This window comes from Somniosus microcephalus, chromosome 12 (assembly GCF_052327205.1).
Source record: "Somniosus microcephalus isolate GS21.2 chromosome 12, FLI_Smic_1.0, whole genome shotgun sequence".
NCBI classification, from domain to species: domain Eukaryota; kingdom Metazoa; phylum Chordata; class Chondrichthyes; order Squaliformes; family Somniosidae; genus Somniosus; species Somniosus microcephalus.
This window is the reverse complement of record NC_140998.1, coordinates 165,319,842-165,608,199: the sequence shown is the minus strand read 5'-3', so window position 1 is coordinate 165,608,199 and position 288,358 is coordinate 165,319,842. Positions and strand designations below refer to the sequence as shown.

The 288,358-nt window shown below is 49.7% G+C and overlaps 1 protein-coding gene and 1 pseudogene across 2 annotated transcripts; one reads left to right on the top strand and one right to left on the bottom strand.

The window, feature by feature from the left end:
• Positions 1–52,355: 52,355 nt before the first annotated feature.
• On the bottom strand, positions 52,356–169,156 carry psen1 (presenilin 1). Of its 2 annotated transcripts, XM_086003781.1 has the most exons (12): positions 169,053–169,156; positions 165,062–165,204; positions 161,596–161,748; positions 152,375–152,607; positions 126,597–126,738; positions 122,231–122,298; positions 121,414–121,634; positions 64,798–64,896; positions 64,624–64,710; positions 60,629–60,853; positions 56,491–56,609; positions 52,356–53,446 (listed from the first exon to the last, which is right to left on the bottom strand). In XM_086003781.1, exons 2-12 carry the CDS (start codon positions 165,146–165,148, stop codon positions 53,291–53,293), a joined length of 1,590 nt encoding a protein of 529 aa, XP_085859907.1. In that variant the 5' UTR covers positions 165,149–165,204; positions 169,053–169,156; the 3' UTR covers positions 52,356–53,290. The 2 variants fall into 2 exon arrangements, with proteins under 2 accessions (XP_085859907.1, XP_085859908.1); XM_086003782.1 differs by lacking the exon at positions 161,596–161,748.
• Positions 169,157–265,206: 96,050 nt separating this feature from the next.
• Positions 265,207–287,283, top strand: LOC147109684 (EEF1A lysine methyltransferase 3-like; annotated as a pseudogene).
• The last annotated feature ends 1,075 nt before the right edge of the window (positions 287,284–288,358 follow it).

Genomic DNA, 288,358 nt, shown 5'->3' with positions numbered 1-288,358 from the left:
ATCACTCCAGTCTCTCCCCGCACTCCAGTCTCTCCCCGCACTCCTGTCTACTCCCCCTCTCCAGTCTCCCAGCACTCCCGTCTACTCCCCTCACTCCAGTCTACTCCCCGCACTCCGATCTACTCCCCGCACTCTGGTCTACTCCCCGCACTCCGGTCTACACCACGCACTCCGGTCTACTCCCCGCACTCCGGTCTACTCCCAGCACTCCGGTCTTCTCCCCGCACTCCGGTCTACTCCCCGCACTCCGGTCTACTCCCCGCACTCCGGTCTACTCCCCGCACTCCGGTCTACTCCCCGCACTCCGGTCTACACCCCGCACTCCGGTCTATTCCCCGCACTCCGGTCTACTCCCCGCACTCCGGTCAACTCCCCGCACTCCGGTCAACTCCCCGCACTCCGGTCCACACCCCGCACTCCGGTCTACTCCCCGCACTCCAGTCTACTCCCTGCACTCCGGTCTACTCCCCGCACTCCGGTCTACTCCCCGCACTCCGGTCTACTCCCCGCACTCCGGTCGACTCCCCGCACTCCTGCCTCCCCGCATCCAGTCTACTCCCTGCACTACGGTCTACCCCCCGCACTCCAGTCTGCCCACACTCCGGTCTACTCCCCACACTCCGGTCTAGCCCCCGCACTCTGGTTTACTCCCAGCGCTCCGGTGTCCCCACACTCCGGTCCACCCCCCCGCTCTCCGGTCCACTCCCCGCACTCCGGTCCACTCCCCGCACTCCGGTTCTCTCCCCGCACTCTGGTCTACTCCCCGCACTCCGGTCTACTCCCCGCACTCCGGTCTACTCCCCGCACTCCGCTCTGGTCCCCGCACTCCGGTCTACCCCCCACAATCCGGTCTACTCCCCGCACTCCAGTCTCCCCGCACTCCGGTCTACTCCCTGCACTCCGGTCGACCCCCCGCACTCCAGTCTACTCCCCGCACTCCGGTCTACTCCCCGCACTCCGGTCTACTCCCCGCACCCGGTCAACTCCCCGCACTCCGGTCTACTCCCCGCACTCCGGTCAACTCCCCGCACCCGGTCTACTCTCCGCACCCGGTCTACTCCCTGTACTCCGTTCGACTCACCACACTCCGGTCTCCCTGCACTCCCATCTACTCCCCTCACTCCAGTCTACCACTCCAGTCTCTCCCCGCACCCGTTCTGCTCCCCAAACTCCGGTCTGCTCCCCGCACTCGGGTCTACTCCTCGCACTCCGGTCTAATCCACTCACTCCGGTCTACTTCCCTCACTCCAGTCCCCCGCACTCCGCTCTACTCCGCACACTCCGGTCTTCTCACCGCACTCCGGTCTACTCCCCGCACTCCGGGCTACTCCCCGCACTGTGGTCTACTCCCCGCACTCCGGTCCACTCCCCACACTCCGGTCCACTCTCCGCACTCCGGTCCACTCCCCGCACTCCGGTCCACTCCCCGCGCTCCGGTCTACCCCACGCGCTCCGGTCTACACCACGCACTCCGGTCTACTCCCCGCACTCCGGTCTACTCCCCGCACTCCGGTCCACTCCCCGCACGCCGGTCTACACCACGCACTCCGGTCTACTCCCCGCACTCCGGTCTAATCCCCGCACTCCGGTCTACTCCCCGCACTCCGGTCCACTCCCCGCACTCCGGTCCACTCCCCGCACTCCGGTCCACTCCCCGCACTCCGGTCCACTCCCCGCACTCCGGTCTACTCCCCGCACTCCTCTCTACTCCCCGCTCTCCAGTCTCCCCGCACTCCGGTCTACTCCCCGCACTCCGGTCTACTCCCCGCACTCCGGTCCACTCCCCGCACTCCGGTCCACTCCCCGCACTCCGCTCTAGTCCCCGCACTCCGGTCTACCCACCGCAATCCGGTCTACTCCCCGCACTCCAGTCTCCCCACACTCCGGTCTACTCCTCGCACTCCGGTCCACTCCCCGCACTCCAGTCTACTCCCCGCACTCCTCTCTACTCCCCGCTCTCCAGTCTCCCCGCACTCCGGTCTACTCCCCGCACTGCGGTCCACTCCCCGCACTCCGGTCCGTACACCGCACTCCGGTCTCCACGCTCTCCGGTCCACTCCCCGCACTCCAGACGACTCCACGCACTCCGGTCTACTCCACTCACTCCGGTCTACTCCACTCACTCCGGTCGTCTCCCCGCACTCCAGTCTTCTCCCCGCACTCCGGTCTACTCCCAGCACTCCGGTCTACTCCATGCACTCCAGTCAAGTGCACGCACTCCAGTCTAGTCCACGCACTCCGGTCTACTCCACTCACTCCGGTCGTCTCCCCGCACTCCAGTCTTCTCCCCGCACTCCGGTCTACTCCCAGCACTCCGGTCTACTCCATGCACTCCAGTCTAGTGCACGCACTCCAGTCTAGTCCACGCACTCCGGTCTACTCCACTCACTTCGGTCGTCTCCCCGCACTCCAGTCTTCTGCCCGCATTCCGGACTACTCCACGCACTCCGGTCTACTCCACGCACTCCGGTCTACTCCACGCACTCCGGTATACTCCACGCACTCCGGTCTACTCCACGCACTCCGGTCTACCCCACTCACTCCGGTCGTCTGCCCGCACTCCAGTCTACTCCCCGCACCCCAATCCACTCCCTGCACACCGGTCCACTCCCCGCACTCCGGTCTACACGCCGCACTCCGGTCGAACCCCGCGATCCGGCACTCCAGTCTCCCCGCACTCCGGTCTACTCCCCGCACTCCGGTCCACTCCCCGCACTCCGGTCCACTCCCCGCATTCCGGTCCACTCCCCGCACTCCGGTCAATTCCCCGCACTCCTCTCTACTCCCCGCTCTCCAGTCTCCCCGCACTCCGGTCTACTCCCCGCACTCCCGTCTACTCCCTGCACTCCTGTCTACTCCCTCTCTCCAGTCTCCTAGCACTCCCATCACTCCAGTCTCTTCCTGCACTCCCGTTGACTCCCCTCACTCCAGTCTACTCCCCTCACTCCAGTCAACTCTCATCACTCCAGTCTCTCCCCGCACTCCAGTCTCTCCCCGCACTCCTGTCTACTCCCCCTCTCCAGTCTCCCAGCACTCCCGTCTACTCCCCTCACTCCAGTCTACTCCCCGCACTCCGATCTACTCCCCGCACTCCGATCTACTCCCCGCACTCCGATCTACTCCCCGCACTCCAATCTACTCCCCGCACTCCGATCTACTCCCCGCACTCCGGTCTACTCCCCGCACTCCGGTCCACTCCCCGCACTCCGGTCCACTCCCCGCACTCCGGTCCACTCTCCGCACTCCGGTCCACTCCCCGCACTCCGGTCCACACCACACACTCCGGTCCACACCCCGCACTCCGGTCCACTCCCCGCACTCCGGTCCGCTCCCCGCACTCCGGTCCGCTCCCCGCACTCCGGTCTACTCCCCGCACTCCGGTCTACTCCCCGCGCTCCGGTCTACTCCCCGCGCTCCGGTCTACTCCCCGCACTCCGGACTACTCCCCGCACTCCGGTCGACTCCCCGCACTCCGGTCTATTCCCCGCACTCCTGCCTCCCCGCATCCAGTCTACTCCCTGCTCTACGGTCTACCCCCCGCACTCCAGTCTGCCCACACTCCGGTCTACTCCCCACACTCCGGTCTAGCCTCCGCACTCTGGTTTACTCCCAGCACTCCGGTGTCCCCGCACTCCGGTCCACCCCCCCGCACTCCGGTCCACTCCCCGCACTCCGGTTCTCTCCCCGCACTCCGGTCTACTCCCCGCACTCCGCTGTAGTCCCCGCACTCCGGTCTCCCCGCACTTCGGTCTACTCCCCGCACTCAGGTCGACTCCCCGCACTCCGGTCGACCCCCCGCAATCCGGTCTACTCCCCGCACTCCAGTCTCCCCGCACTCCGGTCTACTCCTCGCACTCCGGTCTACTCCCCGCACTCCTCTCTAATCCCCGCTCTCCAGTCTCCCCGCACTCCGGTCTACTCCCCGCACTCCGGTCCACTCCCCGCACTCCGGTCTCCACGCTCTCCGGTCCACTCCCCGCACTCCGGACTACTCTACGCACTCCGGTCTACTCCACGCACTCCGGTCTACTCCACGCACTCCGGTCTACTCCACGCACTCCGGTCAACTGCACTCACTCCGGTCGTCTCCCCGCACTCCAGTCTACTCCCCGCACCCGGTCTACTCCCCGCACTCCAGTCCACTCCCTGCACTCTGGTCCGCTCCCCGCACTCCGGTCGAAACCCGCGATCCGGCACTCCAGTCTCCCCGCACTCCGGTCTACTCCCCGCACTCCGGTCCACTCTCCGGACTCCGGTCCACTCCCCGCATTCCGGTCCACTCCCCGCACTTCGGTCAATTCCCCGCACTCCTCTCTACTACCCGCTCTCCAGTCTCCCCGCACTCCGGTCTACTCCCCGCACTCCCGTCTACTCCCTGCACTCCTCTCTACTCCCTGTCTCCAGTCTCCTAGCACTCCTGTCTACTCCCATCACTCCAGTCTCTCCCTGCACTCCCGTCTACTCCCCTCACTCCAGTCTACTCCCCTCACTCCAGTCTACTCTCATCACTCCAGTCTCTCCCCGCACTCCAGTCTCTCCCCGCACTCCTGTCTACTCCCCCTCTCCAGTCTCCCAGCACTCCCGTCTACTCCCCTCACTCCAGTCTACTCCCCTCACTCCAGTCTACTCCCCTCACTCCAGTCTACTCCCATCACTCCAGTCTCTCCCCGCACTCCGGTCTGCTCCCCGCACTCCGGTCTGCTCCCCGCACTCCGGTCTGCTCCCCGCACTCCGGTCTGCTCCCCGCACTCCGGTCTGCTCCCCGCACTCCGGTCTGCTCCCCGCACTCCGTTCTGCTCCCCGCACTCCGATCTACTCCCCGCACTCCGATCTACTCCCCGCACTCCGGTCTACTCCCTGCACTCCGGTCCACTCCCCGCACTCCGGTCCACTCCCCGCACTCCTGTCCACTCCCCGCACTCCGGTCCACTCCCCGCACTCCGGGCCACTCCCCGCACTCCGGTCCACACCCCGCACTCCGGTCCACACCCCGCACTCCGGTCCACACCCCGCACTCCGGTCCACTCCCCGCACTCCGGTCTACTCCCCGCACTCCGGTCTACTCCCCGCACTCCGGTCTACTCCCCGCACTCCGGTCTACTCCCCGCACTCCGGTCTACTCCCCGCACTCCGGTCTACTCCCCGCACTCCGGTCGACTCCCGGCACTCCGGTCTATTCCCCGCACTCCTGCCTCCCCGCATCCAGTCTACTCCCTGCACTACGGTCTACCCCCCGGACTCCAGTCTGCCCACACTCCGGTCTACTCCCCACACTCCGGTCTAGCCTCCGCACTCTGGTTTACTCCCAGCACTCCGGTGTCCCCGCACTCCGGTCCACTCCCCGCACTCCGGTCCACTCCCCGCACTCCAGTCCACTCCCCGCACTCCGGTTCTCTCCCCGCACTCCGGTCTACTCCCCGCACTCCGCTCTAGTCCCCGCACTCCGGTCTCCCCGCAGTCCGGTCTACTCCCCGCACTCCGGTCTACTCCCTGCACTCCGGTCGACCCCCTGCACTCCGGTCTACTCCCCGCACTCCAGTCTCCCCGCACTCCGGTCTACTCCTCGCACTCCGGTCCACTCCCCGCACTCCGGTCTCCACGCTCTCCTGTCCACTCCCCGCACTCCGGACTACTCTACGCACTCCGGTCTACTCCCCGCACTCCGGTTCTCTCCCCGCACTCCGGTCTAATCCCCGCACTCCGCTCTAGTCCCCGCACTCCGGTCTCCCCGCACTCCGGTCTACTCCCCGCACTCCGGTCTACTCCCCGCACTCCGGTCTACTCCCCGCACTCCGGTCTACTCCCCGCACTCCGGTCGACCCCCCGCACTCCGGTCTACTCCCCGCACTCCAGTCTCCCCGCACTCCGGTCTACTCCTCGCACTCCGGTCTACTCCCCGCACTCCTCTCTAATCCCCACTCTCCAGTCTCCCCGCACTCCGGTCGACCCCCCGCACTCCGGTCGACCCCCCGCACTCCGGTCTACTCCCCGCACTCCAGTCTCCCCGCACTCCGGTCTACTCCTCGCACTCCGGTCTACTCCCCGCACTCCTCTCTAATCCCCACTCTCCAGTCTCCCCGCACTCCGGTCTGCTCCCCGCACTCCGGTCCACTCCCCGCACTCCGGTCTCCACGCTTTCCGGTCCACTCCCCGCACTCCGGACTACTCCACGCACTCTGGTCTACTCCATTCACTCCGGTCTACTCCACTCACTCCGGTCGTCTCCCCGCACTCCAGTCTTCTCCCCGCATTCCGGACTACTCCACGCACTCCGGACTACTCCACGCACTCCGGTCTACTCCACGCACTCCGGTCTACTCCACGCACTCCGGTCTAGCCTCCGCACTCTGGTTTACTCCCAGCACTCCGGTGTCCCCGCACTCCGGTCCACTCCCCGCACTCCGGTCCACTCCCCGCACTCCGGTTCTCTCCCCGCACTCCGGTCTACTCCCCGCACTCCGCTCTAGTCCCCGCACTCCGGTCTCCCCGCAGTCCGGTCTACTCCCCGCACTCCGGTCTACTCCCTGCACTCCGGTCGACCCCCTGCACTCCGGTCTACTCCCCGCACTCCAGTCTCCCCGCACTCCGGTCTACTCCCCGCACTCCGGTCCACTCCCCGCACTCCGGTCCACTCCCCGCACTCCGGTCCACTCTCCGCACTCCGGTCCACTCCCCGCACTCCGGTCCACACCACGCACTCCGGTCCACACCCCGCACTCCGGTCCACTCCCCGCACTCCGGTCCGCTCCCCGCACTCCGGTCTACTCCCCGCACTCCGGTCTACTCCCCGCGCTCCGGTCTACTCCCCGCACTCCGGACTACTCCCCGCACTCCGGTCGACTCCCCGCACTCCGGTCTATTCCCCGCACTCCTGCCTCCCCGCATCCAGTCTACTCCCTGCTCTACGGTCTACCCCCCGCACTCCAGTCTGCCCACACTCCGGTCTACTCCCCACACTCCGGTCTAGCCTCCGCACTCTGGTTTACTCCCAGCACTCCGGTGTCCCCGCACTCCGGTCCACCCCCCCGCACTCCGGTCCACTCCCCGCACTCCGGTTCTCTCCCCGCACTCCGGTCTACTCCCCGCACTCCGCTGTAGTCCCCGCACTCCGGTCTCCCCGCACTTCGGTCTACTCCCCGCACTCAGGTCGACTCCCCGCACTCCGGTCGACCCCCCGCAATCCGGTCTACTCCCCGCACTCCAGTCTCCCCGCACTCCGGTCTACTCCTCGCACTCCGGTCTACTCCCCGCACTCCTCTCTAATCCCCGCTCTCCAGTCTCCCCGCACTCCGGTCTACTCCCCGCACTCCGGTCCACTCCCCGCACTCCGGTCTCCACGCTCTCCGGTCCACTCCCCGCACTCCGGACTACTCTACGCACTCCGGTCTACTCCACGCACTCCGGTCTACTCCACGCACTCCGGTCTACTCCACGCACTCCGGTCAACTGCACTCACTCCGGTCGTCTCCCCGCACTCCAGTCTACTCCCCGCACCCGGTCTACTCCCCGCACTCCAGTCCACTCCCTGCACTCTGGTCCGCTCCCCGCACTCCGGTCGAAACCCGCGATCCGGCACTCCAGTCTCCCCGCACTCCGGTCTACTCCCCGCACTCCGGTCCACTCTCCGGACTCCGGTCCACTCCCCGCATTCCGGTCCACTCCCCGCACTTCGGTCAATTCCCCGCACTCCTCTCTACTACCCGCTCTCCAGTCTCCCCGCACTCCGGTCTACTCCCCGCACTCCCGTCTACTCCCTGCACTCCTCTCTACTCCCTGTCTCCAGTCTCCTAGCACTCCTGTCTACTCCCATCACTCCAGTCTCTCCCTGCACTCCCGTCTACTCCCCTCACTCCAGTCTACTCCCCTCACTCCAGTCTACTCTCATCACTCCAGTCTCTCCCCGCACTCCAGTCTCTCCCCGCACTCCTGTCTACTCCCCCTCTCCAGTCTCCCAGCACTCCCGTCTACTCCCCTCACTCCAGTCTACTCCCCTCACTCCAGTCTACTCCCCTCACTCCAGTCTACTCCCATCACTCCAGTCTCTCCCCGCACTCCGGTCTGCTCCCCGCACTCCGGTCTGCTCCCCGCACTCCGGTCTGCTCCCCGCACTCCGGTCTGCTCCCCGCACTCCGGTCTGCTCCCCGCACTCCGATCTGCTCCCCGCACTCCGATCTACTCCCCGCACTCCGATCTACTCCCCGCACTCCGGTCCACTCCCCGCACTCCGGTCCACTCCCCGCACTCCGGTCCACTCCCCGCACTCCTGTCCACTCCCCGCACTCCGGTCCACTCCCCGCACTCCGGGCCACTCCCCGCACTCCGGGCCACTCCCCGCACTCCGGTCCACACCCCGCACTCCGGTCCACACCCCGCACTCCGGTCCACTCCCCGCACTCCGGTCTACTCCCCGCACTCCGGTCTACTCCCCGCACTCCGGTCTACTCCCCGCACTCCGGTCTACTCCCCGCACTCCGGTCTACTCCCCGCACTCCGGTCTACTCCCCGCACTCCGGTCTACTCCCCGCACTCCGGTCTACTCCCCGCACTCCGGTCTACTCCCCGCACTCCGGTCTACTCCCCGCACTCCGGTCTACTCCCCGCACTCCGGTCTACTCCCCGCACTCCGGTCTACTCCCCGCACTCCGGTCTACTCCCCGCACTCCGGTCTACTCCCCGCACACCGGTCTACTCCCCGCACCCCGGTCTACTCCCCGCACTCCGGTCTACTCCCCGCACTCCGGTCTACTCCCCGCACTCCGGACTACTCCCCGCACTCCGGTCGACTCCCGGCACTCCGGTCTATTCCCCGCACTCCTGCCTCCCCGCATCCAGTCTACTCCCTGCACTACGGTCTACCCCCCGGACTCCAGTCTGCCCACACTCCGGTCTACTCCCCACACTCCGGTCTAGCCTCCGCACTCTGGTTTACTCCCAGCACTCCGGTGTCCCCGCACTCCGGTCCACTCCCCGCACTCCGGTCCACTCCCCGCACTCCAGTCCACTCCCCGCACTCCGGTTCTCTCCCCGCACTCCGGTCTACTCCCCGCACTCCGCTCTAGTCCCCGCACTCCGGTCTCCCCGCAGTCCGGTCTACTCCCCGCACTCCGGTCTACTCCCTGCACTCCGGTCGACCCCCTGCACTCCGGTCTACTCCCCGCACTCCAGTCTCCCCGCACTCCGGTCTACTCCTCGCACTCCGGTCCACTCCCCGCACTCCGGTCTCCACGCTCTCCTGTCCACTCCCCGCACTCCGGACTACTCTACGCACTCCGGTCTACTCCCCGCACTCCGGTTCTCTCCCCGCACTCCGGTCTAATCCCCGCACTCCGCTCTAGTCCCCGCACTCCGGTCTCCCCGCACTCCGGTCTACTCCCCGCACTCCGGTCTACTCCCCGCACTCCGGTCTACTCCCCGCACTCCGGTCTACTCCCCGCACTCCGGTCGACCCCCCGCACTCCGGTCTACTCCCCGCACTCCAGTCTCCCCGCACTCCGGTCTACTCCTCGCACTCCGGTCTACTCCCCGCACTCCTCTCTAATCCCCACTCTCCAGTCTCCCCGCACTCCGGTCGACCCCCCGCACTCCGGTCGACCCCCCGCACTCCGGTCTACTCCCCGCACTCCAGTCTCCCCGCACTCCGGTCTACTCCTCGCACTCCGGTCTACTCCCCGCACTCCTCTCTAATCCCCACTCTCCAGTCTCCCCGCACTCCGGTCTGCTCCCCGCACTCCGGTCCACTCCCCGCACTCCGGTCTCCACGCTTTCCGGTCCACTCCCCGCACTCCGGACTACTCCACGCACTCTGGTCTACTCCATTCACTCCGGTCTACTCCACTCACTCCGGTCGTCTCCCCGCACTCCAGTCTTCTCCCCGCATTCCGGACTACTCCACGCACTCCGGACTACTCCACGCACTCCGGTCTACTCCACGCACTCCGGTCTACTCCACGCACTCCGGTCTAGCCTCCGCACTCTGGTTTACTCCCAGCACTCCGGTGTCCCCGCACTCCGGTCCACTCCCCGCACTCCGGTCCACTCCCCGCACTCCGGTTCTCTCCCCGCACTCCGGTCTACTCCCCGCACTCCGCTCTAGTCCCCGCACTCCGGTCTCCCCGCAGTCCGGTCTACTCCCCGCACTCCGGTCTACTCCCTGCACTCCGGTCGACCCCCTGCACTCCGGTCTACTCCCCGCACTCCAGTCTCCCCGCACTCCGGTCTACTCCTCGCACTCCGGTCCACTCCCCGCACTCCGGTCTCCACGCTCTCCTGTCCACTCCCCGCACTCCGGACTACTCTACGCACTCCGGTCCACTCCCCGCACTCCGGACTACTCCACGCACTCTGGTCTACTCCATTCACTCCGGTCTACTCCACTCACTCCGGTCGTCTCCCCGCACTCCAGTCTTCTCCCCGCATTCCGGACTACTCCACGCACTCCGGTCTACTCCACGCACTCCGGTCTACTCCACGCACTCCGGTCTACTCCACGCACTCCGGTCTACTCCACTCACTCCGGTCGTCTCCCTGCACTCCAGTCTACTCCCCGCACCCGGTCTACTCCCCGCACTCCAGTCCACTCCCTGCACTCCGGTCTGCTCCCCGCACTCCGGTCTACTCCCCGCACTCCGGTCTACACCCCGCACTCTGGTCGAACCCCGCGATCCGGCACTCCAGTCTCCCCGCACTCCTGTCTACTCCCCGCCCTCCGGTCCACTCCCCGCACTCCGGTCCACTCCCCGCATTCCGGTCCACTCCCCGCACTCCGGTCAATTCCCCGCACTCCTCTCTACTCCCCGCTCTCCAGTCTCCCCGCACTCCGGTCTACTCCCCGCACTCCCGTCTACTCCCTGCACTCCTGTCTACTCCCTCTCTCCAGTCTCCTAGCACTCCCGTCTACTCCCATCACTCAAGTCTCTCCCTGCACTCCCGTCTACTCCCCTCACTCCAGTCTACTCCCCTCACTCCAGTCTACTCTCATCACTCCAGTCTCTCCCCGCACTCCAGTCTCTCCCCGCACTCCAGTCTCTCCCCGCACTCCTGTCTACTCCCCCTCTCCAGTCTCCCAGCACTCCCGTCTACTCCCCTCACTCCAGTCTACTCCCCTCACTCCAGTCTACTCCCATCACTCCAGTCTCTCCCCGCACTCCGGTCTGCTCCCCGCACTCCGGTCTGCTCCCCGCACTCCGGGCTGCTCCCCGCACTCCGGTCTGCTCCCCGCACTCCGGTCCGCTCCCCGCACTCCGGTCCACTCCCCGCACTCCGGTCCACTCCCCGCACTCCGGTCCACTCCCCGCACTCCGGTCCACACCACGCACTCCGGTCCACACACCGCACTCCGGTCCACTCCCCGCACTCCGGTCCACTCCCCGCACTCCGGTCCACTCCCCGCACTCCGGTCTACTCCCCGCACTCCGGTCTACTCCCCGCACTCCGGACTACTCCCCGCACTCCGGTCGACTCCCCGCACTCCGGTCTATTCCCCGCACTCCTGCCTCCCCGCATCCAGTCTACTCCCTGCACTACGGTCTACCCCCCGCACTCCAGTCTGCCCACACTCCGGTCTACTCCCCACACTCCGGTCTAGCCTCCGCACTCTGGTTTACTCCCAGCACTCCGGTGTCCCCGCACTCCGGTCCACCCCCCCGCACTCCGGTCCACTCCCCGCACTCCGGTCCACTCCCCGCACTCCGGTTCTCTCCCCGCACTCCGGTCTACTCCCCGCACTCCGCTCTAGTCCCCGCACTCCAGTCTCCCCGCACTCCGGTCTACTCCCCGCACTCCGGTCTACTCCCCGAACTCCGGTCGACCCCCCGCACTCCGGTCTACTCCCCGCACACCAGTCTCCCCGCACTCCGGTCTGCTTCTCGCACTCCGGTCTACTCCCCGCACTCCTCTCTAATCCCCGCTCTCCAGTCTCCCCGCACTCCGGTCTACTCCCCGCACTCCGGTCTCCACGCTCTCCGGTCCACTCCCCGCACTCCGGACTACTCTACGCACTCCGGTCTACTCCACGCTCTCCGGTCTTCTCCCCGCACTCCGGTCTACTGCCCACAATCCGGTCAACTCTCCGCACCCGGTCTACTCCCCGCACTCCAGTCCACTCCCTGCACTCTGGTCCGCTCCCCGCACTCCGGTCTACTCCCCGCACTCCGGTCTACACCCCGCACTCCGGTCGACCCCCCACACTCCGGCACTCTAGTCTCCCTGCACTCCGGTCCACTCCCCGCACTCCGGTCTGCTCCCCGCACTCCGGTCTGCTCCCCGCACTCCGGTCTGCTCCCCGCACTCCGATCTACTCCCCGCACTCCGATCTACTCCCCGCACTCCGGTCCACTCCCCGCACTCCGGTCCACTCCCCGCACTCCGGTCCACTCCCCGCACTCCGGTCCACTCCCCGCACTCCGGTCCACTCCCCGCACTCCGGTCCACACCCCGCACTCCGGTCCACACCCCGCACTCCGGTCCACTCCCCGCACTCCGGTCTACACCCCGCACTCCGGTCTACACCCCGCACTCCGGTCTACTCCCCGCACTCCGGTCTACTCCCCGCACTCCGGTCTACTCCACGCACTCCGGTCTACTCCCCGCACTCCGGACTACTCCCCGCACTCCGGTCGACTCCCCGCACTCCGGTCTATTCCCCGCACTCCTGCCTCCCCGCATCCAGTCTACTCCCTGCCCTACGGTCTACCCCCCGCACTCCAGTCTGCCCACACTCCGGTCTACTCCCCACACTCCGGTCTAGCCTCCGCACTCTGGTTTACTCCCAGCACTCCGGTGTCCCCGCACTCCGGTCCACCCCCCTGCACTCCGGTCCACTCCCCGCTCTCCGGTCCAGTCCCCGCACTCCGGTCTACTCCCCGCACTCCGCTCTAGTCCCCGCACTCCAGTCTCCCCGCACTCCGGTCTACTCCCCGCACTCCGGTCGACCCCCCGCACTCCGGTCTACTCCCCGCACTCCAGTCTCCCCGCACTCCGGTCTACTCCTCGCACTCCGGTCTACTCCCCGCACTCCTCTCTAATCCCCGCTCTCCAGTCTCCCCGCACTCCGGTCTACTCCCCGCACTCCGGTCCACTCCCCGCACTCCGGTCTCCATGCTCTCCGGTCCACTCCCCGCACTCCGGACTACTCTACGCACTCCGGTCTACTCCACGCACTCCGGTCTACTCCACGCACTCCGGTCTACTCCACTCACTCCGGTCGTCTCCCCGCGCTCCAGTCTTCTCCCCGCACTCCGGTCTACTGCCCACAATCCGGTCAACTCTCCGCACCCGGTCTACTCCCCGCACCCGGTCTACTCCCCGCACCCGGTCTACTCCCCGCACTCCAGTCCACTCCCTGCACTCCGGTCCGCTCCCCGCACTCCGGTCTACTCCCCGCACTCCGGTCTACACCCCGCACTCCGGTCGACCCCCCACACTCCGGCACTCTAGTCTCCCTGCACTCCGGTCCACTCCCCGCACTCCGGTGCACTCCCCGCACTCCGGTCAACTCCCTGCACTCCGCTCTACTCCCCGATCTCCAGTCTCCCTGCACTCCGGTCTACTCCCCGCAGTCCGATCCACTCCCCGCACTCCAGTCTACTCCCCGCACTCCGGTCTACTCCCCGCACTCCCACCTGCTCCCTGCACTCCTGTCTACTCCCTCTCTCCAGTCTCCCAGCACTCCTGTCTACTCCCATCACTCCAGTCTCTCCCCGCACTCCCGTCCACTCCCCTCACTCCAGTCTACTCCCCTCACTCCAGTCCACTCCCCTCACTGCAGTCTACTCCCATCACTCCAGTCTCTCCCCACACTCCGGTCTGCTCCCCGCACTCTGGTCTACTTCCCGCACTCCGGTCTACTCCCCGCACTCCGATCTACTCCCCGCACTCCGGTCTACTCCCCGCACTCCGGTCTACTTCCCGCACTCCGGTCTACGTCCCGCACTCCGGTCTACGTCCCGCACTCCGTTCCACTCCCCGCACTCCGGTCCACTCCCCGCACTCTGGTGCACTCACCGCACTCTGGTCCACTCCCCGCAATCCAGTCCACTCCCTGCACTCCGGTCTACTCTCCGCGCTCCAGTCTACGCCCCGCTCTCCGGTCTACTCCCCGTACACCTGTCTCCCCGCACTCCGGTCTACTCCCCGCACTCCGGTCTACTCCCCGCACTCCGGTCTACTCCCCGCACTCCGGTCTACTCCCCGCACCCGGTCTACTCCCCGCACTCCAGTCCACTCCCTGCACTCTGGTCCACTCCCCGCACCCCGGTCTACTCCCCGCACTCCAGTCTTCTCCCCGCACTCCAGTCTTCTCCCCGCACTCCATTCTGCTCCCTGCACTCCAGTCTGCTCCCTGCGCTCCAGTCTGCTCAACCACACTCCGTACTATTCACTAAAACGATTGTTTTGTTCAGGGGATTCAAACGATTGGAGCTGTGGGTAATGCTAATCTCTCTCTGTCACACAATTCCCTTCCATCCAGAAGAGATAGCTGTATGGAAATTTGAAGCAGTATGTATATGAGCGAATAATGTGCTACGGTTCAGGGCCTGGACTTCTGCTGGTTCTAATCGACATTAATGGCCGTGTTATTTAACCTAAATGTAAGCTTATCTAAAGAGTAAAATAATGAGAGCAGCAAAGTTAAGAATTAGGGAAAGATTTACACGATAATTTGTTTGTCATTAGGTGGCTGAATGGCAAATTCGATTCAACAAGCATCAATGTAAACTATGTACACCGTTTGACAGAATGTACACTGGATGTACATGCAATGTATGGAACTGACTGCGTAGGCGTAGAGCTGACAGTGATGATAAGCTTCTCATTTTTGCTCAACATGACAAAGCAATTGAAAAAAGAAAGTAGAATGGTGGGATATATAGCCAGAGCAGTAGAGTGCAAGTCTTTAGTAGGTTTGTTGGGATTCTACCATGAATTGATCTGACCACCATTGGCTTGGGCCACTCTGCGATAAGAAACAGGTACAAGTACTGGGGAGACAAGAGCAGCAAGACTGATCCCAAGTGTAGAGGGGATAAAGTGTGCCAAAAGATGAGAGAAGATTAATCTCTACAGTGCAGAAAGCAAAGGGAAGCAATCATTGAGGTATACCAACCTGTACATGTAGGGTAAACCCAGGAAAACAAGAGCTGGGGGCATGATGTTTAATTAGTGAGAAATACTTTCAAAACTTACATATTAGTAAGAACTTTTTTATTACTCAGTGGCAAATGTTTGGAACAATGTCAGGTAGTGGTAAAATATTAGAAATATTCAAAATAAATGGGATAGTTTTGGTATTAGAGAGATGAGAACCAACAATGGCTCTTCTAACCCTTGACTGTACTTGTGTTCTTAGAATTCAACTGTTTGTAGTTTGGGAGAGGATTAACACAGATTACGGTAATGTGTTTATACAGAACTGAGTAAATATATTTTATATAAAAGTGTGTCCATCAAGTTTCAGATGTCCCACTTTATGACAAATGCAAAATATGTAGAACATTTGCATGCAGTTGGTTCAAATCATAATACAGCAACAAATCACAACTGAACAGGTAAGAAATTGACCAATGGAGCAATGGAAAAAGGTACAGAAGTTACTCATCATGAAGCATTAAGAAGATAGGATAAACATTAATTTAGAGCCAGCAATCAGCTACCCAATAACAGAACTAGCAAGGAGGGGCTGCCATTGAAATCACCCAAAATATTTTTTGAAACTCCTTTTGGCCACCATCTTGTTTTGTCAGAAACCTATTAAAAATAAATGTTATAACTGAGACTCAGATAATATACATAATTCACAGACCATTAAACCTTGTGAAATCCTACCAACAAGAGTTTGTTCTGGAGGTAAGCTCCTCTCTCAGGTGTCTGGGACCTAGGTTCATGGAGTTTCCATGACTGCTACTGCATCAACTCTATGAAGAGGCAGCAAGACAACATCTCCCAGAATGCACTATTGTCGCCACACAACTCCCAGAATGCACTATTGTCACAGCACAACTCCCAGAATGCACTATTGTCACCGCACAACTCCCAGAATGCACTATTGTCACCGCACTTCTACTCCCAGAATGCACTACTGTCACCTCACTACCACTCCCAGAATGCACTATTGTCACCGCACTACTCCCAGAATGCACTATTGTCACCGCACAACTACCAGAATGCACTATTGTCACCGCACTACTACTCCCAGAATGCACTATTGTCACCGCACAACTCCCAGAATGCACTATTGTCACCGCACTTCTACTCCCAGAATGCACTACTGTCACCTCACTACCACTCCCAGAATGCACTATTGTCACCGCACTACTCCCAGAATGCACTATTGTCACCGCACAACTACCAGAATGCACTATTGTCACCGCACTACTACTCCCAGAATGCACTATTGTCACCACACTACTACTCCCAGAATGCACTAGTGCCACTGCACTACTCCCAGAATGCACTATTGTCACCGCACAACTCCCAGAATGCATTAATGTCACTGCACTACTCCCAGAATGCATTGTTGTCACCACACTACTCCCAGAATGCACTATTGTCACTGCACTACTCCCAGAATGCACTATTGTCACCGCACTACTACTCCCAGAATGCACTATTGTCACCACACTACTACTCCCAGAATGCACTAGTGCCACCGCACTACTCCCAGAATGCACTATTGTCACCGCACAACTCCCAGAATGCATTAATGTCACTGCACTACTCCCAGAATGCATTGTTGTCACCACACTACTCCCAGAATGCACTATTGTCACTGCACTACTCCCAGAATGCACTTTCGTCACCACACTACTACTCCCAGAATGCACGATTCTCACCACACTACAACTCCCAGAATGCACTATTGTCACTCCACTACTCCCAGAATGCATTGTTGTCACTGCACTACTCCCAGAATGCACTATTGTCACCGCACAACTCCCAGAATGCACTATTGTCACTGCACAACTCCCACAATGCACTACTGTCACCGCACTACTCCCAGAATGCACTATTGTCACCACACTACTACTCCCAAAATGCACTATTGTCGCTGCACTACGACTCCCACTCTCACCCCCTTCTGAATCTTTACAAATACCATCACATTTTAGGGCAGGGTAGGTACAAGACAAGCCAGTTAAAAGCAAGGCAGGTCATTCATTTAGCATGCCAGGTCTTGAAGTCTATAACCTGCACACACACTTCCTCTTCCTACCTCCCAACCTGGCAATGAAAGAGCACTGTGCACAAACTCGGAAAACATTATTAGGACTGGTGAATATTTAGGTCAGTAAACACCAAGAAATATTTGTAACATAACAAACACATTAAAAATTTACACTATTGAAGGGATTCTCAAAATTTCATATGTTCCCCCCCCGAAGATTAATTGGAGTTATTAAAGAAACCTTGGAGTGACTGTGTTTTAAAAATCCAGGGCCTCTCAAAATGGCTGCGGTCATACATGACCAAAGGGCCTGCGGCATCCATATGGATTTTCTGATAGCTTCACAGACTGCATGTTTAATTTGAACAATGCAGTGAGGCAAGCTCAGTTGTATTCACGCCCTGAGGCAGGTTATCAATTGTTTGCCTACACAATCTAAGTTCGGGCGGAGATAGTCCCAGTTGCTTGAGGAACATTCAGAACAATTGAGGAACATTCAGAACAATTGAGGAACATTCAGAACAATTGAGGAACATTCAGAACAATTAAGGACATTCAGAAAACAATGGAAAGGCAGTTGTGGTACTGATCGGTGCCATCAACGTAAATGGGCCAAAATCAAGGTCCTCTTGTCTTACGTTTTTGAGCCCAAATCGGACAATGGAACGGACTGATGAGGCGCGATAATGACCCATTGCCGAGAGGATATAACTGGGGCGGCCCAGCACCTCTCTCTCCCTCTCTTCGCCTCGGCCCAGTGTCCTGTTTGTCTGCTAGCAACCAAGAAGGAAAACCATCTAGAAAGCATCGCAAGCACATTTCGACGGCAGCAGCGGGGTACAAGGGCCAGGCCTTCTCATCTGTTTCACCGGTGAGCATTATCTTTCTGGCCGTCACAAGACAACCTAGCTAGGTGTAAGGGTGGGAGTTAAAGGGGTATTACAAAATTGTGATTTTAGAATTTTTCCCTCGTTGTGTCCGTTTCTCCTCCCATTAAGTGTAAAACTGTATTGCATCCATAGCGATTTCTTTTATCTTCTGTATAATACTGTTTTTCCTGTAGTGTTAGCTTTTCTAATTAATAAACATTGGTTTTCCTTGCACCAATCCACTGGTCTGTTCGTTTGTCCTTGTTACCACTCGATAAGTCCTGAGCTCAGAATCAGGAAGGGGAAAGCGATTCGCAACCGCACAGCGGGCAGGGCAGCTCAGGAAAACATAACTGGCTGACCTACAATAAGCCCCTGGAACAAAACCCCCTACACTATGGGGGGGGGGGGGGAGGCGCAATATCACTACTTTTACCCATAAAACCGGATATCCAATTATAGAATGCCTACCACAGTTTCTCCTACATAGGCCTAGGGCTTGAGTTGGAAATCCCCCCATGACTTTGGGTAGGGATGATTTCTCGTTTCCTCTGTGTAATTGTATGTATGAGAGAGAGAGAGGGATGCATGTGGAAGCTTTAGTTTTTGCCTTGCTACAATACCCACAGTGCACTGTAACAACTATGGAGAACTAACTGAGGTGTGAAAGGCAGTAAAAACATTAAAATAATTTCATTTTTTCAGTGTTTTACACGGTTTACGCTGTTAAATAAACATTTTCAGTTCATGGTGTAGCTTGGAATAAGTTCTGTTTTTGTGTCATTAAAGGAAATGATGTTTGCACAAAGACTAGAGGAGCTTTGATGATGACTTTGCAGCCAGAAGTCAGTCTGATTTGGACCACCTGTTTACATAGGATTACACAGGATATACGGCACAGAAACAGGCCATTCGGCCCAACCAGCCCATGCCGGCATTTATGCTCCACTCGAGCCTCCTCCCATCTTTCCTCATCTAAATCTATCACCCTCTATTCCCTTCTCCCTCATATGCTTATCGAGCCTCCCCTTAAATGCATCTATACTATTCGCTTCAACCACTCCCTGTGGTAGTGAGTTCCTCATTCTCACCACTCTTTGGGTAAAGAAGTTACTGCTGAATTCCCTTTTTGATTTCTTGGTGGCTATCTTATATTGGTGGCCTCAAGTTATGCTCTTCCCCACAAGTGGAAACATTCTCTCTGTATCTGCTCTATCAAAACATTTTATAATTTTAATGTCCCCTATTAGGTCACCCCTCAGCCTTCTTTTATCAAGAGAAGAGAGACCCAGCCTGTTAATCCTTTCCTGATGTGTGTACCCTCGCATTTCTGGTATCATCTTGTAAATCTTCTCTGCACCCTCTCCAGTGCCTCTATATCCTTTTTATAATACGGTGACCAGAACTGCACGCAGTACTCCTAGTGTGGTCTAACCAAGGTTCGATACAGGTTTAACATAACTTCCCTACTTTTCAATTCTATACTTCTAGAAATAAACCCTAGTGCTTGGTTTGCTTTTTTTATGGCCTTGTTAACCTGTGTCACAACTTTTAGTGATTTGTGTATTTGTACTCCGAGATCCCTTTGTTCCTCTATCCCACCCAGACTCGCACCCTCCAAGTAATAAGTGACCTCCCTATGCTTCCTACCAAAATGTAATACCTCATATTTATCTATGTTGAACTTCATTTGCCAATTATATGCCCATCCTGCAAGTTTATTAATGTCCTCCTGTAATTTGTTGCAGTCCTCCTCAGTATTGACTATCCCCACCCCCTCAATTTGGTGTCATCCGCAAATTTAGAAATTGTGTTTTTGATTCCAAAGTTTAAATCGTTAATATAAATTGTGAACAACAGTGGTCCCAGTACGGATCCTTGTGGAACCCCACTACCCACCTTCTGCCACTGTGAATAGCTACCCTTTACCCCTGCTCTCTGCTTTCTGTCTTGAAGCCAGCCAACAATCCATTCTGCTACTTGTCCTCTGTTCTCTGACCTTATTCATTAGTCTATTAGGCCTTTTGAAAATCTAGATAAATTACATCTGCTACATTTCCCTTGTCTACTCTCCCTGTTACCGCTTCAAAAAATTCAATGACGTTGGTCAAGCAAGACTTTCCTTTTTGAAATCCATGTTGACTATTCATTAGTATAATTTTAGCTTCTAGATGGTCTTCTATTTTTTCCTCTAGTAGGAATTCCATTATCTAGCGTCAGCGGGAATTCAGCGGCAGCAGCGGGGCTATAAAAGTCCCAGAGACCCAGGTAAGGCCTCACAGCGTCGGCGGGAATTCAGCGGCAGCAGCGGGGCTGTAAAAGTCCCAGAGACCCAGGTAAGGCCTCACAGCGTCGGCGGGAATTCAGCGGCAGCAGCGGGGCTGTAAAAGTCCCAGAGACCCAGGTAAGGCCTCACAGCGTCGGCGGGAATTCAGCGGCAGCAGCGGGGCTGTAAAAGTCCCAGAGACCCAGGTAAGGCGTACCAGTCTCGGAACTCGGAGGGAAGGAGAGAGGTAAAAAGTATTCCAAGTGTGACGTCACCAGAAAGCGGGTAAGTGATTGGTTGGTTAGTATTTCTCTCTTTTTTAAGCTTAAACTCTTTGGTTTATAGTTTCTAAGGTGCGATACTCATCATTGTGGTGTATGTGCCTTTAAGAGCCCCTGTGTACTGTAATGCCGGTAGTGGCCACTCGGGCTATATAAGCCTGTATAGTGTCTTGTATCTTTTAGTCCACCTCCAGACTTTGTTCAGTAAACACCTGTTAAACCAACTCCTGCATTCCGTGTCTCCATTAACACACGGATACAACAGTGGCGACGAATTGGAAACGGACTTACCTGCAATTCGGCAGCACCTCAAGGAGATCGATTCCTCAGACGAAGGTCGAAGAAAAAAAAAACTCTCCAGCTAGCCGGGCTGGTGGCAGGTACTGCAATAATCCTTCCTGGGCGGCGGGCTGGGGCTCGATCGGCTGGCTGTGCAGCGGGGCCGAGCAGCGAAGGCGGAGGCAAACAGAGACGAAGGGTGGAGCACTCGGGATACGGCCAGTGCTGCAAAGCAGGTCGGCGCTCGGACCAAGCAGAGGGAGGGAAAAGTCCCAGAGAGTCCGGCCGGAACGAGTCTCCAACTATTAAAAATATCTGTATAAATAAAAACCGCGGAGAACAGCGTTGTCAGCAGCGGCAGCGGCGGGAAAGCGCGGGAGGCGCCATTTTTTCTCGGCAGGGAAGAAAGGAAAGCGCGGGAGGCGCCATTTTTTTTTCAGGATGCCTAAGACTGGCAATATTACTGCTTTCGATAGTGATGTAGAGGATTGGACCACATATGTGGAAAGAGTGGAGGTATATTGCACAGCGAATGAAATAGAGGATGATAAAAAGGCATCGGTACTTCTAAATCTAATGGGCGCAAGGACATACGGGCTGTTACGAAACTTAATCACTCCAGCCAAACCGATATACAAGAATTTTAAAGAGATTTTGGATACCCTACAGGAGCACTTAAACCCAACACCGCTGCTGATAGCGGAACGATTCAAATTCTTCAGGAGGAATCAGCACAAGAATGAAAGTAACGCTGATTACCTCACCGAATTAAGAAAGCTGTCAAAGCACTGCCAATTCGGGGCAGGACTGGCAGATTCTCTTCGAGACAAATTTGTCTGCGGTCTCCTAAGTGAAGGAACACAGAAAAGGCTACTTTCTGAGAAAGATTTAACAGTGGACAAGGCTTTCAGTGTGGCTGTATCATACGAAGCAGCAGCAAGAGGAGCTGCAGAGATACAGCAAAAGCCACAGGACTTCGGCACCCATGAAATGACACAGGGTTTCGAGAGATGTTATCGCTGCGGCAGATCCACCCATGACCAGAGGGACTGCTGGTTCAAGGACAAAGCATGCAGGCAATGCGGAAAGATGGGACACATTGCACGTGTATGCCGATCTGGAAACAAAAAATCCACTGACAGAAAAAAAATCAATAAGGAAAAGTACAGAAAGGTACAAATGATGACGGACAGTAGTTCCGAAGACCAGAAGAGCGATAGCGACTCCGGAAACAAGAGACTAAGCTGTCTCAAATTAAATAATATAATTGCCAAAGAAGATTACCAGACCATTTAGGTTACCCTCACGATAGCAGGGTCCCCAGTTAAAATGGAGCTAGATACAGGATCAGCTCTGACCGTCATAAGTCGACGGGATTACGAGCGGCTATTTCCGCATATACCTTTGAAAGACACATCCATTATCTTGAAAACATATACGGGGCAGAAAGTATACCCCAGAGGGAAAATAAGGGTGCCTGTTGTATACAACGGCAAGGAAATACAGAAGTTGTATTTATACGTTCTGCAAGATGGTGGTCCACCGCTGTTGGGACGTGAATGGATCAGGAAGATACGTTTAGACTGGCACTCCATTCAGGCACTGACGGTGACCAGTAAGAAAAAAAATGATGATGACGTCATACCTGAACGATTAAAAGACATCTTGGCCAACGCCAAAGAAGTGTTTCAACAGGAAATAGGAACCTTGAAAGGTGTCACCGCCTCAATAAAAGTGGAAGATGCGGCAATTCCCAAGTTTTTTAAGGCAAGGCCGGTGCCATACGCAATTCGTCCAGCAGTCGAGGCAGAGCTGGAGAATTTGGAAAAGGCAGGCGTGTTATCCAAGATAGATTGGAGTGAGTGGGCAACACCCATCATCCCGGTCATGAAGAAAACGTTGAATAATGATAAAGCTGAAGAACAGAGAAAAATTCGCATCTGTGGGGACTTCAAGGTGACTGTAAACCCGATCCTTCACACAGTACAGTATCCTCTTCCGAGGATAGAAGATATTTTCACCTCACTATCAGGAGGGAAACGTTTCACCAAAATTGACTTGGCACAGGCATAACTACAGATGGAGGTTGAGGAGGCCTCTAAAAAGTATCTCACGATAAACACACACAAAGGCCTGTACCAGTACAATCGACTGGTTTTCGGAGTAGCATCAGCTCCAGCTATCTGGCAAAGAGCTATGGAGCAAGTCCTGCAAGGGATTCCGAGGACTCAATGCTACCTAGACGACATCCTTGTAACAGGAGAAAATGACAACGAGCACCTTGCCAATTTGGAGCAGGTGCTCATTAGGCTGAGAGAACGGGGCCTACGAGCAAATCGCCCCAAGTGTGAATTTTTCCAGAAACAAATATCATATTGTGGCCACATAATTAACGAAGAAGGGTTGCATAAGTCACCTGAAAAAATTGAAGCAGTCATAAAAGCCCCTGCACCTGAAAATGTCTCACAATTAAGGTCGTTCCTGGGATTGATAAATTACTATCATAAATTTTTACCGAACTTGTCAACTGTTCTGCACCCTCTTAACGAACTGCTACAAACGGGAGTAAATTGGAAATGGAGCGAAGACTGTAAACGTGCCTTCCATAAATGCAAAGGCTTGATCACGTCCAAGGAAGTTTTGGCTCATTACAACCCATCACTGCCAATCAGACTGGCGTGCGATGCATCCCCTTACGGCGTAGGAGCGGTATTATCGCATAGATTCCCTGATGGCTCGGAGTGGCCGATAGCTTTTGCGTCACGCTCATTGAACTCAGCTGAGCATAACTATGCCCAGATCGACAGGGAAGCACTCAGCCTGGTATGGGGAGTGAAGAAATTCAACCATTACCTACACGGACAAAAATATACCTTGTTGACTGACCATCAACCCCTCGTCTCCATATTCAACCCTAAAAAGGGCGTTCCCATTATGACAGCGCAAAGACTACAGAGGTGGTCCCTTTTCCTAGGGGCACACCAATATGACATAGAATACAAAGGATCAAAACAGCATAGAAATGCTGACGGTTTATCGCGTCTACCGTTGCCAATGATAGAAGAGGCACCTACAGTTGACCCAGTGGAGATGTTCCACTCAACCATAGTGGAATGTCTACCAGTAACAAATTCTACCATTGAAAAGGAAACGAGAAATGACCCAACTCTCTCACGAGTCTACGATTTAACGGTGAAGGGATGGCCAGCACATGGCAAACCACTGTTGCCAGCATTCTCGCAAAGAAGAGAACAGCTGTCAGTGTGCCGAGGAACCTTGATGTGTGGATCCAGAGTGGTGATTCCACCCAAACTCCAGGATAAAGTGCTAAAGGAGCTTCACGAGGGGCATCTGGGTGGAGTGAAAATGAAGAACCTAGCCAGAGCATTTGTGTGGTGGCCAGGTATCGATGGAGACATCGAAGAAATGACCAAGGGCTGTCTAGGATGCCAGAAGGTCCAAAATGCCCCACCACAAGCCCCTCTACATCCATGGGAGTGGCCCTCATCTCCATGGCAAAGGGTACACCTCGACTTTGCTGGTCCATTTATGGACTCAATGTTCTTAATCGCGGTTGATGCACACTCCAAGTGGCCGGAGGTAATAAAGATGTCCTCCACCACCACGGAAAAAACCATCACAGTATTAAGGACCATATTTGCCAGGAATGGGCTGCCTGAACAGATCTGTTCTGATAATGGACCGCAATTTGTGTCCGAAAAATTCAGGAAGTTCTTAAAAAACAATGGGGTTAAGCACTACACGTCTGCCCCATACCATCCCGCCACCAATGGATTGGCTGAAAGGTTTGTCCAGACCTTCAAGAAGGCCATAAAGGCCATGGGTAATGAAGACATAAATCTACAGCATAAGGTAGATAACTTCTTGTTTGCATACAGGAATGCAACACATGTGGTTACAAACCAAACTCCCGCCGTGATGTTTTTCAATAGAAGACTAAGATGCCGGCTGGATTTGATCAAGCCAAACATCAGAAGGGACGTAGAGAACCGACAATTTCAAGGCATGAATGAAAGGCCAACTAGAACCTTCCAGATAGGTCAACAAGTTTTGGCCCGGGACTACCGTACCGAGAAATGGCAGCCTGGAACTATTTGCACACGACTAGGACCGCTGATGTATACCGTAGACATTGGAGAAAGCATAATAAGGCGCCATGCTGACCAGATCATAGAGTCATCCGAAAAGGGACAACCTACACCACAACTCTATACGCCTAATGATGAAGCAGAGATACCCATAGTATCTACCTCCGATCCGGTGATACTGGAACCAGATGAACCCGACACTGGCATTCAAGCCGAATCAGCCTTGCCAAAAGAACCTACTACACCACCGAAAACTACTACACCACCGAGGCGTTATCCGGACCGAGTCAGGAAGCCTCCAGAGAGACTAACTTATAATTGATTAACTGCAGCAAATGTGTAGATTATTGTTCTTGTAAACATGTTAATTAATGATTACTTAAAATGTTATGTACTGGTTGTCTAAAAGGGGAGGAATTGTGGTGTATGTGCCTTTAGGAGCCCCTGTGTACTGTAATGCCGGTAGTGGCCACTCGGGCTATATAAGCCTGTATAGTGTCTTGTATCTTTTAGTTCACCTCCAGACTTTGTTCAGTAAACACCTGTTAAACCAACTCCTGCATTCCGTGTCTCCATTAACACACGGATACAACAATCATCTAGAATCGGGGCAGAGGGTATTTAAAAATAATATCAATAAATTTAATTAATTACATAGAATGGGAGATCAGGTGATGTGTTGCTGTTGCAATATGTGGGAGCTGGTGGACACCATTGATGCTCACGGTGATCACATTTGCAGTAAGTGTTGGCTGCTCGAGGAATTCCGGCTCCGTGTTGAAGAGCTGGAGTCCGAGATTCAAACACTGAGACACATCAGGGAGGGGGAGAGTTACGTGGACTCTGTGTATCATGAGGTAGTCACACCAATTAGATTAATTAATTCAGATGTAGTCCGTGGCTAGGGTCAGGATGGTGTGACTAGAAGTGAGGCAGGTACAGGGATCCAGGAGGTAGTGTTGGAGGAGCCGCAGCCCTTGCTCTTGTCCAACAGGTTTGAGGCTCTTACTCCCTGTGAGGATGGGAACAGCGACTGCGGGGAGGATGAGCAACCTAGCCACAGCACCGTGGAGCGGGGGGCCATTCAAGTGGGGGGAGTTAAAAGAAATGTTGTAGTGGTAGGGGATAGTATCGTTAGGGGGATAGATAGAGTTCTTTGCAGCTGAGAGCAAGAGTCCCGAAGGCTGTGTTGCCTGCCCGGTGCCAGGGTTAAGGACATCTCCTCTGGGCTGGAGAGAAACTTGGAGTGGGAGGGGGAGGATCCAGTTGTCATGGTCCATGTTGGTACCAACGACATAGATAGGACAAGGAAGGAGGTTCTGCTGAGGGAGTTTGAGCAGCTAGGGGCCAAATTAAAAAGCAGAACCACAAGGGTAATAATCTCTGGATTACTACCTGAGCCACATGCAAATTTGGCTAGGGTAAATAAAATTAGAGAGTTAAATGCGTGGCTCAAAGACTGGTGTGGGAGAAATGGGTTTTGCTTCCTGGGACACTGGCATCAGTACTGGGACAGGACAGAGCTGTTCCGTTGGGACGGACTTCACTTGGCCAGTGCTGGGACTAGAATCCTGGCGAATCGAATAACTAGAGCTGTAGAGAGGGCTTTAAACTAATTAGTGGGGTGGAGGTTTTAAGAGAGTGAAAAATAAAAATGACAGCGGAGAAGGCAATAGAGCAAGGTAGCAGTGGGGGAATTAAAAACCAGAGCGTGTCAGGAAGGGAAAGAATGTATAATGATAAAGGTAAAGTAGTAAAAGGGGTAAAAGCAGGAATAAATTGTCAGAAAACATATTTGAAAGTTCTTTATCTGAATGCACGCAGCATTTGTAACAAAATTGACGATTTGACAGTGCAAATAACTACAAATGGGTATGATCTGGTGGCCATTACGGAAACATGGCTGCAAGATAATCATGACTGGGAACTAAACATCCAGGGGTATTTGACAATTAGGAAGAACAGACAGGAAGGAAAGGGAGGTGGGGTTGCTATGTTAATCAAGGGTGGAATCACTGCAATAGTCAGAAATGATATTGGGTCAAAGGATCAGGATAGTGAAACAGTTTGGGTGGAGATAAGGAATAATAAGGGGAAAAAGTCACTAGTGGGCGTAGTCTATAGGCCTCCTAACAGTTGCAACTCTGTTGGTCGGAGTATAAATCAGGAAATAGTTGGGGCTTGTAATAAGGGAACAGCTATAATCATGGGGGATTTTAACTTTCATATTGACTGGACTAATCAAATTGGGCATGGCAGCATTGAGGCAGAGTTCATAGAGTGTATTAGGGATGGGTTCCTTGAGCAGTATGTAACTGAACCAACCAGGGGGCAGGCAATCTTAGATCTGGTCCTGTGTAATGAGACAGGATTAATAAAAAATGTCCTAGTAAAGGATCCCCTTGGAATGAGTGACCATAACATGGTTGAATTCCAAATTCAGTTTGAGGGTGAGAGAGTTGGATCTCAAACCAGCGTACTAAGCTTAAATAAAGCAGACTATGAAGGTATGAGTGTAGAATTGACTAAAGTGGACTGGGAAAACAGATTAAAGTGTAAGACGGTACAAGAGCAGTGGTCTACATTCAAGGAGATATTTCACATCTTTCAAGATAAATATATTCCACTGAGGAAAAAGGGGAGTAAAAGAAAAGACAGCCATCCGTGGCTTAGTAAAGTAATAAAGGATAGTATTCGACTGAAAACAAGGGCATATAAATTAGCCAAATCTAGTGGGAGGATAGAAGATTGGGAAGCATTTAAAAGCCAGCAAACAATAACTAAAAGATTAATTAAGAAAGGGAAGATAGATTATGAAAGTAAACTAGCAAAAAATATAAAAACAGATAGCAAGAGTTTCTACAGCTATATAAAAAGAAAAAGGGTGGCTAAAGTGAACGTTGGTCCCTTAGAGGATGGGACTGGGAAACTAGTGGTGGGGAACATGGAGATGGCAAAGACGCTGCACAAATATTTTGTATCAGTCTTTACAGTAGAGGACACTAAAAATATCCCAACACTGGACAAACAGGGGGCAATTGGGGGGGAGGAGCTAAACACGATTAAAATCACTAAAGAGATGGTACTCAGTAAAATAATGGGACTTAAGGCGGATAAATCCCCCGGACCTGATGGCCTACATCCTAGGGTCTTGAGAGAAGTGGCGGTAGGGATTGTGGATGCATTGGTGATCATTTTCCAGAACTCCCTGGACTCAGGAAAGATCCCGGCAGATTGGAAAACTGCTAATGTAACACCCTTATTTAAGAAGGGAAGTAGACAAAAAGCTGGAAACTATAGACCAGTTAGCCTAACATCTGCGGTTGGCAAAATGTTGGAGTCCATTATTAAGGAAACAGTATCAGAGCATTTGGATAAACATAATTTAATAGGACAGAGTCAGCATGGTTTTACGAAGGGGAAGTCATGTTTGACAAGTTTGCTCGAATTCTTTGAGGATGTAACATACAGGGTGGATAAAGGGGAACCAGTGGATGTAGTGTATTTGGACTTCCAAAAGGCATTTGACAAGGTTCCACACAAAAGATTACTGATCAAGATAAAAAATCACGGGATTGGGGGTAATGTACTGGCATGGGTGGAAGATTGGCTATCTAACAGAAAACAAAGAGTTGGGATAAATGGTTCGTTCTCAGGCTGGCAATCAGTAACTAGTGGTGTCCCACAGGGATCAGTGCTGGGACCCCAACTCTTTACAATCTATATTAACGATTTGGAGGAAGGGACCGAGTGCAACATATCCAAGTTTGCCGACGATACAAAGATGGGAGGGAAAGCAGTGAGTGAGGAGGACATAAAAAACCTGCAAAAGGACATAGACAGGCTAAGTGAGTGGGCAGAGATTTGGCAGATGCAATATAATGTTGGAAAGTGTGAGGTTATGCACTTTGGCAGAAAAAATCAAAGAGCAAGTTATTATCTAAATGGAGAGAAACTGCAAAGTGCTACAGTACAAAGGGATCTGGGAGTCCTGGTACATGAAACACAAAAAGTTAGTATGCAGGTGCAGCAGGTGATCAGGAAGGCCAATCAAATCAAATCAAAATCAAATCAAATCAAATCAACTTTTATTGTCATTGTTAGTGCACAAGTGCAGTACAACGAAATGTAGGCTTGCGGCTCCCGAGAGTGTACATTTAGATTAAGACATTTAAACATTCAACATACATTTGGCTTGTAATACATTAACATAAACATAACCATAATAAAGTGCATTGGCAGATGTGCAGGCTTTAGAGTTTATTTGTGGAGTTCAGTAGGATGACAGCCCTGGGAAAGAAGCTGTTCCTAAATCTGGTCGTACGGGTGCAAATGCATCTGTAGCATCTCCCAGATGGCAGGAGGGTGAACAGACTGTGGCTGGGGTGGGTAGGGTCTTTGATGATGGACCATGACCTCTGTAAACAGCGTTTCTGGTATATGTGCTCTATGGTCGGTAACCGGGTGCCGGTAATGCGTTGGGCAGTTTTGACTACCCGCTGCAGGGCCTTACCATACTGTGATACAGTTTGTCAGGATGCTCTCTATTGTGCAGCGGTAAAAGTTAGAGAGGATCAGGGGTGACAGGTTACATCCCTTCAGCCTCCTTAGGAAATATAGGCGCTGCTGGGCCTTCTTCACCAGAGAGGAGGTATTGAGGGACCAGGAGAGGTCTTCCGTGATGGAATCTTGGCTTTTATTGCAAGGGGGATGGAGTATAAAAACAGGGAAGTCTTGCTGCAGTTATACAGGGTATTGGTGAGGTCACACCTGGAATACTGCGTGCAGTTTTGGTTTCCATATTTAAGAAAAGATATACTTGCTCTCGAGGCGGTTCAGAGAAGGTTCACTCGGTTGATTCCAGAGATGAGGGGGTTGATGTATGAGGAAAGGTTGAATAGGTTGGGACTCTACTCATTGGAGTTCAGAAGAATGAGAGGCGATCTTATCAAAACATATAAGACTGTGAGGGGGATTGATCGGGTGGATGCGGTGAGGGTGTTTCCACTGATGGGTGAGACTAGAACTAGGGGGCATAATCTTAGAATAAGGGGCTGCCCTTTCAAAACTGAGATGAGGAGAAACTTCTTTACTCAGAGGGTAGTAAATCTATGGAATTTGCTACCCCAGAGAGCTGTGGAAACTGCAACATTAAATACATTTAAAATGGAGATAGACATTTTCCTAGCAGATAAGGGAATTAGCGGTTACGGGGAGAGGGCAGGGAAGTGGACGTGAGTCTAGATTCAGATTAGCCATGATCCTATTGAATGGTGGAGCAGGCCCGAGGGGCCGTATGGCCTACTCCTGCTCCTATTTCTTATGTTCTTATGTTCTTATTATTTTTCCCACCACCAATATTAAGCTGACTGGCCTATAGTTCCCTGGACATATTCTATCTCCCTTCTTAAATATCGGTATTACGTTAGCTATCCGCCAGTCCTCTGGCACTACACCATTTTTTTAATGAATTATTAAATATGTGTAGTAATGCGTCTGCTATCTCTTCCGAAGATTCTTTTAAAATACACGGATGTAATCCGTCTGGACCAGGGGATTTATCCTATTTGAGTTTGATTAGTTTATTTAATATATCTCCTCTTTTTACTTTAAATGCATTTATTTCATTACTAATCTCATGATCCAATGTCATGTCCACCTGTTCGATCTCCAGTGTTTATCATAGAATCTTACAGCACAGAAGAAGGCCATTCGGCCCATCGCACCTGTGCTGGATGTAGTGTTCTGCCACAATATGAACCAATGTCAGCAAGACTTACAAATCTACCAGGGGGAAGACCAAAATATCTTTTATAATCATGTAACTGACTAAAAGAAGAAAGGTTTTGGCAGGGATGGAGGAGGGAAGAATAAGCAAAGTACGTCCATCTGAAGCAAATACTATATATATCCATAATGAAAACGGGAATAAAAAAATAAATAATAACACCTTGCATTTATATAGCCTTTAATGAAGTAAAACATCCCAAGGCACTTCACAGGAGCGTAATCAACCAAAAATTGACAATAGTGTATAATGTAGATGTTTCAGGGAATGAGAAACAAATGTCATACGCCCCCTTTTTCTGCTTCATCTTACTCTCTATCTCTTTCGTCATTCAGGGAACTCTGATTTTAGTTGCCCTACCTTTCTCCCTAGTGGGAATGTACCCCGACTGTACCCGAACCATCTCCTCTTTAAATTGTTAGATTACAGTTTTGCCTGCCAATCTTTGATTCTAATTTACCCGGACCAGATCCGTTCTCAACCCACTGAAATTGGCCCTCCTCCAACTAAGTAGTTTTACTCTAGATTGCTCCTTGACCTATTCCATAGCTAATCTAAACCTTATGATACTATGATCACTGTCACTAAATGTTCCCTAAATGTTCCCGTACTGACACTTGCTCCACTTGACCCACCTCATTCCCCAGAACCAGATCCAGCAATGCCTCCTTCCTCGTTGGGCCGGAAACGTACTGATCAAGAATGTTCTCCTGAACGCACTTCAGAAACTCTTCCCGCTCTCTGCCCTTTACACTATTACCATCCCAGTCTAGATTAGGATAGTTGAAGTCCCCCATTATCCCTACTAGAAACATAGAACATAGAAAAATAGGAACAGGAGTAGGCCATTCGGCCCTTCAAGCCTGCTCCGCCATTCAATATAATCATGACTGATCCTCTATCTCAATAGTTCTTGCAACTCTCTGTAATTTCCCTGCAAATTTGCTCCTCTATATCCTTCCCACTAGTTGGTGGCCTATAGAATACACCTGGTAGTATAATGGCACCTCTATTATTTCTTAACTCCAACCAAATAGATTTTGTCATTGACGCCTCCATGACATCCTCACTCTCCAGTACTGTAATATTCTCCTTATTCAATACTGCCACCCCACCTCCTTTCTTTCCTTTCCTATCTTTCCTGAACACCTTATATCCAGGAATATTTAGTACCCAATCCTGCCCTTTTCTTAATAAACCACATCTTAAAGAAGTGAAGTAAATATATAACCATAACGGCTGGAATTAAACTCCTCAGCCTCATACCAGAGATCTGTAAAAAGTGGCAAATGAATTTGATGATCTGGAAATCATACTGCCATACATTCCTTTGTCAGATAGATCATCCCCTTTCTAATTTCTGTTCAAAGGTTGCTTAAATATAACATCAGTTGCTAATCTTGTGACTATTTGGTAACAACAAAGAGTTTAGTTATATGCTATTCTCTAATTGCTTTCAACAGAAAAAAATAATTATTTTAAGAGAACATGAATAGGCTTGGATCATTATAATTAATATTTGATGACATATAGATGATGCTTTTTAATAACGTTATTGTGTTACATATTCAGCCTGGAGTGGGGTTTGAACCCTGCACCGTCTGACCCAGAGACGGGACTGTCTGGAGTGGACTTTGAACCCTGCACCGTCTGACCCAGAGACGGGACTGTCTGGAGTGAGGTTTGAATCCTGCACCTTCTGACCCAGAGACGGGACTGTCTGGAGTGAGGTTTGAACCCTGCACCGTCTAGACCCAGAGACGGGACTGTCTGGAGTGAGGTTTGAACCCTGCACCATCTGACCCAGAGACGGGACTGTCTGGAGTGAGGTTTGAATCCTGCACCGTCTAGACCCAGAGACGGGACTGTCTGGAGTGAGGTTCGAACCCTGCACCATCTGACCCAGAGACGGGACTGTCTGGAGTGAGGTTTGAATCCTGCACCGTCTAGACCCAGAGACGGGACTGTCTGGAGTGAGGTTCGAACCCCGCACCATCTGACCCAGAGACAGGAATGTCTGGAGTGAGTTTTGAACCCTGCACCGTCTGACCCAGAGACAGGAATGTCTGGAGTGAGTTTTGAACCCTGCACCGTCTGACCCAGAGACGGGACTGTCTGGAGTGGGGTTTGAACCCTGCACCATCTGACCCAGAGACAGGACTGTCTGGAGTGGGGTTCGAACCCTGCACCATCTGACCCAGAGACGGGACTGTCTGGAGTGGGGTTTGAACCCTGCACCGTCTAGACCCAGAGACGGGACTGTCTGGAGTGGGGTTCGAACCCTGCACCGTCTAGACCCAGAGACGGGACTGTCTGGAGTGAGGTTTGAATCCTGCACCGTCTGACCCAGAGACAGGACTGTCTGGAGTGAGGTTCGAACCCTGCACCTTCTGACCCAGAGACAGGACTGTCTGGAGTGGGGTTTGAACCCTGCACCATCTGACCCAGAGACAGGACTGTCTGGAGTGGGGTTTGAACCCTGCACCATCTGACCCAGAGACAGGACTGTCTGGAGTGGGGTTTGAACCCTGCACCATCTGACCCAGAGACAGGAATGCTACCACTGAACCAAAGGCTTGCTCCGTAATCCAGGTGTTATCAAATTTTAAAACACACTGGCCTAGAAATTCAGTTGCGTGCACCAGCCGTTAGCGCCTTAGGAGGAGTAGATCTCGAGCGCTAGGCACTTAGCGGCCGGGCGCAGCGCGATCTGCGCCTACGCCCAACTTCAGTAGACATTTAGCGCCGGCGCAAAGTGTTTGCGCGCGCTCAGCTGCGCGCGCAGATTATGACGTCATTTCCTCGTGCAACGCCCTTTGTGCGCCCCAATCCGGAACTTCAGTCGCGCCCGCCCAATGTGGGCGTGGCGGTCCTAAGAACTGTGAACTGGAACGCAGCAGAGGCCATGCGGGCCGCGGGGAGCGCAAATTAAAGGGCACTTACCCTGAACTATAAAGGCCAGCCATTTTGCAGCAATCACTCTTGTGCAACGGATTTATGGACAGAGACCAAGGAAGAGAGCTTACTGCTTTGGCCCAACATAGGAGAGGTATTTTTGGCTTCAGGCCAGAGCTTGGCAATTCGCCTTCATTGTGAGGTCATTGTTTGCCAGTATATTATGGGGGCTGCATGGGGTGCCAACCCTCAGTTTCAGCATTATGTGCAAAGGGCTCGCAGACGCTGTGTGAGAGGGGCAGCCCTGGCTAGACGCAGAGGGGGCAACAGGTGTTGGCAACCTAGGCCTTACCCACTCAGGAAATACCGCCAGCAGGTGTCCTATCTCACCATGCCTGCCGCGCAGTGTGTTAGGAGGCTGCGCTTCAGAAGGGAGGTGGTTGCAGAGATCTGCCAGCTGCTTCACAGAGATCTGCGTCCACAGCTGAGGTGCAGGACGTCTCTGTCGGTGGAAGTGAAGGTCACGGTGGCTCTGAACTTCTATGCAAGCGGCTCCTTCCAAGCCGCTGTTGGGGACATTGCTAACATATCCCAGTTCGCCGTGCATTGCTGCATCCGCCAGGTGACCAATGCCCTTTTCAGAAGGAGACACCAATTCATCTCCTTCCCCATGACCCTGGAGAAGCAGCAGCAGCGTGCAGTGGGATTTGCGAGAATAGCGGGCTTCCCCATGGTGCAGGGCGCCATTGACTGCACGCATGTGGCTTTGCGGGCACCTATCGACAATGCCGAGGATTACCGCAACCGGAAGGGCTACCATTCCCTCAATGTACAGCTGGTGTGTGACCACAGGCAGCGCATCCGAGCTGTCAATGCCCGCTTTCCAGGCAGCAGCCACGATGCATTTATCCTGCGAAAGACAACTGTGGCTGACATGTTCCAGGCACAGCCTCCCCCAAGAGGATGGCTTATCGGGGACAAAGGCTATCCTTTGTGTACCTGGCTCATGACCCCGCTCCGCGCGCCCAGGACCCCTGCTGAGGAGGCATACAACGAAAGCCATCAAGCCACTAGGAACATCATAGAACAAATGATTGGCGTCCTCAAGCAACGGTTCCGCTGCCTGGATCGTTCCGGAGGATCTCTGCAGTATTCGCCGGAGAGAGTCTCCCAGGTCGTGGTCGTTTGCTGCATGCTGCACAACCTGGCTATCCGCAGGACTCAGGCACTGCCACCTCACGCTGCAGCACCACCTCAGGAGGAGGAGCAGGAGGAGGAGGAGTACCAGCCCAGGAGGGTTAAGGCAACAACCACTTCAAACATCAAACATGGACAAGCTGAATAAATAAAATGCTTTATTGAACAAACTCAGGGCCCTTCCCACATGAAACCCAAAAACAGACAACACACCCAAAAAACAGTCACACACATGACTCACTCCCACAACCTGGGGAGGAATAACAAAACATTTCCACAAAAATGGCCTTCATCCTCGGCCTTACCAAAACAACCATCCCCATGAACAAAACAACCATCCCCATATAAAAACAACCATCCCCATATAAAAACACATTTGCCCACACCCTCTACTTTGTGGCCCGCGAGGGCGATTCCTTGACCAGCCTTTTGCGGCCCCTGGCCGCCCTGCTGCTCCTCCTCAAAGTGTGCCCAGTGGCTGCTGCAAGGCTGGGGGAAGGCTCCTGAGGGGCACATGGCGTGACGGCAGATGCCCTTGGGGGTCGGCCTAGACGAGCTCTGGCCCTCGAGGGGCCGGCTGGTGACTGCTGCAGCTGTGGCTGGGCAGCAGCAGTCTCTCCAGCAGCTCGTCGCAGCTCCACTGGGGGAGTGGCAGTGGCGGCTGCAGGAATGGGGGCAAGCTGGCTGATGGCAGGCGCTCGCTGCTCGCCTGAGACACTGGCACTCGCCCGGGCCAGCACTGCAGCATGCGCAGCAATCTGCTGAAGGACAGACCGCTGTGCTGCTGCAGCGCGGCGGGTGCCCTGGCGATGCCTGGCTGACACAGCGAGTGTGGCAGCAGTGAGTGCCCGTACTGCCCTGGTCTGTGCCCGCATCAGACCAGCCAGTGACTGCACGGCACCACTGATCACCTGGCAACTCGCGGACTGTTCTGCCCCGAATTCGGCCCGACTCGCGGCCTTTGCTGCCCCGAATTCGGACCGACTCGCGGCGTGTGCTGCTTCGAATTGCTCGAAACTCCTGGCCTGTGAGGCGCCGAAATCGGCCACACTATGAGCCAGGGACTCGATGGCCTCAGGCAACCGTGCCACAACCCCCATGAACTCGGTGTGCCGGCGATCCGAGTCCACGGACATTTGATCGAGGAGGCGCACCTCCTTGGCGAGGACCGTCTCCGGACTGGAGGCCGGACTCTCCCTCTGGGGAGAAGGCTGCCGAGCTGGCCGACCCTTCCCGCGTTGCTGGATGCCACTGGGCCCAGCAACTACACTCCCCTGCGACCCTTCCCCCCTCTGGGAAGAAGGCCGCCGAGCTGCCCGACTCTTCCCGCGTTGCTGCACGCCACTGGGCACAGGAGCTACACTCCCCTGTGACACTTCCCCCTGGCTCTCCTCCAGGGAAGACGTGTCCCCTCCATTGGCATCCCCTGGCGCGGCTGAGGGTTCCCCTGATGGGCCGCCTTCCTCTTCCTCTTCCTCCTCCTCCTCCTCCTCTTCCGAGGGGCTGTCACTGGCAGCTTCAGGGACCTCCTCCTCACCATCTGAAAGCAGGAAGGCACAAGAGTAGCTTTAGAGTGAGGAGAGGGCGTCAGCGAGGGAGGCATGAGTGGTGGCATTCAGCGCATTGGTCGGACAGTGGCAAAGGATGTAGATCTGAAGCGCAAGTGGGATGAGAGAGGTCCAAAAGGTGATGTCCTTACCATTGGTGCCCAGAACAGGGTCGGCATCTCCAGATGCAACGGGGCCAATCACCCGGGCACCCATGAGGCTACCCACGCGCTCTTCAAGGTCACTGAGCTGCTGGATCTGGGGACGGCCTCCCCCGGTCACAGTCCGGCTCTTCTGATTGTGTGCCAGCTTGGCCTGCAAGAGAAAGGACGGCCTCTAAGTACAGTGTGGTGCCCTGATCTTGTGTGCACTGCCTCCCATGGTCGAATAGCTTGGCCAGTGTGGTGCCCAGCTCTTGTGTGCACTGCCTTCCATGGTCGAATAGCTTGGCCAGTGTGTAAAGTGCAGAATGTGCAATTGATGTTCATGCCAGTCCCATAGCTGCTGGATGAGGGCTGGCCATAAGGGCTTTTAGGTCCCTTTGCCCATAATGTGAGGTGCACATGCAAGGATGAGGAGGACACTGGAAAGGGGACTCACCCTGACAATCCTTGTGAGGTCATTGAACTTTTTCCGGCATTGGACAGCGCTCCTGGGGACCTCGCTGTTGGATGTGACCCTGTGGGCGACCTCCCTCCAGGCTTTCCTGTAGACGCTGGTGGCAGGCTTCTTGCCACTGTCCGGGAACAAGAGTTTGCGTCTCCTCTCCAAAGCCCTAACCAGCACCCTCAAATCATGGCCAGTGAAGCGCTGCGCTCGTTCACGGGCCTTCTGCATCTTTCCCGGCGCTATTTCTGTTCAGCAGCAGTGTTTAGGCCTAGCTGGAGGGCTGCAGTGTCCAGGGCGTGGCAGCAGACGAACTCGACCCTTCCCCCTTTAAGAGCTGGCCGGCGCCAGGGTGTCTGCTGTCAATCAAGAAATGACCGCACCTGCGCTGCGCCCGGCCTCGGCGGTTTAGCTCAGCACCGCCGGCTTTGCGCCTAAAGGTAGTTGTGTAACGCCAGTTTTAGCGCTCGAGCAAACTCTTAGGGCGAAGCTACTGAATATCGGTGAAGTGGCCTCGACTTTGCGCCGGGCGCAAACTTTAGCGGCCGCCCGACTTTTCCGCCCCAAACGTGGCTATACTGAATTTCTAGGCCACTGTCCCTGCAGTCTTAAACAACAACTTGTATTTATATAGCGCCTTTAAGATAGTGAAACATCCCAAGGCGCTTCACAGGAGCGTTATCAAACAAAATTTGACACCGAGCCACATAAGGAAACATTAGGACAGATGACCAAAAGCTTGGTCAGAGAGGTAGGTTTTAAGGAGGGTCTTAAAGGAGGAGAGAGGTAGAGAGGCGGAGAGGTTTGGGGTGGAAATCCAGAGCTTAAAGCAAAAATAAATCTTCCCACAACAGTGTGAAATCTCGAATGCTCATTTCAGATTCTTCAATGGCAAAAGATAAATGGCCTTTTGCAAATACTGTTTTATCAAGCCTATATGGTATTTATACAGTGAAATCTGCAGGACAAAGATCATTGGATTCAAGAACTATAACTTGCATTTATATTGCACTTCTTAACTTTGAAAATGTCTCATAAGTGCTTTATGAGGAAGTGGGGGAGGAAACAAGAGGAAAAAGAACTAAATTAGCAATGCCAAGCCATGGTGTGAGAGTTAGATGCAACCTAAAGCTTGATTGATTGGCTGAAAAGAGGAGTCCTGAGAAGATTTTTAAGGGTGCAGAGAGGCAGAGGATGGTTAAGGGAACAAATTCCAAAAAGTAGGGCCACAGTGGCTGAAGGTTATGCGACCAATTGTGGTACAAAGGCAGGAGGTGAACATAAGGCCAGAGTTGGGGGAGTGAAGGGTGTGGGAGGAGACACAAAGTTCGAGAAGGATGCAGAGATAGGATGAGGTGAGGCTGTGGAAGGATCTGAAGAGAAGGATTTTTAATTCAATGCAATGGGGGACTGAGAACCAATGTAGACAGCAAGGGGCAGTAGTGATGGGTGAGTGCGACAGTGCAGGACAGGATTTGGACAGCAGAGTTTTGAACAATTTGTAAAGGCAGAGGTTGGGAAGCCAGCAAGAATGACATTGGCAAGATCAAGTGTAGAGACGTGAAAAGCATGGATTAGGGTTTCAGGAGCAGGGGCCATGGACAGAATGTAGACCTTGAAGTTCAGCTCTGGGTTGAACAGAGCACCAAGGCTTCTCATGATGTGCTTCAGCTGTGGCTCAGTGGGTAGCACTCTCTAGGTGGGAGGGGCTAGGAGTGAGCAGGTGTTGCTGGTTGCCTGATTACAGCAGGGAGTTGGAGTGATTTTGTAAAAAGTTGCTGGTGGGTTTTGGGGTTTTTGTTTTCAGGTTTCAGGGCCTTTTTGGCCCATAAAAAACAGCCAGATGGCTGCTGAGGGGTCCGGAGTGCCGGGCCCCTCAGAGGACAGTGTTCCCAAGATGAATTTAATTAGGGAGGAGGTCCAGCATCTCGTGAAGTGGTGCGCCGATAACAACCTGGCCCTTAACATCAAGAAAACCAAAGAAATCATTGTGGACTTCAGGAAGTCTAAAGGCGGAAGTCACACCCCCATCCACATCAATGGGGCTGTGGTGGAAAGGGTGGACAGCTTTAAGTTCCTCGGAGTCCACATCACGGAAGACCTCTCCTGGTCCCTCAATACCTCCTCTCTGGTGAAGAAGACCCAGCAGCGCCTATATTTCCTAAGGAGGCTGAAGGGATGTAACCTGTCACCCCTGATCCTCTCTAACTTTTACCGCTGCACAATAGAGAGCATCCTGACAAACTGTATCACAGTATGGTATGGCAGCTGTAGCTACTATGACTGGAAAGCCCTGCAGCGAGTAGTCAAAACTGCCCAACGCATTACCGGCACCCGGCTACCGACCATAGAGCACATATACCAGAAACGCTGTCTACGGAGGTCACGGTCCATCATCAAAGACCCTACCCACCCCAGCCACAGTCTGTTCACCCTCCTGCCATCTGGGAGACGCTACAGATGCATTCGCACCCGTACGACCAGATTTAGGAACAGCTTCTTTCCCAGGGCTGTCATCCTACTGAACTCTACAAATAAACTCCAAAGCCTGCACATCTGCCAATGCACTTTATTATGGTTATGTTTATGTTAATGTATTACAAGCCAAATGTATGTTGAATGTTTAAATGTCTTAATCTAAATGTACACTCTCGGGAGCCGCAAGCCTACATTTCGTTGTACTGCACTTGTGCACTAACAATGACAATAACAATAACATTCTCCAAGGTGGCCTTCGAGACACACGACAACGCAAAATCGTCGAGGAGAAACTGATAGCCAAGTTCCGCACCCATGAGGACGGCCTCAACCGAGATCTTGGGTTCATGTCACACTACATGTAACCCCACCTGATGCAGGGTCATCCAGACTCGAGTCGACATTGGCTTGTTCTCTCTACACAGATGCGGCCGGACCTGCTGTGATTTCCAGCCAAAAAAAAAAAATGTTTTTTGTCTTTTTTTGGTTTTCATACAGACCCCAGCATCTGCAATATTTGACCCCTTGTGACCCCACCTCATTGTTCTTTGATGTAATGTTTCCCTGACTGGCCTGTTTGGACACCATTCACACCTTTGATTGCTGTGATTATCTCTCTGCCGAGGTGTGATAAATGGCAGTTGGAAAGGTTACCTGTAAACATCTGACATGATTCTCTGACTATATAAGCTGTGTCTTTATGTATTTCTCCACTTCACCTGAAGAAGGAGCAGCGCTCCGAAAGCTTGTGATTTCAAATAAAGCTGTTGGACTATAACCTGGTGTTGTGTGACTTCTTACAAATGACAATAAAAGTTGATTTGATTTGATTTGATTTGAAACTCTGTTGGAAGGGAAAGAAAAAGGCCCAAAGATTTGGGCCGGGACCCCAGGAGGTTTGGAAAAGAAAACACGGTGGTGGTTCAGTGCGAGGATAAGGAGATACGAGCTTGGGATATTATCCAAGTGGTACATGAGGACTGTGGTGAGGGAAGCTGTTTTGCCTGCCAACCAAAGCCGAATGTTGGGTTCGAGGTGACGGTCAGTGGCCGAGAGGAGGTAGAAAGACTTTTACTCAGTCTGAAAGTTGGCGATAAGTTGTTGGAGGTATCTCTGCTATATTCGGAAGAGGTGGTGGTCTCATTCTTAAACTTGCCAGTTTATATTGAGGACGATTTGCTAATCAAAAAGTTGGGGTCGTGGGACATTAAAATTTGCTCAGCAATAAAGAGGAGGCACTATCCAGGAACATGGGTAGCAGATGGAACCCGTTACATAAAGGTGCGGTTCCCAGAGGGGGTGAGGTCATTACCGTACAGCATGAAATTCGAGACACTGGAAGGAGTGCAGTACTTTTGAATACTGCATGATAACCAAGTGAAGGTTTGTTATTATTGTCTTGGACACGACCATCTTGTAAGAAACTGTCCAGACTTGTACTGTTATAATTGCGGCGAGTCTGGACACATCGCTCGGAGCTGCAAGGCAGAGAGCTGTGGGGTATGTCACAAAGGCCCCACCCACTGTGAGTGTGAGGCAGAAGGAACCTCTATGAGTGATGAGGAGATGGGAGAAGGAGCAGGAGGTGTGAGTGGAATGGCTGGAGGAGCGGAGCAATCGGAGGACACAGCTGGTAAATTGAAGGAGAAAAGAGCACAGGAAGAGGCAGAAAATTGCGGAGCAGAGAACAGAATGGAGATAGTGGAAAACACACCAAGTACAGTGGAAAAGAACAAAGACAGCAGTGGGCAGCAAGGGTCGAGTGCAGACTTGAGCCTTAATATGGTTCAGCTCTCCCTAAAGAATCTGGTGTCCGTGGGGGGAAAGGAGGCGGGGGCGGTGTGCGTGGTAAATGTAAGTACTCCAAAGAAAGACGGGGAATTGGACATCTTGGTGAGCAGGAGGGGGCAAGACAAGGAGAGGGTGCAAGAGGCAGGAGCCTTAAAGGGGCAGCAGGATGGGAACGGTGAGACAAAGACGCCAGAAGGGAGCAATATAGGTGCGCCATTGTCCCAGAGAGAGAAGGATCAGGGAGCAAGGGTCAGAGGTGGAGATTAGGTTGAAGGGAGTGGCACTGTTGGAGAAACGGCGATGGCAGGAAGACTCTCTATGGGAGATGATGTATCTGACGGGGAGCAGGATTATGTATCTGACAGGGAGCAGGCACAGAGGGTTACAGAAGAGCTTGAGAGTGAGGAATTAGAGAGGGACAAAGACATGGAAGTGGGGGGTGGGGTGGCACCATGTGGAAAGGGAAAGGTTAGTGAGGGGCAGAAGGAGGGGGAAAGGGCAGCTCCTTGGCCCAAACATAATGCAAGGAAGAGGCTGAAACAGCAGGGAAGGTTCAAACAGGAGGTGAAAAAGAGTCGGAGGCTGCAGGAAAAAGCAACAGCTGGCCGAAAAGTTGGGAAGGAGCATGAGAGGAGGGAAGGGCCAGAGATTAAATGATGGGGAGATTATCAGGCATACTTCCCTTCTTTGGAGCCATGATTACATTGGTCTCGATTAATGTGAACAGACTGAGAGGTGAGAAGAAATTGCAGCAGTTGTTGCAAGGTTTTAAAGGCACGGACTTGTTGTGTCTGCAAGAAACCTTTTGGGATGAGGATATTCTAGAAAGAGTTCAGAAGGTTTGGAAGGGAGAGGCGTTTGCAAGTTGTGCAAACAATAACCGTAGAGGGGTGGCTGTTTTGGTGAGTCCGTCTATAAAAGAGAACGTTGCCTTGGTGGACAAGGACACTGAGGGGAGATTTTTACGGCTAAGGGTAAAAATGGAGGAATTTAATTGTGATCTCTTTAATATCTATGCAGCGAATGACCATTGAAAGTGTTGCGAGTTTTTTCGGGGATTAGTCACTGAAGTGGCAGAGATGGAAAATCCTTGTATATCACACAGAATCACAGAAACCCCACAGTGCAGATAGAGGCCATTTCGGCCCATCGAGCCTGCACCGACACATATCCCACCCTATCCCCGTAACCCCACGTATTTAATCCCCCTAACACTAAGGGTCAATTTATCATAGCCAATCAACCTAACCTGCACATCTTTGGACTGTGGGAGGAAACCGGAGCACCCAGAGGAAACCCACGCAAACACGGGGAGAATGTGCAAACTCCACACAGACAGTTACCCGAGGCTGGATTCGAACCCGGGTCTCTGGCGCTGTGAGGCAACAGTGCTAACCAATATGCCACCGTGGGGGATTTTAATGTATTTTTATCTCGGATGGACATTTCAGCCCAGATGACCTTTAAGGATGATAACTCCAGAGGGATGATTGTAAAAATGATGGCAAATTTAAATTTGAGAGACTTATGGAGGGACCGGAACCCCATGAAAAGGGAATTCTCCAGATCAGGTTGGGTAGGTGATGTTTTAAAACAGAGCCGAATAGATTTTGTGTTAATGTGCGAAGTTAAGTTCTGAGATGATGGAGATTTATTATAAAAAAGTATTTTTTAATGACCACTCGGCTTTGGTTCTTAGAATTAGGAACAGCAGAGTTAAGATCGGTTCAGGGGTGTGGATTTTAAACAATCAATACCTGAAAGAAATTGCTTATAAAGAAGGGATTTTAAATATAATAAAGAATTAGGAGATTTTTACGGCTAATTTGACAATTAGGAAGGACAGACAGGAAGGAAAGGGAGGTGGGGTGGCTATGTTAATAAAGGATGGAATCACTGCAATAGTGAGAAATGATATTGGGTCAAAGGATCAGGATAGTGAAACAGTTTGGGTGGAGATAAGGAATAATAAGGGGAAAAAGTCACTAGTGGGCGTAGTCTATAGGCCTCCTAACAGTTGCAACTCTGTTGGTCGGAGTATAAATCAGGAAATAGTTGGGGCTTGTAATAAGGGAACAGCTATAATCATGGGGGATTTTAATTTTCATATTGACTGGACAAATCAAATTGGGCAGGGCAGCCTTGAGGAAGAGTTCATAGAGTGCATTAGGGACGGGTTCCTTGAGCAGTATGTAACTGAACCAATCAGGGGGCAGGCAATCTTAGATTTGGTCCTGTGTAATGAGACAGGATTAATAAAAAATGTCCTAGTAAAGGATCCCCTTGGAATGAGTGACCATAACATGGTTGAATTCCAAATTCAGTTGGAGGGTGAGAGAGTTGGATCTCAAACCAGCGTACTAAGCTTAAATAAAGGAGACTATGAAGGTATGAAAGCAGAGTTGACTAAAGTGGACTGGGAAAACAGATTAAAGTGTAAGACGGTACATGAGCAGTGGTGTACATTCAAGGAGATAATTCACAACTTTCAAGAAAAATATATTCCAGTGAGGAAAAAGGGGCGTAAAAGAAAAGACAGCCATCCGTGGCTAAGTAAAGTAATAAAGGATAGTATCCGACTGAAAACAAGGGCATATAAAGTCGCCAAATCTAGTGGGAGGATAGAAGATTGGGAAGCATTTAAAAGCCAGCAAAGAATAACTAAAAGATTAATTAAGAAAGGGAAGATAGATTATGAAAGTAAACTAGCAAAAAATATAAAAACAGATAGCAAGAGTTTCTACAGTTATATAAAAAGAAAAAGGGTGGCTAAAGTGAATGTTGGTCCCTTAGAGGACGAGACCGGGAAATTAGTGATGGGGAACATGGAGATGGCAGAAACGCTGAACAAATATTTTGTATCAGTCTTTACAGTAGAGGACACTAAAAATATCCCCAAACTGGATAAACAGGGGGCTATAGGGGGGGGAGGAGCTAAACATGATTAAAATCACTAAGGAGGTGGTACTCAGTAAGATAATGGGACTAAAGGCGAATAAATCCCCTGGACCTGATGGCTTACATCCTAGGGTCTTGAGAGAAGTAGCGGTAGGGATTGCGGATGCATTGGTGGTAATTTTCCAAAACTCCCTGGATTCAGGAAAGGTCCCAGCAGATTGGAAAACTGCTAATGTAACGCCCTTATTTAAAAAGGGAGGCAGACAAAGGCTGGAAACTATAGACCAGTTAGCCTAACATCTGTGGTTGGTAAAATGTTGGAGTCCATTATTAAGGAAGCAGTAACAGGACATTTGGATAAGCATAATTTAATCGGACAGTCAGCATGATTTTACGAAGGGGAAGCCATGTTTGACAAATTTGCTCAAATTCTTTGAGGACGTAACAAACAGGGTGGATAAAGGGGAACCAGTGGATGTGGTGTATTTGGACTTCCAAAAGGCATTTGACAAGGTGCCACACAAAAGATTACTGCACAAGATAAAAAAAAATCACAGGATTGGGGGCAATATACTGGCATGGGTGGAAGATTGGCTATCTAACAGAAAACAGAGAGTTGGGATAAATGGTTCATTCTCGGGTTGGCAATCAGTAACTAGTGGTGTTCCGCAGGGGTCAGTGCTGGGACCCCAACTTTTTACAATCTATATTAACGATTTGGAGGAAGGGACCGAGTGCAACGTATCCAAGTTTGCCGATGATACAAAGATGGGAGGGAAAGCAGTGAGTGAGGAGGACATAAAAAACCTGCAAAAGGACATAGACAGGCTAAGTGAGTGGGCAAAAATTTGGCAGATGGAATATAATGTTGGAAAGTGTGAGGTTATGCACTTTGGCAGAAAAAATCAAAGAGCAATGTATTATCTAAATGGCGAGAAACTGCAAAGTGTTACAGTGCAAAGGGATCTGGGGGTCCTGGTGCATGAAACACAGAAGGTTAGTATGCAGGTACAGCAGGTGATCAGGAAGGCCAATGGAATCTTGGCTTTTATTGCAAGGGGGATGGAGTATAAAAGCAGGGAAGTCTTGCTTCAGTTATACAGGGTACTGGTGAGGCCACACCTGGAATACTGCGTACAGTTTTGATTTCCATATTTAAGAAAAGATATACTTGCTCTCGAGGCAGTTCAGAGAAGGTTCACTCGGTTGATTCCGGAGATGAGGGGGTTGACTTATGAGGAAAGGTTGAGTAGGTTGGGCCTCTACTCATTGGAATTCAGAAGAATGAGAGGCGATCTTATCGAAACATATAAGATTGTGAGGGGGCTTGATCGGGTGGATGCGGTGAGGATGTTTCCACTGATGGGTGAGACTAGAACTAGGGGGCATAATCTTAGAATAAGGGGCTGCCGTTTCAAAACTGAGATGAGGAGAAGCTTCTTCACTCAGAGGGTAGTAAATCTATGGAATTTGCTACCTCAGAGAGTTGTGGAAGCTGCAACATTAAATAAATTTAAAACGGAGATAGACAGTTTCCTAGCTGATAAGGGAATAAGGGGTTATGGGGAGAGGGCAGGGAAGTGGACGTGAGTCTAAGTTCGGATCAGCCATGATCCTATTGAATGGCGGAGCAGGCCCGAGGTGCCGTATGGCCTACTCCTGTTCCTACTTCTTATGTTCTTATGTAATGCTCGGAAGGAACCTTTGTTCTTGAAAGAAAGAAGAGTTTAGTGGGACAATTTCAAATATGAAGTAAAAGTTTTTTCGGTACGTTATTGGAAAAAGAGAGCGGCAGCTAACTGGCGTTGAGAAGAGAATATAAACAAAAGGTTTACGGATGCCTGTAAAGCAGTTGACGGAGGGGATAAGGGAGCTGATACTAAGTTCTGGGTGCTAAAGGAAGAGTGGGAATTATTGCAAGCTGAAAAATGCAAGGGGGCCATTCTTTGTGCAAAGGCTAGAAATGCATTGGAGGGCGAAAGATGCACTAGATATTTTCTGGAGCAAGAGAAGCTGCGACAGAGATTATCATTAATTGAAGAGTTGAAGGTTGGGGAGAAGATCATTCATGAAAGTGGGGAGATTTTAGAGGCGGTTAGCAGCTTTTATCAAGAGTTATATACAAAAGAAGACATTTCCAATTTGGCGATGGAGAAGGTTAGTGCTTTTATTGAAGAGGGTTTAAAGGAGGATGAGAGAAGCATGTGTGACAAAGAAGTAGGATTAGTGGAAATAAAAGTAGCAATAAGTGGAATGAAGGGGGGAAAAGCCCAGGGTCCGATGGACTAAGTGCAGAATTTTATAAAGAATTTTTTGAGATTTTAAGTCCATTGCTCTTAGAAGTTTTTAAGGAAATTAAAATTGAGGGAAGCTTGGCCCCATCTATGAGGAGAGGAAGCTTAGCTTATAAAAATAAAGGGGATAGATGGGATCTGAAGAATTGGAGGCCCATCACATTATTAAATGTGGATTATAAGATTTTGGCGAAGTTTATGGCAAATCGTTTGAAGGAGGTGTTGCCGCAGATAGTTTTGCCCTCTCAGTCCTATGGAGTCATAGGGCGGGACATCGCAGACTCTGTGGTCTCAATCCGAGATGCAATAGAGCTCATGAGAGAGTGGCTGTAAAGCACTTTGACATGTCCGGTGGTCGTGAAAGGCGCTATATAAATGCAAGTCTTTCTTTTCCATGTGATCTAATGGATTTTTTGGTGGTGGAATGGTAGCTTCAGATTTCCAGCTGTTCATTTGATGGCCATAAGGTTAAAGGAAGTGGTGGAGAGGAGTGGTAGCGCACATATAACTAACTAACTTGTATTTATACAGTGCCTTTCACAACCTCAAGATGTCCCAAAGCTTTTACAGCCAATGAAGTACTTTTGAAGTGTAGTCACTGTTGTTATGTAGGAAATGTGGCAGCCAATTTGCACACAGCAAGATCCCACAAACAGCAATGAGATAACGACCAGATAATGTTTTAGTGAGGGATAAATATTGGTTAGGACACCGGGAGAATTCCCCAGCTCTTCTTCGAAATAGTGCCATGGGATCTTTTACATCCACCTGAGAGGGCAGACGGGGCTTTGGTTTAACGTCTCATCTGAATGATAGCACCTCCAGTGCAGCACTCCCTCAGCACTGCGCTGGAGTGTCAGCCTAGCTTTATGTGCTCAAGTCCCTGGAGTGGGACTTGAACCCACAACCTTCTGACTCAGTGGTGACATCGCTACCCACTGAGCCTAGCCTGATACCTAATATGGAAACTAACCCCATGCCAAGGGGCAGCATGTAGTTGAGGAAGAGGAGGAGGCCAAGGTTAACTACTTGTGGACTCCAGAGGTGAGGTGTGGTGGCAGGAAAAGAAGCCACTGTTGGAGGTAAGCTGGCTACCATTCGACAGGTAGGGGTGAAACCAGGCAAGCGTAATCTCGCAGATGTGGATCAGAGGAGAGGCGATGGAGGAAGTCGGCGCGGTCAACCGTACGGAATGTTGTGGTGGTCAAGGAGGTGCAACGCACAGTGTCCCAGTTAGAAGAGGCTATTTGTGACTTTGGTCAGGGCAATCCCAGTGCAAGTGGGACAGAACCCAATGAAAGGAATTCCCATTGAGAGATGACACATTCCTATCGTATAAAGCATGTCTTTGTAAAAACGTACGGCTCCATTTGCTGGCTGGAGGAGCAGTGTGCGGATACAAGGAAGCAAATAGATTGCAATTATTTTTTTAAGGTTAACCAAAGAAACCCCACTTATTTTTAAATACCATACATAGTAAACTGTGCCACTGTTTGAAAACCAGTAGTATTGGTATACAACTAATTGGCTAGGTTTCTATCTTTTAAATTACTACACGTAAGATTTCATGATGTAGTACAACCATGTCCATATAAAATATCCTCATTTCAAGCGGTGGCTTTTAATATATATTTATTAGGTCTACATACACAGAACATGATCGTTGCATGCTTAACAGTCAGGTCTCCTTGTACAAGTCTAGGCAATTTACACGGTGTTTCCATTGTGCAATGGACAGACTTCAAAGAGCAGAGATGGACACACATTAAGGCTACACACATAAACCTGACTCAATACACGGTGGAAGTGTGAACTGGATGTCAGCAGTTTGAGGCTAAACTTACAGATGAAGCAATGAGAATCATCATTCAGCACCAAACCTGTGTGAGGGCAGAGTTCATAAGAGCACTTGACTCTCAAGGATTCTCTAACTCCCAATGGTTGCCCCATCTTCAGTTCTAAATCAGATATTTTGTTTACAGAGATTGGCGAAACATCTGCTATGCTGAACTGACAGCATTGTATAACAATCACAAAATTCGTGGCGGCCGAAGCTTCCCATCTTCCTTTTTTCTACAATTGCCTGTTGAGTTTCTGAGCCTGCCGTTCCTTAGCTTCGAAAGCGAACTTGGTATCTTGCAGCTGACTTATGACCTCTTTGGCCGTATTTAACTCGAGAGAGAGTCGAACGTATTTTTCAGCTAGGTCTTTGTTCTCTCGTCGCAGCTCCTGAACCACTTGTTGGAGTTCCTGCGTTTGCTTGGTGCAGTGAACTTTCAGCTGTTCCAATTCAGTCAACATAATCTCCATGTTCTTCACCAATATTTCCAATGTCTCCTTGGACATGACGGCAGATTTCCAAACAATTCCAACAACAAAATAAATAAGAGCGTCCCAGGGCGACTGGAAATTAATGGACCTGGTAATACCTCCAACTGACATCGGTCTTTATAAACTAATCAAACAAAATCAATCTTTTTTTAATCAGCTTACGGTACTCAAAGTGGAAGTCTATGCTTGAATAAATTACACATGACACCTGAGCTAAAGTTTGTAGAAAGGACGCTGCACAATCCGTAGAGATACAATCAGTGTACATTTGTAGTACAGCTGCTGATTTGGATTCAAACACAAGATTTCCCTCATCAAATTGCAGTAACTGTATAACAGACCTGGAATTGTCCCAGTGCCTCTCGTACTAAAACTGTGCTTCAGTTTATTTAGTATCAAATTTCAAATGGCGCCCTCTAATTTTAAACAACGGGTTATTTCAATAGCATCCTTCACATCTTATTGCTTCGGTTCCTCTTTTCATGGCCTTTGTTGTGGTGCAGCAGTTTTATTAACTCACTATTACCCTTTCTAAAATTGTGATTGAAAATTTTAACGTGGGTTTCTCCCCTTCAACGTTGTTGACACACGGTTCAGATCAGTGGTGCGTGGGGATAAGGCTTTAATCCTCTTTAAGGAAGATCGCTCATGACCTTGTCTGGTTTTCTGCATGCCAGTTGCAATGAAATGTAAAGGGATAAAGGGTGGATCTGGCTGCCCTGAAAAGCTGAAAGATTCTTGTGGAAAAAGGGGTTGGGGGGACTGATAAAACAGAGCTTTGGAGCCATTCACAGGGGCATCATAGACTCATAGAATGATACAGCACTGAAGGAGGCCATTCGGCCCATCGTGCCTGTGCCTGCTCGCTGAAAGAGCTCTCCAATTAGTCCCACTCGCCTGTCCTTCCCCATAGCTCTGCAAAATTTTCCTCCAAGTATTAATCCAACTCTTTTGCAAAGTTACTATTGCTTCCACCGCACTTTCAGGCCGTGCATTCCAGATCACACCAACTCGCTGCATAAAAATAATTCTCATCACCCTCTGGTACTTTTGTCAATTAACTTAAATCTGTGTCCTCTGGTTACCAACCCTTCTGAAACTGAAAAGTTTCTCTATTTACTGTATCAAAACCTTCATGATTTTGAACACCTCTATTAAATCTTCCCTGAACCGTCTCTGCTCCAAGGAGAGAATCCCAGTTGCTTCAATCTCTCCCTATAACTGAAGTCCCTCATCCCTGGGACCATTTTGGTAAATCGCCAAGTCCTTGATATCCTTCCTAAAGTGTCATGCCCAGAATTGAACACAATACTCCAGCTTGGGCCTAACCAGTGATTTATAAAGGTTTCGCATAACCTCCGTGCTTTTGTACTCTGTTTATAAAGCCAAGGACCCCATATGCTTTTTTAACAGCCTTCTCAACTTGCCCTGCTACCTTCAAAGACTTGTGTACATACACCCCCAGGTCTCGGTCCCTGCACCCACTTTCAAATTGTACCATTTTTAATTTATATTGCCTCTCACTCTTCTTACCAAAATGCATCACTTCACACTTCCGTGTGTTAAATTGTATCTGCCATGTGTCTGCCCATTTCACCAGTCTGTCTTATGTCATCCTGAAGTCTGTTACTAGCCTCCTCAGCGTTTACTACATTTCCAAGCTTTGTCTCACCTGCACACTTTGAAATTATGCCCTGTATACCCAGGTCCAGGTTATTAATATATATCAAAAAGAGCAGTGGTCCTAATACCAAGCCCTGGGGTGGGGTATCACTGTGCAAGCCCCTCCAGTCTGAAAAACAATCACTCACCCCCTACTCTCTGCCTCTTAACAAATTTCATATCCACACTGCCGCTGCCCTTTTAATCCCAAGGGTACTGGAGAGAAATCTCCCATAAGGTCAGTCTGCCCCTCGCTAAAGGAGAATGGAACTAGAAGACAATCGAAAACATTAGATAAAATGAGAGTCATTTTCAATCACTACCAACTTTCTTGCCACCCACAACCAAGTTGGCCTTTGTAAAGCCACAGTATTCTTCACTTGGATGCTGAACCCAATTATCTACACAGATGTTGTCAGAGCCTCCCAGACTGAACTTGTGAAACCCATCCTCTCTGTGACTCCAATATATTTCCTAGTCTGATGTCCTAGTGACATAGCTGATCTATGTACCAATAACTGGCTCTTAACTAAAATATGGGTCTTTATGAACCATAGTTACAAGCAGCTGTAAACTCTTCCAAGTCACAAAGGAAGAGGACAGGGGAAATCTCCTTAGAACAGGCATACTAAGGAATCTGTATAAAGCAGTCTTGCACCTGTACTTTATATATTAAGAACCTAACAATCATGTGCGAATTAGTGCGGTGTGTATTCTTGACAGTGTCTGTCAATAACCCAGTGATGGGTACTTTGTATAGGTGCACAATAACCCATTCAAAAACTGGAATTTAACAATTAGGTTCTAGGCACATTTTAACAGTTCAAGTGCTGTATATTCTCCATACACATTAATTTCTTGCTTTTTTCCCCCCACAGGAACTATTTTTCATGGGTTAAACTGCTTCTCCAAGGACACGTTTACACTACGAACCGCTTTGCACTAACACTACAGTAGATGCACTCTGTAGTAGTTGAAGAATCAGAAAGAATTCAGACCAGCCACAGGTATCACCATGGGGAAAGGTGCAAGAGAGTCTGTTCCGTGGCAAAAACTATTTTTTTTTAAAGCAAATTTAACAGCAGCACAACACAGTTGGATTAAGCACAAATTTTCAGCAAAAGAAGGAATAATGATACCAAGCAAGAACCCAAAATAGTTTGGAATGATCTTAAACATTGCAAGAGGAAGACAATATGAAGCTTGAGCCTGAAACTTAACATCGTTTGATTGGAGCTCCTGCAGGATTCCCCGTGTCAGGGAGTGGTGAGGTTTGTGCATCAAGGCTGCCAGTGTAGCGAGGTCGGCAGGCCCCAAAATAATTGTACAACATTTCACCACCTGCTTTAGGCTTTGCAGTGTGTTATCCTGTGATCAGCTAAACAGATCACACCCACCCTTGGATTGTAAACAGCTCACTCCACCTTGGCAGTCTTAAACACCAGGAACATATGCTTTCATTCGCATGTCCTTTGAATGTACCAGCCATATTTGGGTAGACTGATCATAGGAACATGAGGAGGCTATTCAGCCCCTTAAGCCTGTACAGTCATTCAATGAGATCATGTCTGATCTGTATCTTGACTCCATTTACCCACCTTTGTTCCACGTCTCTATACCTTTACCTAACAAAGATCTATCAATCTCAAGCCTTGAAAGCTTCAACTGACCTCCAGCATCCACAGCCTTTCGAGGGAGTGTTCCAGATTTCCACTACCTCATGTGAAAAAGTGCTATCTAATCCTTTACTCATTTTAAACACCTCGATTAGATTCCATATCTCCCTCGCTTCCCGTGGAAAATGCCAGTCTCAAAGAAGTTCCTGCTGACTCCCAATCCTCCCCATTGGACAATGGGGATTATTAACCTTGATCGATAGAAGGAAGGTGGCAAGAGGCGAAACTCCAGTGTATAACTAACTTTTAATTGCTACTAATTAGGGACCAGAAAGAAGAAAGTCCAATTGGTTCCATCAAGAACCCAACTGCTTTACAAAGAGGTTCGATACATTTGTGTGCATCTTCTCAAAACATCACAAAATCCACAGCGTCTGATCGGTATAAACTTTTTAAAAAAGTACATCGGTACAAAAAGCAAAATATCGCAGTTGCTGGAAATCTGAAACAACAAAGTGCTGGGAAACAGTCAGGAGGCCCAGTCATAGACCTGGAACTTTAACACTGCCTTGCTCTCTGCACAGATACTAACTGACCCGCTGAATGTTTCCAGCATTTCCTGTTTTTATTTCAAAAGTACGTTGTTGTTTAACCACCAATTTGGAAATAAAAAGTTCAGTTCGGGGTGAAGTAAAGTTTATGGTGCGTCTATTCAAGACCTGTGTTTACTTAAAGGGGGCCACCACCAGCATGGAAAACCTTTCTGAAAGTACAAAAATCTTTTACATAGCAATAAATTAGCAAGTGAAGGAACATTTTGGAAAATGAATGGAGACACAGTTTGTTTTCATTGCATTGTAACACTATGTACAGAAACAGTGCATCCTGAAAGAGGCTGTGCTAATCTTTCAGCACCATCCCCCTGCAATTCTCTGCTTTGACCCTGTTACACTTCAGTAGAAGTGCTTTGAGATGTTAAAATGGCAACCAGTCCCGCAGACACACAAAGTTGACTTTCTTCGGAAGTGCGTCACTGGCGTTAACCGGATTAGAAACAGGAGTTGAGCAGGTAATTATAATCCACACAGGTTCCACACCGCTTTATTGTTCTCTACTTCTGATATGGTTACACCGATTATAAGAAGTCCCTTTTCCAGTTCTCAGCGTGACTATATCATTACAGTACATCTGTGAAACACTTTAATACAAAAAAAGGGAGGTTCTATATATAAAACTGATGTAAAGCAAGCTGGTCCATGAACGGACGGACCAGGTTATCTGTCGCAAAGTAGAAAACTAGCCCAAACGTAATTGAGATTGGAAGTGCTGGTAAAGCCTTCTTAAAGATGGCAAGCAGCAGGAGAGTAAGGCACAAACCCTGAAACACAAACAGGAGGCAAATTATCAATCTGGGTTACATCCTCCCAACTCCCCTCCCCAAAAAGAAACACGAAAAGGGAGGACAAGGCAGTTCAATTTACACAGATTAACATCAAGCACTTCTTGGCTTTCTCAGGCGGTGTGCTTGATGTGGGGGCGAGATATTTTCCTTCCCCCAACCAACCACATCCGCACCAAGAAAGGAACTCCCTGAAGAAACATTTATTTTAAGTAGGAACAGTAATTGTACAAAGTGCTGCTGCAGCCACCAGCAGTACAGCAGATAGAATAAGGTGATCACACCCAGCCTGGGTATGTTCCAGTCAGTCAGAGGTCCAGAGCCACGTTGCCTACTCACACATTTGGTCAGAATTTTAAAAAAATGAAGGAAATTAGGGGTACAAGAAAGAAAAAGGTTAGGAACATAGGGAATTATAGGAACAGGAGGAGGCCATTCAGCCCCTCAATTAGATCATGGCTGATCTGCACCTCAACTCTATTTACCTGCCTTTGCTCCATATCCCTTAATACCCTTAACTAATAAAAATCTGTCGATCTCAGTCTTGAGCGCTCCAATTGTCCCAGAATTCACAGCCTTTTGAGGGAGTGTGTTCCAGATTTCCACTACCCTTTAGGGAAAAAGTGCTTCCTGGTTTCACTCCTGAACGGCCTCGCTCATTTTAAGGTTATGCCCCCTTGTTCTGGACTCTCCCACCCCAGGAAACAGTTTCTCTCTAACTACTCGATCGAATCCCAGATCATTTTAAACACCTAGATTAGATCATGCCTCAACCGTCTAAACTCAAGGGAATACAAGCCAGGTTTCTGCAACCTACCTGTATAATTTAACCCTATAAGCCCTGGGATTATTCTAGTGAATCTGTGCTGTACTCTCTACAAGACCAGCAAAAAGTAATTCCAGTTTATTCTGCACGGGTCACTTACAGCACCTTACATAGTCTTACAGCACGGTGACAGGCCATTTGGCCCAACTGGTCCATGCCGGTGTTTATGCTTCACTTCTCCCACTGTTCTCCATCTCACCCCATCAGCATACCCTTCAATTCCTTTCTCCCTCATGTACTTATCTAGCTTCCCCTTAAATGCATCTACGCTATTCGCCTCAACCACTCCCTGTGGTAGTGAGTTCCACATTCTAACCACTCTCTGGGTAAAAAGAGTTTCTCCTGAATCCCCTGTTGGATTTATTAGTGACTATCTTATACTTACGGCCCCTAGTTCTGGTCTCCCCTGCATGTGGAAACATTTGCCCCATATCTACCTTATCAAGCCCTTTCATAACTTTAAAGACCCCTCAGCCTTCTCTTGACACTGCATCGCGTTAGCTGAACATTACATGACATCCTGTTCGCAGGCTGTAGGAGAGCCTAGTAAAAGAAAATGATCTTCATCTAACCTTCCCTGTAAAATCTGCCTCGCCAGGAGGACCATAGATCTCAGACTAACTATTTAGTCAAAGAACATAACCCCCTCACAGCTTAACTATAACAGAATATTCAGTATGTGAGCCATTCGCTGTACCAATCTCACAGATGTTTCACAGGGTCAGCTTCTTAAAGGCAGACTTTTCCAGGCTGTGTAAAGACTCTGCTGGAATGTCACTCAACTCACTGTGACCAGTGAACAAACTGCAGTCACCTCACTAATCTGGCTCACACATTCGCCAAAGTCTGATTCCATTGTGAATAATTAGCGGTTTCAATTTAGTTTATTAACATGGAAGTACAAAGCCCACTGTTATTTCAGCACTGAAGCCCATTTTTTGGCGGGTGGCAGAGCAGAGCGGGGGGGGGGGGGGAAGGAAGGAGGTACAGCAGGATGGGGGGAGGAGGAGGCAGAGCATAAGAACATAAGAATTAGGAGCAGGAGTAGGCCATTTGGCCGTTCGAGCCTGCTCTGCCATTCAATGAGATCATGGCTGATCTTCTGCCTCAACTCCATTCACCGGCCCTATCACCATATCCCTTGATGCCCTTACTAGTCAGAAATCTATCGACTTCTGTTTTGAATATACCCAGTGACTGAGCCTCCACCGCCCTCTGGGGTAGAGAATTCCAAAGATTCACCACCCTCTGTGTGAAGAAATTTCTTCTCATCTCAGTCCTGAATGGCCTACCCTTTACCCTGAGGCTGTGGCCCCTGGTTCTAGACTCCCCAGCCAAGGGAAACATTCTCCCAGCATCCACACTATCAAGCCCTGTAATAATTTTGTATGCTTCAATGAGATCCCCTCTCATTCTTCTGAATTCAAGATAATACAGGCCTAGTTTACTCAATCTCTTCTCATACGACAGTCCCGCCATCCCAGGAATCAATCTCGTGAACCTTCGTTGCACTCCCTCTATGGCAAGTATATTCTTCCTTAGGTAAGGAGACCAAAATTGTACACAGTACTCCAGGTGTGGTCCCACCAAGGCCCTATATAATTGGAGTAAGACTTCTTTACTCCTGTACTCAAATCCTCTTGTAATGAAGGCCAGCATACCATTTGCCTTCCTAATGGCTTGCTGCATCTGCACATTCACTTTCAGTGACTCATGTACAAGGACACCCAGGGGTGGGAGGAGGAGGCAGAGCAGGGGTGGGAGGCAGAGCAGGGGTTGGGGGGGGAGGAGGCAGAGCAGGGGTTGGGGGGAGGAAACAGAGCAGGGGTGGGAGGCAGAGCAGAGGTTCGAAGAAAAGTAGGCGTATATTAGCCAGAATATCCACTTCAGTGACCCTTACTAGAATGCACCTGTCAAGAAAAGGTAGAACCAGATTTAGCCGAGGTGTCTTCAGAGGTCAAATTGCTTACCAACACTGAATAAGATTAACACCAAATAAGATTAACAGGAATAGAGTCTCAGACAAGGTAGCAGAGGGCTGTACCCCAGCAAGAGTCAGTGCCTTTAGTATTCTGCAATGTTTCACAGTTGATGTTTCACAATTTGCTGAGTTTTTTTGGTACTTTTACTTGATTGCAACAGAACCTGTTGTTTATATTTTCTAGGCTGGTCTGGGAAATTCCCGTGATATACTCACAATTAATATTGCTACGAAGCAGGCCAGAGTTGTATTCCAGTCTCCACTTGCTGCTGCCGATGCTTTTCCAACAAGAACACTGTAGAATATGAAGTCGCCTAAACCAAGCTTCACACCCCCTTAAATAAAAGAATAGGATCAGACAGTGATGAATAAAATAGTGACTCCAACTGAAAGGGGTGGTGGGGGAAGAAAGGAGAGGGGAGAGGGAAGAGGGAAGAACAATTGATGAGGGATTTTCCAGTTACATTAAGAGCACAGCAGGCCAGCAATAATTGCAATACATCTTTTTTATTTGTTCCTGGGATGTGGGCGTCGCTGGCAAGGCCAGCATTTATTGCCCATCCCTAATCACCCCATCACAAATGTTTTCTTTTAAAATGTAAAAAAACTTTCAGCTATGTACAGTTTACAAACAGAAGGCCTGATCAGTCTAGCTCACTGTAGTGTTAATGCACACAACCCTGGCACTGAATGTGAATTGCATCGAATGTATAGCACAGAAACTGAGTGGTCTGCACAGAGTGTGTTGAACTTGGAAATTTGGAGAGAGTGGGAAGGAGTTGTTGCTTTTTGCCTCAGGTAAATATTTAATTTCATCTACCTAGAACTTAAACTAGATCTAGTAATTGGTTAAAAACTAAACAGTAAGCTAAGCTAATTAAATACATTAAATAATCAAAACAAGGTTATAAAGGAATGACAGTGCAGGTGGTGTGCCACAACTGCAGCAAGCGGGGGTTTGTGGAGAGCATTGTGATCCCGGACGACCACGTCTGCAGTAAGTGCCTGCAACTCAAGGAACTTCAGCTCAGAGTTGTTGAGCTGGAGACATTGCGGGACATCATGGAGGGGCGGGTGGGGGGAGAAGAGTTACTTGGATACTTTGATCCAGGAGGCTGTCACACCCCTTAGGTTAGGTATTAGTACAGGTCTGGTTAGTGGTCAGGGACAGGAGGGGGTGTGACTGCAACTCAGGCAGGTAAGGGGAGCTCAGGTGCAGCACTGGAGGAACCTCAGCCTTTGCCCTTATCAAACAGGTATGAGGTTCTTACTGCCTGTGTGGATGAGAGCAAAGTCTGCAGGATGGATGAGCTAACTGGCCACGGCACCATGATACAGGAGGCCATTCAAGCGGGGGGGGGGGGGGGGCAGGGAAAAGAGTGAAAAGCAATGTGGTAGTTGTATGGGGTATGGGACAGTATAGTCAGGGGGATAGATACTGTTCTCTGCAGCCGCGACCAGGAGTTCCGAAGGCTCTGTTGGAGGGGGAGGATCCAATTGTCGTGGTCCACGTAGGAACCAACAACATAGGTAAAACTAGGAATGAGGTTCTGCTGAGAGACAGTTTGAGGAGCTAGGGTCTAAATTAAAAAGCAGAACCTCAAAAAGGTAATAATCTCTGGATTGTTACCTGAGCCATGCGCAAATTGGCATAGGGACAAGCAGATCAGAGAGTTAAATACGTGGCTCAGAGTGGTGTGGAAGGAAGGGGTTTCGATTTCTGGGACACTGGCACCGGCACCAGTACTGGGGAGAGAGGGAGCTGTTCCTTTGGGTTGGTCTCCACTTAAACCGGGCTGGGACCAGTGTCCTGGCAAATTGAATAACTAGGGCTGCAGATAGGGCCTTAAACTAAAAAAAGGGGGGGGGGGTGGTGAAGAGTTGTTGGGTGGGGGGGCAATGTTGCAAAGAATAGTAGTAAGCCTGAGGATTGGGACAGCTTTAGAAAATCAGCAAAGGATGACCAAAAATTGATAAAAAGGGAGAAAAATCAAACACGAGAGTAAACTAGCAAGAAATATAAAAATAGATTGTAAGAGCTTCTACAAGTATGTAAAAAAGAGTAGCAAAAGTAAGTGTTGGTCCCTTAGAGGCTGAGACAGAAGAAATTATATTGGGAAACAAGGAAATGGCATAGACTTTAAACAAATATTTTGTATATGTCTTTACAGTAGCTGACACAAAAAGTATACCAAAAATAGTGGGGAACCAAGGGGCTAAATAGAGCAAGGAACTTAAAGTAATTAATATCAATAGCAAAAAATTACTTGAGAAACTAATGGGACTAAAAGCAGACAAATCCCCTGGACCCGATGGCCTATATCCTAGTGTTTGAAAAGAGGCGGCTGCAGGGATAGTGGATGCATTGGTTGTGATCTTCCAAAATTCCCTCGATTCAGGAACGGTCCCAGCGGATTGGAAGGTATTCAAGAAAGGAAGCAGAGAGAAAACAGGGAACTACAGGCCAGTTAGCCTGACATCAGTCGTTGGGAAAATGCTGGAATCCATTATTAAGGAAGTGGCAACAGGGTACTTAGAAAATCATAGTATGATTAGGCAGAGTCAACATGGTTTTATGAAAGGGAAATAAGTGTTTGAAAAATTTATTAGAGTTTTTTGAGGATATAACTAGCATGGTAGATAAAGGGGAACCAGTGGATGTTGGTTTTCCGAAAGGCTTTCGATAAGGTGCCACATAAAAGGTTGTTCAGCAAGATAAGGGCACATGGGGTTGGGGATAATGTATTGGCATGGATAAAGGATTGGTTAACAGACAGGAAACAGAGTAGGGATAAACAGGTCATTTTTAGATTGGCAGGCTGTAACTAGTGGGGTGCCACAAGGATCAGTGCTTGGGCCTCAGCTATTTACAATCTGTATCAATAACTTAGATGAAGGGACTGAGTGCAATGTAACCAAGTTTGCCGACGATATAAAGCTAGGTGGGACAGTAAGCTGTGGGGAGGATGCAAAGAGTCTGCAAAGGGATATGGACAGGTTGTGAGTGGGCAATAAGGTGGGCGATGGAGTATAATGTGGGGAAATGTGAGGTTATTCACTTTGGTAGGAAGAATAAAAAAACAGAATATTTTTTAAATGGTGAGAAACTATTAAATGTGTGTGTTCAGAGAGATTTGGGTGGCCTAGTACAAGAAATACAGAGAGTTAGCCTGCAGGTACAGCAAGCAATTAGGAAGGCAAATGGCATGTTGGCCTTTACTGCTAGAGGGTTGGAGTATAAGAGTAAGGAAGTCTTGCTACAATTGTATAGGGCCTTGGTGAGCCCACACCTGGAGCACTCTGCACAGTTTTGGTCTCCTTACTTAAGGAAGGATATACTTGCCTTAGAGACGGTGCAACGAAGGTTCACTAGATTGATTCCTGGATTGAGGGGGCTGTCCTATGATGAGAGATTGTGTAGAATGGGCCGATACTCTCTGGAGTTTAGAAGAATGAGAGGTGATCTCATTGCAACATACAAGATTCTGAGGGGGATTGACAGGGTAGATGCTGAGAGGTTGTTTCCCCTGGCTGGAGAGTCTAGAGCTAGGGGGCATAGTCTCAGGATAAGGGGTCGGCCATTTAGACTGAGATGAGGAGGGATTTCTTTACTCAGAGGGTTGTGAATCTTTGGAATTCTCTACCCCTAGAGGGCTGTGGATGCTCAGTCGTTGAGCATATTCAAGGTCGATAGATAGATTTTTGGACTCCAGAGGAATCAAGGGATATGGAGATCGGGCAGGAAAGTGGAGTTGAGGTCGAAGATCAGCCATGATCTTATTGAATGGTGGAGCAGGCGCGAGGGGCCGTATGGCCGACTCCTGCTCCAATTTCTTACGTTATATGTTTTTATGTTCTTAAACAGGCCACTTGGCCCAACAGGTCCATGCTCCACACGGACCTCCTCCCACCCCTTTTTATCTAACCCCATCAGCATACGCTTCTATTCCTTTCTTCCTCGTGTAAATCTAGCTTCCCCTTAAATCCACCTATGCTATTTGCCTCAGCTACTCCATGTGGTAGCAAGATGCACATTATAACCACTCTCTGGGTAAAGAAGTTTCTGCTGAATTCCCTATTGTATTTATTGGTGATCGTCTCCCACATAATGTGCAAGAGGCCAGAATTGGAGGAGCACAGAGATCTCGGAGGGTTATAGGGCTGGACGAGGTTACAGAGATAGGGAGGGGAGCGGTGAGACGATGGAGGGATTTGAACATGAGGATGAGAATTAAAAAAATCGAGGAATTGCTGGACCAGGGGTCAATGTAGGCCAGCGAGCACAGGGGTGATGGGTGAACAGGACTTGGTGCGAGTCTAACAATCGGTTCCTTCCAGTGGTGTAGTTACTTACTCTCCTCTGGATCTTCAATTGCCACTGGAGGGCTTGGCAGTGACTGCACAGCCGCCCGACTCTCCTGGGTCGATTCCATAGGGCCCAACCTGGTGTCTCTGTTGTCTGTCCACTCTTGGCTGAATCCTCCATCGTCTGCATGGGTTGCACCGTCGCCAGCATGGGTTGCACCATCGTCAGCATGGGTTGCACCATCGTCAGCACTAGTCTGATTAAGTGCAAGGGCTGCAAAAGTTAATGGGAAAGGAGCCACATTATTACCAGTCAGTTACCATTTCCACTAGGTCAAATTAACACGGTCGCATTGTACTTGAGTACAAACCGCAACAGTCATCAACACAAAGGCCGACATCAGCTCAAGTCTTGGCTCAACAACATACATTGTAAAAGGGGGCGAGCAAAGAGCATCACAGGCCAACTCAATCCAGTCAATGGTGCAACCTAGTGAGAGTTGTTGTGATCTGGAATGCACTGCCTGAAAGGGTGGTGGAAGCGGATTCAATAGTAACTTTCAAAAAGGGAGTTAGATAAATACTTGGAAAAGAAAAATGTGCAGGGTTATGGGGAAAGAGCAGGGGAGTGGGACTAATTGGATCGCTCTTTCAAAGAGCCGGCACAGGCATGATGGGCCGAATGGCCTCCTCCTGTGCTGTACAATTCTATGATTCTGCCTCTTACACTGTTCGCCTAGCATGGAACCACAGAATATCCTGGGAGACAAAAAAATAGTCAGAGCAAAAAGAAAGCTGCAACCAATTCAGGAAAAACTTTGGGAAATTCTTCTCCGGCCCCACCCCCAAGACAAACAAGCGAAGATCCAGGAGACTGTGGCTCCATGCGACTCATCACAATCACAACTATCTAGCAACTACAATCATACCTCTACATTTCTCCATAGAAAATAAAAGTAACTCTTGGAGCCTGAAATAATAACCAAGAGCTCTGCATTTGGTACTATTCAGAGCCTTAATCTTCGTCACCAGGTTCAAGGACAAAAAAACTCCACGAAAACTCATCAGGTATTGTACACCCAATCAGCCTAGTAACACAACCTAAATATATTAGACGAAATTCAATGTACAATTGGGGTGCAGCTTATGTTGACAGTTCACCCATCACCCCTGTGCTCACTGACCTTCATTGGTTCTCGGTCTGGCAACGCCCAATTTAAAATTCTGATCCTTGGGTTCAAATCCCTCCATGGCCTCACCCCTATCTCTAATTTCCTCCAGCCCTACAATCCTTTGGAGATCTCTGTGTTCCTCCAATTCTGGCCTCTTGCACATCCCCAATTTCCTTCACCCCACCACTGGCAGACATTTTTAGTTGCCTAGGCCACAAGCTTTGGAATTCCCTCCCTAAATCTCTTCGCTTCTCGCTCCTACTTTAAGATGCTCCTTAGAACATACCTCTTTGACCAATATCTCATGGGTTGGTACCAAATTTTCTCTGACAACGCTGCTGTGAAGTCTCTTGGGATGTTTTACTACGTTAAAGGCGCTATATAAATGCAAGTTGTTGTTGACAGCACTTCCTTTGCCATGAGCTGTACTACTGAGAAGGACAAGAGGAGCAACATCACCTCCAAGTTCCCTTCCAACCACACACCACCCTGACCTGGGCGTATCTCGCTGTTCCTTCATTGTTGCCAGGTCAACAGCCTGGAATTCCTGACATCATCGTGGGAGCCCCATCACCACACAGACTGCAACAGGTCAAGGTAGTCTATCATAGTCTTCAAGGGAACTAAGACGGGCAATCAAAGCGACCTTGCCACCTTATGAACAAAATATATGTGCCACCAAACATGCTCGTTACTGGTAAAATTCAGCTGGGACACTTGAAAATATTGCTATACAATAACTGGCATTTCTTTTCTAAAAGCTAAATACACAGAGTAGGAAGCATCAATCAGTTGGAGAAACTGGAGTAGGGACAAGCATAGGAATTTCTCTGCTTTTTCTTCCTGTAACTTGCAGCACACTGTAGAGAGCCCTGTGCCCAATTTGGAGGAGTGGACATGCTATTGTAACACAGGACAAGGGTTTTCTTTTTTGCTGTACATCTACTCTTCAACTCTGAGAACACTTGTTTTCAGACATTTGTGGCAGACAAATATCTCTGCTTTTGAACATGCGCACCCAATACCTGCATAATAAATAGAATGCTGAAATACATAGTTAAAACATTTATACAGCGGCCTTGTGGAGCGATGAAAATTGGGCTGAACAAGAGACCAGAATTGGAGGAGCGCAGAAAACAAGTTGGATTGTGTTGTGCTTAAACTGTATTGTGCTCTGGTCAGACTCTATCCAGTTCTGGTCACAGAGGCTCAAGGGAGACATCCAATGTCCTGGAGCTAGTGCAGAAGAAAGTCACGTAAGTCTTCTGATGCTAAAGATTAGTTTCAAGGACAGACTGGAGAAACAAGCTTTCTGTGGCCTTGTAGGAGGTGACTTTTAAAAAAAAAAAAGTACACAAGTCAGGAGTATGGTGGAATACCCTCCACTTGCCTGGATGAGTGCAGCTCCAACAACACAAGCAGCTCGACGCCATCTGGGACAAAGCAGCCTGCTTGATTGGCACCCCATCCACCACCTTAAACATTCACTCCCTCCACCACCGGCGTACCGTGGCTGCAGTGTGTACTATCTACAAGATGCACTGCAGCAACTCGCCAAGGCTTCTTCAACAGCACCCCCGAAACCCACGACCTCTACCGCCTAGAAGGAAAAGGGCAGCAGGTGCATGTGAACACCACCACCACCTCCAAGTTCCCTCCGAGTCGCACACCAGCCTGACTTGTAAGTATATCGTCGATCCTTCATTGTCGTTGGGTCAAAATTGTGGAACTCCTTCCCTAACAGCACTATGGGAGTGCCTTCAGCACATGGACTGCAGCGGTTCAAGGCGGCAGCTCACCACCACCTTCTCGTTGGCAATTAGGGATGGGCAATAAATGCTGGCCTTGCCAGTGACACCCATATCTCAAACGAATAAAAAAAAAATGTACGCCCAACAGTATGTATAGGTGCACGTTTGAGGTGTTTAGGCCACGTTCTAATCTTTTCGGATTCCAATTCTGTCCTACAAGTTTTGTTTATTGTACTGCAACGCATAGGCCAATCTTTACCTTTCACTGTGGTATGTGGTGTCTCAGTAAATAGTTCCTTATCTCGGTATGGGCCATCTCTTGACCTGGGTGTTTATCATTCTCTGTCTATTGAGTTTGTTCATACAGAGACAAGATTCAATTTCCACTTTCCCCCACATTCGCACTCTGGCTAAAATGCTAAAGCAAAGCATGCTGGGATACTTTGACCATTTAAACCACTTTAAAATATTCTAAAACTAACACTATTTCATCTGAAACTACAACAGTAGCACAAGGGGCCACAGGTTCAAACTGGTAGATGGCAAGTTTAAGACAGGAGATTCTTGCTCACAGAAAAAGGGATCAAGGACTTCTCGGTAGAGTAGTGGAAGTGAAACTTGAACTATTTAAGAAACAGTTGGATGATGTGATTGAGAGTGGGGATTGAACGAGTTAAGACAGACTGAATGACCTTCCTTAGCTGGATCTATCTTCTGATCAGAGTACAGGACACCCATGAACCTATAAACATGAAAGGCAATAAAAAGACAAATGGCAAAAGGTTGAAGGTGGGGAAAGCATAAATTATTTATTGTACTTATCCGAAGCATTCCCTTTTAATTATGTTTTCTAAACCTCTGCAACTTTTTCAAAATTTGAGATTTTAGCTTGTTACAAAAGATTTAAGTAAAACCTTCCTCTGCTATTTGGGCTGGTATTTTTGCACATCGTAATTGAAAGTATTATATAAACATTATTCATACATTAAACGCAACACTAACAAGGACAGAATTAGAGAAGTGAAGACAGGTTTACACATGATGAAACAATGAGTCTGATTTATATGGTTTTATTATACAACTTTTCCATAAAGCTTAGCAAAACAAAATGTTGTACTCACTGTGAGGTGCAGAACCAGAATCGTTCGGAGGGCTTGGCCTTGCTTCTGGATCAACATCTGCCATGTTAACCAGCCATACCATCGTCGCTACGCAAGATCAAACACGAGAGTTAAACCAGTGCACTGAGATTTTCAGTTAAAGAGTCGAAAAGAAAAAAAAAAATCTGAACTTACAGGAATAGATCAGAGCTGGAAATATCGGTTCATTTCTCTCTTGGGCAGTCTCGACTAGAATACGCAAGGGGCCCTTGGGGCACAGCACTGCTACTAGATCTGAAAAACACAACACTTGCTCAATACAAACCGTGGGCCATCATTTGATAGAAAAGGTATAAGGAAATGGAAAACTGAATTAAAACAATTCTTACACACTAAACCACAAGTGAAGAGGGAACAAGAGAGAGAAATAAAAACACATTAATACCTCTTTTATATCACATTGATGAAGGGTGTATTCTCAGTCCATTTGTACCCAACAGTGCAACAGGGAGCGACAATGTAACTGCCAAGTTGCAGAAGGCAGAACACCACACAATAACTTGGAGAAGGAGGAACCGTTATAGGAACTACAGAAGGCCATTCAGACCCTTGAGCCTGTTCCACCATTCAATTAGATCATGACATTACCAAGACAAATCTGTTCATCTCATTCTTAAACTCCAATTGTTCCCCAGCATCCACAGCTTTTTTTTGGGGGGGGGGGGGGGGGGGGTGTGCAGGGGAGGGGAGAGAATTCCAGATTTCCACTACCCTTTGTGTGAATTCTGTGATGTCTGATTTCACTCCTGAACAGCCTAACTCTAATTTTAAGGTTCTGCCCCCTTGTTCTGGATTCCCCCACCAGAGGAAATTGTTTCTCTGCATCTATCCTATCGAATCCCTTAATTATTTTAAACACCTCGATTAGATCACCCTTCAACCATCTAAATTGAAGGAATATAAATCAAATTTATGCAAACTGTCCTCATAATTTAACTCTAAACCCTGGTATAATTCTGGTGAATCGGTGCTGTACCCATTCAAAGGCCAATATATCGTCATATAGTGCTTTTAATGTAGATAAACATCCCCAAGTACTTCACAGAAGTATAACCAAAAAATGGACGTGAAGCCATTGGAGGAGATATCAGGAGATGTGACCAAAAGCTTGGTCAGAGGTGGGTTTTAAGGAAGGTCTTACAGGTGAGAGAGGTGGCAGCACAGAATGGTTTAGGGACGGAATTCCAGAGCTTGGAGCCTAGGCGGCTGAAGGCACGTCTGCCAATGGTGGAATGAAGGGGGAAAATGTACAACAGGCCAAAGTTAAACGTACAGAGAGTTTGGGGCAGGGGTTGTAGAAGTTTAGAGGTGGAGAGGGGTGAGGCCAATAGAGGGATTTAAAGACGATAGGATCATACAGCACAGGAGGCCGCCATTCGGCCCATCAGACCTGTGCCGGCTCTTTGAAAGAGCTCTCCAAGTAGTCCCACTCCCTTGATCTTTCCTCACAGCCCTGAAAGTTTTTCCTTTTTTAGCATGCATAACATTCCCTTTTGAAAGCTATTAAATCTGCTTCCACCACCCTATTAGGCATTGCATTATGTAAAAAAAAAAATCATAGAATGATATGGCACAGAAGACCATTCGGCCCATCGTGCCTGTGCTGAATGTCTCATTTCACCTCTGGTTCTTTTGCCACTTACCTGAAATCTGTGTCCTCTGGTTATCAACCCGCCTGCCAGTGAAAACAGTTTCTCTTTATCTACTCTGCCAACACATGATTGAATATATATGAATATATAATTTTAAAAATCGAGGGATTTGGGAGGCAGAAGCCGATACAGGTCAGTGAGCACAGGTGTGATGGATGAGCTGAACTTGGTGCGAGTTAGAACACAGACACGGGGTTTTGGAGGAGCTGGAGTTTACAGAGAATGGGAGGCCGGCCAGGACGGCATTGGTGTTATAAATCTCATCATCAAGAAACTACTCGTGAAATAACGCTGGACGGCCAGCTGGTGGCGCCATCCAAGGAGTATAAATACTCGGGCGTCGGTCCCAGCTTGCCAGGGACATTTTGTAAGACAAGGAACTAGTGAAGTACAACTAGACTTCCATGTTCTGAAACAAGTTGATTAAAGCCTTGCTTTATGCTCAAACCAAGTACGTAGTGAGTTTTATTACGTCAATTGGTATTGTAGAGTCTGCTAGAGGTGGAAGTAGGCAGTCTTTGTGATGGGGAGGATATGGGGCTGCAAGCTCAGCTCGGGGTCTAAAATATCAATACTGGCCCAGCAGGCCTGGTGTGAGACCATCTCCGGGCCAATATTTATCTCTCAATCACTAAAAAAACCCAGATTATCTGGTCATTATCACATTGCTGTTGTGGGAGTTTGCTGTACGTAAATTGGCTGCTTCTTTTGCTACATTACCACACTTCAAAAGTGCTTAATTGGTTGTAAAGTGCTTTGGGACGTCCTGAGGTCGTGAAAGGTGCTATTGAAATGCAAGTCTGTCTGTAGGAGTCTCTGCACTCCTAGCAAAGAATCTATAAACTCACTAGTAGTTAACAAACTGAGTTTAATGTACTAAAACTTTACAAGAAAATGCAGGAGAAGCTCTAAACAGGTCTATTCACTATCACTCCACACGAGGACTAGCTGGAAACGCCCTCTACCTCTGACGTCATCACGTTTCCCGCCGTTGGAACGTCACATGACCCACGTGATGATGTCATCGCATCAGATCACGATTTTGACGATCTAGCTCTGTTTAACCAGAGCCAACATTAAAAAGGTAATAAACATGATTAAAGGCAATTGTACCAGTCACTGAGAGAGTCTCTTAGTGGCTTTGCCACATACGCCCCCCCAGAATTGTCTTTAATGAGAAGAGTCAATCGCTGAGGAGGTTGGACAAGCCTGTTGGACCGACTCCTAAATTCCCGGAGGAGAAAACGCTCAGCAGGTGGCGAGCTGGCAGGTAACACGGCGCTGTCAGGTGTGGCGGCGGCCAGCCGTGGCCGGCTGCGGCGCAGAGGCTGCACCAGCTCGATCGGTCGTTCAGGTCCAGGTGCGCAGGCTTAAGGCGATCGACCGAGATGTGACCAGGCTTGCCCCCGACGTCGATCACGAAACTCTTGTCCCCTGCCTGCAAAACCTGGAAGGGCCCTGCATAAGGAGGTGCGAGCGGGGTACGATGGCCGTCTTGGCGCACAAAAACGAACTTGGCCTTCGACAACTCCCCTGGGACGTTGGACGAAGGCAAACCGTGCTGTGAAGTTGGAACTGGGCGGAAACAGCGGGCTGTCCCGGTGGGTCTCTCTTTGCCTGGCCGCGGGCCATGGCCATGTAGGGGACGGCAGGAATTCACCCGGAACTCGAAGCGGTTGCCCGTAAACCATCTCCGCCACCGCCGACTGGAGATCTTCCTTCGGCGCCGTGCGGAGTCCTAACATCACCCACGGCAGTTTGTCGACCCAGGATGCATCCAGAAGGCTGGCCCTGAGCGATGCCTTCAAGGAACGGTGGAACCGCTCGCACAAGCCGTTCGCTTGCGGGTGATGGGCGTTAAACTCCACCGCACTACGACCGAACATGGAAACCACCTTATTCCACAGTTCGGACGAAAATTGCGGCCCACGATCCGACGAAATATCCGCACGGACACCAAACCGGGCTACCCATGATGAAACGAAAGCTCGAGCAACATCCGCAGAGGTGGTGGACGTCATGGGGACTGCCTCCGGCCACCTCGTGGTGCGATCCACCATTGTCAAAAGGTACGTAAAGCCCCAGGACGGTGGAAGCGGGCCCACTAAGTCAATGTGAATGTGATCGAATCGCCGCTCCGGGACCTCGAAGATGGCGAGCGGGGCCCTGACATGCCGCGGCACCTTGGTCCGTTGGCAAACAACACAAGTGTTTGCCCAGTCTGACGTCTTTGCGTATTCCCCTTCATACAAATTTGGAGACGAGCAGCTTTTGCGACGCCCGCAGCACTCCAGGATGCGATAGCCGTGTATGGCATCGAAAACAGCCCGGCGCCATTTAGACGGGACAATCGGACGGGGTGCACCCAACGAAACATCGCAGAGCAGAGTAGTACCTGCGGAATGGAATGGCACATCCCTCGGCTGGAACCGAACGAAAAACCTGGGTCTCCGGGTCGGCCGCTTGGTCAGCCGCCATCTGCGTGTAGTCAATGCCCAATTGGACGGCGGCACGGGATAGGCAATCGGCGACGACGTTGTCCTTACCGGCCACATGCCGGACGTCGGTGGTAAACTCCGATATGTACGTCAGCTGCCTTTGCTGCCGAGCCGACCATGGTTCCGCAGACTTGGCCATTGCGAACGTCAATGGCTTGTGGTCAACAAACAGTGGCATAGTGGTTAGCACTGTTGCCTCACAGCGCCAGGGACCCGGGTTCGAATCCGGCCTCGGGTGACTGTCTGTGTGGAGTTTGCACATTCTCCCCGTGTTTGCGTGGGTTTTCACCGGGTGCTCCGGTTTCCTCCCACAGTCCAAAGATGTGCGGGTTAGGTTGATTGGCTATGATAAATTGACCCTTAGTGTTAGGGGGATTACATACGTGGGGTTACGGGGATAGGGTGGGATATGTGTCGGTGCAGGCTCGATGGGCCGAAATGGCCTCTATCTGCACTGTGGGGTTTCTGTGATTCTGTGAAACGCGAAGAAGCGGCGCCCTTCGAGGAGGAAGCGAAAATGGCGGATGGCTAAAAACAAAGCCAACAGCTCTCGGTCGAAGGTACTGTACCGGTGCTCATGCCGTTGTAGCTGGCGGCTAAAAAAGGCCAGAAGTTGCCACGCGCCGTCGACCCACTGCTCCTGGACGGCCCCCACCGCATAGTCTGACGCGTCAGTCGTGAGGGCGATGGTGGCTCCCGGCAGGGGGTGTGCCAACACGGTCGCGTTGGCGAGCGCAGTCTTCGTCTCCTCGAAGGCGCGATCCATGTCTTGCGACCATACCACGGGCTCCTTTCCCGTCATGCCTGAGGGCCTCGTAGAGCGGACGCATGAGCTGCGCTGCCCTGGGGATGAAACGATGATAGAAGTTCACCATCCCCAGGAACTCCTGTAAGGCTTTCACGGATTTCGGTTTCGGGAACTTCGCGATCGCCTCCACCTTGACTCGAAGTGGCATTGCCCCAGCGGGGGTTATGCGGTGGCCCAGGAAATCAAGTTGCGCTAGGCCGAAATGGCATTTGTCTGGGTTAACGATGAGGCCGTGCTGCTAAAGCCGTCGAAAAAGGACCCGAAGGTGCTCGAGGTGTTCCTCCTTGGAGGTGTTGACAATCAGAATATCATCCAAATAAACAAATAAAAAATCAAGGTCCTGCAAGACTGAATCCATGAGGCGCTGAAGCGCCTGCGCCGCGTTCATAAGTCCAAAGTGCATTCGTAGGAATTCAAAAAGTCCAAAGGGGGTAATGACCGCCGTCTTTTCGACATCTTGAGGGTGCACTGGCACCTGGTGGTAACCACGGACGAGGTCGACTTTCGAGAAGATGGACGTCCCCGCCAAATGTGCTGAGAAGTCCTATATATGGGGAATGGGGTAGCGGTTGGGCGTCGTTATCTCATTGAGGCGGCGATAATCACCACGGGGCTGCCATCCCCCGCCGGGCTTGGGGACGATGTGGAGCGGGGAGGACCAGGGACTACTGGACCGACGGATGATCCCCATTTTCTCCATCACGGCGAACTCCGCCTTCGCTAGCTTGCTGGCGTAAACGGGAGAGCCAGTAGTCGAAATATGATGCTCCACCCTATGCTTGACGGTCAAAGCCGAAAAAGGTGGGCTTCGTCAGCTCAGGGAACTCGAGGAGACGGGCAAAATCGTCAGGTGGTGGCTGCGCACATGTAATCGTGTGTGACGCAGCCGTGTTGCACGCCCCTGAAATATCGTCGAGCGTGGCAGCGTGAACGAGGAGTCGATTTTTCACGTCCACCAACAGGCCGTTGGCGCCCAAAAAGTCGGCACCCAACAGGGCCTGCGAGATTTGAGCGGTGATGAAATTCCAGGTGAAAAGCTGTCCACCGAAACAGACTTGGACGAGCCGCTTTCCGCAAGTGCGGATCGAACCCCCGTTGGCCGCTTGCAGAGGGGGACCCCGTCTGCCGGACCGAAGGTCGATGACCGAGGCGGGAAGTATGCTGCATTGCGCTCCCGTGTCGCATAGAAAACGACGGCCCGAGATGGAGTCGGTTAAGTAGGTGAGATTCCCGGAAGCGCCGATGGCCATCGTGGCCGCGGGGGAAGTACCGGGACCGGCGTGCTTGACTCGAGGCGGTCTGGTAACGAAACTGCACAGTGGGCGGCAGCAGCGGGCCTTATCGAGCATGTTAGTAACAGTAACCGGTCGTCGGAGGCGCCGTGGTCGGAGCCGGGGCCGGGCTCCTCGTGGCGGGGCGTTGCGCGATGGCGCAGTCCTGTTGCCGGACTGCGTAAATCTTATCCGCCTCTTCGGCGAGCGCGACGCAGTCTGCGGTTTCTGCTCGGGTGAGGGCTGCCTGGACTTGCTTGGGGAGCTGAGTAAGGAATAGTTCACGAAACAGAAAGCACTGGGGCTCAGACCCCAGGAGAGTCAGCATGTGGCTCATAAGCTCCGAGGGTTTGGAGTCACCTAACCCTGGTAGCGTCAGTAAACAGCGAGCGTGCTCCGCTTTGGTAAGACCAAATACCTGCAGCAATCGTGTCTTGATGGCTACATACTTGTCAGCATTCGGGGGACTCTCCAGAAGGCTGATGATTCTTGACGCCGTCGAGCTATCGAGGGCGGAGACCACGTGGAGATATCTGGTCTGGCCCTGTACGACGTTGCAGAGTTCAAATTGCGCCTCGGCTTGCACAAACCAAGAGGCCGCCTGTTGTTCCCAGAATTGGGGGAGCTTCAAGGCCACTGCGTTGGCCTCCATTCCTGGCCCGTGTTCTGCATTCACCGTGAAAAACGATCGTGAGGATTCGGGGTCACCAATGTAGGAGTCTCTGCACTCCTAGCAAAGAATCTATAAACTCACTAGTAGTTAACAAACTGAGTTTAATGTACTAAAACTTTACAAAACAAGAAAATGCAGGAGAAGCTCTAAACAGGTCTATTCACTATCACTCCACACGAGGACTAGCTGGAAAACACCCTCTACCTCTGACGTCATGACTTTTCCCACCGTTGGAACGTCACATGACCCACGTGATGATGTCATCGCGTCAGATCGCGATTTTGACGATCTAGCTCTGTTTAACCAGAGCCAACATTAAAAGGTAATAAACATGATTAAAGGCAATTGTACCAGTCACTGAGAGTCTCTTAGTGGCTTTGCCACATGTCTTTCTTTCTCTCCCGAGTGGTTTCACTAGCCCATTTTATAAAACAATTTTGGTGTTGGTGGCACGATCAATGAGATGTTGGACTTATTCCACAAATCAATATTAAAGCAATTTAGCGAGTGCTGTATAACCAGACAAGTGCAAGTGTTACAGGCTTAAGATGTTACATAGAGATGTGCAAATCCAAGACAGGCCTGAGATGGGACACTGCCAAAGCAAAGTCTAAATCAGAGTATAATTACCTTGTGGCAAAAATTAACACCAATTATCTGTAATTTGGGCTTTTAAGGATACACTCCATGCTGAAGTGTGAAAGCCATTGATCAGTAGGGCTACAATGAGGTGTCAGATATCTTTAGGCATGTATGGGAATAACTGGCTTACACGTTCTCTATCAGGATATAAGGGCACCCTGCCCATTGTGCGCACTGGATAACCGTAGAGGAGCAAAACTGCCAACGTCAATCATATTCACTGGAAACTAAACTCCTTATCCAGCATGGAGTCTTTTCTGATGCCCTTAGTGAGCAAGTGTTTTATAGGCTGTACCTAGATGGCTAAACACACATCCCCTCCTGGTGGATCAAGAACTCGCACGCGACAAGATGCTTCTGATCTACTGTCAAGCAAGGGCAAGACAGACCAAGACTGCACAAATATCTTAATTTTACAAAACGAGACAGACATATATTACATAGAATGTACAGCACAGAGCCTCCTCTTCATTTAACCCCATCAACAGAACCTTCTATTCCTTTCTCCCTCATGAGCTTATCTAGCTTCCCCTTAAATGCATCTATGCCATTCGCCTCAACCACTCCCTGTGGTAGTGAGTTCCACATTGTAATCACTCCCTGGGTAAAGATGTTTCTCCTGAAGTCCGTATTGGATTTATTGGTGACTGTCTTATACTTTTGGACCCTAGTTTTAGACTCCCCCACAAATGGAAACATCTCTACGTCTACCCTACCAAACCTTTTCATAATCTTAAAGACCTCAATCAGGTCACTCCAGAGCCTTCCCTTGTAGAAAAGAGCCCCAGCCCGTTCAATCTTTCTTGATAGATATAAACTCTTAGTTCTGGCATAATCCTTGTAAATCTTTCTTGCACCGTCTCCAGTGCCTCTATATCCATTTTATAATATGGAGACCAGAACTGTGCACAGTATTCCAAGTGTGGTCCAACCAAAGTTTGATACAAGTTTAATATAACTTTATTGCTTTTCAATTTTATCCCTCTAGAAATGAATACAGGTATGCATGCACATATACATAGAGACTGCACAAACATCTTAACTTTACAAAAACTCAGTACAACCAATTTCTGCAGGCAAGAATGTCTTGCAGCTGTCTTATTGAATGATGATCTCAAGAACAAATATTAATTCTTTGAACCCACAGCCAGTATATTAAAATCTTTGGCAGTCATGCAAATCAGTTCCGGCTGTCCCATTTTAGATTTCTTACTCATGGTTAAAGTGTAACCCATAATTATAAACTTGCTTGATTAATGTAAACCAGAACATTAAGTTTATAACAATTTCTGTTTGTTCATTTATTAACTCACTTGCCTTAGATGGATTCATTAACTGATGACACCATGTACAGGATTCTACACATACAGGCAGCCACATACTTGTTAGGAAACAAAACCCCCGATTTCTAGGTCTGTTTTCAAAGTATAAATTTCCTAGACTTCGCCTTTATTAGCCTTCCTACAACAACAATGTCATCACTGGGACAGTAACCCTGTGTTCACGCCCCTTTTAATGTTGTGATTCATAAGTCTGGCACTCTGCAACAGGACAAGATACCACGGATTTGGAAAAAACAGAACTCAAGCATTAGTAAATTGACTGAACAATGGCCCAGAAATTCAAGTTGGGGGCTTCCCACGGGTGCAAGCCCCCGACCTGCACTTGCCTTGCGCACCGGCCGTTGAGCTGTGGGCCCCCGTGGAATTGCGATCCTGGGCCTCCTCCAACTGCCGGCGTGCAGTGCTTGCGTATCCCAGGGGCGCAGTTAGTTCGATGCGTCCCCTGGGATCACGTGGGCCATGGAGAGCCAATGGTAGCAGGGAAATGCTTCATTCATAAGTTTGACAGGAAGACCTATAAATACTACAAGCCCCAAAACATCACTAAATCTTCAAATAAATTTTAAAAAATCAAATTTTTAAAATAAACTATAAATTACATGAATAACTATTTTAAACAATAATTTAAATTTTTGAAAAAAATTACATTTTCTAACAGGGCTAAAAATAAACGTACCTTTCTTTAAAGTATTGCAAAATAATAAACCTGTGGAAAAAATGTTTTAATTTTAATTAATTCACCACTTACCTTGCAAAAAGCAGGCCTTGCGACTGCTTTTTACATGTCTAACTTCTGGAGACATACCTTCCCGGGAAAACCTGCAAAAAAAACGTAAGTTCGATGTGCACGCGCAGCCTCTCCTGCGCACGCATTCGACTTCTGAACTCTTTTCAGGGGAACGGAACTGCCGGTTTCCCACGCATGCGCAGTGCATGCAGGAAACCGGCACTTCCATTGGGCCTACGGGTAAGTACTCACCCGTGGAGACCCGAATTTCTGGGGCATTAAGTTTACTGTGTATTCTGTGTCTCTGAAAATTGGGTCCTTCCTATTTTTGGATATCGTGGTGGAATCCATTTGATGCAAGTTCTTCAATGAAAACCAGTTCATTATTGGGGTTCATTAACAGAAGGAGATCACATACTCTGTGTTCAGGACATCTTTGGGTTACATATCGATGTAACATGTTATTTTAGTATGGGTAAAACTAGTTACCATGACTAAAAGACTAGCCTCTTGCAGAAGCATACATTTGTACACAATACTGGTTACCATGGCCACGAACTACGCCCAAATTCCTTTATATTTGCAGCTTATCTTAGTTACTTATGCGGTTACTTATACTCGCAGCTGGCACAGCCAAGAAACATGGATAAGCACAGATTCCTGTTAAAGGCTTAGAAGAGTAATGTTGAATGGGTGGTTTCCTTGAACCGTGGTAATGTGAATCCCACAAGTTGTAAAATACAACACTCTTCAAATATATTTACAGATAAATGTGATGAATAAAAATTCTGCCAGCACTGAAAGGACAGATTCTTCCTGGTTGAGTTGTTAGCAGCAGGAAGGTACAACCTGGACCCTCTACCAAGTTTACCATCTTGGATGGATTGGTGATAGCACAAGATCAACGAGAATTTTAATCATTTCTATAAATTGCATTTCTAAAGTATTCATCATCTACATCCAAAGACAGGAAAAGAAAGCAAAATGGGCACCAACCAGGTGGGAAAGAAAGAAAAAGAACTTGCATTTGGTACCAATGACACAGATAGGACAAGGAAAGAGGTTCTGCTGAGGGAGTATGAGCAGCTAGGGGCCAAATTAAAAAGCAGAACCACAAGGGTAATAATCTCTGGATTACTACCTGAGCCACGAGCAAATTTGGCTAGGGTAAATAAAATCAGAGAGTTAAATGCGTGGCTCAAAGACTGGTGTGGGAGAAATGGGTTTTGCTTCTTGGGACACTGGCACCAGTACTGGGACAGGAGAGAGCTGTTCCGTTGGGACGGACTTCACTTGGCCAGTGCTGGGACTAGAATCCTGGTGAATCGAATAACTGGGGCTGTAGAAAGGGCTTTAAACTAATTAGTGGGGGGGGGGGGGGGTTTCAAGAGAGCAAAAAATAAAAATGTCAGCGGAGAAGGCAATAGAGCAAGGTAGCAGTGGGGGAATTAAAAACCAGAGCGTGTCAGGAAGGGACAGAATATATAAAGATAAAGGTAAAGTAGTAAAGGGGGTAAAAGCAGGAATAAAGAGTCACAAAACATATTTAAAAGTTCTTTATCTGAATGCACGCAGCATTCGTAACAAAATAGACGAGTTGACGGTACAAATAACTACACATGGGTATGATCTGGTAGCCATTACAGAGACATGGCTGCAGGGTGACCATGACTGGGAACTAAACATCCAGGGGTATTTGACTATTAGGAAGGACAGACAGGAAGGAATGGGAGGTGGGGTGGCTGTGTTAATAAAGGATGGAATCACTGCAATAGTGAGAAATGATATTGGGTCAAAGGATCAGGATAGTGAAATGGTTTGGGTGGAGATAATAAGGAAAAATAAGGGGAAAAAGTCACTAGTGGGCGTAGTCTATAGGCCTCCTAACAGTTGCAACTCTATTGGTCGGAGTATAAATCAGGAAATAGTTGGGGCTTGTAATAAGGGAACAGCTATAATCATGGGAGATTTGAACTTTCATATTGACAGGACAAATCAAATTGGGCAGGGCAGCCTTGAGGAAGAGTTCATAGAGTGCATTAGGGACGGGTTCCTTGAGCAGTATGTTACTGAACCAACCAGGGGGCAGGCAATCTTAGATCTGGTCCTGTGTAATGAAAAAGGATTAATAAAAATGTCCTAGTAAAGGATCCCCTTGGAATGAGTGACCATAACATGGTTGAATTCCAAATTCGGTTGGAGGGTGAGAGAGTTGGATCTCAAACCAGCGTACTAAGCTTAAATAAAGGAGACTATGAAGGTATGAGAGCAGAGTTGACTAAAGTGGACTGGGAAAATAGATTAAGGTATAAGATGGTAAATGAGCAGTGGTGTACATTCAAGGAGATAATTCACAACTTTCAAGAAAAATATATTCCACTGAGGAAAAAGGGGCATAAAAGAAAAGACAGCCATCCGTGGCTAAGTAATAAAGGATAGTATCCGACTGAAAACAAGGGCATATAAAGTAGCCAAATCTAGTGGGAGGATAGAAGATTGGGAAGCATTTAAAAGCCAGCAAAGAATAACTAAAAGATTAATTAAGAAAGGGAAGATAGATTATGAAAGTAAACTAGCAAAAAATATAAAAACAGATAGCAAGAGTTTCTACAGTTATATAAAAAGAAAAAGGGTGGCTAAAGTGAATGTTGGTCCCTTAGAGGACGAGACCGGGAAATTAGTGGTGGGGAACATGGAGATGGCAGAAACGCTGAACAAATATTTTGTATCAGTCTTTACAGTAGAGGACACTAAAAATATCCCAACACTGGACAAACAGGGGGCTATGGGGGGGGGGGGGGGGGGTGGGGTGAGGAGCTAAACACGATTAAAATCACTAAGGAGATGGTACTCGGTAAGATAATGGAACTTAAGGCGGATAAATCCCCTGGACCTGATGGCTTACATCCTAGGGTCTTGAGAGAAGTAGCGGTAGGGATTGCGGATGCGTTGGTGGTAATTTTCCAAAACTCCCTGGATTCAGGAAAGGTCCCAGCAGATTGGAAAACTGCTAATGTAATGCCCTTATTTAAAAAGGGAGGTAGACAAAAGGCTGGAAACTATAGACCAGTTAGCCTAACATCTGTGGTTGGTAAAATGTTGGAGTCCATTATTAAGGAAGCAGTAGCAGGACAGTTGGATAAGCATAATTTAATCGGACAGAGTCAGCATGGTTTTATGAAGGGGAAGTCATGTTTGACAAATTTTCTCGAATTCTTTGAGGATGTAACAGGGTGGATAAAGGGGAACCAGTGGATGTAGTGTATTTGGACTTCCAAAAGGCATTTGACAAGGTGCCACAAAAGAGCTTACTGCACAAGATAAAAAATCACGGGATTGGGGGTAATATACTGGCATGGGTGGAAGATTTTGGCTATCTAACAGAAAACAGAGTTGGGATAAATGGTTCGTTCTCGGGTTGGCAATCAGTAACTAGTGGTGTTCCGCAGGGGTCAGTGCTGGGACACCAACTCTTTACAATCTATATTAACGATTTGGAGGAGGGGACCAAGTGCAACATATCCAAGTTTGCCGACGATACAAAGATGGGAGGGAAAGCAGTGAGTGAGGAGGACATAAAAAACCTGCAAAAGGACATAGACAGGCTAAGTGAGTGGGCAGAAATTTGGCAGATGGAATATAATGTTGGAAAGTATGTGGTTATGCACTTTGGCAGAAAAAAATCAAAGAGCAAGTTATTATCTAAATGGAGAGAAACTGCAAAGTGCTACAGTACAAAGGGATCTGGGGGTCCTGGTGCATGAAACACAGAAGGTTAGTATGCAGGTACAGCAGGTGATCAGGAAGGCCAATGGAATCTTGGCTTTTATTGCAAGGGGGATGGAGTATAAAAGCAGGGAAGTCTTGCTTCAGTTATACAGGGTACTGGTGAGGCCACACCTGGAATTTTGCGTACAGTTTTGGTTTCCATATTTAAGAAAAGATATACTTGCTCTCGAGGCAGTTCAGAGAAGGTTCACTCGGTTGATTCCAGAGATGAGGGGGTTGACGTATGAGGAAAGGTTGAGTAGGTTGGGCCTCTACTCATTGGAATTCAGAGGAATGAGAGGCGATCTTATCGAAACATACAAGATTGTGAGGGGGCTTGATCGGGTGGATGCGGGGAGGATGTTTCCACTGATGGGCGAGACTAGAACTAGGGGGCATAATCTTAGAATAAGGGGCTGCTGTTTCAAAACTGAGATGAGGAGAAACTTCTTCACTCAGAGGGTAGTAAATCTATGGAATTTGCTACCTCAGAGAGCTGTGGAAGCTGCGACATTAAATAAATTTAAAACGGAGATAGTTTCCTAGCTGATAAAGGAATTCGGGGTTACGGGGAGCGGGCAGGGAAGTGGACGCGAGTCTAGGTTCGGATCAGCCATGATCCTATTGAATGGCGGAGCAGGCCCGAGGGGCCGTATGGCCTACTCCTGCTTATGTTCTTATTTAGGCCTTTCAGAACACCAGGACGTCCCAAAGCGCTTTACAGCCAATGAAGTACTTTTGAAGTGCAGTCACTGTTGTAATGTAGGAAATGCGGCAGCCAAATTGTGCACAGCAAGCTCCCACACACAGCAATTAAATAAATGACCAGATCATCTGTTTTAGTGATGTTGGTTGAGGGATAAATATTGGCCAGGACACCCGGGCGATTTCCTCTGCTCTTCTTCGAAATAGTGCCGTGGGATCTTTTACGCCCAACTGAGGGGGTAGATGGGGCCTCAGTTTAACATCTCATCCAAAAGACGGCACGTCCAACAGTGCAGCACTCCCTCAGTACTGCACTGGGGCATTAGCTTCAAAACAACAGGGTCTGTAATAGGAGAGCACTTGTTTGTCAATTTTCAAGTAAGATTACAAGTTGCAACTAAAGTGCTTATACAATTGCTAAATAGTTTGCAGTGTTTGACAGAGCTGTTTAAAATAATTTATATATGAATTACAAATGAAAGGCTCAGTTGTGTAAATAAACACATTCCTTGCCTGGTGGCTTTCTGAAGATTACAGTGAGGAAAATGGTTTTACAAAGTTCAGTAACAAAGGAGGTAAACCTCATGCTAACTGGCCCACATTTAATTTTGTGACGAGGCAGTCCCATTAAGTGTGATAATTACACTGGTCCTGGTTACTGTTACGACAAAACACATCTAAATGGGACATCAGCATGGTATGCACGTGCCTTTAAATTCTTTATTTAAAATCATTTAAAAAAAGGACTCACCGGATGCAAATAACCTTTGTCTGGTATACAGCTTTGTGTGGGGAAAAGTCCCATGCTGAATGCCTTTAAGGGTTGGGCAGGAACTGAACAGACAAAGACTGGCTGTCACAGCATTTTAACAGAGTCAATGAACATGTAGAACCAGTATACACCTTACATTGGGGTTCTTGAATGGAAAGCAGAAGGGAGCGTAGCACACAATAAAAAGGAAAAGATTTGTCTTTATACAGCGCCTTTCACAACTTCAGAATGTCTCAAAGCGCCTTGCAGCCCAAGTACTTTTGAAGTGTAATCTGCTGTAATGTAGGGAAACATAATATGATAGAATTTTATACTGAGTTTAAGAACATAAGAAGTAGGAGCAGGAGTAGGCAATACGGCCCCTCGGGCCTGCTCCGCCATTCAATAGGATCATGGCTGATCCGAATCTAGACTCACGTCCACTTCCCTGCCCTCTCCCCGTAACCCCTAATTCCCTTATCAGTGAGGAAACTGTATCTCCGTTTTAAATTTATTTAATGTTGCAGCTTCCACAGCTCTCTGGGGTAGCAAATTCCATAGATTTACTACCCTCTGAATGAAGAAGTTTCTCCTCATCTCAGTTTTGAAAGGACAGCCCCTTATTCTAAGATTATGCCCCCTAGTTCTAGTCTCGCCCATCAGTGGAAACATCCTCACCGCATCCACCCGATCAAGCCCCCTCACAATCTTATATGTTTCGATAAGATCGCCTCTCATTCTTCTGAACTCCAATGAGTAGAGGCCCAACCTACTCAACCTTTCCTCATACGTCAACCCCCTCATCTCTGGAATCAACTGAGTGAACCTTCTCTGAACCTCCTCGAGAGCAAGTATATCTTTTCTTAAATATGGAACCAAAACTGCATGCAGTATTCCAGGTGTGGCCTCACCAATATCCTGTATAACTGCAGCAAGACTTCCCTGTTTTTATACTCCATCCCCCTTGCAATAAAAGCCAAGATTCCATTGGCCTTCCTGTTCACCTGCTGCACCTGCACACTAACTTTTTGTGTTTCATGCACCAGGACCCCCAGTTCCCTTTGTACTGTAGCACTTTGCAGTTTCTCTCCATTTAGATAATAACTTGCTCTTTGATTTTTTCCTGCCAAAGTGCATAACCTCACACTTTCCAATAATGGGCCAAAAATTCGGGTCGGGGGCAAGCCCCCGATCTGCACTCACCCTGCGCGCTGACATCTGAGGCCCGGGCCTGCTTGCATTTCTTGTGACAGGCCCGGTTCAGATGTCAGCGCGCAGTGCTTACCTGATCCAGCGGCGTAGTTAGTGCGATGTGCCGGCTGGGATCAGGTGAGCACTGTACAACCAATCAGGGGAGGGGAAGGTTCATTCATGAGTTTGAGTGTAAGAACTGTCAAACTCATGAAAGCTACGGGGGCCCAAAACACTATTTAAACTTTAAATAAAAATTTAAAAAACATCCCAATCATTAAATTAATTAAGTATAAATAAGTTAAAAAAAATTTAAACAATAATTTTTTTTTTGGAAACAATAAATTTTTAATAAAAAGGGTCTAAAACTAAACTTACCTTATTGTAGATTCTTTAACATAATAAACCTGTGGAAAAAAAAATTCTAAATTACACTAAAACACCACTTACCTGTAAAAGTAAATACTTGTGCGCTTTTTACAAAACAGAGGAAATCCAAGACGCACACACTGCCCCCTACAGCGCACGCGCTAGCCTCTTCAACTCTTGGGTTAGAGGAGAGGAAATGCCGGTTTTCAGCGCATGCGCTGTGCATGCCGAAAACCGGCATTTCCTCCGGCCAGACGCGTGAGTACCCCTTCCGTACTCACGCGTTTGGGGAGGAATTTCTGCCCCATTATATTCCATCTGCCAAAGCTCTGCCCACTCACTTAGCCTGTCTATGTCCTTTTGCAGGTTTTTTATGTCCTCCTCACTCACTGCTTTCCCTCCCATCTTTGTATCGTCGGCAAACTTGGATATGTTGCACTCGGTCCTTCCTCCAAATCGTTAATATAGATTGTAAAGAGTTGGGGTCCCAGCACTGATCCCTGCGGAACACCACTAGTTACTGATTGCCAGCCCGAGAACGAACCATTTATCCCAACTCTTTGTTTTCTGTTAGATAGCCAATCTTCCACCCATGCCAGTATATTACCCCCAACCCCGTGATTTTTTATCTTGATCGGTAATCTTGTGTGGAACCTTGTCAAATGCCTTTTGGAAGTCCAAATACACTACATCCACTGGTTCCCCTTTATCCACCCTGTATGTTACGTCCTCAAAGAATTCAAGCAAATTTGTCAAACCTGACTTCTCCTTCATAAAACCATGCCGACTCTGTCCTATTAAATTATGCTTATCCAAATGCTCTGTTACTGTTTCCTTAATAATGGACTCCAACATTTTGCCACCCACAGATGTTAGGCTAATTGGTCTGTAGTTTCCAGCTTTTTGTCTACTTCCCTTCTTAAATAAGGGTGTTACATTAGCAGTTTTCCAATCTGCCGGGACCTTTCCTGAGTCCAGGGAGTTTTGGAAAATAATCACCAATGCATCCACAATCCCTACCGCCACTTCTCTCAAGACCCTAGGATGTAGGCCATCAGGTCCGGGGGGTTTATCCGCCTTAAGTCCCATTATTTTACCGAGTATCATCTCCTTAGTGATTTTAATCGTGTTTAGCTCCTCCCCCCCCATTGCCCCCTGTTTGTCCAGTGTTGGGATATTTTTAGCGTCCTCTACTGTAAAGACTGATACAAAATATTTGTTCAGCGTCTTTGCCATCTCCATGTTCCCCACCACTAGTTTCCCGGTCTCATCCTCTAAGGGACCAACGTTCACTTTAGCCACCCTTTTTCTTTTTATATAGCTGTAGAAACTCTTGCTATCTGTTTTTATATTTTTTGCTAGTTTACTTTCATAATCTATCTTCCCTTTCTTAATTAATCTTTTAGTTATTCTTTGCTGGCTTTTAAATGCTTCCCAATCTTCTATCCTTCCACTAGATTTGGCTACTTTATATGCCCTTGTTTTCAGTCGAATACTATCCTTTATTACTTTACTAAGCCACGGATGGCTGTCTTCTTTTACTCCCCTTTTTCCTCAGTGGAATATATTTATCTTGAAAGATGTGAAATATCTCCTTGAATGTAGACCACTGCTCTTGTACCGTCTTACACTTTAATCTGTTTTCCCAGTCCACTTTAGTCAATTCTACTCTCATACCTTCATAGTCTCCTTTATTTAAGCTCAGTACGCTGGTTTGAGATCCAACTCTCTCACCCTCAAACTGAATTTGGAATTCAACCATATTATGGTCACTCATTCCAAGGGGATCCTTTACTAGGACATTTTTTATTAATCCGGTCTCATTACACAGGACCAGATCTAAGATTGCCTGCCCCCTGGTTGGTTCAGTTACATACTGCTCAAGGAACCCGTCCCTAATACACACTATGAACTCTTCCTCAAGGCTGCCATGCCCAATTTGATTAGTCCAGTCAATATCAAAGTTAAAATCCCCCATGATTATAGCTGTTCCCTTATTACAAGCCCCAACTATTTCCTGATTTATACTCCGACCAACAGAGTTGCAACTGTTAGGAGGCCTGTAGATTACGCCCACTCGTAACTTTTTCCCCTTATTCCTTATCTCCACCCAAACTATTTCACTATCCTGATCCTTTGACCCAATATCATTTCTGACTATTGCAGTGATTCCATCCTTGATTAACATAGCAACCCCACCTCCCTTTCCTTCCTGTCTGTCCTTCCTAATTGTCAAATACCCTTGTATGTTTAGTTCCCAGTCATGATCATCTTGCAGCCATGTTTCCGTAATGGCCACCAGATCATACCCATGTGTAGTTATTTGTACCGTCAACTCGTCTATTTTGTTACGAATGCTGCGTGCATTCAGATAAAGAACTTTCAAATAGGTTTTTCTGACATTTATTCCTGCTTTTACCCCTTTTACTACTTTACCTTTATCATTATACATTCTGTCCCTTCCTGACACGCTCTGGTTTTTAATTCCCCCACTGCTACCTTGCTCTATTGCCTTCTCCGCTGTCATTTTTATTTTTCACTCTCTTAAAACCTCCCCCCCACTAATTAGTTTAAAGCCCTCTCTACAGCCCTAGTTATTCGATTCGCCAGGATTCTAGTCCCAGCACTGGCCAAGTGGAGTCCGTCCCAACGGAACAGCTCTCTCCTGTCCCAGTACTGATGCCAGTGTCTCAAGAAGCAAAACCCATTTCTCCCACACCAGTCTTTGAGCCACGCATTTAACTCTCTGATTTTATTTACCCTAGCCAAATTTGCTCGTGGCTCAGGTAGTAATCCAGAGGTTATTACCCTTGTGGTTCTGCTTTTTAATTTGGCCCCTAGCTGCTCAAACTCCCTCAACAGAACCTCTTTCCTTGTCCTATCTATGTCGTTGGTACCAACATGGACCACAACAACTGGATCCTCCCCCTCCCACTCCAAGTTTCTCTCCAGCCCAGAGGAGATGTCCTTAACCCTGGCACCGGGCAGGCAACACAGCCTTCGGGACTCTGGCTCTCGGCTGCAAAGAACCCTATCTATCCCCCTAATGATACTATCCCCTACCACTACAACATTTCTTTTAACTCCCCCCACTTGAATGGCCCCCCGCACCACGGTGCTGTGGCCAGGTTGCTCATCCTCCCCGCAGTCCCCGTTCCCATCCTCACAGGGAGTAAGAGCCTCAAACCTGTTGGACAAGAGCAAGGGCTGCGGCTCCTCCAACTCTACCTCCTGGACCCCCGTACCTGCCTCACTTCTAGTCACACCATCCTGTCCCTGGCCACGGACTACATCTGAATTAATTAATCTAATTGGTGTGGCTACCTCCTGAAACACAGAGTCCAGGTAACTTGCCCCCCTCCCTGATGTGTCTCAGTGTTTGAAGCTCGGACTCCAGCTCTTCAACACGGAGCCGGAATTCCTCGAGCAGCCAGCACTTACTGCAAATGTGATTACCGTGAGCATCAATGGTGTCCACCAGCTCCCACATATTGCAGTAGCAACACATCACCTGCTCTCCCATTCTACGTAATTAATTAAATGTATTAATATTTTTAAATACCCTCTGCCCCGATTCTAGATAATGAATATCACACCTTAGAAACTATAAACCACAGAGTTTAAGTTTAAAAAGAGAGAAATACTCACCAACCAATTACTTACCTGCTTTCTGGTGACGTCACACTTCGATTATTTTTTACCTCTCTCCTTCCCTCTGAATTCCGAGTTCGGAGATTGGTACGCCTTACCTGGTCTCTGGAGCCTTTTATAGCCCCGCTGCCGCTGCTGAATTCCCGCCGACACTCCGAGGCCTTACCTGGTCTCTGGAGCCTTTTATAGCCCCGTTGAAAGTGATTCAGTTAAATCCGAAACTAGGGTCTTAAATCTAAACAAAGCAAACTACGTAGGTATGAGGGGCGAGTTGGCCAAGGTAGATTGGGAAACTACATTAAAAGGTATAACGGTAGACAATCAATGGCTAGCATTTACAGAATAATTCTTCTTCTTAGGCAGTCCCGAGGAACCGAGGATGACTTGCTTCCACATTAAAAATGAGTTCGCAGATGACTGATGAGTCCAATGCGGGACCTACAGTCTCTGTCACAGGTGGGGCAGACGGTGGTTGAAGGGGCGGGGGGGGTGGGGTGCTTGGGTTGACGCGCGCTCCTTGCGCTTCGCTTCCGCTTGCTCCCGGCGAAGAGACTCGAGGTGTTCGGTGCCTTCCCGGATGCTCCTCCTCCGCTTTGTGCGGTCTTGGGCCAGGGATTCCCAGGTGTCGATGGGGATGTTACACTTTTTCAAGGAGGCTTTGAGGGTGTCCTTTAAGCATTTCCTCTGCCCACCTGGGGCTCTCTTGCCGAGCCGGAGCTCCGAGTAGAGCGCTTGTTTTGGGAGTCTCGTATCGGGCATGCGGACAACGTGACCTGTCCATCGGAGCTAATCGAGCGTGGTCAAAGCTTCGATGCTGGGGATGTTGGCCTGAGCAAGAACACAGACGTTGGTGCGCCTATCCTGCCAATGGATTTGCAGGATCTTGCAGAGCACTGGAGAGGTACCACCAACGCTGCCTCCGCAATTTAAAGAATTAATACATGATTTACAACAAATATACATTCCTTTAAGGCAGAAAAACCCCACAGGAAAAGTGGTCCAACCGTGGCTAACGCGAAGTTAAAGATAGTATTAGATCAAAGGAAGAGGCTTATAATGTTGCCAAAAATAGTAAGCCTGAGGATTGGGAGGATTTTAGAATTCAGCAAAGGAGGACCAAGAAATTGAGAAAGAGAGGGAAAATGGAATATGAGTGTAAACTAGCGAGAGGCATAAAAAAAGAGACTGTAAAAGCTTCTAAAGGTATGTAAAAAGGAAAAGATTAGCGAAAGTAAATGTGGGTCCCTTACAGGCGAAGTTATAATGGGGAATAAGGAAATGGCAGAGAAATTAAACAAATACTTTGTGTCTATCTTCACAGAAGACGACGCAAAACACTTCCCAGAGAGAGAGTGGAGACTCAAGGGTCTGGCGAGAATGAGGAACTGAAAGAAATTAGTATTACAGGTAGACTACCCTTTATCCGGACTTCCGAAAACCGAAACCCTCTAAAAACCGAAGGTTTTTTCGTTCAGCGTAAGTCGTGCGCACGACTTACGCTGAACGAAAAAACCTTCGGTTTTTAGAGGGTTCCGGTTTCGGAAGTTCGGATAAAGGGTAAGTCGTGCGCACGACCCCCCGCCGACCCCGACAACCGCCGATCCCCCCCGCCGGCCCCGACAACCGCCGATCCCCCCTGCGGACCCCGCCGGCCCCGACAACCGCCGACCCCGACAACCACCGACCCCCCCGGCCCCGACAACCGCCGATCCCCCCCGCCGACCCCGACCCCCTTACGCTGAGCGTCAGCGTAAGTCGTGCGCATGACCCCCCGCCGACCCCGACAACCGCCGGTCCCGACAACCGCCGATGCCCCCCCCGCCGGCCCCGACAACCGCCGATCCCCCCTGCGGACCCCGCCGGCCCCGACAACCGCCGACCCCGCCGGCCCCGACAACCGCCAGCCCCGCCAACCACCGACCCCGCCGGCCCCGACAACCGCCGACCCCGCCAGCCCCGACAGCCACCAACCCCCCCCGGCCCCGACAACCGCCGATCCCCCCCGCCGACCCCGACCCCCTTACGCTGAGCGTCAGCGTAAGTCGTGCACACGACCCCCCGCCGACCCACCTTCCGAAATCCGAAATTCTCCTTTATCCGAAACTCGGCTGGTCCCGAGGTTTTCGGATAAAGGATAGTCTACCTGTAGTAAAAAAAGTACTGGGGGAATTAATGGGACTGAAAGCTGATAAATCCCCTGGACCTGATGGCCTACATCCTAGGGTTTTGAAAGAGGAGGCTAGAGTTAGTGGATGCATTGGTTGTCATTTTCCAAAACTCCATAGATTCTAGAACGGTTCCCACAGATTAGAAGGTAGCAAATGTAACCCCACTATTTAAGAAAAGGAGGGAAGAGAGAAAACTGGGAACTACAGACCAGTTAGCCTGACATCAGTAGTAGGGAAAATGCTAGAATCTATTATTAAGGATGTGGTAACAGGGCACTTAGAAAATAATAATAGGATTGGGCAGAGTCAACACGGATTTATGAAAGGGAAATCATTGTTTGACGAATCTGTTGGGGTTTTGAGGTTGTAACTAGCAGAATAGATAAGGGGGAACCAGTGGATGTGGTGTATTTGGATTTTCAGAAGGCATTCGATAAAAGGTGCCACACAAGAGGTTATTAAATTAAGGCTCATGGGATTGGGGGCAAGATACTAGCATGGATTGAGGATTGGTTAATGGACAGAAACCAGAGAGTAGGAATAAACGGGTCATTTTCGGGTTGGCAGGCTGTAACTAGTGGGGTGCCGCAAGGATCAGTGCTGGGGCCTCAGCTATTTACAATCTATATTAATGATTTGGATGAGGGGACTGTTATGTCCGTGTATCTTAATGTTGTGTCCTTCAATAATCAGACAACAGACTGCAGGGAACGATTCAACAGGTGTTTACTGAATGAGGGTTACTCTAGAACTAACTGTACAGATCACTACTCAGGGTTTATATACAGGTGTGGTCACTGCCGGTACTACAGTATACAGGAGCTGTAAAAAGTAGTTCTCTCCCTTAAGGTATATATACACATTACATTTCCTCCCCTTTTAGATTAACAGTACCATAATACTCATTTAACAATTAACATTTTTAATATACAATGTTATATGAAAATAGTCCATTCATATATTCAGTCTCTGGGGAGGCTTCCTGATTCTTTCTGGATAACGCCTTTCCCGAGTGTCTCGCTCTTGGCGCGGAGGCGATTCTAGCACCCTGTCGTCAGTTGATTCATCAGCTTCCAATGCTATTGTTTCTGAGGTAGATGCGACCTGTACGTCGGGTTCCTCACCAGGTACGCATGGCCGAGACATGGGGTTGACTCGTTCCTGTGACTCTAGGATCTGGTCAGCATGGCGTCTCACAATGTTCTCCCCAACATCCACCGTGTACATTAGTGGCCCCTGCCGTGTGCATATCGTTCCTGGTTACCATTTCTCTGTTCGGTAGTCGCGGGCCAAGACTGGTTGCCCTACATTGAAGCTCCTTGTCGGCTTCTCATTGATGTGCTGGAATTGCTTGCTCTCAACATCTCTTCGTACATTTGGTCTGAGCAAATCCAGACGAGATCTCAACCTTCGGTTAAAGAACATCATGGCTGGGGCCTGGTTGGTGACTGCATGTGTCGCATTTCTGTAGGCTAATAGGAAATTGTCCACCTTATGCTGCAGTGGAATGTCGTCATCGCACATGGCCTTTACTGCTTTTTTAAAGGTTTGTACGAACCTCTCCGCCAATCCTTTTGTGGCTGGATGATACGGGGCGGATGTGTAATGCCTTACCCCATTCCTTTTCATAAATCTTCGAAACTCTTCGGACACAAACTGTGGTCCGTTATCAGAGCAAATCTGCTCTGGCAAGCCGTTCCTGGCAAAAATGGTCCGTAGGACTGCAATAGTTTTCTCCGTGGTGGTGGAGGACATTTTGATCACCTCAGGCCATTTCGAGTGTGCATCCACGGCTATTAAAAACATTGAGTCCATGAATGGACCAGCAAAATCAATATGCACCCGTTGCCATGGAGATGAGGGCCACTCCCATGGGTGTAGAGGGGCCTGTGGTGGTGCATTTTGGACCTTCTGGCATCTTGAGCAGCTCTTTGTCAGGTCCTCGATTTGCTGATCGATCCCCGGCCACCACACAAGCCCTAGCAAGGCTTTTCATTTTCACCCCTCCCAGATGACCTTCGTGAAGCTCATTGAGCACTCTCTCCCTTAACTTGGGTGGAATTACCACTCGGGATCCACACATCAAGATCCCCTGGCATACTGACAGCTGTTCTCTTCTGGATGAGAATGCTGGCAACAGTGAGTCGCCATGTGCTGGCCATCCCTTCACCGTCAAATCATATACCCGAGTGTGTCGGGTCATTTCGGGTCTCCTTCTCTATACCAGCGTTAGTTACTGGCAAGCATTCAATTATAGTCGAATGAAATATTTCGACAGGCTCCACTGCTGGTGCTTCCTCCGCAGTAGGCAGTGGAAGGCGTGATAGCCCATCAGCGTTTCCATGCTGTTTCGTGCCCTTATACTCGATTTCATATTGGTGCGCTTCTAGAAAAAGGGACCATCTTTGTAGCCGTTGCGCAGTCATCACCGGAACGCCCTTCTTTGGATTAAAGATGGAGACAAGTGGTTGGTGGTCAGTCAGCAAGGTGAACTTCTGCCCGTGCAGATAGTGGTTGAACTTTTTCACTCCCCACACTAGGCTGAGGGCCTCCCTGTCAATCTGGGCGTAGTTACGCTCGGCTGAGGTTAGTGATCGTGACGCAAAGGCTATTGGCCTCTCTGAGCTGTCCGAGAATTTGTGCGACAGCACCGCGCCAATGCCGTAGGGCGACGCATCACATGCCAACCGAATTGGTAATGCCGGGTTGTAATGGGCCAATACCTCTTTCGATGTGATTAGTGTTTTGCTCTTCTGGAAAGCTCGTCTACATTCGTCACTCCAATTCCATGGCACCCCAGTTTGCAGTAGGGTGTTCAGTGGGTGTAGTATTGTAGACAAATTTGGCAAGAACTTATGGTAGTAGTTTACCAGCCCGAGGAACGACCTCAGTTGTGACACATTTTCCGGTGCTGGAGCCTTGACTACTGCCTCAATCTTCTCTGGGGACTTATGTAACCCCTCTTTATCGATAACGTGACCACAATATGAGATCTGTTTTCTAAAAAACTCGCATTTGGGGCGGTTAGCTCGGAGCCCATATTCCTGCAATCTAGTGAGCACCTGCTCCAGATTGGCAAGGTGATCACTGTCATTTTCGCCCGTGACCAGGATGTCATCCAAACAACACTGGGTCCCTGGGATCCCTTGCAGGACTTGTTCCATTGCCCTCTGCCAAATAGCCGGAGCTGATGCTACCCCGAATACCAGCCGGTTGTATTCACAGAATCCCCACAGTGCAGATAGAGGCCATTTCGGCCCATCGAGCCTGCACCGACACATATCCCACCCTATCCCCGTAACCCCACGTATTTAATCCCCTAACACTAAGGGTCAATTTATCATAGCCAAATCAACCTAACCCGCACATCTTTGGACTGGGGGAGGAAACCGGAGCACCCGGAGGAAACCCACGCAGACACGGGGAGAATGTGCAAACTCCACACAGACAGTCGCCCGAGGCCGGATTTGAACCCGGGTCCCTGGCGGTGAGGCAACAGTGCTAACCACTATGCCACCGTGCCTCCCGTATTGGTAGAGACCTTTATGGGTGTTGATTGTGAGGTATTTTTTTGATGCTTCTTCTACCTCCATTTGCAGATACACCTGGGCCAGATCAATCTTAGTGAAGCGTTTCCCTCCAGATAGCGAGGCGAAAATATCTTCAATCCGCGGAAGTGGATATTGTACGGTGTGAAGGATCGGGTTCACTGTTACCTTAAAGTCCCCACAGATGCGAACCTTCCTTGGTTCCCCAGGCGTGCTGCTCAACGACTTTTTCATCACAGGGACGATGGGTGTAGCCCACTCGCTCCAGTCTACCTTGGACAGTACACCTGAACGTTCCAGACTCTCCAGCTCTGCTTCGACGGCTGGGCGGATCGCATAAGGTACCGGTCTAGCCTTAAAAAATTTTGGGCTTGCGTTTTCTTCAATTTTAATCATCGCTGTCATGCCGATTAGTGTTCAGAGTCCTTGCTGGAACACTTCTTTTGCGTCAGTTAGGATCTTTGACAGTCGCCCAGGTGTGACGTCGTCATCCTTTTTGTCAGCCACAGTCAGTGCCTGTATGGAATGCCAATCTAGCTGTATTTTCCGGATCCATTCACATCCTAGTAGTGGTGGTCCTCCATCTGGCAATACATATAGGTCCATTTTTGGTGTTTCCTTGCCGTTATATATAACGTTCACCCTTATTTTTCCTTTGGGGTAGACTTTTTGCCCCGTGTACGTCTTCAAGACAATCTTTGTGTCTCTCAAGGGTATATGTGAGAATAGCCGCTTGTAGACCCTTCGGTTTATGACTGTTAGGGCTGATCCTGTGTCCAATTCCATTTTCACTTGGACTCCTGCTATCTTGAGCGTGACCCAGATAGTTTGGTGATCCTCCGTTTTGATCACATTATGTCGTTTCAGACAACCCAGCTCCTTGCTTCCGGAGTCTGCATCACTCTTCTGTTCGTCTGAACTACTCTCCGTCACTTTATGTACCTTCTTGTACTTCTCCTGTGGAGATTTCTTGCTGCTGGTTTTCTTTCCCGACCTGCAGACTCTTGCTATGTGTCCTACTTTTCCACACTGTCTGCACACTTTGTCCTTGAACCAGCAATCATTATGGTCATGTGTTGTTCTGCCGCAGCGATAGCACTTCACTGTTCCGTATGACATTTCATTTGTGCCATATTCTTGCGGTCTCCGTTGTATCTCTGCAGCGCCCCGTGCTGCTGCTTCGTGTGATGCTGCAATGCTGAAAGCCTTGTCCAGCATAAGATCCTTTTCTGATAGAAGCTGTTTCTGGGTTCCTTCACTTTGAAGCCCACACACAAACTTGTCCCTTAACGTATCTGCTAGTCTCGTTCCAAACTGGCAGTGTTTCGATAGCTTGCGCAGTTCCGTTAATACTCAGCATTACTTTCATCTTTATGCTGGTTCCTTTTGTGAAACTTAAATCTTTGCTATCAGCAGCGGTGTGGGGTTTAAGTGATCCTGTAGGATTGACACTGTTTTCAAAATCCTTTTCTACTGGCTTCTCTGGGGTTACTAGGTTTTGTAGTAAGCCATACGTTTTTGCACCCATTGAATTCAACAATACCAGCGCTTTCTTGTCATCTGGCACTTCATTCGCCTTGCAGTATACTTCTATGCGTTCGACATATGTCGTCCAATCTTCGACTTCATTGTCGAACGCTGTGATACTGCCACTCTTCGGCATTTTTGGGTGTGGTTAGACTGGCTTAAAATGGCGTCTCCCGCGCTTTCCTTTCTTCCCCGCTGCAGCTTTAAATGGCATCTCCCGCGCTGCTGCCAACGCCGCTCTCGGCGGTCCTCGTGGCAAATGGCGACGCCCTGTGGGTTTCGTGCACTGCTCCTGCGCTGCTGCCGCTCTCTGCGGTCCTCGTGGCAATGGCAGCGCCTCACGTTTTCCTGCGTGCCTCTCTCCCCCGTTGACGCCGCTCGGCCCTGAACAACGGCTGCGCCCTGCCCTCTCTCCCCTGTCGACGCTGCTCGGCCTTTTTCTGTGCCGCTCGGTCGGGCTCTAGCCTGCCGCTGTCCAGGAAGGGTCTGCGCAGCCCGTTTCGCTGGACCTCCGTGACTGGAAAGCCAAGCCTGGCTCTCGACAGCCTCCCGTGATGCTCAAATCTCCGCTGGATGACTGGGCGGTTGCCCGTGGTCGACGCCCATGCTTCTGGACGCGACCTTCTTCCACTGTTCTCCAGGAGCGAATCCCTGGGAGGTGATGCAGAGTTGCAGGTAGGTTCGAATCTGCCTCGTCGCCAATGTTATGTCCGTGTATCTTAATGTTGTGTCCTTCAATAATCAGACAACAGACTGCAGGGAACGATTCAACAGGTGTTTACTGAATGAGGGTTACTCTAGAACTAACTATACAGATCACTACTCAGGGTTTATATACAGGTGTGGTCACTGCCGGTACTACAGTGTACAGGAGCTGTAAAAAGTAGTGCTCTCCCTTAAGGTATATATACATTACAGGGACCAAATATAATATATCCAAGTTTGCTGATGAACAAAGCTGGGTGGGAATGTAAGTTGTGAGGAGGATGCAAAAAGGCTTCAAGGGGATATAGATAAGCTAAGTGAGTGGGCAAGAACATGGCAAATGGAATATAATGTGGAGAAATGTGAAGTTATCCACTTTGGTAGGAAAAATAGAAAAGCAGAATTTTTTTAATTTTTTTAAAAATGTTGAGAGACTGGGAAATGTTGGCGTTCAGAGGGACCTGGGTGTCCTTGTACACAAATCACTGAAAGTTAACATGCAGGTACAGCAAGCAATTAGGAAAGCAAATGATATGTTGGCCTTTATTACAAGAGGATTTGAGTATAAGAGTAAAGACATCTTACTGCAATTATATAGGGCCCTGGTTGAGACCACACTGGTTGTGTACAGTTTTGGTCTCCTTACCTAAGGAAGGATATACTTGCCATAGAGGGAGTGCAACAAAGGTTCACCAGACTGATTCCTGGGATGGGGGGATTGTCCTAATAGGAGCGATTGAGTAGACTAGGCCTGTATTCTCCAGAGTTCGACAAATGAGAGGTGATCTCATTGAAACATACAAAATTCTTACAGGGCTTGGCAGGGTAGATGCAGGGAGGATGTTTCCCCTGGCTGGAGAGTCTAGAACCAGGGGTCATAGTCTCAGAATAAGGGGTCGGCCATTTAGGACTGAGATGAGGAGAAATTTCTTCACTCGGAGGCCGGTGAATCTTTGGAATTCTCTACCCCAGAGGGCTTTGGAAGCTCAGTCATTGAGTATATTCAAGGCAGATCAATAGATTTTTGGATATTAAGGGAATCAAGGGATATGGGGATAGTGGAGTTGAGGTAGATCAGCCATGATCTTATTGAATGGCGGAGCAGGCTCGAGGGGCCAAATGGCCTACTTCTGCTCCTATTTCTTATGTAAACGCGGCAACCAATTTGCGCATAGCAAGGTCCCACAAGCAGCAATGAGATAAATGACTAGATAATTGTTTTTAGTGACGTTGGTCGAGGGCTAAATTTTGGCCAGAAAACAGGGGAGAGAATTCACCTGCTCTTCTTCGAATAGTGCCATGGGATCTTTTATGTCCACTCGAGAAAGCAGACGGGGCTTAGTGTCTTGGAGTGATCCGGTGCTGGAATCACTGCACAAGGGGCAGGATATGGGTCGCTGTTCACATCTCTCCATACTGCAAGTGCCTAGCCTCACTAGGGGAAGCAATGCCTACAGCAAGAGTTTTCTGCACGTGCAGAGCAAGAGGCAACTCCTACATCACTAAGAAGAAAGCAACATTGGCAGATACTGGCAGCAAGTGTCCACAAACTGAACACCACGAGAGTACCAACTCTCATGGTCAGGGGGTGGAACAAAGCCGGTTTACTCATTCATTCCTGCTGTTGCCTTTAGCCTCCAACCTCTCCCTCACAATCTTTGCTTATCTCTATTTTGTCAATTCTACTGTGACCACTGAGCTTTTCTATCCAGCTCTTGCGCAGTAAATACACCTCCCACATAGTTACCTTTTGTCTGATTTACACCCGTGAAGCGCTGTGGGATGTCTCACTATGTTAAAGGAGCCATATAAAGACAAGTTGTTGTACTCTTCCTACCTTCCCATTGCACCCTCGCCGATTCCAATTCATTCTCTCCCAGGAACTCAAGTTTAAAACTCAGTATACCCATCAGTATTCCCTTGCTCCCATCTCTAGGCTTTTGAAATCCAACCACTACAGTTTAACATAACCCCTCTCCTACTCATGGAGTTTCCTGCAATATAAGCCGGGGCTCTGCACCTTGGTTTCTCCATCACAAACCAAATTAGCTGTGCACCCTCCAAGTCCTCCATTCCCTGAATCCTTCCCCTGCCGAGTGCCTCCTTTACTGCTGATGGTGGCAGATGGAGTCTTGCAAGCAAGAAAAAAGTCACCACAATAAAAGGACTATTATGTTCAAAGCCAAGATTAGATTTAATCTACTTCACAAGAACATACCAGTATAAATGTACCTGAACATGTAGATGCAATAAACAATTCACTAACCTAGAGAAAAAGCACACCCCAGGGAAGGCTTTATTGTGTCTGCGGCTGTTAATTACTTTAAACAGATGGCTGTGTGCGGTTTTGGTGTTTGCTTTTTGGAAAGAAAGGCTAACCCTTTGGGAACTCTGGAGACATCTTCCACTATTAAATCAACAACAAAAGGCAAATATTGAATATCACCTCACCCAATGAATGGAGGGGTGAGGTGGGGAACTTGCATTCAACTATCAGTAGGGACTAATATTAGCCTGGAGAATGTTCGAGTCATGAGGTGCTGTTCACTTCATTTCAGCTGTTCTCTGGGGATCTCTGCGAAACAATCTAGGCAGTTATAAACGGAAAACACTCAACAGTTCTAATGTGTCACATTACCACAGGAATACTTCAACTCCAGGGCTGAATGGAGTGCTCCAATTGGGTGGGAGGGGGGACGGGAGATGCTGTGTGCAGGTGAAGAGAGAAGGGAGTTCTAGGTGACGTACTTAAGACTACCACCCACCCTGCCGATGTGGAAATCTGGCACGCTCTCGCTGCCCCAAGACTGCGGTCAATTGAAATGTTCAGACGAAGACCGACAGATTTTCATTCAGTAAGGGTATTGAGGGATATGGCACAAATGAGTTCAGGTACAGATCAGGTATGATCCGCTCGATCAAGTTGGCACCACTGAATTTTGTTTCACTTATTTTGTTTAGTTTTGGCACCATTGGGAAACAGCACAAGTGTATTATGTATAGTGTCTAAACACCAACTGCGTACTGTAACCCCTGCCCTTATACCTCCCCCCTTCCCACTGTCCAGGGCCCCAAACACCCCTTCCAGGTGAAACAGCGATTTACTTGTACTTCTTGCAATCTAGTATACTGTATTCGCTGCTCACGATGCGGTCTCCTCTACATTGGGGAGACCAAACGCAGATTGGGTGACCGCTTTGCAGAACACCTCCGTTCAGTCCGTAAGGGTGACCCCGAGCTTCCGGTCGCCTGTCACTTTAATTCACCGCCCCATTCCCAGCCCGGCTTCTCAATTTATTTCATTCCCGGTGCCTCTTTAGTCTTGATAAAGGGTTTTGACCCGAAACGTTGACTCTAATTTCTCTCCACGGATGTTGCCTGGTCTGCTGAGTTTTTCCAGCATTTTCTGTTGTTATTTTGGATTTCCAGCATCTATAGCATTTTGCTATCGTACTTTATTGCCATCTGTGGCCATTTGGGAAACTAACCTGCTCTCAATCAGTTATGTTACCATTATCTGTCATTGATTTGTCCCTAAAGAGCATCAGTAAAAAGAGAGGGCTCGAGTCTACACTGATCAGTCACAAAGCACTGTGCAGAGAGCTCCAGTCTACACTGATCACAAAGCACTGTGTAGAGAGAGCTCCAGTCTACACTGATCACAAAGCACTGTGTAGAGAGAGCTCCAGTCTACACTGGTCACAGAGCAGTGTGTAGAGAGAGCTCCAGTCTACACTGGTCACAGAGCACTGTGTAGAGAGAGCTCCAGTCTACACTGATCACAGAGCAGTGTGTAGAGAGAGCTCCAGTCTACACTGATCACAGAGCAGTGTGTAGAGAGAGCTCCAGTCTACACTGGTCACAGAGCACTGTGTAGAGAGAGCTCCAGTCTACACTGATCACAGAGCAGTGTGTAGAGAGAGCTCCAGTCTACACTGATCACAGAGCAGTGTGTAGAGAGAGCTCCAGTCTACACTGATCACAGAGCAGTGTGTAGAGAGAGCTCCAGTCTACACTGATCACAGAGCAGTGTGTAGTGAGAGCTCCAGTCTACACTGATCACAGAGCAGTGTGTAGAGAGAGCTCCAGTCTACACTGGTCACAGAGCGCTGTGTAGAGAGAGCTCCAGTCTACACTGGTCACAGAGCAGTGTGCAGAGAGAGCTCCAGTCTACACTGATCACAGAGCACTGTGTAGAGAGAGCTCCAGTCGACACTGATCACAGAGCAGTGTGTAGAGAGAGCTCCAGTCTACACTGATCACAGAGCACTGTGTAGAGAGAGCTCCAGTCCACACTGATCACAGAGCACTGTGTCGAGAGAGCTCCAGTCTACACTGATCACAGAGCACTGTGTAGAGAGAGCTCCAGTCTACACTGATCACAGAGCACTGTGTAGAGAGAGCTCCAGTCGACACTGATCACAGAGCAGTGTGTAGAGAGCTCCAGTCTACACTGATCACAGAGCACGGTGCAGAGAGAGCTCCAGTCTACACTGATCACAGAGCACTGTGTAGAGAGGGCTCCAGTCTACACTGATCACAGAGCAGTGTGTAGAGAGAGCTCCAGTCTACACTGATCACAGAGCAGTGTGTAGAGAGAGCTCCAGTCGACACTGATCACAGAGCAGTGTAGAGAGAGCTCCAGTCTACACTGGTCACAGAGCAGTGTGTAGAGAGAGCTCCAGTCTACACTGATCACAGGGCAGTGTGTAGAGAGAGCTCCAGTCTACACTGATCACAGAGCAGTGTGTAGAGAGAGCTCCAGTCTACACTGATCACAGAGCAGTGTGTAGAGAGAGCTCCAGTCTACACTGGTCACAGAGCACTGTGTAGAGAGAGCTCCAGTCTACACTGGTCACAGAGCAGTGTGTAGAGAGGGCTCCAGTCTACACTGGTCACAGAGCAGTGTGTAGAGAGAGCTCCAGTCTACACTGATCACAGAGCACTGTGTAGAGAGAGCTCCAGTCTACACTGATCACAGAGCACGGTGTAGTGAGAGCTCCAGTCTACACTGATCACAGAGCAGTGTGTAGAGAGAGCTCCAGTCTACACTGATCACATAGCAGTGTGTAGAGAGAGCTCCAGTCTACACTGATCACAGAGCACTGTGTAGAGAGAGCTCCAGTCTACACTGATCACAGAGCACTGTGTAGAGAGAGCTCCAGTCTACACTGATCACAGAGCACTGTGTAGAGAGAGCTCCAGTCTACACTGATCACAGAGCAGTGTGTAGAGAGAGCTCCAGTCTACACTGATCACAGAGCACTGTGTAGAGAGAGCTCCAGTCTACACTGGTCACAGAGCACTGTGTAGAGAGAGCTCCAGTCTACACTGATCACAGAGCAGTGTGTAGAGAGAGCTCCAGTCTACACTGATCACAGAGCAGTGTGTAGAGAGAGCTCCAGTCTACACTGATCACAGAGCAGTGTGTAGAGAGAGCTCCAGTCTACACTGGTCACAGAGCACTGTGTAGAGAGAGCTCCAGTCTACACTGATCACAGAGCAGTGTGTAGAGAGAGCTCCAGTCTACACTGATCACAGAGCAGTGTGTAGAGAGAGCTCCAGTCTACACTGATCACAGAGCACTGTGTAGAGAGAGCTCCAGTCTACACTGATCACAGAGCACTGTGTAGAGAGAGCTCCAGTCTACACTGATCACAGAGCACTGTGTAGAGAGAGCTCCAGTCTACACTGATCACAGAGCAGTGTGTAGAGAGAGCTCCAGTCTACACTGATCACAGAGCAGTGTGTCGAGAGAGCTCCAGTCTACACTGATCACAGAGCAGTGTGTAGTGAGAGCTCCAGTCTACACTGATCACAGAGCACTGTGTAGAGAGAGCTCCAGTCTACACTGGTCACAGAGCAGTGTGTAGAGAGAGCTCCAGTCTACACTGATCACAGAGCAGTGTGTAGAGAGAGCTCCAGTCTACACTGATCACAGAGCACTGTGTAGAGAGAGCTCCAGTCTACACTGATCACAGAGCAGTGTGTAGTGAGAGCTCCAGTCTACACTGATCACAGAGCAGTGTGTAGAGAGAGCTCCAGTCTACACTGATCACAGAGCACTGTGTAGAGAGAGCTCCAGTCTACACTGATCACAGAGCACGGTGTAGTGAGAGCTCCAGTCTACACTGATCACAGAGCACTGTGTAGAGAGAGCTCCAGTCTACACTGATCACAGAGCAGTGTGTAGAGAGAGCTCCAGTCTACACTGATCACAGAGCACTGTGTAGAGAGAGCTCCAGTCTACACTGGTCACAGAGCAGTGTGTAGAGAGAGCTCCAGTCTACACTGATCACAGAGCACTGTGTAGAGAGAGCTCCAGTCTACACTGATCACAGAGCAGTGTGTAGAGAGAGCTCCAGTCTACACTGATCACAGAGCAGTGTGTAGTGAGAGCTCCAGTCTACACTGATCACAGAGCAGTGTGTAGAGAGAGCTCCAGTCTACACTGATCACAGAGCACGGTGTAGAGAGAGCTCCAGTCTACACTGGTCACAGAGCACTGTGTAGAGAGAGCTCCAGTCTACACTGATCACAGAGCAGTGTGTAGAGAGAGCTCCAGTCTACACTGATCACAGAGCACTGTGTAGAGAGAGCTCCAGTCTACACTGATCACAAAGCACTGTGTAGTGAGAGCTCCAGTCTACACTGATCACAGAGCACGGTGTAGTGAGAGCTCCAGTCTACACTGATCACAGAGCAGTGTGTAGAGAGAGCTCCAGTCTACACTGATCACAGAGCACTGTGTAGAGAGAGCTCCAGTCTACACTGATCACAGAGCACTGTGTAGAGAGAGCTCCAGTCTACACTGATCACAGAGCACGGTGTAGTGAGAGCTCCAGTCTACACTGATCACAGAGCACTGTGTAGAGAGAGCTCCAGTCTACACTGATCACAGAGCACTGTGTAGAGAGAGCTCCAGTCTACACTGGTCACAGAGCAGTGTGTAGAGAGAGCTCCAGTCTACACTGATCACAGGGCACTGTGTAGAGAGAGCTCCAGTCTACACTGATCACAGAGCACTGTGTAGAGAGAGCTCCAGTCTACACTGATCACAGGGCACTGTGTAGAGAGAGCTCCAGTCTACACTGATCACAGAGCACTGTGTAGAGAGAGCTCCAGTCTACACTGATCACAGAGCACGGTGTAGTGAGAGCTCCAGTCTACACTGATCACAGAGCAGTGTGTAGTGAGAGCTCCAGTCTACACTGATCACAGAGCAGTGTGTAGAGAGAGCTCCAGTCTACACTGATCACAGAGCAGTGTGTAGAGAGAGCTCCAGTCTACACTGATCACAGAGCACTGTGTAGAGAGAGCTCCAGTCTACACTGATCACAGAGCACTGTGTAGAGAGAGCTCCAGTCTACACTGATCACAGAGCAGTGTGTAGAGAGAGCTCCAGTCTACACTGATCACAGAGCAGTGTGTAGAGAGAGCTCCAGTCTACACTGATCACAGAGCACTGTGTAGAGAGAGCTCCAGTCTACACTGATCACAGAGCAGTGTGTAGAGAGAGCTCCAGTCTGCACTGATCACAGAGCAGTGTGCAGAGAGAGCTCCAGTCCGCACTGATCACAGAGCACTGTGTAGAGAGAGCTCCAGTCTACACTGATCACAGAGCACTGTGTAGAGAGAGCTCCAGTCTACACTGATCACAGAGCAGTGTGTAGAGAGAGCTCCAGTCTACACTGGTCACAGAGCAGTGTGTAGAGAGAGCTCCAGTCCACACTGATCACAGAGCAGTGTGTAGTGAGAGCTCCAGTCTACACTGGTCACAGAGTACTGTGTAGAGAGAGCTCCAGTCTACACTGATCACAGAGCAGTGTGTAGAGAGAGCTCCAGTCTACACTGATCACAGAGCACTGTGTAGAGAGAGCTCCAGTCTACACTGATCACAGAGCACTGTGTAGAGAGAGCTCCAGTCTACACTGGTCACAGAGCACTGTGTAGAGAGAGCTCCAGTCTACACTGATCACAGAGCAGTGTGTAGAGAGAGCTCCAGTCTACACTGATCACAGAGCAGTGTGTAGAGAGAGCTCCAGTCTACACTGATCACAGAGCACTGTGTAGAGAGAGCTCCAGTCTACACTGGTCACAGAGCACTGTGTAGAGAGAGCTCCAGTCTACACTGATCACAGAGCACTGTGTAGAGAGAGCTCCAGTCGACACTGATCACAGAGCAGTGTGTAGAGAGAGCTCCAGTCTACACTGATCACAGAGCACTGTGTAGAGAGAGCTCCAGTCCACACTGATCACAGAGCACTGTGTCGAGAGAGCTCCAGTCTACACTGATCAGAGAGCACTGTGTAGAGAGAGCTCCAGTCTACACTGATCACAGAGCAGTGTGTAGAGAGAGCTCCAGTCTACACTGATCACAGAGCAGTGTGTAGAGAGGGCTCCAGTCTACACTGATCACAGAGCAGTGTGTAGAGAGAGCTCCAGTCTACACTGATCACAGAGCAGTGTGTAGAGAGAGCTCCAGTCTACACTGATCACAGAGCACTGTGTAGAGAGGGCTCCAGTCTACACTGATCACAGAGCAGTGTGTAGAGAGAGCTCCAGTCTACACTGATCACAGAGCAGTGTGTAGAGAGAGCTCCAGTCGACACTGATCACAGAGCAGTGTAGAGAGAGCTCCAGTCTACACTGATCACAGAGCAGTGTGTAGAGAGAGCTCCAGTCTACACTGATCACAGAGCAGTGTGTAGAGAGAGCTCCAGTCTACACTGATCACAGAGCACTGTGTAGAGAGGGCTCCAGTCTACACTGATCACAGAGCAGTGTGTAGAGAGAGCTCCAGTCTACACTGATCACAGAGCAGTGTGTAGAGAGAGCTCCAGTCGACACTGATCACAGAGCAGTGTAGAGAGAGCTCCAGTCTACACTGATCACAGAGCAGTGTGTAGAGAGAGCTCCAGTCTACACTGGTCACAGAGCACTGTGTAGAGAGAGCTCCAGTCTACACTGATCACAGAGCACGGTGTAGTGAGAGCTCCAGTCTACACTGATCACAGAGCAGTGTGTAGAGAGAGCTCCAGTCTACACTGATCACAGAGCAGTGTGTAGAGAGAGCTCCAGTCTACACTGATCACAGAGCACTGTGTAGAGAGAGCTCCAGTCTACACTGGTCACAGAGCAGTGTGTAGAGAGAGCTCCAGTCTACACTGATCACAGAGCACTGTGTAGAGAGAGCTCCAGTCTACACTGATCACAGAGCAGTGTGTAGAGAGAGCTCCAGTCTACACTGATCACAGAGCACTGTGTAGAGAGAGCTCCAGTCTACACTGATCACAGAGCAGTGTGTAGAGAGAGCTCCAGTCTACACTGATCACAGAGCAGTGTGTAGAGAGAGCTCCAGTCTACACTGATCACAGAGCAGTGTGTAGAGAGAGCTCCAGTCTACACTGATCACAGAGCAGTGTGTAGAGAGAGCTCCAGTCTACACTGATCACAGAGCAGTGTGTAGAGAGAGCTCCAGTCTACACTGGTCACAGAGCACTGTGTAGAGAGAGCTCCAGTCTACACTGATCACAGAGCAGTGTGTAGAGAGAGCTCCAGTCTACACTGATCACAGAGCAGTGTGTAGAGAGAGCTCCAGTCTACACTGATCACAGAGCACTGTGTAGAGAGAGCTCCAGTCTACACTGATCACAGAGCACTGTGTAGAGAGAGCTCCAGTCTACACTGATCACAGAGCACTGTGTAGAGAGAGCTCCAGTCTACACTGATCACAGAGCAGTGTGTAGAGAGAGCTCCAGTCTACACTGATCACAGAGCAGTGTGTAGAGAGAGCTCCAGTCTACACTGATCACAGAGCAGTGTGTAGAGAGAGCTCCAGTCTACACTGATCACAGAGCACTGTGTAGAGAGAGCTCCAGTCTACACTGATCACAGAGCACTGTGTAGAGAGAGCTCCAGTCTACACTGATCACAGAGCAGTGTGTAGAGAGAGCTCCAGTCTACACTGATCACAGAGCAGTGTGTAGAGAGAGCTCCAGTCTACACTGATCACAGAGCAGTGTGTAGAGAGAGCTCCAGTCTACACTGATCACAGAGCACTGTGTAGAGAGAGCTCCAGTCTACACTGATCACAGAGCACTGTGTAGAGAGAGCTCCAGTCTACACTGATCACAGAGCAGTGTGTAGAGAGAGCTCCAATCTACACTGATCACAGAGCAGTGTGTAGAGAGAGCTCCAGTCTACACTGGTCACAGAGCAGTGTGTAGAGAGAGCTCCAGTCTACACTGATCACAGAGCAGTGTGTAGAGAGAGCTCCAGTCTACACTGATCACAGAGCAGTGTGTAGAGAGAGCTCCAGTCTACACTGATCACAGAGCAGTGTGTAGTGAGAGCTCCAGTCTACACTGATCACAGAGCAGTGTGTAGAGAGAGCTCCAGTCTACACTGATCACAGAGCACTGTGTAGAGAGCTCCAGTCTACACTGATCACAGAGCACTGTGTAGAGAGAGCTCCAGTCTACACTGATCACAGAGCACGGTGTAGTGAGAGCTCCAGTCTACACTGATCACAGAGCACTGTGTAGAGAGAGCTCCAGTCTACACTGATCACAGAGCACTGTGTAGAGAGAGCTCCAGTCTACACTGATCACAGAGCACTGTGTAGAGAGAGCTCCAGTCTACACTGATCACAGAGCACTGTGTAGAGAGAGCTCCAGTCTACACTGATCACAGAGCACTGTGTAGAGAGAGCTCCAGTCTACACTGATCACAGGGCACTGTGTAGAGAGAGCTCCAGTCTACACTGATCACAGAGCAGTGTGTAGAGAGAGCTCCAGTCTACACTGATCACAGAGCAGTGTGTAGAGAGAGCTCCAGTGTACACTGATCACAGAGCAGTGTAGAGAGAGCTCCAGTCTACACTGATCACATAGCACGGTGTAGAGAGAGCTCCAGTCTACACTGATCACAGAGCACTGTGTAGAGAGAGCTCCAGTCTACACTGATCACAGAGCACTGTGTAGAGAGAGCTCCAGTCTACACTGATCACAAAGCACTGTGTAGAGAGAGCTCCAGTCTACACTGGTCACAGAGCAGTGTGTAGAGAGAGCTCCAGTCTACACTGATCACAGAGCAGTGTAGAGAGAGCTCCAGTCTACACTGATCACAGAGCAGTGTGTAGAGAGCTCCAGTCTACACTGGTCACAGAGCACTGTGTAGAGAGAGCTCCAGTCTACACTGATCACAGAGCAGTGTGTAGAGAGCTCCAGTCTACACTGGTCACAGAGCACTGTGTAGAGAGAGCTCCAGTCTACACTGATCACAGAGCAGTGTGTAGAGAGAGCTCCAGTCTACACTGATCACAGAGCAGTGTGTAGAGAGAGCTCCAGTCTACACTGGTCACAGAGCACTGTGTAGAGAGAGCTCCAGTGTACACTGATCACAGAGCAGTGTGTAGAGAGAGCTCCAGTCTACACTGATCACAGAGCAGTGTGCAGAGAGAGCTCCAGTCTACACTGATCACAGAGCAGTGTGTAGAGAGAGCTCCAGTCTACACTGGTCACAGAGCAGTGTGTAGAGAGAGCTCCAGTCTACACTGGTCACAGAGCAGTGTGTAGAGAGAGCTCCAGTCTACACTGATCACAGAGCAGTGTGTAGAGAGAGCTCCAGTCTACACTGATCACAGAGCACTGTGTAGTGAGAGCTCCAGTCTACACTGGTCACAGAGCAGTGTGTAGAGAGAGCTCCAGTCTACACTGGTCACAGAGCAGTGTGTAGAGAGAGCTCCAGTCTACACTGGTCACAGAGCACTGTGTAGAGAGAGCTCCAGTCTACACTGATCACAGAGCAGTGTGTAGAGAGAGCTCCAGTCTACACTGATCACAGAGCACTGTGTAGAGAGAGCTCCAGTCTACACTGATCACAGAGCAGTGTGTAGAGAGAGCTCCAGTCTACACTGATCACAGAGCAGTGTGTAGAGAGAGCTCCAGTCTACACTGATCACAGAGCAGTGTGTAGTGAGAGCTCCAGTCTACACTGATCACAGAGCACTGTGTAGAGAGAGCTCCAGTCTACACTGGTCACAGAGCAGTGTGTAGAGAGAGCTCCAGTCTACACTGATCACAGAGCAGTATGTAGAGAGAGCTCCAGTCTACACTGATCACAGAGCACTGTGTAGAGAGAGCTCCAGTCTACACTGATCACAGAGCACTGTGTAGAGAGAGCTCCAGTCTACACTGATCACAGAGCAGTGTGTAGAGAGAGCTCCAGTCTACACTGATCACAGAGCACTGTGTAGAGAGAGCTCCAGTCTACACTGATCACAGAGCAGTGTGTAGTGAGAGCTCCAGTCTACACTGATCACAGAGCAGTGTGTAGAGAGAGCTCCAGTCTACACTGATCACAGAGCACTGTGTAGAGAGAGCTCCAGTCTACACTGATCACAGAGCACGGTGTAGTGAGAGCTCCAGTCTACACTGATCACAGAGCACTGTGTAGAGAGAGCTCCAGTCTACACTGATCACAAAGCACTGTGTAGTGAGAGCTCCAGTCTACACTGATCACAGAGCACGGTGTAGTGAGAGCTCCAGTCTACACTGATCACAGAGCAGTGTGTAGAGAGAGCTCCAGTCTACACTGATCACAGAGCACTGTGTAGAGAGAGCTCCAGTCTACACTGATCACAGAGCACTGTGTAGAGAGAGCTCCAGTCTACACTGATCACAGAGCACGGTGTAGTGAGAGCTCCAGTCTACACTGATCACAGAGCACTGTGTAGAGAGAGCTCCAGTCTACACTGATCACAGAGCACTGTGTAGAGAGAGCTCCAGTCTACACTGATCACAGAGCACTGTGTAGAGAGAGCTCCAGTCTACACTGATCACAGAGCACTGTGTAGAGAGAGCTCCAGTCTACACTGATCACAGGGCACTGTGTAGAGAGCTCCAGTCTACACTGATCACAGAGCACTGTGTAGAGAGAGCTCCAGTCTACACTGATCACAGAGCACGGTGTAGTGAGAGCTCCAGTCTACACTGATCACAGAGCAGTGTGTAGTGAGAGCTCCAGTCTACACTGATCACAGAGCAGTGTGTAGAGAGAGCTCCAGTCTACACTGATCACAGAGCAGTGTGTAGAGAGAGCTCCAGTCTACACTGATCACAGAGCACTGTGTAGAGAGAGCTCCAGTCTACACTGATCACAGAGCACTGTGTAGAGAGAGCTCCAGTCTACACTGATCACAGAGCAGTGTGTAGAGAGAGCTCCAGTCTACACTGATCACAGAGCAGTGTGTAGAGAGAGCTCCAGTCTACACTGATCACAGAGCACTGTGTAGAGAGAGCTCCAGTCTACACTGATCACAGAGCAGTGTGTAGAGAGAGCTCCAGTCTGCACTGATCACAGAGCAGTGTGCAGAGAGAGCTCCAGTCCACACTGATCACAGAGCACTGTGTAGAGAGAGCTCCAGTCTACACTGATCACAGAGCACTGTGTAGAGAGAGCTCCAGTCTACACTGATCACAGAGCAGTGTGTAGAGAGAGCTCCAGTCTACACTGGTCACAGAGCAGTGTGTAGAGAGAGCTCCAGTCCACACTGATCACAGAGCAGTGTGTAGTGAGAGCTCCAGTCTACACTGGTCACAGAGTACTGTGTAGAGAGAGCTCCAGTCTACACTGATCACAGAGCAGTGTGTAGAGAGAGCTCCAGTCTACACTGATCACAGAGCACTGTGTAGAGAGAGCTCCAGTCTACACTGATCACAGAGCACTGTGTAGAGAGAGCTCCAGTCTACACTGGTCACAGAGCACTGTGTAGAGAGAGCTCCAGTCTACACTGATCACAGAGCACTGTGTAGAGAGAGCTCCAGTCGACACTGATCACAGAGCAGTGTGTAGAGAGAGCTCCAGTCTACACTGATCACAGAGCACTGTGTAGAGAGAGCTCCAGTCCACACTGATCACAGAGCACTGTGTCGAGAGAGCTCCAGTCTACACTGATCAGAGAGCACTGTGTAGAGAGAGCTCCAGTCTACACTGATCACAGAGCAGTGTGTAGAGAGAGCTCCAGTCTACACTGATCACAGAGCACTGTGTAGAGAGGGCTCCAGTCTACACTGATCACAGAGCAGTGTGTAGAGAGAGCTCCAGTCTACACTGATCACAGAGCAGTGTGTAGAGAGAGCTCCAGTCTACACTGATCACAGAGCACTGTGTAGAGAGGGCTCCAGTCTACACTGATCACAGAGCAGTGTGTAGAGAGAGCTCCAGTCTACACTGATCACAGAGCAGTGTGTAGAGAGAGCTCCAGTCGACACTGATCACAGAGCAGTGTAGAGAGAGCTCCAGTCTACACTGATCACAGAGCAGTGTGTAGAGAGAGCTCCAGTCTACACTGGTCACAGAGCACTGTGTAGAGAGAGCTCCAGTCTACACTGATCACAGAGCACGGTGTAGTGAGAGCTCCAGTCTACACTGATCACAGAGCAGTGTGTAGAGAGAGCTCCAGTCTACACTGATCACAGAGCAGTGTGTAGAGAGAGCTCCAGTCTACACTGATCACAGAGCACTGTGTAGAGAGAGCTCCAGTCTACACTGATCACAGAGCACTGTGTAGAGAGAGCTCCAGTCTACACTGATCACAGAGCAGTGTGTAGAGAGAGCTCCAGTCTACACTGATCACAGAGCAGTGTGTAGAGAGAGCTCCAGTCTACACTGATCACAGAGCAGTGTGTAGAGAGAGCTCCAGTCTACACTGATCACAGAGCACTGTGTAGAGAGAGCTCCAGTCTACACTGATCACAGAGCACTGTGTAGAGAGAGCTCCAGTCTACACTGATCACAGAGCAGTGTGTAGAGAGAGCTCCAGTCTACACTGATCACAGAGCAGTGTGTAGAGAGAGCTCCAGTCTACACTGATCACAGAGCAGTGTGTAGAGAGCTCCAGTCTACACTGGTCACAGAGCACTGTGTAGAGAGAGCTCCAGTCTACACTGATCACAGAGCAGTGTGTAGAGAGCTCCAGTCTACACTGGTCACAGAGCACTGTGTAGAGAGAGCTCCAGTCTACACTGATCACAGAGCAGTGTGTAGAGAGAGCTCCAGTCTACACTGATCACAGAGCAGTGTGTAGAGAGAGCTCCAGTCTACACTGGTCACAGAGCACTGTGTAGAGAGAGCTCCAGTGTACACTGATCACAGAGCAGTGTGTAGAGAGAGCTCCAGTCTACACTGATCACAGAGCAGTGTGCAGAGAGAGCTCCAGTCTACACTGATCACAGAGCAGTGTGTAGAGAGAGCTCCAGTCTACACTGGTCACAGAGCAGTGTGTAGAGAGAGCTCCAGTCTACACTGGTCACAGAGCAGTGTGTAGAGAGAGCTCCAGTCTACACTGATCACAGAGCAGTGTGTAGAGAGAGCTCCAGTCTACACTGATCACAGAGCACTGTGTAGTGAGAGCTCCAGTCTACACTGGTCACAGAGCAGTGTGTAGAGAGAGCTCCAGTCTACACTGGTCACAGAGCAGTGTGTAGAGAGAGCTCCAGTCTACACTGGTCACAGAGCACTGTGTAGAGAGAGCTCCAGTCTACACTGATCACAGAGCAGTGTGTAGAGAGAGCTCCAGTCTACACTGATCACAGAGCACTGTGTAGAGAGAGCTCCAGTCTACACTGATCACAGAGCAGTGTGTAGAGAGAGCTCCAGTCTACACTGATCACAGAGCAGTGTGTAGAGAGAGCTCCAGTCTACACTGGTCACAGAGCAGTGTGTAGAGAGAGCTCCAGTCTACACTGATCACAGAGCACTGTGTAGAGAGAGCTCCAGTCTACACTGATCACAGAGCAGTGTGTAGAGAGAGCTCCAGTCTACACTGATCACAGAGCAGTGTGTAGAGAGAGCTCCAGTCTACACTGATCACAGAGCAGTGTGTAGAGAGAGCTCCAGTCTACACTGATCACAGAGCAGTGTGTAGTGAGAGCTCCAGTCTACACTGGTCACAGAGCAGTGTGTAGAGAGAGCTCCAGTCTACACTGATCACAGAGCAGTGTGTAGAGAGAGCTCCAGTCTACACTGGTCACAGAGCACTGTGGAGAGAGAGCTCCAGTCTACACTGGTCACAGAGCAGTGTGCAGAGAGAGCTCCAGTCTACACTGATCACAGAGCACTGTGTAGAGAGAGCTCCAGTCTACACTGGTCACAGAGCACTGTGTAGAGAGAGCTCCAGTCTACACTGATCACAGAGCACTGTGTAGAGAGAGCTCCAGTCTACACTGATCACAGAGCACTGTGTAGAGAGAGCTCCAGTCTACACTGATCACAGAGCACTGTGTAGAGAGAGCTCCAGTCTACACTGATCACAGAGCAGTGTGTAGAGAGAGCTCCAGTCTACACTGATCACAGAGCAGTGTAGAGAGAGCTCCAGTCTACACTGATCACAGAGCAGTGTGTAGAGAGAGCTCCAGTCTACACTGATCACAGAGCAGTGTGTAGAGAGAGCTCCAGTCTACACTGATCACAGAGCAGTGTGTAGAGAGAGCTCCAGTCTACACTGATCACAGAGCAGTGTGTAGAGAGAGCTCCAGTCTACACTGATCACAGAGCAGTGTAGTGAGAGCTCCAGTCTACACTGGTCACAGAGCAGTGTGTAGAGAGAGCTCCAGTCTACACTGATCACAGAGCAGTGTGTAGAGAGAGCTCCAGTCTACACTGATCACAGAGCAGTGTGTAGAGAGAGCTCCAGTCTACACTGATCACAGAGCACTGTGTAGAGAGAGCTCCAGTCTACACTGATCACAGAGCAGTGTGTAGAGAGAGCTCCAGTCTACACTGATCACAGAGCAGTGTGTAGAGAGAGCTCCAGTCTACACTGATCACAGAGCAGTGTAGAGAGAGCTCCAGTCTACACTGATCACAGAGCACTGTGTAGAGAGAGCTCCAGTCTACACTGGTCACAGAGCAGTGTAGAGAGAGCTCCAGTCTACACTGGTCACAGAGCACTGTGTAGAGAGAGCTCCAGTCTACACTGATCACAGAGCAGTGTGTAGTGAGAGCTCCAGTCTACACTGATCACAGAGCAGTGTGTGGAGAGAGCTCCAGTCTACACTGATCACAGAGCACTGTGTAGAGAGAGCTCCAGTCTACACTGATCACAGAGCAGTGTGTAGAGAGAGCTCCAGTCTACACTGATCACAGAGCAGTGTGTAGAGAGAGCTCCAGTCTACACTGGTCACAGAGCAGTGTGTAGTGAGAGCTCCAGTCTACACTGATCACAGAGCAGTGTGTAGAGAGAGCTCCAGTCTACACTGATCACAGAGCAGTGTGTAGAGAGAGCTCCAGTCTACACTGATCACAGAGCAGTGTGTAGAGAGAGCTCCAGTCTACACTGATCACTGAGCAGTGTGTAGAGAGAGCTCCAGTCTACACTGATCACAGAGCAGTGTGTAGAGAGAGCTCCAGTCTACACTGATCACACAAAGATTACCTGTAATCATCTAGCAGTTTTCTCTGACTATATATGCTGTGCCTATCTGCTTCTCTTCACTTCACCGGACGAAGGAACAGCGCTCCGAAAGCTTGTGATTTCAAATAAAGTTGTTGGTCTATAACCTGGTGTTGTGCGACTACCTACATTTGTCCACCCCAGTCCAACGCCGGCATGTCCCCATCATGGCTACTATCGACACCACAAACTGCCAGCTCCAAGTGGAGAGGATCTCCAAGAAGATCGCGCATATAGACACAGACATCAAGTTTCTTCAGAGATGCAAGAAAGCAGACAAGATCCCGAAAGGACTACAGATCACGAACCCACTCAAGTCGACCTACAACACAGACTACACCGAGAGACTCTGCCGTCGTACCTCTCGCACACTCAACCATCTCGTACACCAGCTCTACAGCAGACGCCGCAACCTCGAAACCAAGATAGAGTCCATGTTCTCAGCTTGTGCTCAGGACACAGCAGACCAGCTACGAGACACCGCCAAGCAGACGAGGCAACAGAACTACACTGCCTACATGCACACCAAGAACAGGAAGCTTGAGAAACTCGGCATCACCACCAGCAGCAACCAAGCCTCCCCCGGTACCACGGTTGGAACCACAGGGAAATCCATCGTCAACTTGTCCGACCACACCCTTCAACCAGACGAAATCGAAGTTCTCAGCCAAGGGCTCAATTTCTGCCCCACCACCAAAATGGACCCCATCGGGCTCTCGGCAGACACAGAGGAATTCATCAGGAGAATGAGGCTCCGGGAATTCTTCCACAAATCCCAGGATGTCAGCAGCGAACCCAATGAGACAATCAATGATCCGGAACAGCAGACGGAGGGATCCGCGGTGCAGCAACCGAAGAAGAAAGAGTCAAATTGGACCCCTCCGGAGGGCCGCTGCCCTAAGCTTGACATGTATGCTCAAGCTGTCAGGAGATGCATCAACGCCAGATTCATCAGCCGCACTCACAAGACAGTCCAGAATGTCACCCAAGCACAACGCAACGCCATCCACGCTCTCAAGACCAACCGCAACATCATCATCAAACCAGCAGACAACGGAGGAGCCATCGTCATACAGAACAGAATGGACTATTGCAAAGAAGCATACCGACAACTGGACAACCAGGAACACTAGTTACCCGCAGATCCGACCAAAGAACACACCCGCCAACTCAACAGACTGATCAAGACCTTCAGAGCATCCTACGCACTCTCATCCCACGTACTCCCCGCGTGGGAGACTTCTACTGCCTCCCAAAGATACACAAAGCCAACACACCCAGACGTCCTATCGTATCAGGCAACGGAACCCTGTGAGAGAACCTCTCTGGCTACATCGAGGGCATCCTGAAACCCATCGTACAGGGAACCCCCAGCTTCTGTCGCGACACTACAGACTTCTTACAGAAACTCAGCACCCACGGACCAGTTGAACCAGGAACACTCCTCGCCACGATGGACGTCTTGGCACTCTACACCAGTATCCCCCACGATGACGGCATCGCTGCGACAGCCTCAGTACTCAACACCAACAACAGCCAATCTCCAGACGCCATCCTACAACTCATCCGCTTCATCCTTGACCACAATGTCTTCACCTTCGACAACCAGTTCTTTACCCAAACACACGGAACAGCCATGGGGTCCAAATTCGCACCCCAATACGCCAACATCTTCATGCACAAGTTTGAGCAAGACTTCTTCGCTGCACAGGACCTCCAACCAACGCTATACACCAGATACATCGACGACATTTTCTTCCTATGGGCCCACGGCGAAGAATCACTGAAAAGACTACACGATGACATCAACAAGTTCCATCCCACCATCAAACTCACTATGGACTACTCCTCAGAATCGGTTTCATTCTTGGACACACGAATCTACATCAAAGACGGACACCTCAGCACTTCACTCTACCGCGAGCCCACGGACAACCTCACGATGCTCCACTTCTCCAGCTTCCACCCTAACCACGTTAAAGAAGCCATCCCCTATGGGCAAGCCCTGCAAATACACAGGATCTGCTCAGACGAGGAGGAACGCGATGGACACCTACAGACGCTGAAAGATGCCCTCATAAGAACGGGATATGACGCTCGACTCGTCGATCGATAGTTCCGACGGGCCACAGCGAAAAATCGCATAGACCTCCTCAGAAAACAAACATAGGACACAACCAACAGAGTACCCTTCGTCGTCCAGTACTTCCCCAGAGTGGAGAAACTACACCATGTTCTCTGCAGCCTTCAACATGTCATCGACGACGACGAACACCTCGCTAAGGCCATCCCCACGCCTCCACTACTCGCCTTCAAACAGCCGCCTAACCTCAAACAGGCCATCGTTCGCAGCAAATTACCCAGCTTTCAGGAGAACAGCGACCACGCCACCACACAACCCTGCCACAGCAACCTCTGCAAGACATGCCAGATCATCAACACAGATACCATCATCACACGTGAGGACACCACCCACCAGGTACATGGTACATACTCATGTGGCTCGGCCAACGTTGTCTACCTCATACGTTGCAGGAAAGGATGCCCCGGAGCATGGTACATCGGCGAGACCCTGCAGACACTGCGACAACGGATGAACGGACACCGCACAACAAATCGCCAGGCAGGAGTGTTCCCTCCCAGTCGGGGAACACTTCAGCAGTCAAGGACATTCAGCCTCCAATCTTCGGGTAAGCATTCTCCAAGGCGGCTTTCGAGACACACGACAACGCAAAATCGTCGAGCAGAAACTGATAGCCAAGTTCCGCACTCATGAGGACGGCCTCAACCGGGATCTTGGGTTCATGTCACGCTACATGTAACTCCACCTGACGTAGAGTCATCCAGACTCGAGTCGTCGTTGGCTTGTTCTCTCTGCACAGATGCGACCGGACCTGCTGTGATTTCCAGCAAAGCTTTTTTTTCCTGTTTTTCATACAGACCCCAGCATATCTGCAACATGTGACCCCTTGTGACCCCACCTCATTGTTCTTTGATGTAATGTTTTCCTGACTGGCCTGTTTGGACACCATTCACACCTTTGATTGCTGTGATTATCTCTCTGCCGAGGTGTGATAAAGGGCAGTTAGAAAGATTACCTGTAATCATCTGGCAGTTTTCTCTGACTATATATGCTGTGCCTATATGCTTCTCTTCACTTCACCTGACGAAGGAGCAGCGCTCCAAAAGCTTGTGATTTCAAATAAAGCCGTTGGGCTATAACCTGGTGTTGTGTGACTACCTACATCTGATCACAGAGCAGTGTGCAGTGAGAGCTCCAGTCTACACTGGTCACAGAGCACTGTGTAGAGAGAGCTCCAGTCTACACTGATCACAGAGCACTGTGTAGAGAGGGCTCCAGTCTACACTGGTCACAGAGCACTGTGTAGAGAGAGCTCCAGTCTACACTGATCACAGAGCACTGTGTAGAGAGAGCTCCAGTCTACACTGGTCACAGAGCACTGTGTAGAGAGAGCTCCAGTCTACACTGATCACAGAGCAGTGTGTAGAGAGAGCTCCAGTCTACACTGATCACAGAGCAGTGTGTAGAGAGAGCTCCAGTCGACACTGGTCACAGAGCAGTGTAGAGAGAGCTCCAGTCTACACTGATCACAGAGCAGTGTGTAGAGAGAGCTCCAGTCTACACTGATCACAGAGCAGTGTGTAGAGAGAGCTCCAGTCTACACTGGTCACAGAGCAGTGTGTAGAGAGAGCTCCAATCTACACTGATCACAGAGCAGTGTGTAGAGAGAGCTCCAGTCTACACTGGTCACAGAGCACTGTGTAGAGAGAGCTCCAGTCTACACTGATCACAGAGCAGTGTGTAGAGAGAGCTCCAGTCTACACTGATCACAGAGCAGTGTGTAGAGAGCTCCAGTCTACACTGATCACAGAGCAGTGTGTAGTGAGAGCTCCAGTCTACACTGATCACAAAGCACTGTGTAGAGAGAGCTCCAGTCTACACTGATCACAAAGCACTGTGTAGAGAGAGCTCCAGTCTACACTGGTCACAGAGCAGTGTGTAGAGAGAGCTCCAGTCTACACTGATCACAGAGCAGTGTGTAGAGAGAGCTCCAGTCTACACTGATCACAGAGCACTGTGTGGAGAGAGCTCCAGTCTACACTGATCACAGAGCAGTGTGTAGAGAGAGCTCCAGTCTACACTGATCACAGAGCAGTGTGTAGAGAGAGCTCCAGTCTACACTGATCACAGAGCAGTGTGTAGAGAGAGCTCCAGTCTACACTGATCACAGAGCACTGTGTAGAGAGAGCTCCAGTCTACACTGACCACAGAGCACGGTGTAGTGAGAGCTCCAGTCTACACTGATCACAAAGCAGTGTGTAGAGAGAGCTCCAGTCTACACTGATCACAGAGCACTGTGTAGAGAGAGCTCCAGTCTACACTGATCACAGAGCACTGTGTAGAGAGAGCTCCAGTCTACACTGATCACAGAGCAGTGTGTAGAGAGAGCTCCAGTCTACACTGATCACAGAGCAGTGTGTAGAGAGAGCTCCAGTCTACACTGATCACAGAGCACTGTGTAGTGAGAGCTCCAGTCTACACTGATCACAGAGCACTGTGTAGAGAGAGCTCCAGTCTACACTGATCACAGAGCACTGTGTAGAGAGAGCTCCAGTCTACACTGATCACAGGGCAGTGTGTAGAGAGAGCTCCAGTCTACACTGATCACAGAGCACTGTGTAGAGAGAGCTCCAGTCTACACTGATCACAGAGCAGTGTGTAGAGAGAGCTCCAGTCTACACTGATCACAGAGCACTGTGTAGTGAGAGCTCCAGTCTACACTGATCACAGAGCACGGTGTAGAGAGAGCTCCAGTCTACACTGATCACAGAGCAGTGTGTAGTGAGAGCTCCAGTCTACACTGATCACAGAGCACTGTGTAGAGAGAGCTCCAGTCTACACTGATCACAGAGCACGGTGTAGAGAGAGCTCCAGTCTACACTGATCACAGAGCAGTGTGTAGTGAGAGCTCCAGTCTACACTGATCACAGAGCAGTGTGTAGAGAGAGCTCCAGTCTAGACTGGTCACAGAGCAGTGTGTAGAGAGAGCTCCAGTCTACACTGATCAGAGAGCGCTGTGTAGAGAGAGCTCCAGTCTACACTGATCACAGAGCACTGTGTAGAGAGAGCTCCAGTCTACACTGATCACAGAGCACGGTGTAGAGAGAGCTCCAGTCTACACTGGTCACAGAGCAGTGTGTAGTGAGAGCTCCAGTCTACACTGGTCACAGAGCAGTGTGTAGAGAGAGCTCCAGTCTACACTGATCACAGAGCACTGTGTAGAGAGAGCTCCAGTCTACACTGATCACAGAGCAGTGTGTAGAGAGAGCTCCAGTCTACACTGATCACAGAGCACTGTGTAGAGAGAGCTCCAGTCTACACTGGTCACAGAGCACTGTGTAGAGAGAGCTCCAGTCTACACTGATCACAGAGCACTGTGTAGAGAGAGCTCCAGTCTACACTGATCACAGAGCAGTGTGTAGAGAGAGCTCCAGTCTACACTGATCACAGAGCACTGTGTAGAGAGAGCTCCAGTCTACACTGATCACAGAGCAGTGTGTAGAGAGAGCTCCAGTCTACACTGATCACAGAGCAGTGTGTAGTGAGAGCTCCAGTCTACACTGATCACAGAGCACTGTGTAGAGAGAGCTCCAGTCTACACTGATCACAGAGCACTGTGTAGAGAGAGCTCCAGTCTACACTGATCACAGAGCAGTGTGTAGAGAGAGCTCCAGTCTACACTGATCACAGAGCAGTGTGTAGAGAGAGCTCCAGTCTACACTGATCACAGAGCAGTGTGTAGAGAGAGCTCCAGTCTACACTGATCACAGAGCAGTGTGTAGAGAGAGCTCCAGTCTACACTGGTCACAGAGCACTGTGTAGAGAGAGCTCCAGTCTACACTGGTCACAGAGCAGTGTGTAGAGAGAGCTCCAGTCTACACTGGTCACAGAGCACTGTGTAGAGAGAGCTCCAGTCTACACTGGTCACAGAGCAGTGTGTAGAGAGAGCTCCAGTCTACACTGATCACAGAGCACTGTGTAGAGAGAGCTCCAGTCTACACTGATCACAGAGCAGTGTGTAGAGAGAGCTCCAGTCTACACTGATCACAGAGCAGTGTGTAGAGAGAGCTCCAGTCTACACTGATCACAGAGCAGTGTGTAGAGAGAGCTCCAGTCTACACTGATCACAGAGCAGTGTGTAGAGAGAGCTCCAGTCTACACTGGTCACAGAGCACTGTGTAGAGAGAGCTCCAGTCTACACTGGTCACAGAGCAGTGTGTAGAGAGAGCTCCAGTCTACACTGGTCACAGAGCAGTGTGTAGAGAGAGCTCCAGTCTACACTGATCACAGAGCAGTGTGTAGAGAGAGCTCCAGTCTACACTGGTCACAGAGCAGTGTGTAGAGAGAGCTCCAGTCTACACTGGTCACAGAGCACTGTGTAGAGAGAGCTCCAGTCTACACTGATCACAGAGCAGTGTGTAGAGAGAGCTCCAGTCTACACTGATCACAGAGCACTGTGTAGAGAGAGCTCCAGTCTACACTGATCACAGAGCACTGTGTAGAGAGAGCTCCAGTCTACACTGGTCACAGAGCACTGTGTAGAGAGAGCTCCAGTCTACACTGATCACAGAGCACTGTGTAGAGAGAGCTCCAGTCTACACTGATCACAGAGCAGTGTGTAGAGAGAGCTCCAGTCTACACTGATCACAGAGCAGTGTGTAGAGAGAGCTCCAGTCTACACTGATCACAGAGCACTGTGTAGAGAGAGCTCCAGTGTACACTGGTCACAGAGCACTGTGTAGAGAGAGCTCCAGTCTACACTGGTCACAGAGCAGTGTAGAGAGAGCTCCAGTCTACACTGATCACAGAGCAGTGTGTAGAGAGCTCCAGTCTACACTGATCAGTCACAGAGCACTGTGTAGAGAGAGCTCCAGTCTACACTGATCACAGAGCACTGTGTAGAGAGAGCTCCAGTCTACACTGGTCACAGAGCACTGTGTAGAGAGAGGTTCAGTCTACACTGATCACAGAGCAGTGTGTAGAGAGAGCTCCAGTCTACACTGGTCACAGAGCACTGTGTAGAGAGCTCCAGTCTACACTGATCAGTCAGAGCACTGTGTAGGGAGTTGCTTCTCTGTAAACACATCACACGAAGACCTGGATTACATAGTTGAATTGATTCAGCAGCCAGCCACACCTTGCCTGTCTGAGCACTGTTTTGATGCACAGAATCACTGACCTTGTGAATTAAGAGAGTATTAAAAACAGAATCTCTGGAGCTAAATAATCCAGCAGAGAATATAAAGAATATTTAGGCACTGCATACTATCGAATATTTGCCACAATTCACTGTGAAATGCAGGACTATGTTGATTGCAACAAAGCAAAAGAAGTTTATAAAGAGTTAGGACCTTGTTTTATTCAGTGCAATAACTGCAATGGACAGTGTGTAAAATTTGAACTTTCAGGTTGTGGGCCTAAACCCCACCAGGGCAAGATGTGAAACTGAATTCAGTAAATCTGGCCATTTGCGGGCTGTCACCAAAATGACCACGAAAGCAGCCGATTATCAGAAAAACCCAAAATAACAACAGAAAATGCTGGAAAAACTCAGCAAGTCAGGCAACATCCGTGGAGAGAAATTTGAGTTGACGTTTCGGGTTTGAAGAAGGGTCAAACCCGAAACGTCAACTCAAATTTCTCTCCACGGATGTTGCCTGACTTGCTGAGTTTTTCCAGCATTTTCTGTTGTTATTTCGGATTTCCAACATCTGCAGTATTTTGCTATCAGAAAAACCCAACTAGATCACAAATGTCCATCAAGGAGAGAACCGTCCCCCCACCCAATTTGGTCTACATGCGACCCCAGTCCTACACTATGTGGTTAACTCAATGCCCTCGGGGCATTTAGGGAGGGGCAATAAATACTGCCTCAGTGTTACTCCTATTCCAAGAACAGATAAAAGAGTGATCATGTACACACTCGTCACTCCTTTTTATGATAGCTGTGCTACACCACCTCCCTTCAGCTCACTCGCCATGTCATGAGAGCAAGAGACACCACAGTGAGCTTACCACATACCTGCCCAACCTTGCCATGAACTACCCAAAAGCCAGGCTACAGGTCGGCCACCGGCTCAGAGTGCTAATGGTAAAAAAAAACTCCAGGCACCTTCCATGCCTCCCACATTCCGTGGTTGAATGACCAAATGCAGAGTGCCGGGCAAGAAAAGCCCCAATTTGATCCATGATTAATGCAGAGTTCGCCAGTGTGGATTGCAGGCAACAACAATTGTCCTGAACACGACCATGCTCGTGGAGGGAGGAGGTGGTAAGAATTCCCACCCTCCCTGCTCATGATCACATCTCATACTTCAAGTGTACATGTAGATAAGGGCAGGATCTAGCTCACCTGCAGTGGGCCTCCAGAGTAGAATATGCTCCCTGTCCACAGTCCAAGACTCTGATCAAGAATTCCATCCTTATTATATATCTTTACTTGGCAAAATGTTAATAGCATTGACAATAGCAATGAATCGACCATAGGTGCCAATTAAGGACTACAGCTCCTTGACCACTGGGAAAAAGTTACATGCTCTGATGTACAGAACACTACAGACAATATTTCCTTAAATAGGGAAAAATAAATCAGTGTAATCTGGCAAATACAGTCCCCACACTTGCACCGTCCACGCTCATCACGGGCAGCGGTCTGTATCGGCCAAATGTCGCGCACCATTTGTCATTTCCATTGAATTCAATTACAAAGGCGCCGCTTATAACACATTAAGCACATCAACTTGGCAGTTTAATACGCTTTTCACACCTGGTTAAATCGCGATGAAGTACTTTTAACTATTTACCGGAGGAGCGGAGTGCCTCTGAGCGCTGCCCACCCCTTTTATCTGTTTTTACAGCTGATTGAAGCGGTCCACCCTGACTCCCATAGTTAACAGTTCGAACAGCTGATGGAGACTTTAGGCAGCTTCAGTCAGCTCTTCACTAAATGCAGATCATCTGTTGGTTTCCATTTAAAATAAGTTATTATCCAATTGGATCAATTTAGCATCATGCAATACAGTCCCAACACTTCTTAACTAGATTAGGGATCCTAGATCGTCACCTCTTCAACATCGTAGGCACACCAAGGGGCCGGATGGATTTAGCGGACCATCGAGTATAGCGTGCAAATGGCGGTAGCACGAATACGCCCACTATATGCGGTGGGGACTGTACCAAAGTCCAATAATCAGAGTGAACAGTAGTGAGAAGGCAGCTGTCTGTAGTCCACGTTAGCCAGAGGGGATTTAAATAATAACACTTTTGCTTGCTGTGGCTGTTTGAAATACATTTGGTTACAGAATGATGCAAAGTTCTTCATTCAACCCAGTTCTCTTGAAACAAAAGATCAATAAATTATTTTTGTCACAAGCAGTAAGAAGTGCATTTTCACTAGATAAGAAACCATTTCAGGATAAGAGAGTCATTTACAACAACTTGCATTTATAGTGCGACTAACGTAGGAAAACGTCCCACAATACTTTTATGATTTGTTTTGGCCAATTGGGACAGAAAGTAAATTAAAAAAAGGCAAAAAGTGTTGGTACTTTAAGTAGGCCGTCTTGTAGAGTGGTTAAAAAAGTTATTAGACAAGCCAATTCCCAATAGTTTGGTTTATTCTCCCTACAGCATCGAAGTGTTAAAGGACTGACATTAAAACAGGCTACGTACACTTAAATACACATCCCTAACTCTGGCCCTATTCCTAACACACTAATTGCAGCCGGACCATACACATATTTAATGCAATAAAAATCATTATTTTCTTGCGTGTAGGAACTGTTGTTCGCACACCCAAGCTCACCCAACCTGAATCAGGATGTGTACACGGACACCTCACGAGTCTGCTAAAAATTCCACATCAAAACGCTGGGAAGTATCCCTGTACTCACCAGGGGCCTAAATCAGGGGCAACAGAGAAATCGCAAAATTCACATGTTCAAAGTCTGCCACCTAGCTGGGACTTAAGGAATATGAAAAATTAACATGAGAAATTAATGCTTTGAAGGTTTCTTCAAGAACTGACAGGAACCATGGGAGGGGTTCACTGTCAGACCTGTAGCTTTCTGCTTCCATTCCAGGGGGAATTTTTCCTGACATTCCCAGTCCCAAGCAAGGTATCGAGAAAAAGTGATTTATTTTGCTCCACAGTTTTACGAGGAGTTTTTCTCCAGCTATTTTCTGAGTGTGTATGGAAGGGGAGAGGGAAGGGAGTAAAAAAAAGTCATCGCTGGGACATATGCACACAGCACTAATCTGGCCTCATTAAATCAGTGGAGGGAAGAAAGAACTTGCATTTATAAAGCACCTTTCTCCTCAGGACGTCCCAAAGTGCTTTACAGCCTACTAAGTACTTTTGAAGTGTAGTCACTGTTGCAATGCATGAAACACAACAGCCAATTTGCACACAGCAACCTCCCACAGCAATGTAATAATGACCAGCTAATCTGTTATAGGAAGAATACAAGGAGATCGATCTCCTTTCCTCTCCCTCATTTATATTAAAAAAAAAATCTATACAGCCATGGTCTTAAAACATCACCAAAGAATATACAGCAATCAAGTCTATAATGAACAAGGATGTAGTATTTGGTTCGAATCTGTATTTCCAAATGACTTGCTTTAACTACACAAGTTTAAGCCTTCGGGAATCTTAGCTTCGGACACTTGCTACAGCTTGTAGTGCTAGAAAATGCCACGACTGGAGCTGGAATACCTACCTCCCCTCAAATCACTGGACTAAGCATGTCAGTGCATTTAAACTAGCTCATCACAGATAACTGCGTCAATGCGTCCTTGCAGATTGACACCCACCCACTTGTAGGGTGGGAGCTAACTTGACTGAAGGTTGAGAAGACAGCAAGCTGAATTATGTTGATGCACGATCAGCAGAATTTAATTTGTACAGGTGATTATTTAATAACTGGCCCATGAATGGGCAGGTTTCTACCAGTTACTCTATTCCTCCCTCGCCATAAACCTTTAGAACCACCAGAATCCCTGAAAACCTTACGAAAAAGTGTTACTAATAGCGTTGCTTTAAGATTCAGGCCACCAATATCAGAATCCTCACTCTGAACTTATAAATGCATCACACCCGTTCACACTCGCACAACCCATCCCTCTCCGACGACTGAATAAACTGGACGTAACGCCATCTGATCAGCAGCCCGCTGCAAAATTCAAGCATGAACCCTAATAATCGGGTCTTACCGTATACTGAAATCACGGCCAGGATTAGCCAGGCAGTCCATTCCGGGAGGTATTTGATGAAAACTAGAGCCATCAAAGCACTGATCATGATCAAGTAAGCCTGCTGCAGTCGAAGTGGCCCCTTCCAGTGGATACATACCATTCCGACAACCCCAAAGTTCCAGATCACCAGTGCCAACGTGAAGTAATCCATGGCAACGTTGTAGGTTTTGAAGAGTTCCCTGTTGAAGAGAAATGACAGGACCCTGGTTTGCTAGATGAAACAAAGTATTGTTTTCCTGCACCCCACATTCTATTATCCCACCCAGGCATCCATGTTAGTTTGCCTCAGTTGGTGGACAGTTTGAAGCCAATGGTATTGTCACACCCAGTATCGGTGATTTTAGATTGGATTCCCTGGCCTCCTCCCTCTACACCCACCCAGCCAATCCTGCTAACACTGCGAGGCCCCCACGGGCACATACCAGTCAGGACTAAAACCGGAACTGTGGCACTCAATGAGCATCCGACAGCCCCAGCAGCCACCAATTAGGGAACATAAGAACATAAGACATAAGAAATAGGAGCAAGAATAGGCCACTTGGCCTACCTCGAGCCTGCTCCGCCATTCAATAAGATCATGGGCTCAAAGCCACTTCCCTGCCCGCTCCCCATAACCCTTCACTCCCTCATCTTGTAAAAATCTGTTTATCTCCACCTTAAATGTATTTAATGACCCAACCTCCACAGCTCTCTGGCATCAGGCTTTTAATGGCAGACATAGACTATTAAATAAAACACCAGCACAGTTATATCATTTTAAAAAGGTTGAACTTACCCCAAATAGATGAAGGAGAAAAAGAAAAGCAGCAAGAGTGAGGAGATTATCAGCCATCCATGAATAACCTGTTTAAAAGACCAAGATAAATTGTAAGGTTTCATATACCTTGTGACTTATGTTGTTCGTCTTCTAGATACTTACTGATTTGTCAGCGGGTAGCACTCTCGCCTGAGTCAGAAGGTTGTGGGTTCAAGTCCCACTCCAGGGACTTGAGCACATAATCTAGGCTGACATTTCAGTGCAGTACTGAGGGAGTGCCACACTGTCGGAGGTGCCTTCTTTTTTTTGGATGAGACCTTAAACCAAGGCCCTATCTACCCTTTCAGTTGGATTTAAAAGATCACATGGCTTGGGCACAATTCAAAGAAGAGTAGGGGCGTTCAGCAGGGAATTGTCCTGGCCAATTTTTATCTCTCAACTAGCATCACAAATAGATTATCTGGTCATTATCTAATTGCTGTTTGTGGGATCTTGCTGTGCACAAAGTGGCTGCCGTGTTTCTTACATCACAACAGTGACTACACTTCAAAAGTACCTCATTAGCTACTAAAGCACTTTGGGGCGGCCTAAGGATGTGAAAGACGCTATGGAAAAGCAAGTTCTCACTTTTGTTTCGCAGTTACATACTGGCAAAAAGGCAGCTATTTAAATTATTGCTACTTGAGCTGCACTCCATTTATGTTGAACTTGTGTTGTGTTTATATGGACAAAGTATTAGAAGGCATCCTGAAAGAGGGATATTAGAATCATAGAATGATATAGTACAGGAGGAGGCCATTAGGCCCATGGTGCCTGTGCCGGCTCTTTGAAAGAGCTATCCAATTAGTCCCACTCCCCCGCTCTTTCCCCATAGCCCTGTATTTTTTTCCCTTCAAGTATTTATCCAATTCTCTTTTGAAAGTTACTGTAGAATCTGCTTCCACCACCCTCTCAGGCAGAGCGTTCCAGATCACAACAACTCGCCGCGTAAAATAAATGTTTCCTCATCTCCCCTCTGGTTCTTTTACCAATCACCTTCAATCTGTGTCCTCTGGTTACCGACCCTCCTGCCACTGGAAACAGTTTCTCCTTATTTACTCAATCAAAACCATTCATGATTTTGAACACATCTATCAAACCTCCTGTTAACCGTCTCTGCTCCAAGGAGAACAACCCCAGCTTCTCCAATCTCTCCACATAACTGAAGTCTTTCATCCCTAGTACCATTCTAGTAAATCTCTTCTGCACCCTATCCAAGGCCTTGACATCCTTTCTAAAAGTAGTGCCCAGAATTGGCCACAGTACTCCAGCTGAGACCTAACCAGTGTTTTATAAAGGTTTAGTATTATCTCTTTGCTCTTGTATCTATTCCTCTAATAAAGCCAAGGATCCTATATGCTTTTTAACAGCCTTCTCAACTTGTCCTGCCACCTTCAAAGATTTGTGTACGTACACCCCCAGGTCTCTCTGTTCCTGTACCCCCTTTAAAATTGTACCATTTAGTTATATTGCTTCTCCTCATTCTTCCTACCAAAATGTATCTCTTCACACTTCTCTGTGTTTCATCTGCCATGTGTCTGCCCATTTCACCAGTCTGTCTCTGTCCTCCTGAAGTCTGTTACTATCCTCCTCATGGTTTACTACATTTCCAAGTTTCGTATCATCTGCAAACTTTGAAATTATGCCCTGTATACCCAAGTCCAGGTCATTAATGTACATAAAAAAGAGCAGTGGTCCCAACACCGACCCCTGGGAAACACCACTGTATACCTCCCTCCAGTCTGAAGAGCAACCGTTTAGCCAATTTTGTATCTATGCAGCCACTGCCCCTTAATCCCATGGGCTTCAATTTTGCTAACAATTCTATTACGTGGCACTTTATCAAACGCCTTTTGAAACTCCATATACACATCATCAACTGCACTACCCTCATCAACCCTCTTATTTCATCAAAGAACTCAATCAAGTTAGTCAAACACAATTTGCCTTTAACAAATCCGTGCTGACTTTCATTTAATAGCCTATACTTTTCTAAATGCCAATTAATTTTGTCCCAGACTATTCTCTCTGTTTTCCCACCACCGAGGTTAGGCTGACTGGCCTGCAGTTGCTGGGTTTATCCCTCTCCCTTTGTTTTAAACAGAGGTGTTAACATTTGCAATCTTCCAGTCCTCTGGCACAAGCCTCATATCCAAGGAGGGTTGGAAGATTGTGGCCAGAGTCCCTGCAATTTCCACCCTGGTTTCCCTCAGCAACCTAGGATGCATCCCATCCGGACTGGGTGACTTTTCTACTTTGAGGACTGCGGACATTTTAACTCCATCGTCTATCTATTTTTATCCTATCCAATATCGCTGCTGCCTCCTCCTTTACTGCTATATTGGCAGCATCCTCTTCTCTAGTGAAGACAGGTGCAAAGTACTCATTTAGTACCCCAGCCATGCCCTTTGCCTCCACATGATGATCTTTTTGGTCCCTAATCGGCTCCACCCTTCCTTTGACTACCCTTTTACTATTTGTGTTTATAAAAGACTTTTTGGGTTCCTTTTATGTTGGTCACTAATCTATTCTCATACTCTCTCATTGCCCCTCTTATTCTCTTTTTTAGATCTTTGGACTTCATATATTTGGCTTGGTTCTCTACTGTATTATAAACTTTACAATTGTCATTAGCCTCCTTTTTCTGTCTCATTTAAACTTTATCTCTAGCTTTGGATGCCCATCCTTTCCCCCTCATAGGAATGGGTCTAGTCTGTACCCAAACCATCGCCTCTTTGAGGGCCTCCCATTGTTCAATTACTATTTTGCCTAACAATTTATGATTCCAATTCACCTGGGCCAGATCCCTTTCCAACTCACTGCAGTGAAGTATTTTTACGCTTGATTGTACCTTGTTCTTTTCCATAACTATTCTAAACCTGATGATATTATGATCACTGTTCTCCAAACGCTCTCCCACTGAAACATGCTCCACTTGCCCCACTTAATTTCCCAGAACGAGATCCAACACTGCTTCCTTCCTCGTTGGGCTGGAAACAATGATTACGTTCTCTTGTACACATTTCAGGAATTCCTCCCCCCTCTTTGCCCTTTACACTGTTGCTATCCCAGTCTATATTAGGATAATTGAAGTCCTGTGTTATCACTACTCTGTAGTTCTTGCATCTTTCTGTAATTTGGCTGCAAATTTGCTCTTCTGTCTCCTTCCTACTATTTGATGGTCTATGGTATACACCCAGTAGTGTAATAGCTCCTCTATTGTTCCTTAATTCTAACCAAATGGGCTGTGCCTTTGGCTCAACTACATCCCTCTTCAGTGCTATAATTGTTTCCGATCAGTACTGTCACCTCCCCCTCCTTTTCTCCTTCCCTATCTTTCCTGAATACCTTGTAGTTCACAATCCTCCCCTTCTTTGAGCCAAGTCTCTGTTATTGCTACTATATCGTAGTCCCATGTGGCGACTTATGCCTGCAGCTCACCAACCTTATTTGGGAGGGGGTAGAGATGTTGAATCAATATAGAACAGAGAAACACCAACTTGTATTTGTATAGCACCTTTAACGTAGTACAACGTCCCAAGGTGCGTCACAGGAACGTTATCAAACAAAATTTGACACCAAGCCACAGAAGGCTATATTAGGACAGGTCAAAGAGGTATTTTTAAGGAGCATCTTAAGGGAGGAGAGAGAGGTAGAAGAGCTGGAGAGGTTTAGAGAGGGAATTCCAGAGTTTAGGGCCTACACGGCCGGAGGCATGACCACTAATTGTGGAGCGATTAAAATCGCAGATCTAGACAGGTTGAGGAGAGAGACTGATGAGTGGCAAGTGGCACTTGATGTGAACAAATGCAAGGGAATGACTAAGGAAGGAAAAGAAACAGCGGGAACATAAACTGAACGTCACGCAACAGGACAACACAGGAGAGGGATCTGGGTTTGGTAAAGCTCACTACAACCAACAACTTGCATTTATACAGCACCTTTAAGGCAACTGCAGAGTGTGTGGCAACATCAAGGAAAGCTGACTCGATCTCGGGATATGTAGCCAGAAGTGAGAACTGGCTGCCCGAGGCACCGCCCTAACGGGATGCAGCAAGGAAAAATCTTCTGGATCTCACTCTAGGTCATCTAAAGGGACAAGCAACTTTCAGATTACACGATTTACCTTTCTCTGCGCTATGCAGTGTGTCACAAACATGATTAAATTAGGGCTTAGTCGGATAGAACACAACCACTTCCACTGTTTCCCAAAGGTGCTGCAATTTTATGTTGGTTATTCCGTGCAACAATTAAGGTGCTCACTGGGAAAGGGGAAGACAAAAATTTACACTCGCAAAATTTACCAGTGTGTCTTGCGCAGAAGAATTTTTCTGTGGAGACATACCTTGTAGCACCTGTACTTGTAAAGAAGTACGAGAACCAGTGTCATCACTACAATGACACTGATCATAATGAGGGCATTCAATATGGAGTTTACAGCTCGCTGTCCAACGGTGTCTGTGTCTTCTGTAAACGGAGTGTACAACCTGAGGGCACACAAACACCCCACAAGAGTCAAACCATTCACACCAGAACACTAACTGATCCAGTACCAGTTTGTTTAGTAATCAATCGTTAACAAAAATTCCAAGACTTTTCTCAATATGCAATGCAATAGATAAGGTTAAGTCCTAGTCGTTATACAGTACAAACATGTAAGACCACCTCCCCAATTTGTGTCTATCCCCCACATCTTTTAAAGGATTTCACAAGCGCTCCTTCGCCCCTTTTAAAAATACAGGAAACTTTCTGGTATCCGGCACTGACGGGACCGAGCTGGAGCCGTACCATCAAAACTGCCGTAGAAACCAGCGCTAACGTTAAAACATATGGAGCTTTTGAGCTCCGTGTGAATCAACAAACCCTGTAGCCAAGCAACAGCTTCAGCTAGACCTTGCAGAGCCTGACTGGAAAAAAAACCAACGAGAAGTAAAAAAAACTTATAGGAAACGGCTCCTGAATTGTGCCGGTAGATAGAGCTTTCTGGACATTTAACCTCTGGTTAAACGAAAGTTTCCTGTATATGGAAGTGTCGATATCCTTATAAAGTAACGTTAATAGTTTGTGTTGTTAGCACAATTAAAAATATTTGAAGTAATTCCCCCACACTAGAGTTGCTACATCAAAAACTTTCTGTCAAACAGGAAGATTCACCAAAAGTAAAAGGAGTCATGGAACTCCCCCTGACCCACCCGCACACGGAGATTCTCCCCTGCTCCCCCCCACTGCACCCCGGACTCGCTCCCACCACACCCCCCGGACTCTCTCCCCCCAGGCCGCTCCCCCCCCCGGACTCTCTCCCCACCAGGCCGCTTCCCCCCCCCCCCCAGGCCGCTCCTCCCCCGGACTCTCTCTCCCCCAAGACCGCTCCCCCCCCGGACTCTCTCCCCCGCACCCAAGGCCGCGCCCCCCCCCCCCGGACTCGCCCCCCCCCACCCCCGCCAGGCCGCTCCACCCACCCCCGGCCAGGCCGCTCCCCTCCCGGACTCGCTCCCCGCACCCCACCCCCCCGGACTCGCTCCCCCGACCCCCAGGCCGCTCCCCCAGGCTGCTCCCCCCGCCCCCCCCCCCACTCCAGGCTGCTCCCCCCCCGGACTCTCTCCCCTCATGCCCGCTCTCCAGGATTCCCCCCCCCCCCCCCCGCCCCTGCTCTCCAGGATTCCCCCCCCCCACTCTCCAGGATTCTCTCCCCCCCCGCTCTCCCCTGTATCACAGGATTCTCTCCCTGCACCCCAAGATTCTCCCCCTGCACTCCAAGATTCTCCCCCTGCGCTCCAAGATTCTCCCCCTGCGCTCCCCTGTACCCCAGGATTCTCCCCTGCACCCCAGGATTCTCCCCCTGCACCCCAGGATTCTCCCCCTGCACCCCAGGATCCCCCCCACTGCTCTCCCCTGTACCCCAGGATTCTCCCCCTGCACCCCAGGATCCCCCCCACTGCTCTCCCCTGTACCCCAGGATTCTCCCCCTGCACCCCAGGATCCCCCCCACTGCTCTCCCCCTGCACCCCAGGATTCTCCCCCTGCTCCCCAGGATTCCCCCCCTGCTCCCCCCTGCGCCCCAGGATTGCGCCCCAGGATTCTCCCCCTGCGCCCCAGGATTCTCCCCCTGCGCCCCAGGATTCTCCCCCTGCGCCCCAGGATTCTCCCCCACTGCTCTCCCCCTGCTCCCCAGGATTCCCCCCCTGCGCCCCAGGATTCTCCCCCTGCGCCCCAGGATTCTCCCCCTGCGCCCCAGGATTCTCCCCCTGCGCCCCAGGATTCTCCCCCTGCTCTCCCCTGCGCCCAGGATTCTCCCCCTGCTCTCCCCTGCGCCCCAGGATTCTCCCCCTGCTCTCCCCTGCGCCCCAGGATTCTCCCCCTGCTCTCCCCTGCGCCCCAGGATTCTCCCCCTGCTCTCCCCTGCGCCCCAGGATTTCTCCCCTGCACTCCCCTGCGCCCCAGGATTCTCCCCCTGCTCTCCCCTGCGCCCCAGGATTCTCCCCCTGCTCTCCCCTGCGCCCCAGGATTCTCCCCCTGCCTCTCCCCCTGCGCCCCAGGATTCCCCCTGCTCTCCCCTGCGCCCCAGGATTCTCCCCCTGCTCTCCCCTGCGCCCCAGGATTCTCCCCCTGCTCTCCCCTGCGCCCCAGGATTCTCCCCCTGCTCTCCCCTGCGCCCCAGGATTCTCCCCTGCTCTCCCCTGCGCCCCAGGATTCTCCCCCTGCTCTCCCCTGCGCCCCAGGATTCTCCCCCTGCTCTCCCCTGCGCCCCAGGATTCTCCCCCTGCGCCCCAGGATTCTCCCCCTGCTCTCCCCTGCGCCCCAGGATTCTCCCCCTGCTCTCCCCTGCGCCCCAGGATTCTCCCCCTGCTCTCCCCTGCGCCCCAGGATTCTCCCCCTGCTCTCCCCTGCGCCCCAGGATTCTCCCCCTGCTCTCCCCTGCGCCCCAGGATTCTCCCCCTGCGCCCCAGGATTCTCCCCCTGCTCTCCCCTGCGCCCCAGGATTCTCCCCCTGCTCTCCCCTGCGCCCCAGGATTCTCCCCCTGCTCTCCCCTGCGCCCCAGGATTCTCCCCCTGCTCTCCCCTGCGCCCCAGGATTCTCCCCCTGCTCTCCCCTGCGCCCCAGGATTCTCCCCCTGCTCTCCCCTGCGCCCCAGGATTCTCCCCCTGCTCTCCTCCTGCGCCCCAGGATTCTCCCCCTGCTCTCCCCTGCGCCCCAGGATTCTCCCCCTGCTCTCCCCTGCGCCCCAGGATTCTCCCCCTGCTCTCCCCTGCGCCCCAGGATTCTCCCCCTGCTCTCCCCTGCGCCCCAGGATTCTCCCCCTGCTCTCCCCTGCGCCCCAGGATTCTCCCCCTGCTCTCCCCTGCGCCCCAGGATTCTCCCCCTGCTCTCCCTGCGCCCCAGGATTCTCCCCCTGCTCTCCCCTGCGCCCCAGGATTCTCCCCCTGCTCTCCCCTGCGCCCCAGGATTCTCCCCCTGCTCTCCCCTGCGCCCCAGGATTCTCCCCCTGCTCTCCCCTGCGCCCCAGGATTCTCCCCCTGCTCTCCCCTGCGCCCCAGGATTCTCCCCCTGCTCTCCCCTGCGCCCCAGGATTCTCCCCCTGCTCTCCCCTGCGCCCCAGGATTCTCCCCCTGCTCTCCCCTGCGCCCCAGGATTCTCCCCCTGCTCTCCCCTGCGCCCCAGGATTCTCCCCCTGCTCCCCAGGATTCTCCCCCTGCTCTCCCCTGCGCCCCAGGATTCTCCCCCTGCTCCCCAGGATTCTCCCCCTGCTCTCCCCTGCGCCCCAGGATTCTCCCCCTGCTCTCCCCTGCGCCCCAGGATTCTCCCCCTGCTCTCCCCTGCGCCCCAGGATTCTCCCCCTGCTCTCCCCTGCGCCCCAGGATTCTCCCCCTGCTCTCCCCTGCGCCCCAGGATTCTCCCCCTGCTCTCCCCTGCGCCCCAGGATTCTCCCCCTGCGCCCCCCTGCGCCCCAGGATTCTCCCCCTGCTCTCCCCTGCGCCCCAGGATTCTCCCCCTGCTCTCCCCTGCGCCCCAGGATTCTCCCCCTGCGCCCCAGGATTCTCCCCCTGCTCTCCCCTGCGCCCCAGGATTCTCCCCCTGCTCTCCCCTGCATCCCAGGATTCTCCCCCTGCTCTCCCCTGCACCCCAGGATTCTCCCCCTGCTCTCCCCTGCACCCCAGGATTCTCCCCCTGCTCTCCCCTGCACCCCAGGATTCTCCCCCTGCTCTCCCCTGCACCCCAGGATTCTCCCCCTGCTCTCCCCTGCACCCCAGGATTCTCCCCCTGCTCTCCCCTGCACCCCAGGATTCTCCCCCTGCTCTCCCCTGCACCCCAGGATTCTCCCCCTGCTCTCCCCTGCACCCCAGGATTCTCCCCCTGCTCTCCCCTGCACCCCAGGATTCTCCCCCTGCTCCCCAGGATTCTCCCCCTGCTCTCCCCTGCACCCCAGGATTCTCCCCCTGCTCTCCCCTGCACCCCAGGATTCTCCCCCTGCTCTCCCCTGCACCCCAGGATTCTCCCCCTGCTCTCCCCTGCACCCCAGGATTCTCCCCCTGCTCTCCCCTGCACCCCAGGATTCTCCCCCTGCTCTCCCCTGTACCCCAGGATTCTCCCCCTGCACCCCAGGATTCTCCCCCTGCTCTCCCCTGTACCCCAGGATTCTCCCCCTGCTCTCCCCTGTACCCCAGGATTCTCTCTCTCCCCCCCCCCCGGAACCCCAGGATTCTCCCCCTGCACCCCAGGATTCTCTCCCTGCTCTCCCCTGTACCCCAGGATTCTCCCCCTGCTCTCCCCTGTACCCCAGGATTCTCCCCCTGCTCTCCCCTGTACCCCAGGATTCTCTCTTCCCCCCCCCCCCCCGGAACCCCAGGATTCTCCCCCTGCACCCCAGGATTCTCTCCCTGCTCTCCCCTATACCCCAGGATTCTCTCCCTGCTCTCCCCTGTACCCCAGGATTCACTCCCTGCTCTCCCCTATACCCCAGGATTCTCTCCCTGCTCTCCCCTGTACCCCAGGATTCTCTCCCTGCTCTCCCCTGTACCCCAGGATTCTCTCCCTGTTCTCCTCTATACGCCAGGATTCTCTCCCCCCCCCCCCCCCCCGAACCCCAGGATTCTCTCCCTGCTCTCCCCTGTACCCCAGGATTCACTCCCTGCTCTCCTCTGTACCCCAGGATTCCCTCCTTGCTTCCATCGGCGCAATGGCCGACGCCAGGCTAAGTTTCTAGGGATTCCCGGAATCCTCCAGGACCTCGTCCTGCACGAGCGAGCACAGTGACACGACAGGGCGGAATGACGAACTATTGCCCCATTGACTGCCGCTCATTCATAATCATCTCAATCCACTCTATCTTCATATTTCACTCCTGATGCTGCATACTCAACTCATATCTACTTCTAGACCTATTACTTTACAAAATAATCTTTCTTTATTACTTTAAATATAAACCTGCAAGTTTCCAGTTGGAATATTCTCTGATCAACAATTTCCCGCTTTCGACACTTAGAATTTACTGTACAAATTTCTAGATTTTAAATGAACATTTCTCAACAAATATTCAGTCAGGGAACATGAACTATGGCACTTTCATAGTTACTTCTCGGTTCTTTTCCCTCGAGCTGTACTTCCAAAAACAAAAATTTGCTCTTTCATGTGGATTCATTGCTTAAATGACCCCTGAAGTGTAAAGTGTCCTTTACAGCTTTTCAATTAACTGTGTTAGCGTGTGTTTTTGTGTTGTTGCCAATTCATTTGGTCAGAATGAAAGGAGGGCGTTCAAGCGGTGAACCACAGTAAGTGGAAAAATTATTTCCTCTGGTGGGAGAGTTCAGAACAAGGGGGGCATAACCTTAGAATTAGAGCCAGGCTGTTCAGGGAGTGATGTCAGGAAGCACATAGGATAGTGGAAATCTGGTACTCTCTCCTCCAAAAAGCTGTTGAGGCTCAATTGAAAATTTCAAGATTGAGATTTATGTTAGACAAGGCTGTTAAAGGATGTGGAGCAAAGGCACCTAAGATGGAGTTAAGATGCAGATCAGCCAGGATCTAACTGAACGGCGTAACAGGCGCAAGGGTCTGAATGACCTATTCCTGTTCCTATGCCTCAAGTATATCTGTTGGAAAATGACATTGGAAATTAATTTCCAAATTAAACTGAAGAAAATCCAATGCTACAAACTATTGCTGGCTGAAATGAGCATGCTTTTGTAGAGATCACAGATCAACTTCTTTACGTTTCTACATAAAGCATATGTACATAGTAGTAACAGCACAGAAAGAGTTCATTTTACCAAACAGGTCTATACCGGTCGGTGTTCATGTTTCACACGAGCCTCGTCCCACCCCTCCTGGCCTAACCCCATCAATATATCCTATTCCTTTCTACCTTGTGTTTAGCTAGTTTCTCCTTAAAAGCATCTATGCTAGTCGCTGCAACTCCTTGTGGTAGCAAGTTTCCCAGTCTAATCACTCACTGGGTAACGAGAGTTTCTCCTGAATTCCCTATTGGATTGGTTAGTGACTATCATGTATTTATGGCCCCAAGTTCTGGTTTCCCCTGCAAGTGGAAACATCATCTCTCCCTGGACCCTCGCAAATCCTTTCATAATCTTAAAGACTCTATCAAGTCATCCCTCAGTCTCCACTTGTCCAGAGGAAAGAACCCCAGCCTGTTCAATCCTTCCGAATAGGTATAACCTCTCAGTTCTGATATCATTCTAGTAAATCTATTTTGCACCTTCTCCAGTGCCTCTATATCCTTTGGAGACCAGAACTGTTCACAGTGCTCCAAGTGTGGTCTAATCAAGGTTCCATACAAGTTTAACATAACTTCTGTTTTTCAATTCTATCCTTCTAGAAATGAACTTGTGGTTGGTTTGCTTTTTTTTTTTTTTTAAATAAATGGTCTTACTAACCTGCGTCGCTACTTTTAGCGATACATGTATCTGTAACCCCAGATCCCTCTGCTCCTCTACCCCATTTAGATACGTATCTTCCAAGGAGTAAATGGCCTCCTTACTCTTCCTACCAAAATGTACCACCTCACACTTCTGTATTGAAGTTCATTTGTCAATTACACACCCATTCTGCAAGTTTATTCATGTCTTCCTGAATGTTGTCACAGTCCTCCTTTGTATTAACTACTCCTAATTTGGTGTCGTCTGCATATTTTGAAATCATATTTCTGATTCCGGAGTCCAAATCGTTTATTTATGTAAATAGTGAACAACACTGGTCCCAGCAGTGATCCCTGTGGAACACTACTTCCCACCTTGTGCCAGTCTGAGTAACTTCCTTTAACCCCAGCTCTCTGTTGTCTGTTTTGTAGCCAGTTTGCTGTCCATTCTGCTACTTGTTCCCTGACTCCACATGCTCTGACCTTAGTCAGGAGTCTACTATGTGGTATCTCATCGAAGGCCTACTGGAAATCCAAAATATATTACATTCACTACATTATCCTTATCTACCCTGGATTACATTATCTTTCCTACCACCGACGTTCCCTGGTCTTGTTATATCTCCCTTTTTATATATAGGAATCACATTAGCTGTCCGCCAGTCCTCTGGCACAATCCCTTTTCTAATGAATTGTTATATATATACTAGCTGGGGGGGGGAGCCCGGCTTTGCCAGGGCTGTTTTGGGCCGGGCAGTTTAAATCGAGTGCCAGGCTTTGGGGCCTCTCTGTGAATCTGCTGCCGGGCAACATTTTAAATCGAGTCCCAGGCTTTTGGGCCCTGTCTGTGTCCCTTTGTGAATCTGCAGCCGGGCAACATTTCTACCTTTTAATACCTTGAAAGATGAAAGTGAAAGTACTTTTAAAATAACAAGATTTACCAAAAACCTTTTATAAGAGATACTAACTTTCAAAGTAGTTTGAGCTGGAAGCTGAAGTCATGGCAGTGAAACAATGGCTGCCAGATCCGTGAGATGAAAACGATTAGTCCCGCCCCCACACCGATTGGCCAACCATCAGGGGACCGTACTGTAGGATTGGTCAATCGTGACGGCACAGGATTGGTCGAACCTTGACGTCAGTCAATCAATGCTAGCAGATAATGAGTTTAATTTTGAAGGTTTTTTGCATAAGGCGCGAACAATTTTCGTCCGACCGAAAAGTAAATACGCTTATGAGCGTCCCGGAAGCGCAAGCTTTCTTCGGAGGCAACGCGCGAGCGGTAGGTACGCGGTATAACTTTCGAGCGCATAGCCGGACAGATGCACACCCGAGGACAGACAGAAGGACAGACAAATCGACTCCTTCATATATATACTAGCTGAAGTGCCCGGCGGTGCCGAGGCTTTTTCGAGGCCATGTTGTTGTTGGAAGAGAGAGAGAGAGAGAGAGAGAGAGAGCGAGCGAGCGACTGGGGGGAAGAGAGGGAGGGGAGGGGTGGGGGAAGAGAGGGAGGGCGAGGGCGGGGGGGGGAAGGGAGGGCGGGGGGGGGAAGGGAGGGCGGGGGGGGGGGGGAAGGGAGGGCGGGGGGGGGGGGGGAAGGGAGGGCGGGGGGGGGGGAAGGGAGGGCGGGGGGGAGGAAGGGAGGGGGATGGAGGGCGGCGGCGCCCCCCCCCCCCCGCCCCCCCGCCCCCGAGGGTCGCGACCCCCCCCCCCCCGAGGGTCGCGGCCCCCCCCCGAGGGTCGCGGCCCCGAGGGTCGACCCCCCCCCCCCGAGGGTCGCGACCCCCCCCCCCCCGGAGGTGAAGACCGCCGATTGCGCGCGCAGCAGGAGCTGAGACGCGGCGTCTCTCTCGGCCGGCAGGCCCGGTTGCCAGGGCAACCGTGACGCTGACCAAGCCAGAGAGAGGCGCGCCGCGTCTCAGCTGCTCCTGCTGCGCGCGCGTGCCCCCCCCCCCCCGAGGGTCGCGGCCGCCCCCCCTTCCCCCGAGGTGAAGACCGCCGATTGCGCCCGTTGCCAGGGTAACACTGGACGCTCAGCAAGCCCCGGCAGAGACGTCTCAGCTCCTGCTGCGCGCGCACCCTAGCGGCGCCGGCTGAGGCTCGGCCCTCCAGCCTTCGAGTGGGGACGGGAGGTGCCTAGCTCGGGCGTGGGTGCGGAGGAGACGCCGAGGCTTCTAGGCCTACCTGGAAAAACGGGAAAAGGTAGGAAAATTAATGAGATTAGATAAGTTAATTACTTTCTAAATCATTTTTTAAAAAACAATGTGTTTTAAAAGCAACGTTATTTTTTAAGACGCAGAAAGCGGGAAAAAGGAAAAGAAAAGTTTGGAATCAAGATGGCGGCGACTCACCTCGGTTCAGAACGATAAAGCCCGGCCACACGCGCACCGATTGGCCCGGCGGCACACGCCAGCAACCCGGCATACGATTGGTCGAGCTCGAGGTCGCTCTGTCGCTAATGAGCGGATAATGAGATGCTAATGAGCGGAATGTTGAAGGTTTTTGGGATACCGCGGGCGCAATTTTAGCCCGGCCGAAACGTAAATACGCTTAAAACCGTCTCGGAAGCGTAAGCTTTCTTTGGAGGTAACGTGCGCGTAGGTACGCCCTGTAACTTTCGAGTGCATACCCGCAACGCACACGCGATGACAGACAGATAGACAGAATGACAGAAGTACCGATTTATATATATAGAAGATAGATAGATAGATAGAAGATATATATATGTAATAGTACCTCTGCTATCTCTTCCCTAACCGGGCCAGGGGTTTTATCCTCTCTAAGATTTGATTAGTTTATCAATTACCTCCCTCATTTCTATCTTAAATGTCTTTATATCTTTTTGATCTCTTCTCCTAATGTCATGCCCGTGATAGTCTCCCTGGTAAATATCGATGTAAAGTAATTATTTAATATTTCTGCCATTTCTCTGTCATTACCTGGGAGTTTATCTTGTGCATTCTGTAGTGGCCCTATCCCTATCCTGATTTTTCTTTTGGTAATTATGTGGCTGAAGAATACTTTATTATTTCTCTTTATATTCCATAATAATTTAATTTCGTAGTTTCTCTTTGCCTTCCTGTTTTTTATGACTTCTTTCCTAACCTTTTCGTATTCCCTTTCGTCATCCTCTCCTTTTGTTGTCTACGTCTTAGTGTATGCCTGTTAGGATAAAATTTGCTTTAAGGGGTCCTCAATATTCGACCAGTATAAAACTGTCTGAAAGGTACCATTTAGTCTTGTTAGCTGGAAAATGAAACGCAAAGCACCATGGGAGGGGTGCTTGGCTTTCTTAACCCTTTTAGACTAACATAAATAGAAATTAGCTGACATTCTGAAATGTTGCTTGTAATTACAACCTGGTAACGGTTTAGAAAGAGCCTGTTCTTGGAAGGGATAAGAGTACAAAGGCACGATTAAGCAGCAACAAATAAGGCCTTGAAGTAGTCAGCCAGCTGCATAATTCAATGTGGCTTTGTATCCAGCTAGCCATGTCTCTGCTGGAAAATACTTTCCCATACCGATAACAAAAGTAAGATAGCTCATGAATATGAAGCCTCCTTCAGGGGGTACTCGAGTTTGAAGGACAGGCTTAGTAAACCAATGAAGTATCAATATTCCCATGTATACACCCCATTAGTAATAAGTGGGTGTTGTCTAATAAACTGTATAAACTAAGCTGTATTGTCACTTTTCCTCTGAGAACGGTGCCTCCAGCTGGGGGTGGCTCTCCCGTGTGCACTCGTAATAAAACTTGTGCTGCCTTTCTTTAGGAATTTATGTTAGTTTTCCAGTTAATTCAGGGGTTTGAGTAATTTGGGTCGATTTCCATTGTGTGCCGCCACCTAGTGGATATTTGGTACCTAGCAAGTGCAGTAAAGCGCAGTAAAGTAAACTACTGTATATCACAGACCTGCAGCCACACATGGTCTGGGAAGTTATATTCTTGTCACGCTCCAGCCTTGGACACTATTTGTCTGTAAGTACTTGAGAATGTTATAGATGATTAGTGTACACTATATTTTGCAGAAAATGTTTAGTTTGTAACTTTTCTCTGTAAGCAAACTTACACAGCTAGCCGTGAAGTGCTCGCTCTCTGTCTAGCTGGTTAACTTGTAGCTGTATTTTGATGCACTATGTACAGGGCTAATTTAAAGAGAATGCCTTCCAGTTTGCTAAATGTATATTCACAGTAAGCTGTGTTTCCACGTGTTTTGGTAAGTTACATGCCAAATGTACTGTGTTGCTCAGGCGTACCTAAATTTGTGTATGCATATCAGTTATGTGCTTGTATACTAATGTGTGCTTCCATTTCTGTATTGTATTTCAGTTTCACAATAAGAATCTTTCAGTAAAGTTTACAAGAAAAGTCAAGCCTTGTGATTTTTATGGGAAGATATCAAGTTGTTAGCTACCTGTCTAGCTCTGCATAGGAACGCGCTGCAAGGGCAGAATAGTGAAAAGACAACAGCACAGCGGGCTCAAGCACAAGAAGATACCACTCAGCTACCACGAGTCTATGCTCAGGAAGACAATATACCATAGAGGACGTCGACCAGCCAACCGAGAAGCATGAGCCTCTTCGAGCAAATGATGCCAAGTCACAGTCCTCTAAAGCATCCTCTAGATCATCTCGGCGGTCCAGCAAACCGTCGTCATCGACAGCTTCTGCAGCCGCCAAAGCACATGCCAAGGCAAAAGCTGCCCAGGCTCAATTGTCCTTCGCTGAAAAAGTGTGATGAAGCAGAGAGCTGACCTCGACGCCAGTCTCCACATTCTCCAAAGCCAGAGAGCTGCCGCTGCCGCTGAAGCTGCAGCTTATGAAGGTGAGGAGAACAAAGGCGGGGAGCACAGCCATGAAGCATATGTTCTAGAACAGCCCCTCAGTCCAGTGCAACGTACAAGTGAGTATGTCCAACACTCCAAATTGTTCTTCAAGGAAACATCCAGGTATCTCGACGCAGAACCAGCTACTCACCACAGTAACAAACAGCCTGTTTTCGGAGACACTGAGCTTAAAAGAGAAGAAACAAGTAAGACTTACCTGCAGAGACCTCCACAGCACTCGGCCAATCCAGCCAAGCAGTCCTCACCCAAGCCACAAGGTGCACAAGACCTCGCTAGGTACTTCATCCGCCGAGAATTGTTAAGTTCAGGTCTTCTAGAATTTGATGACCATCCTGAAAATTATTGGTCATGGAAAGCGTCCTTCCTGAGTACCACCAAGGACTTGAATCTGTCAGCCAGAGAAGAACTAGATTTGATGACAAAGTGGCTCGGAGCTGAGTCGTCAGAACAGGTGAAGAGAATTCGCTCAGCGCACGTCCGCAATCCCACAGCAGGCCTCAACCTGGTTTGGCAATGTCTCGAAGACTGTTATGGGACATCAGAAGTAATTGAACACGCACTGCTTAAGAAGATTGAGGACTTTCCGAAGTTAACCAACAAAGATAATGTCGAGCTTCAAAAACTGGGTGACATTCTCCTCGAACTGGAGTGTGCTAAGGGAGAAGGTTACCCGACAGGCCTCTCGTATTTGGATACAGCTCGTGGGGTAAACCCAATAGTGGAAAAGCTCCCCTACAACAAGAGAAATGGATAGCTAAAGGATCCAAGTACAAGGAGGACTACAGAGTGGCATTTCCCCCCTTCTCTCTCTTCTCCAGGTTCGTCCAACAACAGGCAAAGGTGAGGAATGATCCAAGTTTCACTTTCTCCACCTCCAGCAGTTACGCTCCTTCGAGAACAGAGAAACCCACAAAGTACAGCAACAAAGCCTCTGTGAGCGTGCACAAAACAGATGTTCCAGCCGAACCCTCAGTCAACCAATCCAGTTCTGCTGGGAATAAAGTGGATGACCCAGATCGTCAGTGTCCAATACACAAGAAGCCCCACCCACTCAAAGTGTCGAAGCTTTAGAGGCAAGCCTATTGATGAGCGCAAATCATACCTGAAAGAGAATCGCATCTGCTTCAGGTGTTGTGGGTCGACTATGCACATGGCAAAAGACTGCAAGGCGACAATCAAGTGCAACAGTGAAAAACACATTGCAGCCCTGCATCCAGGTCCTCCTCCTTCGACCACCGAGTGCGCTGCGGTTGACAAAGAGGATAGCGGGGAGCAAAGCGAAAGTGCATCTTCTTCAGTCACCTCCAAGTGTACAGAAGTTTGTGGAAATGCAAGCAGCCCATGCTCATGCTCCAAAATCTGCTTGGTTAAAGCATATCCTGCAGGGAGAAAGGAGAAGGCAATCAAGATGTACACAGTGCTTGATGAGCAAAGCAACAAGTCTCTAGCGAAGACAGAATTCTTCAATCTCTTTGAAGTCAAGGCCAGCGCAGCTCCGTACACGCTAAAAACCTGTTCAGGGACAAGAGAGACTACGGGTAGGAGAGTTGGCAACTTCATGATCGAGTCCATGGATGGGAAACTACAGCTTCCCCTCCCCACCTTAATTGAGTGTGACATGATGCCAGATGATAGGACGGAAATTCCCTCCCCAGAGGTCGCACGCCATCAGCCCCACCTACAGCCAGTTGCCAACAAGATTCCAGCTGTGGACCCGGACGCTCCAATCCTCCTGCTCTTGGGAAGAGACATCTTAAGGGTGCACAAGGTGCGTGGGCAAATCAACGGACCCCACAATGCTCCCCATGCGCAGCGGCTTGACTTGGGATGGGTCCTCGTGGGTGGAGTTTGCCTGGGAACAGTCCACAAACCAGTGGATGTCAGCGTCTATAAAGCAAACGTGTTGCACAACGGTCGCACATCCTGTCTCAGCCCATGCCCAAACAGGATCCAGGTAAAGGAAGACTACGATGGCATGACGCAGCATCATAGGTCAACCTCCTCTGCCTGTGAGGAAGAGGCAGGCCTCACTGAGCACAGACAGCCTAGGATGCTCAGTGTTTGCAAGGTCCAAGGATGATGACAAGCCAGCACTACCCATGGACGACAAAGCTTTCCTAACCATCAGTGCCTTGAGGAGGTTTTTCTCAATCCGTGGTCCTTCTCAATCCGTGGTCCAGCCAAACTTCTCCGCTCCGACAGAGGGACTAACTTCGTGGGTGCCTGTAAGGAGTTGGACATCCACACGGACGATGCAGCGGTAAGAAGCTACCTCCAAAAGAAAGGATGCACGTGGGTGTTCAACCCCCCGCATTCATCCCACATGGGTGGTTCATGGGAGAGGCTCATCGGTGTTGCCAGGCGTATTCTGGATGCTATGCTGCTTCGGACGGGACCTACTCGTCTCACACACGACGTCTTGAGCACTCTCATGGCTGAAGTCATGGCGATCATGACTGCAAGACCCCTGGTGCCGGTGTTCACCAACCCAGACATGCCTGCAGTCCTCACCCCAGCGATGCTCCGGACTCAAAAGATGAGTGCTATTTCAGCCCCCTCTGGAAACTTCGACATGGCTGAGCTGCACGGGAAGCAGTGGAAGCAAGTGGGTCCGCAAGGTGGAGGTGAAGATTGTCAAGGAGGGGACTGTCAAAGTGTTTGAGGCCAGTCTCAGAGATCGTAGTCCTCCTTCCTGAAGAAACCTAGAGAAAGGATTCTGAGTATGTTTGCAGCCAAAGGACGTTTTCTTTAGGTTTATTTTGTATCTGTAGTGGTACAATGGAATTGTACCAAGCGGGGAGTGTGCTGCCTTTCTTTAGGAATTTATGTTAGTTTTCCAGTTAATTCAGGGGTTTGAGTAATTTGGGTCGATTTCCATTGTGTGCCGCCACCTAGTGGATATTTGGTACCTAACAAGCGCAGTAAAGCACAGTAAAGTAAACTACTGTATATCACAGACCTGCAGCCACACATGGTCTGGGAAGTTATATTCTTGTCACGCTCCAGCCTTGGACACTATTTGTCTGTAAGTACTTGAGAATGTTATAGATGATTAGTGTACACTGTGGAGTTGCCACATTGGGGAAACACTATGTAGACAAACCTGTATAATCCCCTTTTAACTGCTGTATTCCCCTTCCCCCGCAAGACAGTTGCAAGCTGAGAGGAATAAGGCATGTTCAGACTTGCCTGCTGCTGAGAGAAGGAAAACCAATCAGGTTCCAGCAGGTGACCAATCCGTGAGTCATCACAGGCTCGCGGGCTTTACGAATTCAGTACTGTATTGAGAGTTGGAGTAAAGACCTATTTCTTGTAGCTCGCTGTGTTGCCTATTTCTTTACGCGGGAGACTATAGTCTCCCACAACACTATATTTTGCAGAAAATGTTTAGTTTGTAACTTTTCTCTGTAAGCAAACTTACACAGCTAGCTGTGAAGTGCTCGCTTTCTGTCTAGCTGGTTAACTTGTAGCTGTATTTTGATGCACTATGTACAGGGCTAATTTAAAGAGAATGCCTTCCAGTTTGCTAAATGTATATTCACAGTAAGCTGTGTTTCCACGTGTTTTGGTAAGTTACATGCCAAATGTACTGTGTTGCTCAGGCGTACCTAAATTTGTGTATGCATATCAGTTATGTGCTTGTATACTAATGTGTGCTTCCATTTCTGTATTGTATTTCAGTTTCACAATAAGAATCTTTCAGTAAAGTTTACAAGAAAAGTCAAGCCTTGTGATTTTTATGGGAAGATAGCAAGTTGTTAGCTACCTGTCTAGCTCTGCATAGGAACGCGCTGCAAGGGCAGAAAAAAACTATTGATCTGGGATTAACACCGGAGTCTGTTAGTTCTGTTTTACCATCCAGATTTTCCTCACTTACAATGCCTTTTTAATACCTTAATACAGGAAACTGTGGCGGAGCCACTGAATGACTCTGGGCAACTGTATATAATTCCCTTTAACGATGTTCTAACACCAGCCTAAGTCTACCATTGTTAGACATTACTGTGTTTTGTATATAGTGTTTGTATGTACGGGGCGTGGCCCCTTTAAGAGCGCGGGAAAACGCGATGACGTCACGTCGCAAACCACGTGACTGTCCGGGCAGTCATCGCGGAATCTCCATCTTGTTAAGACCTGTTTTCATGGTTCTCCTGCATCGATCTCAACAAACTGTTTAGTCTTACATTAAACGAGTTCAAAGACCTGTTTGATTGATCTCCTGAGTCGACCTCAGTTATTGGTTAGGAATTAGTCAATTCCTACTGTGGTAAACCACTGTTATGCCTGCCTGTGTGGGTGTTTGTATTCCACTGTGTACATGTCTGTACATGCCTCGGTTGACTCCTCCCACGAGTCCAGGTATAAAGGTGACTGCTCCACAGTCCCTCTGTATTCTGGACTGGTCGACCACTCGAGGCACACCTTCATTCTCTTGTTAATAAAAGCCTGTTAGTTACTCGCTTAACCTCAGTCTTTTGAGTAATTAATAGCGCATCAATTTTATTAACAAGATTTTTTTATAATGGAGAAGATCCTCACACCAGCATGCCTGGACTTAGACCATCGGGAGGCGGACGCATCCACCAAGTTTGCTCACTGGCTTAGGTGCTTTGAAAGATTCCTGATCGCCTCCGCTGCAACGGTCAAATGGGATGAGGACAAACTGGATGTCCTGACCTCCAAAGTGAACCACCGAGCGTACTCGGTCATCCATGACGCAAACATCGAAAAATTCCTCTGCACCGCCCAACTCCTGAACCCGACGTATAACAAGGAGAAGTGCATATTCCGCACAACCCGCCTCGCCATCCTTGGCTGTGTTGTGGAACACGGAGTCATCGGTCCCGACCCCGACCGGATGCGTCCCCTTATGGAACTCCCACTGCCCCAAGGCCCTGAAGAGGTGCCTAGGGTTTTTCTCCTATTACGCCCAGTGGGTCCCCTACTATGCGGACAAGGCCCATCCGCTGATCAAGTCCACCTCTTTTCCCTTGACGGCAGAGGCCCGCTTAGCCTTCCACCGTATCAAGGAAGACATTGCCAAAGCCACCATGCGCGCAGTGGACAAATCCATCCCCTTCCAGGTGGAAAGCGACGCGTCCGACTTTGCCCTGGCCGCTACCCTCAATCAGGCGGGGAGACCCGTGGCCTTCTTTTCACGAACCCTCCAGGGCCCGGAGACCAGACACTCCGCTGTTGAGAAGGAGGCCCAGGCTATTGTAGAGGCTGTGCGTCATTGGAGGCACTACCTGGCCGGAAAACGATTTACCCTGCTCACTGACCAGCGTTCAGTTGCTTTTATGTTTAACAACAAGCAGAGGGGCAAAATCAAAAACGACAAGATCGAGGTGGAGAATCGAACTTTCCACCTACAATTATGAGATCTTGTACCGGCCCGGGAAGCTCAATGAACCCCCGGATGCTCTATCGCGTGGCACCTGCGCCAGCGCGCAGATCGCTAAGACTGCGGGTCCTCCACAATGACCTCTGCCACCCGGGGGTCACCAGGTTCTTCCACTTCATCAAGGCCCGCAACCTGCCTTACTCCATTGAGGAGGTCAGGACCATGACCAGGAACTGCCAAGTCTGCGCTGAGTGCAAACCGCACTTTTATAGACCAGACAGGGCTCACCTGATAAAAGCCACTCGCCCCTTCGAGCGCCTGAGCGTTGATTTTAAAGGGCCTCTCCCCTCCTCCGACCGCAATGTGTACTTCCTCAACATTATTGATGAGTACTCCCGTTTCCCGTTCGCCATCCCCTGCCCGGACATGACCAGTGCCACGGTCATTAAATGTCTGAACGACCTCTTCACCCTGTTCGGTTTCCCCAGCTATATCCATAGCGACCGGGGCTCATCGTTTATGAGCGACGAACTCCGCCAGTACCTGCTCGCTAGGGGTATTGCCACAAGCAGGACCACCAGTTACAACCCCCGGGGGAACGGACAGGTGGAAAGAGAGAATGCGACAGTTTGGAAGGCCGCCCTGCTAGCCTTAAAGTCTAGGGGCCTTCCGACCGCCCGCTGGCAGGATGTGCTCCCCGATGCGCTCCACTCTATTCGGTCACTGCTCTGCACTGCCACTGACGCCACCCCTCATGAGAAAATATTTGTCTTCCCAAGGAAGTCCACATCGGGGACATCGCTACCGCCATGGCTGACGTCCTCAGGGCCGGTCCTACTGAGAAGACACGTGAGGACCCATAAAACGGACCCCCTGGTCAAGAGGGTCGACCTCCTCCACGCCAACCCCCAGTATGCTTACATTGCGTACCCGGACGGGCGGGAGGACACAGTCTCCATACGAGACCTCGCACCCTCGGGGGCCCCAGTAACCCACTACCACCCCCCCCCACGATCCAATATCCAACCCCAGCAGACGGCACGCCTGGGCCCCGCGACCCGCTCGACACCCACGAGGACTACACACCAGTGCCCCAGCCTACGCGGGACTCGACGCCGGCAGCTTCACTACCCCTGCCGTCGCCACGTCGATCACAGCGGCAGACAAGACCTCCGGAGAGACTCCAATACACAAACTTTTAATACACTTCACCCCGCCGGACTCCTTTTTAAACAAGGGGTGAATGTGGTAAACCACTGTTATACCTGCCTGTGTGGGTGTTTGTATTCCACTGTGTACATGTCTGTACATGCCTCGGCTGACTCCTCCCACAAGTCCAGGTATAAAAGGTGACTGCTCCACAGTCCCTCTGTATTCTGGACTGGTCGACCACTCGAGGCACACCTTCATTCTCTTGTTAATAAAAGCCTGTTAGTTACTCGCTTAACCTCAGTCTTTTGAGTAATTGATAGCGCATCACCTACAAAACTCTCTTTTAACCGGCACCTAAATAACCGGAAATCTCTTAACCGGCAAAATTCAGGAGTAGGTTCAGGTAAGTTTTACTTCATATTAGTGGCAGTTCCTGGATCTGTGGCTGTGTAACTGGGGTTCGTGCACTAGGGAAGCCTGGATTTGTTGCTGTGTACGGAGCTCTCGTACCTTTTAACTATATCTCTCTGTAATCCGGACTTTTTGATAAACCGGCACCACGGCGGTCCCGTTGGTGCCGGATAATAAAGAGTTTCCTGTATGTCTCGGATACAGAACGTGTGTGTGAAAAGAAACAGTTAGTGCTGCAGATTGATAACTACAAGCTCAGTGCATTATACAGTTACAAGTCTGCCATCTTCTGGCAGAATGAGATCAACAATACAACCAGTATCGTCTTAACAAAATAACACAGAAATTCAAAAGAGGAGGAGAGGTTACAGGGAGACACTATTCTCTTTTGACATTTTTGTATTTTAATCCCCACTTATTTATCTCTCTTCCCTGAACTTAGGATTGTGGAACAAAAGTAAAATACTGCAGATGCTGGAAATCTGAAATAAAAACACAAAATGCTGGAAATACTCAGCCAGCATTTGGGTCGATGACCTTTCATCAGAACTGTAAGATGTTAGATTTAACAGTTTTTAAGCAAGTACAGAGCACGGGGAAGGTGGAGGGAGCGGTGGGGAGAACAAAGGGGAAGGTCTGTGATAGGGTGGAGGGCAGGAGTGATTAAATGATGATAGGGTTCCCTATTCCTCACCTTCCGACCCACCAGCCTCCGCATTAGAGCATCTTGCCTCATCCCACTGTCCCCACCCCATTCGTCCAGCTCCCCCAACACCTTTCTGTGAAACTGCAGCAGATGCAACACCTGTCACTGACCTCCTCCAACAGCACTGTCCGAAGCCCCCAACACTTCCATGTGACAACAATTTACTTGTACTTCCTCTGATCTAGTGCAGTCGCTGCTCACAGTGCAGCCTCCTATATGGTCAGAAAACCAAAGGCAGATTGGCTGACATCCTTGTGGAACATAGGAACAGGAGGAGGCCATTCAGCCCCTGGAGCCAGTTCCACCATTTAATTATATCATGGCTGATCTGTACCGTAACTCCATTTACCTACCGTTGATCCATATCCCTTGATACCCTCAACCAAAGAGTAGCACTGATTGAATCAATGGGAAAGTTTGCCAGTCACATCATACATTTTCTTTCTCTTCCTCCTCTCCCCATTTAAAAATGCAAAATGGAAGATAGCAAAATGAAATAGTCCCTCGAGCCTGTTCCGCTATTCAATTAGATCCTGGCTGATCTGTATCTCAACTCCATTTACCCACCTTGGTTCCATAACCATCAATACCCTTAACCAACAAAAATCTTTAATTGACCCTGAACCCAACAGCTTTTTTTTGGGGTTGGGGAGAGAAAGAGAAGAGTTCCAGATTTCCACTACCCTTTGTGTGAAGAAGTGCTTCCTGACATCACTCCTTGAACAGCCTAGCTCTATTTTTAAGGTTATGCCCCCTTGTTCTGGACACCCTACCAGAGGAAATAGTTTCTCCACTTTTTGTGGTTCACCACTTGAACTCGATCAGTGACCTTCTTATACTGTCCCGACCAGGTTCAACTCAAGCTCTGGGAATAGTAGCTCATCTTTCTCTTGGCCAATCTGCAGCTTTCTGATCTGAACACTGACTTCAGTAAGTTCAGACCGTAGCAACATCCTCCACTGTCTGTACAGCAGGGCGTATGGTACTGGTGATGTGGGGTGATCTGTTGGGCTCCAGGGGAAGGGAGTTTGACAGTTCAGGTACAGGCCCTCTGCCCGAACACAGTGCCGGTAAACGGTGGGGGGGCTCTGTGCCTGTGGTATTGGCCTGTTTTCAGGACTGGCAGAGAGTGTTTTTCCAGCATTATCTGTTGTTTCAGGCTTCCTGCATTTGCTGGGATTTTCTTTCCCTCTTCCTCCGGTTATCACTTGTTCTCTGTGCGCCCTTTGCACCCATAACTACTTGTACATTCTTTTGATCTTTTACTGCCTTTTCAGTACCTCACGCAGAAGATTGTTTAGATTATCTAAGTTTTTTTATTAAGCTATTTGTAGATCATTCAACCCTTTTACTGCCACCCTGAGGCTGAAATGCCAGGCGTTTCCCCGCCTCCCTTGCTTTCTAATACACCTGAAACATTAGCTGATCTTCCCTTTGCTGATTGATCCGCCATGAATTGACATCGCAGATTTTCAGTTTTGTTAGCTCCAGGATTCCCCTCAGCAAGAACCTCATGATAATAAATAGTTTCTACCTGAATAAATACAAAAGTAAAAAATGGACATTGTGATTAAAGCATCGTGTGCATGTTTGAGAGGTAGTGCTCAAGAGCTCACTTTTTAGCTTAACACAGCGTTTTAATGCTCTCCAGGCCGGCCTACCACCTTGCACCCTCCGTAAACACGAGCTCATCTAAACCTCCGCTGCCTGTATCCTAACTCGCACCAAGTCCCGTTCACACATCACCCGTGCTCGCTGACCTGCATTGGCTCCTGATCTGGCAACACCTCGATTTAAAAAATTCTCATCCTTGTGTTCAATGCCTTCCATGGCCTCGCCCCTCCCCAACTCTAACCTCCTCCAACCCTTCAAGATCTCTGCGCAACTCCAATTCTGGCCTCTTGTGCATCCCCAATTTTCATCGTTCCCACCTTTGGCGGCCGTGCCTTCAGCTGTCAAGCGCTGGAATTCCCTCCCTAAATCTCTCCACCTCCCTCTCCCCTCCTTAAAACCTGCCTCTTTGACGAAGAGTTTGGTCACCTGTCCTAATATCTCCTTATGTGGCTTGGTGTCAAATCCTGTCTGATTATGCCCCTCTGAAGCACCTTGGGACGTTTTACTACATTAAAAAAGGTGCTATATAAATGCAAGTTGTTGTTGAGATAGATAACTTGCTGCGAGTTTTTCCCTTCAATGTGTGACTAAGGTCTCCACATCTTTCCCTCGGGGTGAGGTACCGAACTGCAGCTGGCACCTGTGGAACAGCACTCTGGTCTGGGCCGCCATCGAGACACAGAAGAAAAGCAGAGCGAAAAGGGGAGAAAAAAAGGACAAATCCAGGGCAGAGCACAACATGCAAATCCTACCAAAGCAAAGGCTGCAAATTGTCACAAAAATAAACACAGAAAATGCTGGAAATACTCAGGTGGTCAGGCAGCATCTATGGAGAGAGAAATAGAGTTAACGTTTCAGGCCGATGACCTTTCATCAGAACTCATTTCTAATGTGCAGTTCATCAGCAGTTCTGATGAAGGGTCATCGACCTAAAACGTTAACTATTTCCCTCTCCACAGATGCTACCTGACCGGCTGAGTATTTCCAGCATTTATTTCACATTTCCAGTACCTGCAGGATTTTGCCTTTGTTTTAGAAGTTGTCACATAGTATGATCTGTTACCAGAAATGCCATAAACTACAATCTGCACTTAAGTAACATCAACACTTATTTCTTTGATCGAATCCCTCATGCTTGTATCTGTTGTGAACTGGGCTGGCTTTGCACGGTTGTTCCCAGTTCATACCGTCATCCCCTTGTCTTTCACTGCAAATTTTAAAAAAACACCCAACCAAGCGCAATTCTCATTCCGTGCCCCTGCTTCATTCAACGGTCCCCCACAACCAGACTGCGAAGTTCGAAGTCAGACGATACCGTTACCTTGGTGCCAGAGTGGAGGGGTTTACAAACTAAAAGCACACTGTAGTTCTCTCAATGCAAGACATGCATAGACGCCACTAAAGACAATTGATATTTTATATGTATTTGGTGTCCAAAACTAGGGGCCATAAATAGAAGATAGTCACTAATAAATCCAATAAGGACTTCAGGAGAAACTTCGTTGCCTAGAGAATGGTTAGAATGTGGAACTTACTACCAGAGTAGTTGAGACGAATAGCATAGATGCATTTAAGGGGAAGCTGGATAAGTACATGAGGGAGAAAGGAATAGAAGGATACACTGATCGAGTTAGATGCTGAAAAGGTAGTGTAGTGGTAATGTCACTGGGCTAGTAACCAGAGGCCTGGACCAATGATCCAGAGATGTGAGCTCAAATCCCACCACGGCAGCTGGGGAATTTCAATTCAGTTAATTAAATAAATCTGGAATAAAAAGCTAGCATCAATAATGGTGACCATGAAACTATCAGATTGTCGTAAAAACCCATCTGGTTCACTATGTTCTTTAGGGAAGGAAATCTGCCATCCTTACCTGGTCTGGCCTATATGTGACTCCAGACCCACAGCAACGTGGTTGACTCTTAACTGCCCTCTGAAATGGCTGAGCAAGTCACTCAGTTGTAACTAACTGCTACGAAACATAAGATGAAACTGGACAGACCACCCGGCATCGACCTCAGCACCGGCTACGGACATGGCAACGGCACACCCAGCTCAGTCGACCCTGCAAACTCCTCCTCACAAACATCTGGTGACTTGTGCCAAAATTGGGAGAGCTGTCCCACAGACTAGTCAAGCAACAGCCTGAGTCACATTCACAGAATCATACCTTTCAGCCAATGTCCCAAACTCCTCCATCACCATCCCTGGGTATGCCCTGTCCCACCAGCAAGACAGACCCACCAGGGGTGGCGGCACAGTGCTATACAGTTGAGAAGGAGTGGCCCTGGGAGTCCTCAACATTGGCTCCGGACCCCATGATGTCTCATGGCTTCAGGTCAAGCATGGGCAAGGAAACCTCCTGCTGATTACCACCTACCTCCCTCCCTCAGCTGATGAATCAGTACTCCTCCATGTTGAACATCACTTGGAAGAAGCACTGAGAGTAGCAAGGGCAGAGAATGTACTCTGGGTGGGGACTTCAATGTCCATCACCGAGAGTGGCTCAGTAGCACCACTACTGACCGAGCTAGCCGAGTCCTGAAGGACATAACTGCCAGTCTGGGCCTGCGACAGGTGGTGAGAGAACCAACACGAGCGGAAAAACCTACTTGACCTCGTCCTCACCAACCTACCTGTCGCAGATGCATCTGTCCATGACAACACGATGGGCCGAAGGGCCTCTATCCGTGCTGTATTACTCTATGACTCTATAATATTGGTAGCAGTGACCACCGCACAGTCACTGTGGAGACAAAGTCCTGTCTTCACAGAGGGCACCCTCCACCGTGTTTTGTGGCACTACCACCGTGCTAAAAGGGATAGATTCAGAACAGATCTCGCAGCTCAAAACTGGGCCTCCATGAGGCACTGTGGGCCATCAGCAGCAGCAGAATTGTATTTCACCACAATCTGTAACCTCATGGCCTGGCATATCCCTCACTCTACCACTACCATCAAGCCAGGGGACCAACCCTGGTTCAATAAGGACTGTAGAAAAGCATGCCAGGAGCAGCACCAGGCATACCTAAAAATGAGGTGCCAACCTGGGGAGGCTGCAACACAGGACTACATGCATGCTAAAAAGCAGCATGCTATAGGCAGGGCTAAGCGATCCAACAATCAACGGATTGATCAAAGCTCTGCAGTCCTGCCACATCCAGTCATGAATGGTGGTGGACCATTAAACAACTAACGGGAGGAGGAGGCTCCATGAATATCCCCATCCTCAATGTTGGTGGAGCCCAGCACTTGAGTGCAAAAGACAAGGCTGAACCATCTTCAGCCAGGAGTGCCGAGTGGATGATCCATATTGGCCTATTCCGGAGGTTCCACCATCACAGAAGCCAGTCTTCAGCCAATTCGATTCACTCCACATGATATCAAGAAATGGCTGAGTGCACTGGATGCAGCAAAGGCTGTAGGCCCCGACAACATCCCGGCAATCGTGCTGAAGACTTGTGCTCCAGAACTAGCCGTGCCTCTAGTCAAGCTGTTCCAGTACAGCTACAACACTGGCATCTATCTGACAATGTGGAAAACTGTCCAGGTATGTCCTGTCCAGAAAAAGCAAGACAAATCCAACCCGGCCAATTACCACCCCATCAGTCTACTCTCAATCATCAAAGTGATGGAAGGTGTCATCGACAGTGTTATCAAGTGGCACTTACTCACCAATAACCTGCTCACTGATGCCCAGCCGATGACCACTTGGCTCCCGACCTCATTACAGCCTTGGTCCAAACATTGACAAAGGAGCTGAATTCCAGAGGTGAGGCGAGAGTGACTGCCCTCGACATCAAGGCCGCATTTGACCAAGTGTGGCATCAAGGAGCCCTAGTAAAACTGAAGTCAGTGGGAATCGGGGGGGGGGGGAACTCTCCATAGCTGGAGTCATACCTAGCACAAAGGAAGATGGTTGTGGTGGTTGAAGGTCAATCATCACAGCCCCAGGACATTGCTGCAGGAGTTCCTCAGGGCAGTGTCCTAGGCCCAACCATCTTCAGCTGCTTCATCAATGACCTTCCTTCCAACATAAAAGGTCAGAAATGGGGATGTTCAGCACCATTCATAACTTCTCAGATAATGAAGCAGTCCGTGACCGCATGCAACAAGACCTGGACGACGTTCAGGCTTGGGCTGATAAGTGGCAGGTAACATTCGTGCCACAGAAGTGCCGGGCAATGACTATCTCCAACAAGCGAGAGTCTAACCACCTCCCCGTGACATTCAACGGCATTACCATCGCCAAATCCCCCACCATCAACATCCTGGAGGTCACCATTGACCAGAAACTTAACTGGCCCAGTCACAAATACGGTGGCAACAAGAGCAGGTCAGAGGCTAGGTATTCTGCAACGAGTGTCTCACCTCCTGATTCCCTAAAGCCTTTCTACCATCTACAAGGCACATGTAAGGAGTGTGATGCAATACTCTCCACTTGCCTGGATGAGAGCAGCTCCAACAACACTCAAGAAGCTCGACACCATCCAGGTCAAAGCAGCCCACTTGATTGGCACCCCATCCACCACCTTAAACATTCACTCCCCCCACCACCGGCGTACCGTGGCTGCAGTGTACACCATCTACAAGATGCACTGCAGCAACTCGCCAAGGTTTCTTCGGCAGCACCTCCCAAACCCGCGACCTCTTCCACCTAGATGGACAAGGGCAGCATGCGCATGGGAACACCACCACCTCCACGTTCCCCTCCAAGGCACACACCATCCTGACTTAGAAGTATATCGCCAATCCTTCATCATCGCTGGGTCAAAATCCTGGAACTCCCTCCCTAACAGCACTGAGGGAGTACCTTCACCACACGGACTGCAGTGGTTCAAGGCGGCGGCTCACCACCACCTTCTCAAGGGCTATTAGGGATGGGCAATAAATGCTAGACTCGTCAGCGACACCCACATCCCATAAACGAATAAAAAAAAAGTAGGGTGCGAGGAGGCTTGTGTGGAGTATAAACACCGGCATAGACCAGTTCGGCCGAACGGCCTGTTTCTGTGCTGTAAAATTCTATAGTACATCAAAGAAGTGAACGTTACCACCTCTGCAACTTGACTCAAATCATCCCCGTAAAAGAGAAAGTGAGGGGGGGGGGGGGGGGGCAAAGTTTTGTAAAAGAGACAATACTATAAAATATTCGAGAGGGAAGAAATACTTACAACTGGCCATCCTTTCGTGTGTAAAAAGTGACGGATTTGATCGTTGCTACCACCACCACCATGCACAAGGTGACGGGCACAAAGAGCATGATGACGTGCTTGGCCCCATACTTAAGAGTCAGCTCTTCCTCGTCTCCGTCCTCCTCCTGAGCCTGCCTCGTGCCGCTCTGAGACTGACCGTTGATCTCCGGAAACCGATCGTCATCATTCAGCCTCCTGCGAGCAAGATCGGACTGGACAAAGATTGGGGAGGAAGAAAAACGTAGCCATGAAAAGAAACTACTCAACAACAAAAGACAAGATACAATTTCTGAATCACAATGATGAAGGTTGCAGCATTTGAGGGGGGGGGGCGGGGGAGAGCGAGAGTGCGACGGGGGGGAGTGAGGCGGTAGGGATGGGCAGAAGAGGGGAGAAGGAGGAGGGAGGGAGACACTCCAGACAGTCCCGTCTCTGGGTCAGACGGTGCAGTGTTGAAACCCCACTCCAGACAATCCCGTCTCTGGATCAGACGGTGCAGGGTTCAAACCTCACTCTAGACAGTCCCGTCTCTGGGTCAGACGGTGCAATCTTTGCTCCAGGAATGTAACACTGGTGGAGTGCTGGGAATACCGCCCTTTGTTAATAACCAGTTTGTGCTACACCTCTGTCCTGTTAATAGATCCGAGGATCAGCTTGCCCATTTCCTGCTCCAGTCAGATGGTGATTTTCAAGTACATATGTTTCAAATTTAAAAAGCCACCGATGTTATTGGCCAATTGCTCTTTGATATGCAATCAATAATGAGCGTCACCTCCAGAAAATAAACGCAACCATCCAATATTCCACTCTACAATCGCCGTATTTTTTCCTCCCTCCCACACATGTGCAAATCTCAGGAAAATCGAGTTTTAGGCATTCCATCGCGAGTGATGCTTTATTTCACTGCGAAATCGTGTCCCATGATGAAAGCGCATGAATTGGCAACACTGCATCCAGCGGGATACTCAGGTCCGGTAAGTGTGGGTGGCCTCCCCACATTGTATGGGTTGTGGGAGCTCATGAAACCCTCTCGCCTTACAGAACTAATCCCCCTATGGGCTGGTATAAAGATAGTTACGGCCATGGAAGGAGCGTTTATGTTAATCAGCCTGCGAATCCTCCCACTACTGCACACTGTTCCCCACGGGTAGAGTGTGAAGATAGCAAAAAAAACGCCACATGCACTGGTTTTAGGAGCTAAATTGTGAGAACATTAAAAATCCCAATTCAGTCTGAGATCAGAACCTTGCTGTGTTGTACACTGTGCTTCCGGCATCTTGTTCTTTACCAGAATCTGTAAATCAGCAATCCAGGGTGAAGTTGCTCAAGGCTGAAAGCTGTTGTGTAACCTTACACCTCATGACAATGAGTAGCGTTGAGAACTGTACTGCATTTTTAACCCTTTTTGCTCAGACAGGGAGTATAATCATTTGTCACTTCAACGGGATTTCGTATTTTCAACTCTTCTAGTAGAAACAAGAAGAGGTCAGAGGCATGAGTTTTGAACTAAAAGACTTGAAATGTATGAGAATGCTGCACGTGTTCACAATTTAGCGTTGCAACCTAACTGCTCAGTGGAAGCTGCCGAAGGAAGCTCAGTGCTTGGTGCGACACTGGGCATTTGAAATTCACTAAACCCTTACCTCAAGGAGCTAAAAAAAATTTTTTTAAACAAATCAACAATGGTTTAGAGCAGTGTTCTCAAACTGGGTCCGAAGCGACTTTCCAGGGGGTCCGCCAACGTGAACGGGGCCCATTGCTGCGATGGCGCGGGCCGGGCACGCACTGTTTGCCGTTATTTTGATTTCCTTCGTTCGCTCGAGCGGTGCAGCCGAGAGCCCGCGCACCGGGGAGTTCGATGTTGGGCCTGGCGCACTTGTACAGCGAGACAGTGGGAAGCGATCGCTGGCACGGGGGCCGAGGCAGCTCTGGAAATGGACATGTAGCCGGATTAGCGGGCCCTCGGACTGACTGAGAATCCCGAGAGGCCCCGGAGACATCAGGAATGGATTTGCAGGGCTAGGGGAGGGTAGGAAGAAACCGCCATGCCAGCCTTGTCCAATGACGACCAGGCTGAGCTTCTTTCACCAAGTACAGCAGCTGGGCCTGTGACTAAAGCCGCAGTCTCAGTCACTGGCGGTGTCCTGATGGCAGAAATGCCGCACACCAGGCAGCGTCTCAGCGATATTCCAGCACAGACAGGCCAGTAAACAGTAGGTGGGGAGGGAAAAAATCCTGAAACACTCAGCAGCTGTGCAGTGAGTCGGCGGACGGTTACACCTGAAATGGTGCCACTGTTCCCAACAGGAGCCACCGAGCCAGGAAGAGCAGGGCGTTGTCATGTGATGAAATATTTAACAGGCATGTTGCTGAACCTGTAGGGAAAATAAAAGTTTTCACATCACCGATCATTAATGTTCACTATACAGGAAACTCTCGATTTACTGGCACCTAAATAACCGGAAATCTCTTAACCGGCAAAATTCAGGAGTAGGTTCAGGTAAGTTTTACTTCATATTAGTGGCCGTTCCTGGAGCGGTGGCTGAGTCACCGGGGTTCCTGCACTTGTTGCTAAGCAACAGGGACACTTGGTCTGTGGTCGGGGTTCCTGCAGCTGTTGCTAAGCAACAGGGAAGCCTGGATTTGTTGCTGTGGACGGAGCTCTCGTACCTTTTAACTATACCTCTCTGTAATCCGGACTTTTTGATGGACTGGCGTGGTGCTGGTTTCCGATAAAAAAGTTTCCTGTATTAGACAGCTCTGGCAAGATTTCATGCGAGTCCCTTTAACTGATGAACTTCCCATTCAAACATGTACATGCGCGAGGAGTTTACAATACTGTAATTTAGATGGGGAGGTCAGTGATTACTAATCCATTTGAAAAGGGGTCCTTCAGCCAAAAAAGTTTGAGAACTACTGGTTTAGAGCAGGGGTTCTCAAACAAGGGTCTATGGCCCCTACGGGACTGCAAGAAGGTTTCAAGGTGCCCGTCAAAAATAGCCAAGGTGTAGAATGTGGGCCTTGCGCAATCTGCCTATGCCTCGCTCGTTAATGAATATTTACTGTACTTTCAAAACTACATTTTCTGATTGATTTTTGAAATACTTTTGGACTTCAAGTTCACCCACCTACTTCGCACACTTCATAATGTGTAAAAATTCAAATCGAAAAAGGCATTTCCTTTCAGATACGAGTTTGCCGGATAAAAATACACTTCACATGAAACATTCCCTCGAAGCTCTCTCTGCTGGTCCCACGCAGCCATTTTGCAAAATAGAGCTTCCGTGAACTGCAGAGCCAATGAGGCTGGGGCTGGGAGATTTGAATGCGCAACGTGGACGCGCGGAGAACAGAGTGAGTGAATGAACTGCGAGCATGCGAGGCGGGCCTCTCACTGTCTCTCGGACGTTTCTTTCAGCCTCACAGCTCAGGGACCCCGGGCCCGTCTCGACTTTGTTCATGTTTCTGCTGCTTTCTTTTTCTTCCTTGAATCGAGTGACATCGTGTCACCTTGCCTCCAACGGCCGCCTATTCTCCCCCTGTTGACAAGGTGATTTCTCCCCCTTTGTTGTAAACAAGAGCTCTTCAGGTTTGACCGAAACAAAGTCACGGTTAAAGCTGGGGTGTGGGGGTGTTGTTATTTAATGTGGAATTGGGAACCAGCTGTTTGCTCAGTCCGAGCGCCAGACGGGGTTACTTTCCAACTTCCTGATAACATACCGTCAGGAAGAGGGATTTCACACTATTAGAGACCTAGTATTATCTTTGTTCAAGCATCTAGACTGTACTTCAGCTCATCCAAAACTCTGCTGCCTGCGTCTTATCTCGCACCAAGTCCTGCTCACCCATCTGTTCCTTCCCCCATCTCTGTAAATGGCGGGGCGAAGGGAGTGGGGATGCACAAGGGACCAGAGTTGGAGGAACGCAGAGTACTTGGTAGGTTGTAAAGCGAGAGAATGTTACAGAGATAGGGAGGGGAGAGGCCACGAAAGGATTTCAACAGGAGGATGAGAATTTTAAATTTGAGGCGTTGGGGGAGTGGCAGCCAATACAGGTCTGAGAGCACAGGGCGATGGGTGAACTGGATATGATGTGAGATAGGGCAGGGGTGCTCAAGCAGGGGTCATTGGCCTGCTAGGACCTAGGGGTCCACGAGAAGGTATCAAGGGGTCCGCCATAAATCAGGGAATGTGCAGAATGCAGGCCTTGCGCAATCCGCCTACGCCCCTCTAAAGAATTTTGAAACTGCGCTTGAGCGCCACCACCATTCGATTCAGCCAATGGCCAGTAACTGAGTTTCGTCACTCACACAGGCGCAAGAAGGCTCACAACTGCAACACCCCTCACCCGAGGGTCAATCTGGGACCCATGCCCCTCACCCGAGGGTCAATCTGGGACCCATGCCCCTCACCCGAGGGTCAATCTGGGACCCATGCCCCTCACCCGAGGGTCAATCTGGGACCCATGCCCCTCACCCGAGGGTCAATCTGGGACCCATGCCCCTCACCCGAGGGTCAATCTGGGACCCATGCCCCTCACCCGAGGGTCAATCTGGGACCCATGCCCCTCACCCGAGGGTCAATCTGGGACCCATGCCCCTCACCCGAGGGTCAATCTGGGACCCATGCCCCTCACCCGAGGGTCAGTCTGGGACCCATGCCCCTCACCCGAGGGTCAGTCTGGGACCCATGCCCCTCACCCGAGGGTCAATCTGGGACCCATGCCCCTCACCCGAGGGTCAATCTGGGACCCATGCCCTGCACCCGAGGGTCAATCTATGACCTATGCCCCTCACCCGAGGGTCAATCTATGACCCATGCCCCTCACCCGAGGGTCAATCTGGGACCCATGCCCCTCACCCGAGGGTCAATCTATGACCCATGCCCCTCACCCGAGGGTCAATCTATGACCCATGCCCCTCACCCAAGTCTCAATCTATGACCCATGCCCTTCACCAGTCTCTATCTGGTTCCCAGCACCAACAACAAGTTTCATATTAAGCAAGTAGAACAAAAAATAATAAATATATGTTTAGTTGTATAAACTAACTATTATACAGAAAAAAACTGTCTTGTGTTACAATTAGCAAGTGAATCAGTGTGTGCAAAATAATCACCTTTGTAGCATTGAGAGTTATCTGACAACACCGAATCCTCTTCCCCTGCAAGTAACTGGGCTGCTCTGCTATTACCACCAATATCGAATAGCAGAAAATGAAATTTGCAGTCATGGAAAGTCTGGAGTCTGTAGCAAAATGCAGAATTTTGCAAACTGTTTAAACAGCAAAGTCTCCATTCTGCCAGCAGAATAACTTCAGTTTCTGACGAGTAGAAACTTGACTCCTATTGAATAACAGCATAACCGATTTATTTTTCTGGGCAGTGCGACTGATCTCTCCAAGGAGCAGGTAGCATTTTCCAATAAATATCTTGCTTCAAGGCAAAGCTTCAAGAAAATTTAGTTTTTTTTTTTTAAAATAGTGTTTGACGTACACATTGATAAGCTGCTCTGAAGAAAATTGCTAAGTAGATTATTGCGGTTTTAAGAAAAATAATTTTGCATATCAGAAAAATTACCCCACACAAGGCGATTTGGCCCATCGCGCCAGTGCTGGTCAGAAAAGAGCTAGCCAGCCTAATCCCACCTTCCAGCTCTTGGGCCGTAGCCCTGCAGGTTACGGCTCTTCAGGTGCACATCTAAGTACTTTGTAAATGTGATGAGGGTCTCTGCCTCTACCACCCTTTCGGGCAGCGAGTTTCAGGCCCCCACCATCCTCATCGCCCCTCTAATCCTTCTACCAACTACTTTAAATCTATGCCCCCTGGTTCTTGACCTCTCTGCTAAGGGTAGTAGGTCCTTCCTATCCACTCTATCTAGGCCCTTCATAATTTCATCTGTTTATGTTTATACATATGTTTATAAAAACTTATAAATGGAGACAATTCTGAGGAGGAGCATTATGTTACTGTGTGTAGTGTACATTGCCTGTTGTTGTCCATTGGGACACTGGAGCTCAAATATCTTCAGTGCTGCCTACTTTTAGCAGAGGAAGAAAATAGTGACTTAAAAGCTGTCAAATCCTTCCTTTCTGCTTTCTTGAATCTCTCTGGACTGACTGAACACAGGCCGGGGATCAAACCTGGGTCATTCTTGTCTGTTTGCCTCAGCTCTGCACTCGGCAATGAATTTATAACTGAATCACTCAGGCTGTTTAACCAGCAGTTTTCAACTGTTGAATTAAGCAGTGACAGACATCAGTAAAGCTACAGGCATTTCCTTTTACACCGTTTATTGATAAACTAGAGCACCATTTTAAGGATATGTGAGCGTTAAGTTTTATTGGAATGTTACTGCTCCATTTCGTAGCATGACGTGGCAATATAAAAGCTTTTATAAAGTTCCAAAGTCTCCTTGGGAATGTCATTCAATTTGTCCTTGAACATTAACAGCTGTTACTTTTCAGTCCCATCAAAGGGGAATCTTACAGGAACTTCTAAACCAGTTAGCTTACAAGTCACACCTTTATGCATGTATGTGTCTCCAACTAGTTAAGTTTACACCCGGCCCTCAAGGGTTTGAAAATAGCAATTATAAAAAGGTAGAGAATTTATATACAAGATTTCACAGCAAGAATACATTTAAATGTAGCTGAATCTGTATTTAAATACACTTAAACTGTATTAATTTAACAAAAATGTAAAATTCTGGCCAATTTTACTGAATCAGGCAAATCTTAAGACTTAATCCTCAAAACATTTTCTGCTCTCCTGGGGGCTCCCGACCCAGAGGGGGCCACGGACCCAGACTGGTGTCCAGTCCATGGGTCAGCAGCCTTCAGACAAGTGCCCATTTGGTCAGGCCAGACCCTACACTGTGCTGGGTGCCAGTGTACAGTGGAGCCTCATCCTGCCTTCACGTGACAGCCACACGGGCTTACTGTCCAGCGAGAAGGCAGTGACTAGTGGGGTACCGCAGGGATCGGTCCTTGGACCCCAGCTATTCACAATATATATTAATGATCTGGACGAGGGAACTAGATGTAATATCTCCAAGTTTGCAGACAACACAAAGCTGGGTGGGCGTGTGTGTGCTGTAAGGAGGATGCCGAGAAACTCCAGGATGATTTGGACAGGTTGGGTGATTGGGCAAAAGCATGGCAGATGCAACATAACGTGGATAAATGCGAGGTTATCCACTGTGGTGTCAAAAACAGGAAGGCAGATTATCTGAATGGCAATAGATTGGGAGAAGGGGAAGTGCAACGAGACCTGGGTGTCATGGTGCACCAGTCGCTGAAGGTAAGCATGCAGGTGCAGCAGGCAGTTAAGGAGGCAAATGGCATGTTGGCCTTCATAGCGAGAGGGTTTGAGTACAGGAACAAGGATGTCTTGCTGCAGTTGTACAGGGCCTTAGTGAGACCACATCTTGATTATTGTGTGCAGTTTTGGTTGCCTTATCTGAGGAAGGATGTTCTTGTCATGGAAGGAGTGCAGCGAAGATTCACCAGGCTGATACCTGGGATGGCAGGAATGACGCATGAGGAGAGATTGGGTCGATTGGGCTTATACTCGCTGGAGTTTAGAAGAATGAGAGGGGATCTCATTGGAACTTATAAAATTCTGACAGGACTGGACAGACTAGATGCAGGAAGGATGTTCCCGATGGTCAGGGAGTCCAGAACCAGGGGTCACATTCAAAGGATAAGGGGTAAGCCACTTAGGACAGAGATGAGAAGGAATTTCTTCACCCAGAGAGTGGTGAACCTGTGGAATTCTCTACCACAGAAGGCAGTGGAGGCAAATTCATTAAATATATTCAAGAAGGAGTTGGATATATTTCTTAAGGCTAAAGGGATCAAGGGATATGGAGAGAAAGCAGGGACAGGGTACTGAGTTTGGATGATCAGCCATGATCTCATTGAATGGCGGAGCAGGCTCGAAGGGCCGAATGGCCTACTCCTGCTCCTATCTTCTATGTTTCTATGAGAGCCACCAGACAGTAATTAGCAACAGAGCACCTTGTCCAATTTTTCGCTCCATAGCCCCGAGCCCCAGAAGTCAATAGTAATTCCCCAGTGGCTGCTCTCTAGCCCAAATCCATTTACTCTGTATAGATCAGGCATTGAACCTGGGAGCTGTTGGTGGGTGCAGCTTAATAGCTCAGCACACAATACATTTAGCCTCTAAATCATCAGAGGAGGTTTTTCACTGGCGTGTTCCTGTAAGGATTATATCTTGGAAAGGAAAATAACAAACAGGTTAAATTATGAGGCGAGGCTTGGCTTAGATTACCTTGTGTTTAGATGGTTGAGGGGTGATCTAATCAAGGTATTTAAAATGATTTGATAGGATAGATACGGAGATCTGGTGGGGGGGAAATCAAAAACAAGGGGCCATAACCTTAAAATTAGAGCCAGGCCATTCAGGAGTGAAATCCGGAGGCACTTTTTCAATCTGCAACTCTATTTCCACCAAAAAGGCTGTGGCTGTTGGGGGACAATTGGAGCTTTCAAGACTGAGGTCGATAGATTTTCGTTAGGTAAGGGAGCAAAGGTGGGAAAATGGAGTCAAGATACAGATCAACTAACTGAATGGTGGAATAGGCTCAAGGGGCTGAATGGCATCCTGTCCTGTTCCCATGTCTTGGGTAAAGGCACAGAGATTATGGGGGTGAGGGTGGAGAGAAAGAGAAAGGAGGGGGAGGGGGAAGGAGAACAACGAACACCAAAACACACACTTAGAAGAACTGCTCCAATAGTTGAGCCTGTTAAAAATATTCTCGATCACTAATACCTCAGTGAAGCTCAGCTAAAGTCAGTAAATCAGACCAGACTAATGCAAGATCTTTTGAAATGTACTCGCTTCCGGATGTATTCCTACAACAAATCCCCTCAGCAAGGCTATCCTCCCAATACAACCAAAACTAACATCAGCAACTTCCTCTTCTACACACCCAACCACTGATACGGAACTGGTGAGCTCCAGCTCAACTTTAAACTTAGAAATCCACCACGGAAAATTCTCCTGTAGCAACACCGACCTTTCCTGCTTGTCGCTGTGCCAGGAGATAAGTTTCTCCGATAGAGAGTTTCTTGCTAACGCGCAATAACAAAGCCGCGTGAACGGAGAAATTCCCGTTACATCAGACGCAGGGCCTAGACAAACTTTGCTGCCTCGCCTCCATCACGGCTCGTAGCCTACCTGGGCAGGTCTGACAGTCTCGCCAGACATCTCCTCGCTGAGGATCAGCAAAGGAACACACTCCTCATTTTCAGCAGCACTATCCATTTTCAAACAGTCCTGCTCACAACTTTGGCAGGTTGTGGGCGTTTGTCTTTCTGCGTCAAGGCAAACCTGGTCAGAGAATAAGACAGGTGTTTGCCACTGATCTGTACACACACTGTAAACTTACACAACTGGGCAGCGAGGTTTTAGTGAGTCAGCACTATAGACAGAGTCAAAGAATAAGACAGCGAATGAAGCCAAGAACATGAAGTGCTGTAATATGTACATTGTGTAAAGTGAACTACATATTACAACAATTTGTATTTATATTTTAAGGTAGTAAAACACCCCAAGGTGCATCACAGGGACGTTTTACTACGTTTATGCGCTTTGTAAATGCAAGCCACAGAGATATTAGGACAAGCTTGGTCAAAGAAGTAGGCTTTAAGGAGCATCTTAAAGGAGGAATGAGAGGCAGAGAGGTTTAAGGGAGGGAATTTCTGAGCTTAGGGTCTTAGCTGAAAGCACAGCCACCAATGGTGGGGCGATGGAAATTGGCATGTTGCAAGAAGCCAGAATTGGAGGAACGCAGAGATCGTGAAGAGTTGTAGAGCTGGAGGAGGTTAGAGATAGGTCATGGAGGGATTTGAACACAAGGATGAGAATTTTAAAATCGAGGCGTTGCTAGCCAATGTCAGTTAGCAAGCACAGGGGGTGATGGGTGTACAGGACTTGGTGTGTGTCTGGATACAGGGGTTTTAATTTAATTTATGTTTAGAGTACAGTATAAATAAAATAAACCCAGTTAAAAAAGCAATTAGCTCATCAAACTAATTTCCCTGCAAATCATAGACAATTCGCCCAAAGACAATCACAACCTCTCAGGCAAGGCAAAGATAAATCTTCCTAGACCAAGCTCTGTTAAATCTATCCCCAACTCTCAAAACTAACAATGAAATACCAGGACATCAGTCCAATCCTACACCATACATTGATCGCTGATCAGCAGCAGTTCCATCACCTAAATCTAGCCAACATTATCACCCTCCGGCAGAATCTCGCCCCATGGCTCAGTTAGTACAAACAGCTGGAGCTGAACTACACAGCTCAGGGCAAACTCAGGTCCAACCCCCAGTCAGTCAGACTGGCACTCAGTCAGACTGGCACTCAGTCAGACTGGCACTCAGTCAGACTGGCACTCAGTCAGACTGGCAGTTACAGCACGAAATGTGCCTCAGCAACCTGAGGCGAGAGAGACAGACAACGCAGGTAGGATCAGACTGTGGCGATCCTTCTGGTCAAAGGGTCTGCGAACATTCACAATCTGGGTTTATACATGGAAGAAAAAATAGCAACTTGGGGTGAGATAATGGAGAGCAATCAGAACCATGTGTTAACCGAAGAAAAGGGAAAACATTCTTAAAAGTGTAAATATCAAACCAAGAAAGTTCCCAGTTAGATGTTTTAAGGGAGACAAACATTACAAGCCCCCAAAAAAAGGACAGTTCACAGCTGAGTCAAGTGAATTCCAACTTCAGTTTTCCAGGTCATCCGGTGTGGAGCTCAGGGACATGCGCGCGTGTGTGCACTTGCTCGTTCCTCTACAAGTGAATCCTGGCTCAGCTGGTCTATCACCCACTCTAAACTATTAGGGACAACTGTTCTCTTGGCCCACAGCCTCTTAAGCAGTAATACCCTTTCGCAGCGATGAGCTTCTGATCTACATTTTAAGCTGAGCGACACCTCAACAATCGGCCCCATTTTGCTGGCCAGGCAACCAAACAGGACAGCAGAGTCATAGCAAAAACTTCAACTAGGAAAGCAATTCAATCCTGTTCATCAGGAGCATTAGCGGTTACACTGACCTTCCCCAATGGTCTCATAGGTAGAGACATTGTCTGGTTCAGGACTAAGTCATGACCAGAAGCTCCCAGATTCTATTCTCCTCAACATAGTTAGCCTGATATCAGCAGCAGCAGCAATTGAGGCTCTACAATTTAGAGAGGGGGGGGGGGGAAACAAAGGGGGGAAAGAAGAGTCTCCTATCCTCACCCCCGGTCACTATTCGGGGACACTCATTGTCTAGGTGTACATGAAGGATAGCCATGGACAAGGCATACATGGACTGCTGGCATCTCAAACCGTATCAATCTAGGCTCAGCACCTTAAGGGGAGAAAGTTAGGCAGAGCACAGGGCCAACCCCCAGCAGAGTGAAGAATAACCAAGCTGAACAACACAGACTGGGAAATCTAAAAGAAAACCAGTTGGGAGGATGGGTGGCAAAAGTATCATTTAAGAATAAAACCATTCATTCTTCAAGCTCCGTCAAATCAAAAGTTCAAAGTCCAATCACTCGGAGGCTATTAAGCACCAACAGTGGAACTACTGTACAGAAGTGACATGAACTTTCCGAATACTCAATCTTAGACACACCCTTCATAAAACATTTTCACAAGTATATGGAAAATACTTTCAATACAACTGCCATGCTAACAATGACACAAGAACAATTCACACACCTTTTTAGTCCATTAAATTAAAATGCTTCAGTTGCATTAACTACAGTGGTGTAAATACTGCACTCAACGATTTCAGGTGCCTAACAAATAAAGAGAGGGCATGTGGGAGAAAAATCCCTGGAAATGCACTGAATTTCTTTGAGCATTATTCAGAATTATATATTTGGAGCAAGCATTCTGTACTAGAAGCGAGAACAGCATTTTCAAAATCAACACACTACACCCTGAAGTGCAAAAACCAATGGTCCAAATACCAAAACAATTTCTCGATACTATCAAAACAGAGCAATTCTGGCACACACAAGTGATTGAAGAGAAAGGGCACCATCCATTCGAATTACTACTAGGAGTGTCTGTTGTCAACCACTGACCGAAACCAAGAGTTGATCCTGAAATAGGACACACGGCACGTATGTGTTTAATCGACTCTAACCTTATTTAAAATCAGCAATTTACACCAGAACATTGCTCCTGATCGATCAGAAGTATTGTGACCATCTATACTTTTTCCTCTGAAATCAAACTTTCATAGAATCATACAGCACAGAAGGCAGCCATTTGGCCCATTGTGCCTGGCCGACTCTGAAAAAGCTATCCAATTAATCCCACTCACCCCGCTCTGTACACAGTCCTGCAAGTTTGTCCTTTTCAAGTAGTTATCCAATTATCTTTTGAAAGTTACTACTGAATCTGCTTCCATCACCCTTTCAGGCAGTGCATTCCAGATAATAACATCTCTCGGTGTAATGAAGAGTCCTCCTTATTCCCCCGCACCCCTGTTTTTTTTGCCAATTATCTTAAAACTGTGACCTCCGATTACCAATCCTCCTGCCAGTGGAAACAGTTTTTCTTTATCAAAATGCTTCAGAATTTTAAGTGCGAGAGATCATAAAGGTATTAAATCAGGAGCGTGAGGTCTCACCGAGTTGGTCTGATAGTTTTCTGAGGCATTTTCTCTCGGCTGTCCACCCTGAAACGCGGGCACAACCTGGGCAGATAGTTCCGACATCGGGGAGGTCCCACGAAGCAAATCAAATGGTCTGTCAATGCAGGCCTTCTAACTCACTGCAAGACACACAAGGGAAAAATACTCGTAGTTAAAAAAATTACCTTCCCATACTCCTTTATCTATCCACTATCTTCAAGACACCCAATATGGTCAGCCTTTCCTGATGGCTTTGACATTTCCTTACCAACTTGCTGGCGTGGACAGATGTCCCTATAAATCACCAGATCATCACCAGTCAACCAGGATTCAACTGACCAGGTCATAGTTGGGAGCTTCTCAATCACTTTCAAACTGGAGAGGTGCAGTGAGCCTCAAATCCTCAGCTATGGGGCCTTCGTGACAATGACAAACGTCCTTGTGGACAAATACAAACCATGTACAGGAAACTCTCGATTCACCGGCACCTAAATAACCGGAAATCTCTGTTAACCGGCAAAATTCAGGAGTAGGTTCAGGTAAGTTTTACTTCATATTAGTGGCCGCTCCTGGATCTGTGGCCGGGTTCCTGCACCCGTTGCTAAGCAACAGGGACGCTTGGATCTTGTGGCCGGGTTCCTGCACCTGTTGCTAAGCAACAGGGAAGCCTGGATTTGTTGCTGTGTACAGAGCTCTCCTACCTTTTACTATACCTCTCTGTAATCCGGACTTTGATAAACCGGCACCACGCCGGTCCCGTTGGTGCCAGATAAAAGAGAGAGTTTCCTGTACTGCATTGCTGCATCATGGCCGCTAACTAAGCTATTGGGTGACCTACGATCTTTAAATGCTGGTGAAGGCAAGGCCCTAAAATGGCTGGAATATGCCAAGTTGGCACATGCTAAATAAATGAAATCCCTGGAACACGGCAAGATGTGGCAGAGGAATATAAAATGCTTGAAACAGCCAATGCAAAAACAAAATGGACTGAATTCAGGGGCACTCCGTGTCATAGGAACAGGAAGAGGCCATTCAGCCCCTCGAGCCTGTTCCATCATTTAAATAGATCATGGCTGATCTGTATCCTAACTCCATTTACCTGCCTTGGTTCTGTAACCCTGAATCCTCTTGCCCAAGAAAAAATCTGTCAATCTCAGTTTTGAAATTTTCAATTGGCCCCCAGCTCCAACGGCTTTTTGGGGAAAAGAGTTCAAAATTGCCACTACCCTTTGTGTGAAGAAGTGCTTCTTCAGATGACCCCTGAATGGTCAAATCAACAACAACTGGCATATATAGTGCCTTATGGTAGGAAAACATCCCAAGGCGCTTCACAGGAGCAATTATCGAACAAAATTTGACACCGAGCCGGGTCAAAGAGGTAAGTTTTAATGAGCATCTTCAAAGGAGAGAGAGAGAGAGAGAGAGAGATAGGTTTAAGGAGGGAATTCCAGAACTTGGGGCCGAGGCAGCTGAGGGTGAAGTGATCAAAATTGGAGATGCGCAAGGGCCAGAATTGGAGGAGCGCAGAGATCCAAGGGCTAGGGGCATGCGGTTCTCGCAAGCGCCCCTGGGATCACGTGGGCTGGCCCAACCAATAAAAGAATGGGGATCCTCATTCATTATCAGGACTCCAAATGTACAGAAACCCCATAAGCATGAATGGGAATACCCCAATACACCTAGACATCACATATGATCATGATTAAAAAACATTTCAATTCATTTTTTGAAAATTAAATTTCAATGTTTTAAAGGGGCTAAAAATAAACTTACTTTATTGCACAGGTTTTTTAAATGTGTAAATGCTTAAAAAAACATCAAAATAAAATTTTATCAAACTCTTACACTGGTAAAAGCAGACATTACGGGCCAATTAGAGCAAGGCCATTCAGGGGTGATGTCAGGAAGCAATTCTTCACGCAAAGGGTAGTGGAAATCTGGAACTTTCTCCCCAAAAATGCACTGGATGCTGGGGGTCGATTGAAAAATTCACGACTGAGATTGTCAGAATTTTGTTAGGTAAGGATCCTTGTGTCTGTATATAAACAGACACACAGATTGACACCGAGGGGGAGGGCGCGCGGAGGGGAGGCACACTGACTCCCCCCAAGCGGTGAGGGCGAGGGGAGGCACACTGGCTCCCCCCCGAGCGGTGAGGGCGAGGGGAGGCACACTGGCTCCCCCCGAGCGGCGAGGGCGAGGGGAGGCACACTGGCTCCCCCCGAGCGGCGAGGGCGAGGGGAGGCACACTGGCTCCCCCCGAGCGGCGAGGGCGAGGGGAGGCACACTGGCTCCCCCCGAGCGGCGAGGGCGAGGGGAGGCACACTGGCTCCCCCCGAGCGGCGAGGGCGAGGGGAGGCACACTGGCTCCCCCCGAGCGGCGAGGGCGAGGGGAGGCACACTGGCTCCCCCCGAGCGGCGAGGGCGAGGGGAGGCACACTGGCTCCCCCCGAGCGGCGAGGGCGAGGCACACTGGCTCCCCCCGAGCGGCGAGGGCGAGGGGAGGCACACTGGCTCCCCCCGAGCGGCGAGGGCGAGGCACACTGGCTCCCCCCGAGCGGCGAGGGCGAGGGGAGGCACACTGGCTCCCCCCGAGCAGCGAGGGCGAGGGGAGGCACACTGGCTCCCCCCGAGCGCGAGGGGAGGCACACTGGCTCCCCCCGAGCGGCGAGGTCGAGGGGAGGCACACTGGCTCCCCCCGAGCGGCGAGGGCAAGGGGAGGCACACTGGCTCCCCCCGAGCGGCGAGGGCGAGGGCAGGCACACTGGCTCCCCCCGAGCGGCGAGGGCGAGGGCAGGCACACTGGCTCCCCCCGAGCGGCGAGGGCGAGGGCAGGCACACTGGCTCCCCCCGAGCGGCGAGGGCGAGGGCAGGCACACTGGCTCCCCTCGAGCGCGAGGGCAGGCACACTGGCTCCCCCCGAGCGGTGAGGGCGAGGGCAGGCACACTGGCTCCCCCCGAGCGGTGAGGGCAGGCACACTGGCTCCCCCCGAGCGGTGAGGGCGAGGGCAGGCACACTGGCTCCCCCCGAGCGGTGAGGGCGAGGGCAGGCACACTGGCTCCCCCCGAGCGGTGAGGGCGAGGGCAGGCACACTGGCTCCCCCCGAGCGGTGAGGGCGAGGGCAGGCACACTGGCTCCCCCCGAGCGGTGAGGGCGAGGGCAGGCACACTGGCTCCCCCCGAGCGGTGAGGGCGAGGGCAGGCACACTGGCTCCCCCCGAGCGGTGAGGGCGAGGGGAGGCACACTGACTCCCCCCGAGCGGTGAGGGCGAGGGGAGGCACACTGACTCCCCCCCGAGCGGTGAGGGCGAGGGGAGGCACACTGACTCCCCCCGAGCGGTGAGGGCGAGGGGAGGCACACTGACTCCCCCCGAGCGGTGAGGGCGAGGGGAGGCACACTGACTCCCCCCGAGCGGTGAGGGCGAGGGGAGGCACACTGACTCCCCCCGAGCGGTGAGGGTGAGCGGAAGCACACTGACTCCCCCCGAGCGGTGAGGGTGAGAGGAGACACACTGACTCCCCCCGAGCGGTGAGGGTGAGAGGAGACACATTGACTCCCCCCGAGCGGCGAGGGTGAGAGGAGACACACTGACTCCCCCTGAGCGGTGAGGGTGAGGTGAGGGGAGACACACTGACTCCCCCCGAGCGGTGAAGGGGAGGGTGAGGGGAGACACACTGACTCCCCCTGAGCGGTGAGGTTGAGTGGAAACACACGGACTCACCCCGAGCGGTGAGGGTGTGGGGAGACCCACTGACTCCCCCCGAGCGGTGAAGGTGTGGGGAGACCCACTGACTCACCCCGAGCGGTGAGGGTGTGGGGAGACACACTGACTCCCCGCGAGCGGTGAGGGTGTGGGGAGACCCACTGACTCCCCCCGAGCGGTGAGGGTGTGGGGAGACCCACTGACTCCCCCCGAGCGGTGAGGGTGTGGGGAGACACACTGACTCCCCCCGAGCGGTGAGGGTGTGGGGAGACACACTGACTCACCCCGATCTGCTCCTTCTCACGGACTCCAGCCGCTGCTCGGCGCCGCCTGCTTCCGCCTGGCGGACGTGACGCCGAAAAAGGTGCAGATTCCAGACGTCACATCCGGCAGGAGCGGGGCGGGGCCGAGCGCCCGACGTCACGGCGCTGCGGGCACGTGACCAACGACACACTGCGAGGCTTCCCGCCTTTTCCTCACATGCTGCGCAGCCTCAGTTCCCTCGGCCCGAGCTCCTGATGCCCGAGATCAGCGCTGGAGGGGCGGGCCATTGGGCCCATTGCTGGGAGCGCTGCTAACCCCACACTGCAGCTCTGCACTCCAGTCCCAGCACTGCCTTTGCTGCATCCCTGTTGGCAGTGGTTAATGGGCACAGTGGTGTTGTGGTTAATGGGTATGGTGGTGTGTTTAATGGGCACAGTGGTGTTGTGGTTAATGGGCACAGTGGTGTGTATAATGGGTACGGTGGTGTCATGCTTAATGGGCACAGTAGTGTGGTTAATGGGTACAGTGGTGTTGTGGTTAATGCGTATGGTAATGTCGTGGTTAATGGGTACGGTGGTGTGGTTAATGCGTATGGTAGTGTCGTGGTTAATGGGTACGGTGGTGTGGTTAATTGGCACAGTGGTGTAGTGGTTAATGGGTATGGTGGTGTGGTTAATGGGCACAGTAGTGTGATTAATGCGTTAAGTGGTGCTGTGGATAATGGGTACAGTGGTGTAGTGGTTAATGGGCACAGTGGAGTAGTGTTTAATGGGCACAGTGGTGTTGTGGTTAATGGGCACAGTGGTGTTATGGTTAATGGGTACGGTGGTGTTGTGGTTAATGGTTACGGTGGTACTTGGTTAATGGGTACAGTGGTGTTGTGGTTAATGGGCACGGTGGTGTTGTGGTTAATGGGCACAGTCGTGTTGTGGTAAATGGGTTAAGTGGTGTAGTGGTTAATGGGAACGGTGGTGTTGTGGTTAATGGATTAAGTGGTCTGGTTAATGGGCACAATGGTGTAGTGGTTAAAAGGTATGGTGGTGTTGTGGTTAATGGTTACGGTGGTACGTGGTTAATGGGCACAGTGGTTAATGGGCACGGTGGAGTTGTGGTTAAAGGGCACAGTGGTGTTGTGGTTAATGGGTACAGTGCAGTAGTGGTTAATGGGCACAGTGGAGAAGTGGTTAATGGGCACATTTGTGTCATCGCTAATGGGCAGTGATGTTGTGGTTAATGGGTTAAGTGGTGTGGTTAATGGGCACTGGTGTAGTGGTTAATGGGTACAGTGGTGTTGTGGCTAATGGGTAAGGTGATGTGGTTAATGGGTACTGTGGTGTTATGGTTAATGGGTATGGTGGTGTGGTTAATGGGCACACTGGTGTAGTAGTTAATGGAAACTGGTGTTCTGGTTAATGGGCACAGTGCATTAGTGGTTAATGGGTACGGTGGTGTTATGATTAGTGGGCACAGTGGTGTTGTGGTTAATGGGTACAGTGGTGTTGAAGTTAATGGGCACAGTGGTGTAGTGTTTATTGGGCACAGTGGTGTGGTTAATGGGCTCAATGATGTGCTTAATGGGTACAGTAGTGCTGTGGTTAATGGGTTAGGTGGTGTGGTTAATGGGCACAGTGGTGTAGTGGTTAATGGTACGGTGGTGTCGTGGTTCATGGGCACACTTGTTTCGTGGTTAATGGGTACAGTGGTGATGTGTATAATGGTACAGTGGTGTGGTTAATGGGCACAGTAGTGTAGTGGTTAATTGGTACGGTGGTGCCGTGGTTAATGGGCACAGTAGTGTTGTCAATGGGTACGGTGGTGCTGTGATTAATGGGTACGGTGGTGTAGTGGTTAATGGTTACAGTGGTGTGATGGTTAATGGACACAGTGGAGTAGTGATTAATGGGCACAGTGGTGTAGTGGTTAAGGGGCACAGTGGAGTAGTGTTTAATGGGCACAGTGGTGTTATGGTGTTGTGGTTAATGGGCATAGTGGTGTAGTGGTTAATGAGTACGGTGGTGTGTTTAATGGTACGTTGGTGTTGTGGTTAATCGGTACGGTGGTGTTGTTAAAGGGTACGGTGGTGTCGTTTTTAATGGGCACAGTGGTATTGTGGTTAATGGGTACAGTGGTGTCATGGTTAATGGGTACGGTGGTGCAGTGGTTAATGGGCACAGTGCTGTAGTGGCCAATGGGCACAGTGGAGTAGTGATTAATGGGCACAGTGTAGTAGTGGTTAATGGGTACAGTGGTGTGGTTAATGGGTACGGTAGTGTTGTGGTTAATGGTTACGGTGGTGTTGTGGTTAATGGGTATGGTGGTGTTGTTAATGGGTGCGGTGGTGTTGTGAATGGGTATGGTTTTGTCATGGTTAATGGGTACCATGGTGTTGTTGTTAATGGGTACGGTGGTGTTATGCTTAATGGATATGGTGGTGTTGTAGCTAATGGGTACGGTGTTGTCGTGGTTAATGGGCACAGTGGTGTTGTGGTTAATCAGTATGGTGGTGTTGTGGTTAATGGGTACAGTGGTGTCGTGGTTAATGGGTATAATGGTGTACTGGTTAATGGGTATGGTGGTGTTGTGGTTAATGGGTATGGTGGTGTTGTGGTTAATGGGCACAATGGTGTTGTAGTTAATGGGTACGGTGGTGTGGTTAATGGGTATGGTGTTGTAGTGGTTAATGGGCACAGTGGTGTAGTGGTTAATAGGCACAGTGGAGTAGTGTTTAATAGGCACAATGGTGTCGTGGTTAATGGGCACAGTGGTGCAGTGGTTAATAGTTACAGTGGTGTTCTGGTTAATGGGTATGGTGGTGTAGTGGTTAATGGGCACAGTGGTGTAGTGGCTAATAGGCACAGTGGAGTAGTGTTTAATGGCACAGTGGTGCAGTGGTTAATAGTTACAGTGGTGTTCTGGTTAATGGGTACAGTGGTGTTGTGGTTAATGGGCACAGTGGTGCAGTGGTTAATGGGTACGGTGGTGTTCTGGTTAATGGGTATGGTGGTGTTGTGGTTAATGGGTACCATGGTGTTTTAATGGGTATGGTGGTGTTGTGGTTAATTGGTACAGTGGTGTGGTTAATGGGTACCATGGTGTTTTTAGTGGGTACGTTGGTGATGTTGTTGATGGGTACAGTGGTGTTAATGGTTACAGTGGTGTTGTGAATGGGTATGGTATTGTCATGGTTACTGGCTACCATGGTGTTGTGGTTAATGGGTATGGTGGTGTTATGGTTAATGGGTACGGTGGTGTTGTAGCTAATGAGTATGGTGTTGTCGTGGTTAATGGGCACAGTAGTGTTGTGGTTAATCGGTATGGTGGTGTTGCGGTTAATGGGCACAGTGGTGTCGTTAATGGGTACAGTGGTGTTCTGGTTAATGGGTATGGTGGTGTGGTGGGGTTAATGGGCACAGTGGAGTAGTGTTTAATGGGCGCAATGGTGTTGTGGTTAATGGGTACAGTGGTGTTGTGGTTAATGGGCACGGTGGTGCAGTGGTTAATGGGTACGGTGGTGTTCTGGCTAATGGGTATGGTGGTGTTGTGGTTAATGGGTACCGTGGTGTTTTAATGGGTACGGTGGTGTTGTGGCTAATGGGTACAGTGGTGTGGTTAATGGGTACCATGGTGTTTTTAATGGGTACGTTGGTGATGTTAATGGGTACAGTGGTGTTAATGGTACGGTGGTCTTGTGGTAAATGGGTATGGTATTGTCATGGTTACTGGCTACCATGGTGTTGTGGTTAATGGGTACGGTGGTGTTATGGTTAATGGGTACGGTGGTGTTGTAGCTAATGAGTACAGTGTTGTCGTGGTTAATGGGCACAGTGGTGTTGTGGTTAATCGGTATGGTGGCGTTGCGGTTAATGGGCACAGTGGTGTCGTGGTTAATGAGTACGGTGGTGTTGTGGTTAACTGGTACAGTGGTGTTGTGGTTAATGGGCACAGTGTTCTTGTGGTTAATGGGTTAAGTGGTATTGTGGTTAATTGGTACGGCAGTGATGTGGGTAAAGGGTACGCTGGTGTTGCGGTAAATGGTACATTGGTGTTGTGGTTAATGGGTACGGTGGTGTTATGGTTAATGGGTATGGTGGTGTTGTAGCTAATGGGTACAGTGGTGCTGTGTTTAATCGATACAGTGGTGTTGTGGTTAATGGGTACAGTTGTGTGGTTAATGGGTACAGTGGTGTGGTTAATGTGTACAGTGGTGTTGTGGTTAATGGGCACAGTGGTGTTGTGGTTAATGGGTATGGTGCTGTAGTGGTTAATGGTTACAGTGGTGTTGTGGTTAATCGGTATGGTGGTGTTGTGGTTAATGGGCACAGTGGTGTCGTGGTTAATGGTTACGGTGGTGTTGTGGTTAATTGGTACAGTGGTGTTGTGGTTAATGGGCACAGTGTTCTTGTGGTTAATGGGTTAAGTGGTATTGTGGTTAATTGGCATGTTGGTGTTGTGGTTAATGGGTACGGTGGTGTTATGGTTAATGGGTATGGTGGTGTTGTAGCTAATGGGTAAGGTGGTGCTGTGTTTAATCGATACAGTGGTGTTGTGGTTAATGGGTACAGTGGTGTGCTTAATGGGTACAGTGGCGTGGTTAATGTGTACAGTGGTGTTGTGATTAATGGGCACAGTGGTGTAGTGGTTAACGGGCACAGTGGAGTAATATTTAATGGGCACAGTTGTGTTGTGGTTAATGGGTTCGGTGGTGTCATGGTTAATGGGTACGGTGGTGTGGTTAATGGGCACAGTGGTATTGTGGTTAATGGGCACAGTGGAGTAGTGTTTAATGGGCACAGTGGTGTTGTGGTTAATGGATACGTTGGTGTTGTGGTTAATGGGTATGGTGGTGTAGTGTTTAATGGGCACAGTGGTGTGGTTAATGGGCACAGTGATGTAGTGGTTAATAGCACAGTGGAGTAGTGATGAATGGGCACAGTGGTGTAGTGGTTAATGGGCACAGTGGAGTAGTGTTTAATGGGCACAGTGGTGTTGTGGTTAATGGGTACAGTGGTGTTGTGTTTAATGGGCACAGTGGTGTAGTGGTTAATGGGTATGGTGGTGTGTTTAATGGGCACAGTGGTATTGTGGTTAATGGGTACAGTGGTGTCGTGATTAATGGGTACGCTGGTATAGTGGTTAATGGGCACAGTGGTGTAGTGGTTAATAGCACAGTGGAGTAGTGATTAATGGACACAGTGGTGTAGTGGTTAATGGGCACAGTGGAGTAGTGTTTAATGGGCACAGTGGTGTGGTTAATAGCACAGTGGAGTAGTGATTAATGGGCACAGTGGTGTAGTGGTTAATGGGCACAGTGGAGTAGTGTTTAATGGGCACAGTTGTGTTGTGGTTAATGGGTACAGTGGTGGTTAATGGGCACAGTGGTGTAGTGGTTAATGGGTACGGTGGTGTTGTGGTTAATGGGTACGATGGTGATGTGGTTAATGGGTACAGTGGTGTTGTGGTTAATGGGCACAGTGGTGTTGTGGTTAATGGACACAGTGGTGTTAATGGGTACAGTGGTGTCATGGTTAATGGGCACAGTGGAGTAGTGTTTAATGGGACACAGTTGAGTTGTGGTTAATGGGTACGGTGGTGTTGTGGTTAATGGGTACGGTGGTGTAGTGGTTAATGGGCACTGTGGTATTGTGGTTAATGGGCACAGTGGAGTAGTGTTTAATGGGCACCATGGTGTTGTGGTTAATGGGTACAGTGGTGTTGTGGTTAATGGGAATGGTGGTGTGTTTAATGGGCACAGTGGTATCGTGGTTAATGGGCACAGTGGTGTAGTGGTTAATGGGCACAGTGGTGTAGTGATTAATGGGCACAGTGGTGTTGTGGTTAATGGACACTGGAGCAGTATTTAATGGGCACAGTGGTGTTGTGGTTATTGGGTACAGTGGTGTTGTGGTTAATGGGCACAGTGGTGTAGTGGTTAATGTGTACAGTGGTGTTGTGGTTAATGGGCACAGTGGTGTTGTGGTTAATGGGCACAGTGGTGCTGTGTTTAATCGATACAGTGGTGTTGTGGTTAATGGGTATGGTGGTGTAGTGGTTAATGGGCACTGTGGTATTGTGGTTAATGGGCACAGTGGAGTAGTGTTTAATGGGCATCATGGTGTTGTGGTTAAAGGGTATGGTGGTGTTGTGATTAATGGGAATGTTGGTGTGTTTAATGGGCACAGTGGTATCGTGGTTAATGGGTACAGTGGTGCCGTGGTTAATGGGTACGGTGGCATAGTGGTTAATGGTCACAGTGGTGTGATTAATGGGCACAGTGGTGTGGTTAATGGACACAGTGGAGTAGTATTTAATGGGCACAGTGGTGTTGTGGTTATTGGGTACAGTGGTGTGGTTAATGGGCACAGTGGTGTAGTGGTTAATGTGTACAGTGGTGTTGTGGTTAATGGGCACAGTGGTGTTGTGGTTAATGGGCACAGTGGTGCTGTGTTTAATCGATACAGTGGTGTTGTGGTTAATGGGTACAGTGGTGTCGTGGTTAATGGGCACAGTGATGTGGTTAATGGATACAGTGGTGTTGTGGTTAATGGGCACAGTGTTGTAGTGGTTAATGGGTATGGTAGTTGAAATAAAGAATAGATTTGCCTTTCTAATCTAGGCTTTATTAACTTAAAAATCCTGTAGCACATCTTCAACACCCAGTCCCAACTAAAGGCTGGAAAGAACTGAATTTAAGATGGCCACCACAAATCACATGACATCAACTACCAATGAGATTACAGCATACATCCCAAGGCAGGAAACAAACAACCAATCACAATACTTCTTACTAAACATAGAGAATAATCACCACATTCACCCCTCCTTTTAAAATATACTCCAACCTAAATAACCTTTACAATTTATAATTAATTATTTACAACTAAAACTATGCACAGACAAAATAAAACTATTCAACATGACACAATACTAAGTGAGCAACAACAAATAGTAACATTGCACATAAGTATTAAGTATCTCTCAACTAAAACAATATAATATAATATTTCAACAATTTTAAAACATTACTATCAATTTAAAAGTCCATTTTCAATCGGTCGACCGGATATCTTGTTCGTGTCGACCTTCTTAACCTTGGTGAAATTCCTTGCCCTCCCACACCAGGAGACATAGAAGTATCTTCTGCAGGAAGGCTATCCATATCCCGATTTTCAACGGTTTCCGGATTAGAAATCCCATCAGGAGGTAAACTGGGATGGTCATGAACATCCATCGAGGGCTGACTAATAGAAGTATAATTATCTGCAGTCGGATTGGAAATATTCGTAGTATCTGTAACAGCATCCACCTTATCTGAATCATGACTATTGTTAATATCCTCAGAAGAGGGCTGGCCACCACAAGGAGCCAAGTCTTTAATTGAAACGGTACTTTCTTTCCCATCTTGGAATCGAATATGAGCATATTGGGAATTTGCCTCCAACAGCTCCACCTCCTCCACTAAAGGATCATATTTTGACAATCTAACATGGCGTTGAAGCAGCACAGGTCCCTGCATAGTAAGCCATGAAGGTACCGAATATCCCGTAGTAGATCTCCGCGGATAGTTAAAGAGCCTTTCATGGGGGGTCACATTAGTAGCCGTTGAAAGCAATGATCTAATGGAATGCAGGGCATCAGGCAGTACCATTTCCCACTGTGTATTCTTAAGGTTCCGGGATGTCAAAGCCAACATAACTGCCTTCCAGATCACCCCATTGTATCGTTCGCACTGTCCATTACCCTGGGGATTATACGGGGTAGTTCTGCTAGTAGAAATTCCCCGACTCTGAAGGTATTCCTTCAACTGGGAAGACATAAAAGAACTTCCCTGATCTGAATGGATATACGCAGGCATCCCAAAGATGACAAAAAGTTGAGTCAGACATTTGATAACTGTAGCAGCTGATACATCTGCGCAAGGAAAAGCAAAAGGGAACCTTGAAAACTCATCCACAACAGTAAATATATATCGGTTTTGAGTAGTTGAAGGAAGAGGCCCCTTGAAATCGACGCTCAAACGTTCAAAAGGAGAAGTAGCCTTTATAAGATGAGCTCGTTGAGGCTTAAAGAAATTCGGTTTACACCGAGCACAGATAGAACATGATGAAGTCATCCGCTTGACGTCTTCAACTGAAAAGGGCAAATTCTTACTGCGTATGAAGTGTATCATCCTCGTAACCCCAGGATGGCATAAGGCATTGTGAAGATTAATAAGCGTATCTCCGTGAATCACAGAACAATAAGCCCTCGACAGCGCATCAGCAGCAACGTTATCCTTCCCCGGACGATAAACTATATCAAAATGGTAACATGCCAACTCAATCCTCCACCTCATTATTTTATCATTCTTAATCTTTCCAAAATGTTTGACATCAAACATAAAGGACACAGACTTTTGATCAGTTACCAACGTAAAATGTCGCCCCGATAAATAATGTCTCCATTTACGCAGTGCTTCTACTATTGCATACGCCTCTTTCTCTATTGAAGAATGCCTTTTTTCACTATTGTTCAAGGTACGTGAGAAAAAGGCCACAGGTCTTCCATTTTGGTTCAGAGTAGCCCCAATTGCAAAATCAGAAGCGTCCGTCTCAATCACAAAAGGAACCTGCTCATCAATAGAATGCACAACTGCTCCAAGGATATCCTTTTTAAAATTATCAAAACACGTCCTGGCCTCCCATGATAGAGGATATGTCGTAACCCGAATAAGAGGCCGGATCTTCTGTGAAAAATTTGCAATCCAATTAGAATAGTAAGAAAACAGTCCAACAACTCGTTGCAAAGCCTTAGAATTAGTAGGACAAGGTAAATCAATCAATGGTCGCAGACGTTCTGGGTCTGGTTTAATCTTGTTTCCCGAGATAATGTACCCCAGTAGATTTACCTCAGTGGTCGAAAAGGTACACTTCTCTTTATTGAAAGTTAAACCAACTTTTTCCACAGCTTGAAGGAATCTTTCTAAATTAGAATCATGCTCCACCCTTGGTTTGCCACACACCGTGATGTCATCTAAGTATGAAAAGGTGTCAGAGAGAGAGTTATCACTTATAAAAGCATCCATTGCCCGTTGAAAACAAGCAACACCATTAGTAACACCAAATGGTATTTGGCAAAACTGATACAGCTTTCCACCAGCCTCAAAGGCCGTATATGGTTGATCCTTCTTAACAATAGGAATCTGATGATAAGCACTCTTTAGGTCAATAGTACTAAAAACCTTATACTGAGATACTTTATTGATAAGCTCATCAATCTTAGGCAAAGGGTACGCATCTAATTGAGTATACCTATTAATAGTTTGGGAATAGTCTATCACCATTCGTTTCTTATGTCTCTCGTTAGTCGTGACAACTACCTGTGCCCGCCAAGGCGAACAACTAGATTCAATGATTCCTTCCAATAAGAGACGTTGAACTTCAGAATTAATAAATTCTCTATCCTGACTGCTATACCTTCTTGACTTGATAGCAATTGGCTTACAATCCAGCATCAAATTGGAAAAAGGTGATAATGGAGAAATGGATAAAGAGGTTAATCCACAAATAGATAAAGGTGGTTTAGTCCCTCCAAATGAAAGACTGAGAGACTCGTGTAACTGAAGCACATCATGACCAATCAAAATATCCGCACAAAGATTAGGCAAAACAGATAGGCATATATCAGTATATGTATTACCTAGAAGAATCAATTTCACAAGGCAACAACCAGCTACTTGTGAAGTGAGAGTCGTCTGAGCCATACACACCTGATAGGAAACAGGCGAAATTTTCAAATGCTTCTCCTTTGCAAACTGAAGACTTATAAAACTCTCGGTACTGCCCGTATCTACAAGGGCCTTCACTTCCAACCCATTAACTTGGGCCGTAACGATAGCTTTGTTTAGGCCATGAGCAAATGCAGCAGAAATTGATGCAATAAACGCCCTATCTAAAGGCTGAATAGTCACAGAGGAGGTAATTGAACCTGATGATTTACACACACGTGCGTAATGACCTCTCTTGCCGCATTTACTACACACAGCCTCCTGAGCAGGACACTTCAGACGAGGGTGCTGGACGTTCCCACAAAAATAACACTTCTGAATCCTAGAGGCAACAGCCGCTGGAGTAGAAACTGTTTCAGAATCTAGTAAACCACTCCTATTAAGTCCACATAATTCCTTTTCATCCGGAACTGCCGAAACCACAGTCACGGGCCGATTAAAAAGAGCATAAGAATCCGAATTTCTCTGAGCCACATCCAATGTAGAAGCTTGCTCAAAAGCACTCTTAAGATCCAAAGTCTTATTTTCTAACAACCGCTGACGAATTGATCTAGACAGTAATCCATTAATAAAAGCATCCCGTACCGATTCTTCCTTATATTCTTCAGCCGTCACGGCCTTATAATTACAGTTAACACTAAGGCACTGAAGTGCTTGTAAATAAGTATCCAAAGATTCTCCCACCTGCTGCCTACGGGCAGATAGAAGGTGACGTGCAAATACCTCATTCTTTGGTTTAACAAAAATCTTTTCCAATGTAGAAATAGCCACTTCGTAAGTTTTACAGTCCAAAATATACTTATACACATCCGGAGCAATATAGTTGATCAGCATATTCAGCTTATTTAGAGACTCTTGATCCAACACGCCCAAAAAGTTTTTAAATGTACAATACCAATGTTTCCATTTATCATCCACTCCTGCAGAATTAGGGTCAGCATTGAATCGTTCTGGTTGAAGATATCGCTCCATTCTGACATAAAGTTAATAAATTGAAATAAAGAATAGATTTGCCTTTCTAATCTAGGCTTTATTAACTTAACAATCCTGTAGCACATCTTCAACACCCAGTCCCAACTAAAGGCTGGAAAGAACTGAATTTAAGATGGCCACCACAAATCACATGACATCAACTACCAATGAGATTACAGCATATATCCCAAGGCAGGAAACAAACAACCAATCACAATACTTCTTACTAAACATAGAGAATAATCACTACAGTAGTGTAGTGGTTAATGGGCACAGTGGTGTTGTGCTTAATGGGTTGAGTGGTGTTGTGGTTAATTGTTATGGTGTTGTGGTTAATGGGCACGATGGTGTTGTGGTTTAGGGGTTAAGTGGTGTTGCGGTTAATTGGTACGGTGGTGTAGTGGTTAATGGGCACATTGGTGCAGTAGTTGATGGGCACAGTCGTATTGTGGTTAATGGGTATGCTGGTGTAGTGGTTAATGGGTACAGTGTTGTGATTAATGGGCACATTGGTGTGGTTAATGGGTACGGTGGTGTAGTGGTTAATGGGTATGGTGGTGTGGTTAATGGGTACGGTGATATAGTAGTTAATGCGCACAATGGTGTTGTGGTTAATGGGCACAGTGGTGTTGTGGATAATGGGCACAGTGGTGCTGTGGTTAATGGGTACGGTGGTGTTGTGGTTAATGGGTATGGTGGTGCGGTTAATGGGTATGGTGATATAGTAGTTAATGGGCATAGTGGTGTTGTGGTTAACGGGCACAGTGGTGTTGTGGATAATGGGCACAGTGGTATTGTGGTTAATGGGCACAGTGGAGTAGTGTTTAATGGGAACAGTGGTGTTGTGGTTAATGGGTATGGTGGTGTAGTGTTTAATGGGCACAGTGGTACTGTGGTTAATGGGTACAGTGGTGTGATTAATGGGTATGCTGGTATTGTGGTTAATGGGCACAGTGATGTAGTGGTTAATAGCACAGTGGAGTAGTGATTAATGGGCACAGTGGTGTAGTGGTTAATGGGCACAGTGGAATAGTGTTTAATGGGCACAGTGGTGTTGTGGTTAATGGGTACAGTGGTGTCGTGGTTAATAGGCACAGTGGAGTCGTGTTTAATGGGACACAGTTCTGTTGTGGTTAATGGGTACGGTGCTGTCGTGGTTAATGGGTATGGTGGTGTAGTGGTTAATGGGCACCATGGTGTTATGGTTAATGGGTACGGTGGTGTTGTAGCTAATGGGTACGGTGGTGCTGTGATTAATCGATACAGTGGTGTTGTGGTTAATGGGTACAGTGGTATGGTTAATGGGTACAGTGGTGTGGTTAATGTGTACAGTGGTGTTGTGATTAATGGGCACAGTGGTGTAGTGGTTAACGGGCACAGTGGAGTAGTATTTAATGGGCACAGTTGTGTTGTGGTTAATGGGTTTGGTGGTGTCATGGTTAATGCGTATGGTGGTGTAGTGGTTAATGAGCACAGTGGTATTATGGTTAATGGGCACAGTGGAGTAGTGTTTAATGGGCACAGTGGTGTTGTGGTTAATGGAGACGGTGGTGTTGTGGTTAATGGGTATGGTGGTGTGTTTAATGGGCGCAGTGGTATCGTGGTTAATGGGTACAGTGGTGTGATTATTGGGTACGCTGGTATAGTGGTTAATGGACACAGTGGTGTAGTGGTTAATAGCACAGTGGCATAGTGATTAATGGACACAGTGGTGTAGTAGTTAATGGGCACAGTGGAGTAGTGTTTAATGGGCACAGTGGTGTTGTGGTTAATAGCACAGTGGAGTAGTGATTAATGGGCACAGTGGTGTAGTGGTTAATGGGCACAGTGGAGTCGTTTTTAATGGGCACAGTGGTGTTGTGGTTAATGGGTACAGTGGTGTTGTGGTTAATGGGCACAGTGGTGTAGTGGTTAATGGGTACGGTGGTGTTGTGGTTAATGGGTACGATGGTGATGTGGTTAATGGGTACAGTGGTGTTGTGGTTAATGGGCACAGTGGTGTTGTGGTTAATGGGTACAGTGGTGTGGTTAATGGGTACAGTGGTGTGGTTAATGTGTACAGTGGTGTTGTGGTTAATGGGTACAGTGGTGTCGTGGTTAATGGGCACAGTGTTGTGGTTAATGGGCACAGTGTTGTAGTGGTTAATGGGTATGGTAGTGTAGTGATTAATGGGCACAGTGGTGTTGTGCTTAATGGATTAAGTGGTGTTGTGGTTAATTGTTATGGTGTTGTTGTGGTTAATGGGCACGATGGTGTTGTGGTTAATGGACACAGTGGTGTTAATGGGTACAGTGGTGTCATGGTTAATGGGCACAGTGGAGTAGTGTTTAATGGGACACAGTTGCGTTGTGGTTAATGGGTACGGTGGTGTTGTGGTTAATGGGTACAGTGGTGTTGTGGTTAATGGGCACAGTGGTGTTGTGGTTAATGGACACAGTGGTGTTAATGGGTACAGTGGTGTCATGGTTAATGGGCACAGTGGAGTAGTGTTTAAAGGGACTCAGTTGTGTTGTGGTTAATGGATACGGTGGTGTTGTGGTTAATGGGTACGGTGGTGTAGTGGTTAATGGGCACAGTGGTATTGTGGTTAATGGGCACAGTGGAGTAGTGTTTAATGGGCACCATGGTGTTGTGGTTAATGGGTATGGTGGTTAATGGGAATGGTGGTATAGTGTTTAATGGGCACAGTGGTATCATGGTTAATGGGTACAGTGGTGCCATGGTTAATGGGTACGGTGGCATAGTGGTTAATGGGCACAGTGGTGTAGTGGTTAATGGGCACAGTGGTGTAGTGATTAATGGGCACAGTGGTGTTGTGGTTATTGGGTACAGTGGTGTTGTGATTAATGGGCACTGGTGTAGTGGTTAATGTGTACAGTGGTGTTGTGGTTAATGGGTACAGTGGTGTGGTCAATGTGTACAGTGGTGTTGTACTTAATGGGTACAGTGGTCTCGTGGTTAATGGGCACAGTGGTGTGGTTAATGGGTACAGTGGTGTTGTGGTTAATGTGCACAGTGTTGTAGTGGTTAATGGGTATAGTAGTGTTGTGATTAATGGGCACAGTGGTGTTGTGCTTAATGGGTTAAGTGGTGTTGTGGTTAATTGTTATGGTGTTGTTGTGATTAATGGGCACGATGGTGTTGTGGTTAATGGACACAGTGGTGTCATGGTTAATGGGCACAGTGGAGTAGTGTTTAATGGGACACAGTTGTGTTGTGGTTAATGGGTACGGTGGTGTTGTGGTTAATGGGTACGGTGGTGTAGTGGTTAATGGGCACAGTGGTATTGTGGTTAATGGGCACAGTGGAGTAGTGTTTAATGGGCACCATGCTGTTGTGGTTAATGGGTACGGTGGTGTTGTGGTTAATGGGTGTGGTGGTGTAGTGTTTAATGGGCACAGTGGTATCGTGGTCAATGGGTACAGTGGTGCCATGGTTAATGGGTACGGTGGCATAGTGGTTAATGGGCACAGTGGTGTAGTGGTTAATGGGCACAGTGGTGTAGTGATTAATGGGCACAGTGGTGTAGTGGTTAATGGACACAGTGGAGTAGTACTTAATGGGCACAGTGGTGTAGTGGTTAATGGGTACAGTGTTGTAGTGATTAATGGGCACATTGGTGTGGTTAATGGGTACGGTGGTGTAGTGGTTAATGGGTATGGTGGTGTGGTTAATGGGTACGGTGATATACTAGTTAATGGGCACAATGGTGTTGTGGTTAATGGGCACAGTGGTGTTGTGGATAATGGGCACAGTGGTGTTGTGGTTAATGGGTACGGTGGTATTGTGGTTAATGGGTATGGTGGTGTGGTTAATGTGTACGGTGATACAGTAGTTAAGGGGCATAGTGGTGTTGTGGTTAACGGGCACAGTGGTGTTGTGGATAATGGGCACAGTGGTATTGTGGTTAATGGGCACAGTGGAGTAGTGTTTAATGGGCACAGTTGTGCTGTGGTTAATGGGTTCGGTGGTGTCATGGTTAATGGGTACGGTGGTGTAGTGGTTAATGGGCACAGTGGTATTGTGGTTAATGGGCACAGTGGAGTAGTGTTTAATGGGAACAGTGGTGTTGTGGTTAATGGATACGGTGCTGTTGTGGTTAATGTGTATGGTGGTGTACTGTTAAATGGGCACGGTGGTATTGTGGTTAATGGGTACAGTGGTATTGTGATTAATGGGTATGCTGGTATCGTGGTTAATGGGCACAGTGATGTAGTGGTTAATAGCACAGTGGAGTAGTGATTAATGGGCACAGTGGAGTAGTGTTTAATGGGCACAGTGGTGTTGTGGTTAATGGGTACAGTGGTGTTGTGGTTAATGGGCACAGTGGTGTAGTGGTTAATGGGCACAGTGGTGTTAATGGCTACAGTGGTGTCATGGTTAATGGGCACAGTGGAGTAGTGTTTAATGGGACACAGTTGTGTTGTGGTTAATGGGTACGGTGCTGTCGTGGTTAATGGGTACGGTGGTGTAGTGGTTAATGGGCACCATGGTGTTATGGTTAATGGGTACGGTGGTGTTGTAGCTAATGGGTACGGTGGTGCTGTGATTAATCGATACAGTGGTATTGTGGTTAATGGGTACAGTGGTGTGGTTAATGGGTACAGTGGTGTGGTTAATGTGTACAATGGTGTTGTGGTTAATGGGCACAGTGGTGTTGTGGATAATGGGCACAGTGGTGTTGTGGTTAATGGGTACGGTGGTGTTGTGGTTAGTGGGTATGGTGGTGTGGTTAATGTGTACGGTGATATAGTAGTTAAGGGGCATAGTGGTGTTGTGGTTAACGGGCACAGTGGTGTTGTGGATAATGGGCACAGTGGTATTGTGGTTAATGGGCACAGTGGAGTAGTGTTTAATGGGCACAGTTGTGCTGTGGTTAATGGGTTCGGTGGTGTCATGGTTAATGGGTACGGTGGTGTAGTGGTTAATGGGCACAGTGGTATTGTGGTTAATGGGCACAGTGGAGTAGTGTTTAATGGGAACAGTGGTGTTGTGGTTAATGGATACGGTGCTGTTGTGGTTAATGGGTATGGTGGTGTAGTGTTTAATGGGTACAGTGGTGTCGTGATTAATAGGTATGCTGGTATCGTGGTTAATGGGCACAGTGATGTAGTGGTTAATAGTACAGTGGAGTAGTGATTAATGGGCACAGTGGAGTAGTGTTTAATGGGCACAGTGGTGTTGTGGTTAATGGGTACAGTGGTGTTGTGGTTAATGGACACAGTGGTGTAGTGGTTAATGGGCACAGTGGTGTTAATGGCTACAGTGGTGTCATGGTTAATGGGCACAGTGGAGTAGTGTTTAATGGGACACCATTGTGTTGTGGTTAATGGGTACGGTGCTGTCGTGGTTAATGGGTACGGTGGTGTAGTGGTTAATGGGCACCATGGTGTTATGGTTAATGGGTACGGTGGTGTTGTAGCTAATGGGTACGTTGGTGCTGTGATTAATTGATACAGTGGTGTTGTGGTTAATGGGTACAGTGGTGTGGTTAATGGGCACAGTGGTGTGGTTAATGTGTACAGTGGTGTTGTGATTAATGGGCACAGTGGTGTAGTGGTTAACGGGCACAGTGGAGTAGTATTTAATGGGCACAGTTGTGTTGTGGTTAATGGGTTTGGTGGTGTCATGGTTAATGGGTATGGTGGTGTAGTGGTTAATGAGCACAGTGGTATTCTGGTTAATGGGCACAGTGGAGTAGTGTTTAATGGGACACAGTTGTGTTGTGGTTAATGGGTACGGTGCTGTCATGGTTAATGGGTATGGTGGTGTAGTGGTTAATGGGCACCATGGTGTTATGGTTAATGGGTACGGTGGTGTTGTAGCTAATGGGTACGGTGGTGCTGTGATTAATCGATACAGTGGTGTTGTGGTTAATGGGTACAGTGGTGTGGTTAATGTGTACAGTGGTGTTGTGATTAATGGGCATAGTGGTGTAGTGGTTAACGGGCACAGTGGAGTAGTATTTAATGGGCACAGTTGTGTTGTGGTTAATGGGTTTGGTGGTGTCATGGTTAATGGGTACGGTGGTGTAGTGGTTAATGAGCACAGTGGTATTCTGGTTGATGGGCACAGTGGAGTAGTGTTTAATGGGCACAGTGGTGTTGTGGGTAATGGAGATGGTGGTGTTGTGGTTAATGGGTATGGTGGTGTGTTTAATGGGCACAGTGGTATCATGGTTAATGGGTACAGTGGTGTCGTGATTAATGGGTACGCTGGTATAGTGGTTAATGGGCACAGTGGTGTGGTTAATAGCACAGTGGAGTAGTGATTAATGGGCACAGTGGTGTAGTGGTTAATGGGCACAGTGGAGTAGTGTTTAATGGGCACAGTGGTGTTGTGGTTAATAGCACAGTGGAGTAGTGATTAATGGGCACAGTGGTGTAGTGGTTAATGGGCACAGTGGAGTCGTTTTTAATGGGCACAGTGGTGATGTGGTTAATGGGTACAGTGGTGTTGTGGTTAATGGGCACAGTGGTGTAGTGGTTAATGGGTACGGTGGTGTAGTGGTTAATGGGTACGGTGGTGTTGTGGTTAATGGCTACGATGGTGATGTGGTTAATGGGTACAGTGGTGTTGTGGTTAATGGGCACAGTGGTGTTGTGGTTAATGGACACAGTGGTGTTAATGGGTACAGTGGTGTCATGGTTAATGGGCACAGTGGAGTAGTGTTTAGTGGGACACAGTTGTGTTGTGGTTAATGGGTACGGTGGTGTTGTGGTTAATGGGCACAGTGGAGTAGTGTTTAATGGGCACCATGGTGTTGTGGTTAATGGGTACGGTGGTCAATGGGAATGGTAGTGGTGTGGTTAATGGGTACAGTGGTGTCGTGGTTAATGGGCACAGTGGTGTGGTTAATGGGTACAGTGGTGTTGTGGTTAATGGGCACAGTGTTGTAGTGGTTAATGGGTATGGTAGTGTAGTGATTAATGGGCACAGTGGTGTTGTGCTTAATGGGTTAAGTGGTGTTGTGTTTAATTGTTATGGTGTTGTGGTTAATGGGCACGATGGTGTTGTGGATGATGTACACAGTGGTGTTAATGGGTACAGTGGTGTCATGGATAATGGGCACAGTGGAGTAGTGTTTAATGGGACACAGTTGTGTTGTGGTTAATGGGTACGGTGGTGTTGTGGTTAATGGGTACAATGGTGTCGTGGTTAATGGGCACAGTGGTATTGTGGTTAATGGGCACAGTGGAGTAGTGTTTAATGGGCACCATGGTGTTGTGGTTAATGGGTACGGTGGTGTTGTGGTTAATGGATATGGTGGTGTAGTGTTTAATGGGCACAGTGGTATCATGGTTAATGGGTACAGTGGTGCCGTGGTTAATGGGTACGGTGGCATAGTGGTTAATGGGCACAGTGGTGTAGTGGTTAATGGGCACAGTGGTGTAGTGATTAATGGGCACAGTGGTGTAGTGGTTAATGGACACAGTGGAGTAGTACTTAATGGGCACAGTGGTGTTGTGGTTATTGGGTATAGTGGTGTTGTGGTTAATGGGCACAGTGGTGTAGTGGTTAATGTGTACAGTGGTGTTGTGGTTAATGGGCACAGTGGTGTTGTGGTTAATGGGCACCATGGTGTTATGGTTAATGGGTACGGTGGTGTTGTAGCTAATGGGTACGGTGGTGCTGTGATTAATCGATACAGTGGTGTTGTGGTTAATGGGTACAGTGGTGTGGTTAATGTGTACAGTGGTGTTGTGATTAATGGGCACAGTGGTGTAGTGGTTAATGGGTACAGTGGAGTAGTATTTAATGGGCACAGTGGTGTTGTGGTTAATGGGTTCGGTGGTGTTGTGGTTAACGTGTATGGTGGTGTAGTGTTTAATGGGCACAGTGGTGTTGTGGTTAATGGGAACAGTGGTGTTGTGTTTAATGGGCACAGTGGTGTAGTGGTTAATGGGTACGGTGATGTTGTGGTTAATGGGTACGATGGTGATGTGGTTAATGGGTACAGTGGTGTTGTGGTTAATGGGCACAGTGGAGTAGTATTTAATGGGCACAGTTGTGTTGTGGTTAATGGGTTCGGTGGCGTCATGGTTAATGGGTATGGTGGTGTAGTGGTTAATGGGCACAGTGGTATTGTGGTTAATGGGCACAGTGGAGTAGTGTTTAATGGGCACAGTGGTGTTGTGGTTCATGGATACGGTGGTGTTGTGGTTAATGGGTATGGTGGTGTAGTGTTTAATGGGCACAGTGGTATTGTAGTTAATGGGTACAGTGGTGTCGTGATTAATGAATACGCTGGTATAGTGGTTAATGGGCACAGAGGTGTCGTGGTTAATAGCACAGTGGAGTAGTTATTAATGGGCACAGTGGTGTAGTGGTTAATGGGTACAGTGGTGTTGTGGTTAATGGGCACAGTGGTGTGTTGGTTAATGGGTACGGTGGTGTTATGGTTAATGGGTATGGTGGTGTTGTAGCTAAATGGGTATGGTGGTGCTGTGTTTAATCGATACTGTGGTGTTGTGGTTAATGGGTACAGTGGTGTGGTTAATGGGTATGGTGCTGTAGTGGTTAATGGTTACGGTGGTGTTGTGGTTAATCGGTATGATGGTGTTGCGGTTAATGGGCACAGTGGTGTCGTGGTTAATGGGTACGGTGGTGTTGTGGTTAATTGGTACAGTGGTCTTGTGTTTAATGGGCACAGTGTTCTTGTGGTTAATGGGTTAAGTGGTATTGTGGTTAATTGGTATGTTGGTGTTGTGGTTAATGGGTACGGTGGTGTTATGGTTAATGGGTCCGGTGGTGTTGTTGCTAATGGGTACGGTGGTGTTGTGTTTAATCGATACAGTGGTGTTGTGATTAATGGGTACAGTAGTGTGGTTAAAGGGTACAGTGGTGTGGTTAATGTGTACAGTGGTGTTGTGATTAATGGGCACAGTGGTGTAGTGGTTAATGGGCACAGTGGAGTAGTATTTAATGGGCACGGTTGTGTTGTGGTTAATGGGTTCGGTGGTGTCATGGTTAATGGGTACGGTGGTGTAGTGGTTAATGGGCACAGTGGTATTGTGGTTAATGGGCACAGTGGAGTAGTGTTTAATGGGCACAATGGTGTTGTGGTTAATGGATACGGTGGTGTTGTGGTTAATGGGTACAGTGGTGTTGTGGTTAATGGGCACAGTGGTGTCGTGGTTAACGGGCACAGTGGTGTTAATGTGTACAGTGGTGTCATGGTTAATGGGCACAGTGGAGTAGTGATTAATGGGCACAATGGTGTAGTGGTTAATGGACACAGTGGAGTAGTGTTTAATGGGCACAGTAGTGTTGTGGTTAATAGGAACAGTGGTGTTGTGGTTAATGGGAATGGTGGTGTACTGTTTAATGGGCACAGTGGTATCGTGGTTAATGGGTACAATGGTGCCGTGGTTAATGGGTATGGTGGCGTAGTGGTTAATGGGCACAGTGGTGTAGTGGTTAATGGGCACAGTGGAGTAGTGATTAATGGGCACAGTGGTGTAGTGGTTAATGGACACAGTGGAGTAGTGTTTAATGGGCACAGTGGTGTTGTGGTTAATGGGTACAGTGGTGTTGTGGTTAACGGGCAGAGTGGTGTAGTGGTTAATGTGTACAGTCATCATCATCATCGGCGACCACTCGAATTCGAGCATGGTGTGTCCTTCATCAGTCATCTACTTGTGGGTCTTCAGGTGGCTGTGGAGGCCAATCCGAGATCCACAGACTCTACTACAGTGTGGGCATGTAAGACTATTGGTAGTGACTGGAGTATGGGTCTTCTTAAGTTGTTGTCTCTCCTTACGGCGCTGGCGTTTATCCTCAGCGGCACGCTGGAGATTCTTTTCATGTAGTGCGGCACTGTTGTGGATGCATTTTCTCCAATTGTCTCTGTCCAGTGCGATTTCCTCCTTTATTAATATTGATATGGAACTTTTTAAGGATTACTTTGATGTTATCTTTGTAACGCTTCTTTTGACCACCAGGAGACCTCTGCCCTTCCTTCAACTGGGAGTACAGAACCTGTTTCGGGAGACGTGAGTCTGACATGCGAATGACATGTCCACTCCATCGGAGTTGATGCTGCATGATGAGCGTAGTGATGCTGTAGATATTGGCCTCTTCAAGTATACTCCAGTTGGTACGCTTGTCCTCCCAGCTGACCCTCAAGATTTTGCGTAGAGAGCGTTGGTGGTATTGCTCTAAGGCTTTGAGATGTCTACTGTACGTAGTCCAGGTTTCAGCTCCATATAAAAGGGTGGGAAGGATGATGGCTTTGTATACAAGAATTTTAGTTTGGATTGGAGGTCTTGATTTTCAAAGACTCTCCTCCTCAGTTTAGAAAAGGCTGCACTTGCACAACTCAGGCGGTGATGGATTTCAGAATCAATGTCAGCTTTGGAGGATAAATGGCTACCAAGATATGGAAAGGTGTTGACGTTTTCAAGGGTGTTATTTGTTATTATCAGCCTTTATAGAGGGAGGAGTTGCAAGCTGATTAGGTGATGGCTGGTGGAACACCTGGGTTTTCTTTATATTCATGGTGAGGCCCAGAAGTTTGTAGGCTCTGGAAAAAGCATTCAAGGTGTACAGTGGTGTTGTGGTTAATGGGCACAGTGGTGTTGTGGTTAATGGGCACTGTGGTGCTGTGTTTAATCGATACAGTGGTGTGGTTAATGGGTACAGTGGTGTGGTTAATGGGTACAGTGGTGTTGTGGTTAATGGGCACAGTGGTGTGGTGAATGGACACTGGTGTAGTGGTTAATGGGTATGGTGCTGTTGTGATTAATGGTTACGGTGGTGTTGTGGCTAATCGATATGGTGGTGTTGCGGTTAATGGGCACAGTGTTCTTGTGGTTAATGGGTTAAGTGGTATTGTGGTTAATTGGTACGTTGGTGTTGTGGTTAATGGGTACGGTGGTGTTGTAGCTAATGGGTATGGTGGTGCTGTGTTTAATCGATACAGTGGTGTTGTGATTAATGGGTACAGTGGTGTGGTTAATGGGTACAGTGGTGTGGTTAATGTGTACAGTGGTGTTGTGATTAATGGGCACAGTGGTGTAGTGGTTAATGGGCACAGTGGAGTAGTATTTAATGGGCACAGTTGTGTTGTGGGTAATGGGTTTGGTGGTGTCATGGTTAATGGGTATGGTGGTGTAGTGGTTAATGGGCACAGTGGTATTGTGGTTAATGGGCACAGTGGAGTAGTGTTTAATGGGCACAGTGGTGTTGTGGTTAATGGATACGGTGGTGTTGTGGTTAATGGGTATGGTGGTGTAGTGTTTAATGGGCACAGTGGTATTGTAGTTAATGGGTACAGTGGTGTCGTGATTAATGAATACGCTGGTATAGTGGTTAATGGGCACAGTGGTGTAGTGGTTAATAGCACAGTGGAGTAGTGATTAATGGGCACAGTGGTGTAGTGGTTAATGGGCACAGTGGAGTAGTGTTTAATGGGCACAGTGGTTTGTGGTTAATGGGTACAGTGGTGTTGTGGTTAATGGGCACAGTGGTGTGGTGGTTAATGGGTACGGTGGTGTTGTGGTTAATGGGTACGGTGGTGATGTGGTTAATGGGTACAGTGGTGTTGTGGTTAATGGGCACAGTGGTGTCATGGTTAATGGGCACAGTGGTGTTAATGGGTACAGTGGTGTCATGGTTAATGGGCACAGTGGAGTTGTGTTTAATGGGACACAGTTGTGTTGTGGTTAATGGGTACGGTGGTGTCGTGGTTAATGGGTATTGTGGTGTAGTTGTTAATGGGCACAGTGGTATTGTGGTTAATGGGCACAGTGGAGTAGTGTTTAATGGGCACCATGGTGTTGTGGTTAATGGGTACAGTGGTGTTGTGGTTAATGGGAATGGTGGTGTAGTGTTTAATGGGCACAGTGGTATCGTGGTTAATGGGTACAGTGGTGCCGTGGTTAATGGGTACGGTGGCGTAGTGGTTAATGGGCACAGTGGTGTAGTGGTTAATGGACACGGAGTAGTGTTTAATGGGCACAGTGGTTTTGTGGTTAATGGGTACAGTGGTGTTGTGGTTAATGGGCACAGTGGTGTAGTGGTTAATGGGTACAGTGGTGTTGTGGTTAATGGGTACAGTGGTGTTGTTAATGGGTACAGTGGTGTCGTGGTTAATGGGCACAGTGGTGTGGTTAATGGGTACAGTGGTGTCGTGGTTAATGGGCACAGTGTTGTAGTGGTTAATGGGTATGGTAGTATGGTTAATGGGCACAGTGGTGTTGTGCTTAATGGGTTAAGTGGTGTTGTGGCTAATTGTTATGGTGTTGTGGTTAATGGGCACGATGGTGTTGTGGTTAATGGGTTAAGTGGTCTTGTGGTTAATTGGTACGGTGGTGTAGTGGTTAATGGGCACATTGGCGTAGTAGTTGATGGGCGGTCGTATTGTGGTTAATGGGTATGCTGGTATAGTGGTTAATGGGTGCAGTGTTGTAGTGATTAATGGGCACATTGGTGTGGTTAATGGGTACGATGGTGTAGTGGTTAATGGGTACGGTGGTGTTGTCATTCATGGTTTAAGTGGTGTAGTGGTTAATGGGGACGGTGGTGTTGTGGTTAATGGGTATGGTGGTATGGTTAATGGGTACGGTGGTATAGTAGTTAATGGGCACAGTGGTGTTGTGGTTAATGGGCACAGTGGTGTTGTGGATAATGGGCACAGTGGTGTTGTGATTAATGGGTACGGTGGTGTCGTGGTTAATGGGCACAGTAGTGTTGTGGTTAATGGCTACAGTGGTGTCGTGGTTAATGGGCACAATAGTTTTGTGGTTAATGGGTTTGTTGGTGCTGTGGTTAATGGGTATGGTGGTGTTGTGGTTAATGGGTACAGTGGTGTTGTGGTTAATGGGAACAGTGGTGTTGTGGTTAATGGGTACGGTGGTGTTGTGGTTAATGGTTACGGTGGTACGTGGTTAATGGGTACAGTGGCATTGTGGTTAATGGGCACGGTGGTGTGGTTAATGGGCACAGTGGTGTTGTGGTAAATGGGTTAAGTGGTGTAGTGGTTAATGGGTACAGTGGTGTTAATGGGTACGGTGGTGTTGTGGTTAATTGGTATGGTGGTGTTTTGTTTAATAGGTACAGTGGTGTCGTGGTTAATGGGCACAGTGGTGTTGTGGTAAATGGGTTAAGTGGTGTTGTGGTTAATTGGTACGGTGGTGCAGTGGTTAATTGGTACGGTGGTGTTGTGGTTAACGGGCACAGTGGTGTTGTGGTTAATGGGTACGGTGGTGCAGTGGTTAATGGGTACGGTGGAGTAGTGTTTAATGGGCACAGTGGTGTTATGGTGTTGTGGTTAATGGGCATAGTGGTGTAGTGGTTAATGGGTGCGGTGGTGTTGTGGTTAATGGTACATTGGTGTTGTGGTTAATCAGTACGGTGGTGTTAATGGGTACTGTGCTGTGTTTAATGGGCACAGTGGTATTGTGGTTAATGGGTACAGTGTTGTCGTGGTTAATGGGTACGGTGGTGCAGTGATTAATGGGCACAGTGGTGTAGTGGTTAATGGGCACAGTGCTGCAGTGGTTAATGGGTACAGTGGTTTGGTTAATGGTATGGTGGTGTTGTGGTTAATGGATACGGTGGTGTTAATGGGTGCGGTGGTGTTATGGTTAATGGGTACGGTGGTGTTGTAGCTAATGGGTACGATGTTGTCGTGGTTAATGGGCACAGTGGTGTTAATCGGTACGGTGGTGTTGTGATTAATGGGTACAGTGGTGTTGTGGTTAATGGGCATAGTGGTTTACTGGTTAATGGGTATGGTGGTGTTGTGGTTAATGGGTACGGTGGTGTCGTGGTTAATATGCATAGTGGTGTACTGGTTAGTGGGAATGGTGGTGTTGTGGTTAATGGTTACGGTGGTGTCGTGGGTAATGGATATGGTGGTATAGTGGTTAATGGGCACAGTGGTGTAGTGGTTAATGGGCACAGTGGAGTAGTGTTTAATGGGCACAGTGATGTTGTGGTTAATGGGTACAGTGGTGTAGTGGTTAATGGGCACAGTGGTGCAGTGGTTAATGGGTACGGTGGTGTTCTGGTTAATGGGTGTGGTGGTGTTGTGGTTAATGGGTACAGTGGTGTGGTTAATGGGTACCGTGGTGTTTTAATGGGTACATTGATGTTGTGGTTAATGCGTACAGTGGTGTTGTTAATGGGTACGGTGGTGTTGTGGTGAATGGTTACGGTATTGTCATGGTTACTGGCTACCATGGTGTTGTGGTTAATGGGTACGGTGGTGTTGTAGCTAATGAGTACGGTGTTGTCGTGGTTAATGGGCACAGTGGTGTTGTGGTTAATCGGTGTGGTGTTGCTGTTAATGGGCACAGTGATGTGGTTAATGGGTACGGTGGTGTGGTTAATTGGTACAGTGTTGTGGTTAATGGGCACAGTCTTCTTGTGGTTAATGGGTTAATTGATATTATGGTTAATTGGTACGGCAGTGTTGTGGGTAATGGGTACGCTGGTGTTGTGGTAAATGGTACATTGGTGTTGTGGTTAATGGGTACGGTGGTGTTATGGTTAATGGGTACAGTGGTGTTGTAGCTAATGGGTATGGTGGTGTCGTGGTTAATGAGCACAGTGCTGTGTTTAATCGATACAGTGGTGTTGTGGTTAATAGCTACAGTGGTGTGGTTAATGGGTACAGTGGTGTGGTTAATGTGTACAGTGGTGTTGTGGTTAATGGGCACAGTGGTGTGGTTAATGGGTACGGTGGTGTTGTGGTTAATTGGTACAGTGTTGTGGTTAATGGGCACAGTTTTCTTGTGGTTAATAGGTTAAGTGGTATTGTGGTTAATTGGTACGGCAGCGTTGTGGGTAATGGGTACGCTGGTGTTGTGGTAAATGGTACGTTTGTGTTGTGGTTAATGGGTACGGTGGTGTTATGGTTAATGGGTACGGTGGTGTTGTAGCTAATGGGTATGGTGGTGTCGTGGTTAATGGGCACAGTGCTGTGTTTAATCGATACAGTGGTGTTGTGGTTAATAGCTACAGTGGTGTGGTTAATGGGTACAGTGGTGTGGTTAATGTGTACAGTGGTGTTGTGGTTAATGGGCACAGTGGTGTTGTGGTTAATGGGCACAGTGGTGCTGTGTTTAATCGATACAGTGGTGTTGTGGTTAATGGATACAGTGGTGTGGTTAATGGGTACAGTGGTGTGGTTAATGTCTAGAGTGGTGTTGCAGTTAATGGGCACAGTGGTGTTGTGGTTAATCGGTATGGTGGTGTTGTGGTTAATGGAGACAGTGGTGTGGTTAATGGGCACAGTGTTGTGGTTAATGGGTACAGTGATGTCGTGGTTAATGGGTACGATGGTGTTGTGGTTAATTGGTACAGTGTTGTGGTTAATGGGCACAGTGTTCTTGTGGTTAATAGGTTAAGTGGTATTGTGGTTAATTGGTATGGCAGTGTTGTGGGTAATGGGTACGCTGGTGTTGTGGTAAATGGTACATTTGTGTTGTGGTTAATGGGCACAGTGGTGTTGTGGTTAATGGGCACAGTGGTGTTGTGGTTAATGGGCACAGTGGTGCTGTGTTTAATCGATACAGTGGTGTGTTTAATGGGTACAGTGGCATTGTGGTTAATGGGCACAGTGGAGTAGTGTTTAATGGGCACAATGGTATAGTGGTTAATGGGCACAGTGGAGTAGTATTTAATGGGCACAGTGGATACGGTGGTGTCATGGTTAATGGGTACGGTGCTGTAGTTTTTAATGAGCACTGTGGAATTGTGGTTAATGGCTACAGTGGTGTTGTGGTTAATGGGTACAGTGGTGTAGTGGTTAATGGGCACAGTGGAGTTGTGATTAATGGGCACAGTGGTGTAGTGGTTAATGGGCAAAGTGGAGTAGTATTTAATGGGCACAGTGGTGTTGTGGTTAATGGGTACATTGGTGTGGTTAATGGGTACGGTGGTGTTGTGGTTAATGGGTACAGTGGTGTTGTGAATGGATATGGTTTTGTCATGGTTAATGGGAACAGTGGTGTTATGGTTCATGGGTACGGTGGTGTTGTAGCTAATGGGTACGGTGTTGTCGTGGTTAATGGGCACAGTGGTGTTAATCGGTACGGTGGTGTACTGGTTAATGGGTACGGTGGTGTTGTGGTTAATGGATATGGTGGTGTTGTGGTTAATGGGCACAATGGTATTGTGGTTAATGGGTATGGTGGTGTCGTGGTGAATGGGTACGGTAGTGTAGTGGTTAATGGGCACACTGGTGTAGTGGTTAATAGGCACAGTGGCGTAGTGTTTAATGGGCACAGTGGTGTTGTGGTTAATGGGTACAGTGGTGTTGTGGTTAATGGGCACAATGGTGCAGTGGTTAATGGGTACGGTGGTGTTGTGGTTAATGGGTACGGTGGTGTTGTGGTTAATGGGTACAGTGGTGTGGTGGATAATAGGCACAGTGGAGTAGTGATTAATGGGCATAGTGGTGTAGTGGTTAATGGGCACAGTGGAGTAGTGTTTAATGGGCACAGTGTTGTGGTTAATGGGTACAGTGGTGTTGTGGTTATTGGGCTCAGCGGTGCAGTGGTTAATGGGTATGGTGGTGTTGTGGTTAATGGGTACGGTGGTGTGGTTAATGGGTACAGTGATCTGGTGGTTAATAAGCACAGTGGAGTAGTGATTATTGGGCATAGTGGTGTTGTGGTTAATGGGTACAGTGGTGTTGTGGTTAATGGGCACAGTGGTGTGGTTAATGGATATGGTGGTGTTGTGGTTAATGGGTACAGTGGTGTGGTTAATGGGTACCATGGTGTTTTTAATGAGTACATTGGTGTTGTGGTTTATGCGTACGGTGGTGTTTTGGTTAATGGGTACAGTGGTGTTGTAGCTAATGAGTACGGTGTTGTCGTGGTTAATGGGCACAGTGGTGTTGTGGTTAATCAGTATGGCGGTGTTGCGGTTAATGGGCACAGTGGTGTTGTGGTTAATAGGTACGGTGGTGTTGTGGTTAATTGGTACAGTGGTGTTAATGGGTTAAGTGGTGTTGTGGTTAATGGGTACGGTGGTGTAGTGGTTAATTGGCACAGTGGTGTAGTGGTTAATGGGCACAGTGGAGTAGTGATTAATGGGCACAGTGGTGTAGTGGTTAATGGGCACAGTGGAGTAGTATTTAATGGGCACAGTGGTGCAGTGGTTAATGAGTACAGTGGTGTGGTTAATGGGTACGGTGGTGTTGTGGTTAATGGGTACAGTGGTGTGAATGGGTATGGTTTTGTCATGGTTAATGGGTACAGTGGTGTTATGGTTAATGGGTACGGTGGTGTTGTAGCTAATGGGTACGGTGTTGTCGTGGTTAATGGGCACAGTGGTGTTGTGGTTAATCGGTATGGTGGTGTTGTGGTTAATGGGTACAGTGGTGTCGTGGTTAATGGGCACAGTGCTGTACTGGTTAATGGGTATGGTGGTGTTGTGGTTAATGGGTACGGTGGTGTAGTGGTTAATGGGCACAGTGGTGCAGTGGTTAATGGGTACGGTGGTGTAGTGGTTAATGGGTACAGTGGTGTGGTGGTTAATAGGCACAGTGGAGTAGTGATTAATGGCCATAGTGGTGTAGTGGTTAATGGGCACAGTGGAGTAATGTTTAATGGGCACAGTGGTGTTGTGGTTAATGGGTACAATGGTGTTGTGGTTAATGGGCACAGTGGTGCAGTGGTTAATGGGTACGGTGGTGTTGTGGTTAATGGGTACGGCGGTATTGTGATTAATGGGTACAGTGGTGTGGCGGTTAATAGGCACATTGGAGTAGTGATTAATGGGCATAGTGGTGTAGTGGTTAATGGGCACAGTGATGTAGTGTTTAATGGGCACAGTGGTGTTGTGGTTCATGGGTGCAGTGGCGTTGTGGTTAATGGGCAGAGTGGTGTGGTTAATGGTTATGGTGGTGTTGCGGTTAATGGGTACAATGGTGTGGTTAATGGTTACCATGGTGTTTTTAATGGGTATGTTGGTGTTGTGGTTAATGGGTACAGTGGTGTTGTTAATGGGTGCGGTGGTGGTGTTAGTGGGTACACTGGTGTTGTCATTAATGCGTACGGTGGTGTTATGGTTAATGGGTACGGTGGTGTTGTAGCTAATGGGTACGGTGTTGTCTTGGTTAATGGGCACACTGGTGTTGTGGTTAATGGGTACAGTGGTGCTGTGTTTAATCAATACAGTGGTGTTGTGGTTAATGGGCACAGTGGTGCTGTGTTTAATCAATACAGTGGTGTTGTGGTTAATGGGTACAGTGGTGTGGTTAATGGGTACAGTGGTGTGGTTAATATGTACAGTGGTGTCGTGATTAATGGGCACAGTGGCGTAGTGGTTAACGGGCACAGTGGAGTAGTATTTAATGGGCACAGTTGTGTTGTGGTTAATGGGTTCGGTGGTGTCGTGGTTAATGGTTACGGTGGTGCAGTGGTTAATGGGCACAGTGGTATTGTGGTTAATGGGTACAGTGGTGTCGTGATTAATGGGTACGCTGGTATAGTGGTTAATGGGCACAGTGGTGTAGTGGTTAATGGGCACAGTGGTGTAGTGGTTAATGGGTACGCTTGTATAGTGGTTAATGGGCACAGTGGAGTAGTGATTCATGGGCACAGTGGTGTTGTGAGGGTGCCAGTCAGTTCCTTCAGTAACCCCTAGATGGCACCTTCACTGGTTGGTTTCTCTTTGTTAATTGTTACTTGTTTCTCCTCTTTTGGTAGGGCCAAATAAATTGAGCAAATAAACTGTAACTAAACCTCTAAAAAATCATTAAATAAACCGTAACAAATCAAATTAAAATTTAGTTGTCCAATCCAATTATGCACTCCAGTCCCCGCGGCGCCCACCGGTCATGGAAGTGCTCGAGCGCGCCGGCGGACACCGCGTGCTCCATCTCCAGGGCCACCCGGGCGCGAACATGGCCGCGGAAGAGGGGGAGGCAATCTGGCTGGATGACCCCCTCGACCGCCCGCTGCCTGGACCAATTGATGGCTTTTTTCGCCAGGCCCAGGAGCAGACCTACGAGGAGGTCCTCCAACCTGCCCGCTCCCCTCCGCACCGGATGACCGTCGATCAAGAGCGTGGGACTGAAATGCAACCAAAAATCGAAGAGCAGCCCCTTCAAATAATGGAAGAGGGGCTGCAACCTCTCACATTCAACATAAACATGAAAAACGGACTCCTCCAGACCACAGAACAAACAGGCGGTCTGTGAGTCCGTGAACCTATTTAACAATATATTGCACCGGACTGCTCCGTGCAACACCCTCCAGGCCAAGTCCCCAATAGAACAAGGGAGGGCTCCCGCATAGAGAGCCCTCCACTGGGGACCTCCGCCTCCGCCGGAAGGCAAAATGGCACGCCACGGCGTGTCCGGACGGCAGGCAAAGATGACAAAGTGGAAAGTGTGCAGGAGCAGCCCGTACAAGAAACCCCTCCGTGCGGAATGAAAAGGCACGGAGGGCATCTCCTCGAGACGGCTCAAGTTGTGAGGCGCCGGTTCCCGAGGGGGGTTTCAGGGCAGGGCACCGATAAGGAATTCCGTCCGAACGGGGGAAAGCTCGGACGGGATCGCCTCACGCGCTTGAGCCGCCTCGATACACCTCGTGGCGCCGGGGTGCAGAGTCGCATTCACCGACTCGATGGCATCGACCGCGAGCCGGACGTTGTCCCAAGACATGCGCCGCGCCAACTCCTCCGGCGCCATCCAGCCCGCTCCTCCGCCATCGAGTAGGTCCCCGACTCTAGTCACCTTGCTAGGCACAGCCCTGCGTTCCGCCAGCCACCCGAACTCGCGGACGTGGAGGTGCGGATTCCTGAACAGCGGCTCCCGAAGGACAGCCGCCATTCCTGATGGGGGAGAGCTCCGCCTGGAGGCGACGTAGTTCCAAACACATAGCAGTTCCTGGTAGAAGACAGGCAGCTCCCGCAGGCTGATACGCCTGCCGCCCACTTCCAAAAACAGGAGCTGCATGTCGTAATTGAGGCCGTGCAGCTGGCGGAAAAAGTACGTCGCCAGCGCACACCATCTCGGAGGATTCTCGACGTACAGGTATCTCTGCAGCGTCCGAAGACGAAAAGTCGCAGCCTGGGTGCGGAGGCACACCAACGCCTGACCGCCCTCCCTAAGTGGGAGACTCAGAACCGCGGCAGAGACCCAGTGCTTCCTTTTGTCCCAGAAGAAGTCGACGAGCTTCTTCTGTATCTTGGCGACAAACGCAGGGGGAGGGATCAAAGTGACGAACCGGTACCACAACATGGCGGCCACCAGTTGGTTTATGACCATCACTCGACCCCTGTAAGACAACACTTGGAGCAATCCTGTCCAGCGTCCTAAGCGATTGGTGACTTTGGCCTCCAACTCTTGCCAGTTCGCCGGCCAGGCGTCCTCGGCAGGGCTGAGGTAGACTCCCAAGTAGAGGAGGTGCGTGGTGCTCCAGGCGAAGGGCCTGAACTCCTCCGGCAGGGAGTCCACCTGCCACTGACCCACCAGGAGTCCAGAACATTTCTCCCAGTTGATCTTGGCGGAGGATGCGTCCGAGTAAATCTGCTGGCATTCCCGCATCCTCCGCAAGTCAGCGGGATCCGTGACTGTGAGGAGCACGTCATTGGCGTAAGCCGAGAGGACCACCTCCACGACCGGCCCTTGCAGAGACAGTCCCATCAACCTCTTCCGCAAGAGGCGCAGGAAAGGCTCTACGCAAACGGCGTATAACTGGCCGGACATGGGGCATCCCTGACGCACCCCCCTCCCGAAGCGAAGGGGCGCCGTCAAGGACCCGTTAACTTTAATCAGACACTCTGCGGCAGCGTACAGAAGTCGGATCCGGGCAACAAAATGCGTCCCGAACCCGAATGCGCGCAGAGTCCCGAAGACATACTCGTGATCCACCCTGTCGAATGCCTTCTCCTGATCCAGGGAAAGGAAGGCGACCGACAGACCAGCCCTCTGGGAATGGTGGACCAGGTCCCAGACCAGATGGATGTTATCGTGGATGGTCCGGCCCGGGACCGTGTAGGACTGGTCGGGGTGGATCATGTGGGCCAGCACGGCGCCTAGGCGAGCAGACATAGCCCTGGCAAAAATGTTATAGTCCGTGCTGAGGAGGGAGACCGGGCGCCAGTTCTTAAGGAGGCGGAGATCGCCCTTGTTAGGCAGCAGGACAATAACCGCCCTGCGCCAAGAGAGGGGCATCTCCCCGGTCGCCAAACTTCCCCCCAGGACCCGCGCGGAGTCACCCCCCAAGACGTCCCAGAATGCCCTGTGGAACTCCACGGTCAGCCGGTCCAACCCCGGGGACTTTCCCCTGGAGAGCTAGCGGAGGGCGCCGGTCAGCTCCTCCAGACTCAGAGGAGCGTCCAATTTTTCGGCGCCCTCCAGGCCGACCTTCGGCAGGTCCGCCCACAAAACTCTGCGCGCAGCCTCGCTGGACGGATCCGGAGAGAACAGAGCCCCGTAATAGGCTCGGGCCTCCGCACTGATTCCCCCCAGATCCGAGACCAGAGATCCATCGTCGGCCAGCAGCCCCAAGAGCTGCTTACGGACCCCCTGTCTTTTTTCCAGCGAGTAGAAGAAGGGGGAGCCACGGTCCAGGTCCCGCAGGAACTGGATCCGCGACCTCACGTACACGCCTCGGGACCCGACAAGCTGCAGGTCCTTCAGCGCGCCCTTCTTCTCTTCGTACACCATCTGCAGGGCCGGGTCCTTGAAGACTTGACCGAGACGGGACTCCAGGCCGAGCACCTCCTTCTCCAAGCGCCCGACCTGGGCCTCCCGCCTCTTGGTCGACCCCTTCGCGTACTCCTGACAGAAGAGACGGACGTGAGCCTTACCCATGTCCCACCATAGCCTCAAGGAGGGGAAGCCCCCCCGCTTCCTGTGATAAAAATGATAACATCCGGGAAGTTATGTCATCACTTCCTGTGAACTATGAACTATGAACTGTGTACATACCTCACTTCCTGTCATATGTCACTTCCTGTTGGACTGGTATAAATACTGGTCTGTTCAGTATTGTAAGAGGCTTCTACCAGAGGCATGGTAAAGACCTCTCTTGTATATAGTGTGTTTATAAGTTACTTAAAGCTTACTTTAAAGTTACTTGATGGTAAGTCTCCTTTTTCTTACATCAATTTAAGTAACTTAGTATTTACACTGACAAATACTAGACCTTCAGACAAACTCGGAAGTTAAGGATCCAGGGAACCACCCATCATGGAGAAAATCCTTAGACCTATTCGTCTGGACTTGGACCCGAATACACCAGCAGCTGGCAGGGTATGGAAGCATTGGTATCGTACTTTTGAGAATTTTCTGGATGAATGTAAAGCGGATGCTCCTGCTAAATTGAAGATACTTGTCAATTATGTGACCCCAAAAGTGTTCGAATATGTTGATGACTGGGATAATTACGAAGAGGTGATTCGGGCACTTAAGAAACTGTATGCGAAGACCCCAAATGAGGTCTATGCTAGACATCTACTGGCCACAGCCCGACAAGGGCCAGGGGAATCAATTGACGAATTCCTGCAAGAACTTCGCAGGCTCAGCGTAGATTGTAACTTTCAGGCAGCCTCAGCTGAGCTGTACCGCCAAGAAATGATTCGTGATGCTTTCATCTGCGGGATTGCCTCTCCATTTATACGCCAGCGTCTACTAGAAAGTAAAACACTTGAGCTACAAAAAGCTTTTGACCTAGCTTGTTCACTGGATTTGGCAAAGAGAAATGCAGACCTCTATCAGCTGCCCAGATCTCGATCTGCTGCTGTAGCTGCAACCAGACAATTCAAGCGGTCTCAGGTGAACCCTATCATGGGGGAATCTAATTCTGATAATTCTGATGAAGAAGAGGAGGACGACCCCACTTTAGCAGCCTCTTGGCAATCTAGGAAGGAATGCTTCTTTTGTGGAGATGCTTTTCACCCTAGGAAAACCTGCCCTGCTCGCAATGCAATCTGCAGTTATTGCGGGAAAAAAGGACACTTTGCTAAAGTTTGCCTATCAAGGGCCTCTACGAGGGCCAATCCAGCTAAGGCCTACCGAACTGCCCCAATTAGGGCCTATCAAGATGCTCCAGCTAGGACCTATCAAGCTTCCTCTCGAGCTCTCTCCCGAAGAAGCACACCGAGAGTTTTAGCCACTCTCTGTGCAACGACACCAATTACAGCTGCTTGCCCACAGAACCTGTCTCAGGCAGCCACAAAAATTTCAATTAAAGGGCATACCTTAGATGCCTTAATTGACTCAGGAAGTACTGATAGTTTCATTAAGGAACAGATTGTTGCGAAATTGAAACTACATGTCTTCCCATCGGACCAGGCAATTGCGATGGCCCAGTCATCACTTAATACCAGAATCTCCGGCTTTTGTGTTGTTGATATGACACTTCATGGTCGTATGTATCCCTCCACCCGACTTTCGGTGCTCAAAGACTTATGTAGTGATCTCCTCTTAGGGCTGGACTTCCAAAAACAGCATAAGAAACTCACCATTGAGTTTGGTGGATCCAAACCCGGACTTACTATTTCTAATATATCATCTAAATTACCATTTTGTGCATTATCAGCAGCTTCACTTGATGAACCCTCATTATTTGCCAGTATTCCGCCTCAATGCCAACCGATAATAACGAAATCGCGGCGCTTTAATCAGGAAGACCAATCTTTTATTGCGGCTGAAATCTCTCGACTTCTAGCAGAGGATATCATTGAACCATGTTCGTCGCCCTGGCGGGCTCAAGTCGTCATTGTCAAGAACCCTCTAAAACCTCACAAACAGCGACTATGCATCGATTATTCGCAAACCATCAATCAATATACCGACTTGGACGCCTACCCATTGCCACGCATTGATGATATGGTTAATAAACTGGCCGAATACAAAGTGTTCTCAACTTACGATTTAAAAAGTGCCTATCATCAGTTACCCTTGAAGGTCTCAGATAAGCAGTACACAGCCTTTGAGGCTAATGGACGGCTGTACCAATTTCGTCGCCTCCCATTCGGGGTTACTAATGGAGTGGCTGTCTTTCAACGGGCAATGGATGGCCTGGTTAAGCAGGAAAACCTAAGGGACACTTTTCCCTATCTTGATAACATTACCATTGCAGGTCACGATCAACAGGAACACGACTCCAACCTCCAAAAATTTCGGGATGCCCTCCATCGCCGTAATTTGACCCTGAATGAATCCAAATCTGTTGAGTCGCAACCGACCATCAACATCCTTGGCTACTGCGTAGGCAATGGTATCATTAAGCCAGACCCAGAAAGACTTCGCCCGCTCCAAGAGCTCCCATCACCTAAGAATCCGGCTTCTTTACGTCGGGCTCTCGGTCTGTTTGCATACTACGCTAAATGGATTCCTAATTTTTCGGACGAAATCCAACCCTTGCTGCATGCTAGATCATTTCCACTGGGAACAGCGGCTGTTGCAGCCTTTAACCTTCTCAAAAAACAGTTGGAGAAAGCGGCTCTTCACTCCATTGATGAGAATCTCCCTTTCGTGGTTGAATGTGATGCCTCGGAGGTGGCGATCTCGGCTACTCTGAATCAGGAAGGTCGTCCTGTAGCATTTATGTCCAGGACCTTACAAGGTGCCGAGCTACATTATCCTCCGGTTGAGAAAGAAGCCACAGCCATCATAGAGGCAGTACGGAAGTGGAACCATTTTCTAGCTCGCCAGCACTTTACATTGATCACGGACCAACGATCAGTCGCCTTCATGCTCGATAATCGAAAACGAACCAAAATTAAGAATAATAAAATACAACTTTGGAGGATGGAACTGGCCTCTTTTGGTTATACCATTCTCTATCGGCCTGGCAAGGAGAATGTGGCCCCGGACACCCTCACACGGGCATTCTGCTCCACTATGTCATCCTCCACTCTCATGGATGTCCACAATGGTTTGTGTCATCCTGGCGTTACGCGCATGCTACATTTCGTACGATCACGGAATCTCCCTTTTTCCACTGGAGATGTAAAGAAAATATGCTCAGAATGCCGGCTTTGTGCGGAATTAAAACCTCAGTTCTTCCGCCCCTCAGATGGTATACTCATACATGCAACCCAACCGATGCAACGACTTAGCATCGATTTTAAGGGCCCAGTGCCCTCTTCAACTCGGAACACATATTTGCTCACCATGATCGACGAATATTCACGTTTTCCGTTTGCCTTCCCCTGCTCCAATATGCTGGCGTCCACAGTAATCTGCTGCCTTGAGCAGGTATTTTCTCTCTGTGGCATGCCGGCTTATATTCACTCAGATCGGGGTCCATCCTTTATGTCAAGGGAACTCAAGGACTACCTCTCAGAACGGGGAATTGCTACAAGCAAAACAACACCATACCATCCCATCGGAAATGGGCAGGTAGAGAGGTATAACGGTATCATCTGGAATTCCGTACGTCTCGCTTTAAGATCTCGGGGCCTACCAGACCAGCAATGGGAAACAGTGCTTCCGGATGCATTGCACTCTATACGGTCCCTGCTTTCTACAGCCACAAATACTACACCTCATGAGCGGTTCTTTGGATTCCAGCGTCGCTCATCTCATGGGACATCACTCCCGTCATGGCTAACTACTCCTGGACCTGTATTACTCCGAAGATACGTTCGGACGTCTAAAAATGACCCTCTTGTAGACGAGGTCGAACTAACCGATGCCAACCCCACCTATGCAAACATACGATATTCCGACGGCCGAGAATCTACCGTATCATTACGGGATCTGGCTCCCTGCCCACCAGGACCTAGTGGGACATCGGGTGATGGCATTTCACCAGGAAACTCTTGGGACCTATCGGGTACCCCTCTCCAGGATCCTGATCGGACACCAACTAGCTTGGTGCCGGTAGAACCCCGTGCTCAAGGTTGCGACCCTCCCAGTACCGCGCATGAAAGTACTGATCCACCACAGACCAGCTCTGCACCTCCCTCTGAACAGAGGCAGTCCGACTTTGAACCTATTGGGGCTCGTACTCGAAGCCATGATCTCCCCGACCCTTCACAGGGCAATCCAGGCCACACAGACTCTGACCAATGGCCAATCGCATGTAAGCGGACCAGCGACCCTCTACGACGGGAAACCAAACGGGTGCGACTCTTCCTTGTTCGGCGGCTGCGGACCAAAAGGTAGACCACAGCCTCCTAATCCTGCAGGAGGGAAGAATGTGATAAAAATGATAACATCCGGGAAGTTATGTCATCACTTCCTGTGAACTATGAACTATGAACTATGAACTGTGTACATACCTCACTTCCTGTCATATGTCACTTCCTGTTGGACTGGTATAAATACTGGTCTGTTCAGTATTGTAAGAGGCTTCTACCAGAGGCATGGTAAAGACCTCTCTTGTATATAGTGTGTTTATAAGTTACTTAAAGCTTACTTTAAAGTTACTTGATGGTAAGTCTCCTTTTTCTTACATCACTTCCTTCTTCAGTCGGCCCAGAACTGGCGAAACGAATCCTGGAACCGCGCATCCTCCAGCAGCAGGTTATTAAAATGCCAGTACGCGGACCCCCCAGTGCGCGCAGCGGAACGAGCTCCGCCCACACCAGGTGGTGGTCCGTGCACTGCACCGGCCGCATGGAAGCTGCCGGAACGCAGGAGACGTACGCCCGGGAAATATAAAGGCGGTCGATTCTGGACCATCCTCCTCCAGACCTCACGCTAGTGAAGGCGCTGGAGTCGGGGTGGAGATGTCGCCAGACGTCCACCAAGTCGAAGGACCCAACCAGGTCCCTCAACTTCTCCATCGCCGCCGGGCATCGCTGGGGGGCCGAACAGTCCCTCGCCTCGAGGGTGCAGTTAAAATCCCCCCCGAGGATGACGCACTCGCCCGCGTCGATGGAGCCCAGAAGAGCGGACACTTCTTCAAAAAAGCGCACTTGCTGCGCACCGGCCTGAGGGGCGAACACGTTCACTAGATGGAGCGGCACGCCCCCCAGGTGCACAGTGACCTGGAGCAAGCGGCCCGGCATGAGCTCCTTGACCCCCAAGATCTCCGGCTGAAAATGCGGGGCCAGCAAGATATCCACCCCGCTGGAAACGCTGGAGAGGTGACTCATGCTGACCCCTCCTTGCCACTCCAGGAGCCACGTGGCCTCGTCTCCCGGAACGGTGTGGGTTTCTTGCAGGAAGCACACCGCATACTTCCCGTCCCGAAGGATCGAAAGGTTATTAAATCTGCGGCGAGCCTCCCTGCTGCCGTTGATGTTGAGGCTGGCTATGGTTATCTTCATCTCAGACGCATAGTGCAAGCTCTACCTACAACTAACGGGGGGACGGAGCACAGCCGCTAGTCGACCGCCACTCCCTCAGCAGCCCAGTGAGGAACGACCTGAGCCGACGCAGCTCAAGCGGGCCCACGTCCGCGTCTGCGCCCATGGCCTTGACGGCGGTGCGGACCGGCCCGATGAGCAGCGCCAGCTCCGACCACCTGGCGAGGGCCAGCTGGGTTTTGTTGGGACGACCCTGGCACACGGCCACAAAATCCCGGAGTTCCCTGACGGGAATGAGGGGGGACTCGGCGAGGGGCATGAGGTCATCCATTGCCCCGTCGGCGATGGAATCCAACTCGTCCTCCATGCCCATCACCGAGTCCCCATCCTCCTCCGGGGGGTCGTCGCCGGCGGCCGACCCGTCCGTCGCACAGTGCGCAGCGAACGGCTCGACCGCAACAGCCGGCCCCGCCTCTGCCCGGACCCCACCCCCAGGATCGGTGGCAGAGGAATCCTCCCTGGGCTCCTCTGGGGGCGCCGGGCCAGAAGACGGCGGCGGTTCGAAGCCCCCCTCCGCCTCAGACGCCTCAGACGCCGGAGGAATCGGGGAAAAAACAAAACCCAACTCCTCCAAGACGTCCGGCGCCGGAGACACAGTCAGAGGGCCCTCCTCTTCCCTGCTGCCGGCCACCGACCCAGCAGATGGGGTGACCTCGGCTAAAACCTCGACCAGGTCGAGCAGCCCCTGGGAAATGTCCGGGTCGCTTTGGGCGAGCTCACTTTCATCAAACTCGCCCGACCCAGACCCCAGGCCGCCTGACCCGTCGAGGGGTAACGGCACCGAGAGATAATCTACTTCTGCCGCGGGTTGTTCCACGACCTCCCCCCATGGGCAGGGCCTCGTCCCCATCCCCGGGAGGCGCGTGCTGGACAGACACATCTACCTCAGCCTCCCGAGGGACAGGCGACCCCTGCCGAACGCCGGAGATGGTGACAGCGGGGGGGGGGGGAGCGCAGTACCCGCGGCGGGCGACGACTCCCCCTGTTCGGAGGGACTTTCCTCCTCCCGGTCCTCCTCCTCATCCAGGGGGTCGCGCCTTTTTAACGCGGAGGGAGCGAGGGAGACCTCCATGCCTGTAGAGGCCCCCTCCTCTGCTCCCTCCGGCAGGGCAGGTTCGTCAGGTCCCTCGGGCCCGAGCCCGGCCGCAGGTATTAACGTCTCCGCCTCGGCGGCGGTGGCCACAGGCTCGGGCACGAGGCCCCTCCCACCCTCGCCTGCCCCGACCAACTCCGCAATGAGCGCGGGTGTCAGGGGCTCTAAGTCCAGGGGCTCGCCCTCCACGGGGGTCCCACCCTGAGATGTTTGGATTTGCACCGTGCCTTCTTTCCGCCCGGACGCACTCCCTCCCCCCCGCCGAAGGCCTTGATGGCTTCGGCCTCCGATGACGACCGCGCATCAGTTGTTTGGGGGGCGCGGCCAGACCCGGGGAGAGGAGCGGTGGCGGCGCCAGCCTCGGCCACGCCAGACGATCTGGCGGCCTTGGAGGCGGGGCAGTTCTTTCTAATGTGCCCCACCTCCTTGCAGGCGTGGCACCGCACACCTTCCGACGTCCAAAAGGCGCGGTAAGCGGTCCCCTCATGGAGGACGACAAATGCCCCGTCGGTGTCCTCCTCCCGCGCCAGCTGGATGTAGACCTGGCGCCGGAAGGAGAAAACGTGCCGAAGGCTGGCTTCCCGGCAGCCGAGCGGGATAGGCGCAATCCCCGACCTCACCTCCCCAAGTTGGCGCAGGTGGGGGAGGAGGAGCTCACCAGAAATGTACGGCGGGACATTGGAGATAATGATCCTCCGCGTGGTGGCCTCAAGAGGATCTACCGGCAGGAAGGTCCCGCCCATGGTGAGCCCCTTGGTGATGGCCAGGGACACCGCCCGCTCTGACCCCAGGAAGAACACAGCCTTCCCGTACATTTTTGAGGCGGCGAGGATGGCTGAAGGGCCGACAACCCCAGCCATGGCCTTAACGCACGCCTCAATTGTCATGTTGGGGTGGGTGTAGCTCTTCACCCAAGCTTTTTGGTAATAAGTTTAAAAGGTGACGGGGCAGCAGAAGAAGCGGGAGCGGCTGTGGCTGTGGCTGCCACTCTCGCGTACGACCTGACTGACCCCGCCACCGGCGAAGATGTACTCGCCATTATGGGGTGGTTCTTTTTTTTTAAAAGAAAAAGCTACAATCACCCCAAGTCACAGGCCTGAAGGTGTTAAAAGGCCTCCGGAAAATTAAAGTCTTCCCTTGAGCAGAGGGAGCTGTTAAACTAAAGGCCCACCTCTCCCCTTGTTAATTGGAATTGGGAGAGGGGCCTTCACCCCTCTGCTCAAGTGGCAATTAGTAAAAAGTTTTGAAACAGAGGTGCCTCCTGAGAGACAGGGAGAGAGACAGAGAGAGGGAGAGGGGTGGGGGGGTGGGAAAGGAGGGAGGCCGCAAAGGCAGGGGCGCCACTCAGGATGGCAGGTGGGTGGGTGTCGGCAGGCGGTGCACTCCCTGATGGAAAAAAAAAGTCTCTTGTGGGTGGTCTTCAGGCAGGGGGAGAAAGATGTCTTCACCTGGGAAAGCTGGAGAAAAACCCAGGCTCAGCCCCACACCAGGTCTTCGCGATGTACTGAAAAGGCAAACCCGGGCAGCTCCAGCTAACCCAGGCCAGGCAATGGAAGGGGCTTTTGACACCCCTTGGTCTTCCGGCCCGGTCTTCTTTCCTCCCCCTACCCACAATACAAAGTCTTTGGGGAATGCACCGAATGACACCCCCCTGCAGAAGTTCAAATAGAAAAGAAGTTGCTCCTACCTTCCTTCCAAGCAGTTAATGTTGAGTACTGCTCCTCTCCCCTCTCTCCCTCTCCTGGAATGGAGGCCAATTTGGGGAGGCAGTGATGGAAAGGCCTCTCCTGTTGTAAATGCTGGCCTCCTATTTCCCTCTCCTCCTCTCTCTCCAGGCACCTCGGTAGATGAAGTTGGTAGATGGTTGAAGGTAGTGGTGGCCTGGGGTCTCTCCTTCCCCTCCACTCCCTGGTCAAGGCGACCACCACTTTCCACACTGCTGCAGCACGACCAGCTCCACAGAGAGCAAGGTCTGTAATGACTGTGAGGGTGCCAGTCAGTTCCTTCAGTAACCCCTAGATGGCACCTTCACTGGTTGGTTTCTCTTTGTTAATTGTTACTTGTTTCTCCTCTTTTGGTAGGGCCAAATAAATTGAACAAATAAACTGTAACTAAACCTCTAAAAAATCTTTAAATAAACCTTAACAAATCAAATTAAAATTTGGTTGTCCAATCCAATTATGCACTCCAGTCCCCGCGGTGCCCACCGGTCACGGAAGTGCTCGAGCGCGCCGGCGGACACCGCGTGCTCCATCTCCAGGGCCACCCGGGCGCGAACATGGCCGCGGAAGAGAGGGAGGCAATCTGGCTGGATGACCCCCTCGACCGCCCGCTGCCTGGACCAATTGATGGCTTTTTTCGCCAGGCCCAGGAGCAGACCCATGAGGAGGTCCTCCAACCTGCCCGCTCCCCTCCGCACCGGGTGACCGTAGATCAAGAGCGTGGGACTGAAGTGCAACCAAAAATCGAGGAGCAGCCCCTTCAAATAATGGAAGAGGGGCTGCAACCTCTCACAATCAACATAAACATGAAAAACGGACTCCTCCAGACCGCAGAACAAACAGGCGGTCTGGGAGTCCGTGAACCTATTTAACAATTTATTGCACGGGACTGCTCCGTGCAACACCCTCCAGGCCAAGTCCCCAATAGAACAAGGGAGGACTCCCGCATTGAGAGCCCTCCATTGGGGACCTCCGCCTCCGCCGGAAGGAAAAACGGCACGCTACGGCGTGTCCGGACGGCAGGCGAAGATGACAAAGTTGAAAGTGTGCAGGAGCAGCCCGTACAAGAAACCCCTCTGTGCAGAATGAAAAGGCACGGACGGCATCTCCTCGAGACGGCTCAAGTTGTGAGGCGCCGGTTCCCGAGGGGGGTTTCGGGGCAGGGCGCCGATAAGGAATTCCGTCCGAACAGGGGAAAGCTCGGACAGGATCGCCCCACGCGCTTGAGCCGCCTCGATACACCTCATGGCGCCAGGGTGCAGCATCGCTTTCACCGACTCGATGGCATCGACCGCGAGCCGAACGTTGTCCCAAGACATGCGCCGCGCCAACTCCTCCGGCGCCATCCAGCCTGCTCCTCCGCCATCGAGTAGGTCCCCGACTCTAGTCACCTTGCCAGGCACAGCCCTGCGTTCCGCCAGCCACCCGAACTCGCGGACGTGGAGGTGCGGATTCCTGAACAGCGGCTCCCGAAGGACAGCCGCCATTCCTGACGGGGGAAAGCTCCGCCTGGAGGCGACATAGTTCCAAACCCATAGCAGTTCCTGGTAGAAGACAGGCAGCTCCCGCAGGCTGATACGCCTGCCGCCCACTTCCAAAAACAGGAGCTGCATGTCGTAATTGAGGCCGTGCAGCTGGCGGAAAAAGTACGTCGCCAGCGCACACCATCTCGGAGGATTCTCGACGTACAGGTATCTCTGCAGCGTCTGAAGACGGAAAGTCGCAGCCTGGGTGCGGAGGCACACCAACACCTGACCGCCCTCCCTAAGTGGGAGACTCAGAACCGCGGCAGAGACCCAGTGCTTCCTTTTGTCCCAGAAGAAGTCGACGAGCTTCTTCTGTATCTTGGCGACAAACGCAGGGGGAGGGATCAAAGTGACGAACTGGTACCACAACATGGCGGCCACCAGTTGGTTTATGACCATCGCTCGACCCCTGTAAGACAACACTCGGAGCAATCCTGTCCAGCGTCCTAAGCGAGTGGTGACTTTGGCCTCCAACTCTTGCCAGTTCGCCGGCCAGGCGTCCTCGGCAGGGCTGAGGTAGACTCCCAAGTAGAGGAGGTGCGTGGTGCTCCAGGCGAAGGGCCTGAACTCCTCCGGCAGGGAGTCCACCTGCCACTGACCCACCAGGAGTCCAGAACATTTCTCCCAGTTGATCTTGGTGGAGGATGCGTCCGAGTAAATCTGCTGGCATTCCCGCATCCTCCGCAAGTCAGCGGGATCCGTGACCGTGAGGAGCACGTCATCGGCGTAAGCCCAGAGGACCACCTCCACGCCCGGCCCTTGCAGAGCCAGTCCCGTCAACCTCTTCCGCAAGAGGCGCAGGAAAGGCTCTACGCAAACGGTGTATAACTGGCCGGACATGTGGCATCCCTGACGCACCCCCCTCCCGAAGCGAAGGGGCGCCATCAAGGACCCGTTAACTTAAATCAGACACTCTGCGGCAGCGTACAGAAGTCAGATCCGGGTGACAAAATGCGTCCCGAACCCGAATGCGTGCAGAGTCCCGAAGAGATACTCGTGATCCACCCTGTCGAACGCCTTCTCCTGATCCAGGGAAAGGAAGGCGACTGACAGACCAGCCCTCTGGGAATGGTGGACCAGGTCCCGGACCAGATGGATGTTATCATGGATGGTCCGGCCCGGGACCGTGTAGGACTGGTTGGGGTGGATCATGTGGGCCAGCACGGCGCCTAGGCGAGCAGACATAGCCCTGGCAAAAATGTTATAGTCCGTGCTGAGGAGGGAGACCGGGCGCCAGTTCTTAAGGAGGCGGAGATCGCCCTTGTTAGGCAGCAGGACAATAACCGCCCTGCGCCAAGAGAGGGGCATCTCCCCGGTCGCCAAACTTTCCCCCAGGACCTGCACGTAGTCACCCCCCAAGACGTCCCAGAACGCCCTGTGGAACTCCACGGTCAACCCGTCCAGCCCCGGGGACTTTCCCCTGGAGAGCTGGCGGAGGGCGCCGGTCAGCTCCTCCAGACTCAGAGGAGCGTCCAATTTTTCGGCGCCCTCCAGGCCGACCTTCGGCAGGTCCTCCCACAAAACTCTGCGCGCAGCCTGGCTGGACGGGTCCGGAGAGAACAGAGCCCCGTAATAGGCTCGGGCCTCCGCACTGATTCCCTCCGGATCCGAGACCAGAGATCCGTTGTTGGCCAGCAGTCCCAAGAGCTGCTTACGGACCCCCTGTCTTTTTTCCAGCGAGTAGAAGAAGGGGGAGCCGCGGTCCAGGTCCTGCAGGAACTGGATCCGCGACCTCACGTACACGCCTCGGGACCCGACAAGCTGCAGGTCCTTCAGCGCGCCTTTCTTCTCTTCGTACACCATCCGCAGGGCCGGGTCCTTGAAGACTTGACCGAGACGGGACTCCCGCCTCTTGGTCGACCCCTTCGCGTACTCCTGACAGAAGAGACGGACGTGAGCCTTGCCCACGTCCCACCATAGCTTCAAGGAGGGGAAGCCCCCCCGCTTCCTTCTGCAGTCGGCCCAGAACCGGCGAAACGAATCCCGGAACCGCGCATCCTCCAGCAGCCGGTTATTAAAATGCCAGTACGCGGACCCCCCCCATGCGCGCAGCGGAGCGAGCTCCGCACACACCAGGTGGTGGTCCGTGCATGGCACCGGCTGCATGGAAGCTGCCGGAATGCAGGAGACGTACGCCCGGGAAATATAAAGGCGGTTGATTCTGGACCATCCTCCTCCAGACCTCACGCTAGTGAAGGCGCTGGAGTCGGGGTGGAGATGTCGCCAGATGTCCACCAAGTCGAAGGACCCAACCAGGTCCCTCAACTTCTCCATCGCCGCCGGGCATCGCTGGGGGGTCGAACGGTCCCTCGCCTCGAGGGTGCAGTTAAAATCCCCCCCGAGGATGACGCACTCGCCTGCGTCGATGGAGCCCAGAAGAGCGGACACTTCTTCAAAGAAGCGCACTTGCTGCGCACCGGCCTGAGGGGCGTACACGTTCACTAGATGGAGCGGCACGCCCCCCAGGCGCACAGTGACCTGGAGCAAGCGGCCCGGCACGAGCTCCTTGACCCCCAAAATCTCCGGCTGAAAATGCGGGGCCAGCAAGATATCCACCCCGCTGGAAACGCTGGAGAGGTGACTCATGCTGACCCCTCCTTGCCACTCCAGGAGCCACATGGCCTCGTCTCCCGGAACGGTGTGGGTTTCTTGCAGGAAGCACACCGCATACTTCCCGTCCCGAAGGACCGAAAGGTTATTAAATCTGCGGCGAGCCTCCCTGCTGCCGTTGATGTTGAGGCTGGCTATGGTTATCTTCATCTCAGAAGCATAGTGCAACCTTTACCTACAACTAACGGGGGGAGGGAGCGCAGCCGCTAGTCGACCGCCACTCCCTCAGCAGCCCAGTGAGGAACGACCTGAGCTGACGCAGCTCGAGCGGGCTCATGTCCGCGTCCGTGCCCACGGCTTTGATGGCGGCGCGGACCGACCCGATGAGCAGCGCCAGCTCCGACCACCTGGCGAGGGCCAGCTGGGTCTTATTCTGACGACCGTGCTGCACGGCCACAAAATCCTGGAGTTCCCTGACGGGAATGAGGGGGGACTCGGCGAGGGGCACGAGGTCATCCATCGCCCCGTCGGCGATGGAATCCAGCTCGTCCTCCATGCCCATCACCGAGTCCCCATCCTCCTCCGGGGGGGTCGTCGCCGGCGGCCGACCCGTCCGTCGCGCAGTGCGCAGCGAACGGCTCGGCCGCAACAGCTGGTCCCGCCTCTGCCCAGACCCCACCCCCAGGATCGGTGGCAGAGGAATCCTTCCTGGGCTCCTCTGGGGGTGCCGGGCCAGAAGACGGCGGCGGTTCGAAGCCCCCCTCCGCCTCAGACGCCTCAGACGCCGGAGGAATCGGGGAAAAAACAAAACCCAACTCCTCCAAGACGTCCGGCGCCGGAGACACAGTCAGAGGGCCCTCCTCTTCCCTGCCATCGGCCTCCAACCCAGCAGATGGGGTGACCTCGGCTAAAACCTCGACCAGGTCGAGCAGCCCCTGGGAAATGTCCGGGTCGCTTTGGGCGAGCTCACTTTCATCAAACTCGCCCGACCCAGACCCCAGGCCGCCCGACCCGTCGAGGGGTAACGGCACCGAGAGATAATCTACTTCTGCCGCGGGTTGTTCCGCGACCCCCCCCACGGGCAGGGCCTCGTCCCCATCCCCGGGAGGCGCGTACTGGACAGACACATCTGCCTCAGTCTCCCGAGGGACAGGCGACCCCTGCCGAACGCCGGAGATGGTGACATCGGGGGGGGGGGGGCGCTGTACCCGTGGCGGGCGACGACTCCCCCTGTTCGGAGGGACCTTCCTCCTCCCGGTCCTCCTCCTCATCCAGGGGGTCGTGCCTTCTTTTTAACGCGGAGGGAGCGAGGGAGACCTCCATGCCTGTAGAGGCCCCCTCCTCTGTTCCCTCTGGCGGGGCAGGTTCGTCAGGTCCCTCGGGCCCGAGCCCGGCCGCAGGTATTAACGTTTCTGCCTCGGCGGCAGCGGCCACAGGCTCAGGCACGATGCCCCTCCCACCCTCGCCTGCCCCGACCAACTCCGCAATGAGCGCGGGTGTCAGGGGCTCTAAGTCCAGGGGCTCGCCCTCCGCGGGGGGACCCACCCTGAGATGTTTGGATTTGCACCGCGCCTTCTTTCCGCCCGGACGCACTCCCTCCCCCCCGCCGGAGGCCTTGATGGCATCAGCCTCCGACGACGACCGCGCATCAGTTGTTTGGGGGGCGCGGCCAGACCCGGGGAGAGGAGCGGTGGCGGCGCCAGCCTCGGCCACGCCAGACGATCTGGCGGACTTGGAGGCGGGGCAGTTCTTTCTAATGTGCCCCACCTCCTTGCAGGCGTGGCACCGCACACCGTCTGATGTCCAAAAGGCGCGGTAAGCGGTCCCCTCATGGAGGACGACAAATGCCCCGTCGGTGTCCTCCTCCCGCGCCAGCTGGATGTAGACCTGGCGCCGGAAGGAGAAAACGTGCCGAAGGCTGGCTTCCCGGCAGCCGAGCGGGATAGGCGCAATCCCCGACCTCACCTCCCCAAGTTGGCGCAGGTGGGGGAGGAGGAGCTCACCAGAAATGTACGGCGGGACGTTGGAGATAACGATCCTCCGCGCGGTGGCCTCAAGAGGATCCACCGGCAGGAAGGTCCTGCCCATGGTGAGCCCCTTGGCGATGGCCAGGGACACCGCCCGCTCCGACCCCAGGAAGAACACAGCCTTCCCGTACATTTTTGAGGCAGCGAGGATGGCTGAAGGGCCGACAACCCCAGCCATGGCCTTAACGCACGTCTCATTTGTCATATTGGGGTGGGTGTAGCTCTTCACCCAAGCTTTTTGGTAATAAGTTTAAAAGGTGACGGGGCAGCAGAAGAAGCGGGAGCGGCTGTGGCTGTGGCTGCCACTCTCGCGTACGACCTGACTGACCCCGCCACCGGCGAAGATGTACTCGCCATTATGGGGTGGTTTTTTTTTAAAGAAAAAGCTACACTCACCCCAAGTCACAGGCCTGAAGGTGTTAAAAGGCCTCCGGAAAATTAAAGTCTTCCCTTGAGCAGAGGGAGCTGTTAAACTAAAGGCCTGCCTCTCCCCTTGTTAATTGGAATTGGGAGAGGGGCCTTCACCCCTCTGCTCAAGTGGCAATTAGTAAAAAGTTTTGAAACAGAGGTGCCTCCTGAGAGACAGGGAGAGAGACAGAGAGAGGGGGGGGTGGGGAGGAGGGAGGCCACAAAGGCAGGGGCGCCACTCAGGATGGCAGGTGGGTGGGTGTCGGCAGGCGGTGCACTCCCCGATGGAAAAATAAAGTCTCTTGTGGGTGGTCTTCAGGCAGGGGGAGAAAGATGTCTTCGCCTGGGAAAGCTGGAGAAAAACCCAGGCTCAGCCCCACACCAGGTCTTCGCGATGTACTGAAAAGGCTTCACCCGGGCAGCTCCAGCTAACCCAGGCCAGGCAATGGAAGGGGCTTTTGACACCCCTTGTTCTTCCGGCCCGGCCTTCTTTCCTCCCCCTACCCACAATACAAAGTCTTTGGGGAATGCACCGAATGACACCCCCCTGCAGAAGTTCAAATAGAAAAGAAGTTGCTCCTACCTTCCTTCCAAGCAGTTAATGTTGAGTACTGCTCCTCTCCCCTCTCTCCCTCTCCTGGAATGGAGGCCAATTTGGGGAGGCAGTGATGGAAAGGCCTCTCCTGTTGTAAATGCTGGCCTCCTATTTCCCTCTCCTCCTCTCTCTCCAGGCACCTCGGTAGATGAAGTTGGTAGATGGTTGAAGGTAGTGGTGGCCTGGGGTCTCTCCTTCCCCTCCACTCCCTGGTCAAGGCGACCACCACTTTCCACACTGCTGCAGCGCGACCAGCTCCACAGAGAGCAAGGTCTGTAATGACTGTGAGGGTGCCAGTCAGTTCCTTCAGTAACCCCTAGATGGCACCTTCACTGGTTGGTTTCTCTTTGTTAATTGTTACTTGTTTCTCCTGTTTATTACTTAACTGCCTTTCATCTGGTTTATTGGTTTCACCTGTTTTTGCTTGTATTTAAGTTCTGTGGTTTCTTCCTTCTGTGCTCAGTCCTGACAAGGGAGTTAGTCTCGACTCGGTGCGCTGTCTCGACTCGGTGCGCTGTCTCGACTCGATGCGCTGTCTCGACTCGGTGCTCAGTCTCGACTCGGTGCTCAGTCTCGACAAGCCTGTTGCTGTGGTAGCTTGCCTTGACAAGCTGGTTACCTTAGTGGTTGCTTGTCTTGAGCTCCTATGTCTATAACTGTTTATCTGTGTTATGTTTCTGCTTGTATTTAAGTTCTGTGGTTCTTCCCTTTATCTCGGTCTTGACAAGGTGCTGACAAGTTGCTCAGTCTTTATAAGGTGCTCAGTTTGGACAAGCTGGTTGCCCTGTGGTAGCTTGTCTTGAGCTCAGTTTTGACAAGCCGGTTGCCTCACGGTAGCTTGTCTTGAATTCTTATCTCGACAAGCCGGTTGCCCTGCGGTAGCTTGTCTCGAGCTCAGTCTTGACAAGCTGGTTGCCTCACAGTAGCTAGTCTTGAGTTCCGATCTTGACTAGCCGTTTGCCTATGTGGTAGCTTGTCTTGAGCTCCTATGTTTGTAATGTTTACCTGTGTGATTCTAGTAAAGTACTGTTATTTAAGACTGCATATCTGCTTCCCGACCTACCTCGCCTGGACAGCACGGCCCTGTATCTACACGGCCCCGTGACACCAACCCTGACAGGTGTAGTGGTTAATAGGCACAGTGGTGTTGTGGTTAATGGGCACAGTGGTGTTGTGGTTAATGGGTACAGTGGTGTTGTGGTTAATGGGCACAAGGGTGTAGTGGTTAATGGGTACAGTGGTGTCATGTTAATGGGCACAGTGGTGTGGTTAATGGGTACAGTGGAGTAGTGATTAATGGGCACAGTGGTGTAATGGTTAATGGGCACAGTGGAGTAGTGTTTAATGGGCACAGTGGCGTGGTTAAAGGGTACAGTGGTCTTGTGATTAATGGTCACAGTGGTGTAGTGGTTAATGGGTACGGTTGTATTGTGCTTAATGGGTACGGTGGTGTTGTGGTTAATGGGTACGGTGGTGTTGTGCTTAATGGGTGCTGTGGTGTTAATGGGTAAGATGGTGTTGTGGTGAATGGGTATGGTATTGTCATGGTTAATGGGTACGGTGGTGTTGTGGTTAATGGGTACGGTGGTGTTGTAGCTAATGGGTATGGTGGTGTTGTAGCTAATGGGTATGGTGTTGTCATGGTTATTGGGCACAGTGGTGTTGTGGTTAATCGGTACGGTGGAGTTGTGGTTAATCAGTATGGTGGAGTTGTGGTTAATGGGTACTGTGGTGTTGTAGCTAATGGGTATGGTGGTGTTGTGGTTAATGGGCACAGTGGTGTCGTGCTTAATGGGCACAGTAGTTTTGTAGTTAATGGGCACAGTGTTGTGGTTAAGGGGTTAAATGGTATTGTGTATAATGAGTATGGTGGTGTCGTGGTTAATTGGCACAGTAGAGTTGAGGTTAATGGATATGCTGGTGTCGTGGTTAATGGGCACAGTGGAGTAGTGGTTAATGGGCACAGTGGTGTTGTGGTTAATGGGTGTTGTGGTTAATTGGTAGGGTGGTGTTTTGGTTAATGGGCACAGTGGTGTCGTGGTTAACGGGCACAGTAGTTTTGTAGTTAATGGGCACAGTGTACGGTGGTATGGTGGTTAATGGGCACTGTGATATTGTGGTTAATGGGTTAGTGCTATTGTGGTTAATGGGTACGGTGCTGTAGTGGTTAATGGGTACAGTGGTGTAGTGGTTAATGGGTACAGTGGTGTTGTGGTTAATGGGTACAGTGGTGTTGTTAATGGGTACAGTGGTGTTGTGGTTAATGGGTCCGGTGATGTTGTGGTTAATGGGTACAGTGGTGTCGTAGTTAATGGGTATATTGGTGTAGTAGTTAATGGGTACGCTGGTTTTGTGTTTAATGGGTACAGTGGTGTAGTGGTTAATGGGCACATTGGTGTGGTTAATGGGTATGGTGGTGGTGTGGTTAATGGTTTAAGTTGTGCAGTGGCTAATGGATATGGTGGTGTTGTGGTTAATGGGTATGGTGGTGTTGTGGTTAATGGACACATTGGTGTAGTAGTTAATGGGCACAGTCATGTTGTGGTTAATGGTGCGCTGTTGTTGTGGCTAATGGGTATGGTGGTGTAGTGGTTAATGGGTACGGTGGTGTAGTGGTTAATGGTACACTGGTGTTGTGGTTAATGGGTATGGTGGTCTGGTTAATGGGCACATTGGTGTACTAAATGGGCACAGTCATGTTGTGGTTAATAGGTATGCTGGTGTTGTGTTTAATGGGTACGGTGGTGTTGTGGTTAATGGGTACAGTGGTGTTGTGAATGGGTACAGTGGTGTAGTGGGTGTTGTATGGTGGTGCTCCCCCAGTCTCTCTCTTCCCCCTAGTCTCTCTCTCTCCCCCTAGTCTCTCTCACCCCAGTCACTCTTTCTCTCCCCCATCTCTTTCTCTCTCTCTCTCCTCCCTGTCTCTCTCTCCCTCCCCTCAGTCTCTTCCTCTCCCCTTAGGCTCCCTCTCTCCCTCCAGTCGCTCTCTCTCTCTCCTCCCTGTCTCTCTCTCTCTCCCCCAATCTCCCTCTGTCCCTCCAGTTGCTTTCTCTCTCCGTCCAGTCACTCTCACTCCCAGTCCAGTTGCTCTCTCTCTCTCCCTCTAGTCGCTCTCTCCCTCTCACCCAGCCTCGCGTCTCTCTTCCCCCCAGCCTTTCTCCTCCCAGTCTCCCTATCCCCTCGTCTCCCTCTCCCTCCAGTCGCTCTCTCTCTCCCTCCAGTTGACCTCTCTCTCCCCTCAGTCTCTTTCTCTCCCCCATTATCTCTCCCTCCAGTCTCCCCCTCTCCCTCCAGTCTCCCCCTCTCCCTCCAGTCTCCCCCTCTCCCTCCAGTCTCCCTCTCTCCCTCCAGTCTCCCCCTCTCCCTCCAGTCTCCCTCTCTCCCTCCAGTCTCCCTCTCTCTCCCACAGTCTCTCTCTGACCCCCCCAGTCTTTCTCTCTCCACCCCAGCCTTTCTCTCTCCACCCCAGCCTTTCTCTCTCCCCCCAGGTCTCTCTCTTTCCCCAGTTTTCCTGTCTCCCCCAGCCTTTCTCTCTCCCCCCAGTCGCTCTCCCCCGTCTCTCTCTCTCTCTCACCCAGCCTCACTTCTCTCTTTCCCCCCCGTGTCCCTCTCCCCCAGTCTCTCTCTCTCTCCCCACAGTCTCTCCCCCCAGTCTCTCACTCCCCCCCCCCGGTCTCTCACTCCCCCCCCCCCGGTCTCTCACTCCCCCCCCCACCCCCCCGGTCTCTCACTCCCCTCCCCCCGGTCTCTCCCTCCCCCCCCCGGTCTCTCCCTCTCCCCCCCCGGTCTCTCCCTCCCCCGCCCCCCCCGGGTCTCTCCCCCCCCCCGGTCTCTCCCTTCCCCCACCCCCCCCGGTCTCTCCCTCGCCCCCCACCCCCACGGTCTCTCCCTCACCCCCCCCGGTCTCTCCCTCGCCCCCCCCGGTCTCTCCCTCCCCCCCCCGGTCTCTCTCACTCCCCCCCCGGTCTCTCACTCACCCCCCACCCCCCCGGTCTCTCCCTCACCCCCCCCGGTCTCTCCCTCGCCCCCCCGGTCTCTCCCTCCCCCCCCCGGTCTCTCTCACTCCCCCCCCCGGTCTCTCACTCACCCCCCGGTCTCTCTCAATTCAATTCAATTCAAATTGCTTTATTGGCATGACAAGATGCATCTTATGTTGCCAAAGCACAGAAATACATGTATGATGATTGACCACATAAACACCGATCTAGACATAGTGTATAGACAAGTATACCCATGTATACATAGATATACATACATATAATGTTTTCTTAGATTTAATGGTCACTGGTTGTCCCTCTGCTTGTGGCAAGCTGTAACAGAGTTTGCTGCTATAGTTACACATTTTCTCTGTTCCCCCAATAGATATGGGAGTTTTTGGTGGTCATTCAAATTTTTGAATTCAGGGCATATTTTTGTGAATTTTGGGTAGAAATTCTCCCTTATGTCCTGATAGTTTCCACAAGTTGTAAGGAAGTGCATCTCTGTCTCCACCACTCCCTGACTGCAGTGAGAGCATATCCTGTCCTCTCTGGGCAGCCAGGTCTGCCTGTGTCTGCCTTTTTCGATGGCCAGGCTATGTTCACTAAGTCTGTACATTGTCAAGGCTTTTCTCAGTTTGCTATCCTTTACCATGGTCAGGTATTCAGCCATGGTGTATTGTCTGTTTAGGGCCAAACAGCAATTGAGTTTGTTTTGGGTTTTTGTCGTTTCTGTCCAATAGGTCAAATATTTTTCCTTTTGTTTAGTGATAATTGTGTTGGGTCGAATTCTCTGTGCTAGGATGTCGCTGTCCTGGGGCTGGTTATTACTTAGTAGTGTTGGTAGTTACTTCACTGAGTCCCAGGACTAGTTGACTGAGGGGACTCTTCTCTATGATCATCTCTTGGCATTTCAAGGCTTCGTAATGATAGCAGTGGGGGTTGCTCATTTTTAGGTGTTTCCAAAATTTGATGGCTCGTTTTTGGATATTAATTAGTAGTGGATATTGGCCTAGTTCTGCCCTGCATGCATTGTTTGTGGTTTTCCTCTGAGTCCGGAGGATACTTTTACAGAATTCTGCATGCAGGATCTCAATTAGGTGTTTGTCCCATTTTGCGAATTCTTGTTGTGTTAGCGGACCCCACACCTCACTGCCATAGAGTGGAATTGGTTCAATTACTGATTAAAATTTTTTGAGCCAAATGCCAATTGGAATTTCTATTTGGATTGACTTTTTAATGGCATAGAAAGCCCTTCTTGCTTTCTCTTTCAGTTCATTCACAGCCAAATGAAAGTTTCCCGTAGAACTGATTTTTAAGCCTAAGTATGTGTAATTTGTAGTTTGTTCAATTTTAGTTGCTCCTAGTGTGAAGTTTATTCTGGGTCCCTGATGTCTGGATCTTTGCTGCAACACAAGAACTTTGTTTTTTTTTGGGTTTATTGTCAGGGCCCAGGTCTGACAGAACAACTCTAGCAGATCCAGGTTCTGCTGTAGACCCTACTCAGTTGGTGAGAGCAGAACCAGGTCATCTGCATAGAGGAGGAATTTAACCTTGGAGTCATATAGGGCGAGGCCAGGTGCTGTAGATTGTTCAAGTAGTTTTGCCAATTCATTTATGTAAATATTAAAGAGTGTTGGTGAGATAGGCGAGCCCTGCGCCACGCCACGCCCCTGTGAGAAATATTTTGTTTGTTTGTCTCCAATTTTAACTGCACATTTATTGTTTGTATACATTGATTTAATTACATCATATGTTTTCCCCCCTACACCACTTTCAATAAGTTTTAAGAATAGACTGTCATGCCAAATAGAACCAAAAGCCTTCTGGAAATCTATAAAGCAGGCAAAAATTTTGCTTTTGTTTTGGTGAACATGTTTGTCAATTAGGGTGTGTAGGGTGAAAATATGGTCCGATGTTCTATAATTTGGTAAGAATCCAATTTGGCTTTTACTCAAGACATTGTGCTCCTCAAGGAAGTTTATAAGTCTTTGATTTATGATACTACAGAATACCTTCCCCAGGTTACTGTTCACACAGATGCCTCGATAGTTATTTGCGTCAACTTTGTCTCCACTTTTGTATATGGGCGTTATGAGTCCTTTGTTCCAGATATCAGGGAAGTAACCAACACTCCGAGCCAAGTTGAAGAGTTTTAGGTAGCCAATTTCATTTTATCGTCAGTGTGTTTAATCATCTCGTTTAGGATGCCATCTGCACCGCAAGCTTTCCTTGGTCGCAGGTCCTTGAATTTTTCAAATAGCTCTTTTTCAGTTATTGGGTGGTCTAATGGGTTTTGGTAGTCTTTTATGGCCAGTTCGAGCCTTTCCAATTCTTTGCATATTAGATCTTGCTCTGGGCTTAGTGTGTTTTTCTGGTATAATTTTTCAAAATGGTTTTCCCATATGTCTCCATTTTGAATGGGCAATTCGTCGCATTGCTTTTTGTGTAATGTATTCCAGTTGTCCCAGAAACAATTAGAATCGATAGATTCCTCAATGGAGCTGAGTTTATTCTTAATATACTGTTCTTTCTTGGCTCTGAGTGTGTTTTTATATTGTGTTAGTGCCTAACAATAAGCAAGGCGTAGTTTCTCGTTTTCTGGTTATCTGTGTTTTTGGTTTGATATTTTTTTGAGTTTTTTCCTCATGTTATGACAGTCTGAATCAAACCATTTTTCGTGGTTTTGTGTTTTGTGTTTACTCTTGTGAGATATCAAGTTCGACATTGTTGCCAAATTGTCAAAAATATTATTTAAGTTATTCACTGCCAGGTTTACGCCTTCTTTATTGTGAGTGTATGTGTTTTCCAGAAAGGTGTCCAAGAGGGATTGAGTTGATTGGCTGCTAATTGCTTTCTGGTATTTTTCCGTACTGTTTTGGGCTTATCTGTAGGATTTTTTAATGTTGTACAGCTTACTGGGCTGTGTTTCTGTGTTGGTTGTTTCTCTCCTTTTAAGATACTGTAGGATTTGCAAAATTGAACTTTATATTATAAAGGGTCGAATGGCAGAAGAGGCCATGATTTTAAAGACTGTTTTAAAAGAAGCCCAGAAAAAGGGGCATTCAAAATGGCCGCCAGATCCCATGATCAACTTATTGGGACATTTTAAAATGGTTCCTGCAAATCCTCAGACAGCTTTGTGGATTCAGCCCAAAGTAAGTTCTGGAAGCTGTTTCTGAGAGAACGAAATCGGACACCCACATATACATATAGATTGGATGCAGATCCAGTCAAGATCGGCCTGTAGATAAAGGCCATCTAAATGTTGACCCAGACAAAAGGGAACAGTTTCATATTCATGAGAAGAGCATGAAGGGCCCGTTAAGGACATCACCACGACATTAAAAACAATGAAGGTCATTCCAGGCCAGAGATGGGCCGTTACCGGCCATCCAAGAACAGTTAAAAATATTATAACTACCCCGTTGTGCAATAAGCCCGCCAAAAGTTAAACAAAGCCTAACCTGATTTGGCGTGAGATAAGAGCTTCTGGAAAGAAGTATAATTGTGAACACACGGGTAGGGGTTACACAACGAAACACTCGTCAGCTTGCAGGCCTGTCCAGCTTCTGAGCTGGGTAAAGAGGAGTCGCTTCGGGAGAAAATCAGCAGGACTCCTCTCCATCGACGGAGAGGAAGAAGAAGAAGACCAAACCGCCATCAAGAAGGCCGTTCGAACCGGCATCCCGCCCCGGGGTAAAACATCGGGAGATCATCGACCAACCCCAGGCCGTTGACGAAACGAGAGGCCATCGACCCGCTCCGGCTCGGGAGAAGATAAAATCAAACTACAGAAAGAACCTGACTGGGGTCGAGCCGACGATCCCCGAACCCACCGACATCCAGGCCAGCCGGTGTCCAGCCGCCCCTGACCCCCCACCTCAGGAGAGAGGTGAGGCGCAGCTCGCTGGGGCTCCACGATCCACGTGGAGATGGGACGCCTGAAAGGACCAAACGCAGACTGGTTCAAAACCTTGCACTTCCTAGTTGGATTGGTGAGCATGTTTCTGGCCCTCCATAATCAGATCTAGATAGGTTTAAGGGGGTGGATATTTAAGGGTATAATTAACATGAGTTGTTATCCCTTGATGTTCCGTGTGTTTCCCTATTTCATGATGATTTTTGTAGAGTATAATATGCCTGTATTTGCCTTAGTTAGTATTGTGTCGTTATGATTTGTTTGTGTTTTTCCCTCCCATGTACACCTCTTATTTGCTTGCATTTGATTTGTGTTTCCATATGCAATAAAATTTCATTTCGTTTCATCAAACTTGGTCTATAAGAGTTTTCTCTACATTGTAGTTCCTGCCCCAAAGTCCAGAGTATAGAATCTAAGGGGCGAGTGGGTCGAACCACTCAAGGTTTTACTGTGCAAGAGAGAGAGGCCTCTAGAGCGAGAAACCTCTGCAATCTAAAACCCCTTACAGAAAATGGCGACCGCGGCAGGACTCTGGCAGCAGGATTGCAATGTAATAGATCCAAGTTTGAATGGTCGAAATGCAATGGATGAGAGGATAGCAGATTATGTCTTTGGCAAGGTAAATCTCTCTAAGCAGTGGATTTCCAATCTCTTACTGGATGGGCGTCCGGTGGACGTGGCCATCAGGTGGACAGAGAGCAAAGAGCATAAGAAGTCAGTGGAGAAGGCAATGTGGCTGATGTGTTACAAGAAGCAGGTCCAGATCTTGGACCGGGTCGTTGCAGCACAGGCAGCCAGGATCACAACCCAGGCAGCAGAGATAGAGGAAAAGGCCATGGGTGGGGAAAAGCTCATCACAGCGCTTCAAGCGCTGAATCAGGAACGCCAAGTGGTAGCTAGTCAACATCAGGCTAGGATAGAGTACCTGGAGTGCCAGGTTACTGAGGCAAAGATCAATGAAACAAGGATCCGGGAGAAAAACGCCCGCCTCGCACAACAGCTAAGAGCGCAGGAGGAGAGAGTAGTGGAGGTTAAGGCAGCTTACAAGCTAGCCCTCGAGCACGGGTTTGAGAGCACAGACCACGGCCCCTGCCAAAAGACCATAGAGGACCTAAGAACGGCCCTGGTTAAGGCAAAAGGCATGGTGTGTCTCATCAGCCCGAAAGCCAGTCACATGGACTTTTTAAAGGAATTGAAACAGCCGATTCCAGCTGAAGTAGTTGTCGTACCAGCCACCGAGCCCTCAGCACCGCCGAGCTATAGTGAGACTTGGCCGGAAAAACAGGGGGTAGTAAAAGAGGAGGTAGCCGAGGTGGAATGTGAGGAAGAACAGCCACTGGTAGCAAAGCCGGGACCGGCACCAATGTGTCCCGCTCGGCACCAGAGGTTCGGTCCCAACGCCGCCAATGGCGATGTCGGACCCCACCAGAACCAGCTCGTGGTGCACTACGCTGCCCCGCAATTAAGGTCCATGGTGAGCCACCTCGCACGACTCACAGTAAAGGGAGATCCCTCGATTCATTTCAGGGAGAGAGAGGAAACAGCAGCCATTAATGACTGTGATGAACAGGAACAGGTGAAACTGTTGCTTTTCTCCCTGGATTGCACAATCCTTCAGTGCCTCTCAGATGAGAGTAAGAGGGGACGGAAAGGGTATACGGATCTCAAGGAGGAAGTCTTAGAAGTAATGGGAGTGGACGATGGTAGTCCGTTCGACCATGTGGAAGGGACCATGCAGCTATCTGGAGAACCCCCACGGGTTTTCGCAGAAAGGCTGTGGCCAGTGTATCGACGCAGCTGTCCGGGCATGCCTGAACAGGTTGCAATGAACGACGAACAGCGGGTTCATTGGTTCCGTTGCTTGGTTACCAACAGCTTGCCGCAGATACTGGCCCTAGCCAGATCTTGGTTTGATCCCCAAGGTCCCGGTGTCACGGAGGAGACGGTGCTCCGCCAGCTCAACGTTGCGTATAAGAATTGTAGAGGTCAGGAAACACCTCCGCAGAAGGGAAAGGTGCATGAGGCAAAACCCGCAGCCCCAAGCAAGAAGGAGTGGCGTCAGGAGGGGAATCGCCCTACCCAAGCCAAGCTCAATTGTTACGGGTGTGGGAAGGATGGACATTGGCGCAAGGACTGTAGAAATCCGTGGAAGGATAATAAGGGAAAATTTCCCGCAGCCCAAGCCCAGACCGCCGCCCCAGCACCAGCCCAAACCCAAGCTGTAGCTCTTGCCCCAGCACAAGGAGCTGGTGCAGTTATGGATCCCGCTGTGATTGAATCAATCATAGAGACAATGCGGTCTCTGATGATTTCGCAGGGGAAGATAGCCGTCACCACTGGTCTTGTCGCTCCTGAAACCCCGACCGCTGTGCCCACATGAATAGAGCCGGCGCAGCCCGTTTACTTGTGTGCGCTGCGATATGATGTATGGAGACGACCCCTCGTGGAGATGGAGGTGGAGGAGGTGAAAGGGACCTACCTGCTGGATACGGGAGCATCGTGCACCGTGATCCATGCAGATGACCCTACGGCCTCGCCTCTAGCCACCGGGATTCCATACCTTCTATCGGGCTTCACGGGCGAGGAATGGACTGGCGTGCATTCCCTTCCCCTCTCCATTCATTTAGGACCACTCCACACCACGTGGAGGTGTACACTAATGAAGTGGGAGGTGGGGGATTTAACGGGGGTTCTTGGATCTGATTTCTTGGTAGCCCACGGGATCCACGTGGACCTAAGAAATCATTGTCTATGGGGAGCGGGTACCAGTGTGAAAGGGATACAGAGTGTCAAGGAAAACCCAACGAAAGCACAGGTCAGCCAGCGGGAAGTCAAATTCCTGGGTCTGACCCTCCGCGCTGGTGAGAGAGGCACAGACCAGGATAGACAGGAATCGGTGAAAAATCCACCGGCCCCCACCAGTCGCGCAGTGGAGGTGTCCCGACGCAACAAGTGGTTTCACATAAAATGGTGCAAACTGTTTAAACCGGGTGCTAGAGTATCAGCAACCGAAGCCAAGTCTGAGGGTAAAGATCCTCAGCCTGAGGCGTGCGATGAGTCACAGACCACACAAGCTGGCGTTGTAGCCTGCTTGGAAGGAGAGGCTGCCCCGCCCACCTGGGGGGAGGCTTCCCCTATGGCCTGGGACTTGGACGAGGAGGAGCCCGAACAGCAAGGCCCCGCCCTCGACACGATTCTGGAGGAGGTGGAGTCGGAGGACGGAGGTCCCGCCCTCGACTCAAGCGTGGGGGAGGTAGAAATTGGGGGCAGAGATCCTCCACCTGTAGGGACAGGTGAGGAGGAGCCGTCTGCCACAGGCCCAAATCCCGAAGGGGCGGAGCCTGAGGGGAGGGAGCCAAAGCCCACAGTCGTGGAGGAGCCACGGGCTGTGAGAGCTGAAGTCCGACCCGAAGGTCCACTCGCTAAAGGAGCCTGCCCAAATCCCAAAGGGGCGGAGCCTGAGGGAAGGGAGCCGAAGCCCACAGTCGTGGAAGAGCCACGGGCTGTGAGAGCTAAAGTCCCACCCGAAGGTCCTTTCGCTAAGGGAGCCATGCCCAAGGTACCTCTTCTCAGGTCGACTCGAACGCCTCAGCCGATAAAACCTTGGCCCGATTCCCCCGTTCTCAGTAAACGCCGACTTGAGAAATCCCTGGTGAAACGCAGTCCCCGATTGACAGCAAAAGGCTGCGGGGAACCCAAGCCACAGGTCACTGCAGCCCCACCGCAGGGAGTGGCGAGCTGCAGTCCAATCAGGGATTAGGCAAGCCGCCCGGGGACGGGCGGCGCTGTACATAAACTTAAAACTTAAACTTAACTTAAGGTGTGTAAATATTTCAATGATAGAGTTATAAGTAGTTTTGGGAATCTGCTCAGTATGTGTGTTGTTTTGGATCGAGGTCGAAAGACCCGATCATGCCTTCACCTAAGCCAGAATCTCTCGGGAGCCTGGCAGCATTGTTTAATTTGTTGCAGGAACCAGGAGAAAGATGAGAGGGATCCTCGTCATGTTCATGCTGATCGGATGGAGCTGGGCCTATCGGGGCCGCACGAAGGACTCCACCATTTATGGGTGCTCTGGCAGCAGAGGCCCCGTCGCGACTGATGGAACCGGCCCACGGGACGCTGAAGAGACTGCTGTTTACTTCCATGAAGGGAGATGGCCAGGCTGGCTGGGGTCAAACTCTACTGAATACTCCAGCCAGACGGGGTTCGCATACAGAGAAATGTCTCTGATGTTCCCCAGGGTGAGGATCATTGCACCAAGAATCAGCATCACCGTTGGAAAAAGGATTTGTTTGAACTGTCTGGGACATGTACCTTTGAGTCGCTGGTGGTGGCTCAGGAAGCTGAGTAAGACCATGAAGAATTCCACGGTTGAATGGGAAAGACTGGGTAACAACACCCATCGGACTATTACGGGAACTCATGGGGGGTTGAGTGTCTGTTGGGACAAATGGTGGGAACCAGATGAGGGGATCTACATCTGCATGTGGGGTTCAGAACGCGCTTGCCCCACAGGCATCTCCATCTTTTTCCAAAGGCAGTGGCAGGATGCTGGACAAGGAATGAGGTGAGACGTCAGCACACGGGCGTGCGGAGTCCCATACTCTCAGATCCCAGTAAACGCCACTGAGCTCATCACCCGACCCCGCAAGCCCCTGCCCACAATTCCGGTAGCTAAAGCCCTCAAGGAAGGGTGCCCCACCACAACAAAGGGACCCGGGAACGGATTGGTATTGGTACCCACAGGTCAGGTGCTGTACCAAGGGGTGCACTGCGTGGTGGCTTCGGTGATTTTAAACCTCACCGAGGTGCGATTGGCAGAGTGGTGCCCCAGGGAAACGGAGCAATTATACCAGGTCCTGTTAACAAACATGTTTAAACAGTTTTACGAATTCGACTTTGCCGATGTCGACAGCCGAATTGTACACCACACCACATGAGGTCTTGGACAGGATAGGGAGGCAAAGAAGGGGTGCAGTAAATGATATTTTCACAGCTTTTAACACAGGAACTTCCGTCATCAACACACTGGATGATGTGGAGCTGCAAACCCAAATCAATGGTTTGAAAACACAGTTAAGAAAGATACTGACTGACGAGAATAAGGTAGTGGGTTCTGGGTTACATGAGGACCAGGCCATGACACTACACTTAAAAGAGATAATAGCTGAGCTGGAGAAACACGCCAACACGGTAAATGCTCTCATCAGGGAGGATCGGAACGCGTCCGATCAGGCTGTGCAGAACGAAGCTTGTGTGCTATACAGGGCATGGTTACTGGGCGAGGGCTGCAGTAACCTGGAGGATTTGAAACAAGGTTTAGTTCCCTCCTGGATCAGCAACAAGCACCTTGCAGCCCTCCACCCTTTTGAGAATGCATTGAGTCCGTGCCAGCTCAGACTAGCTTCAGAGGCCTACCCAGTCCCAGTGGACTGTGGACGGTCTAATCACACCATTATGGGTATAGTGGTAAGAATGCCGGTGATGGGAAAGACAGCTAAAACCGCCCCGGTATACAGGGTGGAGAACATTGGAGTCATTCAGGGGGATGCGCACATTCGCTACACAGGGGTCCCACCTTACGTCATTCGATGGGAGCATGCAATGATGGGTACCGACCCATCGGGGTGCCGGAGCCGGGGAGCACACATCAACCTGTGTCCCCAGCACTTGAATGCCCATTCAAAACCACAGTGCGGGTTCAGAACTGCTGGCGCGAAGCCTATAAATTGCACCATGGAGGCAATGGCACAAGGCCATGTGCCCTCGCAGGTGGCATATATAGGAGGTGGGACACACTGTGTCACCACTGCAGCGCCCCACTACCAACATGGACAGCATGGTTGGTGTCCGGTTAGTGACAGCAGCTTCTGTTTCAAGCCCAGGGCAGAAGTTCAAGTGGCCCAAGAGCGAATTGTCCCCATTCCTGAACCTGCCACTGTTCACATCACTGTTAAAGAGAATTTCACCGATCTTAAGCGATTCGTTGCACATTTTGGATATATCATTCCCCCTCTCCCTGAACACCTCACCAAGATATTAAAAGCCGTTGTTGTTTCACAGAAACATTTCTATACACTGGAGCAGAAGACTTTAGAGATAGGGGCAGACATATTGGATATAGTGACCCCGCCGTGGTGGGACCTGTTCACTAATTTGATAGAAGTCCCTTCTTGGATTAGGATAGCCTCCCACATTCTTGTAGTGTGCCAGGTTATCATTGTAGTTTATTTACTGTTTGTACACTGTAAAAAGGTCAAACATTCGCAAAAGTACGAGAATAGAGGGGAATGGAGGGAGCATTATGTGCGGGTAGAAGAGACACCCGTTTAGATTTTTGCTGCTTTGTATAAAGTTAAAGTTTTTCCTCCCTCCTCTATTATTTTTGACATGTATTCATGTGCATTTTAATTTTCGTGTGTGGGTACTTTATTTTTTCTTATTGAAGTTTATTAAATGTGTTATTATTAAAAGATAGTGTATATTCACCAGGTGATGTAGGGGTATAAGGCCCCCCTCCATGCCTGGAAGTAAGTTGTCAGATTTTAACTCCAAGGTATTGCCATCTATAGATGCTTAGTGTACACTAGGTTTTTCTGAAATGGGAAATGCATGTGTCGTGGGGTCATAGATAGGTAAATACTGGGGATGGTTAGATTATGGGAAGTCAGAAAATTTGGCTCACCCAGAATTATGATACTTCAAGCAAGTTACAGTATCATCAGGGGGGAGTGTAGGATTCGCAAAATTGAACTTTATATTATAAAGGGTCGAATGGCAGAAGAGACCATGATTTTAAAGACTGTTTTAAAAGAAGCCCAGAAAAAGGGGCATTCAAAATGGCCGCCAGACCCCGTGATCAACTTATTGGGACATTTTAAAATGGTTCCTGCAAATCCTCAGCCAGCTTTGTGGATTCAGCCCAAAGTAAGTTCTGGAAGCTGTTTCTGAGAGAACGAAATCAAACACCCACATCTATATATATAAAGCGGCTCTTCTGTCTGTCCCGATGTCTGTCTGTCTGTCCGCCTGGTCTCTATATGTTTGGAAGTTACAGAGCGTACCGACGCGTGTGTCGCCTCAAAAGAAAGCTTGCGATTCCGGACCGGTCATAGGCATATTTACGTTTCAGCCGGACAAAAATCCCGCCCGCGGTATCCCAAAAACGTTCAGCGTTCCGCTCATTAGCATCTCATTAGCGACCGTGTGACGTCGAGGTCTTCCTACAGTTGAGTGTCGAGTGACTCGACGATTGGCCAATCCTACGCTTCGGTGACCTGACCGGTCGACCAATCGGTGCGTGTGTGGGCGGGCCTTATCCTTCTGAACCGAGGTGAGTGGCCGCCATCTTGATTTTCCACGATTTTTTCCCCCACACTTTCTGTGTGTTAGGGAACTAAGGTAAATATTTCAATTATGTGTTAGGCAATTAATTAACAATTTATTTGAGTTTTATATTGTGTTTAGCAACCCCCCCTTCTCCTCCTCACCCTCGCGCAGGGGGGACTCGGGGCCTGAAGCTGAAAAAATTTCTCTCTCTCTCTCTCTTTCTTCCCTCTCTCTCTCTCCTTCTCCTCTTCCCTCTCTCTCCTTCTCCTCTTCCCTCTCTCCACTTCCCTCTCTCTCCTTCTCCTCTTCCCTCTCTGTCTCTCTCTACTTCCCCCTCTCAGGTGTCGCGGACGGAGCGCGGGCGCGCCGCCCGAAGTTTCCCGCTCGCTAACGGCCTTGCCGGCTCCCGCGGGCCGCTCGCACTGACCGCGCATGCGCCACCCGCACTCACCGCGCATGCGCCGCCCACACTCACCGCGCATGCGCCGTCCGCACTCACCGCGCATGCGCCGCCCGCCCGCACGCAGCGGCCGTCCATCAGCCGCGCGATACGCGGGGGACCTCAGCAACGGCACTGGACCTCAGGCGCTAGGCAGGGGGAGGGGCCGGAGAGAGGGACAGAGGGGAGTGGGGGAGCGGGGGAGGGGAGGGAGAGAGGGGAGGGGAGGGAGGGAGAGAGGGGAGGGGAGGGAGGGAGGGATAGGACAGCGAGAGGACATGACAGGGAGAGGGGGGACACACAGGGGCAGGGAGACCAAATGCCCCAAAATTGCCCTCGCGCCCCAAAATTGCCCTCGCAACGCGGGGCTCGCTAGGCAGGGGGAGGGGCCGGAGAGAGGGACAGAGGGGAGTGGGGGAGCGGGGGAGTGGGGGAGGGGTGGGGGGGAGAGAGGGAGACAGGGGAGGGGAGGGGAGGGAGAGAGGGGAGGGGAGGGAGGGAGAGAGGGGAGGGGAGGGAGAGAGGGGAGGGAGGGATAGGACAGGGAGAGGACATGACAGGGAGAGGGGGGACACACGGGGCAGGGAGACCAAATGCCCCAAAATTGCCCTCGCGCCCCAAAATTGCCCTCGCAACGCGGGGCTCCCCAGCTAGTATACATATATATTGAATGCAGATCCAGTCAAGATCGGCCTGCAGATAAAGGCCATCTAAATGTTGACCCAGACAAAAGGGAACAGTTTCATATTCATGAGAAGAGCATGAAGGGCCCATTAAGGACATCACCACGACATTAAAAACAATGAAGGTCATTCCAGACCAGAGATGGGCCGTTACCGGCCATCCAAGAACAGTTTAAAATATAATAACTACCCCGTTGTGCAACAAGCCCACCAAAAGTTAAACAAAGCCTAACCTGATTTGGCGTGAGATAAGAGCTTCTGGAAAGAAGTATAATTGTGAACACACGGGTAGGGGTTACACAACGAAACACTCGTCAGCTTGCAGACCTGTCCAGCTTCTGAGCTGGGTAAAGAGGAGTCGCTTCGGGAGAAGATCAGCGGGACTCCTCTCCATTGACGGAGAGGAAGAAGAAGACCAAACCACCATCAAGAAGGTCGTTCGAACCGGCGTCCCGCCCTGGGGTAAAACATCGGGAGATCATCGACCAACCCCAGGCCGTTGACGAAATGAGAGGCCATCGACCCGCTCCGGCTCGGGAGAAGAGATAAAATCAAACTACAGAAAGAACCTGACTGGGGTCGAACCGACGATCCCCGACCCCGCCGACATCCAGGCCAGCCGGTGTCCAGCCACCCCCGACCCCCACCTCAGGAGAGAGGTGAGGCGCAGCTCGCTGGGGCTCCATGACCAAGTGGAGATGGGACGCCTGAAAGGACCAAACGCAGACTGGTTCAAAACCTTGCACTTCCTAGTTGGATTGGTGAGCATGTTTCTGGCCCTCCATAATCAGATCTAGGTAGGTTTAAGTGGGTGGATATTTAAGGGTATAATTAACATGAGTTGTTATCCCTCGATGTTCCGTGTGTTTCTCTATTTCATGATGATTTTTGTAGAGTATAATATGCCTGTATTTGCCTTAGTTAGTATTGTGTCGTTATGATTTGTTTGTGTTTTTCCCTCCCATGTACTCTCTTATTTGCTTGCATTTGATTTGTGTTTCCATATGCAATAAAATTTCATTTCGTTTCATCAAACTTGGTCTACAAGAGTTTTCTCTACATTGTAGTTCCTGCCCCAAAGTCCAGAGTACAGAATCTAAGGGGCGAGTGGGTCGAACCACTCAAGGTTTTACTGTGCAAGAGAGAGAGGCCTCTAGAGAGAGAAACCTCTGCGATCTAAAACCCCTTACAATACGCAGTAATTTGGCTGTGATCTGACAGTGGTGTTAGTGGTTTGACCGTGAATGCTCTGAAAGAGGATGGGTCCAGATCTGTAATCATATAGTCTACGGTGCTGATGCCAAGAGGTGAAGAATAGGTCGATCTTCCTAGGGAGTCTCCTATGAACCTACCATTGACGATGTACAGACCCAGGCTTTGACAGAGCTGCAGGAGCTGCTTTCCGTTTGCCCCTAGCCTTTCTCCCCAGTCTCTCTCTCCCCCAGTCTCTCTCTCTCCCCAGTCTCTCTCTTTCCCCCAGCCTTTCTCTCTCCCCCAGTCTCTCTCTCCCCAGTCTCTCTCTGTCTCCCCCAGTCTCTCTCTCTCTCCCCCAGTCTCTCTCTCCCCTCAGCCTTTCTCTTCCCCAGTCTCTCTCTCCCCCAGTCTCTCTCTCTCTCCCCCAGTCTCTCTCCCCAGTCTCTCTCTCCCCCGGTCTCCCCCTCTCCCTCCAGTCTCTCTCTCTCCCCAGTCTCTCTCTTTCCCCCAGCCTTTCTCTCTCCCCCAGTCTCTCTCTCCCTAGTCTCTCTCTGTCTCCCCCAGTCTCTCTCTCTCTCCCCAGTCTCTCTCTCCCCTCAGCCTTTCTCTTCCCCAGTCTCTCTCTCCCCCAGTCTCTCTCTCTCTCCCCCAGTCTCTCTCCCCATCTCTCTCCCCAGTCTCTCTCTCCCCCGGTCTCCCCCTCTCCCTCCAGTCTCTCTCTCTCCCCAGTCTCTCTCTCTCTCCCCGTCGCTCTCTCTCCCCCAGTCTCTCTCTCCCCCGTCGCTCTCCCCCAGTCTCTCTCTCTCTCCCCCAGTCTCTCTCTCACCCCCAGTCTCTCTCTCTCCCCAGTATTTCTCTCACCCCCAGTCTCTCTCTCTCCCCAGACTCTCTCTCTCCCCCAGTCTCTCTCTCTCCCCCAGTCGCTCTCCCCCCAGTCTCTCTCCCCAGTCTCTCTCTCACCCCAGTCTCTCTCTCTCCAGTCTCTCTCTCTCCCCCAGTCTCCCTCTCTCCCTCCAGTCTCTCTCTCTCCCCAGTCTCTCTCTCTCTCCCCATCGCTCTCCCCCAGTCTCTCTCTCCCCCGTCACTCTCCCCCCGTCTCTCTCTCCCCAGTCTCTCTCTCTCTCCCCCAGTCTCTCTCTCTCCCCGTCTCTCTCTCCCCAGTCTCTCTCTCCCCCAATCTCCCTCTCTCCCTCCAGTCTCTCTCTCTCACCAGTCTCTCTCTCTCTCCCCGTCACTCTCTCTCCCCCAGTCGCTCTCTCCCCCGTCGCTCTCCCCCAGTCTCTCTCTCTCTCCCCAGTCTCTCTCACTCCCAGTCTCTCTCCCCAGTCTCTCTCTCCCCCAGTCTCTCTCTCCCCCAGTCTCTCTCTCCCCATCACCCCCAGTCTCTCTCTCTCCCCCAGTCTCTCCTCAGTCCTCTCTCCCCCAGTCTCTCTCTCCCCAGTCTCTCTCTCTCCCCAGTCTCTCTCTCTCCCCAGTCTCTCTCTCTCCCCCAGTCTCTCTCTCTCCCCCAGTCTCTCCTCTCTCCCCAGTCTCTTTCTCTCCCCAGTCTCTCTCTCTCCCCCCAGTCTCTCTCTCTCCCCAGTCTCTCTCTCTCCCCAGTCTCTCTCTCTCCCCCAGTCTCTCTCTCCCCAGTCTCTCTCTCCCCGTCTCTTCTCTCCCCAGTCTCTCTCTCTCTCCCCAGTCTCTCTCCCCGTCTCTCTATCTCTCCCCAGTCATCCCAGTCTCTTGCTCCCTCCCCCAGTCTCTCTCTCTCCCCCAGTCTCTCTCCCCGTCTCTATCTCTCCCCAGTCATTCTCTCTCCCCGTCTCTCTCTTTCTCCCCCAGTCTCTCTCTCCCCCAGTCTCTCTCTCTCCCCAGTCTCTCTCTCTCCCCCCAGCCTTTCTCTCTCCCCAGTCTCTCTCTCTCCCCAGTCTCTCTCTCACCCCCCAGTCTCTCTCTCTCCCCAGTCTCTCTCTCTCCCCAGTCTCTCTCTCACCCCCCAGTCTCTCTCTCTCCCCAGTCTCTCTCTCCCCCCAGTCTCTCTCTCTCTCTCTCCCCAGTCTCTCTCTCTCTCCCCAGTCTCTCTCTCTCTCTCCAGTCTCTCTTTCTCCACCAGTCTCTCTCTCCCCCAGTCTCTCACTCCCCCGTCTCTCTCTCTCTCCCCAGTCTCTCTCTCCCCGTCTCTCTCTCCCCCAGCCTCTCTCTCCCCCAGTCTCACTCTCTCTCTCCCCCAGTCTCTCTCTCCCCCAGTCTCTCCCTCTCTCCCCCAGTCTCTCTCTTTCTCCCTCCCAGCCTCTCTCTCTCCCCCAGTCTCTCTCTCCCCAGTCTCTTTCTCCCCCAGTCTCTCTCTCCCCAGTCTCTTTCTCCCCCAGTCTCTCTCTCCCCCAGTCTCTCTCTCCCCCAGTCTCTCTCTCCCCCAGTCTCTCTCTCCCCCAGTCTCTCCCTCTCTCCCCCAGTCTCTCTCTTTCTCCCTCCCAGCCTCTCTCTCTCCCCCAGTCTCTCTCTCCCCAGTCTCTCTCTCCCCCAGTCTCTCCCTCTCTCCCCCAGTCTCTCTCTTTCTCCCTCCCAGCCTCTCTCTCTCCCCCAGTCTCTCTCTCCCCAGTCTCTTTCTCCCCCAGTCTCTCTCTCCCCCAGTCTCTCCCTCTCTCCCCCAGTCTCTCTCTTTCTCCCTCCCAGCCTCTCTCTCTCTCCCCCAGTCTCTCTCTCCCCAGTCTCTTTCTCCCCCAGTCTCTCTCTCCCCAGTCTCTTTCTCCCCCAGTCTCTCTCTCCCCCAGTCTCTCTCTCCCCCAGTCTCTCTCTCCCCCAGTCTCTCCCTCTCTCCCCCAGTCTCTCTCTTTCTCCCTCCCAGCCTCTCTCTCTCCCCCAGTCTCTCTCTCCCCAGTCTCTCTCTCCCCCAGTCTCTCCCTCTCTCCCCCAGTCTCTCTCTTTCTCCCTCCCAGCCTCTCTCTCTCCCCCAGTCTCTCTCTCCCCAGTCTCTTTCTCCCCCAGTCTCTCTCTCCCCCAGTCTCTCTCTTTCTCCCTCTCAGCCTCTCTCTCTCCCCCAGTCTCTCCCCTTTCAATCCTCGCGCTCCCCCCCAGGCCAACGGATCCAGTCCTCTTGTTGCGAAGCCCGGCCTGTACTGTAGGCTGCAATGGTGGGGCACTGTGCATGCCCGACTTCAGCAAAACTGCACAGAGAGCCACGGAGCCGTTGCTGGTGATAATCAAGTGTTTTTATTGGGCCGCTCCCCCGCTCCAGCTGCAGTCCGGCTCTCTGTGTGGCCGTTCAATTCAACTGTGCGGCAGCTCGAGGATTAGTGCTCGGGCGGGCAGCCGCGCACCTTGGAGGGAACAGTGCTGGTAACCGATGGATTGTTTGCCATGGATGAGAGGTGTGTAAACTTCTTCTGTGATGACAATAGCCAGAATGAGCAGGCACTTGGATTCGCCTCTCTGCTGGATTCCCCCAGGTACAGGGTGCCATCGATTGCACACACGACTGTTCCCCTCCCTGCGATCGGACCCCCCTCCCGCCCCCACGGTCGGACACCCCCTCCCCCCACCGTGATCGGACCCTCCCCCACCTCCCCGGTCATTCCGATCCCTCCCTCCCTCCTCTGCACTCCCCGGCTGTGGCCTCCACTCTCCCCTCGACCCTGCCAATCTCCCCCAACCCTTCAAATTTCCCCTGCTCCGTCCTCAAATCTCCCCCCAGCCTCGCGAGGCCTCTGATCCCTCCTTCCCTACTCTGCGCACCCTGTCTGCAGCCGCTGATCTCTCCCTTGACCCTTCTGACCCCCCACCCCCCGGTCCTGCTTCCATCCCCCCTCCCTCTGGCCTCTGATTCCCCTCCCCTCCGGCCTCCAATTTCCCACCATCCCGGCTGTGATGAAATAACTCTGTGTTCTGGCATTTGTATTGTTGTTGTTGTTGTTTTACTGGTTAATGTCTGGAATGTTCCACCGGTGTAACCACTAATGCTCCTCCCTAGCCCCGCCCCTCTTCTGGAATGTTCTACCAAGGGCTGGGTCGGTGATGAATGATGGTTGCCCTGTGTTAACTTGATGCCATGTTCTTACTTAATAAAAGCCTTTAGTTCTAAGCTTTAACTTCATGGATTCAGGCAGTTACTTGGCACATCAATTTTATTAAGTAACAACTTTTGGAAGATGGATCGATTTTTGAAACCAGAGCGTCTGGATATTGATCCCCATTCGGCAGACGTGTCGAAGAAATTTACGCGTTGGCTTCGATGTTTTGAACACTTCATTGCATCGGTCAATTCGACGGTTAACAAGTTGGGTCTTCTAACCAATTTGGTAAGTCATCAAACTTACTCGATAATTGAAGATATTACTACATATGAAGAGGCCCTCGCAGCCCTTAAGTCCCAGTACCTTAAGTTGGTTAATGAAGTATACGCCAGGTATCTTTTGTCTACTCGCAGGCAATTACCCGAAGAATCTCTGGACGATTTCCTGCAGGACCTTAAGGCTTTGGCTAAGGATTGCAACTACAAGGCTGTCTCTGCCATAGTGTATCAGGAAGAAGCCATCCGCGATTCTTTCATATCTGGCCTCCGATCTAATTATATTAGACAGAGACTCCTCGAGAACGACTCGTTAGTTTTAAAAACGGTCGTCGCTACTGCTCGATCGATAGATGTAGCCCAGAAGAATTCAGAAGTGTATGCATCAGCCCATGTGTCTCTCTCAGCCTCGTGTGTTCCGAGTATGGAGGCATCCATAACACCAATGGAGCCTCCACTTAATCCTATTGTTGCAGCTGTACCCCATGGGTCTAAGTGTTATTTTTGTGGCCAATCTAAACACCCCAGGCAAAGATGCCCAGCCAGAGAGGCTACCTGTTTTAAATGTAAGAAACGGGGACATTTTAGTAAAGTGTGTAAGGGTAATCCTGTACCCGATGTCTTCTCTGCTGCCGCCCATCGTTTTACTCTAGCCTCGGCTACGGTTGACCAGACCATACCGTGTTCCTTGTCGAAATCTATGATGGACATCAAGGTTAATGGTCATCCTACTGGGTGTTTGATAGACTGTGGCAGTACTGAAAGTTTTGTACACCCCAACCTTGTTAACTCCTGTTCATTGAAGGTGTATCCTACTCGAAGTGAAATTGTGACGGCGTCCAAGTCCCTTACTTCGGAGGTAATTGGATATTGTAAAGTCACATTGACCGTCAAGGATACGGAGTATAAGGACTTTAAACTCCTCATATTACCTCAGTTGTGTGTGTACTTAATTTTAGGCTTGGACTTCCAGTGTCAGCATGAGAGCGTTACCCTTAAGTATGGTGGATCTCAGCCTCCACTCACAGTCTGCGGCCTTTCTACTTTAAAAGTAAGTCCGCCGCCTTTGTTCGCGAACCTTTCTCCTAATTGTAGACCTATAGCGACTAAGAGTCAACGGTATAGTTCAGAAGATAAAACATTTATAAAAGAGGAAGTGGAAAGGCTTCAATGGGAGGGAATCATCGAACACAGTAATAGCCCATGGCGTGCCCAGGTGGTGGTGGTTAAAACTAATGAAAAGAAAAGACTTGTGGTCGATTATAGCCAGACTATAAACTTGTATACCCAATTAGACGCCTACCCTTTGCCTCGTATTTCTGAGATGGTGAACCATAGCTCAGTACCGCGTGTTCTCCACCATTGATTTAAAGTCTGCCTACCATCAACTCCCCATTAAAATAGAAGACCGACCTTATAAGGCCTTCGAAGCTAATGGGCACCAATTCCTTAGGGTGCCCTTTGGAGTGACGAATGGGGTATCCATCTTCCAACGGGAGATGGGTCGTATGGTGGGTGAATACACATTGGAAGCAACATTCCCGTACCTGGACAATGTTACTATCTGTGGGCGCGACCAATGGGAGCATAATCAAAATCTTGTGAAGTTCCTAGAGACTGCAAAGAGGTTAAACCTGACCTACAATGAAAACAAGTGTACCTTCAATACTACACGTTTGTGTATTCTTGGTTGCATTGTGGAGAATGGGGTAATCGGGCCAGATCCTGAAAGATTACGCCCACTTAAGGAATTACCTTTACCTCACACTGTAAAAGTTAAAATTAAAAATGTCCTAGTAAAGGATCCCCTTGGAATGAGTGACCATAACATGGTTGAATTCCATATTCAATTAGAGGGTGAGAAGGTTGGATCTCAAACAAGCGTGCTAAGCTTGAATAAAGGAGACTATGAAGGTATGAGAGCGGAATTGAGTAGAGTGGATTGGGAAAATAGATTAAAGGGTAAGACGATACATGATCAGTGGTGTACATTTAAGGAGTTATTTTACAACTTCCAAAAAATATATATTCCACTGAGAAGAAAAGGGTGTAAAAGAAAAGACAGCCATCCGTGGCTAAGTAAAGAAATTAAGGATAGTATTCGACTAAAAACAAGGGCATATAAGGTAGCCAAATCTAGTGGGAGGATAGAGGATTGGGAAAACTTTAAAAGACAGCAAAAAATAACAAAAAGATTGATTAAGAAAGGGAAGATAGATTATGAAAGTAAATTAGCAAAAAATATAAAAACAGATAGTAAGAGTTTTTATAGTTATATAAAAAGAAAAAGGGTGGCTAAAGTAAATGTTGGTCCCTCAGAGGATGAGACCGGGAAATTAATGGTGGGAAATATGGAGATGGCAAAAACACTGAATGAATATTTTACATCAGTCTTTACAGTAGAAGACACTAAGAATATCCCAACACTGGACAAACAGGGGGCTAAAGGAGGAGGAGCTAAACACGATCAAAATCACTAAGGAAGTGGTACTCGGTAAAATAATGGGACACAAGGCGGATAAATCACCTGGACCTGATGGCTTACATACTAGGGTCTTGAGGGAAGTGACGGTAGGGATTGTGGATGCATTGGTAATAATTTTCCAAAACTCCCTGGACTCGGCAAAGGTCCCGGCAGACTGGAAAACTGCTAATGTAACACCCTTATTTAAAAAGGGCAGTAGACAGAAGGCTGGAAACTATAGACCGGTTAGCCTAACATCTGTGGTAGGTAAAATTTTGGAGTCCATTATTAAGGAGACAGTAACAGGACATTTGGATAATCATAATTTAATAGGACAAAGTCAGCATGGTTTTATGAAGGGGAAGTCATGTTTGACAAATTTGCTGGAGTTCTTTGAGGAAGTAATGTATAGGGTGGATAAAGGGGAACCAGTGGACGTAGTGTATTTAGACTTCCAAAAGGCATTTGACAAGGTGCCACACAAAAAATTATTGCTTAAGATAAAAAATCACGGGATTGGGGGTAATATTCTGGCATGGATAGAGGATTGGCTATCTAACAGAAGGCAGAGAGTTGGGATAAATGGTTCATTCTCAGACTGGCAATCAGTAACTAGTGGTGTTCTGCAGGGGTCAGTGCTGGGTCCCCAACTCTTTACAATCTATATTAATGATTTGGAGGAGGGGACCGAGTGTAACATATCAAAGTTTGCAGATGATACTAAGATGGGAGGGAAAGTAGTGAGTGAGGAGGACATAAAAAACCTGCAAGGGGACATCGACAGGCTAAGTAAGTGGGCAGAGATTTGGCAGATGGAATACAATACTGGAAAGTGTGAGGTTATGCACTTTGGCAGGAAAAATCGTGGAGCAAGTTATTATCTTAATGGCAAGAAACTGGAAAGTACTGAACTACAAAGGGATCTGGGGGTCCTGGTGCACGAAACTCAAAAGGTTAGTATGCAGGTGCAGCAAGTGATTAAGAAGGCCAATGGAATGTTGGCTTTCATTGCTAGGGGGATAGAATATAAAAATAGGGAGGTATTGCTTCAGTTGTACAAGGTATTGGTGAGACCGCACCTGGAATACTGCGTACAGTTTTGGTGTCCATACTTAAGAAAGGACATACTTGCTCTCGAGTCAGTACAAAGAAGGTTCACTCGGTTAATCCCGGGGATGAGGGGATGGACATATGAGGAGAGGTTGAGTAGATTGGGACTCTACTCATTGGAGTTCAGAAGAATGAGAGGCGATCTTATTGAAACATATAAGATTGTGAAGGGGTTGGATCGGGTAGATGCGGGGAAGATGTTCCCGATGATGGGTGAAACTAGAACTAGGGGGCATAGCCTTAGAATAAGGGGCTGCTCTTTCAAAACTGAGATGAGGAGGAACTACTTCACTCAGAGGGTGGTAGGTCCATGGAATATGCTGCCCCAAAAAGCTGTAGAAGCTACATCATTACATAAATTTAAAACAGAAATAGACAGTTTCCTAGAAGTAAAGGGAATTAAGGGTTACGGGGAACGGGCAGGAATTTGGACATGAGTCTAGGTTCGGATCGGTCATGGCCCTGTGGGTAGCGGAGCGGGCCCAGGGGCTGTGTAGCCTGATCCTGCTCCTATTTCGTGTGTCTAATTCTGTTAGATTCAGGAGATGGTTCTGTGATAGTGGATTGGTGGTTAGGATCAGATCAGCCATGATCTTATTGAATGGCGGAGCAGGCTCGAGGGGCCGATTGGCCTACTCCTGCTCCTATTTCTTATGTTCTTATGTTCTTAAAGCTTTAAGAAGGTGTATGGGATTCTTCTCGTACTATGCCCAGTGGGTGGCTAACTACTCAGATAAAGTCCGACCTCTTATTAAGTCGGCGTCTTTTCCGCTATCGGCGGAAGATCAGGAGGGTTTCCTTAATATCAAACGGGACAATGAGATGGCAGTGGTATGTGCCGTGGATGAGAAGATCCCTTTTCAGGTGGAAAGTGATGCATCTGATTTTGTGTTGGCAGCAACTCTTAACCAAGCTGGTAGACCAGTAGCTTTCTTCTCTCATACATTGCAAGGACCAGAAGTTCGACATTCTTCAGTGGAAAAGGAGGCACAGGCGATTATCGAAGCAGTCAGGTATTGGAGACATTATCTCGCTGGCCAACGTTTTACGCTCATTACTGACCAGCGATCCGTGGCCTTTATGTTCAACACTAAGCAGAGAGGCAAGATCAAAAATGATAAGATTTTAAGATGGCGAATAGAACTGTCAACATATGACTATGATATTCAGTACAGGCCTGGAGTATTTAATGAGCCATCGGATGCTTTGTCACGAGGAGTATGTGCTAGTCTAGGTACAGATAAGCTTCAAAGTCTCCACGATGCACTCTGCCACCCTGGGGTTACCAGAATGAACCACTTCATTAAGTCCCACAATCTACCCTACTCTATTGAGGAGGTCCGGACAATGACCAGAACCTGTCGTGTTTGTGCTGAATGCAAACCCCGCTTCTATAAGCCGTCTGAGCCAGCTCATCTTATTAAAGTAACTCAACCATTTGAGCGTTTGAGTCTCGATTTTAAAGGTCCCCTTCCATCGAGCGACCGTAATGTCTATTTTCTTAATATTATAGACGAGTACTCTCGGTTCCCTTTTGTTATCCCCTGTCCGGATGTGACTAGTGCTGTTGTAATTAAATGCCTCTGCCAACTGTTTTCCTTGTTTGGCATGCCTAACTATATACATAGTGATAGGGGTTGTTCCTTTATGAGTGAAGAATTGCGACAGTTTTTGCAATCGAAAGGGATTGCAACGAGTAGAACTACCAGCTATAACCCTCGTGGTAATGGGCAGGTCGAGAAAGAAAATGCGACAGTGTGGAAGGCTATTGTACTGTCTCTGAAGTCGCGAGGCCTGCCGACCTCTCGCTGGCAGGATGTCCTGCCAGACGTGCTGCATTCCATAAGGTCTCTTTTGTGTACAGCGACGAATGCCACCCCTCATGAAAGGATGTTTAGTTTTCCAAGAAAAGCTACTAATGGAGTAATGTTACCCACATGGTTGATGACCACGGGCCCTATGTTGTTGCGCAGACATGTGAGAGGCCACAAGACTGATCCACTGGTGGAGGAAGTACATGCTAATCCCCAGTATGCGTATATTCAATATCCGGATGGGCGAGAGGATACGGTCTCTATTAAAGATCTTGCACCTGCTGGAGCTCGAAAAGAGTTCGACTGTGAGAGTAGAGTTTTCAATCGTGGTATTGGACCTTCAGAGACACAAACCCTCAGTGTGGAAAATACTGATGATTCTGGGAATTCAAATGAACCGGAGTTAGTACTCCGGGAGGAGCCTCAGCAAGAGTTACGTCGTTCCCAGAGGATTATCAGACCTCCTGACAGACTGAATCTATAGCAGGGGGTGAATGTGATGAAATAACTCTGTGTTCTGGCATTTGTATTGTTGTTGTTGTTGTTGTACTTGTTAATGTCTGGAATGTTCCACCGGTGTAACCACTAATGCTCCTCCCTAGCCCCGCCCCTCTTCTGGAATGTTCTACCAAGGGATGGGTCGGTGATGAATGATGGTTGCACTGTGTTAACTTGATGCCATGTTCTTATACTGAATAAAAGCCTTTAGTTCTAAGCTTTAACCTCATGGATTCAGGCAGCTATTTGGCATATCACCGGCCTCAGATTCCTCCCTCCCTCCTCTCTGCTTCCCGCCTGTGGCCTGCTACCGAAGGCCTACCCACCTGACAGCCAGACAGCCTCTCAATCTGGCTGGTTGCGGCCAGGAAACATAGAAAAAAAATTGGCAATCATGTCCTACCATTAAATTCGGCAGGACCTGAGGGGAACCTGTTCTTCCAGATTTCCTGACTGCAAAACAGCCCCCCGCTTCCCCATAAACATCAGGGCCTCTGAGTCCGACCTATGAGGAAGTGATGCTTGCGAGGGAGGGAAATTGTTCAAAGAAACTAAAGGTTGCAGTGAGATGGGACTAATGGATTGCAACAGGCAGCATGCGCTCATTGTGCAGTTCAGAACTGGAACAAATATTTGACTCCAAAGAACAGGACAATATCTTCTCTTGGACATTTCAAACTCCTTTATCTGGCTTGTGAAGATTTGCCCCTGCAGCCGTCTCTTAGCACCGCACTCCGGTGTCCCCATCTCTTCACTTGAATCCTCTTTAAACAGTTGCTCTCTGTGCCTCTCTAAGCAATCTCCAACAGGTCCATCCTGGCACCTGGTGCTTCCCTCTGAAACCTCATCCTCCTGCCCAGCACCTGCTGCGGGTTCACCTCACCAACCTGTGTCCCGTCCTGCTATCTCCGACCACCTTATATTAAAAAAGACTTGCATTTATATAGCGCCTTTCACAACCTCAGGATGTCCCAAAGCACTTTACAGCCAATGAAGTACTTTTCAGGTGTAATCATTGTTGTAATGTAGGAAATGGGGCAACCAATTAACAAACAGCAAGATCCCACAAGCAGCAACACGATAATCAGCACATAATGGGGGATAAATTCGGTATCGCCCCGCTTGGGGCGCTAGTATTGGCGGTACGCAAAGTTTAGCGCCAGGTGCAACTTATCGCCACCTCGAGCGATATTGGGTTGCAGCGCCCCTGAAGGTGATTGCGGCGCTAAATCAGGCGCTGCACGGTACTCTTAAGGCGCTAACCCGGCGGCGCTACTCAATTTCTAGGCGGCCGGGCGCAGCGCAAGTGCTGTCAATACTTGATTTCCCCGCGACACGCTGGCACCGGCCAGCTCTTAAAGGGGCGGGTCAATTAACATCAGCAGCCATACTCTACGCCTTGTAGGCCTCAAAATCGGCGGTGACCTACCTGTGGCATTCAAAACTTCCAAGACATGGAGAGGGTCAGGCAGAGAGCGGAGCGCTTTAGCGATGGGGCATTGGATGATCTGGTTGGCGCAGTGGAGCGCCAGCGAGCTGTGCTGTACCCCGAGAATGGCAGGAGGCCTCATCAGAGCGAATACCGCAGAGCTTGGAGGGCTGTTGCCCAAAGAGTCGCCTCCAGCAGCGTGGTGCCCAGGACTCCTGTGCAATGCAGGAAGAAGTTCAACGACTTCACTCGGGTCGTTAGGGTGAGTGCCTTTTTCACATTCATCTTCATCCCTCCATCTGCACCTGACTTTATGGCCAGAGGGTGCGCGAAGTCCCAATAGCCATCTGCCAGCCAGCACCCATGGCCCTTTCTGGAAACACACACGCACATTCAGCTCAGGGCATAATGGAAGGGCAATTCTACCATGGGGGGCATGTAATGTCAGCTCAGGGCAGCATGTTTCATCACTTTCCGTCCTTTCTCCTGCAGGCCAAGCTGGCCAGGAACCGTAGGGAGCAGCTTCGTACTGGAGGAGGCCGGCCTCACCTGCAGACCCTCACAGACCTCGAGGAGCGAGTCCACCAGATTGTTGGAAGTCGGATGAGTGGTCCTGTCACCTCTGGAGCTGCCGACCCCATTGTGCACAGCGATGGTAAGGTCATCACCTTTTTGATCTCTCTCCCCCCACCAGCATGCTTTTTCACTTTGGACCTAAGTCCGTGCATTGCAGCACTCATGCATCCCTTGCTGCCACCCTGTCCTTTTGCTAAAGCCACTCTTCAACCTCCCTGCTTTCAGATGATGCATCACCAGCTCGGGAGCCGTGCCCTCAAGCTGCCACTGCCACTGCCACTGACTCCGGAGGCGATGAGCAGGAGGAAGCCAGACCATCCCTACCACCCTCAGGCGAGCCAGCCCCTCTGCAGACTGGGGAGACTACTTCCCTGGAGGGGAGCGGGGGGGAATGCTCTGAGGAGGAACCAGTTCCAGGACCCAGCGGGCTGCAGCAACGCAAGGTGGGTAGGGAAGCTCGGGGGCCGTCTCCCCGGAGGGCGAGTCAGGCCGCGAGTGCTGCTGCACAGAGCGCAGAAGAGGTGCGTGCCCTTGCAGAAATGAGCGCCCAGGCTGGGCTGAGGCACACTGAGCTCATGGCTGCAGTGGCAAAGATGCCTGAATCCATCGAGACACTGCAAGGAGTGTCCAAGACTTCGGCGCAGCGCAGGCAAGGAGTGTGCAGGACTTCGGCGCAGCACAGGCAAGGAGTCTCCAAGACTTCAGCGCAGCACAGGCAAGGAGTGCGCAGGACTTTGGGACAGCACTGGAAAGGACTGTCCAGAGCTTCGGGACAGCACTGGAAAGGACTGTCCAGAGCTTCGGGACAGCACTGGAAAGGACTGTCCAGGGCCTTGGGACAGCACTGGAAAGGACTGTCCAGAGCTTCGGGACAGCACTGGAAAGGACGGTCCAGGGCTTCGGGACAGCACTGGAAAGGACTGTCCAGGGCTTCACCGAAGCACTGGCACCTGCCACGCAACTGCTGAGTGCTGCCACGCAGTCACTCGCTGGTCTAATGCAGACGCAGATTGAGGCCACGCGACCACTGACTGCTGCCATCCTCGCTGGATCAGGCAGGTTTACCCGGGGCCCTTGCAGCACCACAGCAGGCCAGCAATCTGTGGACCATCCGATTGCTGCGCATGCTGCGGTGCTGCCCCGTCAGAGTGCCAGTGTGTCAGCCGACCAGGGAGCTGCTGTCCGCTCTCAGGATGACAGCATTCCTGATGCCACCGCTGGCACGTCTCCACTGCAGCTGCCACCACCTGCAGGACAGACTGCTTCCACCCATGCACAGATGGAGCAGTCAGCAGCCAGGCCCTCCAGGCCCAGAGGTCATCCAGGCCGTCCCTCAGGGCCATCTGCGCTTTCGGACAGTCAGCAGGCCTCCCCCAGCCTTGCTGCAGCCACTGGGGTCCCATTACGGAGAAGCTGCAGGGAGGGAAGGGGCCAATCTCGCAAGAGAAGCAGATCACCATCAAGGGGGAAAGAGTAGAAGGTGCTGCTGAGACGTCTTATTTGTAGAAATCAAGGCCGAGGATGCTGGTCTGAATGTTAGTTATGTTCTGGACAGTCTCCCGGGTGTGCGAAACAGTTATGTGTCAGTGTGTTAGTTTTGCTTTCAGTTGCCATTGCTTTATCTTGTTGGAAGGAAGCACATTTTGTACAATAAAAAACTTACTTTATTTACAATGGCCATGTCTGCTATTTACATGCATTTTGCCCTTCACAGGCTTTGGGGTATCAGAACGGTTCCATTCGTCTTCTTGGAATGTCAGCATGCATTCCGTGAGAGGGGCCTAGAAGCGACTTCTGATCAGCCTCTGATGGACGGCCCTTCCAGTTTGTGCCTCCCTCCCATCATGGTCCTGCTCCTCCTCCTCCTCCTCCTCCTCCTCTGCTGGTGCTTCAATGTCTGGTGGCATTGGCTGGGTGCGTAGGATAGCGAGGTTATGCAGCATGCAACATACAACCACGAAGTGGGAGACTCGCTCATGCGAGTACTGCAGGGCTCCTCCAGAATGGTCCAGACAGCGGAACCGCTGCTTCAGCATGCCGATTGTGTGCTCCACAATGTTCCTCGTCGCCTGATGGCTTGCATTGTAGCGTTCTTCAGCAGGGGTGCTGGGTGAACGGAGCGGGGTCATCAGCCACGGGCACAGAGGATAGCCCTTGTCCCTGAGAAGCCAGCCTCCTGGGTGAGCCGGGGCCTTGAAAAGGTCTGCAATAGAAGTCTGGCACAGGATGAAGGCATCGTGGCTGCTGCCTGGGCACTGCGCATTCACTGCGAGGATCAGCTGTCGGTGGTCACAGACCAGCTGGACATTCAAGGAATGGAACCCCTTGCGGTTGCAGAACTCCTCCAGATTCAATACAGGCACCTGCAAAGCCACGTGCGTGCAGCCAATGGCACCCTGCACCATGGGGAAGTCCGCTATTGCTGTGAAGCCCTCTGCGCGCTCCCGCTGCTTGTCCGGGGTCATTGAGAAGGAGATGTACTGCCGCCTCCTTTTAAACAGGGCATCAGTCACTTGACGGATGCAGTAATGCACCGCAAACTGCGAGATGTTGGCTATGTCCCCAGTTGCGGCCTGAAAGGAGCCGCTTGTGTAGAAATTTAGGGCAACAGTCATCTTCACAGCCACCGACAGAGATGTCCTGCACCTTATCTGAGGCTGCAGATCTGGCTGAAGCAGGTGGCACAGCTCAGTCACCACCTCCTTTCTAAAGCACAGCCTTCTGATACACTGCTCCTCCGACATGTTCAAGTAGGAAAACTGCTGTCGGAAAACCCTGGCAGTGTAAGCTCTGGTGTGGCGACGTCTGTTGGCCCTCCTCCATCTGGCCATGCCTGCCCCTCTCTCCCTGCGTCTCTGTGGCCTTTCCAGATGATTTAGCAGCAGGACGTTCCCCTCCAATGCAGCCCCCATAATAAGTGCACACAGAAAGTCTCCCCGTTTGATATGCTCACCAACAGCAAGGTGATGGTCAGAAGGCTGAAGTTCTTCTGCCAGCGCTGGCTCAGCGGTGAAATGGCTCTCAGTGTGCAGCTCAGCAACTCTCTAACTCTCGAAGAAGTTGTGCTCCAAAAATGGCTGCCGCTTTTATACCACAGCAGTCCCCTTTAAAGAATGCCCCCCCAGCCCCACAGCGACTGGGGAACGTTCCAGGTAAACTGTCCTTATTAGCGCCAGGCGGAATGGAGGGGCGCACCACTGAATTTCCGGTCCGGGGCGCCCAAAAGGCGTTGCACACTGAAATGACGTCATGATCTGCCTGTGCCCGTGAGCGGGCGCTAAGGTTTAGCGCTGGCGCAAAATGTCCGCTCAATATGGGAGGAGGTGCAGGTTTCGCTGCGCCCGAGCGCTAGTTGGTTACCGCCCCACTCCTCGGCCTCCTTAGGCGCTAATGGATGGCACAACAAACCGAATTTCTCCCCCAATCTGTTTTAGTGATGTTGGTTGAGGGATTGGCCAGGACACTGGGGAGAACTCCCCAGCTCTTCAAAATAGCTCCATGGGAAACTTTACATCCACCTGAGAGGGCAGGCGGGGCCTCAGTTTAACGCATGCACAGTCTGTGCCCGCATGCAGCAAGATCTGGACAACATTCAGGCTTGGGCTGATAAGTGGCAAGTAACATTTGCACCACACAAGTACCAGGCAATGACCATCTCCAACAAGAGAGAGTCTAACCACTTCCCCTTAACATTCAGTGGCATTACCATGGTGAAATCGCCTACTATCAACATCCTGGAGGTCACCATTGACTAGAAACTTAACTGGACCAGCCACATAAACGCTGGCTACAAGGGCAGGTCAGAGGCTGGGTATTCTGCAGCGAGGGACTCACCTCTAGACACCTTAAAGCCTTTCCACCGTCTTCAAGGCACAAGTCAGGAGTGTGCCTGGATGAGTGCAGCTCCAACAACATTCAAGAAGCTCAACACCATCCAGGACAAAGCAGCTACTTGATAGGCACCCCATTCACCACCTTGAACATTCACTCTCTCCACCATCGCACCGTGGCTGCAGTGTGTACCATCTACAAAACGCACTACAGCAACTCGCCAAAGCTTCTTCGACAGCACCTTCCAACCCCGCGACTTCTACCACCTAGAAGGACAAGGGCAGCAGGCACATTGGAACACCACCACCTGCAAGTTCCCCTCCAAGTCACACACCATCCTGACTTGGAAATATATTGCCGTTCCTTCATCATCGCTGGGTCAAAATCCTGGAACTCCCTACCTAACAGCACTGTGGGAATACCTTCACCACACGGACTGCAACGGTTCAAGAAGGCTGCTCACCACCACCTTCTCAAGGACAGTTAGGGATGGGCAGTAAATGCTGGCCTTGCCAGCAACACCCACATCCTGTAAATGAATAATTAAAAAAAAATTACCTTTGGTTGATGGTGTAACAGGGGCGATAGCGAATTAACTGCCAATTATACAACTCTCCCCATTGTCCTCATCATCGTAGTCAATGGAAGGGAAAATACGGTGGGGTGTTTACTGGGTGATCAATTCGATATCGTCCATTTTACACCATCACCCACAATTATAATAACCCCCTTGTTTGAGGATCACCCTGTGAGTTCCCAACATACCAGCGTCACTGCACTTGAGCACTGATTCATTGCACGAGCACACTCTGAGCACATACTGAGCTGCAATAGAATTACAAGGGCTTTCTATTCTGATGTCAGCCCACTCCAGATCAGAGTGTACAGGGAACGGTTTCATTGTATGCTCAGTAAGGTCATTCCTATTCATTGCCAGTGATAAAACCAAAGAACTGGAAAGGACATGGGTTACATTAGGGCCAGGATGTCTCTGGACACTTTCAGAGCAAGGTTGCAGATAAAACAATCAAAGGGCTGAATTTTCTGGGGTGGTAGTGGGCGAGAATGATGGCAGATCAGGTGGGAAAGTTGTTATTTTTGTCATTACGCGCCTTTCCCACAGGCACATTTTGTGAAGGAATAAGCCATATAATCTATTCAAAAAAATATACTATCTTTAGAAAGAATTCTGGCCTTCTTAAAACATGACAAACTGGCTTTGGAAATTTAGAAACCTAACTATGAAATAGCTATGAAAGAATTCTGGCTATTGAGATAAGACAGTTGTTGACCCTGAATAAATAACCTTATTGAAACAGAAGGTGCATGGCTCCGACTGGCTCACCTTTGGGAACAAAACAATGGTCCATACTGGGTTAAGGTGTTTTAATTTAAACATAGAAACATAGAAACATAGAAGATAGGAGCAGGAGTAGGCCATTCGGCCCCTCGAGCCTGCTCCGCCATTCAATGCGATCATGGCTGATCATCCAAATTCAGTACCCGGTCCCTGCTTTCTCCCCATACCCCTTGATCCCTTTAGCCTTAAGAAATATATCCAACTCCTTCTTGAATATATTTAATGAATTGGCCTCTACTGCCTTCTGTGGTAGAGAATTCCACAGGTTCACCACTCTCTGGGTGAAGAAATTCCTCCTCATTTCTGTCCTAAATGGCCTACCCCTTATCCTTAGACTGTGACCCCTGGTTCTGGACTCCCCGACCATTGGGAACATCCTTCCTGCATCTAGTCTGTCCAGTCCTGTCAGAATTTTATAAGTTTCAATGAGATCCCCTCTCATTCTTCTAAACTCCAGCAAGTACAAGCCCAATCGACCCAATCTCTCCTCATATGTCATTCCTGCCATCCCAGGTATCAGCCTGGTGAATTTTAGCTGAACTCCTTCCATGGCAAGAGCATCCTTCCTCAGATAAGGCGACCAAAACTGCACACAATACTCAAGATGTAGCCTCACCAAGGCTCTGTACAACTGCAGCAAGACATCCTTGTTCCTGTAAATTTGCAGATATTACATCTAGTTCCCTCATCTAGATCATTAATATATATTGTGAATAGCTGGGGTCCAAGGACCGATCCCTGCGGTACCCCACTAGTCACTGCCTGCCACTCGGAAAAAGACCTGTTTATTCCAACCCTTTGCTTTCTGTCTGCCAACCAGTTCTCTATCCAAATCAATACCTTGCCTCCAATCCCATGTGCCTTAACTTTACACGCTAACCTCTTATGCGGGACCTTATCGAAAGCCTTCTGAAAATCCAAATCCACTGGTTCTCCCTTATCTATTTTACCAGTTACATCCTCAAAAAATTCCAGTAGATTAGTCAAGCACGATTTACCTTTTGTAAATCCATGTTGACTTTGTTCGATCCTGTCACTGTTTTCCAAGTGCTCTGCTATTACATCTTTTATAATGGACTCTAGCATTTTCCCCACTACTGATGTCAGGCTTACAGAATCACAGACTCACAGAAACCCCACAGTGCAGATAGAGGCCATTTCGGCCCATCGAGCCTGCACCGACACATATCCCACCCTATCCCCGTAACCCCACATATTTAATCCCCCTAACACTAAGGGTCAATTTATCATAGCCAATCAACCTAACCCGCACATCTTTGGACTGTGGGAGGAAACCGGAGCACCCGGAGGAAACCCACGCAAACACGGGGAGAATGTGCAAACTCCACACAGACAGTCACCCGAGGCCGGATTCGAACCCGGGTCCCTGGCGCTGTGAGGCAACAGTGCTAACCACTATGCCACCGTGTTGCCCTTTACCGGTCTGTAATTCCCCATTTTCTCTCTCTACCACCTTTTTTGAATAGTGGGGTAACATTAGCTACCCTCCAATCCATGGGTACTGTTCCATATTCCATTGAATGTTGGAAGATGATCAGCAATGCATCTACTATTTCTAGGGCCACTTCCTTAAGTACCCTAGGATGTAGATTATCAGGCCCTGGGGATTTATCGGCCTTCAATCCCATCAATTTCCCTAACACCATTTCCCTACAAATACTGATTTCTTTCAGTTCCTCCCTTTCATCAGACCCTATGTTCCCCGACACCTCTGGGAGGTTATTTGTGTCCTCCTTTGTGAAGACAGAACCAAAATATGTATTTAATTGGTCTGTCATTTCTTTGTTCCCCATTATAAATTCCCCTGATTCTGATTGCAAGGGACCTACGCTTGACTTCACCAATCTTTTTCTCTTCACATATCTATAAAAGCTTTTACAGTCAGTTTTTACTGTAAAGATGGCACATAAGATAAGGAACATCTGCCCTCGTAAAGATGACATAACATAAGGAACTAGATGCAGGAAGGTTATTCCCGATGGCGGGGGAATCCAGAACCAAGGGTCTCAGTCTAAGGATAAGGGGTAAGCCATTTAGGACAGAGATGAGGAGGAATTTCTTCACCCAGAGAGTGGTGAACCTGTGCAATTCTCTACCACAGAAGGCAGTTGAGGCCAATTCATTAAACATATTCAAGAAGGAGTTAGATATATTTCTTAAGGCTAAAGGGATCAAGGGATATGGGGAGAAAGCAGGGACAGGGTACTGAATTTGGATGATCAGCCATGATCTCATTAAATGGCGGAGCAGGCTCGAGGGGCCGAATGGCCTACTCCTGCTCCTATCTTCTATGTTCCAATGAACACCTGCCCTTCACACCATTTTTATATGGTCAACCCAGAACATCTGGAGATGAGACAAGATTCTTTAATATAACAAGCTGATGTGGCAGTAAGAGTTGCAGAGGCCGGCAGAAAGATGAATAGAGATAATTAACTTGCATCAGCAGAAACTTTAAAGGAAATACCACTGAAACAGGGTATAAATATTGACGTTTCAAATGGGATATCAAACTCGCTTTAATTGGGCAAAGTGATTCTCGGCTACAGAGGTGGCTCTGTAGTCTCCAACTCTTTGTACCTCAGGGATCAAAGGTATTTGATATTGATGAATATCCTGTACAGAAAACTTAAGAACTGTAATACTGTAGCGAAGTTAAGATTTTAAAGTAAGATTCTCTGTTAATAAGTGTATTTTTTCTCTTTTTAGAACTATTAACGTTGCGATTGACTGATTCACCAACTGTAAATTGCATGTCGGTTCTTTTAATAAATCTCTATATTTTTAGAATTGCACGGTGGCATAGTGGTTAGCACTGTTGCCTCACAGCGCCAGGGACCCAGGTTCAAATCCGGCCTCGGGCGACTGTCTGTGTGGAGTTTGCACATTCTCCCTGTGTCTGCGTGGGTTTCCTCCGGGTGCTCCGGTTTCCTCCCACAGTCCAAAGATGTGTGGGTTAGGTTGATTTGGCTATGATAAAATTGACCCTTAGTGTTAGGGGATTAAATACGTGGGGTTACGGGGATAGGGTGAGATATGTGTCAGTGCAGGCTCGATGGGCCGAAATGGCCTCTATCTGCACTGTGGGGATTCTGTGATTCTGTGATTAGTCTTCTGTATCAATAACTCGCAAACTCAATTTCTGCACACTATTTGGTGAAGAGTTACAGAATTTTGAGGGAGTTTGCCAGACCCTCATAATATCCGGGACGTTACAGTCTAGCTAAACTTATTAAAAGCGCTATCTGGAGGATGGTAACATTCTCGGGTTGTTCCTTTTTTTAGGGAGCGATAGCCCAGATCTTAAGACCCAGTTAAGCGTCTTTAGGATTCGGCTACCTCAAACTTTAGTTGAAAGTGAACACCTGAGGAATACGCCTGATCAGGGGTAGCTCTAAAGGGGCTAGGACTAGTAAATATCCCTTCAATCTGTCATCATGAAGCTGACCCGACCAGCAGGGGGGACCCCATTGATATCATTATGAGATAATTTACAGGCACTTAAGAGCCTTTTTCCCACTACTTTTTAAATTTCCCTGCTTGGCCACGGGATTCACGCAGCTCGGGAATCACGTCTGTCAACCTGAGGCGTGAGTTCCATGGCCATTGCTCCAGCTGATTACTTGACAGCATGGAAAACAAACCAAAATAAAAACATGTTGATTACATCAGCTAACAGATTGATGGAGATTCAGTTCTACTTGAAAAGCTACTGTTAAATGTTAATACAGAAATTACTGAAGGGATGCAAGTGCTACCCTGGATGGTGAGGGAAATACATTTGTCACTGGCCATTCTCAGTTGTTGCCTTCCAACTCAACAGTAATTGTAATTAATTGATCTGCACTATAAAAATGGCATATACCATTTAAATAAATGTTTGTGTTGTTTCTGGTCAGGTTTTCTCACAGTATACTGTGATTGTCCAGTAACACATTAAATCATACACCATAACAATTTCATTCTCATCACCCATTCCACTGGTTCAATTTTCTTTCAGTCCCTGAATATGACTAATTTAATTTTTCTGTCTGAGGGGGAAAAATTCGGTTGCTTTGCGCCTCCCGTTAGCGCCCTAAGAGGGCGCTAATGGGGTGCAAAACAACTAGCGCCTGGGTGCGGCGATGTTTACGCTGCTCGCGAAATTGACCAGACATGTTGCGGTGTCGCTAAACACTACTGCCACGATCTCCTGTGCCCGCAGATCGTGACGTCAGTCGAGCGTGCAATGCCCCGGTAGCACCCTGGACCAGATATTGAGTGGCGCCCCCTGCCTTTCCACCTGCCAGGTTGAGGGGAACGTTTTGCAGTCGGGAAGGGACTGGGGGAGCGCTATTTAAAGGCGGCCGCTTCCTTTCCTTTTTTAGTCGGCGACATTTTTGCACCACGCATTCTGAGAGAGAAAGAGAGACTTCTGGAGAGATTCAACGCTGTGTGAATTACTTTTGGGTACTGAGCAGCACTTTGCAGGTTCATTTTGATTTGACCTTCCTTGCCTCGATTTAGAAAAGACTTTGGGGGCTGCACTCTGAGCTCTTTCCCTGGGCCTCTCCATTGTTCTTTCCAGCAGAATTGATGTACAGGTATCTCCAGGCCAAGATTCAAGGCTGCAATGAGCAGGATGTGGATGGAGAGCAAGATCGACCCTCCCCTTTAAAAACTGGCCGGCGCCAGTGTGTCTGTGTTCCATTGCTGACTGACATTACATGAGCTTCGCCAACGCTCTGAGGTAGCGCCTCACTCCTCGGCATTAGCGCCTTAAGAGAGGTGTGTAGCGCCTGATTTAGCGCTCCAATCATCTTCAGGGGCGATAGAAGCCAAGTTTGGAGTCGGAGATGATAATTAGCGCCAGGCACTAAACTTTACGCCCGGCCAATAATTGTGCCCCAATTGGGGCGATACCGAATTTCTCCCCCTGAGACTTTAGGGTGAATTTCTGCGGAGGTTCTCTCACTTGTCCATTGTTAACTTCAACGGAAGAGCTGCAGGAATCCCAGAAACACATTATAAGCACCACTTACACTGTTTGTCAGGGATTCCGCAGCTGTTCCACTGAACTTGCATAAGATTGTAAATCCACCCCTGTTGTGTCTCAAGGGGTTTTATACCCCTACCTATATAACAATTAAGAAGAACTCCGGGGTGGAGAGTTTAGTTAACGGCCATTTTATTTACAATGTGCTTCTTCACTCAATGCACTACATTTCCCATAGTGCATTGCAAATCACCACTATGGTATCCCTTGTGGGACAATTCTAATACACATTCAAAATACACAACATATTTCCTCCCCCTTAAAATAGAATGTCCACAAAACAGAATAACTGAAAATGACTATAACTTTGGAAGAGAGGGTAGACTGCCTCTACATTCCGCTAACCCTGGGGATTATTCTGCCCCATGCACACAGGTTAGCACTAACTGTAACTAAGGCGCTCTGGAGGCTGCCTTTCTCTTTGGGGGTAACGCCTAGTCTCAGGAGCAGGCTCTGGCTGGCTCTCCCGTGACCCTGCAGGCGTGGCTTCCTCCCTCGATGGCACAAGAGTGGATGGTGCCACCGTCTCAGGGTCGGATGACCAGTCCCTGCTGGAGCCCCCAGCAGGTCCTTGATCCTCTGTTTCTTGGGTCACCTGTGGCGACTGTCTTGGCAGTAACTGGTCTACATGCCATCTCCATGTTCGGTCATCACCGGTGCGGACTCGATATGAAACGGGGCCCGTCTTTTGAATGACCGTAGCCGGGACCCACCGCTCTGGGGTGGTGTAGTTACGCACGAGGACTTTGCCCCCCACCACAAAGTGTCGTTCTTTGGACCTCTGAGCTCGTCTGCTGACTTGATCCTGCTGATTGGCGTGCACCACTGCTTCTGTGGACGTTGGCCTCAGCAGGTCAAGGCATGTCCGTAGCTGCCTTCCCATGAGTAGGTAAGCAGGAGATGCTCCAGTCGTAGCATGAGGCGTGTTTCGCTATTTCAGCAAGAAAGCATTCAGGCGCTGCTTTAGAGGAGCATCACTTCTTGCCGCTTCCAACGTGCGTTTCAGCGTTCTGACAAATCTCTCCGCCAATCCATTCGTGGATGGATGATAAGGCGCGGAGAACGTGTGCTGGATTCTATTGATCTTGAGGAACTCTTCCATCTCCTGGGATGTGAACTGTGTTCCATTGTCGGTTACAATCTGCACCGGCAGACCAAATCGCCCGAACATCTCTCTCAGAGTTTCGATGGTTTTCTCCGTAGTGGTAGTGGACATTACTGCAACCTCCGACCATTTGGAATGGGAGTCCACCGCGACCAGGAACATCGCTCCTTCCACTGGTCCCGCGAAGTCCAGATGGATCCGTTGCCACAGTGTCGCCGGCCATTCCCATGGATGCAGTGGCGCTGCTCTTGGCATATCCCTGGTTGCCTCGCATGATGGGCATGATTTCGCTTCAACTTCAATTTCATGATCCAGACCGGGCCGCCAGAAGCAGCTTCGTGCCAGCTCCTTCATCCGGACAATACCACAATGTCCTGAGTACAGCTCGTTGAGGACATGTTTCTGCAGCTTTGGTGGTATGATCACTCGCATGCCCCAAAGGAGGCATCCTGACGTGACAGACAACTCCTTCCCTCTTGACAGGTAAGGTAGGAGCTCAGTTGGTGCGTCTGACACCCGTGATCCATCTCCTCGCATCACCCGATCCAGCACCTTGGATAGCATAGGGTCCACTCTGGTCTCTTTCTTGACCTGCCGGGCCATGGCAGGGGCATTGCTCACCATGTCAAAGTAGAAAATCTTCTGCTCACAGCCTTCTGAGGGCACAGGCAGCGGAAGTCTTGATGATCCGTCCGCATTGCCATGTGCTGCTGACCTCCGGTATTTGATGTTGTAATTGTGAGCGCTTAACATCAGCGCCCAGCGCTGCATCCTGCACGCTGCCAGGGAGGGAATTCCTGTGTGTGGACCAAAGATCGATGTCAGAGGACGATGATCCGTCAGCAAGGTGAATTTCCTTCCGAACAAGTAGTGATGGAACTTTTTGATTCCAAAGATGATGCCCAAAGCCTCTTTTTCGATCTGCGGGTATTTCACCTCCGCCTTGCTCAGGGGACCTTGACGCAAATGCAATCGGCTTCTCTTCGCCTGAGGGAAAGATGTGGGACACGACCGCGCCGACGCCGTAAGGCGATGCGTCACAGGCCAGCTGAATCTGCAACGACGGGTCAAAGTGCGTCAACACTCTGGGGTCAGTCAAAGCTGCTTTGGCTTTCTTGAATGCAGCTTCGCACTCCTTCGTCCACGCCCAGGCCTTGCCCTGACACAGCAACTCATGTAATGGCTTCAACAGTGATGCCAGCTGTGGAATAAACTTTCCGTAATAGTTCAGGAGACCTAAGAATGACCGCAGCTGGCCGACATTTGTAGGTGCAGGAGCGTCGGCAATGGCTTTCCCTTTCGACGGTGCTTTGTGTAGGCCGTCCGCGTCGATGGCATGGCCTAAGTACTCCACTGATGGCTTGAAAAATCCGCATTTGTCCTTGCGAACGCGTAAGCCATATTCTTCAAGTCTTCCCAGTGTCTTCATCAGGTTCTGCAGATGCTCGTTGTCGTCCTTTCCCATGACAAGGATATTGTTGAGATAACATTGTACCCCTGGAATGCCGCTTAAGATCTGGTCCATAGCCCGCTGAAACAATGCTGGTGCTGACGTTATACCAAAGGGTAGGCAGCAGTACCTGTAGAGGCCCTTGTGGGTGGTGATAGTGAGGTACTTCTGTGAGCCCTCTTCTACATGCATCTGCAAGTAGGCTTGGCATAGATCAATCTTGCTAAACTTCTGACCACCTGCTAGACCCGCGAAAAGATCTTCAATGATGGGGAGGGGGTACTGTTCAGCTGAGAGCACAGGATTCACTGTTACTTTGAAATCTCCACATAAGTGAACTGCGCCATCACTCTTCATCACTGGTACCACGGGCGTGGCCCACTCACTGTGCGAAACCTGCACCAGGACCCCTATCTTGACCAGACGCTCCAGGTCAGCCTCCACCTTTGGTCTGAGGGCGTAGGGAACGTTCCTGGCCTTCAGGAATCATGGCTGGCTGTCAGGCTTCACCTTGAGTTTGACCGTAATCCCCTTCATACTCCCCAATTCTCCGTCAAAGACAGCCGCATGCTTTGTCAACACTGCCGCTAGCCCCGCCTCTTCGACTGACACCGCATTCACTTTTTTCCAATCCAGATGAATTTTCTCCAACCATGGCCTGCCCATCAGAGATGGATAGTCACCCTTGACCACGTAAACTGGCAGCATCACGGTTTGTCCATTAAGCTCCACCTTGACCTCCATCTTACCCAGCATTGGGACTGTTTCCCCAGTGTAGGTCTTTAAGATGAGCTTGGCCGGCGTCAGTGATAGGTGGTTCGGTTTTTCTTTGAATAGCTTCTCTGAAATCAAGGAGACAGCGGCCCCCGATCCAGCTCCATTTTGACCGGTATTCCCTCTAGTAGTGGAGTGACTCCATAGCCTGATGAGCCTCCATTCACCGTTAACACATGGAGATTCAGCTCCCCATCAGAGTCTGTGTCACTGTCTTCCTGTTCTTGTTTCACCATGTGTAGGTTTTTCTTTTTAGAACGCCAGTTGGATGTGTTTCCTTGTTTGTTTTTGTGTGTCTCTGTGTAGGATTGTTTGCTTTGCCCTTTACACACACGTTCAATGTGTCCTTTCTTTTCACATTTCCGACAGGTCTGGTCTTTACACCAGCAGTCAGATGGCTGATGACCTGACCTTCCACATCTGTAACACTCTCTGGTGCCCCTTGCATGCTTATCCGGTGTAGCTGCTACCCTGTGCACTCTTGTTGCAGCCCCCAACAGCTGTGCATCTTTAGCTGCTAACTCCATAGACACAGCGAGCTCCACTGCTGATTTAAGTGTCAGTTTGTCAGTCGTGAGCAAGCACTTCTGTGTTGCTTCACATCTTAATCCACACACAAACCTATCACGGACAGTGTCATTTAGAGTTTCACCAAACTCACAATGCTCAGTTAGCTTCTTTAGCACTGCAACATATTCAGCTATGTGAAGAGAAAAAGATTGGTGAAGTCAAGCGTAGGTCCCTTGCAGTCAGAATCAGTGGAATTTATAATGGGAAACAAAGAAATGGCAGACCAACTAAATACATACTTTGGTTCTGTCTTCACAAAGGAGGACACAAATAATCTCCCAGAGATTGGGCAGAAACATGGCAAATGCACTATAATGTGGATAAATGTGAGGTTATCCACTTTGGTGGCAAAAACAGGAAGGCAGATTATTATTTGAATGGCAATAGATTGGGAGAAGGGGAAGTGCAAAGAGACCTGGGTGTTCTTGTGCACCAGTCGCTGAAGGTAAGCATGCAGGTGCAGCAGGCGGTTAAGAAGGCAAATGGTATGTTGGCCTTCGTAGCAAGAGGGTTCAAGTACAGGAACAAGGATGTCTTGCTACAGTTGTACAGGGCCTTAGTGAGACCACACCTTGAGTATTGTGTGCAGTTTTGGTTGCCTTACCTGAGGAAGGACGTTCTTGCCATGGAAGGAGTGCAGCGAAGATTCACCAGGCTGATACCTGGGATGGCAGGAATGACGTTTGAGGAGAGATTGTGTCGATTGGGCTTATACTCACTGGAGTTTAGAAGATTGAGAGGGGATCTCATCGAAACCTATAAAATTCTGGCAGGCCTGGACAGACTAGATGCAGGAAGGATGTTTCTGATGTCCGGGGAGTCCAGCACCAGGGGTCATAGTCTAAGGATAAGGGGTAAGCCATTTAGGACTGAAATGAGGAGGAATTTCTTCCCCCAGAGAGTGGTGAACCTGTGGAATTCTCTGCCACAGAGGGCGGTGGAGGCCAGTTCATTAAATATATTCAAGAAAGAGTTGGATATATTTCTTAAGGCTAAAGGGATCAAGGGATATGGGGAGAAGGCAGGGACAGGGTACTGAAATTGAATGATCAGCCATGATCTCATTGAATGGCGGAGCAGGCTCGAAGGGCCGAATGGCCTACTCCTGCTCCTATCTTCTATGTTTCTATGTTTCACCCTCCCCTTGGTTTTGTTTGTGAAACCTGAACCTCTCGGCAATCAGCAGCGGCTTGGGTGCGAAATGTGTTTCCAAAACTTCCACAATCTGATCATATGTCTTAGCGCCTGGCTTATCTGGGTGCATCAAACTCTGTAACAAGCCAAATGTTTTTGCTCCGATCACACTGAGGAACGTCGCCACTTTCACGTCATCTTTAATGCCATTTGCAGTCACAAAAAATCCGAAACGCTCTGTATAAGCACTCCATTGCTCCACCATTTCATCAAATGGTCCAAACGCTCCGGTTAGCATAGCCATTTTGTTTTCTGTTTTTTACTTTACAGTCCTTTTCCTCCACTTTTTTTTTATTTTTACAGTCCTTTTCCTCCACTTCGTTTCACTGTATCGTTACTCTCCCCCTTCTTATTTGTGTAACACACGAACTGCCACCTTTACGAGGCGATTGCATCAGCACTAAACTGCGGGCGCGCCATTAAGAAAAGACAGGAACTTCTTACTTTAAACATTACCGATTCCAGTGCAAAGTGATGCGCAAGTCCGTCATCCTCGTCGCCAGTTTTGTTGTGTCTCAAGGGGTTTTACACCTGTGATGAAATATATGCCTTCATCAGCCCATGTGTTTTACCTGCTTGTATTTTACCTGCTTGTATTTTACCTGCTTGTATTGTGTGAACCGCCCCCTTTTGTTCCTATTGTGTGTATTGGCTACGCCCCTGTCTTTTGCCATATAAAGGTCTCAGGAGCTGTATGAGTCATTTACTACCAGACAAACCCGATGTGGGAAGACCTACAATGCTGCTATGTTCTTAGTGATTAAAAGCCTTCAGTTGAATCCTTGTCTTTGAGTCATTGATGGCATATCAATACCCTTACCTATATAACAATTAAGAAGGACTCCGGGGTGGAGAGTTTAGTTAACGGCCATTTTATTTACAATGTGCTTGTTCACTCAATGCACTACATTTCCCATAGTGCATTGCAAATGACCACTATGGTATCCCATGTGGGACAATTCTAATACACATTCAAAATACACAACAACCCCTTTACAATTACATTTAAAATCTGCTTAATTTTTTGTATTACCTATACACACATCTTTCATTTGTACCAGTTACTGATACAAAAGTCTATAAATTTGTGACTAAAGCACCAATAGCTTCCCAATTAATATACTTTTTAATTATGTTCTTGATCGTATTTGTAGATGGCATCCTTTTACTTAATGATAATATTATTTAAATATTTCTTTGCCACTCATATATAACTTTTATTATATTATTCTCCAGTAAAGATTCAACACCCACTATGCTTGATTAAACTTAAAATTTATTGTGGCCATGGTCCCTTTAAAGATCCCGGCTTTTTAAAAATTTGTTCATGGGACGTGGGCGTCGCTGGCAAGGCCAGCATTTATTGCCCATCCCTAATCGCCCTCGAGAAGTGGTGGTGAGCCACCTTCTTGAACCGCTGCAGTCCATGTGGTGAAGGTACTCCCACAGTACTCTTAGGGAGGGAGTTCCATGATTTTGACCCAGCGACGATGAAGGAACGGCGATATACTTCCAAGTCAGGATGGTGTGTGACTTGGAGGGGAACTTGGAGGTGGTGGTGTTCCCATGCACCTGCTGCCCTTGTCCATCTAGGTAGAAGAGGTCACAGGTTTGGGAGATGCTGTCGAAGGAGTCTTGGCGAGTTGCTGCAGTGCATCTTGTAGATGGTACATACTGCAGCCACGGTACGCCGGTGGTGGAGGGAGTGAATGTTTAAGGTGGTGGATGGGGTGCCAATCAAGCAGGATGCTTTGTCCTGGATGGTGTCAAGCTTCTTGAGTGTAACCCTTCGCCCCTGGTAACAGTAAATTGTGTATCTACCCTGGTCCTCTCCCATTGCTTTTATACCCTTCTGATAACAGGCACCTAAAACTCTACGCAATACTCCAACTGTGATATTAAAAGGTTTTTAAGGTTCTCTGGATGTGGGCATTGCTGGCCAGGCTGGCATTTATTGCCCATCCCTAGTTGCCCCTTGAGAAGGTGGTGGTGAGTCGCCTTCTTGAACCGCTGCAGTCCATTGGTGAAGGTACTCCCACAGTGCTGTTGACCCAGCAACAACAACAACTTGTATTTATATAGCACCTTTAATGCAATAAAATGTCCCAAGGCACTTCATAGGAGCGTTATCAAACATAATTTGATACTGAGCCACATAAAATGATATTAAAACAGGTAGGTTTTAAAGAGTGTCTTAAAGGAGAAAAGAGAGGCGGAGAGGTTTAGGGAGGGAATTCCAGAGTTTATGGCCCAGGCAGCTGAAAGCATGACCACCAATGGTGGAGCGATTAAAATCGGGGTTGTTCAAAAGGCCAGAATTGAAGGGGGGCAGAGATATTGGAGTGTTGGAGGGCTGGAGGAGGCTACAGAGATAGGGAAGGGCGAGGCCATGGAGGGATTTGAAAACAATGATGAGAATTTTAAAATCGAGGCGCTGTCGGACCAGGAGCCAGTGTAGGTCAGCGAGCACAGGGGTGATGGGTGAAGAGCGATGGTGAAGGAACAGCGACATGTCCAAGTCAGGATGGTGTGTGAATTGGGGCTGATGGTGTTCCCATGAAATTGCTGAACTTATGTGGCACCTAATCAAATGCTTTATGAAAATGGTTCTAATCACATTTACCCATCCTGTTCCCTTCTTCCTTCATCCACCTATCCAATCCAATCTTGAATGTTGACCTAGTTTCTGCCATAACCACTAGCACAGGAAGTAAATTTCATCAGCCTTACAACTCTCTGAGTGAAGTTTCTCCTGCTCTCTGTCCTAAATCTCTTACATTTAATCTTGTATCTGCAACCTCTTGTTCTTGACCCCTCAGCTATACTTTGGTGCAGATGGGTCCCAGAGCCAAGTCAATGACCCTATAGAGTGCACTCCTTCATTCCTCATAGAAAGGTTCCTTTGTCCTAATTGCAACTTTAAGATGTTACTAATCATTTGTAAAATAAAAGATTTGTCTATGATCCCATGTAACTAACACCAACAGTAAAGAAGCTCTAACCTATTACATTGACAGTCTTTTTATGCATACTTTGCTAAGATAAATTAAATCAATAGTTTATCAGATTGCAGATTTTAACAGTTTTACTCTTTGTTGAAAGGTGACAGAAGGACTGGACACGTGAGCTGGTCAAACGGGATCAACAACCAAAGCCGACTTCAGGGTGGGACTTGTTCAGAGTTGGAGAGAATCCATTGGAGATCAAGGAGATTCAGAGGAAGGTTCGGGAGCAGAATGGCAGCCCAGCAAAAGGAGGGATCCTGCGATGTTCTCCCGAAGGAAGACCCCGAGGATTATTCCCCTTCCATTCTGGTGAAGCACTTTCGGTTTTGTGGTGACGACTTAAAGATCAATCGTTACATAAGTGAAAACCTGGGGGTCTCAGCTTTCATCTGGGATTGTGTAAGTCTAAAGAACTCTTGTGAAAACATAGCTTGGGGAGGCTGGTCAAACCTTATGTATTTACCCCTCTCATATGCCTAAGAAAAATGCAGCCTCTTTCTGTAATAAAAGCAGAAAAAATGCTGGAAACGCTCAGCAGTCAGGCAGCATCTGTGGAGAGAGAAACAGAGTTAACGTTTCAGGCCAATGACCTTTCATCAGAACTGGGAAAAGTTAGAGATGTAAAAGGTTTTAAGGAAGTACAGAGGCAGGGAAAGGGGGAGAGGAGGAAAGAACACAAGGGAAGGTCTGTGATAGGGTGGATGCAGGAGTGCTATGGGTACGGTAGCATAGTGGTTATGTTACTGGCCTGGTAAGCCAGAGGCCTGGATGATGAACGAATGAATGACGTGAGTTCAAATCCTACCATGACAGCTGGGAAATTTAAATACAGTTAATTTAACTAAGTCTGGAATAAAAAGCTAGTATTAGTAATGGTGATTACCAGATTGTTGTAAAAACCCATCTGGTTCACTAATGTCCCTTAGAGAAGGAAATCTACTGTCCTTACCTGGTCTGGCCTGTTAAATCTGTGAATCTTGATGTATGGTGTTCTTCAATAAATAGACAGAGACTGCAGATGAACAATCAACAGGTGTTTACTGGATGAGGGTATTCTAAAAACTAACAGTACAGATCCCTACTCAGGGTTTATATACAGGTGTGGTCACTGCTGGTACTACAGGAGCTGTAAAAGTAGTTCTCTTAAAGCTACATACACTACAATTCTTCCCCTTTTAGATTAACAGTACCATAACATTCATTTAACAGTTAACACTTCTAACATGCAACATTATCAGAAATAGTCCATTTATAAATTCAGTCTTTGTGGCGGCTTCCTGATCCTTTCTGGATAGCGCCTTTCCTGAGTGTCTTGCTCTTGATGCGGAGGCGATTCTGCCCCCCTGTCGTCGGTTAGTTCATCAGCTTCCGATGCTACTGTTTCTGGGGTACATGCTACCTGTATGTCGGGTTCATCACCAGGCACGCGAGGCGTGGGGTTGACTCGTTCCTGTGACGCTAGGATCTGGTCGACATGGCGTCTCACAATGTTCTCCCTAACATCCACTGTGTACATTAGTGGCCCCTGCCGTGTGCATATCGTTCCTGGTTGCCATTTCTCTGTTTGGTAGTCGCGGGCCAAGACTGGTTGTCCTACATTGAAGCTCCTTGTCGGCTTCTCATTGATGTGCTGGAATTGCTTATTCTCAACATTTCTTCGTACATTTGGTCTGAGCAAATCCAGACGAGATCTCAACCTTCGGTTAAAGAACATTATGGCCGGGGTCTGGTTGGTAACTGCATGTGTCGCATTTCTGTAGGCTAACAGGAAATTGTCCACCTTATGCTGCAGTGGAATGTCGTCATCGCACATAGCCCTTACTGCCTTTTTAAAGGTTTGTACAAACCTCTCAGCCAATCCATTTGTGGCTGGATGATACGGGGTGGATATGTAATGCCTTAGCCCATTCCTTCTCATAAATTTCCGAAACTCTTCGGACACAAACTGTGGTCCGTTATCAGAGCAAATCTGCTCTGGCAAGCCGTTCCTGGCAAATATGGTCTGTAGGACTGCAATCGTTTTCTCCGTAGTGGTGGAGGACATTTTGATCACCTCAGGCCATTTTGAGTGCACATCCACTGCTATTAAGAACATTGAGTCCATGAATGAACCAGCAAAATCAATATGCACCCGTTGCCATGGAGAGGAGGGCCACTCCCATAGGTGTAGAGGGGCATGTGGTGGTGCATTTTGGAATTTCTGGCATCCTGAGCAGCTCTTTGCTAGGTCCTCGATTTGCTGATCGATCCCCGGCCACCACACATAAGCCCTAGCAAGGCTTTTCATTTTCACCCCTCCCAGATGGCCTTCGTGAAGCTCATTGAGCACTCTCTCCCTTAACTTGGGTGGAATTACCACTCGGGATCCACACATCAATGTCCCCTGGCATACTGACAGCTGTTCTCTTCTGGATGAGAATGCTGGCAACAGTGAGTCGCCATGTGTTGGCCATCCCTTCACCGTCAAATCATATGCCCGAGACAGTATCGGGTCATTTCGGGTCTCCTTCTCTATATCCGCGTTAGTTACTGGCAAGCGTTCAATTATAGACGAATAAAATATTTCGACAGGGTCCACTGCTGGTATTTCCCCCGCAGTAGGCAGTGGCAGGCATGATAGCCCAGCAGCGTTTCCATGCTGTTTCATGCCCTTATACTCTATTTCATATTGGTTCGCCCCTAGAAAAAGGAACCATCTTTGTAACCGTTGCGCAGTCATCACCGGAACGCCCTTCTTTGGATTAAAGATGGAGACAAGTGGTTGGTGGTCAGTCAGCAAGGTGAACTTTTGCCCGTGCAGATAGTGGTTGAACTTTTTCCCTCCCCACACTAGGCTGAGGGCCTCCCTGTCAATCTGGGCGTAGTTACGCTCGGCTGAGGTTAGTGACCGAGACGCAAAGGCTACTGGCCTCTCCAAGCTGTCCAGGAATTTGTGCAACAGCACCGCTCCAATACCATAGGGTGATGCATCACACGCCAACTGAATTGGTAGTGCTGGGTTGAAATGAGCCAACACCTCTTTTGATGTGATCAATTCTTTGCACTTCTGGAAAGCTCGTTTACATTCGTCATTCCACTTCCATGGTACCCCCGTTTGCAGTAGGGTGTTCAGTGGGTGTAATACTGTAGACAAATTCGGCAAGAACTTATGGTAGTAGTTCACCAGCCCGAGGAACGACCTCAGTTGTGACACATTTTCCGGTGCTGGAGCCTTGACTACTGCCTCAATCTTTTCAGGGGACTTATGTAACCCCTCTTCATCAATAACGTGGCCACAATACGAGATCTGCTTCTGGAAAAACTCGCATTTGTGGCAATTAGCTCGGAGCCCATATTCCTTCAATCTAGTGAGCACCTGCTCCAGGTTGGCGAGGTGATCACTGTCATTTTCGCCCGTGACCAGGATGTCGTCCAAATAACACTGGGTCCCTGGAATCCCTTGCAGGACTTGATCCATTGCCCTTTGCCAAATAGCCGGAGCTGATGCTACCCCGAACACCAGCCAGTTGTATTGGTAGAGACCTTTGTGAGTGTTGATCGTGAGGTACTGTTTCGAGGCTTCTTCTACCTCCATTTGCAGGTACGCCTGGGCCAGATCAATCTTAGTGAAGCATTTTCCTCCAGATAGCGAGGCGAAAATATCTTCAATCCGCGGAAGCGGATATTGTACCGTGTGAAGGACTGGGTTCACTGTCACCTTAAAGTTCCCACAGATGCGAACCTTTTTTGGTTCCCCAGGCATATTACTCAACGACCTCTTCATTACAGGAACGATGGGTGTAGCCCACTCGCTCCAGTCCACTTTGGACAGTACTCCTGAACGTTCCAAACCTTCCAGCTCTGCTTCGACGGCTGGGCGGATTGCATCTGGCCTTAAAAAACTTTGTGCTTGCATTTTCCTCTATTTTGATCGTCGCTGTTATGCCTTTTAGTGTTCCGAGTCCCTCCTGGAACACTTCTTGTGCGTCAGTTAGCATTTTTGACAGTCGTCCAGGTGTGACGTTGTCATCCTTTTTGGCATCTACCGTCAGTGCTTGTATGGAATGCCAATCTAACTGTATCTTCCGGATCCATTCACGTCCTAGTAGTGGTGGTCCTCCATCTGGCAATACATATAGGTCCATTTTTGGTGTTTCCTTGCCGTTGTATATCACGTTCACCCTTATTTTTCCTTTGGGGTAGATTTTTGCCCCGTGTACGTCTTCAAGACAATCTCTGTATCTCTCAAGGGTATATGTGAGAATAGCCGCTTGTAGTCCCTTCGGTTTATGACTGTTAGGGCTGATCCTGTGTCCAATTCCATTTTCACTTGGACTCTGTCTATCTTGAGCGTGACCCAGATAGTTTGGTGATCATCCATTTTGATTACATTATGTAGTTTCAGACAACCCAGCTCCTTGCTTCCGGAGTCTGTATCACTTTTCTGTTCGTCTGAACTACTCTCCGTCACCTTATGTACCTTTTTGTACTTCTCCTGTGGAGATTTCTTGCTGCTGGTTTTCTTTCCTGACCTGCAGACTCTTGCTATGTGTCCTACTTTTCCACACTGTCTGCACACTTGGTCCTTGAACCAACAATTCTTCTGGTCATGTGTTGTTCTGCCGCAGCGATAACACTTCACTGCTCCATATGACATTTCATTTGTGCCATATTCTTGCGGTCTCCGTTGTATCTCTGCAGTGCCCCGTGCGGCTGCTTCGTGTGATACTGCCATGCTGAAAGCCTTGTCCAGCGTAAGATCCTTTTCTGATAGAAGCCATTTCTGGGTTCCTTCACTTTGAAGTCCACACACAAACTTGTCCCTTAACGTATCTGCTAGTCCCGTTCCAAACTGGCAGTGTTTCGATAGCTTGCACAGTTCCGGTAAATACTCAGCATTACTTTCATCTTTATGCTGGTTCCTTTTGTGAAACTTAAATCTTTCTGCTATCAGCAGCGGTGTGGGGTTTAAGCGGTGCTGTAGGATTGCCACTATGCTTTCAAAGTCCTTATCCACTGGCTTCTCTGGGGTTACTAGGTTTTGCAGTAAGCCATACGTTTTTGCACCCATGGAATTCAACAACACCAGTGCTTTCCTGGCATCTGGCACTTCATTCGCCTTGCAGTACACCTCAATGCATTCTACATATGTCGCCCAATCTTCGACTTCATTGTCGAACGCTATGACACTGCCACTCTTCGGCATCCCTGGATGTGGTTAGACTGGCTAAAAATGGCATCCCCCGCGCTCTCCCTTCTTCTCCGCTGGCTCAAAATGGCGTCTCCCACGCTTCCCTTTCTTCCCGCAGACGCTGCTCAGCCTTTGAGCACTGGCTGTGCTCTGCGCGTTTTCCTGCGCGCCTCTCTCATTGACGCCGCTCGGTCCTGAACCCCGGCTGTGCTTTACCCTCTCTCTCTTTTTGTTTTCCGTCGACGCCGCTTGGTCTTCGACCCCCGGCTGCGCCCTGTGCACTTTACCCTGTCTCTTACCCCGTCGACGCTGCTCGGCCTTTTCTGTGCCGTCGGTCGGCTCCAGCCGCCGCTGTCCGGGAAGGGTCTGCGCTGTACCTGTTGCCAGCCTGTTGCGCTGGATCGTCGTGACTGGAGAACCAAGCCCAGCTCTCCACAGCCTCCTCTGCGATGCTCAAGTCTTCTCTGGATGGTCGACGCCCATATTTCTGGACTCGGCCTTCTTCTTCCACTGTTCTCCAGGAGCGAATCCCTGGGAGGTGATGCAGAGTTGCAGGTAGGTTTGAATCCCATCCTCGTCGCCACTGTTAAATCCGTGAATCTTGATGTATGGTGTTCTTCAATAAATAGACAGAGACTGCAGATGAACAATCAACAGGTGTTTACTGGATGAGGGTATTCTAAAAACTAACAGTACAGATCCCTACTCAGGGTTTATGTACAGGTGTGGTCACTGCTGGTACTACAGTCTACAGGAGCTGTAAAAGTAGTTCTCCTCTTAAAGGTACATACACTACATGGCCTATATGTGACTCCAATCCCACAGCAATGTGGTTGACTGCCCTCTGAAATGGCCTAGCAAGCTACTCAGACCAAACTGGTCCATGCTGGTGTTTATGCTCCACATGAGCCTCCTCCCAGCTCTCTTAATCTAACTCTATCAGCATAACCTTCTATTCCTTTCTCCCTCATGTGCTTGTCTAGTTTCCCCTTAAATATATCTATGCTGTTCACCTCAACGCCTTAACTACAAGACCCACAGTCTTATCTCAACTGCGGGGAGCCAAATTGTGCACAGCAGTTGTATGCTGCACCTGCAAGAGAGCCAGCAGGTGAAGTGTTAGCTGGGCTTCCACGGGGAAATGGGGGAGACTGACTGGAGACCTCGCCTTCTCTGCTGTGGGGTCCCTCGGTCCTCGCCCTCATTGCCGTCACCTATTGTTGCTCTGGTGCTTTCTGACATCCAAGTGCCTGAACTAAGTTTGACTCAAATGGTTGGCGTGTCTTTTTTTCTCAGGGCCTCACACTCTGCCAGTTCTTTGAGCAGGAGAAGATGAGTTTCTCTGGGAAGGTGATTGAGCTGGGATCAGGCACTGGGATCGTGGGGATTCTGGCAGTCATGCTGGGTGAGTTAAAGGATCAATGTCAACCTAATGCAATCGCTTTGTTGGTGTGGAAAAGGGAAATGGACAGTAACGGGCCAAGGCCCGTGTATTGCTGGGAGGTGCATTACCATGCCAACCACTGCTGACTGGTGTGATTGAAGATTCTGCTCTCCATGTTTTGGGAATTGCAGGGGTGAAATCTTCCTCTGGATGATCAGGCTCTGGGGCCAGCAAGTCTTGTGGCTCGTGGCGAGCACCAAACTCCCCCGACCGCGGCAGAGTGAGGCCTGGGTGATTTTAACTCCCGGGAAGAATCTCCGTGTCCCCCGGTCAGTTGCCTGACTGAAACGGGTGAGAACTAGTGTTGCCAACTCTGGCTGGAAGTAACCCTGGAGGTTTCATCACGTGACCAACACCCTCCAACCGCCACGCCCCCACAATGAAGTGCTTTTGAAGTGTAGTCACTGTTGTAATGTGGGGAACGCAGCAGCCAAATTGTGCAGCAGGATCCCACAAACAGCAATGTGATAATGTCCAGATAATTTGTTTTAGTGATGTTGGTTGAGGGATAAATATTGGCCAGGGCATCAGGGAGAACTCCCCTGCTGTTCTTCCAATCGTGCCATGGGACCTTTTACATCCACTTGAGAGGGCAGACGGGGCCTCCTTTAATGTTTCATCCAAAAGACGGCACCTCTGATAGTGCAGCACTCTCACTCTACTGTATGGCAGTGTCAGCCTAGACTATGTAGGGGGTGTCGTGTGCCCAGTCAGTTATGCCCCTGACTGTCCTGTGAGCGGTTCGAATCGCTCCCAAACCCCTGGGTTCTAGACACCGGACTTAGGTACAGGCGGCGATACAGAAAATCAAGTAGACAAGTGGTTTGGTGTAAGAAAACCAAGATTTTATTAAAACAGAATAAAACACAGTCTTATGAGAAGTTACTGGTATAGAATACAGGCATAAACAATGACACTTATACAGGGAATGGGGAACACATGGCACATCGAGGGAAAACAACTACATTAACAATCGCCTTATCCTTATCCTACCCCTATACCTAACTAGATTAAGCTATGAGGGGCCAGGAATTCATGCTCACCAATCCAAAACCTGTTGCTTTAACAGTTGCGAGTTTTGAGGTTTGGTCTTCTGTCCTTTGGGGTACCCCGTCGCCACGTGGTCTCAGGGCGCGGTGCTGGAGTTGTTGCTGCGACACACCTTCCCTCTCCTCAGCTACCGTCATCGTCTTGTCGTGATGGGTTCTCTTCTTCTTCTCCCTCGGGCGGTCGTCGGCAGTAATGTTGCGGTTGTGGGGCAGTTGGCGGTCTTTATTGCTTATTTGATTTTACTACCCATCCTTTGAACACCAGCATATTCATTACGGCGTGGACACCCGCGTCTAACGCCAGCTTATTCGCAGTGTTCAAATGCCAACTTATTCTCACTGTCCATACATATACTTTCTTCCCCCAAACGCCAGCTTATAACTAGGCGCTCGGTCTTTACCAATGCATCTTCTGCTGCCCTTCTCTGTTCTTGTCGGGTCTTTACCTCCTTCTTCATCTCGTCTCGTTTCGTCTCATTTTGTCTGCCCCCTTTTTCGTGGCCCGTGTGTCCTGTATGACTTTGAACTCGGGTCTCGTTCCCCTCCCGCGGTTGATATGGATGTCCTTGGTTGTTTACCCAATGCGGGGAGCGAGAAGAGAACCCGCCACGAGGCCAGGGCACGATTACGAGCGGCAGCAGCCTAAGACCAAACAAGAGGTCAGAGTCAAGAGAGCGATTGCTACTGATGGGCCTACAGTTATAGCCGTTCTTCCACTCCTTATTTGCGCGCCAAATCAGGTCAGTCCATTGTTTAACTTTTGGCGGGCTGTTTTAAATGATTATACCAATCTAAGTTAACTGGCTTTGATGGCCGTTTATCGCACCTGATGGCCCTGATGTCCGAGTTGTATTGTCATTAATGCATTTTAATCGGCCTGTCCAGCCTCGGTGGCTCCCTTGAGCTGTTTCCGATTATTTATGCAGACAAACGAATGGCCTTATGCTTAGGCCTAACTGGGCTTGATCTGTTTCGATTTGACGCAATGCATATTCAATGTTTGCCTAGCTGTCTGGCTTTTCAAACACAAAGTCCTTTTCACAGAAATGCATTTTAAATGTCAATTTCCCAAAGCTGCCTGCTTGTGCTGCTGAAAATCTTACAGGCTTTTGGTCACGAGGTGCGGACGCCATCTTTTTGGGTACCCTTTTTAAATTGTCCATACAGGGCCCCTTTTATTAATAACCTTGGGGGAATGTGGGAATTTTGAGAACCATACACTCCCCCCTGTGATACTAAAACTTGCTTGAAGTATCATCCTTACAAGGTGAGCAAAATCTCTGACCCTCCATAGTCAACCTTCCCCCGTAATTACCTATCTAACATACCAACGACACATGCACTTCCCATTCCACGAAAATCTAGTGTACATAAGTATACATAGAATAATTACAGTCTTTTACACGCATCCAAGCCTGGAGGGGGTCCAACACCCCTGCACCACTTGGTACACATACATCTTTATTAACAACGCGTCGCAAAATCTTTATTAAAAACAACTAAGCACAAAAACAACAATCTTTAATCAAAAATACAAAAAACTCAAACAGGTGTATCTCCCTCCATCTTCACATAATGTTCCTTCCAGATCCTCTGGTTTTGGAATTCTAATATCTGACCTTTTCCCTTGCACTGAATGCAGACTAGATACAATGCTATCCCTAACTGGCAAACCACGAGAATGTGAGAAGCCAGTCTGATCCACGAAGGGACCTCTATGTTATTGAAAATGTCCCACCAGTGTGGAACTACAATATCCAATCTCTTGGCCCCTATCTCTACTGTTTTCTGCTCTAGAGTGTAAAAATGTTTCCATGAAACTATAATGACTTTTAGTATTTTGGTAAGGTGTTCAGGGAGAGGGGGAATTTCATAGCCAAAATGCGCTACATACTTCTGCAGGTTGGTAAAATTCTCCTTTACAGTGAGGTGAACAGTGGAGGGTTCAGGAATGGGGACAATTCGTTCCTGGGCCACTTCGAACTTCTGCCTCGGGTTTAAAACAGAAACTGCTGTCACTAACCGGACACCAGCTATGCTGTCCATGCTGGTAGTGGGACACACCTGTGGTGACACAATATGTCCCACCTCCTATATATGCTACCTGCGGGGGAACATGGCCTTGTGCCATTGCCTCCATGGTACAATTTATAGGTTTCGCGCCAGCAGCTCTGAACCCGCACTGTGGTTTTGAATAGGCATTCAAGTGCTGGGGACACAGGATTATGTGTGCTCCCCGGCTCCGGCACCCTGAGAGGTCAGTACCTGTCATAGCATGCTCCCACTTTATGACGTAAGGTGGGACCGCTGTGAAACGAATGTGCGCACCCCCTTGAATGACTCCAATGTTCTCAACCCTGTATACCGGCGTGGGTCGGGCTGTCCTACCCATGACCGGCATCCTAACTACTACTCCCATGATCATGTGGTTGGACCGTCCACAATCCACTGGGACTGGGTAGGCTTCGGAAGCTAGCCGGAGTTGGCATGGGCTTAATGGAGGGCTGCGAGGTGTTTGTTGCTGATCCAGGAGGGGACTAAGCCCTGTTTTAAATCCTCCAAGTTACTGCGGCACTTGCCCAGCAACCACGCCCCATACAGCACGCACACCTCATTCTGCGCAGCCTGGTCAGAAGCATTTCTGTCCTCCCTTATGAGGGCATTTACCGTCTTTGCGTGCTTTTCCAACTCCGCTATAATCTCCTTTAAATGGACCGTCATGGCCTGGTCCTCATGCAGCTCCGAGCCCACTACTTTGTTCTCATCCATTAATATCTTCCTTAACTGTGTTTTTAAACCGTTTATCTGGGTCTGCAGCTCTATGTCATCCAAGCTGTTGATGACAGAGGACCCAGTATTAAACGCAGTAAAAACATCATTCCATACTCCCCTTCTTTGTCTCCCTGCATTACCCAAAAACTCGCGGTGTGTGGTGTACAGTTTGGTTTTGTCAACATTGGCGAAATCAAACTCATAAAACTTCTTGAACATGTCCTTTAATAGGGCCTGGTATAGCTGCTCTGTTTCTTTGGGACACCACTCCGGTAAATGTACCTCGGTGAGATTTAAAATCACGGAGGCTACCGCGTAGTGTACCCCCTGGTACAGCACCTGATCAGTAGGCACTAGTACCAGCCCATTCCCTGGTCCCTTGGTGGTGGTGGGGCACCCTTCCCTGGGTAACCTCACCGCCTGCGCCATGGGCAGGGGCTTTTGGGGGCTGGTCACCAGTTCAGTGGCATTGACTGGGATCGGGGAGAATGGGACTGCGCACACCTTCAGGCTGGTATCCCACTTCATTCCCTCCCCGGCGTCTTGCCACTGCCGGTGGAAAATGATGGATATGCCTGCGGGGCAGACCCTCTCTGACCCCCACATACAGATATAAATCCCTTGATCCGGTTCCCGCCACTTGTCCCAACACACACTTAATCCCCCGTGAGCTCCTGTAATCGTCCGGTGGGTGTTGTTCCCCCAACCGTTCCCACTCGACTGCGGGGTTTCTCATATCTTTGCTCAGCTTCCTGAGCCACCACCACCTATCCAGAGGAATGTGTCCCTTGCATGTTAAACATACACGTTTCCCTACGGTGATGCTGACCCTTGTGGTAATGACCCGTACCCTGGGGCACAGGAGGGAGGCCTCCCCATACGTGAACCTGGTCTGGCTGGAGTACTGAGACGAATTGGACCCCAGCCATCCTGGCCACTTTCCCTCGTGGACGTAGACGGCGGTTTCCTCCACATCCCGTTCGCCGCTTCCGTCGGTTGCTATCGGCGCTCTATCTCCGGAGCACCCATAGATGTGAGAGTCCTCCACGTCACCCCTCCTTCCAAGGCTCAGTCCTATCAGGGCGAGTAGGATTACGCTCCCCTTCATCCTGACAGTCTTTCTGCAACAGATACGAAAGCATACAGCCAACTCCCCAAGAGATTCTCTGGCTTGGGTGAAGCATAGTCGAGCCTTGCAGCCTCGACTCAAATACACACACTCTTAGCAGATTACTACTTAATTAAAACTACCCATCACCTTACTTAACTTAAGCCAACACCCAAACTTAAGCTAAATACCTAAACTTAACAATTACCAGAACTATAATTACCTAAACTATATACATCTGCCGCCCGTCTCCGGGCGGCCAGCCTAATTCCTGGTTGGGCTGCGGCACACTGCTTGACCGCACTGTCCTGCACTGTTGGTCCCTCACCGCCCGTGGCTGCTGGCTGGGGACCTCTGTCCTTGGACTTCTCCCTGACTCGGGAGGCTGTCCCTTTGAACTGGGGAGCTGGTGACCATGGCTTTCTCGGCTGGGGCATCCGTGGGGACCTTCTAGGGTCTTTGGCGGGTGGGGTTTTCTGGGTCGATGGGCCTTTAACCCGAACCGCTGTCCCCTCCGGTGCGGTCTGTGGGCTTACCACTACCGCTGGCTGGGGATCTTCCCCCTTAGGCTTGACCTCTCCCGAACCTGGGCTAGGGGCAGGTAACTCTTCGCAGCCAGTTGCTGTAGGCTGAGAGTCTCCACCCCCAGGTCCCAAAACTGGGTCCGGGGCGGGTTCTTCGCCCTCAGGTCCCTCCTCCTCTACACCTGGGTTGGGGCGGGGTCTTCACCCTCGGGTCCCTCCTCATCTGGAGCCCAAAAGAGCAGGGGAGTGTCCCAATCGGTGGGCGGGATGGCCCCTCCCCTTAAGCAAGCCACAGCGCCTGCCTGTGCAGTCTGTGAACTCGCTCCTGCTGCAGGCTGAGGATCTCTATCCTCAGACCTTACCCCAACTGGCTGTTTTCCCCTTTCAGGTTTAAACAGTTTGCACTGGTTAATATGAAACCATTTGGTGTGCCGAGGCATCATAACGGCGTATACCATGGGGCTGGCTTTGTCTGCAATGCTGTAGGGCCCCATGTATAATGGTTCCAAACTTCCTACTCGGGCATAGTTCCTCACCATGACCTCATCTCCTACCTCCCACTCGTGGTGCTTTCGGGGTTCGAGCAGCAATCGGTTACTCCGATGCTGTCTTCCCATGTTCCCAGCCGCCTGCTCGTGGACCTGCTTAAGGTGCTCAAAGAGGTTTCGGGCGAACCTGTCCCGGTTTACCTCTGAGCTGACTATCTGTGAGCACCGGGGCTAGCACATGGGTGGGGGTCTGCATAACCCTGCCAGTTATCAGCTCGTAGGGGGAGTACCCCGTGCTTTTCGACTGGCTGGCCCGGATCCCCATCAAAACCAACGGTAGGACCTCGGCCCATTTACGGGGCAAGTCCACCGTCTCCTTCCTCAACCTTTCTTTTAAGGTCCTATTCATTCTTTCCACAATCCCTGATGACTGCGGGTTGTGGGCCACGTGCCATTTCCCCTCAATGCCTAGCAGCATAAGGGTATTCTGCATCACCTGTCTGGTGAAGTGACTCCCTTGGTCGGACTCCACATACTGTGGTAGTCCCCACCGCGAGAACACTTCCCGGACCAGGATCCTGGCAGTACCCAGAGCTGTGGCTGTTCTGCAGGGGAAGGCCTCTACCCATTTGGTGAACACATCCACCAGGACTAGGCAGTACTTATAGTCTCCCTGGGCAGTGGGCAGGGGCCCCAATATAGTCAACCTGTATCGACTGCCATGGTCCCTCTACTCTCCTGATGTGTCCCACAGGTACCTTCCTTTTGTGGGGGTCGGGGTTATTAGCAGCGCACACAAGACAGCCTGCACAGAACTCGCGGACATCTTCCCCGAGTCCCGGCCACCATCCCGCCTGTTCCACCCGCTGCCAGGTGGTCTCAGGCCCGGGGTGTCCCGCCCCTGGACCCTCATGGGCCAGTTGAAGGAATTCCCTCTGGTGCTGCTGCGGCAGAACCCACTGTTCCCCCCGGAACAGCATGCCCTCTTTGACGGAGAGGGTTGCTGTGCCGTACAGACCCTTTTCCCTCGGTCAATGCACTGAGGACTGTCTTGAGGACAGGGTCTTGGGCTTGGACTGTCTTAAGGTCTGGGGCTAAAGCTACCCCTGCACTCCCTTGGGTCCTGTCCCTACCTCTGACTGCCGCCATGGGTCTGGACGCATAGGGGTTCCAGAAAGTGCATGTGCGGGCACCCACCTTGGCGAGCATGTCAGCCTGCTGGTTGCCCTGGCTGCGGGGTTCTGTGGAGGAATGGGCTTTCACCTTGTGGATGAAAACCTCCCCTTCCTCCCCCACTGCTGCTAGGATCTTTTCCAGCAGGGGTTTTACTGTGAGGGGTCTCCCATCAGCGGAGGTGTATCCGTGGCGGGACCAAATGGCCAGGTACTCCGTACATGAATTGCACGTGAACATGCTGTCCTAGCAAATCGTGTAGGGGGTGGGGAAGATTTCGGGGTGTGTAACGACGTACACTACTGCGGACAGTTCAGCCTGCTGGGCGCTCATGGTGCTGGGGAGCTTAATCGCCAGGGCAATGTTTGCCGCTGGGTCGTAAACTCCACACCCCGTGAGACGCTCGCCAGCAGATACCGTGCTGGAACCATCTACATAGATCTCGTGGCCCGTGGGATGTATCCCAGCCCATAAACCTATGTTCACTTCCTAAACCCCTTCTATGGAACACCAGTGGGCTGTACCAGGATATACCAGGTTGGCTGCGAGCTTTGGCTCGCAGAGACCCTTCACCTTAAGAGAGGAGCAAGGTCCAGCGGGTAATGCGGGCACTGCTCACTGTTCCATCCTTGATCCTCCCGTCCAGAAGCATCTGGGTGAGGAGGGTGATGGGAGAGGTACCTGTGAAGATCAGTGATCTCTTCACAGCCCAATGTGTGGCCAAGAGGTGCCGCTCACAGTTGGAGTAGCTCCTCTCCACATCCGTGAGTACCCTGGAGGAGTAGACCACCGGCCTCAGCCGGCCGTGCCACTCTTGGAGCAGCACAGCACTCAGGCTGTCCCCGCTGGCTGCTACCTCCAGGAAAAACTCTTTTCCCCCCATCTATGGCCCCTAAAGCTGGTGCGATCTGCAAGTCTCTCTTGAGCCTGACGAATGCTGCCTGGCAACCCTCATCCCAAAGCCACTCCACTCCCTTGTGTAGGAGTCAGAGCAGAGGGGCCGCTGTGGCTGCATAGTCCTCAATAAAGTCTCTGCAGTACCCAGTTAGCCCTAGAAACGACCTCACACCCGTTGACGTAATAAAGACTCACTACGCACTTGGTTGTACATAAAGCAAGGCTTTAATCGACTTGTAACAAAACATGGAGGTCTAGTTAGTAGTCACTAGCTTCCTGTTTCCAGATTGTCTCTGGCCAAGTTGGGCCCACGCCCGAGTATTTATACTCCTCTGACGGCGCCCTCAGCTGGCCGTTCAGTAGTACTTCCCGAGTTACTTCTTGTAGAAGTTGCGATTTATGACACCCGTTACTATGTTGGGGACCGGTAACTCTTGTACCGCCTCCCTCCTAGCCTTATCTATGGCCCTTTCTCCAGCGCGCACGGTCAGGCCTAGGAATTTCACCTCCTGCTGGCCGATCTGTGCTTTCTTGGGGTTTACTTTGAAACCCTTCTGCCCAAGCAGCTCCAGCAGTTCGGCCAATAGTGGGCCATGCTCCTCTTTCGAATCAGTGAACAGGAGCAGGTCATCCACATATTGCACCAACTGTCTGGGCTGACTGAAATCCCTTAAACTGTTTGCCATACACTGATGGAAAATGCTGGGGCTGTTGTGGAAGCCCTGAGGCAAGCAGTTCCATGTGTACTGTTGCCCTTTAAACGTAAAGGCAAACTTGTACTGATCTTCCCTCCTTAAAGGGATGGACCAAAACCCGTTGGAAATATCCAGCACCGTGAAAGTGGTCGCGGATGCTGGGATACTTCCTATCAGGTCGGCAACTGCTGCTACTGTGGGTGCACAGGCTGGGATGTTACTATTGAGCACCCAATAGTCCACCGTGGCCCTCCAGGAATTGTCCGGCTTTCTAACCGGCCACAATGGAGAGTTTATGTGGGTGGCTATCGGCCTCAGAGCCCCCTGCTGTACTAACGAGGACATGGCTGCTTCCAAGTCTGGCTCCGCTTCCCTGGGGAAGTTATACTTTTTCTGTGGTCGGGCCATGGGGTCCCCGTCTACGCTGACCTCAAACCCGTCGACCCTCCCGCAGTCGTGTTTGTGTGTGGCAAATGTGGCTAGGTGGGCCTGCACAAATGCCTGGAACTCCTGTGGGGTGTTGCTGACCATAAGCTCGAGGTTATAACCCTCTTTGGGCTTCATGGTGCATAGGTTCCCCTTCCCTTCCTTTCCTGGGATTACTACTATCTCGCCGTACTTTCCTTTACTTGCCCCCCATGGCAATGATTCCTCAAATCTACTAGGATCCCGTGGCCTACAATAAAGTCGGCCCCCAGGACCCCTCTTCCACCCTCCACTTCCCACTTCATCAGGACACAGGTCCACTTGGAGCGGAGCGGTCCTAACCGAATGGCGAGCGGGATGGAAAATGAGCCAACCTGTTCTTTGCCTGTGAACCCCGACAGACTGTATGGGACCCCATTCGATAGAGGCGAGGTGGTGGGGTTAGCTGAGTGGACCATGGTACATGATGCCCCCGTGTCCAACAGATAGGTCCCCGCCACCTTTTCCACCTCCATCTCCACGAGGGGTCTTTTCCATTCATCGTACCGGAGAGAACACAGGTAAACAGGCTGCGCTGGCTCTAGTCAGGGCTGTGGGTTGGATGGGGCTGACGGGGTCAGAGCACCGGTAGCGGCTGCTACTTTCCCGTGGCCAGTCAATAAGGACCTCATGGTGTCCAAGAATGACTCGACTGCTGTAGGAGGGATTCCCGCCTCTGCCTTTTGGGCTGGGGCCGTGGAATTCTTTCGCTTGTTGTCTTTCCAAGGGTTTTTGCACTCCTTCCGCCAATGACCATCCTTCCCACACCTGTAACAGTTCGTCTTTGGGTTGGGGGTGTTATTCCCTTCCTGGTGCCACTCTTTCCTACCCGGTCCAGGTTTTACCTCATGCACCTTTCCCTTGGATGGGTGTGCATCGGTTCCCCTGCCATTTTTATAGGCTGGAGTCAACTGTCTGATCACCATAAGTTCGGTGGTCTGGGGGTTCTTGAGGTCGAACCGGACTTCTGCCTTGGCCTGGACCTGTGGCAAGCTGTTCGCCACCAGGCAACGGAGCCAATGGGCCAGGGGATCCCCATTCAGGAACACCCAGTTCGGCGTCCCCGGACAGGCCCTCCGGTACACCGGCCATAACCGGTCCGCGAAGGCCTGCGGGGTTTCCCCTGCGAGCTGGACCGTCTTCTCCACACAGGATAAAGAACTTCCCTCATTCATCCCCATGGCCTCTAGAACCGCATCCCTGAGCTCCTCATACCCGCTCTGCCCCCTCTTACACTCGTCAGAGAGGGATTGGAGGAGACTACTCTCCAGGGAGAATAGTAGCATTTTGGCCTGCGCAGTGCCATCACAGTCGTTGACGCTGGCTGCCTGCTCTATTTCCCAGAAGTGGATCGAGGGGTCTCCCTTTTCGGAGAGCTTTGGGATAGCCCAAAGCTGTTGGTTGCTATAGGGGAATACGAACTGGTTTTGGAGGGTTCCCTCATCATCGCCATTGACGGGTGGGCCGAACCTCCGATGCCGGGCTGGGCACATCGGTCCCGGCTCCGACCTCTCTGGCGGGGGTTGCTCCGCCTCTGCTTCCACCTCTGGCTCCACCCCCCCTTGCTGCCAGACCTCGCTGAAACTTGGCGCTATGGGTGGTGGTCGTGAGAACTCCTGTCCTTCAACCGGGTCATCCCTGGGCACTACCGGTGATGTCTGAACTGTCCTCCCCTCGTTCCCCATAAAATCCGCCTGATCTGGCTTCGGGCTTATAAGGCATACCATGCCTTTTACCTTCCTGAGGGCCAGGCTCAGATTTTCTATCCGCTGCTTGCAGGGGCTGTGGTCTGCCTCCTCAAACCACTGTTCGCTTGCTAGCTTATAAGATGCCTTTACCTCCTCCACTTTCTCTTCCTGTTCCCTAATTTGCCTTGCCAAGCGGGCATTCTTCTCCCGCAACCTTAACTCGTTTCCCTTGGCTTCGGTGACTTGGCACTGTAGGTATTCCAACTGGGCCTTGTGTTCTCCCATTAAAAACAACCTCTCCTGATTCAGGGCCTGCAATGCTACCATTAGCTTCTCCCCTGCTAGAGCCTTATCCTGGATCTCCAGGGCTGACTCCTTTAACTTGGCTGCCTGTGCTGCAACGAGCCTGTCCAAAAGCTGGACCTGCTTTTTGAAACACATCAGCCAAACTGCCTTCTCTAAGGACTGCTTGTGTTCCTTTCCCTCTGCCCACTTAGCTGCTGCATCTACCGGATGCCCAGCACTTAACAGAATGGTGATCCACTTCTTCGTGATATTCACCTTGCTAAACACATAATCAGAAATCCTTTTCTCCATCATGGTGTGCTCATCCGAACGACTGTCTACTGTATCGCAACCCTGTTGCTGGAGTCCTGCCGCGGTCGCCATTTTCTGTAGGGGGTGGCGTGTGCCCCTGACTGTCCTGTGAGCGGTTCGAATCGCTCCCACACCCCTGGGTTCTAGACACCGGACTTAGGTACAGGCAGCGATACAGAAAATCAAGTAGACAAGTGGTTTGGTGTAAGAAAACCAAGATTTTATTAAAACAGAATAAAACACAGTCTTATGAGAAGTTACTGGTATAGAATACAGGCATAAACAATTACACTTATACAAGGAATGGGGAACACATGGCACATCGAGGGAAAACTACATTAACCATCCCCTTATCCTTATCCTACCCCTATACCTAACTAGATTAAGCTATGAGGGGCCAGGAATTCATGCTCACCAATCGAAAACCTGTTGCTTTAACAGTTGCGAGTTTTGAGGTTTGGTCTTCTGTCCTTTGGGGTACCCCGTCACCACGTGGTCTCAGGGCGCGGTGCTGGAGTTGTTGCTGCGACACACCTTCCCTCTCCTCAGCTACCATCATCGTCTTGTCGTGATGGGTTCTCTTCTTCTTCTCCCTCGGGCGGTCGTCAGCAGTAACGTTGCGGTTGTGGGGCGGTTGGCGGTCTTTATTGCTTATTTGATTTTACTACCCATCCTTTGAACGCCAGCATATTCGTTACGGCGTGGACACCCGCGTCTAACGCCAGCTTATTCGCGGTGTTCAAATGCCAACTTATTCTCACTGTCCATACATATACTTTCTTCCCCCAAGCGCCAGCTTATAACTAGGTGCTCGGTCTTTACCAATGCATCTTCTGCTGCCCTTCTCTGCTCTTGTCGGGTCTTTACCTCCTTCTTCATCTTGTCTTGTTTCGTCTCGTTTCGTCTGCCCCCTTTTTCGTGGCCCGTGTGTCCTGTATGACTTTGAACTCGGGTCTCGTTCCCCTCCCGCGATTGGTATGGATGTCCTTGGTTGTTTACCCAATGCGGGGAGAGAGAAGAGAAACCGCCACGAGGCCAGGGCACGAGTACGAGCGGCAGCAGCCCAAGACCAAACAAGAGGTCAGAGTCAAGAGAGCGATTGCTACTGATGGGCCTACAGTTATACCCGTTCTTCCACTCCTTATCTGCGCGCCAAATCAGGTCAGTCCATTGTTTAACTTTTGGCGGGCTGTTTTAAATGATTATACCAATCTAAGTTAACTGGCTTTAGATGGCCGTTTATCGCACCTGATGGCCCCGATGTCCGGGTTGTATTGTTAGTAATGCATTTTAATCAGCCTGTCCAGCCTTGGTGGCTCCCTTGAGCTGTTTCCGATTATTTATGCAGACAAACTAATGGCCTTATGCTTAGGCCTAACTGGGCTTGATCTGTTTCGATTTGACGCAATGCATATTCAATGTTTGCCTAGCTGTCTGGCTTTTCAAACACAAAGTCCTTTTCACAGAAATGCATTTTAAATGTCAATTTCCCAAAGCTGCCTGCTTGTGCTGCTGAAAATCTTACAGGCTTTTGGTCACGAGGTGCGGACGCCATCTTTTTGGGTACCCTTTTTAAATTGTCCATACAGGGCCCCTTTTATTAATAACCTTGGGGGAATGTGGGAATTTTGAGAACCTTACAACTATGTGCTCAAGTGCCTGAAGTGGGGCAGAACCCACGACCTTCTGACTCGCTGGCTTTAAGCGGGTGTCCTTGTCGCCTGCTCAGGAACATGTAAAATTAGATGACGGCAGAAATTAGAGGGAAGCGGGAGGCTGACAGGCATGTCTCCGGTTTCCACCGGGCGGTTACGGATAAAATCGCCCCTTATGGAGTCGGGATCGAAGGTACAAGAAGTGAAATAATCGAGGATTGGAAAAGAGCCACAGGATGTTAGAGTATCATTTCATAGATTAACAGAGTGTCTCCCCATCATCCTTATTGCAGGACAGCTATTGGAATGCTATCCTGGCTCGCCTCCCACCTTCTGCAAACTTCAGCTCATCCAGAACTCTGCTGCCCGTATCCTAACTCACACCAAGTCCTGTTCGCCCGTCACCCCTGTGCTCGCTGACCTACACTGGCTTCCGGTCAGACAATGCCTCAATTTTAAAATTCTCATCTTCCTGTTCAAATCCCTCCATGGCCTCGCCCCTTCCTAGCTCTGTAACCTCCAAAACCCTCATTAGACCTACCGCTTTGACCAAGCTTTTGGTCACATGCCCTAATATCTCTTTATGTTGTTTGGTGTCAAATTTTGATTGATTACACTCTTGTGAAGCACCTTGGGATGTTTTACTGCATTAAAGGCGCTATAGAAATGCAAGTTATTGTTGTTTTGGGTTCTGCTAAATTTCCTTTCCCCAGCTCCGCTGTCACCTTCCATTGAACTCAGTCTGTATGGAACAGGTTTGCTGGGCGACAGGCCTGGGTACTTCCCCTCTGCACAGTTACTCCATGCTCCTTCTGACAATTCCAGCCTGTCACTGGCTCCCTCAGTCACTACTGGCCTGGCCACAGTTCCCTTCTCCTGTTAGCCTTGGCTCAGTGGTAATGCTTTCCCCTCTGAGTCAGAAGGTCATGGGTTCCTGTCCCACTCCAGAGACTTGAGCACAAAATCCAGGCTAACACTTCGTGCAGTACTGAGGGAGTGCTGCAGTGCCAGAGGTGCCGTCATTCAGATGAGACAGTAAACCAAGGCTCCATCTGCCCTCTCATGTGGATGCAGAAGATCCCATGGCATAATTCAAAGAAGAGTAAGGGAGTTCTCCTCATGTCCTACTCAATATTTATCACTCCAACAACATCAATGAAATAGATTATCTGGTCATTTCTTTCATTCCTGTTTGTGGGAGCTTGCTGTATGCAAATTGGCTGTCCCGTTTCCTACATTACAACAGTAACTGCACTTCATTGCCAGTAATGTACTTTGGGACGTCCTGAGATTGTGAAAGGCACTGTATAAATACAAGTCTTTAGTACTTTCTTTTCCTGTTCCTCCCCATCTCCCGTGACTGTAATTGGGGATCGGGTTGCTGTGATGAGGTAACCAGCAGTGAGATGCCTCATTCTATTTCTTCTCTCTCAGGTGGACAGGTAACCCTGACTGATCAGTCTCACATTTTGAAACAAATCAAACACAACGTTTTTGCCAATGTCCCTGCTTCCTACAGACACTCCGCAATAGTCATGCCCTTTCTTGGGGCTTTGACCACATGCCCTTCCCCAATGATTATGACGTGATCCTAGGTTCGGATATTGGCCCTGAAATTAGATCGGGAGCTTGCCGCGCATGCAAGCCCCCGATGTGCACTCACCCGGCGCGCCGACATCTGAAGCCTGGGCCTGCTTGCATTTCCTGTGACTGGCCCGGTTCAGATGTCAGCGTGCTGTGCTACCCTGATCCAGCGGCGTACTTAGTTCGATGTGCCGGCTGGGAACAGGTGAGCACTGTGCAGCCAATCAGGGGAGGGGAAACTTCATTCATGAGTTTGACAGTATTAGCTGTCATACTCATGAAAAGTAAGGGGCCCAAAACACTACTTAAACTTTAAATAAAATTTTAAAAAACATCCCACTGATTAAATTAACTATAAATAAGTTTTAAAAAATATTTTAAACAATTAATCAAATTTTTGAAAAAATAAATTTTAAAAAAATAGGGTCTAAAACTAAACTTACTTTACTGTAAATTCTTTAAAAATAATAAACCTGTGGAAAAAAAAATTCTAAATTGTACTAATAGACCACTTACCTGTAAAACTAAGTACTTACGTCTGGTTTTTCCACGCGTAAAAACCTCCGGCCTTTACACTCAGGCAACTCTGGAAAAAAAAGGAATTTCACTGCGCACGCTCTGCTTCACAAGTCGCATGTGTTCTGCCTCTTAACCCCCTTGGGTCAGAGGAGAGGAAATGGCGGTTTTCAGCGCATGCGCTGTGCATGCTGAAAACCGGCAATTCCTCCAGGCACACGCGTGAGTACCCCGTCCGTACTCACGCGTTGGGAGAGGAATTACTGGGCCATTGTGTACTACCCAGCGGATTATCCCTTACTGATGCAGACACTGCGGCATCTCAGCAACCAGAGAACGACCATCTAAGCATCAGAAATGAGGGGGTACAATACAATCCGCAAGTTCCACGAGGAGCTTGTTCCCCAATATTTTCACTCCCAAATTGTGTACAGAAACGGAAATGTCAACGATATCAATGTGTACAAATTGACTGTGAAATGACCGGAGAGCTGAAGAGGAGCTGTCGATGTAGAGACAGAGAGAAATCTAACTGTCCAATTAAAGTACATCACCGGACTCAGGCAGCAGAATCAGGCTCAGTAAATAATTATAAGATTTATTGTATTTGAAGAATTATAAATCCAATTGAGTTGAAATAACCTGACGGAGTGTCTCCAAAATTACATATAATGTTACAGCACAGAAACAGGCCATTTGGCTCAACTGGTCTGTGCTGGTGTTTATGCTCCACACGAGCCTCCTCCCACCCAATTCATCTCACCCTATCAGCCTTTCTCCCTTATCTAACTGCCCCTTAAACACATCTATGCAATTTGCGCCAACTACTCCATGTTGTAGCAAGTTCCACATTCTCCCCACTCTCTGGGTAAAGAAGTTTCTCCTGAATTCCTTATTGGATTGATTAGTGACTATCTTATAATTTTGACATCTAGTTTTGGACTCCTCCACAAGTGGAAACATTGGCCCAGGTTTTGCTCTCAAAATAACGGTGAGGCTAATAGCGCTCGCTGTTATTTATGGGTAAATGGTACAGCAACTTCAGGCATGGGGCAGATGCATGGTTAAATGGGGATATCCAAAAGTTGCTGCCGAGATGCGCCACTCCAGCATTAGCTTTGCGAAAACAGCATCTCGCTGTCTGACTCACCATTGACATGCATTGAATGGCGTGAAGTTGCTGTTTTTGTGCAGTAGATACAAACTAAACTCACCACAGAAAGATAAGTCTCATTCGTGTAAGACTAAGTACCCTTTTAACGATGTGATAATTGTTAATTACTGCCAAACAACCTCTCTGGCACTGAAATGAACCATTACAAGTGTGGAGTCTCATTCCCTCAGGTTTCAATTGTTGTTGGAGATTTCAAAAATGTCAAATTTAAAATTTATTTTTTAACTTTTCCTTTTCTCTCTCTTAATCCATTCTTCCTATTCCTCGCTTTATTTCTCTTTCTGTACCTGATTTAATATTAAATTCACCCACTCTAATTCACCTTCCTTCTCAGTCCTTGGGCTGTTAATGTCACAATTCTTCAATCTGATTGGTTAAAGAGAT

Bases quoted from the DNA above. Each gene is read 5' to 3' on its own strand.
- psen1 (XM_086003781.1), bottom strand. From the start codon at position 165,148: ATGTCGGAACTATCTGCCCAGGTTGTGCCCGCGTTTCAGGGTGGACAG. The intron at 64,897-121,413 runs GTAAGACCCGAT...TGTGTTTTTCAG, and splicing joins GGCCGTGATTTCAGTATACG to ATCTAGTAGCAGTGCTGTGC. The intron at 53,447-56,490 runs GTGAGTATATCA...TTTGTGTTTCAG, and splicing joins GCTTCGTAGCAATATTAATT to GGTTTGTGCCTTACTCTCCT.